The sequence below is a fragment of the Chamaea fasciata genome, unplaced genomic scaffold (genome assembly GCF_029207755.1).
Source record: "Chamaea fasciata isolate MVZ Bird 193981 ecotype frontalis unplaced genomic scaffold, bChaFas1.0.hap1 SCAF_25, whole genome shotgun sequence".
NCBI lineage: Eukaryota > Metazoa > Chordata > Aves > Passeriformes > Sylviidae > Chamaea > Chamaea fasciata.
The window spans coordinates 52,111-286,670 of NW_027094110.1; the positions used below are offsets into that span (position 1 = coordinate 52,111).

The window sequence follows — 234,560 nt, forward strand, 5'->3', positions numbered from 1 at the left end:
CACCCCAGGCACACCCAGGGCACCCCCAGGGACACCTAGGGGACAGCCAGGGCACCCTAGGGACAGCCAGGGCACCCCCAAGGACACCTAGGGGACACGCAGGGCACCCCCAGGGACACCTAGGGGACAGCCATGGCACCCTAGGGACAGCCAGGGCACCCTTAGGGACACCTAGGGGACAGCCAGGGCACCCTAGGGACAGCCAGGGCACCCCCAGGGACACCTAGGGGACAGGCAGGTCAACCCCAGGGACACCTAGGGGACAGGCAGGGCCCCCCCAGGGACACCTAGGGGACAGCCAGAGCACCCCAAGGACAGCCCGGGCACCCCCAGGGACACCTAGGGGACAGCAAGGGCACCCCCAGGGACACCCTGGGCACCCCCAGGGACACGTAGGGGACAGCCAGGGCACCCCAGGGACACCCCGGGCACCCCCAGGGACACCTAGGGGACAGCCAGGGCACCCTAGGGACAGCCAGGGCACCCTAGAGACAGCCAGGGCACCCCCAGGGACACCTAGGGAACAGCCAGGGCACCCTAGGGACAGACAGGGCACCCCCAGGGACACCTAGGGCACAGTCAGGGCACCCTAGGGACAGCCAGGGCACCCCCAGGGACACCAAGGGGACAGGCAGGGCACCCCCAGGGACACCTTGGGGACAGCCAGGGCACTCCAGGGACAGCCAGGGCACCCCCAGGGACACCAGGGCGCCCCCAGGGCACCCCAGGGACCCACAGGGCACCCCCAGGGACACGTACGGGACAGGCAGGGCACTCCCAGGGACACTCTGGGCACCCACAGGGACACCTTGGGGACAGCCAGGGCACCCCAGGGACACCCAGGGCACCCCCAAGGACACCTAGGGGACAGCCAGGGCACCCTAGGGACAGCCAGGGCACCCCCAGGGACACCAAGGGGACATCCAGAGCACCCCAGGGAAAGCCAGGGCACCCCCAGGGACACCTAGGGGACAGCAAGGGCACCCCAGGGACACCCAGGGCACCCCCAGGGACACCTAGGGGACAGCCAGGGCACGCCAGGGACACGCAGGGCACCCCCAGGGACACCTAGGGGACAGCCAGGGCACCCCAGGGACACCTAGGGCACCCCCAGAGACACCTAGGGGACAGCCAGGGCACCCTAGGGACAGCCAGGGCACCCCCAGGGACACCGAGGGGACAAGCAGGGCACCCCCAGAGACACTGAGGGCACAGCCAGGGCACCCTAGGGACAGCCAGGGCACCCCCAAGGACACCTAGGGGACACGCAGGGCACCCCCAGGGACACCTAGGGGACAGCCAGGGCACCCTAGGGACAGCCAGGGCACCCCCAGAGACACCTAGGGGACAGGCAGGTCACCCCCAGGGACACTTAGGGGACAGCCAGGGCATCCTAGGGACAGCCAGGGCACCCCCAGGGACACCTAGGGCCAGGCATGGCACCCCCAGGGACACCGAGGAGACAGCCAGGGCACCCCCAGGGACACGTAGAGGACAGCCATGGCATCCCAGGGACAGCCAGAGCACCCCCAGAGACACTGAGGGCACAGCCAGGGCACCCCCAGGGACACCTAGGGGACAGGCAGGGCCCCCCCAGGGACACCTAGGGGACAGCCAGGGCACCCCCAGGGACACCTAGGGGACAGCAAGGGCACCCCCAGGGACACCCTGGGCACCCCCAGGGACACGTAGGGGACAGCAAGGGCACCCCAGGGACACCCAGGGCACCCCCAGGGACACCTAGGGGACAGCCAGGGCACCCTAGGGACAGCCAGGGCACCCCAGGGACACCTAGGGGACAGGCACGGCACCCCCAGAGACCCCTAGGGGAGAGCCAGGGCCCCCCCAGGGACACCCTGGGCACCCCCAGGGACACCGAGGGGACAGCCAGGGCACCCCAGGGACACCTAGGGGACAGCCAGGGCACCCTAGGGACAGCCAGGGCACCCCCTGGGCCACCTAGGGAACAGCCAGGGCACCCCAGGGACACGTAGGGGAAAGCCAGGGCACCCCAGGGATACCCAGGGCTCCCCCAGGGACACCTAGGGGACAGCCAGGGCATCCCCAGGGACGCCCAGGGCACACCCAGGGACACCTAGGGGACAGCCAAGGCATTCCCAGGGACACCGAGGGCACAGAAAGGGCACCCTAGGGACAGCCAGGGCACCCCCAAGGACACCTAGGGGACACGCAGGGTACCTCCAGGGACAACGAGGGGACAGCCATGGCACCTCCAGGGACACCAGGGCACCCCAGGGACACCTAGGGCACAGCCAGGGTACCCTAGGGACAGCCAGGGCACCCCCAGGGACACCTAGGGGACAGCAAGGGCACCCCCAGGGACACCTCAGGGACACCCTGGGCACCCCCAGGGACACCTAGGGGACAGCCAGGGCACTCCAGGGACAGCCAGGGCACCCTGAGGGACACCTAGGGGACACCCAGGGCACCCCGAGGGACACCAGGGCACCCCCAGGGACACCTAGGGGACAGCCAGGGCACCCTAGGGACAGCCAGGGCACCCCCAGGGACACCTAGGGCACAGCCAGGGCACCCTAGGTACAGCCAGGGCACCCGCAGGGACACCAAGGGCACAGCCAGGGCACCCTAGGGACAGCCAGGGCACCCCCAGGGACACCAAGGGAACATCCAGAGAACCCCAGGGACAGCCAGGGCACCCCCAGGGACAGCTAGGGGACAGCAAGGGGACCCCCAGGGACACCTAAGGGACACCCTGGGCACCCCCAGGGACACCAAGGGGACACCCAGGGACACCTAGGGGACAGCCAGGGCACCCCAGGGACAGCGAGGGCACGCCCAGGGACACCTAGGGGACCTCCAGGGCACCCTCAGGGACAGCTAGGGGACAGGCACGGCACCCCCGTGACACCCTGAGCACCCCCAGGGACACCCAGGGCACCCCCAGGGACACCTCGGGGACTGCCAGGGCCCCCCCAGGGACACCAAGGGGACAGCCAGGGAACCCCAGGGACACCCTGGGCACCCCCATGGACACCTAGGGGACAGCCAGGGAACCCGAGGGACAGCCAGGGCACCCCCAGGGACACCTAGGGGACAGGCAGGGCACCCCCAGGGACAGCTAGGGGACAGCCAGGGCCCCCCCAGGGACACCTAGGGGACAGCCAGGGCACTCCAGGGACAGCCAGGGCACCCCCAGGGACACCAGGCCACCCCCAGGGCACCCCAGGGACCCACAGGGCACCCCCAGGGACCCCTAGGGGACAGCCAGGGCACTCCCAGGGACACTCTGGGCACCAACAGGGACACCTTGGGGACAGCCAGGGCACACCAGGGACACCCAGGGCACCCCCAGGGACACCCAGGGCACCCCCAGGGCCACCTAGGGGACAGCCAGGGCACCCCAGGGACAACTCGGGGACAGGCAGGGCATCCCCAGGGACACCCAGGGCACCCCCAGGGACACCTAGGGGACAGGCAGGGCACCCCCAGGGACACCTAGGGGACAGCCAGGGCCCCCCCAGGGACAACTAGGGGACAGCCAGGGCACTCCAGGGACACCCAGGGCACCCCCAGGGACACCTCGGCGACAGCCAGGGCACCCCCAGGGACACCGAGGGGAAAGCCAGGGCACCCCCAGGGACACCTAGGGGACCCCCAGGGACACTCTGGGCACCCACAGGGACACCTTGAAGACAGCCAGAGCACCTCAGGGACATCCAGGGCACCCCCAGGGACACCTAGGGGACAGCCAGGGCAACCCCAGGGACGCCCTTGGCACCCCCAGGGACACCTAGGGGACAGCCAGGGCACCCTAGGGACACCCAGGGCACCCCCAAGGACACCTAGGGGACAGCCAGGGCACCCCCAGGGACACCTAGGGGAGAGGCAGGGCACCCCCAGGGACACCTAGGGGACAGCCAGGGCCCCCCCAGGGACACCTAAGGAACACCCTGGGCACCCCCAGGGACACCAAGGGGACCCCCAGGGACACCTAGGGGACAGGCAGGGCACGCCCAGGGACACTGACGGGACAGCCAGGGCACCCCCAGAGACCCCTAGGGGACAGCCAGGGCACTCCCAGGGACACTCTGGGTCCCCACAGGGACACCTTGGGGACAGCCAGGGCACGCCCAGGGACACCCAGGGCACCCCCAGGGACACCAAGGGTACAGCCAGGGCACCCTAGGGACAGCCAGGGCAACGCCAGGGACACCTAGGGGACAGCCAGGGCACCCCCAGGGACAGCCAGGGACCCCCAGGGACACCTAGGGGACAGCCAGGGCACCCCAGGGACAGCCAGGGACCCCCAGGGACACCTAGGGGACAGCCAGGGAACCCCAGGCACACCCAGGGCTCCCCCAGGGACACCTAGGGGACAGCCAGGGCACCCCAGGGACAGCCAGGACACCCCCAGGGACACTCTGGGCACCCACAGGGACACCTTGAAGACAGCCAGGGCACCTCAGGGACATCCAGGGCACCCCCAGGGACACCTAGGGGACAGCCAGGGCACCCTAGGGACCGCAAGGGCACCCCCAGGGACAGCCAGGGCACCCCAGGGACACCCAGGGCACCCCCAGGGACACCTAGGGGACAGCCAGGGCATCCCCAGGGACACCGTTGGCACCCCCAGGGACACCTAGGGGACAGCCAGGGCACCCCCAGGGACACCTAGGGGACAGCCAGGGCACTACAGGGACAGCCAGGGCACCCCTAGGGACACCTAGGGGACAGCCAGGGCACCCCCAGGGACACCCAGGGGACCTCCAGGGCACGCCCAGGGACACCCAGGGCACCCCCAGGGACACCTAGGGGACAGCAAGGGCACCCTAGGGACAGCCAGGGCACCCCCAGGGACACCAAGGGGACATCCAGAGCACCCCAGGGAAAGCCAGGGCACCCCCAGGGACACCTAGGGGACAGGCAGGGCACGCCAGGGACACGCAGGGCACCCCCAGGGACACCTAGGGGACAGCAGGGCACCCCAGGGACACCTAGGGCACCCCCAGAGACACCTAGGGGACAGCCAGGGCACCCTAGGGACAGCCAGGGCACCCCCAGGGACACCGAGGGGACAAGCAGGGTACCCCCAGAGACACTGAGGGCACAGCCAGGGCACCCTAGGGACAGCCAGGGCACCCCCAAGGACACCTAGGGGACACGCAGGGCACCCCCAGGGACACCTAGGGGACACCCAGGGCACCCCGAGGGACACCAGGGCACCCCCAGGGACACCTAGGGGACAGCCAGGGCACCCTAGGGACAGCCAGGGCACCCCCAGGGACACCAAGGGAACATCCAGAGCACCCCAGGGACAGCCAGGGCACCCCCAGGGACAGCTAGGGGACAGCAAGGGGACCCCCAGGGACACCTAAGGGACACCCTGGGCACCCCCAGGGACACCAAGGGGACACCCAGGGACACCTAGGGGACAGCCAGGGCACCCCAGGGACAGCGAGGGCACCCCCAGGGACACCTCGGGGACTGCCAGGGCCCCCCCAGGGACACCTAGGGGACAGCCAGGGAACCCCAGGGACACCCTGGGCACCCCCAGGGACACCTAGGGGACAGCCAGGGAACCCGAGGGACAGCCAGGGCACCCCCAGGGACACCTAGAGGACAGCCAGGGCACCCCCAGGGACAGCTAGGGGACAGCCAGGGCACCCCCAGGGACACCTAGGGGACAGCCAGGGCCCCCCCAGGGACACCTAGGGTACAGCCAGGGCACTCCAGGGACAGCCAGGGCACCCCCAGGGACACCTAGGGGACAGGCAGGGCACTGCCAGGGACACTCTGGGCACCCACAGGGACACCTTGGGGACAGCCAGGGCACCCCCAGGGACACCTAGGGCACCCAAAGGGACACCTAGGGGACAGCCAGGGCATCCTAGGGACAGCCAGGGAACCCCCAGGGACACCTAGGGGACAGGCAGCGAACCCCCAGGGACACCTAGGGGACAGCCAGGGCACCCCCAGGGACACCGAGGGGACAGCCAGGGCACCCCCAGGGACACCTAGATAACAGCCAGGGCACTCCAGGGACACCCAGGGCACCCCCAGGGACACGTAGAGGACAGCCATGGCACCCAAGGGACAGCCAGGGCACCCCCAGGGACACGTAGGGGACAGCCAGGGCACCCCAGGGACACCCAGGGCACCCCCAGGGACACCTAGGGGACAGCCAGGGCACACTAGGGACAGCCAGGGCACCCCCAGGGACACTAACGGGACAGCCAGGGCACCCCAGGGACACCTAGGGGACAGGCACGGCACTCCCAGAGACCCCTAGGGGAGAGCCAGGGCCCCCACAGGGACACCCAGGGCACCCCCAGGGACACCTAGGGGACAACCAGGGCACCCTAGGGACAGCCAGGGCACCCCCAGGGACACCTAGGGGACAGGCATGGCACCCCCAGGGACACCTAGGGGACAGGCAGGGCACCCCCAGGGACACCTAGGGGACAGCCAGGGCCCCCCCAAGGACACCTAGGGGAAAGGCAGGGCACCCCCAGGGACACCGAGGGGACAGCCAGGGCACCCCAGGGACACCCAGGGCACCCCCAGGGACACCTAGGGGACAGCCAGGGCACACTAGGGACAGCCAGGGCACCCCCAGGGACACTAACGGGACAGCCAGGGCACCCCAGGGACACCTAGGGGACAGGCACGGCACCCCCAGAGACACCTAGGGGAGAGCCAGGGCCCCCACAGGGACAGCCAGGGCACCCCCAGGGACACCTAGGGGACAGGCATGGCACCCCCAGGGACACCTAGGGGACAGGCAGGGCACCCCAGGGACACCTAGGGGACAGCCAGGGCACCCTAGGGACAGCCAGGGCACCCCCAGGGACACCTAGGGGACAGGCAGGGCACCCCAGGGACACGCAGGGCACCCCCAGGGACACCTAGGGGACAGCCAGTGCACCCCAGGCACACCGAGGGCACCCCCAGGGACACCTAGGGGACAGCCAGGGCACCCTAGGGACAGCCAGGGCACCCCCAAGGACACCTAGGGGACACGCAGGGCACCCCCAGGGACACCTAGGGGACAGCCATGGCACCCTAGGGACAGCCAGGGCACCCTTAGGGACACCTAGGGGACAGCCAGGGCACCCTAGGGACAGCCAGGGCACCCCCAGGGACACCTAGGGGACAGGCAGGTCAACCCCAGGGACACCTAGGGGACAGCCAGGGCACTCCAGGGACAGCCAGGGCACCCCCAGGGACACCAGGGCGCCCCCAGGGCACCCCAGGGACCCACAGGGCACCCCCAGGGACACCTAGGGGACAGGCAGGGCACTCCCAGGGACACTCTGGGCACCCACAGGGACACCTTGGGGACAGCCAGGGCACCCCAGGGACACCCAGGGCACCCCCAAGGACACCTAGGGGACAGCCAGGGCACCCTAGGGACAGCCAGGGCACCCCCAGGGACACCTAGGGGACAGGCAGGGCACCCCAGGGACACGCAGGGCACCCCCAGGGACACCTAGGGGACAGCCAGGGCACCCCAGGCACACCCAGGGCACCCCCAGGGACACCTAGGGGACAGCCAGGGCACCCCCAAGGACACCTAGGGGACAGCCAGGGCACCCCCAGGGACACCTAGGGGACAGCTATGGCACCCTAGGGACAGCCAGGGCACCCCCAGAGACACCGAGGGCACAGCCAGGGCCCCCTGGGGAAAGCCAGGGCACCCCCAGGGACACCTGGGGGACAGGCAGGTCACCCCCAGGGACACCAAGGGGACAGCCCGGGCATCCTAGGGACAGCCAGGGCACCCCCAGGGACACCTGGGGGACAGGCAGGGCACCCCCAGGGACACCTAGGGCACAGCCAGGGCCCCCCCAAGGACACCTAGGGGACAGGCAGGGCCCCCCCAGGGACACCTAGGGGACAGGCAGGTCACCCCCAGGGACACCGAGGGGACAGCCAAGGCACCCCCAGGGACACCTAGATAACAGCCAGGGCACTCCAGGGACACCCAGGGCACCCCCAGGGATACGTAGAGGACAGCCATAGCACCCCAGGGACAGCCAGGGCACCCCCAGGGACACCAAGGGGACAGCCAGAGCACCCCAAGGACAGCCCGGGCACCCCCAGGGACACCTAGGGGACAGGAAGGGCACCCCCAGGGACACCCTGGGCACCCCCAGGGACAAGTAGGGGACAGCCAGGGCAGCCCAGGGACACCCAGGGCACCCCCAGGGACACCTAGGGGACAGCCAGGGCACCCTAGGGACAGCCAGGGCACCCCCAGGGACACTAACGGGACAGCCAGGGCACCCCAGGGACACCAAGGGGACAGGCACGGCACCCCCAGAGACCCCTAGGGGAGAGCCAGGGCCCCCACAGGGACACCCAGGGCACCCCCAGGGACACCTAGGGGACAGGCATGGCACCCCCAGGGACACCTAGGGGACAGGCAGGGCACCCCCAGGGACACCTAGGGGACAGCCAGGGCCCCCCCAAGGACACCTAGGGGAAAGGCAGGGCACCCACAGGGACACCGAGGGGACAGCCAGGGCACCCCCAGGGACACCTAGGGGACAGGCAGGGCACCCCAGGGACACGCAGGGCACCCCCAGGGACACCTAGGGGACAGCCAGGGCACCCCAGGCACACCCAGGGCACCCCCAGGGACACCTAGGGGACAGCCAGGGCACCCTAGGGACAGCCAGGGCACCCCCAAGGACACTAACGGGACAGCCAGGGCACCCCAGGGACACCTAGGGGACAGGCACGGCACCCCCAGGGACACCTAGGGGACAGGCAGGGCACCCCCAGGGACACCTAGGGGACAGCCAGGGCCCCCCCTAGGACACCTAGGGGAAAGGCAGGGCACCTACAGGGACACCGAGGGGACAGCCAGGGCACCCCCAGGGACACGTAGAGGACAGCCATGGCACCCCAGGGACAGCCAGGGCACCCCCAGGGACACCCTGGGCACCCCCAGGGACACGGAGGGGCCAGCCAGGGCACCCCAGGGACACCCTGGGCACCCCCAGGGACACCGAGGGGACAGCCAGGGCACCCCAGGGACACCTAGGGGACAGCCAGGGCACCCCAGGGATACCCAGGGCACCCCCAGGGACACCTAGGGGACAGCCAGGGCATCCCCAGGGACGCCCAGGGCACACTCAGGGACACCTAGGGGACAGCAAGGGCACCCCATGCACACCCAGGGTACACCCAGGGACACCTAGGGGACAGCCAGGGCACCCCCAGGGACACCGAGGGCACAGAAAGGGCACCCCCAAGGACACCTAGGGGACACGCAGGGTACCCCCAGGGACAACGAGGGGACAGCCATGGCACCACCAGGGACACCTAGGGGACAGCCAGGGAACCCCAAGGACACCCTGGGCACCCCCAGGGACTCCCAGGGCACCCCCAGGGACACCTAGGGGACAGCCAGGGCACCCCCAGGGACACCTAGGGGACAGGCAGGGCACCCCCAGGGACACCTAGGGGACAGCCAGGGCCCCCCCAGGGACACCTAGGGGACAGCCAGGGCACTCCAGGGACAGCCAGGGCACCCCGAGGGACACCTAGGGGACGGCCAGGGCAACCCCAGGGACACCAGGTTACCCCCAGGGCACCTCTGGGACCCACAGGGCACCCCCAGGGACACCTAGGAGACAGGCAGGGCACTCCCAGGGACACTCGGGGCACCCACAGGGACACCTTGGGGAAAGCCAGGGCACCCCAGGGACACCCAGGGCACCCCCAGGGACACCTAGGGCACCCCCAGGGACACCTAGGGGACAGCCAGGGCACCCCAGGCACACCCAGGGCACCCCCAGGGAGACCTAGGGGACAGCCAGGGCACCCTAGGGACAGCCAGGGCACCCCCAGGGACACCGAGGGGACAAGCAGGGCACCCCCAGAGACACTGAGGGCACAGCCAGGGCACCCTAGGGACAGCCAGGGCACCCCCAAGGACACCTAGGGGACAGGCAGGTCACCCCCAGGGACACCTAGGGGACAGCCAGGGCACCCCCAGGGACACCTAGGGCACACCCAGGGACAGCCCGGGCACCCCCAGGGCCACCTAGGGGACACCCTGGGCACCCCCTGGGACACCCAGGGCACCCCCAGGACACCCCAGGGACACCTAGGGGACAGCCAGGGCACCCCAGGGACACCCAGTGCACCCCCAGGGACACCTAAAAAACCTCCAGGGCACCCCCAGGGACACCTAGGGGACAGCCAGGGCACCCCCAGGGACACCTAGGGGACAGCCAGGGAACCCCAGGGACACTGACGAGACAGCCAGGGCACCCCAGGGACAATTAGGGCACACCCAGGGCACCCTAGGGACAGCCAGGGCACCCCCAGGGACACCTAGGGGACAGCCAGGACACTCCCAGGGACACTCTGGGCACCCCCAGGGACACCTAGGGGACAGCCAGGGCACCCCCAGGGACACCCAGTGCACCCCCAGGGACACCCAGGGCACCCCCAGGGACACCTAGGGCACCCCCAGAGACACCTAGGGGACAGGCAGGGCACCCCCAGGGACACCTAGGGGACAGCCAGGGCCTCCCCAGGGACACCTAGGGGACAGCCAGGGCACCCCAGGGCACCCCAGGGACACCCAGGGCACCCCCAGGGACACCTAAGGGACAGCCAGGGCACCCTAGGGACAGCCAGGGCATCCCCAGGGAGACTGACGGGACAGCCAGGGCACCCCAGGGACACCTAGGGGACAGGCAGGGCACCCTAGGGACAGCCAGGGCACCCCCAGGGACACATAGGGGACAGCCGGGGCACCCCCAGGGACACCTAGGGGACAGCCAGGGCACTCCAGGGACAGCGAGGGGACCCCCAGGGACACCTCGGCGATCTCCAGGGCACCCCCAGGGACACTAAGGGGACAGTCAGGGCACCCCAGGGACACCCTGGGCACCCCCAGGGACACGTCGGGGACAGCCAGGGAACCCCAGGGACAGCCAGGGCACCCCCAGGGACACCCTGGGCAAACCTAGGGACACCTAGGGGACAACCAGGGCCCCCCCAGGGACACCTAGGGGACAGCCAGGGCACCCCAGGGCACCCCACGGACACCCAGGGCACCCCCAGAGACACCTAAGGGACAGCCAGGGCACTCCCAGGGACACCGAGGGGACAGCCAGGGCACCCCCAGGGACACTAACGGGACAGCCAGGGTACCCTAGGGACAGGCAGGGTATCCCCAGGGACACCTAGGGGACAGCCAGGGCACTCCAGGGACACCTAGGGGACAGCCAGGGCACCGCTAGGGACCCCTAGGGGACCTCCAGGGCACCCCAAGGAGAGCCAGGGCACCCCCAGGGACACCCAGGGCACCCCCAGGGACACCTAAGGGACATCCAGGGCACCCCAGGGACACCCAGGGCTTCTTCAGGGACACTTAGGGGACAGCCAGGGCACCGCCAGGGACAGCCAGGGCACCCCCAGGGACACCTAGGGGACAGCCAGGGCACACCCAGGGACACCCAGGGGACAGCCAGGGACACCTAGGGGACAGCCAGGGCACCCCAGGGACACCTAGGGGACAGTCAAGGCAATCCCAGGGACACCTAGGGGACAGACAGGGCACCCCCAGGGACACCTAGGGGACAGCCAGTGCACCCCAGGGACACCTAAGGGACAGCCAGGGCACCCCAGTGACAGCCAGGGCACCCCCAGGGACACCTAGAGGACAGCCAGGGCACCCCAGGGACACCCAGGGCACCCCCAGGGACACCTAGGGGACAGCCAGGGCACCCCAGGGACACCCAGGGCACCCCCAGGGACACCTAGGGGACAGCCAGGGCACCCCAGGGACACTCAGTGCACCCCCAGGGACACTTTGGGGACAGTCAGGGCACCCCCAGGGACACTTTGGGGACAGCCAGGGCACCCTAGGGATAGCCAAGGAAACCCCAAGAAACCCCAAGGAAACCTCGGGGACAGCCAGGGCACTCCCAGGGACACGAAGGGGACCTCCAGGGCATCCCCAGGGACACCTAGGGGACAGCCAGGGCGCCCCAAGGGCAGCCAGGGCGCCCCCAGGGACACCTAAAGGACAGCCAGGGCACCCTAGGGACAGCCAGGGCACCCCCACGGACACCGAGGGGACAGCCAGGGTACACCCTGGAACACCTAGAGGACAGCCAGGGCATCCCCAGGGAGACTGACGGGACAGCCAGGGCAGCCCACGGACACCCAGGGCACCCCCAGGGACACCTAAGGGACAGCCAGGGCACTCCCAGGGACACCGAGGGGACAGCCAGGGCACCCCAGGGACACCTAGGGGACAGCCAGGGCACCCTAGGGACAGGCAGGGTATCCTCAGGGACACCTAGAGGACAGGCAGAGCACCCCCAGGGACACATAGGGGACAGCCAGGGCACCCCAGGGACACCCAGGGCACCCCCAGGGACACTTAGGGGACAGCCAGGGCACCGCCAGGGACAGCCAGGGCACTCCCAGGGACACCTAGGGGACAGACAGAGCACCCCAAGTTTTTCCAGGGTACCCCCAGGAACACCTAGGGGACACCCAGGGCACCCCCAGGGACACCTAGGGGACAGCCAGGGCACACCCAGGGACACCCAGGGGACAGCCAGGGACACCTAGGGGACAGCCAGGGCACCCCAGGGACACCTAGGGGACAGTCAAGGCAATCCCAGGGACACCTAGGGGACAGACAGGGCACCCCCAGGGACACCCAGGGCACCCCTAGGGACACCTAGGGGACAGCCAGGGCACCCCAGGGACACCCAGGGCACCCCCAGGGACACGTAGGGGACAGGCAGGGCAGCCCATGGACAGCCAGTGCACCCCCAGGGACACCTAGGGGACAGCCAGGGCACCCCATGGACAGCCAGGGCACCCCCAGGGACACCTAGGGGACCTCCAGGGCACCCCCAAGGACACCTAAGGGACAGACAGGGCACCCCAGGGACACCAAGGGGACAGCCAGGGCACCCCAGGGACACCAAGGGGACAGCCAGGGCACCCCCAGGGACACCTAGCGGACAGCCTGGGCACCCCTTGGGACACCTAGGGGACAGCCAGGGCACCCCAGGGACAGCCTGGGCACCCCCAGGGACACCTACGGGACAGCCAGGGCACCCACAGGGACACCAAGGGGACAGCCAGGGAACCCCAGGGACACCTAGGGGACAGCCAGGGAACCCCAGGGACAGCCAGGGCACCCCCTGGGCACCCCAGGGACAGCCAGGGCACCCCAGGGACACCCAGGGCACCCGCAGGGACACCTAGGGGACAGCCAGGGCACTCCAGGGACAGCCAGGGCACCCCCAGGGACACCTAGGGGACAGCCAGGGCACTCCAGGGACAGCCAGGGCACCCCCAGGGACACCGAGGGGACAGCCAGGGCACCCCCAGGGACAGCAGGGCACCCCCAGGGACACCAAGGGGACAGTCAGGGCACTCCAGGGACACCTAGGGGACAGCCTGGGCATCCCCAGGGACACCCAGGGACACCGAGGGGACAGCCTGGGCGCCCCCAGGGACCCCCAGGGCACCCCCAGGGACACCTAGGGGACAGCAAGGGCACCCCAGGGACATCCAGGGCATCCCCAGGGACCCCTTAGTGACAGCCAGGGCACTCCCAGGGACACCTAGGGGACAGCAAGGGCACCCCAGGGACAGCCAGGGACACCTAGGGGATAACCAGGTAACCCCAGGGACACCGAGGGGACAGCCAGGGCACCCCCAGGGACAACCAGGGCACCCCCAGGGACACCTAGGGGACTGCCAGGGAACCCCCAGGGACACCTAAGGGACAGCCAGGGCACCCCAGGGACACCCAGGGCACCCCCAGGAACAGCCAGGGTCATCTCAGGGACAGCCAGGGAACCCCCAGGGACACCAAGGAGGCAGCCAGGGCACCCCAGGGACACACAGGGCACCCCCAGGGACACCAAGGGGACAGCCAGGGCCACCCCAGGGACACCTAGGAGGCAGCTAGGGAAGCCCCAGGGATACCTAGGGGACAGCAAGGGCACCCCAGGGACACCTAAGGGACAGCCCGGGCACCTGCAGGGACACCCTGGGTACCCCCAGGGACACCTAGGGGACAGCCAGGGCCCCCCCAGGGACACCTAGGGACAGCCAGGGCATCCCCAGGTTCAAATAGAAATTTGACACTCAAATACAAACAAGCCCATCTATATATTTACCTTCGCTGAAAAACCAAAGTACAGGCAAAAAATAATACCAAAAAATAAAACCGTATGTACCACCAAAGAAAGCAATATTGAATAAAAGCACGGTGTAAGTAATAAAGTATTTAAAGCATTGCACCTAAGGATCACTATTTATCAAAATCCCAGGCAAAGGGGGATTCCCCCAGTTTAAACACAGACAATAAAAGAAGAAGACGTTCTTTCCTCAGTTTTGACCCTTTTGTCCTCAGAATCCCCCCCCCCTTTTTTTTTTTTTTTTTTCTAGGGACGCCTGGGAAGGATTGGGAAGACAAACTTGAAAGGGAAAAGGAGAAAAGTCCCCCCCCTACAAATCCACACCGGCTCACCTGCTCCTGCTGCCCGGCACAAAGGTTTGTCCCTCGGCATCTCCTGAAGCAATACTCCATATCCGAGGGTTCCCCCAAACTCTGTAAGACGAGCTCGCCATCATCCCGTAAGACACTCCAGAGAGCCTCGCAGAAGCTGCTCCCTCCGGCAGCTCCACGCTAGACTGAGCTGAGGCTCCCCGCGTAAGCAGCTCGGGCAGGAGCCACCTGCCCCTCATTATCCTTTACAGCTCACGCCTGCGGCTGCTCTGTCCCCTCGTTATCCTAACAGCTCACGCCTGCAGCTGCTGCCAGCCCGAGGGTGAGGGCGGGGCAGAGGGAACTTCCTGCAGACATTTCACTGTTTGCACCGACACACTGGGGCACCGGGCTTTGCTTGCTAGGGATAAGCAAAAATTAAAGAGTTGACTTTTCTTGTTGTCATCATCCTTGAAGAAAGGAAAAATATATCAGGACTCGTGTGACTTCTCTGTGAACACAAAGTGCAAGGAACTTGGGAGGGGGAGGTCTTAAAACAACACCGGTTTCCTATAGCAGCAGCTGCTTTTGGTGCACACTGAAGCTTCTCTAGGCTTGTTTCAACGCTCTGCAGCAGTTAAGAGAGTACCACCTATTTAGGGGATACTGTAAAAGCTTTAGCTTTTCTAGAGATTTTCTCACCCCTTAAAACTGTATTTTATATTTCTATTTTTGTTACTTATATTTTTCTATTTTTGTATTTATTTAATTTGTGTTGACTTGTTTATTTTTTAAACTATATGAATTCATTTACCTAACACATCAGAACCACAATGAATTAAAATTAAATTAGCCTCGTTTTCTAAGGGGTAAAGATTTAATTTTTATTTAATAATGTTGGCATGTTTTCTCTGTCATTGTTTTTTCTTAAGGGGCAGTGTTTGTAGGGGCTTTTGTTTCGGTTTTTGTTTTTCTGTTTGCTTTGTTTTGGAGTTCTTTGTTAATAGACAAAGAGGTTCAGAGAGGCACAAAATAAAATGTCAACTTTGTTTTATTGCTACCTCTGAAATACAACTCGACACCAAGTTATTGCTGGTAATACTGTGCATGGGTAGAATGAGACCTGTTAAGGGGTTGAAAGGAAAAAAGTGGCAGCATAATACTGAATAGCTCCTGCTTTACCAACATGAATTTGGTAAATTTCCTTGGAAATGTGCCCTACAAGGTCCAAAAACTCCAATTAGGATGGAAAACTGGGAAAAAAAAATATATTCTCTTACTAGAATCAGAGAGAGAAAAAACATCAAATAAAAGGAAGAAATAACATCTAAATCCCAGCTTGCCTGGAAAACAAGCTTAGGCATTTCTAACACTGCAAACTTTTGGAACAGTCATCAAGTTGGTGGAAGTACATGGAACAACAAATTTAAATCTGCTTCCTCTGCTCTAATTTTAAAGGGAAGTGGAAATTCAACAGGTCCAGCTACTCCTATCCAAGAATGATCCGTGTTTTGTGGGAGTAACAATGCAAAGAAACTCGAATCTTACTTGTATTTGACATCGGAAACTCTCAGCAGAGTTGGGAAGTTTCAGTGGAACAAAAGCACCACACTTCCTGCAGTAACAAAATTTGACTCTGCAAAAGTCAGGAATTTTATTTACAAATCCATGGATGAGGAGGGGGATGACACCAGGAATACACTCCAGCTGAAAGCAAGGTTTTATTGGAAAAGGCAGGAAATCAAAGGGACAGTCTCTGTCCAGTTATGACCAGGCAACTATCCAGGAGTCAGAAAGAAAAGTGGGAACCTTGGACTGGGATAAGGCCTTCCAGTGGCTTCACTTCCTACTGGCTCTCTCCTTTTCGCCAACTACCTGCAAGAGGAAAAACAACAGGAATAAAGTCTCAAACAGGATGTCCTTGGTCCAGGCAGACTGAAATGCAGCTCCCAGCAAGGGAGGCCAGGCTGTGCCTCGGGGAGCTCCGGGAATCTGGGATTGCCCGTGGGATTAAAGGGCTGGAAAAGCACACCCACCTGCCAGGTTCAGTGCTGGGACAGAGCAAGGCCGGGGCTCGGGGGCAGCAGTTAGAGCGGGGACTGCAGGAGAACACCCCAAACCCGGGTTAAACATCCGGCACGACACGCAGCACGCTCCGGGAGAAACTCGGGTGGGAGAAGCCCCGGGATGCTCCACGTTCCTTGCCCTTGGCAGCTGTGCTGACCTCACCGTGCAGCTCCTACAAAATAGGAGAACTTATGGGAATCACCCAGAATCCATGGACTTCCAGTTATTAAGAACCACAGCTGCAGCGAAATGTGTACAAACTCTACTGCAAACCAGCAGGTCTGAGGAGACGCAGGGATTTATTCCAAAGGTGGCACACTGCTGTTACTGCTTTAAGCTCCTGACACTAGAGCATATTTGTACAATAAATTCATTATTGAAGCAGCTAAATAAAAAATAAGATTTTTTACAATAAAGCTGGCCAAAAAAGAGAGTCTCAAGATATAAGTCACACAGTTATTTTTAAAAAAAACCTTGTCTTTGGTGTGTATAACCTGCCATCCCCACATGTTTTCAGTCCTTCCCATTTATTTTTACCAAGCTGACAATTAAACCTTGTATAAAAAGCTCAAAAACAATCCAGGACAAGGCAGGTGTTTTCCCAAGTACCCTCAGTGTGGAGCTGTGTCAGCCACAAGTGTTTGCTCCCGCAGCCCAGCCCGGAGCAGGCTCCAGCTGCTGCCCAGGGGGGTTACCAAGGGACTCACTTGTTTGAAGCTGTAAATGCAGGTGGCCTGCACTGGAGTGCCAAAAAATGTGAAATATGTGACTCTCACCTTGAATAGCGATCGATCTTCTCAGGGGAGCCCCTCACCCAGGATGGGGGGCTCTGCCACGGATTTCATCCCTCTGCATCTGAAACAAAGTTCGGACAAAAGTCAGAGTGCTGCAGGATACCTTGACAGCTCCACACATCTTGTGGCAATCTAGGAATACCCTCTACAGTCTAACTACACCCCACATCACAAATTTCAAGCCCCCGGCACTATTACCCTCGTACCCCTACACCCAGACTGAGCATCAAGGCAGAGCAGCTCCCGGCCAAACACACGCCAACACCCGTGACACAGCACAGGACAAACGAGGGGACGCAACAGGGACAGAAAACTCTGGGCAAGAAGAATGACCCTGAGGGTCCAGAGAACTCGGAATGAGATGACCGAGGTGAGAAGGAAGGTGAGCTGGCCAGGCTCAGAGAACCCTGCAGGAACAAGATGCCATCGGGATGACTTATCCCAAGAAATGCAGAGATGGATGCCCGAGAACCCTACGGTCAGAATCCTCGACCTGTCTTTGCATTCTCACAAGACCTAACCCGCCGGAATGGATCAGGGCGGTGCACGGCTGTCAATACAGCTCAGAACAAGACCTGAAAAGGCATCGGACTGGATGCTTGTGAAGAGAGATGGATTCTGATGAGTGTCCGAGCAGCTGAGACAAAGGCACCTGGCTGAGGAGCACAGAGATCAGAAATGCTAAGACTGATGCCAGGAGTTTTGACAGGCCCCTGAAGGGCTAAGGGAAAAGACACGAAACACAAGACACCCAAAAGACACAGAGTGCACAACAGACACAACACACACCAGGACTGCTCTGCCCTGCACACCTCAGCACTGTGATCCAGAATGAGACTCTCCCTGGATGAAACCTAAGGGGTCACAGCTTAGACATCCCTGTCTTCAAACCTGACTCAAAAAACCTTGCTAGTGACCCCACACCCTTCTTTCATGCCCTCTATGGATCTGAGCTCTCCACTTATCTCTCAGATGTCTGGGGAGGTGAATCCACGCTGGGTCCCAAAGAAGGCCGCCTCTCCCTCAGGGAAATTCCTGCTGTAACCAGGCTGGTGTCTCCTTGTCAGCTACAATAAAGAGAACCAAACATGACCGTGTGCTCTTAGCAGCACATCAGCCAGAAACCAGCAATTCTGCTACTCACTGTCTCCTAAGCTTGCCCGTGTCCTCGGCCCCGTGCTTCAGCTGCGCTCAGAGGCCAACGCCGGCGTCGCAGGGTCTGCCTGGGTAAAGAGCAGACAAGGTGACGTGGCAGCGCTGGAACTTGAGGGGACCCTCCCTCCTTCTCCTCCCTGACTCACCTCAACTCCTCGCCCGTTATCCAAGACTACCTGGATGGGGCCTTCACAAGGAGAAGATCAAGGCTCCATCGCAGACTCCTGGAATGCTCCTGGAGGGCTCATGGGTGAGGTGACCCGGGTCTGTCGTCCGGTTGGTGAGAGGGGAGCTCGGCCTCCTGCGAGTGGACTCCCTAAAACACACAATAACAGAGGCTTAGAGTTGCACCAGCGAGTGAGGCTTGAACAATAGCAACTGCTTCTGTCCACCCATCGCTGCTCACCTCGCCCACGTCAGCTTGACTGCTGAGATCCGGCTTTACCACCTAAAAATAAAGACAAAGAACAGAGCTGTAACACGGCCACCATTTACACCTCCCCTGCAAACAGAAACAGGGACTGACCTTCTCAGGGGAGCCCCTCACCCAGGATGGGGGGCTCTGCCACAGATTTCAACTATCTGCATCTGAAACAAAGTTCAGACAAAAGTCAGAGTGCTGCAGGATACCTTGACAGCCCCAGACATCTTGTGGCAATCTAGGAATACCCTCTACAGCCCTACTACACCCCACATCACAAATTTCACGTCCCCAAGACTTGTCCTTTTACCCCTACACCCAGACTGAGCAGCAAGGCAGAGCAGCTCCAGGCCAAACACACACCAACACCCGTGACACAGCACAGGACAAACGAGGGGACACAACAGGGACAGAAAACTCTGGCAAGAAGAATGACCCTGAGGGTCCAGAGAACTATGAATGAGATGACCGAGGTGAGACTGAAGGTGAGCTGGCCAGGCTCAGAGAACCCTCTGCCTGTCTTTGCATTCTCACAAGACCTAACCCGCCGGAATGGATCAGGGCGGTGCACGGCTGTCGATACAGCTCAGAACAAGACCTGAAAAGGCATCGGACTGGATGCTTGTGAAGAGAGATGGATTCGGATGAGTGTCCGAGCAGCTGAGACAAAGGCACCTGGCTGAGGAGCACAGAGATCAGAAATGCTAAGACTGATGCCAGGGGTTTTGACAGGCCCCTGAAGGGCTAAGGGAAAAGACACGAAACACAAGACACCCAAAAGACACAGAATGCACAACAGACACAACACACCCTGGGGCTGCCCTGCCCTGCACACCTCAGCACTGTGATCCAAAATGAGACTCTCCCTGGATGAAACCTAAGGGGTCACAGCTTAGACATCCCTGTCTTCAAACCTGACTCAAAAAACCTTGCTAGTGACCCCACACTCTTCTTTCATGCCCTCTATGGATCTGAGCTCTCCACTTATCTCTCAGATGTCTGGGGAGGTGAATCCACGCCGGGTCCCAAAGAAGGCCGCCTCTCCCTCGGGGAAATTCCTGCTGTAACCAGGCTGGTGTCTCCTTGTCAGCTACAATAAAGAGAACCAAACATGACCGTGTGCTCTTAGCAGCACATCAGCCAGAAACCAGCAATTCTGCTACTCACTGTCTCCTAAGCTTGCCTGTGTCCTCGGCCCCGTGCTTCAGCTGCGCTCAGAGGCCAACGCCGGCGTCGCAGGGTCTGCCTGGGTAAAGAGCAGACAAGGTGACGTGGCAGCGCTGGAACTTGAGGGGACCCTCCCTCCTTCTCCTCCCTGACTCACCTCAACTCCTCGGCCGTTATCCAAGCCTACCTGGATGGGGCCTTCACAAGGAGAAGATCAAGGCTCCATCGCAGACTCCTGGAATGCTCCCGGAGGGCTCACGGGTGAGGTGACCCGGGTCTGTCGTCCGGTTGGTGAGAGGGGAGCTCGGCCTCCTGCGAGTGGACTCCCTAAAACACACAATAACGGAGGCTAAGTTACACCAGCAACTAAAACCTGAGCAAGAGCAACTGCTCCTGTCCACCCATCACTGCTCACTTTGCCCACGTCACTCTGACAGCTAAGATCCGGCTTCAGCTCCTAAAAATAAAGACAAAAAACAGAGCTGTAACACGGCCACCATTTACACCTCCCCTGCAAATCCAAACAATAACTGACCTTCTCAGGGGAGCCCCTCACCTAGGATGGGGGGCTCTGCCACAGATTTCATCCCTCTGCATCTGAAACAAAGTTCAGACAAAAGTCAGAGTGCTGCAGGATACCTTGACAGCTCCAGACATCTTGTGGCAATCTAGGAATACCCTCTACAGCCCTACTACACCCCACATCACAAATTTCACGTCCCCAAGACTTGTCCTTTTACCCCTACACCCAGACTGAGCAGCAAGGCAGAGCAGCTCCAGGCCAAACACACACCAACACCCGTGACACAGTACAGGACAAACAAGGGGACACAACAGGGACAGAAAACTCTGGCAAGAAGAATGACCCTGAGGGTCCAGAGAACTATGAATGAGATGACCGAGGTGAGATGGAAGGTGAGCTGGCCAGGCTCAGAGAATCCTCTGCCTGTCTTTGCATTCTCACAAGACCTAACCCGCCGGAATGGATCAGGGCGGTGCACGGCTGTCAATACAGCTCAGAACAAGACCTGAAAAGGCATCGGACTGGATGATGCTGAAGACAGATGGATTCTGATGAGTGTCCGAGCACCAAAGTCAAAAGCACCTGGCTGAGGAGCACAGAGATGGGAAATGCTAAGACTGATGCCAGGAGTTTTGATAGGCCCCTCGAAGGGCTAAGGGAAAAGACAGGAAACACAAGACGCCCAAAAGACACAGAGTGCACAACAGACACAACACACCCTGGGACTGCTCTGCCCTGCACATCTCAGCACTGTGATCCAGAATGAAACTTTCCCTTTGTCTAGTCTAAGGGGTCACATCTTGCACCCCTCCATCTCCAAACCTGACTCAAAAAATCCCTCCCGGTGACCCCTGCCTGGCACCCCGCTTTCATCCCCTCTATGGATCTGAGCCCTCCACTTATCTCTCAGATGTCTGGGGAGGTGAATCCACGCCGGGTCCCAAAGAAGGCCGCCTATGCCTCTGGGAAATTCCTCCTGTCACTTGCCTGCTGTCTCCTAGTCAGCTACAATAAAGAAAACCAAACATCAAAGCATAATCTTAGCTGCACATCAGCCAAAAACCAGCAGCTCTGCTACTCACCGTCTCTTAAGCAGGACCGGGTCCTCGGGCCCCGTGTGTGCTTCAGCTGAGCTCGGAGGCTGACGCTCGCAGCGCCAAAGCCTTAGAGGCATTACTGGCACCGAGCCCACCCACCGTGGCCTCCATTAGGGCTGTGAGCATCCCCGGTTAGAGCAGGACAGGAACGCAGGGTGGACATCCCCGGTGAACCTCAACCCTGTGGACTCGGCCCCACCACTGTCACTTCCTGCCTGGCCCTAGCTTAGGGTTACTGCCTGCACCTCTCAGGACTTCTGGCATTGCCTTGCCATTAGGATTGCTGCCTGCACCTGCTCTCAGGGAAACAGTGTTGGAAGCAGCACTGTGAGGACCGGGATACCTGTACTCTGACTTGTATCCTAGGCTGTACCCCTGATTTTCACTGTGTGTTCTCTAGTCCTTCAGTCCTTTACCTCAGCCTCTGTGTGTATCACTGTAACCTCCCCCCTTCTGAACCCTGCTTCTTCAGAGCCCTAGACCTTGCAGCCGGGGACGCTCTACACCGTTAGGGTCCCAAGAGCTGTCCCGCACGCAGGACAGGTACATCCACAGTTGTTCCCTGCCTACCCTAAGAAACGTGGCCCTGAGACAGGGCAGAGGCTGACAGAGCCGAACTCTTTGCGGTGGCAAAAGGCACGAAGCCTTACCAACCGCCGCCTCGAGAGGGAAATCAGGAGCACTTCCACCGGCTGCGGAGAGACAGGGAATCCCAGGGTGGGTGGGGCGGGAAACCCCCGTTATCCCCAGCCCTGCTGGATCCTGCTCCCCACTATCGCTTCCTGCCTGGCCCTAGCCTGACAGTGTCTGCACAGGTCAGAGCTTCTGGTGTGTTCCTGCACTAGGGCTGCTGCCTGCACCTGCTCTCAGGGGAAGTGTGCTGGTAGCAGTGCTGTGAGGGCCGCTACACCTGTACTCTGACTTGTATCCTAGCCTGTTCCCCTGGTTTTCACCGTGTGTCCTCTAGTCCTTGAGTCCTTTACCTCAGCCTCTGTGTGTGTGGCTACACCTCCCCCCTTCTAAACCCAACTTCTTTAGAGCCCTACACCTCGCAGCCAGGCCTTCTGGCATTGTCCTGCATAAGGGCTCCTGCCTGTACCCGCACTCAGGGAAACGGGCATGTCTTTAGGGCTACTCCTTCGGGTTTGGGTCGGGCTGGTACACCTGTACTCTCAATTGGCACATCTTGGACATCCCTATCTCCAAACCTGACTCAAAAACCCCTCCTGACAAGTCCTGACCCAGCACTCCACTTTCATCCCCTCTGTGGCTCTGAACCCTCCACTTATCTCTTGGATGTCTGGGGATGAGAATCCATGTCGGGTGCCACAGAAGGCTGCCTCGCCCTCTGGGAATTTCCTGCTGTCACCAGGCTGCTGTCTCTTATTCGGCTACAAGAAATAAAACAAACATCGATGTATGATCTCAGCAGATCTGTTGGCCAATCGGTCAGGGCGTAAGACAAGTGGACCACCTCAAACACACAAACAATAACATAAGCTGAAAAGTTACATCAGAAACACCACCACACTTAACTGCATAAATACATAAATTTTCAAACAGACAACCCCAAAAAAATTCCAGCAAAAAAAGCCAACTCTTATCACCCCCAGTCAAACTACTGAATATAATAAAAACAACCCCACGTCCAATCCCCTCAATAATACTCCAGAACATATACCCAGAGCGCCCCCAAAGTTAAAGACCTCCCGCTAGCCAAATAAAAAGGAAAAAGCCCATGTCTTGCAACCTATATTAATTCATTAACCTAAAACTTTAAAAACAAACATTAAAGTTTAAACCTTTAGACAACACTAGCACACCATAGACGCCAATCCCATCACTACATGCCAAACCAAAACTTATTTCAACCTTTTGTGCTGCTGCTGCTCGGCACAAAGGTTTGTCCCTCAGCACCTCCTGAAGTAATGTTCCACGCCCAAGGCCTCCCCCAGCCCCTGTGAGATGAACTCACCATCCTTCCATGAGCCTCACCTGGGAGCCCAGCATAAACCCCTCTCCTCCTGCAGCTCCGTGCCAAACTGAGCTCGGGCTCCCCTCTTAAAGCAGTGCTGGCAGGACCCGCCCCCTCGTTATCCTTTACAGCTTCCACCTGTCCCCTCATCAGTGTGACAGCTCTCACCTGGGGCTGCTCTGTCCCCTCATCAGTGTGACAGCTCTCACCTGGGGCTGCTCTGTCCCCTCAATCAGCCTGTGACAGCTCTCACCTGCAGCTGCTGCCAGTCCCTGCTGCTCATTTCCTGGACATTGCACTGTGTGCACTGACACGCTGGGGCACCGGGCTTTCCTTGCTGTGAATAAGGATCCCTCTTCTCCTGCACGTGCCCAAGGCTGAAACTGGGATTCCACCTCCTAAATTCCGTTTGTGTGAGGTTCACAATTCCTAAGGAAATTTCCCAGCAATCGTTACCCTTCATTTACATTTTCTCCTTTGGAATCATTACTACCTTGTCTTTCTGTGCAAGGGTTTCCAAACGTTCATTGGGAGTTCAGTAGCCGGGTTGGCTTGTTTATAACATAGCTGACAATCCCAGGCTCAATCCAAACACCCAGAGATACAGGGAAATATGGAGACAGTTTATAAATACTGCCCACCTCTGACCCTGAATTCTTCATCGCACATCCTTGGAGCAGATTTACTCCATCCTTTCTTCCCAGCAGCACCTCTCCAGCACAAATCTCACTTCTCACACCTGTTTCTTCCCACAAACCAAACAGAAATCTACTACAGGGCGAGGCGGGGAGGGGCGAGGCCGGTCTCGGCGCAGAGCCCCCGGGCCCTCAGGGCGGGCCGGGGGGACCGGAGCAGAGCCCGGGCCGGGTTGGAGCCGGAGCCGGTCTGAGGGCGGAGGCCCCGGGCCCTCAGCGCGGGCCGGGGGGCGGGGGCGGTTCCCGGGGCCCGCTGTCCAATCAGCACTGCCGATGCCTCAGCGAGCCCGCCAATCGCGGGGATTCAAAAGGGTGGCGGAAGTAGCTGCTGCTCTATGGGCTCGGTGAGGAACGCCCCGATGGGGTCCCGGCTCCGCCCTGAGCCCGCCCCGAGCCCGCCCCGGCTCCGCCCCGCGCTGCCCGGGATGGGGGCGGGACCATCGCCCGCGGCCCCGCCCCGCCCCTCACAGCTGAGCCGAGCCGAGGTTGCTCACGGCCCTGCGCGGGCCGGCTCGGCCGACTTCTTCTGCCCTAAGGCTTTTGTATTTCCCTCCATTTCCCCGGGCCGGAGGGCCGCGGGGGTGGCGTGTGGGCGCGGCGGAGAGCGGCGGGAACGTGCGGAGCGAGACAGGCGGCCGGCACGGCGGGCGCGGCGGGACCTCGGCAGAGAGAGGCGCCGCCGCCGCTGCCTGCCGGCGCGGGCCCGGCTCCCGCCCGCCCGCCCGCGGCGCCGCTGCGCCCCCATCCCGTGTCCGCACACCCGCAGACGCCGCGGAAAATCGCGCCCGGACGGCTCCGGGGTCCGGGTGGCGCGCGCAGGCAGCCGGCTGCCACGCGCCCGGGCTCCTTGCCTTTTTCCCTCCCTTTCGGCCCCGAGCTGCGGGCGGGCGGGCGGCAGCGCCGCCCCCGAGCTCACAATGCGGGGCTGCCACGCGCGTCGGGGACGGGCGGGGGGGACAGCTGCACTACCGCTCTTTGCCCACACGGTGGCAGCACTGCCACACGGCTCCGGCGGGACGGTCATGTAGGACAGCTGCACTACCGCTCTTTGCCCACAGGGTGGCAGCATTGCCGCACAGATCAGGCGGGACGGGCGGGAGGGACAGCTGCACTACCGCTCTTTGCCCACAGGGTGGCAGCATTGCCGCACAGATCAGGCGGGACGGGCGGGAGGGACAGCTGCACTACCGCTGTTTGCCCACACGGTGGCAGCATTGCCGCACAGATCGGGCGGGCCGGGCGGGGGGGAAGCTGCACTACCGCTCTCTGCCCACAGGGTGGCAGCACTGCCGCGCGGCGGCGCGGAGCGGAGCCATAAACGAACGTGCCCAGAAATGCCCTTCCGAACAGCCTCCGGAATAAATGGCCCAAAAGACCCCCGAGCACACCTGCGAGAGCCCTGCCAGCAACCAGACCGAAACAAAAAAGCCTTTAGTTTAGGCTCTATTCCAAAAATCCTCCCAAATCCCCACAAAATTACACAAATATCCCCCAATTCCCCCCCAAACTCCCCCCAAAAATCCCGCAAAAATTCCCCAAATGTCCCCAAAAAATCCCCCAAAATCCCCCAACGGTCCCCCCCAAATTCCGCAAAACTGCCGCAAAAAACCTTCCTAAAAATTCCCCAAAATCCCCTCGAAAATCCGCCGAAAAATCTGGTTGATCCGCCATCTTTTGTGTGGGTACCGTTAAGACCCCCCGCACCAGCTGCTCGCCCAGGCGCCTGAGTCAATAAAAAACCTGAACCCCCCCCGCAGCGCCGCCGAGCCCACAGCCCGTGTGCGCACACCTGGAAACGCCGCGGAAAATTGCGCCAGAGCGGCGCCGTGGTCGGGGTCGCGCGCAGGCAGTCAGGAAAACGCCGCTGGGGTCCTTGCCCCGTACCGCCATTTTGGCCGCCGTCTTTGGAAGGTCAAGAGCGTAGCGCCGAGCCGCCATCGTGAAAGTGGCGTCACCTGACTTCCGCCCTTCCTCGCTGCCATCTTGGTTGTGGGTGAAGCAATTTCCGGTTGTTCCGCCATCTTTTTTGTGGCACACTTAAGGCACCCCCAAGCTCCTCACACAGGCGCCTGACTAAATCGACTGTCTGAACACGGCCACGGCGCCGCTAAGCCCACAGCCCGTGTTCACACACCTGGAAACGCTGTGGAAAATCGTGCTTAGGCGGCGACGTGGTCGGGGTCGCGTGCAGGCAGTCGGGTGGACGCCGCTGAGGTCCTTGCCGCTTTTCCGCCATTTTGGCCGCCATCTTTGGAAGGTCAAGCGCGTCGCGCTGTGCCGCGACGCCATCTTTTTAGTGGCACACCTAAGGCGCCCCCCCCCCCGTGCTCCTCATAGAGGCACCTAACTGAATAAAACGCCTGAACACGGCCAATGCGCCGCTGAGCCCACAGCCCGTGTCCGCGCACCTGGAAACGCTGCGGAAAATTGTGTCCAGGTGGCACCGTGGTTGGGGTCGCGCGCAGGCAGTCGCCTGCCATGCACCCGGGGTTCCTGCATTTTTCCCGCCTATTTTCCCGCAAGCTTTACACTGTCGGGCGGCAGCACTGTCCCCGAGCTCACAGCCCAGGGCTGCCACGCGCATCGGGAACGGGCACGAGGGAGCGCGGCAGTACCGTTCTCTATCCACACGGTGGCAGCACGGCCGCACAGTTCGGCCCTGGGCTGCCGGGGGCAGCTGCAGTACCGCTCTCTGTCCACAGGATGGCAGCATTGCCGCACAGTCCGGCCCGGGGCTGCCGGGGGCAGCTGCAGTACCGCTCTCTGTCCACAGGATGGCAGCATTGCCGCACAGTCCGGCCCGGGGCTGCCGGGGGCAGCTGCAGTACCGCTCTCTGTCCACAGGATGGCAGCATTGCCGCACAGTCCGGCCCGGGGCTGCCGGGGGGCAGCTGCAGTACCGCTCTCTGTCCACACGGTGGCAGCACGGCCGCACAGTCCGGCCCGGGGCTGCCGGGGGGCAGCTGCAGTACCGCTCTCTGTCCACACGGTGGCAGCACGGCCGCACAGTCCGGCCCGGGGCTGCCGGGGGGCAGCTGCAGTACCGCTCTCTGTCCACAGGATGGCAGCATTGCCGCACAGTCCGGCCCGGGGCTGCCGGGGGGCAGCTGCAGTACCGCTCTCTGTCCACAGGATGGCAGCATTGCCGCACAGTCCGGCCCGGGGCTGCCGGGGGGCAGCTGCAGTACCGCTCTCTGTCCACACGGTGGCAGCATTGCCGCACAGTTCGGCCGGGGGCTGCCACGCGCGTAGGGGACAGGCAGAGAACAGAGGCCAAAAAGAACGGGGCCAAAAATGCCCTTCCAAAAATCCTCTCAAATAAATGCCCCAAAAGACCCCCAACCACAACTGCAAGAATTCTGCCTCTCACCAAATTCAAACCAAAAAAGCCTTTATGTTCCAATATTTTTTGTATTTATTATTTTTATATTTTATCATCACCCCTTAACTTTTATATTCATATCTATGCCTACTCTATATAATACACCTCACATGCAATAATAAGTATTATATCTATTTATATAATTGATAATTTTTGTATTTTATATCTCCTTTTTTGTTACTTATGTTTTTCTATTTTTGTATTTCTTTTTAAAATTTGTATTTGTTTATATTTTAAACTATCTGAATTAATTTACCTAACACATCAGAACCATAATGAATTGGAATTAAATGAGCCTGGTTTTCTAAGGGGTAAAGATTCAATTTTTATTTAATAATATTGGCATATTTTCTCTCTTTTTTCTTGGGGGGCGGTGTTTGTGGCGACTTTTGTTTTGGATTTTTTCTGTTTGCTTTGTTTCTGATTTCTTTGTTAATAAACAAGGAGGTGCAGAGTGCTACAAAATAAAATGTCAAATTTGTTTTATTGCTACCTCTGAAATACACCTCGACACCAAATTACTGCTGGTAATACTGTGCGTGGGTGGAATGAGACCTGTTAAGGGGTTGAAAGGAAAAAATGGCAGCATGGTGCTGATTGAACAGTCATGAAATTGGTGGAAGTTCATGGAATGATGATTTAAAATCTGCTTCCTCTGCTCTGATTTTAAAGGGAAGTGGGAATTCAACTCCTATCCAAGAATTATCTGTTTTGTGGGACTAACAATCCAAACGAACTCAAATCTTATTTGTATTGGACATCTGAAACTCTCAGCAGAGTTGGCAAGTTTCAATGGAACAAGAGAGCCACAATTCCTGAAATAACAAAATTTGACTCTGCAAAAGTCAGGAACTTTATTTACAAATCCATGGAGGAGGAGGAGGATGACACCAAGAACACACTCCAGCTGAAAGCAACGATTTATTGGAAAAGGCAGGAAATCAAACGGTCTCTGATAACGGTCAGGCAATTATCCAGGAGTCAGAGAGAAAAGTGGGAACCTTGGACTGGGATAAGGCCTTCCAGTGGCTTCGCTTCCTAGTGGCTCTCTCCTTTTTGCCCACAACCTGCAAGAGGAAAAACAACAGGAATAAAGTCTCAAACAGGATGTCCTTGGTCCAGGCAGACTGAGGTGCAGCTCCCAGGGAGGGAGGCCAGGCTGTGCCTCGGGGAGCTCCGGGAATCTGGGATTGCCCGTGGGATTAAAGGGCTGGAAAAGCACACCCACCTGCCAGGTTCAGTGCTGGGACAGAGCAAGGCCGGGGCTCAGGGGCAGCAGTTAGAGCGGGGACTGCAGGAGAACACCCCAAACCCGGGTTAAACATCCGGCACGACACGCAGCACGCTCCGGGAGAAACTCGGGTGGGAGAAGCCCCAGGATGCTCCACGTTCCTTGCCCTTGGCAGCTGTGCCAGGGCCTCCCTCAGAATGCTGACCTCACCGTGCAGCTCTTACAAAACTGGCAATCACCCAGAAATCCATGGATTTCCAGTTATTAAGAACCAAAGTAGCAGAAAAATGTACAAATAAAATTACTTACTTCATCACTGTACTGTCAACAGAAGTTTATGATATTTATACCATCTTTGCTAAACATTTGTTTTTTGAATGGGGGATCAAAGACTTCCAATAAGCAGCATATTTGTGGGTAAAACCTGGATCCCACCCCTGAAAGCCAACCAAGAACCTGGTTTAGACAGTGCAGAACCAACAGGCCATGAACTGGAGTTTGTTTTTAATATCTATATAAAAAATAATGAGCGATTTACAGGTCTTTCTCTAGTCAGAACCTCAGAAGTCTGTATAAAGGTGCTGTACAATATATAAACATTTACACCCAGTACATCCATACATTGCGTAGCATTCCAAGGCCACATGGCTAAGTCTGATACAGGAAGTACAGATATGAGGTCTATGGAAGGAGAAATCACACACAGGTAAGACATTATCAGGTCACATGAACATACAGAAAAATAGAGAGGAGTTGACGGCAGAGAGATCATTTCAGTGGGGCTAATTCATCTGGAATTAAAGGACTGGATTTCTCACTGTACTTGGTGGTCAGGCTGAGTCCACATAGCTCAACAGAAACCAACCTCTGGGAAAGAACACAGGGCAATATCTACACCAGCTACTTAATAGTATTAAATATTTCACAGTCATATTCCACCCAGGGAGTATTAGTATGTGCCATGCTACACAGCAAACCTGGTGTCAATGGCTCACCCGGTGTCAACCAGGTGAACATAGTTCAGAGCTGCTTTAAAGCCTTTTGAACTCCCAAAGTCTTACTTCAAAAGGTGTCGGAGCAGTCAGCTGTAGTTGTGAAGAACTGCACTCAGAACTGCCTCACTGTGCTTTGTTAGCCTTTAAAAATATTTAACGCTTCAAAGCCAAAACAAGATATTCACTTGCAAAGAGTAAATCATGTTTGCATTTTAGGTAAGTAAAGCTCAATCATCTACTCTTCTTTCTCCACCAAACTGGACCAAGGGTATCCTTTTACCACTTTTTGGCAGTCATTAAAAATCTCAGATGTCAGGAAATAATCACTAAAACTGTGAATAAATTAACACCCTTCCATTTCTGCTGTTCTTACAGCCATAGGAGTGATGTGTCAGTAGGCTCTGGTGGTAACATCCCTCTTTAAAATATCTCTGCCAGCCCAGACCATAGATGGTGTGTCTCCTGTATCCTGTTTGTCATCAACACTCCTTGATCACGCATTCATAGTATATAGGGGAGAGTTCTAAAATATACAGGCAAGAACTTCACTGACAGAGCTGCTGCGGCAGCTGAGTCTGTCCTAAGGTCAGTTCTGACCTTGACAAAAGGGAAAAAACCCAATTCCTAACTAGCATTAAATAATTGAAGATGGGACTTCAGTATCAGCTCCACACTGAGGCTGAGGGTGCCATGGTGCCACGAGTGAAACCAAAAGAAACTGTGTTATTTAACAGAACCCAGAATTTTCTTTCCTCTCACGGATGTTTGCAACCCAAAACCCTGTGAATGAATCAAGGAACTGAAGTGATTTTGTTGTGTCAGAAAAAGCAAAATTTACAAAATTATGTCAAATACCGTATTTAGCTACAGGGTTTTGTGTATGAACTGAGCAGCATCAGCAGTTCATTTGCTGCCCTGGAACTGACAGAACCACCTTGCCAGTGTTCTCCTGGACCCAGCAAGAACATGTGGTTTCCTGATGTAAACAAGCAACCTGCTCTAGAGAAAACACCCGGTTCAGCCCACACCTGCCTTATCTGTGACTGGAATCCACGTGGGAAGGGTTAGATTGACTGGCTACAGTGGATAGCTTGGCACAAGAACAGAAAGTGAGTCAGGATCACATCGGCAATAGAGGCATTAAATAACTTTGTTCAGAGTTCACAATACTCGGGGACGCTGCAGCAGTGCAACACTGGGAGCAGCAGACATAGTCTGCAAAGGGACACAGGAACAGCAGCTCATGGAAGGGTTTCACTGAAGCAATCTGAAAAAATCCTTCATGGAGCTTAGATAATTTAAGTACAAATCAAATACATCCCCCCTCTAACCAGTTTCTGAGGAAAAAAAAAAAAAAGACAATTGTGTGAGAAGAACCAATGCTTTAAATGACCCTTACTGGAAAATTGATCAAATCATGTTCTAAAAAACAGTGTCTGTCAGTCAGTCACACCCGTTTTCCAGGCACTCCTGCTGGGGTGCCTTTAGAGTCACTGGGGACTCTCCATGGCCCAGGAGTTATCAGTGTTTTCCTTACTGGAGAATACGTCTCAGTTTGGGAAGTTCCCTCTTTGGTTTCATTGGGCAGCTCCACCTGTCTCTCTCCATGGTGTCTGTTCAGTGTAAGAGCTTCCTGTGTTTCCACCCTCTGTTTCTCCGTGGAAAGCAGAGGGATATTGGAAAGGCTGGAGGTTTTGAATCTGCTGGAACCGGTGTGTCCAGAGCTGGACTTGGTTAATAAATCATCCTCAGAGGCATTTCTCCTGGAGTCCCTGAAGGGAAGGTTATGCCCATCAAACACTGGGTAATGGTGGCCTGTAGAACACCCTTCTGACTTTCCTGGGGTCTTCTGCTTCATTCCTTTCCTGGTGACTTCTGGTTTACCATTCCCACCTTTCAAGTGCTCAACAGTTTCCTTATCACCATAGGACGCTCTACCTTGGATCCTTCCCATCGTTTCTGTGCTTCCTGGCTTGCCGAGATGCCTTTGGGGACTTGCTGACCTTCCTCGATTTCCACTGGAAGACTCCTTTCTGTCATTATTTTTCATCCCTATTTCTGTGGTTTTACTCTCACTCCTGGAACTGTCAAATTTATGTGAGAAATTGTTTTTCTCAGGATCCCTTTTCCTGGGGCTGTGGAATCCCATGTGAGGGTATCCTTCAGCAGCCCCTGACTTTGCTGGACTGGCAGATTTGCCCCTTCTGGTCCCTGCTTCTGAACTACCTTTAGTGATTCCAAACCCAGGACTCGAGGGACATTCCCATCTGTTCTTTGTTCTCTGGGGAGAAGACTGAGGCTTCCTCTCACACTGGTTTTCAGTTAAAGTGCTTATCTTGTCAGGCACAGTGTTCTCTGCTTGTTCCAGTTCCTCAGACAGCTGAACTCTGGTTAAAGCTTCTCCTCGTACTGCTAAATAACACACTTCAGACGGGGAAGCCGAATGGGAAGATGAAGATAATAATGGTGACTGTTCTTCATATATTACATTTGATGAAGCGGGACTGTAGCTATCCCAATCACCTGGAAGCAAACAGCAAGAGATTTGATTAAATACAACAAAAGGTAATAATCAGCAAACTGCTGACTTCAATTCAAAACACACTACAGAGTGGCATATTTTAAAAGCTTGCTTTAACCAGATTTCTGTACTGTGTTGCTCTACAACAACCCTGAGGATGTGATTTTGGAAAAAAAAAAAAATCTAGTGCTCAGAATGCTGGATCCCTGCAGGACTGACATGGTCTTGGATCAAAACAATTTTAGAACCTTCACAGCAAGATTTCACATTAAAAGGTCCCTGATCTATGATGTTTAATAAAACCAAACAAACTAGAATTGCTATGCCTAAAGAAAACTGAAACAGTGAAAAGTTCGGGTTATTCATAGCTTTGCACTTTAAAAATAGGAAGAGATGAAACAAGACATGTAGATTTACCAAGTCTTTAAGGAAAAACCAAGAAAAGCACTGAAAGCCCTTAATGTTGCTCAGGTTTCACGTAGGGACACAGACTGGAAGGAGCCAAACCTGAAGGTAGAAGAGAAAAAGCCCAGAAGTACATACGAAAACAACAACAAAAAAAATCACAGAGTACAGCAAGCAAGATTTCAATCAGAAATGTGGGATTAACAGCAAGGCAAGAGGCAATAAACCCATCCCCACTCCACCACTTTCTTCACCTCATCCCAGGCCCCATTCTAGACAGAGGGCTGGCCTGGACATGGTTCCCTTCTGTCTGATTCTGTTTCTCCCTCAAGCTCAGGAAAATTCTGTGACCAGCGGGGCCAGGAGTGATGCTCAGGACCCTTTTCTAGCTCTTGGGACAAAACAAATTGAGACAGTTCTAAGCAGATTTTACCCTTTGAGTGAATGCCAGTAAGTGACTGAACACACAAAGTATTTGATAGCACAAACTATGTGTTTGGGATTTTGAAAGGATAAACTCAGGGTTGGTCACTGCGACTGAAAAACTCCTTATCAGAAGAAGTGACCCTACAATTTAGGAAGCTTAACCATCAGCACCTTGATGTCAGCATCAGGAGTTATAAAGATTAAAATGCATCTTTAGGAAATGAAATGTTCTTTGCTTTAAAATGCTGCCACTCCCGGAAGTCTCTGATTTGCAGTCTCGGGACTGAGTCAGACCCAAAGCCATCACGTTCTGAACTCTGTGGCTCGTGCAAACATTTACTCTGCTGTCCTTCCTGAGGCTTTTTTTTGGCCAACAAAACTGTGGTTTCCTTTTATAGATGCAGAAATCACCTTGAATCAAACCGAATCCCTTTGGTGAGTAATGTTGTCCCTTTCCTGCTTCCTGAAGTTTTGGCTTTGAAAAACAAAGCATTTCATAATTTAGAAGGCTAAAAACAGAAGTAAATATGTACAGAAATAAAATTTTAACAGTACTGTAGCACAGAGAAATTTCATTTAAATTAAAAGGCAGTCAGGGTTAATCAGCATATTTTTATAGAAAAACTTGATTAGTTTGGACAGAGCTGAGAAACTAATTAGAAATATGGAATAATTTCAGATTCTGCAATACCCCTACATACTTGTCATATGTTAATTTCACCCTAAATATTCCTATTTGAAAACAGATAATTTTCAATTTTTATATTTTAATTTTTAATTTAATTCCATAATGAATGCACAGCTGTCACAAAGGCTACTGCCAACTACTGCAGTGAAAAAGCAGCAGAATCTCCTTATCTCACTCTACTTCCCTGCCTTGCGCCCTCAACACCAAACAGCCCTCAAGACAACATACTGTGATCTGGTATCAATCCAGTCCCCGGTCTCAGCAGCAGCAAAACTTTATTTCCTCCAGCCTGAATCAGCTCAATGGCTCGTGTGTGAGTGATTCCTTGGGTAGGCTCTCCGTTAATTTCCACAATTTGGTCACCAACCTGAGGAAAAAAGAGCAGCAGATTAGTCTTTGGGAACCTCTTGACACTGTGAGCTGGTTTTTAATTTAGAAAGAAAAAATAATAGAGGCAGATGCTTTTGTTTTCCTTCTCATGCTAAAATCCTAAAATCCAGCGGGCATCAGTGATGCCATTCCATGGATGACAAACAGGATGTGACCCCAGGGTCTGGGTGTTCAGAGATGCAGAGAGGTCATCTGCTCAGGAAAAGATTCCAGAGACCCTAACCACATCTTCTACTTATTTACAAGTGATGAGGCAGATACAGGATGTGCTTGAATGTATTTGTGTTCTGCATCGTGGTGTGGAGGGGGCACATTTGTCCGGGGTCACCTTATCCAGGGGAGGACACAGCACCTTCTTTACAGCCACTGCCAAGCTGAACACGGCACAAACGGGTTTGATATAGGGAAAGGAATTGTTATTTCAGGTTGGAGAGATCAGCGGTGAGGTCTTGAAGCCAGTAAACAACTCTCTCAAGTACAAGGTAGGAAATGTCAGCTCGTGCTAACTTCCCCTGCTGCTGGAAAGGGGCTGGAATAGCATACCCCAAAAAGAGTTCTCTATTAGGGGAAATTGGGAGAGAAATGGGAAAAAAGGGAGCAGGAGCCTATTTAGCACTGCACACAGCAGCCAACAGATGTCACCAGTATGTAATATCAGCAGCCTGAAGAGGCTTCCTGGGTTTTGTTTAAGACACTCCGACAAAGGAGGTCACCACTCTGGGTAAATTAACGTAGAGACTGCACCAACAAATTGATTAGAAGAAGCCAAACTTACATGGACTCTCCCATCCTTGACTGCCGGCCCATCCTCGGCCAGACGGAGGATGAATAAGCCCATGTTGTATTCCTTCCCTCCCCGGAGGCTGAATCCAAATCCTCGAGGGCCCCTTTCCAACTCCACTGGGAAACAGCCAGGATTCTGTGCAGGAAGTCAGAGGGAGGAACAAAAAAATAGAAAAAAAAAAAAAGGAAAACAAAAGGGAAAAAAAGGAAAAAAAGAAAAAAAAAGGAAAAAAAATTTTTAAAAAAGAAAGAAGAGAGAAAGAGATGAGAACCTGTAGGCAGATTTAACCTTCTGTTTTTCTAGAAAAACATTTCAATATTTTTATATTTTGAGCACTTAAACATCATTCATCCCAACTCTGGGGTGACTCAGGGTAATGGTTTTAATATAAGCCTAAACATTCAGAACATCGTTCCTTCTAAGTCCGAGACAGACACAAAATTCTTGAAGAAACTTTGCCAAAGGGTGCATAGTCGCCCCATCACAATCATTTTGTGTTTCTTTCATAACCACAATGACTGTTCAACTACCCTAAGGAGATAATCACAATTAAAACAAGAGCAAAAACATTCTGTGAGACACTTCAGTACATTTTTATATGCAAGTGTTCTACCCGTATCCGACAGGGAAATATTTTAACATTCTGCTTTTGAGAATTCTGGGGCAGTGCCACTGGAGCGCTTCGATGGATGCGTATTCCTTATGTCTCCACACCCTCTGGAGGGATTTTTGTACCTGGGAATGACGGCTGCCAACTCCTGAAGCAGCATCCAACTGTGCCATGTGTTTGTGCTCGGGCCAGGACAGCCGGTAACTACTAGAAACTTCTTTTCCAGCTTCACCTTCTGTAGCCCCCCTATGGTGAAAGGATGTGGATGTTACCTTCACATTAATCCCTCTGACCAAGCTTTTCCCACCATTCCCAGCCCATTTTCCCAACCTGTCAGGGTTGATTGGTGCCAATCCCAGTGGTCGGTGTTGTGGGGCCGGGCTCTGCTTGGCCGAGTTTGTTCCTGATGGAGGACCACGTTGCTCTAAAATCCAAACAAAATGAACAGTCACACCTTCACAAATCTACAGCCAGGACAATGCCACTGCTCCCAAGGAACTGCAGTTGTGATACCTTGGGATGGGCTAAGCCGAGCTCGTGTGGGCACAACAGAAGATTTTCCAAGCCAGGAACACAAGTACAGCTCATTAGTTCTATGGAATAAATTATTAGGAATTTTATTTTTTATTCTTTTACTCTGCTTTTCCTCAGGAAATACTAACACAATTGGGTGGATCCTGACATGAACAGAAGGGTTTTAGCCTGTTTGCCACTTGATGAAACACCAGAGGGGCTCAGGGATGATCAGATCCATGAAATTGGTCCAGAGATTCATTATTGTAAAATTTTATAAAGAGATGAAAAACAATGTCCATTTAAGAAACACCCCTCTGTAATGGTAAGGGAATGAGGATCCGCAGGAGAAATGGGGATTTGGAGGTGAAGGCCCTATCAAAGAAAGGGAAATTGCCAAGTCATTTAAGGCACAACAGAGTTTTCCACTGCCCAGCTCCAGACAAGGTGAGGAACTGGTCCCACAGCCACACTGCAGGGAGGAGCTCACTGGCAGGCAATCAAGAGGAAATTTAAAGTGTTTTGCATTCTTCCTAAGCAAGACCCAAGATTTTAATAAAACCATTAAAAACAACTTCCTATTATTTTCCCCTCCACGGAAAATACTGTTAGTGTGCATTTTACAATAAATCCAGTGCGTTTCCGGAAAAAGCACCATGTTTCTGGATAAAAATATGACACTCCCACTTAAGAATAAAGAACCACAGTCTATGCAAAAAGCTGCCTCTTAGCCAGAACTTTATGGCAACCAATGGCCCAAGATGGACTTTTGTGCTCGAATAGAAACTAGCAAGTCCTTTTCCTGAAAGGATTTAAAAAAAAAATCACTCCCAGCACCAAAACTAGAGATGTCCCAGCCACATTAGGTGCAGCACATTACTGCACTTCTTAATTAAGAACAAACAAATTTCACTAAAATACAAAAAGGGCTCAAAAATGTTGAGAGAAGGGAAATCTAAAGCATATTACACTGAGATTCTTAGGTATGTGAGACCTCCCGAGCCCTCCACAGAACTGCTTGGTGCTGTTCCCATGACATGCCTTAAAGAGGTTTTTCTCTAGAGACAAAATGTCAACTTTTACTCCTGGTTTATCCTCATATTTTTAATTTAGAAGCATAGGCAAGAAAAACGCCATCTGTTTGTACAAATCCTGCAGCCCTCTCTGCAGCCTCCTCTTGTGTGTTCCCAGCTAATACATGACAAAAGCTGACAGGCTCTTGCTTTTGTGAAAAATGTTAAAGAATCTCTTCTGGCGCATGAAGGGAATTCATTTATTCCCATGAAAAGCAAAGATCACAGGTCTCTGAAAGCCTGAGGGGAGGAAAGGGGACCAGGCAGAGGCTTTGTTGCCACTCTGAGGACAAAGCTGGGGAACAGCAAACTCTATCAGGGCTCCTGCCTTGTGAGGCTCAACAGCTTCTAGCAAAAGGGCATTTTGCGTCGTTGGAGCTGTATCCTGGCTTTTCCTGGGTGTGAACCAGCCCTGAGAGGCTCAGCTCTCTCCCTGAGTGCCTGAAGCCCTGACTCACCCACAATCCATGCTGGATTCCCCCACCATACAGGGTTCTACCGGAGCTGAACTCTGTTTCTTCAGCTACATCAAAGGGAATTCTGAAGTAGAGATATATTCCCACTCCAGTGGAACCGGTTCTGCTTCTTTCTCCTTCATTGTCACAAAACTCTTTACATCTGAAACACACCAACTCCAGCTCCTCTAAAGCAAGGATTTTTTTCTGACTGATCTTCACTCTGGTTTTACCATCTGCTACTGAGGGGTTCTTTCCTCTCTTTGTTGAGTCTCCCCAGGTTCTGATTTTATCTCTGTATTTTGGCTCCAAATCTGTAATTGAGGCAGTGGGAAAGGTTTTCACACAGTCTCCACATAAGGTCATGCATAAATAATGGGTAGAAATATGATATTCAGAAAACTTATTTTGAAAACAAGTGGAAGGTGCTCCTGTCCATGGCAGGGAGTAGAATGAAATGAATGTCCTTCTAACCCAAACCAGTCTGGATTTGATGACTAAAAGCTACAGAGAAAACAAACCTAATTCAACCAACTCAAACTTCAGTTGCTTTATAAACATCACCCATGGCAACTGCTTTGAAGTGTGCCCCTGCAAACTGGAATAAACCAGATTTGATTTAAAAAAATCTTTATGGAAAAATAACTTACAGAGGTCTCTCTAATTCAAGCATTAACAAAAAGGAACATCAAGTCTTTGAAATCCTGTGTTACAGGCTGAGATGGCATGTTAAATATTTGCAATGAATGTGAAATTAGAGAATCATCTGATGGCTTTATTCACAGGCTGGCTCTAGGTATTTCTTTTTTAAAAGGTGAAGAAAGCCAAATTTCTGACAAAATAATGATAGGGAGTTTAATTAAAACCTTCAACAGCATTCAAGAAAAACGCAGGGTGGGAAAACCGCTTTTCTCTCCAAATTACTGCATTTTATATACTTCCTTTTTTGTTTAGAAACAATACCACCGTACAAGCAGTGTTACATGGGAGCTGTCATTAAGTCACAGTCTCTGAAGTTAGGACTTTGCACTCCCTAGACCTCCTTTTGCTGCTCAGGTGACACAGCAGGTTTTGCAGGTGCAAGACTGGCAGGAAAACCCTGTCAAGGTTTTCTTCCCATGTGGTGGGATGTGACCCTTCCCCAAAGGGGAGCTTCGGCAGACAGAACCGCAGCATTTGTCTGCAAATACCCGTTAGGGAATTTGCATGTTTTAACAACAGAGAAAGCAAAAACTCAGGGTTTAAATGGAGAGATTTGAAATGCAGGAGTCCCTGTGGTCTTAGAGCAGGGACAGAGCATCCTGACAGCACCAGCCTCATTGAGAGCAGAGCTCTGGCAGCACATGCAGCAGCAAGAGCCGGGCCCTGAGCTGAGGTGAGAAGATTTTCTCACTAAGTGTCCTTCTGTGGCTGCTGCAGCCCCCTGAGGAGGGGTCATTTCTCTTTGGCTGGAGAATACAAGGTCTGGACATTTCTATGTCAGCAGCACTTTCTCACACATGAGAATTCCTCTCACTCCTCCCTGCATTGTTAATACTTCTAGCTTCTTTTTGGGTACAACCACCCTGCTGTAGTATCTCGCCCTCTCTGTCCCACCTGCCTTCAGCTCTTCCAGAGCAAACACATGAGCTTCCAACTTATTCAGCTTCCAGGAGTTGATGATCCCCATGCGTCCCACCCAACTCAGGATATTCTAAGATTCACCCTCCTTAATTTCCAAATGTCTTCAAATACTCCACTTAAGCCAATAAACTTCATCAGTGATAAATACTCAACTTTGATAGCGTGGTGGCACCTTCCTTACCTTCCTCAGCCACCACTGTGAGGGTCACCACGCTGCCTGCATCCTTGATGAGCTGCACAATGCTGTCATGGGAAAGCTCCACGATGGACTGGCTGTTTACCGCTGAGATTCTATCGCCCACCTTCAGCTTCCCACACTGGTCAGCCGGGCTTCCCTCAATGACCCGCCCGATCTTGTGAGGGATCACTAGGAAACAAAAACAGGCACGGCAACACTGTAAGTATTCACAGAATTATGGAATATCCTGAGTGGGAAAGGATCCACAGGGATCAAAGTCCAACTCCTGGCCCTGCATAGGGCAACCGCAAGAATCCTACCATGTGCACATCAGATAAGCATCACATAGACCCAGAACTGCCAGTCACAGAATCAAAAAATATGCTGAGTTGGAGGGACCCACAAGGATCATCAACTCCTGGCACTGCAGTGGACATCCCAAAATCCAAACAAATCCCACCCTGTGCCTGAAGAGCACTGTCCAAACACTCCTTGAGCTCTGGCAGCCTCGGGCCTGTGACTACTTCCCTGAGGAGCCTGTTCAGCACCCCACCACCTTCTGGGGGAAGAAGCTTTTCCTAATATTCAACCTAACTCTCCCCTAGCACAGCTCCAGCCATTCCCTTGGTCCCATCACTGGTCATTACAGAGCAGAAATCAGTGTTCGTCCCTCCTCTCCTGCTCCAAAGGATGGCATTGCTTGTACAGGACCAACCTGCAACTAATGAGGAATGCTTCATTGTGAGTGAATGGACATGCCAACCCAACAGCATGGCCTTGTCACATACAGGGTTTTGTGCCTGAAGGAAAACATGGGAAGGAAATGGGTCACATCTGAAAGTAGTTTTCCACTTCATGCATCGACCCTGACGGACAGTGTAGGCTCAGAGAGAGTTATGGTCATCCACTGTAACGCAGAAATCTGGATGCATGGGCAAGCTCTTCCTACTTGCAAACAAAAATTAACCCTTAAACACACCTAAAAAACATATCATGCTTCATCTGCCAGGGACTGAGTCAGTCAGGTGAGGACCTGAGCAGGGAGCCTGTGCAAAGCCAGTAAGATGCTACATCAGCTCTGCACAGACCTGACCACTTTTCCTGGTCTCTGAGATGAACGTGCACTTGTAATAATTGTCTCAAATTTCTTCCAGCTCTCCTGGCTTGGTTCCCTCAGTTCACTCCAGAGTGACACTGTGCCCTACACAGACTCTTCCAGAAGCCAGAGCTATGGGGCCAGAACAGACAGAATGGAGAAAAGAAGAAAAGTTATGAGAAGTAAAAGGAAAAAAGACTGATTTCAGTTCCTTTCCCAGAGATGACCACAGATGCAGAACTAGAGACAACTATGCCTGAGCCATGTCCGTATCTCACAACTGCCACACCAGACCAGGCTACTTTTTCATTTTGATGATCTTTCTAGACAAACACACTCAATGACGGTAACAACTTCATTGCTTTCCACCAAATACTGTAGACTCTACTTCGATCCCCAAAATAAGAAATTGTACCTGATTAGGTAATATAAAGCCAAGGTTGCAACTATGCTTCCATTAAAATGCCAACAAATTAATGCAATATCACTACGACCTCACAAATATCTACATCCCAAAAAATGCTGCCCTGTGATAAGCGCACACTCTGGGTATGGGTTGTGTGGGATATAAATTCCCTGTCCCCACTTATGTCACAGTTGGGTGAACAAGAGCATAAATATGAAGCAAGACACACCAAGACTCAGTTGGCCAGGCTGTGCCAGTGGGAGTCAAAGCCGACTATGAGGGAAGCACTAGCACTGCACAGGAAGAGATATCCCTGGGGAAGCCGCAGCGAGGCCAGGCAGGGGCAGAGCCATCAGGACATGGCACTTACCCCCAGGAGGAGGTTTGTTCTTGGAGGTGAGGATGACGAAGCCAAATCCTTCGTTCTCCTTCCGCTGCAGGCGGACGTCGTAGACCTCCGGGGATGGTTGGTTGGCAAAGTCGACATGGTTCAGCCGGGGAGAGCCGTTCTGTGTCAGGACAGGCTGTGCCTCCTCCTCCTCCTCCACCTGCTTTTCCCCTTGCAGGGAACGGACAAACAACTAATAAGAAACAATCACACCAAGCAACGTCAGCACAACCATGAAGCTCAGTTGTCAGTGCCGGCATGAGGCAGCAACAGCAGTTGTTAATCAGAGCAGGGGGCCCTTGTCAGCTGTAAATCCCACCCCAGCTTTGTCATTCACGGAGTCACACACTAATCTTCCCTAAGCTGTTGATCTGGACACTGATCTAGAACTGCAGTATCTCAAGATCCTGACCTGAAACAGCTCTCGTTTGAATACAGTTAATCTTGCTACACACTGATGCCAAAAGAATCAGCACACAGAAGGTGTCCCTGCCCATAGCAGGGCGTGTGATGAAAAGAGCTTTAAAGGCCCCTTTCAACCCAAACCCTTCCGGGATGCTGAGAAAACAGACTGTGTTATTATGCAATTTCCATAGCACCAATGGCTGTTCTAACTACTAGCTGCAAAAAAGGTTGAAGAAATCCTCCCTGCGTCATAATTTTCAGAACCTTACCTACGCGAGCAGCAAAAGCTAGTGAGCAACAGAACTCAAGCTTATTAAATTCCGCTTTTCTCCATTTAAGAGTTATAGCTGACCCTCTTCAACCTCAGGCTGCTCAGCCCCAGTGCAGTAATTAAGTTCCAGAGCAGCTTCAGTGGATTTGATTACAAGCCCTAAGTGCTCTGCCTGGGCAAGCAGACACCTACCAGTGAAGAAGATCTTCCTCCGGACAGTGAGCAGGACCTGCCCATTCCGTGCGGCACTGGTCATTAAATCCAGAACTTGCTTGTGTGACTTCCCTTTCACAGGAACTCCGTCGATGCACATCAGCTCATCTGCTGCACGCAGCCTCCCATCCTTTTCCGCTGCTCCCAATGGGATTATGGCTCCGATATAAATCTGTGAGCAGAGTCCAGGGGTTTGAACAGGAACATGAATTCATCAGAACACACAGTGGTTAGAATCCAGGTGAATCTGTGCAGATGAGGTATTTTGGGAAGACTCTTTTAAAGATTACCTCACTCTCCAGCTCTAGCAGAAATGCAGCCAGCAAGCGCATAAGCTGATCTAGGGGAGACAACCTGAAGTCTCAAAGCATTCACCAAATACTTCAAAAATCTTTAATCCGTTTTTTTGTCGGTTCTGCTCACTTGAACATGTCTGTCAGTTTATTAAAAAGGTCAGCTTTTGAAATGAGCATGCGCCATGTACTTACTATATATACGATTTCCTACACATTAATGACAAAAAAGCCTCAGACATTCGCTCTACTTTATTTTTTTTACCAAGACTGAGGCAGAATGACTGGGGAAGAAATAAAAGATTTTGAACTAATTTAAGTTTATTTCTGAAAAGTTGCTTATAGACAGTTCCACACTTCAAGTTGCTTCAGTTCTCAGCTTTTTGGTGATTAGAGAATGAATTCAAACACCATCAGTTCTGCCTACCCCCACCTCAAAAAGTGCCACTAAATGTAACACAGAGAAGAACACCACACTCTACTTCATATGCTAGAATCACTTTCGGATTAAAAGGAAGATTAGGGCTAACTACAGCTAGTGCTGCTGGAGGTTAAGCAATGGTGGGCAGCTCATCAGTACACAGCACCCAAGACATCAGCTCCACACTTCCTAACAGCTATGGCTGCTGTGGAAACCAAACACCAAAAATGCTATGAAGTGCAACAGAAGTAACATTCTCTGGGTTTGCTCTTTCGCCTTAAGTGCACGTTACTGAGGAAGGAAGAAAAAAAAAAGCTAGCACTGGATCACAGCTGGGAATGGAAAAACTGAATTCCTTCACTCTAATCGGACAACAATCTTTGCAGATCTATTCCAAAAGCTTTTTCTCTCTGCTTAACAGCTTAAAGAAAAGTCCCTGACATATAGTGCAAGTCTTAGCACTTCTTCCCGGAGAGAAAAGTACACGTTTGAAAATAGAGGGGAATCTCCTAAAACCTGCCCTCGGAGAACAGACCATGCAGGGGTGTCTGTGCTGGCATTTGCCCAGCTGCCACCAATGCAAGCTTAAAAATCCAGTCGGGGAAGCAGGGAATAAAAGGGCTGCGTCACCATCTCCAACCTCATTTCACTGGGCTGCAAGAACAGGAACAACCTAATGAAATTTTAACAGAAGGAGCAACTGCCTCCTTCCACTCAGCTGCTTCCCAGGATGCGTTGCTGTGCACAGCACATCAATCATTGAATCCAGGCACATCCTGTGCCAAGGCCACCGCTGGTATCAGGTGACAATCGGCAAAAGCTGGGCACTGGCACAGCCCTTCTGAGGGCTCTGAGATACAGCAACAGCTGTAGAAACACCACCAGTGTCCTCAGCCTGACAAAAAACTTCAGCCAAGGACGGGCTCGGTAGCAGGAAGGGTACAGAACCTTGGAGACTGGAGTCCACAAAGAGGGGAAAAGATAAAGGTAATCTGGACCAATTTCTCATCTCCGAAAGACAGGTAGCGAATTGATCAATTCTGCCATCACTGAACTGCCTGGATGGGACAATGGGAAATGAGGATGACTGAGTAGGATCATTCCAACAGCAATATTATGAGCTAACTGTGAGCAGATTCACTTACAGGCTGATCCGGTCCGTCCCCTCCAAGCACCCGGAAACCAAAGCCCGATTCTTGTTTTCTCAGGAAAACATCTAAATCTCTTGTGTTTGGAGCTAAGAAAAAAAAACCCAGTATTTCAAAACATGTAAGGAGCTATCTTGTATTATGTTTTGGTGGTACACTCTGAATTTTCCAGTGGCAAAATACAGAAACCAGAAATACAGCGATATTCTCTTTTCAAATGGCATAATTAATTTTCAAAGCAGAAACCACAACTACATAGGTGCAGTAGACCAAGATAAAAGCCAGACTGTGACACAACTCAGAGCTACTTTTATAAGCAGGTCTGCTCCAGTTTACTTCAGAACCATCCTTGAGATTATTTCTGGAATTAACTGTTTTATTGAAAACATGTCAAAACATGTTTTATCTTTTTGTTTTTCTGATTGCTGTTTGAATTATCCACTACTTGAAATGTTTTATCTGCAGCAGGTTAACAAACTTAGCAACAAAGTCTCCTTAGTTTTACTGCACATACACGAAAAGAAAAAATTCCTTCATAATTGATTAATTTCAAGTAGAAGATGATGTACGTACGTTTGTCCTCATAAATTGTCTTAGACTTCAGGTAGACTTCGGAAGGGTCCAGTTTAGGAGAGCTTGGTCGCACAGCAGAAGGTGGGAAGGGCATCGGCTGCGGAATGGCATCGCTGACAGCTTCCAAACTGTCCTGCTTGTCCTTCTGAAACAGCCCACAGACACAAATTCCATCTTAAAGAAAGGCGTGACTATGCTTGCGGGTGCAAAGACAATGAACATCATGCAGAAGAAAAACACAAGAAGAAAGGAACAAATTTACAGCTTTTCCAGTGGGTGTGTCAGAGCAGAGTTACAGAAGTCTTCCTCACTGGTACATGAATTTCTACTGGAGGCAAGGCTTGGAAAGGGTTTGAAGTGAGTGATGCTCAGAGAAGAGCGAAGCTGGGCAGAGGCTGGTGGCTACCAACACATGGGAAGAAGTGGGGCACAAAGGACCGAACACATTTGGAGAAGACACCGAATCCTTGACAGGCACCTGCCAGGTTCTGGACCACAGTCCAGCACCATGGGCGCTGCTGCTCCACAGACACTGAGTCCTGTTCTCTGCCAAGCTCCTCTCCACAAGCACCAGAGGTGCTCCCAGCATGCGCTGTTTACTGGAGCAATATACATACAGTTCAGGAGGACACAGCTGGGTAGCGTGAGGTATTAACAACTCAATATTTGCCTTTTCATGATCTGACAGCTGCAACACTCATCAGGTAAGGACACCGAACATCCTTGTGGTCTCTCATCTAAATTCCCAATAGATTATGCACTAACGTAACTCTAAACACTTCTCCTGGGCTGAAACCCCAGCCTGGAAAACTGGCACGTGGCAGTGCATCCTGAACTACAGCAGGAGGAGAACCGACACAGATCTGCCCTTTCACCAAGAGCAGAAGAAACCGCCGAGAGCCATTCAACAGTTTGACACTTCTTGTATGTTTATAAACACAAGAACTTGCCCTTTTTAAGTGAATTATTTTGCCACGCTGCTTAATGCCACTGAGCATCGAGTGCTCTGTGGGCTGTTGCTCCTGTATGTGTGCTGGAATAGAATGCCAGTCCCCAAGTCCAAACTATTTTTAGCACATCGCCATGGGATCCATGCTGACAGGGCCAGGGCCCTCCAACTGCAGGGATTTCTGCTCTGGTTTATTCAGTGTGGGCAGCTGGATGCTTGCAAGGAACAGAATCTGAAGATCTTATTAAGCACAGTTGTCTTTGAGCATGCTGAACACGTGTGCTTGTGCCATCCCACTGCTGGGATACAACTAAGGTTGCCCTTAAACAGCAGGATAAAGACAGAAAGAGAAATTACAGCTGTGTTCTGGTAATGGGGTTTTCCTAAATTGCCCGGATGTGTTCTGTACAAGAAGCACTTTTAAAGAAGTATCTTTGTTCAACCAGCCTAATTTACAACAGAAACCTTCATAATAAACATAAGCATTAATATCAACATTATTAAATCAGAGGTTGCTTTATTTAGACCAAGGGTTCTTTACTGAGATAATATATATTAAATATGCCCCGACAGATAACTTCCAAGAGCAATGAGTATCAAGCTAGGAATGTACAGCTCCACAGAGACTTGCTGAAAATGTGGATCCAAAGATAAGCATTTCCAGAAGGGAGCACTAACCAGTCCATTAATTCTGTGCGAGGACTGAGACGAATCAAAGGATCATAAACTGCCTTTAGAAATCCCATTTACTTTCATAATTAGCAATGAGAAAACCAGATACTGTATTTTGTTTCCCTTTTAATGAGTACTCTTTATGGCAGCTACTTAGACACAGAATTTATGCCTACCAAGCAGATGTGGTTTTGCTGAACTATCTTGCAGGTTTATCACAGGCACTAAAATCCAGAGGAAATGAGATTACAAAGCAGGTCAGAAACCAATTTAAATACATCAGCAATACTCACTCCTTTGGCAGCTTTAGTAGGTGAGGGTGGACCTGAGGAAAATAAAATGTAGTTTTAGTAGCAGGTTGCAAGAAGTTTCAACAACATTACAGGAATTTAATCAGTTTCTCCTGGGGTGAAAATAATAGTGGTTGATTCACTGTGCTTTTAAATGGCAAAGTGACCAAAACCATCAGTTTAGAGAAGTCTCAATTAGAATTGAAAGCTATACAACAATGAAAAATATCTATTTCACTTTTTGCTGGAAACTGGTAAACCAAGTCATCCCTCAGTTCATGGGATAAGGAGACTTATGAATTTGTCTGAAGGAATTTTACTTGCCACAAATAAATCTAATTATTTCCTTAGCTGACAAAGGAATAGTAGCATTTATACAGAAAAAAATCTGGAGATTTTTCCAAATGCCAGTGGCTGAAGTCAGTTTTACAAATAAGGCCTGAAAGGACACTGAGCAGCCACAAGCTGCTTCATAATCCGTTCAGATTCAGCTTACTTTGAAAGACACACACTATCTACCACAGTTTTTTGGGAGAAGATGCATTCTGGTCTGCGACTGACAATCAAGGAAGAGGTATGAATATGCAAAGGAATAATCAGAATTTTCTCTGCTATTCCCAGCGATCAGCCCCACCTCTTTGCTAATGCTTCCATCTCCTGCAAACCCCTGCTCATTACAGACACAGTTACTGGAACACATTTGGAGAACCTCACAAAATACAGCTCATCATATGCTTTGCATTATACTGGAGACCACGTTTGCTTTAGAACTCCCCAGAGACTTGGAAGAGACAGCGCATAAACATATCACCATATAATTTTTGAGGAAAAAAAACCCAAAGAAAAACCTAACTGAAACCCCAAACAAAACCCCAGGAACACACTCTCAGCCTAAACAATCAGGGCTATGAATCTAACTTAGAACATAATGGCACAGAGGTATAATGAGCTGCTGCTTAGCTGTCAAGACTGGACACCGTTTAGGTATCCCACTAAAACAGGCATTTAAAAACCTTATAACCAACATGACAACTGCAATTTTGTCTGTACCTCCTCTCAAGATAAGCAGGGGCACCTCTGCTCCTACTGGAAACTGCTTGAGCACCTCCACCACTTGCAAGTGGGTCAAGCTCTGCACATTCTGATGGCAAATCTCCTTGATGACGTCCCCCTTCTGTAGGCCTTGGCACCACTGGCTGTCCAAAATCATCTTCACCTTTTGGCCTGTGGGACTGTCTGCAATGGCAAACCCAAAGCCTTTAGGCCCTTTGACCAGAGGGATGGTGACCAGCTCCGGCTGAGAGCCTCCTGACGAGGCAAAGGAGACCCTCTGCTCTGCTGAATCCACGGAAGGGCCGTTCAGGCGACCGTCGACCAACATTTTCCCATTCTGGTCCAACACAACTGTTCCTGCTACTAAATCTTGACTGGACACGGAAGCATCTCCCTTGGCCACCGGTGGGCTGCTAATGACAGGTGTGGCTGTCACAATATCCACGACGGGGTTTTCGTTGTCATCAGGAAGAGGGTACCCACGACATAAAGTCATGTTCACATACTGATTGACGGGAATGAGCTGAAACATCTGGACAACATCTGCATGGGTATGGCCAAGGACACAACTTCCATTTATGTCCACGATGACATCACCTGTAACAAAAGAAGGTTCGACAGTGTCAAAAACAGAAGCAAAATCTTCAACAAAAGCCTACCTTGAGGAAATCACAGTGCTGTCTTCAAACTGATAACTAGTGTCTGGGATATTACCTCATGGCTAATATTGCCAAAAAGCAAGAAGGATTTCCTCTTTGCATTTATTCTATTTCATCTCAGAACACAGTGTGCTAAATATATAAAGTTTAATCTGCCGCAGATTTAAAATATGATACTGTACAGCCACGGGAGATGAAGCAGAGCACGCACACTACAGCAAGCAGATGTCTTCTACTTTAAATCATATTGTACAGCATCCTAAACCCAATGAAGAATAAATCGGATTTTTTTGGCCCTGTGTTTATTTTAGGACTGGCTGAACTTAAGCTAGAACTGCACACACACACACACGCTCCGTACTCTTACGCTGCTGCCACATGTGGCTAAGAATACATTTTCAAAATGAAGCGACATGGGTTTCAGATCCCAAAACCCTCTTTTGTGTTTTCATCACTTTGACATGAAACTTTGCACGTGCGGTACAATATGCCCTGCAAACTGTCCTATCCCTTTAATGCCCAGGCATCAGTAAAACAGGATCTCTCTTATTCCGTGAACTACAATCTGAATATCTGCACATCTTTTCATTCCAACAGTTCTGCAGGATAGCTCTCATTTTTGCAGAGGTGGAAAATGAACCACATACAAACAAGTTCAAACAACACATCAGCAACAAAGCAGGGAATTTTCGTAAGTAAATAGTATTACCATTCAAAGTATGAATTCTTTTACTCATTTGAAGAGTAAGAGTTTATATTATACATAAAGAAGCATTTTGCCCCTAATATGCAAACCAGAGGTTATAATAAGGTTATAGGCAACTTAATTACACATGTAATAACCATGAAAAAATGTGAAAGTCTTCATGGATTGCAGGAACCCTCATCCCTCTTCTCTCCTCACTTGTCCAGTTCACAGGACTTTGCTTCCTCATTCCTGCTGTGGGTTTTTTGCGGTTTTAATAATCGGTGTCATGGTTTTTGGCAGCAACGAGGCAAAACAGACCAGGATTCAAACACATTATTTTCACTTTACTTACAGAGAGAGAAACCATTCTATGAATAAACATGAAGACAAGTGTCTTTGCTAAAGCAGAAGTACTGAAACCTTTAGAAGTGCCCTTAAAGTCGATCTTTATCTAGAATGCTGCTTATTTTCTTCTTCAGCCACTGCTCTGCACAAATCTGAAAGTATTTAATTCAGTGAGGATGTGGATGGAGTCATCCGACCTCCTGCAGCTCAGGCCGTGTTCTCCAAAGTACCCCAGGAAATGGAACTTTACAGAAATAATACTTGACCTGGAGCAATTCTTCCATCTTGTGCAGCGGGTCCATCTTTTAACACATTCTTCACCTGGAGAAACTCGTCGGGCCTGTCCCCTCCGATAATTGTGAAGCCAAATCCCATGGTACTTTTTTTCAAGGTTGTCCTTATAAGTGCTCCAGTAAGCTGGGATGGATCTCGAGTGAAGACAGATGCCCCTGTTCCTTTGGAATTATGGAATAGAGAGACAGGAAGGCAGCAAACGAGGGTTAGTTCCAGTAAGTTTTTTGCTTATTTTTAAGGTGTCGCAATGATTAATGATTTGTTTGTTATTGGTCAGCTTCTGAAGCACTCTTAAGAGATAAAGCAAACAGACAGGAAAGTGTTACACTCATTTTCCAGGTGAATTCAGTGAATGGAAAAGGGCTTTTTTTAACAGATTGCAACAGAGCTGTATGCAAACCTCCCACCTCGAATTCCCAATTTTAATCCCTAAATACCAAGCTTAAAGTAGACCAAAAGCATAAAAACTCCAGGTGTGGTTTTACCTGCACTTCCAGATGGCTTTTTTAACCCTCCATAAATTCCAAAGCTGTTTATGACAACCAGCTTCAGAACAACCAAATTGATTTAAAAGCAGTCTTAATGTCTCGGTTAAATTTTAACATGAAAAAATTCTTCAAAAAACCCTAAACATCTAGGAGGGTAACACTGTAATGGCTAGCAAAAAGACAAGGCTTGAGGAATTCCAGAACTGGCTTCTTACAAAGCATACTTGCAGATAAAGATGTATGTGACAAAACCCACAATATTCAGGGATACCTGATTTGGAAGGGCCAGCATCAGTCTGTCCTAGCTGTTTTCTCCTTTTGGCTTCCAATACTGGATTTTCAAACTGAGTTTTCTGGTTAATATGACTGCAGGCATACAAAAGGTATGTCAGGATTTCAAAAGAAAACATTCTGACTATTTCCCCAAAAAGACAACCCCCAAAAATACATCTACAAACACTATCTTTTATCATGTCAGATGAATGGTCTGGAGAAATGAGCAAAAAACTCTTATAACCAACACTGAAAGTATGCTTGTTCTTTCAGCAGCCTTTTTTTTAGTTACTTTGAGGCAAATAAAGTTTTACTCCCTTTAATCACTAGGTAGAGTTGTAATAGTTTAGAACTGAGCAAACCTGCTTTTTCTCTTCACCCATCTGCCTGACGTGTTTACAAACTCAGGCTTCACCTTTTTTCTAGTAGATGTTAGAGAAGTACAGCAGAGGAGGGGGAAAACCAACAAATTTGAGCATAATTCAAATACCTTGGCTTTGCAAAGTGAAAAATGTTTCCTTGTTCTCTGAAGCTACATTTTCAACTCTACCATTTTTCTTCTCCATGGTTAAGGAGAGATTTAATTTCCTCTGGCCTGAAGGAAATTCAAGAGAGCTATTGCACCAGTTTAGTGGTAATAGACTTGGCTCTTTGGAGACAGCAACGGTCTACAAGTTATTTTTGCTCTTTTAAAGTTAGCAGGTGCCACTCTTAAGCGACTCTGTTTTTGTTAAGCTAAGAAAAATGACATCAGCTCATTCCTATCTATAAATTATTTTGGTTGCAAGTTGCTTTCCTCCCCTGAATGAAAAGCACTCCACTAAGTTTTTATGGTCACACCGTGGATTTTCCCACATGCCAGTGCTACCAGAAGTTTGTGCCATGAGTTTGCGACCCCAGAACTGTTTCTCCCTAGATATATTTAACAGTTTCACAGAACCACAGAATGGTCTGGACTGAAAGGAACCTTAAAGCCCATCCAGTTCTAACCCCTACCATGAGCAGAGATACCTTCCATGAGACCAGGCTGCTCCAAGCCCTGTCCAACCTGGCCTTTTACTGCATTACAACCTCTGCTTACTGGATATCAAGCACTTCCGAATTTCATGCTCAATTTTTAAGTATGTCAAATCAGTAAGTAGCACTTACTCAACGTAGTATGTCCCATATTGAGGATCTTCTATTTTCTCCCATCCATAAGGAAGTTCTGCAGTCAGAAAGACCAAGTTCTCCATTACAAGGGAAAACTATCCGCAAATATCAGAGTTTTCATTAAAGAATACCTAGACTCATGAAAAATACGAGGAAAATACAGGTCCCATTTTCTTCCCTGATGAAAGGTATCAGCCTGTTCCAGGGAATCTGAAGCCCTGTAACTCTTACTCTTTCTTCCACTAAATGATGAGCCTTGTATTATATGAAATCACACCACTTTAAGCATATAATGAACTTAAAGAGCTGTTCGTACTGAAAATCACATGCACAAGGCTCCTTTTTATGGCAAAGTCAGCATCTGGTAAGAGGGTGCCAGCAGCTCATGACTGTCTGAAGGTAGTAAGTAGTTACCACAGAGGTCAGCTTATCAAATTTATTGTTCCAGTTATCTTGACCATAGAAATTTAAGTATTAGAATACTGAATTTGCCCTGCAATCTTGTTTAAGGCCGTCCTAAGTTTGACAGTAACAGGAACTTCACTAGCATATGACAGCATGTTACCCATTACTAATACCAGCATTGCTCCACAGGGTCTGATTAAAGACCCAGTGGGTCTATTATTTTAAGCATTGTGCATTTGGATATTCTGCATCTCTGTTTAAAGTATGCTCTTTATATCCTGTGGTGAGCTGCATGTACGCTTAATAAGCAGCAATACGCAGCCATGGCTCCAAGCTGGCTTCGTTATGGATACGTGACTGTAAGGCTGGGCAATTTTGGAGAATGACAGGTCATTCTGAGCCTGCTTCAGCTTTTGGAACACGTCAGGCATTTGCTGAAGACAGAGCTACCCAATACTCTTTCCTAGCAGACTAAATGGCCCAGTTGTGTAGGAAATGGTTGCATGAATTGCCTGGAGGCTACTGACCCGGAAGTCTTGAAGGCATTTAAATCAGTCAGATTGTTCCCTTAGCTTCTGCATTGAAACACTATGTCACATGCAACAGTTATCATTGGCAAGATGTATTTTGTCATACCTTCTTTGTTATTTCAATATTCTGTAACTTACGGACCTTCTCCTTCTGCCATATTCCACCTATACAACAGTCTCCAGTGAGATCATGACTCACATGCAACCTTCTCCTTAACAATGACACTTACTGGAACAAAACATCTCATATTATGCTCAAGAATGCAGATAAACCTTCTATTGAGCCAGATTCTACTACTCCAGGGAAAATACACCATGGACTTTCCCAGCGTAATGTAAATTCCTATTGCCATCAAAGGGGCACTCAGCACTACGCTACCAGCTCCAGAGTCACATCTACCAGGGAGAAGCTACTACCATAGAAGTAATGGATTGTATCCAGCTGGGATAAACTCATACAATTATCAGTGACAGGCGACAAATGCACTGTGAACGTCTCACCTCCATCTTCACAATCTTCAGGAGCTTTGGCCTTCTTACAGAGCCGGGGATCAAGCCATGTGGTTGTCTTGGTGTTGTGACTGTGGAGCAGAACACATGCCAGTGAGAGAACACCCTCACACTGAAGAAACTTTGCTTCAAGTATTTACTATTGTAGGAAACTGCAGACTTCAGATAATACAATCTTTCTTTGTGCCTCATTCACATCATAAAACACTAAAAAAGAAAAGGCACCAGCACACTGGAGACTCTCCAGGGCACACGGGAAGTGTTAGAGGCACAGATCCTCTCCCTAGTCCCCAAAAGCTCATGTGGGAATAGCAGTTGTTGCTACCTGATAGGGAAAAAAATATTTTTAGCCTCCTCATATGCTTAACTCTCAGGAAGGTTTCTGTTTCATTTTTGCCTTAGAACTTCATAAATAAGGCAGTTTTACATGGGCACACACAAGCTACTTCCCTATCCTGGGCTTTCATCTGGGCTATTTGTATTTTGAAACATCCATTACCAGCCAAGGAACAGAAGCAGAGAATAAAGAATAAACAAGGTCTCAAATTTCAGAGAAATTTGGTTTTCATGTTATACTTCACTTAGCAATACCCAGCTGGCTTGGTATTTGTGAGATCCAAAACTTAGAACAAACAAACTGACTTTGCAGGTGGAACTATAAGGTTTGCCTGCACGATGGCAATTGTACGGAGCGTGCAACATTGAGGACTATGAGTAAGGATTGTAACAGTAGGAATATATTAAACCTCATAAAGAAATAGAAGCAGCAAGAGCAGAAGAGAGGTGAAAGAGCAGCTTTCCAGACTGCAGCCACCAGCACTTCTCTCCTCCAAGGAGCGAGTTACTCACTCGATGAAGTAGATCATGCCAGTGTCCGTGTAGGCCATTTCCCAGTTCTTGGGTAGTGGTTCCAGGGTCTCATCCCTCGATAAATAATTTCTGAAGTCCATGTTGCTGCTTGTCTGGTTGTAGCTGGGAACAGGTTTCATCCAGTCAGGAGAATCTGAATGTTTTTCTTTGTTTTCTGCAGTTGTTCAGGGAAAGCGTTTGTCAGATGCTTATGCTGTTTCTCACAAAGAACCACCCTCTTAATCTGGCTACGAGTGGATGTCCCTGTGTGTGATGTGCATTTTTTCACTTTTTTTTTCAACTGTGAACTTTGAAACGCTGACATGAAAACACTGAACTCTGCTCTTCCCCTGCCAAACAGAATTAACCTTGTATTATGTGTCTGAGCCTACTCTGAAAAATAAACACTGGCAGAAATTCAAGTTGACTACACTCCGTTGCCGTTTCTACAGAGAGAACGGTGTTTGTAATGCCATAAAACAACCAAAAAAAATCCTACTGATACTCCTCAAAGAATCAGAAGGAAATGTAGAGAAGACCCAAACTGCCAGTAAAATAAAAAACACCTTCCTACAAGCCGCAACTAGAAAAAAAGATCCCAAAAATTCCTGCAGGAAACTAATTTAAATAGAAGCCTCTACCCTTCAGAACCGAGGTTATGCTTGATATCCTCTGTGACATGATGATGTCCGTGACATTCACCCAACCACCAGCCTGACCACTGGCCCCTCTGTGGTGTTGCCAGCCCTGAAGACGACAAGATTAGGTCAGGTCTGGTCAGTTTAACTCTGTCCTAAACAGTCACACACAGGATCAGCTGCAAATGCAATGTGACAGTTCCTCTCCACCATCAATTTTCCTCCCTCCAGATGAGTAACCATGACAGCAAAAGGAAAAGGGCATCCTGCCAATCCCAGAAAGGTCCTGCTGGACATTGCTTCAGCTTCAACACACTTGGCCCTATTTCTCTGCACACACTCCCCCTTGGGTGGTTTCAGGTTGTGTGATAGCTCTCCTATGCAAAATCATCCGAAAATTTTACAGCGTGAGCCAACGTTGCACCTTAAACCAATCACTTCCCCAATATCTCCTGTGTACAAATTCAGTAACTGCCTCAAAATTCAACAGTAACATTTGCAGGGTAAGAATTCTACTCTTTGAAGGATTTTGTTATTTGAAGAGTGGACAAATTTTTCCTTCCCGGTCGTGTAACTGGCCCATATCCAGCACCACATGTTCTTGACCAAGCAGTGCATTTTATGATGCAATTGCACATCTGGCTGGGAGAACAGCTGGTTCTTTTCAAAAGGTCATTTCAAAACTAAGTAGAAGCACCAGCCTGAATAGAAACTGTCTTCACACTTCACCAAAACTAAGGAAGCATGAATGTTATTTGTATAGTCCTTATCCATTCATACAATACTCCAGGGAATTTGTCCCCTTGTCAACCAACCTAACCCTCCGCTGCCATTAACTGCTTCCTTTTCCTCCTCTTCCTCCTCTTCAGGGAGAGAACTTTCCATCCTTTGCATTTTGCTGACCGACGTGGTTCTTTTCCTCTGCGATTCAGTATCAAAATCATTGTCGAAAAGAACTTGATCCACTGGATCAGGCTGAAAGGGGCTGGGCTCTGCTGGAGGCTTTGGAGTACCATAAAAATTACCTGAAAATGAGACAGAAACCAGGATCACTGAAGCACTGATACTTGCTGAAGGCACTGGCAGTGGCTGTTACCAGTTTAGTGCCCACGCAAACATATTTTGGTGAAAATTTAAAGCCTCAAAGAAGACATCAGCACTACCAAAACCCAATCAACAGTCAAAGCCTATTTATTCACACACTGACTTCTTGGCAATGCAGCACTGGCTGTCAGAAAACAAGAGGTTAACTGAAAACTTTTATCCTGCTGTAAGTTTTCTAAAGAAAAAAATGGATTTGTTACTTTGCCCGGAATTCATTAATACCCCATTAAGAGACTTAGGGAGCAACCTTAGAGGAGCAAAACAGTGAAAATCAATTATTCTTACTCTACACGCTAATTAACAGCATAACAGAAATACTGAAGTCAAAAAGCAAATTCATTTTGTACAGAAACAAATTATTTATTTCCAGAAGACCAGTTAACAAGTAATCGATTTTTAACACTTCCAATTTTCTACTGACAATACACTTGCAAAACAAAGAGGTTCATATGGCTTAATCTAAAAATTATTTTTACTTCAGAAAAAGGGACACATTTTTTCCTTCAATATTTTAATCTAAAGCACAAAGGAATCATCGGCTATTTTCTAGAAAAGAATTTCAGCAACTGACCTCTCTCCTGACTGCTCATATGATTTTTATTAGGGAATTGAGCACAAAGCAAGGAAGCTTCCCAGAATTCCTGCTGGGGTAACTTTTGGTGCCTGGATGTTTTTGACCATGTAAATAAAGTAAGAAAGAAAACCCTTCTGCAAATATCAAGCAAGGGCAAGGCTCAGAGAGGGGAGAGCCAGATAAAGTGCAGCTCAGGAATAAAAAAAAAAAAGTACCAGTTTTACCTAAATTTGCTTAGGAGATTTCCACAGACGGGACAATATTAACAAACAGCGTGGGATACGGAAAACAAGTGGCACAGAGATTTTCACAAGATTGTCTGCTTTTTACATCTTTTCTTTTTGCACCATCTTCATTACAATGTTTTTCCTCACCACATTTAACAAACCCAGCTTTCCTACAGATTTGGACAACCTGGACTAGTGCTGTTCAACTTCTTATTGGAAAATCCTTTTGTTTCCCTGCTGGGTCAGATTTTCCCTTGCCTTCTGACCTTTTGATGCACACTTGAGAGGAGAACATCGCTCTGTTCTCTGAGGTTTACACAAAAATGACTAAATTCTCTTAAATTTGTACCAGGCAAAGACAAATCCCTTCAGAATGCTTCCCAAAATGCAACAATGAAAATAATTCTCTCTCTACTACTGACATGACCATCAGCTGAGCAGGAAAACTGGTACCACAAGGAGTTACACTTGGACTAAGCTCCTGGACACAAGTACTGGGTCCTTATTCCATTCCATTAAACATCACTGACGTACCATCATATGTTCCACTTTCTAGTAAGGCTCCACTTTCTTCCAGCGCTTTAAACTGCTCAACAGGAATGAAATTATAGTCTACCCCAGGGACCTCCCCATCTCTGGGAGCCCTTGTAGTGCCTGCAAAGACAGAGAAAACACTCTTGTAAGATACTTAAGTGCTGCCTGTTACCAGAAGCTGCCTGCTGTACAGTTCAGTAAAAACAACCTATTGTCAAGTCTTTACACGAAGATGACATCACTCCAGTAAAGAGTTAAAACAACTGCTGAGCAAGTGAACAATAATGTACAAAAACTGAGCCAGTACATTACACAAGAACGACAGTTGTGGTATTGGGGGAGAAGGAGAGAAAAAGCTGGGTCAGGTGGTAAATAAGAGAGAATTCTTTCTTATGGCCAGTGAACCAAAAGCAACTTTTGTGGAAGCTGACGACACCTGGGCCAGGCAATCCCAGTCTGGGATTCTAGGAACAGCTACGGTATTTTATTTTAACCCAGCTGTAAGGGTACTGCATTTTTACCTATTTCTACCAGCACCAACTGTCTAATTGGCAATGAGGTCATCATGACTAAGCACATTTGATTTTTGGGCCACCAAATCCGTAACTAGGCAAAAAATTTATTTTTTAACCTACAATTCAGAGTGTAATTCAGCCACATTCCAACCCCTGACTGTAGGTAAACTCTATCAGTAAATTGCTGTGTTAATGCAGAGGTTCTCGAAGTGTTTTGTCTATGAAAATCTGCCTCTCAGAGTTACAACAGTTTAATTAAAGCTCGCCTGAAAGGACTGAACTGATTCATTGCTGTTCATTACAAACCTACAATCTAATAGCATTTTAAAGGCATATATATTTTTTTTCAGGCAGCAGCATTAACAAAAACTAGTAAATAAAATCTAGTGATAGTGAAATGCAGTTTAAGAAAGCCACAAACTCTCAGGTGTGCTTATAGAGAGGAGAGCAGAATTCCTGTAGATACAAAAACGTTACTTGACAAAGTAAGTTTTTAGCGCAATGAATATTTAAACAGTCAGTGATGGGCCTTTTTAATCAGTCTTCTCAGGACGAGCAAACAGTTTGCCCGTACATTCTGCCACTGCCACCCTTTCTGCACTCAAGCCCCCTCCCATCCTCCTTCGATCCACCCGCCCTGCTCTGCCTAGCGCACTCGACACTCATGGTCTCAGTTTGCTCTTTGCGAAGAAAAAAACCCCAACACATTGAGAAAAACCAGGATGGTTCTGCACTGCTTGATCGTGCTGAGAAAGATTTATTTCTTGTGGTGGCTGGGATCATTCTAACAACTACTGACAAACTTACGAAGAGCAACGCAGAGATACTACTGAAACAATCTGAACTTTGAATTCTGAAGTTTTTGCTGGTTTTCAGTCCACACTGGCTGTACCTATTCATGGCAGATTCAGATGTGAAACTACTGTAGCAAAGCCAGAAGACTCTGCTGCAAGGTAAAACTCTAAATTGGACTAAGAGAGAAGGCATTTCAAGCTCACAAATGATGTGGGAGTTAGCAGGAACAGATCAAATGAGGCTGATCTTTACATACTTACAAGGGATGGTTCTCAAATAGAGATTGTCTCTGATCACTTGCTGGAGTTTGTGGTCTATCGAGCCCTTCTGGAACTGAAGGCTCAGGTAGTGGCGCAAGTCCTTGTTGATGACTTTTCCTTAAGAGGAAAAAAGAATAAATCAGAGTAACTTGCAAAGCAGGATCTCACAAATAAGAATTGTGATTCACTGCTATAGAAGTTTTAGAAAAAGCAAGCAGTTAGAAGAGTTGGGTTGTTTTAAATACAACCTCGATGGAAAAATACCATTTTGTGCTATCAAATCACAGAATCCCAGAATGGTTTGAGTCAGAAAGGAACCTTAAAGCTCATCTTGTTTCACTGCCTGCCACGGGCAGGGACACCTTCCACTCACCCAGGTTGCTCCACACCCTATCCAACCTGGCCTTGAATGCTGCCAGGGATGGGGCAGCTAGAGCTTCTCTGGGCACCCTGTGCCAGGGCCTCACCACCCTCACAGGGAAGAATTTCTTCGGGCACAGTGATTTTAAGCAGAGCTGACTAACAACCATCCCTCCCTCATCTCTCTAACAAGAGAGACAGTATTTTGGAATCGTCTAAAAATCAATATAAACTATTGAAATACAAACCTACTACGAAAATTCAAAGTCTCTACAGACAAGAAACTATTTCATTGTATTTTTAAGTAGGTTCCATTCAATTTACACCTACTCACTAGTCACCTGAGTTCAATATTTTGTCATATGGGAACTTGTCCTCTTCAAATTATAAAAAGACAATATTTCCTTCTTAAAAATATTGCATAATAGAAGGGAGTTGGGTTTTTTTTACCATTACTCCTTTGCAATACTTCTGTCAGGTATCATTAGTGAATCTGTCACATCACCGGAGAACCATGGCCCCTCAGCACACAAATAACTGAGCTCTTGTATTACTGCTGCATCCTTCAGACAGGAGGGTACAACCAATCTTTTGTACCCTGTCAGCCTCCCAGAAAGCACATTAAATACGGTTCAGTGACCTTGGTAAATTTAAGTTACGTATTACAGCAGAACATTCAGGCTTGAGGGAAAACGCTCAACCTTTGTCTCCAGACCTAGAGCACGAGATGGGCAGCAGCAGATGGATCGTGGTGTAGCACAACAGCAGGGAAAAAGGCTGGATCAGACAACTGCTCCTGTTAAATTACATCACCAACAGGTTATGAAATGCATAAACCTGCCCCAGAAGCTTTTCTGACAGGAGCCTTTGAAGCCTGTGAGCTCAAAGCTGCTAAGGAGACCACCTCAAACAGGTCACAGACCCCACAGCAGTCCTCACACCAGGCCCACCCACCTGCATCTTCAACCAATTTCATACTTACATACATGTCAAATCTAGAAAAAAACCCAAACCATCAAAACCCTCCCACCACTAAGCAAATTTTCCCAACCATGTGTCACTTCCACAAAGCTGTCTGCATGTTTTGGTTGTGGCAACTTTATACTTTCCCTTCCCTTTTAGCCAAGGTGAGGGCATTTCACACCGTGCTCCCAACTCTCAAACATGACCTCAGCAACCACCACTCATGAACCGCAAACAGAATTTCAGTCTGCACCCTCCTCCCTCCAAACAAAACCATGTCAGGATGAGTATCTCAAAGTGGAACCAAGATTACCTACTGGCCCTTCAGAGAGATCAGTGATGTCCACAGCTAAACAAAACACACACAAAACCACCTTAAACCCTCAAGCAAGGACAGAAGAAGCCCAGCACACCCTCCAAACAGGCAGCACATCCTCTGCTGAACACGAGCCCGGAGCTCCAAATGAAGTCAACCTCTCACCTGCTTTAACACTGTCACTTATTTAAAAATTACTTCCAAACACACAAAAGCATTTTAAAAAATTACTTCCAAACACACAAAAGCATTTTGCAGTATTGGGACAACACCACAGCACTGTCCTCATGGCTATCCAGCAGTTACATGAGCAACAGCCAATTCCCACTAATGCAGTTCTCCACTCAACCCCTTCCCAAGAATGCACAGCAACTCTGATGAACGGTTCCTTCCAAAACTTTGGATTTGCTTCCTGCAGTGTAATGGGTAAAACACGTCATGGAACGTGGAAACAAATGGGGTAATCTCCCGCAAGAAAAGTACTTTCCATTTGTTACTACAAATTACTTTATTCTTTGTAGACAAGACAGTTCCTCAACACTAAAAAAAAATGCTTTGCTGCTAAAATGGCCCATCCATCTCCTTGTCAAGGCCAGATCTGCACTTCAGCAAGGCCAGCATATTAAACTTGGGCAGATCAATACACTCATATTTCACCAAGGCAGATGAATCTCTTCATCATCTACTTTCAAAGCACTGCATGTTGGAAAAACCAGGCAATATGCGAAAATCTGTTCTGGATGTAAAATTACAGACTTTATTTACTCACTGATCTTTCCCTCTTTGTGTTTAAAATTTTAAAAGCTTATAAACTCTTTTCAATAAATATCAACTCAGTTTTAAGACAAAATAAAGGCAAAGCTGCTACTAAGGATATGTTGATATTGCGGGATTAATATTAATTGTAAAAGCTTAGAGACTGGACTATACTCTGAGACCAAGATGACTGAATTGAAGATTGACAGGATTGCCTGGGGAAAACAGAGGAAAGTTAAACAAAATAGTGGGCAGAAGAAAAATTAGAGACATTCACATAGAGAATGGCGTGCCTTAGAAAGCAGAAAAATAAAGTAATAGTAAGGATGCCTTAGGCTGTCCCGGCGCAGCCCGCAGTGATCTGCCGCCACCTTCTGGCACCTTCCTGCTGATCCCTTTAATTCTGCCCCACAAGTCTCCCCATTCCCGTCCCCAGGGGAGTTTGAACACCACAGAGTGAAAAGTGCAGCTATTACATACTGCCACGCAATTTTGTCTTCTCACTTAGAAATAAGCAGAGAAGAAATGTAACCAGGGTATCATCAAGTACATTCAGAATCCCACACTTGTCACTGTTCACAGACATACCGGAACCACTGAAGCTTGGAAGTGAAGAATAAGCCTGGAGAACAGGACAAGGGCGAATGGCTTCCCACTGCCAGAGGGAAGGAATTCCTCCCTCTGAGGGGGCTGAGGCCCTGGCACGGGGCCAAAGAAGATGTAGCTGCCCTGTCCCTAGAAGTGTTCAAGGCCAGGTTAGACTGGGTGTAGAGAAAGCTGGTCTAGTGGAAGGTGTCCCTACCCATGTAATTAGACGATCCTTAAGGTCCCTTTCAATCCGATCACAGAATTGTGGGGTTCTGTCATCCAGCGCTGCGAAACCAAGAGGTCTTTAACCTTTTGCCACCTAGCCTGAGCTCATTTCCCTGCCAGCTCCAGAGCAATCCAGGGTGGGAGGACACTCCCGTGCACCCACGGAGGGCAGCTCTGGTCTAAGCACAACCAACACCAAACAGCTTTATTTTAAAACCACCTAAAAGCACAAGCACTCTGGTCACATGCCAGAACACATTCTGAGCAGGGAGAGCAGCAGCAGAGCTCCGGGCAAATGCCTGCCCCTTCCCTTCCATCTGCTCCTGGGACATGGCCACGGCTCTGCAGGGCATCCCCAGCCAGCACATGGGAGGGCAGGGTCATTCATGCACCACTTTGGAACTAAGGAGAAAGTAGGAAATTGAGAACAGCTGCATTTGGAAACCTCTATGCAGGGCAGCAATACTACTCAGTTACACGGTTCCAGCACGGGTCTCTACTTTTCTTCTCTGTATCTTGTTACATCTGTAGACATTCTCAGCCTGTGCATGACTTCCACAGAAAGGCAGCATTTGAAGTTGGTTTTATGCCCTGCACTGGCAGCAAAAAAACTTGCATAGCCTAATGAATTACCTACAACCTTAATGATTTTTAAAATGGAAATTCTTTTGAGCAAAGTGGTTCCAACTTTCACACTCCAGCTTCACACACACCAATATCAGATTTGATTGGAGTAATACACTGCATGCACACAAGAATCCATTAACCACGGGAATACATTCAGGAGAACTACCAGTGAGCAGGGTTTACTCTGATAATGCCAAGTATTTTAATACTCCATTATTTAACAGGAGAACAGCAAGGCTCAAAGGTCTGTGCAGCTGTTTCTGATAGAAGATCAGACACTGAAGGAGATATAAGCAGAACTCAAGTAATTTAAAATAATGAATGGGTTTCAAATAAAATGTAAACATAACCATTTCCTTCAATTTAACAGTGGGGAAGAAAAACGCAAAAGAACTTTACACAAGGTAAGTTTGACCTTTTTTGTTATATATGGAGACTTTCCTCTCTTTAATTCTGTATTTTCTTGAGAAGTAAAGAAACACTCAAGAGATTAACAGTGTTTTTTGCCTTTTTACAAAGATATGCTCTATTTTCAAAAATGGGGTAATCTGGCCCATGATTTCCATTTCAAGTCAGATGTGTTGACAGTGATGGTAAAGAACAAGAATTCAGACAAACTGCACCTGTGAGCCTCTGCCACTGTCAGGTTTGAGACAGAGAAAAGGATTTACAGGGATCCCTGGAAAAATCACTGAGCCCAGCCTGGGAGCTTGAAACACCTCACAAAAACCAAATGTGATTTGTGAGATCTAATTAGGATTCCCAAAGTGAGAAAGGGATGCAAAGCATAAGAGGAAACAGGCTTTTTGACACCACAACAGCAGATGAATCAAATATACTGAGCAGAAAAGAATATGGAATTGTTAAGGTTGGAAAAGAACTCTAAGGTCATCAAGTCCAACCATCAACCAGCACCCACTATGTCCACCACTAAACCATATCTTCAAGTGCCACATCCACACGTCTTAGAACGCTTCCAGGGATAGTAACTCCACCACTTCCCTGGGCAGCCTGTTGCAAAGCTTTACAACCCCTCCCATGAAAAAAAATGTCCCAACATCTAATCCAAACTCCGCCCCCAGTGTAACTTGAGGCCATTTCCTGACCATGATCTACTCAAACCACCAGGCAAGTGATGGAGCTGGTACGGCAACACACGAATGGGCTCATGTAATAGGATGTTACAACACTCTAAAGGGTCAAAACAACAATCAGAACAATACACAAATACGTTACACAAAATTGTTTTAATAATAGCACTTTATTAAAACTTCTTAATTATGCACTCAAGGCCTTGCAGAGTTTTAATCACTGTGCAGCTCAGTACACCGCAGAGGCTATTCTGGGTAAGTAGTATCTGTCGCTGCAACACTTGTACTGCGAAGCCGAATACAGACGCTTACAGCCATGAAATAAGAGTCCTCTGTAGCTGTCACAGGTTACAATAATACATAAATCATTTAGTCCGCTCTTAATTGAAAAGTGGAGCACCAAAACAAAGGCAAGTGACCTGAACAATGGAGATGATTTTCCTGGGGCTAACTATGGCTTGTTTTTCCCAAATTATAAATAATCTTCCATTCATTCCCTGAAATTTACAATGTGAAGTTTTAATTTATTCACACTAGAGGAAATGCTTTACTGAGACAGCAAACAAACCCATTTGGTCTGGAAAGCACAATTAACATATCCAGCTGAACAAAATGTTACTTGAGTCCCCAGACTGTTCTAATATTAATGCTTCCCTTTGGAAATCTCCAGCTTATGTGCAAATTCAAACTTACTGACATTTAGTATTATTCCATGTCACACCGCAACAAGGGACCGCACACAGGGCACCTGAGCACGTTAACCTGTCCTAGTGTTCGGCAGAAGCTGCCATTCCTTCTGTTTGGAAGGGAGTGCATCGTGTTTCAGATGTGACGTATGTCTAACATACCATATCTCATTGCTTAAGCAGCATGCAGCTCTACAGAATGACACATTTCAATCACATCCCCAAAGAAAAAATGTCCTTGCAGCTGCTCTCTGTTACACAAGCCATTTAATCTACTTGGGATTTGGCATGCTTTCCCAACAGAAGGGTACGTGTTCACATGCCAAGACTTTTTTTTTTTTTTTTTTTTTTTTTTTTTTTTTTTTTGAGTGCTCAGATCAGAATAGAATTTGTTCAAATCACAGACAGGTCATAGGAACCAAGATATGCAGTTACACTCAGCATAATTTCTAGGCCCACTAACCTATTTCAGTCTGAAGCTTGGCAGCGCAGGAGTCTGACAAAGGTACTCAATTGGCAAAGATGCTGCAATGCCTGTTCTCCTGGAGCAGACAAGCCTCTGGGGTGACCACTCACCATGGTAAACAGATAATGTTCCCAGCAGAAGTGTCCTCTAGCTGTGTCAGTGAGCAGCAGTGCATGCACCGTCGCAGCTGGACCTATAAAGTGATTTACACAACAGCAAACTGGGCTTTTAAACACCAGCCCCAACCTGAACACCTGCACTGCCTGCAAGTGTAACACCTCTTGTAACAGATCATTCCCATACAGAAATGTCACCCAAGGGCTTTTTAGTGGCTCCTCAATGCCACTTTCCCATGAGACCCACCCCCTGCCAAGGTCCCACCAGCACAGAGACCCCCTGAGCACAAGGGTAAAGGAGCAATTCCTGCTCTGACTGTGCAACTTTTAGGAAGGAATTAGAGCTTCCTGAAAACGGCTTTTCAAGGAGCCTGGGAAATGCCAGCACTGCTGCAAGGTGGGCTGCAGCATTACCGAAGGACAGCTGATGCTTCAGGCTGCAGATTGCACTGCTGTGACTCACTACACTCCGAAGGACGCCCAGGAACCTGGAGTCACCAAGATCTACGTGCCAGGTCAGCACTCCTCCGACCAAACCCATAGAAGTGCTGTATCACAGTGGTATTGATTAGAGACATCTCACAGTTTAATAGGAAAAAATCCTCCCACAGTGCTCACTGCACAACATGGGCAGTCAGCGAAATCACTGGAACTCCAGATGTGCACCAGCCATGACTAATGCCAGCGCCTGACTCACACAGTTCACAGAGCAATTCGACACCGAGGGATGCAACACCCAAGGACTGGGGGCACACCAGTGTGCAGCACAGCATCCCAGAAAGAGCAGAGATGTTGATCCACGTTGATCTGTCACACCCACGAATTCCTCTGGTGTCACTGCATGAACTCCAATTCTATTATAACCCAATTTTGCAGGGAAGCTTCTGTTTGCAATCTTTATCGCAGGCTGTTGTTGAAGTAATCAAGTAAGGGAAGACCATTTCCCTACACGGTCAGTTAACCATCACATAATATTAAAAACGAAAGGAATTTCTCCTTCTGCTTGCACAAGATATCCTATTATTTTATCACTATTCATTTAATAAGGTTTATTTTTAGTTATAGAACCCAGGATTTTCAATTAACTATGAAAGAGTGCTTTCTCCAAGGAGTGCACGTATGTGGAACTGGATGCCAGCAGAGAGGAACTGCTCAGCCTCTGAGACCCAGCTGCTTTCTAGTGAAGTACAAGCATGCCGAACTTGCCCAGGCAGCGCTGGCACATCCCAGCACAGCCCTTCCCTGCAGGAACCCAGGTCACAGCAGCCAACCTGGCACAAATGCACTGGAGTTGCTGACTGGTGAGTTCCAAAGTGCGTCTGGGAGAGGTGCAGGATCCCACTGACAGCCACAGCTCATTCAAAGAGCTGCCAGAGGTGTTCACCTCGCTATTTGGCACAGTGACTGGAATTTCTAACAAACCCAGCCAGCTGAGGCCGACAGACTCCTCTTCATTACTGATGCAGCATTTAAGTTGAAAATCCATGCATCTCCCCATCACCAGTTTGCAGGAAAACACGTCTAAAACCAGTTCTAAAAACAGGTCAACTGACCTTGGTGTGACTTACTACAATACAGTCAGCTCTTCAGGAACACAGACGGTTGTACTGATGCTGCCAGTGTTTAATGTTCAGAAATTTCTCTTTTTTTATTCTAAATTAATATTATTTTTTCCCCATGCTGTGCTTCCTGTTTTATCTATGGCTCTGCTTGCTAAGGAATTGTTAACTAATCACCATGAGATTCGCTTTCTTAGCACACAGCTGGGTACTTGGTCTTGCAACATCTGTTTCTCAGCATTTCTTTTTTCTTATCTATCTGTACTTAGCAACAGAAGTGTCTCAACAGAGGACATCAGTATGTGGAAAAAGAAGCTGGTAAACAACAGCTAGTAAAACATAAACCTTCAGATTAATAACCAACTCACAGAATCATAGAATGTCCTGAGCTGGAAGGGACCAACAAAGATCGTGAAGTCCAACTCCTGGCCATGCACACAAGCACCCCAATTAACAGCAATATGATGATCTTTCAAGAAACACTTCTGCAATAAAGTGTTCAGAACATCTGCATTCAAGAGACCGGCAGATTAAAAATGGGCAAATACCCTAATCATTAAAAGGATAAATCTGATTTTCATAATCAGAATTTATTGAACATTAAAAGAAAACCAGCTCTTTCCATGGTCAATCGTATAGTGGATTCAGTTCTAGCTGGCATGTATTAGTATCTCCTCACCTATGGAGAGGTTGTTCTACATGGGAACACCACAGCTGTATTTCAAATTATTTTTAACTTCAGAGCAAACTTCTTCCACTACTCTATACGATAAACTAGAACTAGTTGAAGCAGAGAGAAAGAACGTGGGCAACAAGTCCACAGTAACTTCACCTTCACTCTATGATTTCCAGCATAAGCCATGTACAAACACACTTCAAAAACCCAAACCACCTGATCTGAGAAAATCCTGCCGGGCCGTGGCTGTAGTCAGGGTACAAATGGCACAATCACTCGTGGCCGGCCTCAAAGATACCTGCTAGCCCTTCTCCAAGTACAATAAATGATAAAATAAACATTTCAGCAGTGAACAAGAATCAAAGTCTAGAGAATAGGGCAGCAAACAACTGCTCCCCAGCAGACATCTGTGACAACTGTCTGGCTGATAAGCCATTAAATTCAGTGATTAACTTGCACTAGTTGCTTTCAGTTTCAATTGAGACTGTCCAGGGAACTGCTGGAGTCACCATCCCTGGAGGTGTTTTTTAAACATGATGATTTAGCCCTTGAGGACAGGGTTTAGTGGTGCTGGTTGATGGCTGGACTTGGTGACCTTAAAGCTCTTTTCCAACCTTAACCATTCTGCAATTCTATAACTTAATGTTTGCCCAACAAAGTCTGCCACAAGGTGAATGTTGTAGGCAAAATAACATTGTCTAGGTCGTGAGCCAGAAAGAGTCCTCAGATACAGGAACAGCAGTTTCACTGCATTGGGAGCTCTCAGACTGCAGTGCATTCCACTTGGGAAACTCGCCAGCCAGCATCTGCATGGAGCTGTCTCCAAAGGCTGGAGTCACTTATATTTGCTTAAAGAGCTCACTACATTCAAGACTGACAGAAAAACTGAATCCTTGTAAGAAAGCACTTCAAATAAAGAGACAGTTTTGAAGGCAAAGCCAAATCCAACTTCTGTTCACAATTCGCAATCAACCAGAAGGCAGCTATGGCTGTGCACCCCAAAACGAGCACCCCACTAACAGCAAAGAGTTTGTTCCTGTATGTACTGCATCATTCCTTTTCTATCATCCTTGTCTGACCGCATGGGTTCTGCAGTAATCTCTCTGAAATGCTCTACCATCACTAGAGCACAGACCTTGTTACCCGCATTAGATGGTTCTTATTAAAACACTCCCTTTTCTCCTCACTTCCAGGACACAAATGAACCTGAAGGTAAGAGTTTTAAAAGGTTACATATTTGTCTGAATACCCATATATGAAATATATCAATTGACCAATATAATAAGACATTCAGGTAGGTGATGAAAACCCACCCTGCACCTATGAACATAAGAACTACATTGAGCAAATCTGACAGCAGCCGCCTGTCCTAGCCACGTGCATCATCTCACAAAACTGTGATTGGAATGTAGTCAAGATCCTTCCCAATTTTGCTCTTCATATCGAGTCAGAATCAGCCAGCAATCACATAGCAAGCACTTGATTGTTACTAAATAAATCCGTTTAAATTCCCAAACTCATTGCTCAGTCCCCACTGGTAGCTCTACAGCAACACCAAAGACATCTTGCTGTTCAAATAAATCATGGGATGAAACAGAGATTAGCTTGTCTTTACCTGCCAGTTTAAATTCTTACTGAGAGACTAACAGGGCTTTCCCAGAGGCACTGTCAGAGGTATCAGGTAAAACCAAGGCTGTGCTGTGTGCACAGCACATCCTCATTCGCCTAGCACAGTGGGCATTCAGAAGATTTACGGTGCCAGGAGGGTCTGACTGGAGAGGGCCAACTACATCATTTGTTACCCAAAAAAATACCAGTGCAAGTCCATCATGCAGGTTAAGGACAGTCTTTGCATACCAAATTACAAATATCCTCTGCTTCTCAACATAATTTGCCGCAGCACTGAGGTCCAGCTAAGTTTGCATCACTCAGATTTCCTGCGTTTGAACCAGATGAACACTATTACTCCAAAAAACAGACTTTATTTTAATGTCCCCTTATTCATTAAATACGGAAAGCCTCGCACTTTGCATTTAGAATTTGAGAAAAGCCTTGCATTCTGCATTTAAAACTTAGACTGCCAGGTAACAATGAATGCTGAATCTTTTCAGATCACTGCAGTGGGAAGTGAGCACGTAGTTCTTGTGTCCCAGTTTATAACACAGGAAGTTCTGTCAAAGAACTGGGTGTTTTTTGGAAAACACTGTTTTTCTTGTTGCTATTTCCTTAATATCCAACATCTCTGCAGCCCCACACGAGGAAGCGCAGCAGACCTCTTAAGGACACAGTTTGAACAGAAAAAAATCATATCTATTTGCCAAAAGGCAATAAAGAAGGATTTCGGAATAAATTCTATGCCACTCAAAGGTAATTCAATAAAGCAGAAAGTGATTCAAGTCCTTTTTCCTTTTGCTACATTTCACCCACTGTAAGAAACAGCTCACAGAAAGAACTTCCTCATGTAAAAGCTTTTTTACTATTCCTAGAGATGACACTTCACATTACAGATCGGGTTTTGATGTCTGAATGGAAGAATATCCTATTTTTAGTAGACTTTTCACTGAGAGAACAATCGGTAGTTCTGAATACTTTGGAACTCCCTTGTGGGCCCACAACCTGCACCTGTGTACAAATACAGACTGATGAAAGGGTCAATGAAGACCCCAAAGATGCCATCCTCCACTGCCCCCAAACGGCCGTCAAGGTCTGATAAAAATAACTCCATTTTAAGCAGTGTCCAACACCACAGCTTGAACAGTGGCTCATCTACACAGCAGTTTTCATGCTCATTCCAGGTTCCCTCTCTCTGCAAAGGCCAGAGAAAGTAAATAACCTCCTGCTTCCTACCAGACACACCTGTCTGGCCTGTATTTTGTCATAGAAATTTGTGCTAAAATCTGACTGTTGCAAAATGTATTAAAGCTATGCAAATCACAGCTCGGTAACAGAGTTTTCCAGTACCCACAGAGTTCCAATTCTCAGCTCCAGTCAAACAGCTAACAGCTGGAAATGAAGAGGTGTGCAAGTTTTAAAAAATGTGCTAAGAACATTGTGTCAACAATGAAAATGCCTCTGATTTACAAGTAGTTGTAGCTTCAGCTTTAAAACACAAGTTTAAATAAATCCAGGGTAGACCCTGAACCCACCAGATGTTACCAACATCCACCAGTGGGGAGACACCAAAGGCCAACCTGAGCTGAGGCCACAGGGCATCTCACCAGCTCTCTGAGCTGCTCTGGGAGGGGAAGTTCAACCTTCTTTCCATCTCAAGACACCCAAACCTGCACGTCAGCTTACAGGTGATGTTATTTCTGCACTCCTGTTGGCACTACGGAGGGGCCCTGGAACACAAAAGAAGTTGTCACCATGCTCTCAACGCTGTCTGCAAGATATTTACTACAGTAGAAAGATTAACATGAAATACTCAAATTAACAAGGCCATTCAGCCACCCAAATGAAGTGACAGTGAAGCATTCCCTTACAGCTGAGCAGACACATGTAACTTTTCTCCTAAGTTCCTCAATTCTATATCGACAAAGTGACGGGAAATTTAGAGATTTATGCTATAAACCCAAACTTCATCTTGAATTTGGACACTTTAAAGGGGTTAAAAGACATCCTTGGCTGTGGAGGACCCACATATTCTGGAAGATTTTGCAGAACAGAAAAATATACCACACAGTACAGCCTAAATAACATTCACTCCACTGCATTTATTTGCTATTCTGACGAACATTACAAGTCCCGTCCTAATGAATTCCTTTAGGTACTAGCAGCTTCTCCTAATGAGCATTAATTAAACTTTTCCAGCATCTCTACCTTCACCACAGAAAAGTAATTACTCACTACTTCCCTACAGAGAGGGAAATAAAATCCACAGGATTAGGTTTTTTTAGACTGAGTAAGTAGGGCAGAGAGGAAAGCCTGCAATTTAGAGTCAAGTTGTGTAGTCCATAATTCCACAACATGACCAATACTTCAGGCCCTGGATTGAGTAAAACTGTTTTCCTGCTGCCTTTAAATAAACCACTACACAGGATTTAATTATAGTACCCAAGTCTGTCAAGCACATAACTGTTTGCCTTCTGCAAAATGTGTAAGAGGACACAGCACAAGCTATTACCTCAGCTGTTCTGCATGGTTTAACCCCCAGCTGCACACACCCATTCACAGTTCATACCTCATGTAGCAGCGAATACATTTAAAAAATATTTTAGTTGTATATATGGCATATTATTGCCACATAAAACAAAAAGTACAGGCATAAGTGGCATCTGAATGTGTCAGCTCTTAAGACACAGAAACACAGAACCATCATAGAATAGGTTACAACAATTTTTATTTTAAAAATTTTGTTTAAAAAACGTTGGGTTTTATTTTTAACAGGAACCAACACTAACTATGAAAGAAAACCACAGCAATTTTGCTGTCAAACTTCTGCCATGAGTATTCTTTTAGTATGCCAAACACAATTCATTGAAGTTTACGTTCCAAACACCATCTTCCAAGGCAGCACTGTCAACCAGCCAAGGCAATACATTGCTCAATACATTCCTTAGCACTGGAACACCACATTTGATTACTTACTGGTACTTCCCCTCGATGGCACCCACAGTACCAAGCAGTTTTCACAAATAAGTCCTCCCTGCACCAAAGCATTTCCAATCTAATCTCACTGCAAGGAAGATTAGTGAAATTACTGAGAGATAATAGTTGCAGCACCAGAGGTAAAAATACTTCCATGGCACTTTTGGTCAGCTGATTTTTGAGGAATTCTTTAGACCAATAAAGGATGAAACAAGCCATTAAACATAAATCCCTGGGATTAATACAAGGCTCTGCCTCTCTTTTACATAACAGGATTCAGAAATTCCTCCACTCCCCCCCGCCCAAGTACATGCATTAGGAGGAAATCATTTCTACAAACCTAAAACTTTAGGGCTTAGTTATTTCCTGATAGTTCTGTGGTTTTAGAGGAAATAAACTGGATGTTAATCCTCTTGCATTTAATGGATAGTACCAGCACATTCTGCTGCTTTTTGCTGCAACAAGGTCATGGCAAACCTGGTGTATAACCAAAGCAAAGCTGCATCTCCAGGCAATAAAACCTCAAAGAGGGGGGTGGCTTAAGTGGTTTGGGTGTTATTGTTGTCTGTTTGGGAAAAAAATGTGTCAAAATAATTTCTAAATCCATAGAATTAAAATAACAGAAAAATTCCAGATTTTTCAAAGAAATCACTTAGTACGAGATGGAAGTACTTAATCAGCATATCAACTTACACCAAGTTCGAATTATTTATCAATAGGTTTATGCTTTTGTTTTTAATAATGTCAACCAAAGAACAAGTTACATGCATGCACCTCTATACTCAGCTGTGGGATAAAGCTGGTAGGCACAACCAGCTGCACAAACACCAGAAACGTGCAAGACTCAGCACACGGCCCTCACTTCTGCTTCCGTTACACTTTTGCTGTGATCTTCCAAAAACTCCCGTGTGGAAAAGGAAATCTCATATGAAAACAGGCACTTCTGCTTTGTGTTTCAATTAGTTTTTAAGAGAGTGATTTTCCTGCCCTGACTCACTAAGTTTTATGCTGAACATCCCTTCCCGCTATATGTTTTGTGGCCCGAATCCACAGTGCACACCTAAAACACCATGCATGCGTCTTCCTAAAATTTGACTAAACTACAGCAGCTACTGAAGAGACAATACTTTTAAAGGGATTACTAAACTAGACAGCAAACCACCCAGTTATCTAAAGATCACATCACAGAATCCCAACAGTACTTGGGTTAGAAGGGACCTTAAAGCTCATCCAGCTCCACCCTCTGAGACGGGCAGGGACGCCTTCCACTAGACCATGCTCAAATACATATTTCATTTTTTTTAATCTTTAAGTTAACTTTGTTAAAAACACCAGACAAAGAAAAAAAAGCATGAAGTTGCCTATCAGCTGCTTTGTCTATTCCTTTATAACTTTTACTAACAGTCTTAACCATCACAGTAATTTCATTCTCAATGACCTACAAGACTACATTCTTTATACTTAAAACCAAATCAGGTAATTTTTTCTTAGAATAACAAGAATTAAAATTCATTTAATTATTTGGATTCACCCAGTTGCCTGATTTAATGAGCTAAGACAGACGTATTTGCAAATACTCTAAGACCTACTCAAATACCTTAAATCCCATATTTTAAATTTCTTTCTGGGAATGTTTCTGGTCATTCACCAGAAGCTGCAGCACCATCAGACACCCTGCAGCAGTGGGTCCCAGCTTGAGGCCACTGAAGACAGATGCCCCAACTGACTCCCACGGTGGTAATGAAACATTTGCAAGAAGCAGAAAAATTTAAAGCAGGCTTAAGGTTGCCACACAAAACTTGGTCACATTGGATAATTCAGACATACAAGTTGAAAGTTACTGCTCCAGAGGAAAAGACACTTTCTATCCTAATAGTACATCCACTAACTTAATTTGAAAAACTACACACTGTAGTTTATCAAACAGTAATTAAGCAGCCACTTCAGAGAGAATTTTTTCTCTCACCTGTTCTTTCATCAACATGAAAAAGATTATTTTTTAATATGCTTCTTCTGGCTAAACCCAACACTGGTGTTTATGCCACTGTGCCCTGCTCCCACCTTGGCTGGAGGACTGCTGAGAGGGCTCTGCGGGCATTCCAGACCCTCAGTGTTCCCCTTCAGCACCAAGAAGGATAAGGAAGGCACAGACAGCTCATTCTTACTCCACCATGAGCAGGATACAGAATTCCCACATCGCAGTGCCACAGTCACTTCCCTTCTGACCCGGCCACTAGCTGCAGAAACAGGTTGAGAAACCTTTGCCAAGCCAAGGGGGGATCCAAGAAGACACCCTGAATCCTGAAGAGGATTCAAAATGTGTGTGGATTTTTAGTGGAGAAGGGAGCTGCTTCTCCCTTTCAAATGACTACAGTGTTTAATCTGTGATTCATCTCAAGCTGAAAGCTTCTGGAAGTGTTTTTATGTAAACCTGTAATGGTGTGTATTCAGCTACTGGGTGTTGTAAATCTGTAAGAATCCAATATGGAGTAAGCATCACACTGATTCACAGGACAAGCCTGTCCTCACACCCTGTCTCTGACTTCCACACTCTTCCCAAACAGAAATATAAGTCTATATAGCCCAACAAAGGATGGGAGGACTGGAAGTGTTCCAGGCCACGTTGGGTGAGGCTGGGAGTGGTTTGGTCTATTGGAAGGCGTCTCTTCCATCCCAAACCATTCTGAGATTCTATGACTGCCATGTTCCAACTTCACCGAAAAAGCCCAGGACACACTCCCACCTCAGCTGGGCACACCTGGAGAGGCAGAGGTGTCTGTAGGTGCAGGGCCTCCACCAGCTTCCACTCGGCTGACAAAAAGAGAAAGCTGTAAATAACATCCAGCACAAGAGCGAAGTATTTCCATGTCTCCAGTCCGAAGGTATCCTGGGATCAAACTGGAAAAGCCCTGAACATCTGTGCCCTCCTACAGTTATTAATCAGCAAGTACAAGGCATTAGAATTTTAAGTGCTACAAGCAAATTCAAACAACTGAACGCAGCTCCAGGGATGGCCTCTGCACGTCACACTGTCAAGCTGCTGAAGACGTTTTCTGCAATCAGGAATTGCCTGCTGTGGGTTATAGCCTGGTATTTGTGCTGTGAGGGCAGAGCAACAAACTCCTAATACTACTCTTTCGTGCTGTTCCTGCATACCCCCCCACTTACTTCCTTTGTATTGTAATTCCACCTCTTCTCACTACATCGGCATTTTTCCAGGCTGGTGACATCTTTCTTCGCTGGTGAGATCTCTAATTCTGTCTCATTGACATAACGTTAGCAGTCATCCTCAAAGTACTCCTTAATACTCAGACACCTGTGCCACAGCAGAGATACAGCGACAGTTCCAGCTTCTCACATCAGTGCCAGAGACAGTCCTGGACAGTCCCTGCCTTACCAAACCAACTCAGTTTTGTACAACTGCAACTGTAGTTGTAGTCCGATTTTGTTAAGCTCTCAGATCAGAGCAAACCAGTCTGGATTTCATCTTCACTAGCTCTGAATGCAGTGGATGTAAGAAGAGAAATACTAACAGACAATTCACATGATCACATTAACCTTGTTAATTGCCTCTACCACCTTTTTGAAAGAATACTTCATTACCATGCTGATGGAAAACGCATTTCCAGACTCCAAAACTCAGAATACTTCTGACAATAATACAGCACCCCCAATCCATATTCATCAGTCACCAGCTGCCAGGCTGACTGTATTTATTACCAAAGGCAATAATGAAACAGCACTGAAATAGAACACAGTAAGAACTATCATTCATGATCTGATAGAGCTACAATTCAAGCTTTACTTTTTTTTTTTTAAACAAGTAACTGAAGAGACATGGCAATTTAGAGCTTAAATGATTTCACTTTTTAACTGTGTCTGAGGAAAATAATTTACAATGGATCAAGCCATATGAACTACACCACTGAGCAAGCGAAGAGCGATACAGGATGGATAGTAAACGTACTAGTGATTTTAAATTCGAAGAAGTTGCATTCAACTGAGAGCAATCACCAATTCATAAAAAATTACAGGCTTGAGAATCATACATATTGTAAAGTAGCTTTAAGCAAGCTTTTTAAAGTAGCCCTGAGAACACATTTTAAAAGCTTCCTGTCAGTTACAACTAACAACCTGGCTGTGCTTTGCAAACAATCACATTTCCACATAAAACCATTACTTTAACAGGTTGCATAAGCACTGTGATATATGCCTGAACAAAAGATTGCTGTGGTTGTGTTTCATTTGGAAAGCTAGTGACAGAACATGGCTGTAACTACTTGAATCTGCACCTTAAACAACTGGGGACAGCTTCACACAGGCTTTACAACTCCCTGGTCACCATTAGTGCCGTTACCGTCTCCTTGACAAACACTCTTCCTAAGACAGTGCCCTTTCCACCTAAAGTACTTGCTCCTGCTTTTAAAGCTGATCAGATTGCAAGCCATCGTATCCAGCTTCTGCTGAAATAGCACCTGGGAGAAGATCCCATTCCCATCATGGCCCAGAGAGGGCCCAAAAAAAGATCCATTTAACACAAATTCAAACATCAATTAACAACAGAGATGAGAAATTACTAAGAATTCTGATTTTTGTGACAATGTAGCAGATCAACCCAAGTCTGCAATCTTCCTATTGCATTTTTCCGCTCACCTTCTGTTCAGCAGAACTACACAAGGAATTTACTTGCAAATGCAAAGAGCATCTATTTTTCTGAATTCAAATCTAGTATTCTCAAGAATATGGTTGCTTTGAGGAAGAAAATTGTTCCTGTTCAGGAAACAAGAAGCAATTTAACTAACAGCCCATGAAAGCAACAAGATATTTCTTAAAAGGAAGCATGGTGAATTAAAAACAAGAACCAGAAGAATGAATTTAGAGATCTTAAAGCAGAGTAACAATGAAAACTAGAGCAATTTTTTCACCTGTCAATTTGAATGTACAATCCTTGTCACATTTTAAGACTCCTTTTTTTTAAGTTTTGCAGCTGAAAAATAACTTGAAGCAGATGCTTCCATAATAAAGGAGCACAGTGCATAGCAAGTTATATCAGCATCACATGTTTACTTTACTTTAGGAAGTTTCCAAAAAGACAGTTTAGTTTCAAAGTGTCTTTGTTTTATCAAAGCAAAATGAAACTTCCTTTTAAAAATTAAGGATATTGTATCTTCTGAGATAAAATACGGCCATTTTCTACAACTGACTAGCATTTCATTAAACCAGCAAAGAACTGAAAAGTCATACCTACACAAAAATCATTGAGATGAAATCTGCTGTTGAAATCATGACTTCTAATAAAGGTTCATCTTTATTTCATTCTTGGCTTCATTCACAGATAAAAAAAAAAAAAAACAAACAACCTCCTGCCATTGCAGAGTAGCAGCAAAATTACTCTTCAGGGATTTTAAACAAGATCTCTGCTGGCATGGACACCTGAGGTTGGTGGGGGCTTAGTAAAAACCCAACATAAACGCACATGGAAGAATTTCAATTGAAACTATCTACCTGCACAATGAAAGTTCTTTCCGGGAATATCTGGAATACAAGTGCTTGATAGTACAGTCCCAGTGAAAATCTGATTCCCATAAAACAGGGGACTCGAAGAGGTGGGTTTGGAGAACACAGACCTGCCCAGCCACAAGTTCCAGATAAACGCACTATCCTACAGGGTCTCTCCTGAGAGACATCAAGGATCAAAACAGGGAAGAAAACAGTTCTCCTGAAGGGAACAGAAAAGTACAAATTAGTCACAAAAGCCACACGAAGCTTCCTTATCATCTGAAATGACCACATCAAGAAAGAGCAGAACCATTAGAGGGTATTTCTGGCACAATCATTACCACAGCACTCATCGCAGTAAAATTTAAACAAGAAAGCATTTGAAAGGGAAAGGCAATATGGTCTATGTCAAGAGTACATCTACATAAAGAAGAATATTAGAAGCAAGATTATAACTTACGTGAACGTCCTAATACCCAGTGGTATTAGCGCTTAATAGTCCTCCTCATCCATACATTTAAGATGCAAGCTTTTTGTGCAAGGCAGCTCCTAAACTGATACAGGACAGTTTAAGAGAGGCAAAAGCCTCCAGCAGAAAGCATTTCCCCTTCAGTTTTCTTTTCAAGACAGCATCATTTGATGAAACTGGGATACCTCCATTTATTACAGCAGACCTGCATGCTCTGGGTTTTTCACAGTGTGGTCAAATGACTCAACCTTTCCTCTGCAGTCCAGAATTGGTCAGTTCCCCATTAACTCTCAAGCAGGGAGGGCAGTTTTCCACAGTGACTCCCAGTAGCCCCTACCCAACACCCACCAAGCGCTGTGGGAGCTGTGCTTGATGAACAGCTCCTCAGGCTTCCTGAGTAACACATTCCTCTCTTCCATCCTGAAGCTGGACCATTGCCAGCTTCCACAGAAACACAGAATTAGGGTAATGCCTTTCCTCGGACAGGCAAAATTATCCTAGTGAGTGTACTCTGGTCTCTGTTTCAACATGGCACCTTTAGAATTCATCCGATTTTGTGAAAACCACCAAGGACTGCGGCTCATCCTCTTCTCTTGCCTTAATTGCTAAACATGCAATGTTTACCCCCACATGGAGGCTTTGTGCCTACCTCAAGCACAAGAGGAAATGTAAATGAACCTCAGATACTCAGCTTCGAATATTGTGTCTTAAGTGCTGAATCCTGCTCTGAGTCACTGGATTTGTCACCATTTTCATTCATTCTGCTTCAGAGAAGGGACCCCCCACCATGCACAAACCAAGTCATAACATTCCCATTAACTCCTGCTGGTAACAGAGGCATTAGGGATCCAGGCATTAGGGGTTCATCATAGTCATGTGAAAAAAATGGATCCAGCAGTAAGTTGTCTTCTTGTAAGCTTATATTAGGTTTTGATTGGGAAAGCTCTTTGGGAAGATAAGGCCACAGACTCAAAAAATCAGTTTGGTATGAGTATACCCACCTGTCAATCCTCTCATCCTCTGCACTAATGTTCTGTAATTCAAATAAAGCAATAGATCTGAGGCACTTAAGGGTGGTCACGTCACAAAACTGCAGACAATAGCTGACTGCACACAGAGCAGCAACACACACCAGCTTTGGACTGGGGCGTACTGAACCTATTGGAAACTGCACAAAGGACTGGAAGATGATCACATTGGTTCTGTCAGTATGAGGTGGCATGTCCTCCACATGTTCCACTAGAAAAAAAAATATCAAAGCACAAACTGATGCTCACCAGAGGCCAGGCAATCCTGACTGGAGACACGGAATAAATGCCCCAGCCAGAGGAAGAGCTCCAGCCACAAGTGAACGTCAACTCTGAAACAAATCTATAGGAAATCACGGTTTAATAGCTTCAGGAGCACTGAAAAAAAAAATGTGAGTCTGAATAAGACTTTCCATCCTTTTACATCTTGCTGCATTTTTTGAGTAAAGATCAGTTTTATCACAATGGAGCCAACGTGCACTTGCTCCAAAACCAAGGGACCAAACTATATGCCCTAGAAACACTTCTCAAGTGGAAGAGCTGTAAGGCTCTGCCCATTTCCTCCCACATCCTCCTTAGTGGCTATGAAAGGACAATAATTGCCACAGAGTAGCTGTATCCGTCAAAACTTCTTAGTCTGGAAGAAGAACACATTCCTTCCTACATAGTATCAGGCTACTCAACCTGCAGAAAGAGGAACTTGTAGATATCAGCAGTTATTTTTACTTTAAGTCTGCCATCTAGTTTTGATGTATTTTGGTTACCATGCTGCTATGAAGAAAGAAGGCACTCAGGGTCGTGCTGATGAGTATTTTAGCAATCTCATCTGCACATACAAACATCTTTCTGTCTAATTCTGAATCATCATAGAATCATCACCCTAAAATAATTTGTATTGGAAGGGACCTCAAAGACTATCCAGCTTCAATCCCCCCACCGCAGGCAGCGATGCCACCACTAGATCAGGTTGCTCAGGCTCCTTGAATATGCATGCAACCATAGATTTTATGCAATCACAGAATCACAGACTGGTTTGGGTTGGAAGGGACCTTTAAGACCACCAAAGTTCTATGCCTAAACCGCATTTCTCCAAGCTCTGTCCAACCCGGCCTTGAACACTTCAAGGGATGGAGCAGCCACAGCTTCTCTGGACAACTTGTTTCAGTGCCTCACCAGCTTCACAGTAAATATTTTTTTCCTAATATCTAATCTAAACCTACTATCTTCCAGTTTAAATCCATTCTCTTTTGTCCTATCACTACTTGTGCGTACAAAATTATCTGTCTTTCATGTTGTTTCCTTTCAGGTGCAGGAAGGAAGGTAGGTACCTATAGAGGATGAACTTAGCACTCAGACACCATGGATATCACTAGAATGTTCTTTTTCACTAACGGAAATAGAAGACCCTGCAGCAGCACCGGCCAGTTACAAGGCTAATGCCCTAATCCAAGTAACACCAGACAGGGAAGGTCCTTGAGCACACGGCAGCCATTGTTTGAATGCAGGTAAGCAGGCAATTAGCTGAAAACGAGTACTTCCCAAGCATGGCTAAAATACAAATGGACTCATTAGGATGAGCTGGCCCCTGGCAGCTTGTGTGCACATCCATACAGGTATCGCACTGCACAAGCTTCCCTAGCTTTCTGTACGGCTGCTTTGCTCATTTCATCAAGATGATGACAATGAACAGAGGTATGGTTATCATTTCAAAGTCCATCTCGAATTAAAGTTTTATTGAGACAGCTTCAATCCCAGCATCAGTCCCAAGTGCCACCGACAGAGTACTCAACAAGGGCCTTTCACAGACTATGCTGAGTCAATGCCTATTGATACTGGACCCGAGGATTTTCTGGCTAGTCTGCACACACCTGAGACCATCCTCACCTGGGACACGAGACTCAGCCCTAGCAGACTGGTCTCGTTCTCCCTCCTCAGCTAATCAGGTTGGACATTAAGAAGTTCTTCACGGAACAGGTGATTGGGCATTGGAATGGGCTGCCCAAGGAGGTGGTGGAGTCACCATCCCTGGAGGTGTTTAAGAAAAGTCTGGAAGAGGCACGTAGGGCCCATGGCATTGGTTGACAAGATGGTGTTAGGTCATAGGTCAGACTTGAAGATCGCAAAGGTCTTTTTCAACCTAGCTGGTTTTGTAATTCTGTAATAAACACAGAATGAGAAGGACAAATTTCTTCATCAGCAAAGTGGTCCATCATTTGTGATGTGCAGTTAACAGATGGTGTTCAAATTAACATTCATATCCTTCAAGTGTCTGATCAAACAAGCCTAAACAGCATCTTGAAATTTCCATTTCAAATTTTCTATGAGCTTGCAAGAAATATCACAGACAGATTTTACTACTGTCAACTAAAGCTGTTACTGCCTTTAATGAGGGACTGACTATATTAGGACTTGAACTAAAGCAGTCCAGACCCTGCTGTTCAAGGCCGCTGGGTCACCTGGAAGATGGGAGCACCAAACTCACCCTTCTAAAATGCAGAGGCAGACTGTGAGCATCAAGACCTTATGAACACCCTACAATTCAGATTCAAGGGGACAAATTCCTCACTCTCAACCCCAACACTGGATCTCCTCAGACTTCTGCCCCAATTAGTACCCAAGCCTGAAGAGCCACGGGGCACACAAAGGTCTGTCGGCAGAGCACTCCATGCCTTTCAAATGATAGTCTGAGTTTTGACTGGGGAAAATCATGAAACACAGGATCTTGAAATGCAGTAACACAATTACACATCTTTGAGAAATCAGACATATTATGAGCCTACCAGGGACCACCAGCTCCTGGCCCTCACTCCCTTCATCTCAACCACCCACATGGTCCTACGCATCTTCCAAGATGCCTTCTGAAACTTGGCAGGTTTGGTTGGCTCAAGATCAAAAAGGGAAGCCAAATTCAAAGTCACAGGTCTTCACAGAGAATGCCTTGTCAACAACTTTCCTAATTACATATACCCTTGACTGGAAAACTGCCACTGAGCAGCTGTGGCAGCCTTGCAAAAAACAACCAAAACCCAGTACGTTTTAAAATACTGTATTTAAGGACACTAAATCTAACAGAGAAAACGACTACAAAAATCATCTGATGTGGTACATATGTTCCAGTATGGGAAAAATTGCTGGATCTTAAGATTCAGTTTGATCTGTTCCAAAGGTTATATAAAATCAGCACAAAAATGCTACTTTTCTCTTTGTACAACTCACCAGCAATGGGTTTACAAGCTCTGGATGACTATGCTAAACAGCACAGGTCCTTACAAGACTCCAGCAGCAGTTTTCTTCTGTTGAAAAAACCATTTCTTTGTTTTAACCAGTTATTAAGCCACAGGAGAATTCTGCTCTTGTATTTTGGCAGCTACACTGCCACACCATGCCCACTCAGCAAGAGCCTCATCCAAGTCAGGGATGCCTTACCTAAAGCCTACTTGAAAATCCACCTCACCAAAATACCTGGATTTGATTAAACCAGACAGTGAAAGCAGCCCACTCTCCTCATTAGGTGTCATTGGTTAACATGCCCAATATTCTCCCTCTTAACTCAAATTTTAATCAACTTGCTGGAATCACCAGCCAGCATCTCTTGATCTTCCAGACTCTTTTCCCATCAGTACTCTATATTCCCCACTCCGACCCCTTCCACACCACTCAGAATTTAAGGAACAGATAACACACTAGTGTTAATATTTGATACCTGGAAGTTCTCATGGACATCATCTGGCTCTTGCTGTTTTCTACTGTTACTTGCAGCAATTTCTTCTAAATCTTTTCCACCAGTTTTGACAGTTTGACATCTCTGTTATAGAAATTCCCAGCACAAAAATATTCCTATTTCCCTCCACAGTAAATATGAGAAATCCCTTTGAACTATATTTTCATCTTCCACAAGCTTTCTCTTTTAAAAAGAGATTATTTTCTATCTTAAACAATTTGTCCCTCTTTTTAAAATCCTCTTAGTTCACATCTAACTTGCAGCTGTTTGCTCTTTTCTGTTTTCTCCCTTCAGAAAGGATTTCCAACTTTGTAAACCAATACCTCTTTCAAAACCTACCCGGCTTCTGAAGGTGCTTTTAAGATGTGTGTCTGTTTCATTTTTCTGATTGTTGTTTTAATTTAGCAAGTTATATGAATCAGGATCAACAGCACAGTCTCTAAAAGGAAGATGACTTCCCATTAGTGGTCAAACAAGGAAAACCCGACCTAAAATATGTATTACACGAAGTCAAATAGCACCCAACAGTTACAAAAGAACAAGTGTTCAGCAAAGAAGCTCTATGAGAAATGTTACAGATCCCAGTCATAAAAATACTGATATCCATTGGAATTCAGAGTGAAATGGTTTTTCCCAAGACACCTTCTAATAAGGCAGCATGCTCACAATCTGGGTTGCCTGACCAAGGAAATGGTAGGTACCTCTGGAGCTCATGAATTAATTCATGCGGCTGCAAGTGCCACTATTCAGCATTCATTTGACATTTAACAGGCACGTTGATAAGTATGATTTTATCACAAGCATTAGTTAATTGAAGTGTACTCAAAAATAATATGAATCCGTGGGACAAAAGAGCAGTCCCGGAGTCTGTTCTCAGGGTTTTTGTCTTTGCCAAATGGGAAACCAACAGGATAGAGCGATGGCACTCCGGTGCTCCATATCCCGGCCATTCCCCACCCGCCCGCCCTCGACCTCGGCAAGCAGCAGATTATATAAACACCACGGAAAACACCTCCTGCACCTCTGAAAGGAGGACGCGGGCACCGGACCCTGCGGGGGCCACTGAGTCACGCAGAGCCCCGAGGGGGTCACACCCGCACAAACACCGCATCGCATCGCAGCGGAGCGAAGCCGAGCATTCCGGCCAGGGAGCGGACCCTCGGGAGAGGCCGGGGGACCGAGCACCGTCGCGGGGCCGCCCCGGGACTGCGGGACCGCCTCCCCACCTGCATCACCCCCCTCGGCAGCGGCGCCTTTCCGAACCCGCGGAAACTTTCCGAGCGCAGCACCTGCGCCTCGGTTTCCCCCCCCGGCTCCCTCCGGGCGCCGATTCCCGCCGCGGCCCTCCCGCCGCCCCGCAGGGCGCCGGCGCGGCCGGGCCTACGCGCGGCCGGCTGGGCGGCGGCGGGAGGGCCTCGGTCAGCTCCGCGGCGGAGGGTGCTCACCTGGGCGCACGGTCTTGAGGCGCACGGGCTCCCTGAAGTGCCGCACCACGGCCAGCGTGTCGCGGTGCGTGAGGCCGCTCACCGGGGTACCGTTCACCTCCAGCAGCACGTCCCCCGGCGCCGGCGCCTTGCCCGAGAGCAACGCGGGGCCCGGCGCGCCCTCGCCGCCCGCGGGCAGGCGGCCCGCCAGGTACGGGAACTCGCCGCGCTCGGCACCGCCGCGCAGCAAATCGGGGTCGGGGCCCGCTGGGCCGCCCCAGGACACCACGCACTCCTGCACCTTGCTCAGCCAGTGCCGCTTCTTCCGCAGCGTCTTGGACATGCCGCACCACGGGGCGCCGCGACCCACCCCGCGCTGCCGCCGCTCCCGCCCCGGCCGCGGCTGCCGCCCGACTGCCGCCCCGCCGCGCCGCCCCGGCCCCACCCCTCCAGGCCCCGCCTTCCCGTCTCCACCGCCCCCTGCCTGCCTCACTGGCCGCGCCCCTCCAGCACTGCCACGCCCCCGCGCGTCCTGGACACGCCCCTGGCGCGCGGCTGCCGCCCGTAGGGCCGGGCTGAGGCGGGGTGGGTTGGGGCATTGGACCCCGCCTCACCCTCCTCAGCCCGGAGCCCCCCAGCCAGCGACCATTGCAGCAGGGTCTCCTCTCGGCCAGGGCTTGCGTTGTGTAGGATCTCTCCTCGGACAGGAGCCGCCCTCAGCCAGGGCCTTCACTCAGCTAAGAGCCCTCAGTCAGCTTCCACCCAAGGAAGGGTTTTCCTTCAGCCAGGATCATCCCTTAGCCAGGAGCCCCCCTTGGCAGCTGGGTTTGAGGTGCGTGTGAGAGCTGAGGTGGGGTGTCCGTGATCCACTCTCGTATTTGCTCTTAGTGCCTTCACAGCCAGACAGGCAGACACGATTCCTGTGTATTCCCACCATTCCCATGGCTACTGCCACTGGAATCGGTTCAGAGTAGCTTGAGCACCTCGGGCCAAAGCAGAGCTTGGAGCAGTGGGTACAATTTAGATGTAAGCATGCAGATACTTTTTCAACTGGAAAACACAAATCCAGTGGGTTTTCTCTTCACATGAGCCTGTTTATTTAGCTGTGATTCACGGATCTCAGCATAGAAATTAACTCATGTCGGGTGCAGGTTACATGCCAGGTATGCGCCATGCACATCCCAGCATTTGGGAGCACTGCACAGCTGCCGAACAAAGGAAACACTAAAAAGTATGAACCACAGGAAACTTAATTCAAAATCAGTGTCACTGCCATAAAAGCTGGAAATTAATCCTTTGAAAGCTTTCTGGTCCAAATTGCAAATTTCACTGCCCAGTCCTCAATTTTTTTTTTTCTTAATCAGAGGCTGAATTTCCACTGCAAATCTCTTGTGATGTCTACAATGTTTTAGGAGTGTCTTGAAGGTTCCAGCTGTGCCCACTGGGCTGAAGTCTTTAAGGAGCAACAGGGCTGCAAAAAACCCTGAGTCCTGAGAAGGTATAACCTTGCCACTGTTTGCAAATAAAGTGGTATGACTCTAATACTGCTTTCCATTCTGTAGGAGGAAGTGAAGAAGCTGGTGCCTGCAGAGCCTAAAGAATGTTTGCTGAGTTATAAAACAATGGATTTTTGTTCCCATTGCTGTGTCCCTGTGTTCGCCTCAGTCTGGACAACACGGTGTGTTAGAAGTATCAGATTTCAACACTGAATTTTGCAACGGTAAATAGCAGCAAGTGAAACCGCTAAGAAACCTGCTCATAACAAAAACCAGTAGCTTCTGCAACCAGGACTTTTCCAGTTCTTAGAGACTTGTCTACCATTAAGACCTGTTAGTCAATGGCTTTTACCCAAAAATGCAAGAATGCTTCCAAAGAAGTCAGAAGAACACCAATCTTATAATAAAACTATGCTTGCTGGGGTAAAACAATGTAATCCAAACCTGTTTGGGGACATTAACCAAATGCTTCCAACACATCTGAGGTGTAGTGCCTCCGGCACTAATGGGGTTGTAACATGCACAGGTTCAGCTCATTGTATTTGCTGCTATTTGAAGCACTTTGGGCCACCTGCCAACAGGCACGGAAAAAACTGCCAGAGATAAATTTTATTCCGCACTTGCAGAATGAAAGCAAGAAGGCTGAAAGCTTAGTGGTGCTTGTGAACTGGACATTGAAAGGGACACTGTCACATTGTTTAAAACCAGCCTTCAATTTTTAACATGGGAATTGAGACATCAGGCATGAGCTGTAATTTATGAGCTTCTGACAGTAGCTTTGCCAGCTATTCCAGGGAATACACAGAGTCCTGTGTATTGAGTGTGGACATCTCAAGGAAGAGATGAGTGCCCTTTTGGCCGCAGGATTGGAAGTTTGTCCATCCCTTTAAGCAGAAGGTTTGTCCACCCCTCGCCTTAGGAAAATACAACTCGAGTCTTTTCACTGGCCAAGACTTCAAACCTTGGATTGAAATGCCCACTGCATATACACACCTGAAATGAGGGGCAGCTCCAAAAATGCTGAGATGTGCCAGTTAATGACACTGGTAAAAAAAAACAAGTCATGAAAATGCTGTTCTGCAGTGAAAGTGCTGTTGTCTTTAACAGTATGCTTCCATATGAACTTAAAAGCCAAAACGAACTGCCTAATCATTGCAAATGTTATGATGCCAGTAAGTTGGGCAGGTTCATTGTACATCACATTAACCATAATCCTCTTCTGGAACTGTATGTCTGCCCTCCAGTCTCCTTATATTCTGAGAGAGAAAACAGTATTGCCGAATATATTTTCTCCGCATCACTTGCCAATCCCCCATCTCCTCTTCAGCTCCTGGTGTGTGGTTGTTCTGGCACCACAGACTAATCCAGATGTGTGGCACTGCTCTCAGATAATGACCGCAGCCCGTGGGGCTTCTTGGAGCCCTGCCCCAGCATCCCCACTGTCACCTCTACTGGGCTGGACACTACTGGAGGTTGGGGCAGCTCCCCTACATCACAAGGTGGTTTTGGGATAGCCCACCCCACACAGCACATGTCACCCCATGGGACCTGCTCTACTGTTCTCCATGAATAAACTTTGAAACATGTACAGGCTGCTTGGGAACTGGCTGACAGTTTTAGTCCATTTGTCCTGTTCTCATTCCTTGTTCCAGATTACTCATCACAGATCCCAGAAACATGAAGTGTCTGCACAGCCTTGGATACGATCAGAAGGGAATGTGCCCTGCACCCCCACCAGTGCCCACCTGCCGAGGGCTGAGGAGTCATTAATGTTTGGAGCTCTCAGTAAGCTAAAAGGGGCCATCAAAGAGACATCAGAGCTCCAGCATCCCTGGTTCGTCACCCATCACACTATGGCAGCTGCCATTCCACTCTGCTCTTGGCACCAGCACACGGAGAATGCCACAAGAAGAGGGTGCTAAACTCTGCCACATCAGAATGAAGGACATAAACTGCTTCAAGGCAGCACAGCTTTTCGTAAGCAAGGAGGCAACGTTTGTTTATCACACTGCCAAAGTTCAAAGGCAATCAAAACAGCAAAAACATGTCAAACCACTGTTTAATTAGAGCATGAAGACACACTTTCTCAGAGTGGTTAGAACAGGAATTGGAGTGCTGTGTTTGGACTCCTCTGGAGTCCTTTTCCTCATGCCCAATGCTTGCCATGCAAATCTTGGTGTGGCGTGTAGGTCAGCAGTCCTGTGCTTACAGGGAAAAGACCCCCACAGAGGCAAAATACTCACACAACATGCACAAACACAAAATCTTCGTCCTCAGCAAGGATGACATGAAAGCCAGTTGCACTGTTAGAGAGCAGGCATTTGTTTATGCAGAAGGGTATTATTTTCTATTTTCCTGGTGACTGGGCACACAGGAGCTCTGACTGTCTCACAACACCCCTACCTGACCACAATGTTGTTCTAAATGATAACCTGAATCTGTGAATTAAAAATATTAATAACAAATTTATTAAAAGAAGAAAAAGAATTTGAGAAATAGAAAAACCCTGATAAAACCACAACCAAAGTACAGTTCCGATCCCGGGAATTTGCGCTAGGTGAACTGAAGATCCTACCCCTATGGCACAGAATCCCCCTCTGGTTCACAAATTTGGAGTGCGCAGGGCCCATTTTTATACAGTTTTTGGGCTTGTGCAACCGATTACTTCATCGGTTCTTTGTGTATATGGTCCTTGATTCATATTCGTCTGGTTTCTTTTCTGGATGTGAGTTCGGTGAATAGTTTTTCCAGGGAGACATAAGCTTATGTCTCGGTTTACTGGAACCAGGTATTGAGATGTATGTCCGGGATGAGATTGGGATGGTGGATATGGGGTGCTGAGCGCTCGGCCGATGGTCGATGATGGCGGTGCTCAACTCCATTACCCACGGGTGGTACCCTCCTTTCTTTCGGTGATGGGTGATTCTCTGCTTCTCGGCAGAGGAATGTCTTCCCACGTCTTCCCGGAACCCTGCATTCCTTAGGCTTAAAAATATTATACAGTAACACACAAACTAACTCTACATAAGTTTGTAAAGCATTATAAAAAGAAAACACTAATTAATCCTACAATATCTATCACAATGTTGTTACAACTTTTGGGAGAACCAGCAAATGATGGTTAACTCCACTGCCTTAACTGAAAACAAAAACAGTTGCCAGGAAGTAGCGGTGGGCCCAGTGTTCTTCCCTAACAGAACCCTCATCTCAAACACAGGGTAACAAATTATTCAGGAAGCTCCATGCCTCCGAGGAAGCACAAACAAGTAACAGTTGAATAAGAGTGGTTCAAAGCCAGGCACTTGCTGTTTTATTGACAGACATATCAAGGACTGTCTATTTGAAAATTGTGTGACCCTAAGATACATTTAACTGAAGGCAAACTTTTAAACGTCATAAATTAACTTGCACAGGAGCCGAAGCTGCTACAGACCCAGACCTTACCAGGGAATTTTGTAAAGCTTAAAGAATAAACCCAAGCCTCAAGAGAAGTCTTTATCACCCTGGGCTGACTAAACCCTGGTGTCTGCACTCCTCACCTGGGAATGGAGGATGTATCAACACAGCAGGCTGTAGATGGGGATCAATGCATGCTTCACTGATGCAAAGCTGCACCATAAATCTGCCTGTATTTTATAAACACAGGCAAATGAGAGGCAGTACCAGCAGGAATAGCATCCACACAGAGGTACGTTCTTCTTTGCTCCTCTTTCACAAATAAAAAACCATTCTTGAGTAATGCAGAACTACTGGTCCTGGCATACAATAGAATCAGAGAATCATAGAATATGATCATCAATCCAACACCTGGCCCTGCACAGGACAACCCCAAAATCCTACCATGTGCCTGAGAATGTTGTCCAAACACTCCTTGAGCTCTGGCAGCCTTAGGGCCATGACAACTACCCTGCCCTGGGGAGTCTTTTCAGTGCCCAACCACCGTCTGGGGAAAAGAGCCATTTCCCAATACCCAGCTTAAACCTTCTCTGACATAGCTCCATGCTGTTCCCTCAGTACTATCGCTGGTCACCAGAGACCAGAGATCAGTGCTGAACGTCTCTTCATTAATCCTGTAAACAGCAAGAGTGTTGAGCTGGGAATTCTAGATGTTTCAACCAAGATTTTACAGTATATTAGGCAATGAATACAGATCCTTTGTATGCTTCAATTTTCCACCTGCATATTCAACAACATTTTGCACCTGAAACATCACAAATCCTTTTAAACTAACACTCATGAAATGAAAGACACCTCAACTGAAGGAGGCTCTATAACCCTGCGACAGAGAATATGGGAAAAAACTGACAAACAAAATGGTTTGTTTGTCTGTTTGACGCAAAGAACTGCCAACAGGTTAAAAGCTTGGGCAAGAGATGAGTCTGCTCCTGACTTGTATTGTACTGCTTTGTACAATGACAGCAGTGTTCAGTTATCCTCAAGCTGGCCAAAAAAAAAAAAAAAAAAAAAAAAAAAAAAAAAAAAAAAAGAGGGGGAGGAGAGCAACAAACAGGGCACTTCTGAAGTGGGAAATAATTTCTGAGAGCAGATGTCATGCAGGGATGTAAAGGACATACAGTAATATACTCTCAAGCACTTTTCATCATCTTTGCTGTTTCCTCTGTGCCTCATCCACAGGAGTCAAAACTTCCAGAATAAATAATAATAATAATAAAAAAAAAAAACTACAGAGATTGTTCCACATGTGCCTGCTCCAAGTCTGGTTGGATGCTGCAGTAGAGTTAACGAGATGAACTAAGAGGGCTTGTCAATGTGAATAAAGAAGCAGCCTTTGCAAATACCCCTCCACTACTCACTCTGGGATGCAGATGATGTGATCAAGCGCTGCCGAAGCCAATGAATGCAAAGAGGGGATAAAGGCCCACTCAAACACTGAGTGAAGAGTCACTCGGTTGTTCATAATTACAGCATGGGTTTGAAGTCTTCATATTGGATTTAAAGCCTAAATGTAGTAACAGAGTGTTTAAGTCTAGATCTAGAGCTTGATGCTTTGAAGAATAAACAAGGCTGGAGAAAAGCAGTAAAATGCATGGCTGAGAGAGGCAAGCAGGACTGAGGTATTCAGGAAGCAAGGACTGAGTGTGTCAGGACCAGGGGTCTGTTGTCAGGGAGGTGCAGTGGCAGAGCCACTGCTGCTGAATTACAGAATCACAGATTACAGAATGGGCTAGGTTGAAAGGGACCACAGTGAGTCATCTGGTCCTACCTCTCTGCTTCATCAGGGTCATACCAAATCACATGGCACTACATTGTGTACAGACCATTCATTAACTCCAGTGAGAGAGAGTCCACACGCTCTCTGGGCAATCTGTTCCGATGCTGCGTCACTCTCACACATATAAAGAAGATCTTCTTCATATTCAGGTGAAACTTCCTGTGCATCATTTTCTGCCCATTGCCTCTTGTCCTATTGTTGGGCACCACCAAGCAGAGCCTGGCCCATCTTCTTGGCAGCCCTCCTTTAAACACTTACAGACATGGATGAGGTCCCCCTTTTGTCGCCCCTTCTTGAGGATGAACAGGCTCAGCTCCCTCAGCCTTTCCTCATAAGACAGATGCTCCTGTCTCTTGATCACTTTGTAGCTCTAAATTTAATGACTAGGAATGGTCTGTGCTGGGATAAAACCCTGGCTAATGCATGTCACAGGCCAAGTCTCCTCTGCATGTGGGACTGACTGGCAAAGTACACTAGTCATCCATTTATTAGGAATGACAGAAGCTGTTGGTTTGGTGATGTTTTACCATTTTTACCATCCGTTGAGCCATTTCTTGTCACTTGGGTATGTTTCTGGTCATCACCCACTAAAATCCTTTACTTGACCTTCCCCTTGCTGTCAGCCTCCTTCACTAGCAGTGAGCTGGTGTCTGTAAGCAGTTCATCTCTGTCAGTGGTTTTACATCTTTAATAGGATCTGAAATATCTGTTGCAGCCTTGTCAAGTTTTATAACCCTGTTCACAGGGATTTGGGATAGCTGGCGTGGTCCAAAAGCCTGTCCCAGTCTCCGTCTCATAAAAATAATCCCCAGATCCTCTCTGACTCCTGCTCCTTTTCACCAGACACTTTCATCTCTTCACTGAGTATCAGTTGCTTGAGCAGCTGGGGAAACAAGGAGGACCAGTCAAAGCTCATAGAGTAGCACTACCAGCCCTCCATGTCTGTGCACAAATTTCTCTGGAGAATGCAAAAGGAAAATCCATTTTCTTCAGAGTTGATGCCCACTCCTATCAGTCATTACCTCCCAGCCTGGGTCCTGCACATGAGGACTGAGCTTGTATTTCACACACACCTTGAAATATCTGAGTGGACTGGAACCAGTGACAGAGGACTGAGACTTGTCTTGTGCTCTCCAGTGCCACCAGCCCTACTGACAAAGGAAAGGGGGTCTGAACTGCAACAACACACTAAAAATTCTCTTGACTTCAGGAAAAAGAGGATGAAGGAGGAGCAGTGGAATGTTTGGAAGTGAAAAACAAGTCTCCTTCCCCCCCACATTTGGAGGGAGCACTAGGGTTACATGTGTGTGCATCAGCCTTCTGGGATCGCCCCCTGGTGTTCCAGGTGTGATTTCAGACTGACACAGCCAAGATTTCTTGGACTGCTGTTGACATCACTGACTTGGTCACTATCAGTCTTCCAACTGCTTGAACCTTCCAGAAAGCCTCATTTGAACAGATCAGCTTTGCCCAGCTGAAGGACAACTGCCTTCCTTATTCTGGGCCACAGCTCGTGGAGATCTGATTACATTACTTGTAAAATTCTATATGATTAATACATTCCTTGTCTTCCCATGATTCCTAGTAAGGCAGCAGCATGTGAGAGTTTACACAGACTTATTTAGAAAAGACTGTCCCCATTCTTCTTTTTGAATGTTAATAATGTAGCTACAGTCTCAGTAGATCTGTCATAAAAAATATTATCAAAGGAACCAAGATAAGTGGAGAATTATTTGCTGTTTGGAAAATCCAGACACATCACAGATAGCAATAATAACACAAAGTAACTTTGATAAAAGTTTTACAGAGAGCATTTTTTACAGTCTCAGCTGTTATTATAGCTAATATTGAATAAGCTGCTTATAAAGGCTTTAAGTTAATTTACATTTTAGTACAAGAAGTAGAATAACACTCTCTGACAGAAAAAAGTTCACCTCAAGGCAGAGGTCACCCAGCTGTGGCTACAGCAGAGGCAGAACTTTGGTGTTCAGAGTTACCTTGGGTTGGGGCTATGCATGGCAACTCACTCAGAGCTCCCCATGCTTGAGATGTAAAAGTTTCCTTATTTTCTGTGACTTCCACAACACTTGTTGAGAGGTGCCACAGCTGAGTATCCACTAAGAAAAAAATTGTTGTCTTCCCACTGCACTATGTCCAGTTCTGGATTGGGTTCCTCCCTTTCTCACCATGGTTTTCAGCACATTGCAGAGGCAGTTTCAGAACCGGAGTTCATGTACCGATGTCACCGTTCCCCCAAAAACACTGCTGAGACACCTTTCTCTATGCTATTTTTTTGTTATTTTTTTCCTCCCATATCAGCCAGACAAAAATCGTCCCACTACGTTATGACATCCATAATTCTGGAGGTCCTGTCTTATGATTCAGTTATTAAATTATTGCTCTAAACACAGGGAAAGAGTTTTTCTAGATTCTTTTTTCTCTTGGCAGTGTTTGTACAGCAACACATCATTGTAGCCAATATCTGATTAATATTGCTGGGTTTTGTTAATAAGTTATTAGCAAAGGACAGTTGGGGAGTAAATGGGATCTAATAGAAGTTTCATAGGTTTGCCATTATACTCCATCGTTATCATTTAGAGGTAGCGTCTTTTGTAGTCATTACAGAATAATGACAATATGATAATCTTCAAAGCTCATCGTTCCAGCACCAACCTTTCCTCTGACTTATAATTAAGATGTCAAAGTTAATTTCCCTCTCACAAAGCAGAGAGTTTTCTTTCTTTGCTGATGCATCTGTTTTACAGGTATCACTTCTCAACTCCCACTGCTGGGCTCAACCTCTCTGAAGGATGAGGTGAGGGAGTACACAGTGCTACATCTTTCACTGTCAGCCCTCAAAACCAGTTTCACAAAAAAAAAAAAAAAAAAGAAAAAAAAAAAAGAAAAAAGAAAAAAGGAGCATGTCCTGTGGCTAGATGGCTCCTGTGGGTTTGGACACTATCTGTTATTGACATAAAGGTCAGGAATCATAAAATCATGAAATCATTTAGGTCAGAAAAAACCTTTATGACCGTCAAGTCCAACCATTTACCCAGGACTGCTAAGGCCACCACTAATCCTTGTCCTCAAATGCCACATGTATACATCTTTTCAATCCCTCCAAGGATGGTTACTTCACCACTGCCCTGGGCAGCCTGTTACAATGATGGACAACCCTTTTGGTGAAGACATTTTCCCTAGTGTCTCATGTAAACCTCCTGTGGTGCAACTTGAGGCCATTTCCTCTCATCCTGCTGCTTTACTTGGAAGAAGAGAGAATCATTTAGGTTGGAAAAGACTTTTGGGATCCTTGAGTACGATGTCAGGATCTTTCACTGGTCTCCAGAGTATGGTGTGATACTTTTTATTTTTAGGTGAATGAAATAGGATCCCTAAGGCAAATCTGTGCTCCTTGCATGTCAAACATACCGAAATGTTTTCATACAGCAGCCTTTTGATGTGTCTGACACCCCGACTCATGCTGGGCCTGCCTAAGTGTCATCCTCGAGAATGCCCTCGTCCCTTTAAATGTTCATGTGCACTTGCTTCTTCTCATGTATTCTTATTACTAACAGGTTTCCCAGCTGATAATGCAGCAGTGAATATATTATTCAGCCTGGATTGCTGACTTTACTGCTGGCTGTCTCCATTACAGCAACATCCTCCAGCACTTAGGAGGGGGGATCCCAAGATTCATCTGAGTGTCCTAGCAGAACATGGCTGACGCTGCAGGGCTTAATGGGGAGAGGCAGTGGGATGGGACCAGAGCCAGGGATCTCTGTCCAGACTCCACTCAGCAGCGCAGCGCACAAGCCCAGGTCCTCCAGTCCCCTGTGAGCTCCAGGAGATGCAGGAGAGGCAGGAGAAGCTTCTTGGGGCTGACTTGTGCTGCTTCTATTACATTAGAGCTGATACCACAGTGCCACATCCCTTTCCCTCTTATCCCACATGAACTGTGAACTGAGCAATTGTCTCTGCATCAGACAGGGGGACTGTGAACCTTAATTAATTTGTGGGTTTCAGTTCTTTGTGCTGTCAAAATCCAGTGTGTTTAATTCCTTCATTACTTCACAGTTAATAGCATTATTTATTTGACTCAGAGTAGTCCCCACCAAGCCTGTGTGATAGTGGGTTCCCAATTCCACATGATATGCTGGGCAGGCAGACTCCCTATGCTCCCTAACACTAACTAAAACAGGAGACAATTAGATTAAGTATTAGGAACTAGTTCTTCCCTGTGAGGGTGCTGAGGCCCTGGCACAGGTGGCTGGGAGAAGCTGTGGCTGCCCCAATTCCTGGAAGTGTCCAAGGCCAGGTTGTACATAGCTTGGAACAACCAGGGATAGTGCTAGAGGTTCCTGCTCATGGCAGGGGGTTTGGAATGAGATGAGCTATTAGGGCCCTTCCAATTCAAACCATTCTAAGAGTCGGTGATCGCCCGCCAGTAGGCCTGGGGGTCCCTCCCCAGTTGGGTTAGTGCCTGTGCATAACTTTAGGTTGCGGAAAGGACAAGGGAACATGGCCATATCTGCATGCACTGTCATCCATGTGGAAGAGGAATCTGTGTTCAATGAGTGGGGTAGTACAAGAGAGAGCTGAATGGCAAGCAGCCTTCATGTCCAGCTGCTTACAGAGACCAAGCAAGACGAAAATTAAACAGGCCATTAAGCAGCACTCCAGTGGATTAACATTTGTCTGTCTTGCTTACACTGCAGGATTTCAAAATTCCTTTGAAGTTTGCATATTAGAAAATCATTTTCCAAGCCACGTAACTTTGAGGAACAGCTGACTAATCCTTTAGGATTTAATGAGGTTAACTAACATGCACAGTTTTTTAGGGAGCTATCATTTGTACTTTGGTAGCACACATGAAAAACATTGACAATAAGTAATGTTCTGTGAAGAGCCATAATGTGAGCATGGCATCATTTTGGTAACTTTTGTAGAAGCTTCAGTTTTCCTCATAGAGCACAGGCTGGGCTTCTGATCTTGTTCAATTATAACAATAGTTAACAGAACTGTTTGCTTTTAATTCTCACTGAAGTCAATAGGATTACACTTTTCTGTTCACCAGGTTAATTTATGGTTTTGTAGTTTCCCCTCTGACTCTTCAGGAGCCCCTTCCATGGACCGGCAGAACAGCAGCAGTGTTTTCCAGCAGCTGGGGCTGATGGCAGGGGCATCCAGCACTGGTCTGACACTGGAGCCATACCCCACTCTTTGCCCAGCAGAGCCCAACTCTATCCCTGGCAAGGTCTGGCACTGAGCCCTCCCCCAGCTGAGCTCCTGGAATAACTATAGAATAAAATAATAGAATCACTAAATCTGGAAAAGACCTCCAAGATCATCAAGTCCAGCCTTCTCCGTTCAGGAGGTTGTTTGTGGAGTACTTGTGCCTCAGGTGCCTCAAGACTGAATGATGAACTTAATTTGGTATTTACAGAACACTAAAATTGCAAGTAACAAGCTGACACATAAATTCGTTAGGATGCAATTACAGCGATCAGAATGTAGGCTACTCAATTATTTTAGCAAGAACGTGTAATTAACTGCAGGTTCATGTTGAATGCTGCCTGGTGCCATGAAGCAGGTTCCAAGAATTGGCTTGTGTGGGTAAACAGAGCAGTGAGGTTTTTCCCAGAGCACAGCCTCTGGCTGAGAGATGCAAACTGATGGAAAACAGCAGTGGCTGGATTGGTGGGAGACAAGCCCGAGTGAGACAAGAGGAGTGGAGCATCTTGTCCATCACCTAGCAGCCGAGCTCACAGAGCTGGAACCTCTAGGGATGTGAGCTCAGTGCATCAAAACTCATTGGGTATTACAGCTGCTGCGCCATTGCTGCCTCATGATTAAACAGCATGAATATTAATGAGTTCTTACAGCTTCTTTGGAAAGATCTGCCTGTTATGGCTTATAGATCATAGTCGTGCTGGGAGAAAATAAAACTATGCCAAACTCTTTGCCTGTTGCTTATCCGTATCTCTCTCCTTCTGCTCATGGGAGCCTAGACACTATTCTGGAGGAGTTTCCTCAGCATCTTGTCCACTTGTGAATTATTTCATGGGAAGCTTTGACCTAGTAATAAATGGAAAATTTAGTGTGCAATTAATATCTCTGTCACCCTTGGGCCTTCGCAATCCTCATCAAAATACACATTACACCAGTAAAAATTCCATGTACAGCAGCAGGCTGTTCAGGGGCTGTGCATGGAGAGAAGGAAGAGAAAAAAGAAAGGAAATCTTTCAGGATTGTGCATAAAGCAGGAGAGCATCATAGGCGTGAGTGGCACAAGAGGACCTGGGAGCTGTGGCACAGAATCCTGTATGGTGCTGAGCAACCTGGCCTGGTAAAGGAGTCCCTGCCCATAGCAGGGCTGAGGGAATGAGCTTCAAGGGCCCTTCCAATCCAAACTATTTCATGATTCTATGAAGTTAATTTTGTTAATTGCTGTCCCTCATTCCTAGGGCAAGGAGCTCCTGGTTTTGGAAGGAGCTCCTGAGAAAGAGTGAAAATCTGTCCTCTGTCAGCGGATGTTTTTTGAAAGCACAGAGGTTGGTGGGTACCAGTCTCCAAACAATTCTCTAGCGGTTGCTGAGCTGCTGCTTCATCCTGGTTCTCTTGAAGAACGTGGAGCATCACAGAAGCAGAAATAAATAAATAGATCATTTGCTTTACACAAGGCAGGGTGCTGGATGTGCTGTATCGTTCATGACTCTCTCCTGCACAGAGCAGTCAACCAAGCACAGAAAGGAGATAAGAGCATTTGTTCCCACAAGGAACACAGAGAGGACGAGAAACAATTTTTCTGTTGTGTTCCATGCAAGGTTGTCTATAATGCCTGTGACTATTTTTAAGCCTGAGAAATGAAGGGCTGCCAGCTGCAGCCAGCTCTTGAGGGAAGGTGCATTCTGTTCTGGAGCACTGTCAGGTGAACCTGAGCAGACACTTGTGACCCAGCAGCCAACACGGGGACATTGGTGACACCACCTTCCATATCGCTGTCCTTGGCAGGAGCCTGGCTGCAGGCACTGTCCTGGCAGGTGGCACCTCGCACCTGCTACTGGGGTGACACCAACATTCACGGGGACAAGGTCACAGCAAAAAACCTTCCCAAAGACATTGCTGGAGGGAAAAGGCAATCTCTGGGTCTAGAGGAGGAGCAAGGTCTGCCGTTGTTGCTGATTGTTTTGTAAGACCGTGTCTGGCGGTATGGAGACACAGGCAGGATGAATGCATGGGCAGGATGGAGGCACAGATGGAATGGAGACGCAAGCAGGCTGGAGTATCATGTACCTGCTGGAGCAGGGCAAGGATAGCTGCCTGTGAGGCTGCCCCAGGGGCCAGGGATGGAAAGAAAAGCAGAGAACATAGGAGATACTCCAGCTCCTTTGGCAGGATTGAGCAGTCAGCCCTTTCCAACCTCTCGCCCCACTGCTGGCACACAGGAACTCTTGGACGCTGACAGCAGCTATTTTCAACAGCCTCTGACACAGTGAAGTGAGAAATCATTTTCCAGAGCCAGAATCTCTCTCTTGAGTGTTTTGGAGAGATCTGAGGCCACCCAAACTTATGCTGTAGAGTATCATGGACACTGGAACTGGCTCCACAGGGAAGCAGTCACAACCCAAAGCCTGACAGAACTCAAGGAGCATTTGGGCAATGCTCCCAAGCAGATGGTGGGATTCTGGGGGTGTCCTGTGCAGGGCCAGCAGCTGAACTCGGTGATTCTTGTGGATCCCTTCCAGTTCAGTATTATATGATTCCAGGACCACTGCAATGCCTCAACCAAGCTGTAGCCCTGTAAAGAGCCTCCTTATGGCAATCCCAACCACCACCAACACAGCTCTGCCAGGCTTGCGTGAGGAGCTACTCTGTCATTTCCTGGAGGTTTGATGTGTGCTCATCAAATTGAAAGGGATTAATAAAGAAATTAGTTTCATAAATACCCTAAACAAGTCAGATCTACATAGCATGCTGTCAATATAGATAACATTATTTAAATAATAAGTTCAGAACATTCACCTCTAAATTAAAATATCCTATTGAAATACATGCTGATTACAAGGCAAATATCTTTGTTCTAATTATCTTAATTATGAGCTTTTAATGTCAAGAATCTGAAGAAATAAAAACACTCATAATGGCAGCATGTAACAGCAATAGCTGCATCTCCTGGCACTTGGACTGAGCTGTCAGGGTGAGGAATGAACTGATTCTTGGGGAGGGCGTGGTGGGTGTGTAGGAAGGCTCTAGCGCTGAGAATGGTGTCCGCACACACCTGTCACATGAAGTGACAGTGGCAGCTTGGACAAACTCCACTCATCATCCTCATTTGTGCAGCTCCCACCGCTCTCTGAACATGGGGGAGAGTGGCTGCTTGGGAGTGGGGAGAGCAGGAGACTGCGCTGGTGCATTTGCAATTATCTAATTAATTTAATTACTTGATTCATTTCTCATTGTTTTGTCCTACCCTCGTCGCTGAGGGCCTCAGCACGCTCACAGCCAAGAATTCCTTCCCAAAATCCATCTAACTCTGCCCTCTGGCAGTGAGAAGCCACTCCCCCTTGTCCTGTCCCTGCTTGCCCTTTTCCAAAGTCCTTCTCCAGCTCTCTTGTAGCCGCCCCTTTAGGCCCTGGAAGAGGCTATGATGCCTCCCTGGAGCATTTTTTTCTCCAGCCTGAACACCGTCGGCTCTCCCAGTCTAGATCCAGAGCTGAGGGGCTCCAGTCCTTAGAGAATCTCTGTGGCCTCCTCAGGACTTGCTCCAGCAGCTCCACCTTTTTCTGATGTTGGTTCCCAGAGCCGGAAGCAGCTCTGCAGGTTGGGTCTCACCTGGGCAGGGCAGAATCCCCCCTCCGCTGCTGCGCACACTGTGCAATCAGCCCAGGACTAGGGGCTTTCTGGGACCCAGCACATGTGGCTGGTGCATATCCAGCTCTCACCCACCAGCACTCCCAGGTCCTTTACTCCAGGGCTACTCCGCAGTGACACTCATTGGGAGGGAGTGTCCTCCCTGATCCTCGGCACATTGTGTGCTCAGCTGTCCCACTGCCTTTAGAAATGCCCCTGGAGAGGGTCTCTCCTATGCTCCCAGCCTTGCAACCGATTTTGGAGAAAACCAGTTAGCTGAATGGCAGAATGGCAGGCAGATTCAGGTTGTTTTTCTTTTCTGGCTGAACCTATGGATACAGGAAATCTTTAGAGAACTTGACAAGGAAAAGCACCTCCCTTTGAACTGCCAAACCGATGGCGTGGCTAAGAATAGCCTCTGAAGGGAGAGGGAAGATGAATGACATGAGGCATTCAGCACCTTTTCTTACTGTGCAATCGTCTTGAAATTTAAAAAGTGAAATATCAAGGCACGTGCAGGCAAAGGGGAACGGCCAGTCACACCGAGGACATTTGAAGGAGGGTGTTATTATGTAAAGCAAACCAGGGAAAGGTTAGCAAATACCATTGCTTCCCTGGGGAGCCCTTCTCTTGCCAGAGCCATTAGTGCACTGGCAGGATAACAGATCCTCTCTGCTAATTCTCTAGGTCATAAGCAAATTAAGACAGAAAAGCTGATCTGCTATCAATCTACATTAGGCACAGGAATCCAGCTTACCTGGCCAGCAGCCACTGGTTTACAGAAAGTTTAAGGCTGGAATATCTAAGTCTTGTCATTAAACTGAGCCCATTTTCCTCTCAGCTCAGGCAGGCTGGGCATGGAGCTCTGGGACAGAGCTGCACGGTTCTGGCACCCCTCAGGTGAGAGCATGGCACAGGGAGAGCAATTCCCCAGAGAGTGCCCCAGGACTTCCACCACTGCTGCTTCATCCCTCTGGGGAAATCCATGGCCATGGTTTTGGAGCTATGCTCCATGTCCAGGGGCTCTGGGATTGAGGCCCCACAGGGAGGGCATGGATTCAGCCAGGTCATGCTCACCTCACCTTGATGCCAGCTCACAGTAGCGCAGCTTGCAATTTGGAAAGGGGCAGACCAGGGAAATGTTTCTCATGAGATGTGGGAAACTCCTTCCCTAGGCAGGAAGGGGTGAATGAGGGCAGGAGGAGGCAGAGTTTTTGCTAGAAGCAGCCCACGTATCTCCCAGCATGGGCAGAAAGAACTTTTGATAACCTCAATATAAAATGCTCAGTGAGATTAAAACAACACACTCCCAGGGAGGATTAAGCCCAGATCTGGAGCTGCTTCCTTCACAGACACACCACTCTGTGGATGAGTTCCCCAGCCATGACAGGTGCTGGGAGAGTGGTCTTCTCTGCCAGGACCATTCCATGGATGCAGAGAGGTTTAGGCTGGATATTAGGTAAAGGTTCTTCCCCCAGAGGGTGGTTGCACTGGAATGGGCTGCCCAGAGAATGGTCACAGTCCCAAGGCTGCCAGAGCTCAAGAAGCATTTAGGCAGGTTTTGGAGTTCTCCTGTACAGGGCCAGGAGCTGATCCATGCAGATCCCTTCCAGCTCAGGATATTCTGTGCTTCCATGATTTCAAACACAAATGGGGCCTGCAAAGCCTCCAGAGTCACATTTGCAGTGAACAAAAACACCTACCTGCACACGACACAGCATTTCAAATCCTGCCTTTAATCTCTGCTTCCAGTAACAACCTTCTCCCCATCCAATTACTTGTCTTACAATTGACATCAAAATACTAAGTTCCTAAGAACTAAAGCACTTTGAAAGTATAACCTACTTTTAAAGCAGACAAGATTTATTGTGGAAGCATTTGCTTTCTAGTCCTTGACATTATCAAAGTCACTGATGCCTCATCAGCAGCTCCGTAAGTGAGGCCTCCAAACACAGTGCCTGGTTGTCATTTGCTGGGCACTGTTTGCTGTCTGAGCTCTGCCAATGGCAGTCTGGCACAAGTCCAGACCTTTGCCCCAGAGGCGTTGGTGTTGGGTTTGGTCAGGGTGTGTTTTCAGCACAGGAACCCCAGAAAAGGCTTTTGCCATTGCAGGGAAAGGAGGTCAAACAGCCATCCTGGAAGTGCTCCACCCCTGGAAGTGTTCAAGGCCAGGGTAAAGCAACCTGGTCTAGTGGAAGGTGTCCCTGCTCATGGCAGGGGTGGAATGAGATGAGCTTTAAAGTCACTTCCAACTCGAACCGTTCTGTGAGTCCATGATCCTTCAGAAGCTGCAACAGCAGGACGGTACTGAGCAAAGAACAATTGGATAAATGCTGCTGTAGCAGGAGTCTTGACCCACAGATATCACCACAAAGTGACTATCCCAGAGGAGGACTTCCCTGTAGGGCCACACCACTGCCCCACAGCCACAGCAAGCCATTTCTGCCTCTCTGGTGGCACTAGAGCTGGTCCTGGCTGAGTCCCTCTGACTGTGTGGCAGGTGACAGCCCTGTCACCATTGCCTATGATTCTGAAAGCACATGTGACCGTGGTGTTGTGCCCTTAGCATCCTTCTGCTGCCACACACTGCCTGGCGCAATCAGGTCTATCCTGCACCCCTCTGACCATTGCTGAGTAACAGAGGCAGCCACTGGCAATGTGGGCTCACTGCTGCTAGCCCCAGCATCCAGAGAAGAGCTCAAATGAAAACTGGGGAATCTCTGCACTGGAGCAAACACAAGACTTCTGGCAGCAGTGGCAGTGATGCCCCTGGTCCACCCCTCTGCCTGGCCCCAGCTCTCATTGTAAATTGCTGCACTAACCTACATGGAGAGGCATTAACTTTCACTCCTGAAACAAGGTGCAATTAGCTGGGCATACAAGAACACCAAGTGATGCTAATTACCCTCTAAAAGTTGAATAGAATTAAGCCAGAGAAGCAGAAAATTACCTTAGTGGGATAACTGCTACAGAGTTTAACTGAACAACTATGGTAGCTGGATTGGCAATGAAGAATTTGTCTTTTAACACCAGTTCACAAGCACCTTGACTATCGCCTTTTGCTTGCTCCTGGAAATAATCCAGAGTTTTAATTAGCCATTAACTCTGCCCTGCATATTCAGCAGTGTTCAAAGAGCCCATTGTACCGGTTTCACAACCCTCCCTCAGGCTCCTTAGGCTGCCTCAAGGTGCTTTGTTGATCAGTAATTGCTTCCGATTTCACATAATTCATCACCGACCAACTCTGCTCCTTGCAGTCTCCCCGAAGATCGTAGAATTGCAGGATGGTTTGCATTGGAAGCACCTTCAAGCTCATTCCATTCCGCCCCCTGCCATGAGAAGGGACACCTTCCGCTTGACGAAGTTGCTCCAAGCCCTGTCCAACTTGGCCTTGAGCGTTTGCAGGGATGGGGCAGCCACATCTCTGAGCAGCCTTGCCACTGTCTGTCCCAGAGATGGGCAGCAGCCTTCCCAGGAAGTCATGGTTCCTGGAGCTTTGCCACCAAACCAAGCTCCAGCCCCACCCCTGGGGTGTTTGCAGTGGTGTTGCTCTCTGCCAGTGCTCCTGCCTTGCAGAAGGTCCCAGGTCCCCACCAGATGTGATGGTGACAGGACTTACAAAACGAACTGGGATCTGCCCCAGGTTTACTCCCCTGCAGCCCTGAGGAAACCTGCTTATTGAGATGCCCTCCAGCTGCTATGCCGTCCAAGTGTTTTCTGACTCCAAATCCTTCCCTTGCACAGGTCTCTTCTCTGGCTGCTGCACCCAAAGAAACCTGAAACATCTGTGTAGGAGCCAGAGCCCAAACAGGGCTACTTTGGGGCTCTGTATGGTTAGCAGGGGAAAAGGAATGTGTTGTAGTCGAGATGGCCACTGCACTCAAAGTGCTTTAATAAAAACCTCAGGGAGTTTCAAGTATCAGCACCATGTCATCTAGAAGTCTTTCTTACATTTTCTATGTAACAATCTTATGGGCAGCTCCACACAGCTCTAGCTCTTTCTCTCCTTCTTCTCTTCCTCCTTCTGTAGTTCCAGCTCACTGCTCTCTGTTCCTAGCATGGCCACCTAACCCTGTCTGTCCCTCATACCTTATCTGTCCCTCACACCTTATCTGTCCCTCACATGACCTTCTGTCCCTTCGTCCTCACAGCACAGCCAGCAGACTCTGTATTGGGGGAATTACTTGCTCTCTACTAACTCACTCTTTTATCACACCCGTAGCTGTGAAGACAAGGCTGTTCCCACTCTTTGGTAATTAACACAGTTGCAGTATATCGGAGGCAGGATTACCTTTAGCACTGTATGTGTCTTACCACATGAATGTGCCACGAGCAGCCAGTGACAGCCCTCAGCACAAGTGATTTTCAAGACTGATCAGCCATGGTGAATTGAAGTTCTTGCCCTTCAGATCACAGCACTGAGCTCAGGGCTGCATCTCAGCACAGCCCACTCAGGACTGGGCTTCCCCATAAAAAGCTGGAGATAACAGGGAGTTTTATCCAGTGCAAAGCCACACGTATCCGAGACCTCAAGGAATTTCTGCCCCATCTGTTCTGGGCAGGTAGGAAGCACACAGTACAGTGCAGCTCCTGGGACTTTTAATAGTAATTAACAATCTGTTCTACTCAAGTCTTGGTGGTAAGGGGCTAGGAAAAGCTGTCTGCCAGGATCTGGAGCAAGAAGACCACCAGAATGGCTCTGATGTGGCTGCAAATTCTCCTGAAATGAGAAAGATCCATCTCTCCGAAGGGCTGTTGCCTCAAGAGCCTCCTGCTTTCCATATTGCTCTCTGAAGTTCATATATATAAACCGTTTTTGTTCCCATCGATGCTACTCCTGGTTTTATGCTTATGGGAAAAGCTCATGGAATGTGCTGTGGGAACTGAAGACTTTAAAAAGCAATTTGAGAAGCAGTGCAGGGAATGTGCTCCCAAGAGCTGCTGCCATTGCTCAGCCTGCTGTGCAGGACTTGCTGTACCTGCAGCACCAGCTGTTTGTTCCAGCCTGGTTCCAGCTCTCTCCATTTACAAGATGCATTATTTACCAGCCTTACATGCAGCTCATTTAAAAATCAGATTTATCAGCAAAATAGTAGCACTTGCTATGGTGGCTTCCAACAAGAGTGTTTTGCTGTGCTTGTGTTGACTCGGCACTTTTCTGCCCAATTCATCACCAAAGGGCACTAGCACAGAGCGCTCAACCCCTTCCCAGCCTAGGGACTCTGCTCACAGCACCACTGGGATATGGACCACCTTGGACTTTGGACTTCCACCAGCAAGCCAAGCAGGAGGAGGCCCACACCAAGGGAATGACCTTCATGGAAGCACAATGAACTCAGTGCTGCAAAGAGCCTGGATCCACAAGTGGATCCTATTTGGGCAGCTGGATGCTGAGCTCAAGGTACCATCAGTCTGTCCTGCTCCACAGCACCCACAAAGCAGGGTTAACGCAGTTTGTCACATGTACCAGTGGTGGCAACAGGTCCTGGGGAAGGGTCCCAGGATGCAGCACCGACACCAGGGGTGCCATCCCTGTGCCCACTGTGGGCAGATCCCTGTGTGGCTGCCTGGGAGAAAGGCTAAAGGAACGGCTAAGCATTGGCCACACTCCTATGCAGCTAGGAAGGGTATAAATGTGTATGGGAAGATCCAGGCAGTTCCTGTAAAGCTGCATCCCGGAATGCGCCCACCACCTGCCCTGTGCCTCATGGATCTCCGAGTTGCCACTTCCCACAGCTGGGAGCGAGGTCTGCCCTGCTCCTCTTGTTCTGCAGCAGTCCAGCATTGCCTGGTCTGTTGTACAGAGCTTGGGGGGAAGGAACAGGTCACACCAGCTGAACCACGCTGCAGGAACTGCCAAGGACATTTTAGCACATTATGGGAAGTGTCAGTCACTTTGCAAAGGTGGGAAGGTTCATGGAGTGAAGTGTAACTGGAGCTGCTCGGCAGCTCAAGATCCACCCTGGAAAGGGGATACTAGTGCTCAGAGGAGCAGTGTCCCTGTGTGCTCCGTTCCCAGCCAGCACCCTCTACCCTTTTCCTCCACCTCCAGCTCCTTGGACCAGGTGCCTCACTGGGCAATGGCCCAATGCCAGTCTTGGGTGGGAACAAACCAAGACCCTTCGAGAGCAGCAGCTGAGCCATGGGGACAGAAGCCAGAGCCAGGGCCAGGGCCAGTCACGTTTGGGCCACCCATGGCTGAGGGGCCCACAGCCACCTTGGCACACCTACACCTTCATTCTGCAACACGTGTGTGGACACCCACTGCTCCAAGCACCGCAGCCTCTCCTGTGCAGCCAGGACCAGGAACACACTGTAAACACACATAAATATTTATTGTTCAGAGAGAGAGTTTTTGCCACGACCCAGATTTCTTTCCCCCTGATGCCTCACCAGGACCCAAGGGGGTTGAATGAAATGGGAGCTTGGATGTGGACACGCACGGCTCACCTCTGTCCATAGCAGCCCCCAGCCAAAATCAGCCAGGATGGCATATTTTCCTTGACCACTGTCCCGTCCTCACAGGGCTTGTCTTTGAGCCAAGGTAGACACATGCCTCCAGGTGCCCCAGTGCTCACCTGCAGTGGGGACAAGCACAAAGTGGGAAGGTGGATGTCCTGCTCCCTGTGGGGCACAGGAGGAGAAGCTGGGATGCTCCAAGCAGGATCAGCCCCTTTCCTGCATCAGGCTTCTCCTTCAGGAGAGATGCCCGACAAAAGTTTCCCAGCCTCAGACCCACCTTGCTGCAGCATTGCTCAGTTGTTTTCCCCACCTGCTCAGGCCAGGGGCAGGTTGACCTCCCTGGGAACACCCACAGGCACTAGCAGGGCAGAACGTTGCTCCCCAGCTCCTGCTCCAGCTCGCAGTGGAGTTGTGTCCTCCAAAGGCAGTGCTGCCTTTTCAATGATAAAAGGCAATTTCCCCAGACGGAGCCAGGAGATTACTCAGCCCTTCATGCGCCTCCTCTGCAGCTGACAGAATGGGAAAGACTTTAGGAAGATGCAATTTGACAGTAACACAAAACAACAACAGCATTAAGGGAAGAATAATGGCAAAGGCATCTGTCAAAAACCTCATATTCCTTAACCAGGAGAAAGAAATCGGAACAGTCAGACCCAAGCAGAGGCTGAAAGGGAGGGCAGGAGTGCAGCAGGGAGCCAGGTACCACTGCCCATGGGGCATCCTGGCCACCGTAGGATTTCAACTTCGGGATGTGGACGCAGGGAAGACTGGAGGACCTTTATGTCACCTCAGCCAGCTCAGCATCTTGCTAGATCTATGGCCACAGAGTCCAGGGGAGGGAAAGGCATCACTGTGCATGACGCAAGTAACGTTCCACATCCATCAGGGCAGGACCTGGTGCCATGAGCCAGCAGCAGACGCATGGCATGGGGGGAGCCAGGCACCAGGTCACATGTGTCACGGCTGCTGCAGGCTGGCTGCGGAGGAGGATGGAGCCAGGCAAGATGCTGTTGCTTCAGTCTCTGTGAAAACAGGCCAGAGGGTGTCTGGTGGTGTTGGAGAGATGAAAGGTATCCAGAGGAGCTGGGCTCCATGAGGTTATGCCAGCTCAACAACCAGGGGTCTGCAACCCAGGAGCTCACAGCAAGGATTCAGGTGCCTGCTGCCAAGAGGGGACTACCATCACCATGGGGACAGCCCTGGTGACACTGGGGGAAGAGGAAACACGTTTTAGCTGGCAGCACTGGCAGCCCTTGGACCTCACCACAGTCATGAGAGCCGAGCAGGGTGCAGCAACAGGGGCTGGTGGGCAGTCTCCAGAGCCCTTTTCCCCTCAAATCCAGGAGCAGGGAGACATGTCACTGCCGATACTGCGGTACAGCAAGGCTCAAGCCACTGAGAGTCCTGTCTGGATGAGGCTGGCCTGATCTTCCCCTAACAAGGGCACTGCGTTTATGGGTGTTTATGCGCCTTCCACATGTAATTTGAGCCCCTGCTCAGGAGTTCACCAGAGTTCAAATCTCATGAATGGTGCTGCCATGGAGGGACCTGCCCAGCACAGCCTAAGCTCCCTGGTCCTCCCCAGAGAGGAGCCAAGCAGCACCTCACCAGTCTGTGGGAATGCTGGTGTCAAGCATGTGGAGCATGGCATGGCCCAGACAGGATCCCATTAAGACTCTGTTATGTCTCAATACTTAAACTTAAAAAAAATGGGGGTGTGAAAGAGCCCCCAGTGAGTGAGGATCTGATTCACTTTTGGATGTGGGCTGCATGTCACGAACTACATGAATACAAGAACCAGAATAAGTGTGGTTGAGAGGACTTGCCTCGGAGAGAGGCAGCACTTCCGGAGCGTTTCAATGAGCTTTTGGGCCCTGCTGAGTGAGGGATTCCCACTAAGCAGAAATGCTTCCATCCCATCCCCTCACAGAGATCTTCTCCGGAGAGGGTGTCCTGGACTCTCACTAAAGATCTTGGGGACCCCCCAGCATTGGAATGAGGGTCTGACTGACAGCACAGTGGGTGCTGCAGGCAGATGCTTAGTGTGAGGGACTGGGGGGAACTCCCCATGAAGCCTGTAATCCCCATCATGAAGCCACACGGGAACAACACATCCTGGTGTCTAAGGTTCCCTTTGCCACATGGAGCCAACAACTGTGCAAGCCTCTGTCCCCTCTGGAGCCAGGCCCCTGCAGAGCCTGATGCTCATTTCTCCCAGGCTGGTTTAGCATTAAGTCACTGGGGTCATGACACCCATTATACAACCCGCTCATGAAGATTGTAGCTGCTTTGGGCAGCCCAACTGGCCCGGGCGGGTGCTGCATTGGGAAGCAGCAGAGGGAAAACCTCTCCAGAAAGTCGCTGGCACGGCCCCAGCACCACCAAGGAGCTGCAGACCTCTGCAGCTGTGTGCAGTGCCAACACAGGGAGCCAAAACACCAGATGCAAGAGTGACATCTGACTTGGAAGGACACTGAAAGCCCCTCACTGTCAGAAGCAGTGTCCCGAGGTTTTACAGCCTGGGCACAGGCACCAGAGCTCTGGGAGCAGAGGCTCAGCCAAAACCTCTCTGGATCTGGCCATGTCAGAGCATCTGAGAGAGAGGACACCTCCTGCGTTATCCAGGCTCCTAGAGCTGCTGCCAGTCAATAAAAAACAGTGAAGCGTTTGATAATTGTATGCCTGGACAGACAGACAACACAGGACTAAATGAAACCTTTATTTTAAAAATATGATTTTTAATTTAAATGCAAATTGGGTGCTGCATTAGCTGTAGGTCACTTGCACTGACACACTACTTAATTAACAGGGATGAGGCTTAGGAAGCAACAGCACAAATAGTTGGCCCTTTCCTGGGCATTAATTTTAATTAAAATTTTTCAGGACAGGATCAGTCCTGTTCTACAGAACAGCTCCTCACCAGGTTCAGCCAGACCTTTTCCAAACCATGCATGCTGCCAGGGATACTCTCAGCAGGCTGTTAGCTATTAATGGAGCAGGGCACATTTATTTCTGCATCTCAAAATCCCCTTTGGCAAATCAGAAATCACAGCACTCTGCTCAATAGATGCTCCTGCAGCATCCAGCGTCAGGCAAATGGTGTCAGTGATAAATCTGTGCAAGGACAGCGGAGATGTTTCCAACTACTGGGGTGAATTACATGGATAAGTCTTCACAAGATATATTAAACCTAATGTGAAAGCAAGCCTTCCACGAGATGAGCAGAGCAGTTATCCTGTATTTCATGCAAGTTATGTGCAAGGGGATCTCGTTCAGAGATCTGCCTTTGCCAAGAGAGATGAGCTGAAATGAGAGCCCTGATCCAGGAGGGAGGATGCTCTGATCTCTGGTCAACGCTCCTGGCATGGAGCTTTAACCCTTCCCTCAGCCCAGCTCTGCCTCATGGGAGAGAGAAATCCTGACGTGAAACACCACCAGGAGAGGAGAGGGCAGAGCAGGAGCGACCCTGCCCCTGCAGCTATGCCTGTCAGTAACCACTCAGAGTCCAATCACTGCCATGTCCCTCACAGAGCAGATAAATGGCAACTCATTGGGAGAAAAATGAGATAAACAGTGGCCTTAATAGCGCTCCATTGCCCTCCAAATAGCAACCTCAGCCACGGCTGCCTCTGGGCACAGCAGGAAAAGGCCTTTGGATTAAAGGACATGCTCTCAAGGTTGTCCCTTCCTTGCTGTGCTGTGTTTCAGCTCATTTCCATCCTGGTCAGCTCCAAGCAGATCCAGAACCAGCTGAGTCAGACACACAAAGAAGCAGTGGGTGGGAGCCCGGGGCTCGGTGTGTGCCAGGTTTCTGGAGAGCTGTTCCCTTCTTCCCTCAGTGTCCATAACCTGGAGGGCACAAACTCACCCATCCTCCTGAAGGGTGTTGGAAATCTCATCTCCAATGCACAATAGGACCTAACCACCTCTCTTCTCACCTGGGAAAGCCCAGATGAACATTCACGTCATGTTCACATGCCCATCACAGCCTGCAACAGCAGACATCCCTGTGTGATCTCTGCCATCATCTGCTCCGTGTTGTTGGGACTTGGTGCTCCTACGCCACCAATGTCTGGCTGGGGGCAGCTGATGTTCTCTGGGGCGGTGACCCCCACTGCTGGTGTTCCCAGTGAGCCACTTCGGGGCCAAAGCCATAAAAATTAGGATTTGGAGTTCATTTGTTCCCTGTACTCCTGGCTGCCTATGAATACATGGGTTCATTCTGAAAAAAGACCCTGTGTATCTTCCAGCTTCCTACATGTAGGGAACAGCAACCTGGAGTTCAGGGAGCTCCCAATGCAGGTGACAGCCATGGTTGCCTTGGGATTGGAGTCCAAAGCCCCCGGGGCTGGGAGCCCCATGGACCCAAGGACTGTCTTCTTCTTCCAACTCAGCTATTTGCTTATTCCCTTGCTAAGCCCAGACCTGAGGGACTTGGGGCTCAATTTAGCAGAAGGTGAAGCCATAAACCCACAAATGAGGGGGTAACTTTTCCAAGTGGGAGTCTGGAGGTACCCCAGGGACACATGGGGCTGCTCCCAGGGGGGGCTTCACTGAGCCCCCTGCCCCTGCTCACCTCCCCATGTCACAGACCCCTGCCCACCATGCTGCGCTCATGAGCTTCTTCACGCCATGGTACCTAGGCTCATGCTCACAGCACCAACCGTCAGACCTGAGCATCATCCAAAGGGGCCACGAACTCCTGGGGGAGGAGAAGCTGGCCGGTGAGAGGGAAGATGCTTTAATGAAGCATCCAGCATCAAACCACTGAAGGATTAAAGACAGGAAAGACTTGGATGCTCCGCAAAAACCCAGTCATTAGTGAAGCCCAAGGGTAAATGCAATTGTTTTCTGTTGTTTTCCTGCCTTTGATGACCCAGTTTTTACTCTCATCAGCACCAGGCTTGTGTTAATTTTTAAATATGCTTGGGTAACTGAGAACATTAACTATTCATGATGTTATCTGCAATAGCTGTTGGCTCTCACACTGTGCTAGGGAGAGCTGAACTTGCCAGGGAAGGCAGTAGCTGGTTCTTCCTGAGCATCTTGTTGAAAAGAGCACAGGGGTGGGGTTCCACAACACTCCCGGATAAATCAAGGCTTGTGGGGCAGGTTAGGATCATTGAGGCCATTCTCCTGCAATTGAGATGGCTTGAAAATACTTAAGAGGACACAAAAAGCTGGGATCTGGGGAATGCTGTGGACACACTGAATGCTTCAGCTCCAGGGAAACCCCAGTATGGTTTATAAATTCAAGGGGCTCCTCCTGAGGTGGCAGGTGACTCTGCTGCCCCCTGCCCAGCCAGGTAATGTCCTAGTCCAGGCAGAGGCTGGAGGAATCCCTGGTTATCAGGAATGTGAGCTGATGAATCACAGAACCATGGAATGTTTTACGTCGGAAGGGACCTAAAAGCTCATCTTGTTCCACCCCCTGCTCATGAGCAGGGATACTTTCCAGCAGACTAGGCTGCTCCAAGCCCTGCCCAACCTGGCCTTGGGACACTTCAAGGAATGGGGCAGCCATGGCTGCTCTGGAAAATCTGTGCCAAGGCCTCAGCAGCCTTACAGGGAAGAGTTTCTTCCTAATATCTTATCCTTCCCTCATCATCTTAAGGCCTTTCCCCCTTGTCCTGTCACTACATGCCCTTGTTCAAAGTCCCTCTCCAGAATAAACATGGAAGTCAGTGTGTCTAGGGTGGGGGGAACAAGGCACATGCAGCTCTTGGGAACCCTTTCCCTGGGTGTAAACATCTCTGCCAGGGAGAGCAGGGGATGAAGCAGCTGCAGGAGCTCAAGTTAACCTGGGAAAAGCCAGACGATGCTGAGATCCGGGAACAGGTACGAGAGTAAAGAACACAGGACAGAGTACAGGAGAACAAAGGTGATTAATTATCAGAACATGAACAAGCGGAAGAATGCAGTGAGAGAGAGGGAGTTATTAAAAGAAATAAACAGCTCATGCTGGTTTTCAGGAGGGATTGGGCTAGCAGCACCTCCCACAACCAGCATGTGGGAGATGCTCCCACAAACTTGTGCTGACAGATTATTGCTGGAAAGAAAATCTCCTTTTCAGAGGATCCAAAGTGCAGGAGGGCAGCATTGGAAAAGCAGGAAGAAAGTGTGGGGAATACAGCGATCTGCAAGGCTTCTGGCCCAGAGTCAATACTACCGCGCCTCCCCCATTTTCCAAAAAGGGTACAAGAAAACGGAAATAAGAATAACAGAATCAGAGAACGGCTGAGATGGAAACACCCTCTGGAGGTCACCTTGTCCAAATCTGAGTCCCAGGACCATGGCCAGTTGCCAAAGTTTTTTCTATTTTTTCCCCCCTGTGAAAATTAAATACCATAGGACAAAATATAATCCTTTGATTTGCAAACTAACAGAGTCACACCGAATGCTCCCGGTATACAGCATTTTATTGTTTGGACGTATGTTACAATGGACAAACATATATTACATACGCTATACAAAATATACATTCTAATGTGAAAAAAATATAAATAGACAATAGGAAATAGCAAGAGGGAAAAGAAGCAGCTTTACTCTTGCTGCTTCTGACCCCTCAGTTCCTGTACCGGTAGTATCAATGCTTTGGCATTGATTGAGGCAATTGCTTGTTTTTACTGAAAAAAGAAAGGCCACTGTCCCCTCTCCAAAGGGGAAAGAAGACGCACATGATTTTCTCCTCCAAGTCTACCAAATAAGTTTTTCCACAGTGCAGCAAAGTGTCACCTACTTAGAAGCATCAGCTATTTACAAGCAGCTTATGGACTTCAAATGCTCAGGGAAGGATGTAAATGTCTTAATTCAGGATTCAGCTTTTATAGGCCACTCTCTCACAGAAATCAGAGCAGCTTTAGCTGCACTGTCTGACAGCCAGCATAGTCCTGGCTCAGACAGCAGTGATTTTAAAGCCCTGGTCTAGGCCAAGCAGGTCTCACCTACCTAAAGGGAATTCCCTTGCTCCAGGCAGTTGTACCCCAAGTGCTCCCAGGGTCTGGACAATGCCAGCTGCACTGTGACAGATGTGTGTGAGCTCAGCTCCTACAAAGAGAGAGAGGAATGAAAGAAACAGGAACAAGCATTTGCCAAACGGTGATGAGAGAGCAGCAGCAGGGATGTGGTTTTCCCACTCCTGGGAATCACACATGCCAACAGTGCCCTGTCCCAGTAGCCTGAGTGACTGGCTGAGAGAGCAGCCCACAAGGATAAGGCTTTGCTGCAGCTGTAGTTTCACAGCGTGACCGTTCTCATCTGGATTTAAACTGACAGTGCTGGGTCCCTGCAGCAGGGATCACTGGATTCAGAACAAGCACTGTGCCTGAAATGCCGTCTGGGAAGGAAAAGTCTGGAGGAAATAACAACAGAAAGAAGTGAACTTAAGATTCTTTTTTTTTTTTTTTAACCTTTCACCTGTCAGAATCCAAAAATTTACACACCTGTGTTTCTCTCCATTTTACCCAAAAGTCAAGGACAATTGGATCCCCTTCCCACTAAAGCTGCTGTTTACCAAAGCAGCCAAGCTGGCTTTGAGAGCATGGGAAGAGCCCTTGAAAATATTTGCTCATTTAGAAAGATTTGACTATTATTCCTGTCCAAAGAGCCATGGGAAAAGCATCATTATTCCCAGTGTTTCCCCACGCATTTACTCAAATACTTCACCACAGTCTCTAAATTCAGCTGTGATTCTGCACAGCTAGACCTGACAATTGAGTCACAAACCCTTCAGTCCAGGAATGGATCAACGGGAATTTCACATACCTACAACTGAGCTGGGCCAAAAAGAAGTTTCTCTCTTTATAGAAGTGTCACACAGATGGTTTCATTTGGGTACAAATCCTACAGCTCCAAAGCAGGCAATAGTGACCAGGAAGGAAGCATCTCACTCTAAAGGCATGACCACAGAGCACAGTGTACCCACTGAAAACACATAGGAGTCCTTTAACACCTTCTACGAAAAGGGGCATTTTCCCCCCCAAAAAAGAAGTTTTCACGAAGTCTTCATAATGTCATTGTTCTTCCTCATTTTGTCAGGCCCATCTCACTGGAACTATTGAGTCTGAGGTTCCTCTCTCTCAGCAAGATTTCTCAGTAGCAAGGGGTCCCCTGCATTGTGTCATTTCTCATCTGTCAAATATTTAAACATTTTGACGACATTAAGGTTTAAGGGAACTATTAGCTCAACAATTTAGCCTGATATTTTACAACAGAAAAGGACCAGTGTTTTAAACTCCATATGCCTTTGGCTATGCAGAAGAAATAAGTATCAAGTGCTCTCTTAATTTACCTCACGCTTTCCATCACCACATTCTTTTTAAAAGTTCACTTAACTGTCAACTAGGAAACATATGGAGACCCTCTCAATAGACACAATACGAAGGGGGATTTTATAGATAAAAGCTTAGATAAACCTTGAAACACTGCTAATATCATGAAATGGATCAGCCTGCCGCCAGGTCAGCTAGGCACACAGCTGTAGGCAACAATGAAATTCATCAATATCACAGTTCTACCACATATCTATTAGTAAATGCACTTCTTTTCAAAACAAAGACAGCTCTATTCCCTCACAAACAAGCTTTTGGTTCCACCAAGCCCCCCATACGGCTTGATATGCAGCTGTCAAGACTAACAGTATGATACATACTTTGGCATAATAAAAAATAATTTACATTACAGCCAACACATTTATATGCTTAGTGTATACAAAATATTTATAAATGCAAGTTTATTTACAACTAGAATCCGTTATTCGTAGAAGAAAACAACCCCCAAATTTAGACTGGCAACAGACACCTGCCAACAGTCTAAGGAAGAAAAAGCTGGCCAAGAGTTTTATGCTTACAGTTCCAGGGGAATTCCATGAGGAGGCCCTGATGGTTTGTTTCCAGGCAGACAAAGCACTGTGAAACAGCTACACACATCACTGAGAGCTTTCCAAAGCATGCACCACCACAAAGGCTGCTTCCAGCATCACACAATCCATGTTTTCATTCTATTTTTGTAGATGGCACTAATTATCCACATGTTCTCTGGTGCATATTCCCATTTTCCAACGGAGAAATCACAGAAAAAAGGGCGTGTGCCACCTCCTCCAAGAGTCTGACTGTTAGTACTTGCAGACACATACAGGAGCATCTTTGGCCTTGGGGTTAGTCCTGAGGTAGTAAATACAGTCAGTCAACCTGGATTTGCTTTCAAGGCTTTGTGAGCGTTTTATGTGGTTTCAATGTGGTCATGAATGTTCCGTGTCCTGTTAAAATCAAACTTCTCCTCCTGCAGCCTGTGGCAGGGTCTGGGTGAGGCCCGGACCCGGTCACTGCTGGCGGTACCGTCACTCTGCAGTGGCTGTGCGGCCTCGTGGGCCAAGGGAAGGTGCAGGAACTGTGGGTGAGAGCAAGCCAGGTCTCTGCTGCCTCCCCCCCACAGAGGAACCTGGAAGGGCTCTGAGGGAGAAAAATTAGAGGATGAACAGGAGCAAGTTCACAGAATCAAGAAATATCTTAAGTTGGAAGGGACCCTCAAGGGTCGAGCCCAACTCCTGGCCCTGCACAGACACCCCAACAAATTCCACCCTGTGCCTGAGAGCACTGTCCAAACATTCTTTGAGCTCTGGCAGCCTTGGAGCCACGACCATTCCCTGTTCAGTGCCTGACTACCTACTGGAAGAAGAACCTTTTCCTGATACCCAATCCAAACCGCCACTGACACAGCTCCAGCTGTTCCCTCAGGTGCCATCACTGCTCACAAAGAGCAGAGATCAATTCCACTCAGATTTTAAGTAGATTTGAGCTCTGTAACTCAGCAATTACAATCGTTCTGAGCTGATTTTCTCTGGTTTTGAAAGTATATTTTACTAGATGCTCTCCTTTTCCATCAATTTCTTACAGTAACCAGGAACACACACAGCTTCAGTGTGAATTTTAAAAAAGGTGATCCGGAAGAAAGTCAAAAGAAAAACAACCAATTTAGGGAGTTCTCTGAACTTCAGGCCAGCTCAAAGCTCGAATTTCTTATGTGAAGCTCCAACTTTTGGTTAATACATGCCATTGAAGTATAAGCAAAGGCACACATTCCACAAACTTAAACCTGCAAATTAAGAAATTCCATCTTTTTAACATCGCTCTTTTCAATCTCAGGTACTGGATGCAAGCTGTTGTTTGCTGATGTAACACGGGCATTTGGAGAATAAGCGGCTAATAAATGTGAGCTATTCCACAAACTACTGGCACTTGTAAGATTAGCTGTGTGTCAATAGCGAAGGGCAGCATAACGAAAGCCAAAGTCACCACGGAATACAAAGCAACAAAAGTGGACACTCACCAGTAACCTGCTGGGAAGAGATTTTCTTATCACTTTTTTTGTCATGGTTGGTAAGGAAGACAGGCACATCTCTGTCTGCTAAGAGATTACCCCGAGCACTGGTTTCATTCTGGGTGCATGCTGTGTACATTTCCTTGGGCATCTGCACCATGAGATTTGGGAGTGTTTGATCCAGGGGATCCTCCTCAGTGATGAAGGCATAGGGACAGTACTCTCGGGTCCGGGAGTAAATGTTGGCATTGTCGTAACAATCTGAGCAGATCACTAATGGTGCTGCGCCACCTGATGAACACAATGGAAAAATAAAATACTCTGAAAAAGGACAAGGATGCCAGATTTCCATAGGCTTTATGTCCTGGTATGATCATTTATTACAGCCACACAAATTGAAGGGCCTTTTTACAGTTAAGGGAGTAACAGAGTACTCGGCTTGAGAGGTCACAAGAGAAACCCCCCAGATTCCCCCATCCAAATTCTCCAGAGCAGTGCCCTTCTGAAGCTGACCAGGGGAACCATGGACATGTTCCCCTGTTTCATGGGCAAAAAAGTTCCATACAGGTCCAGCCAGCTTGGGCACCAGGGTGAAACAGCCTTGGGATTAAACTGGGATACCTGCCCACATCCATCTTGGACCTGACTTGCCCCTGCATACCCACACACATCAGAGCTGCTGATAAACTGGTCACTTAGACGAGCTGCTTCTCAACTCCTTCCTGATACAGACTCTAGTGCAGTGGGACTGGGCTGGAGCGATCACGGACAGGTGTGAAAAACTTACACTGAGGATCAATTTTCAAGCCAGCCTATATAACGAGTGATGATTCCTCAGTATTTTGATGGCAAAGAAAGCACCTCTGTGAGCTCAATGACACAAACACCCAGAAAACTGTCCAAACAAGGCTGGGAAATAGTGCAGACCCCTTAGTTATGATTGTAACAAGCCAACTAGATGTCTAGCACCGACAGGAATTTTATACTAAGGATAGGAGGCACAGCTAGTCAGTCATCTCCCAAGTAAAATCTATTTCCACCTCTTCTGCCTGGGCTCTTGAGATGCCAAAGGAAAGAAAGAGGATAAAGATCTGCCTTGACACTTAAGCTGAGAGGATGAGAGTGTGCATTGGCATCCTGCTGAGGCACTGGCAACACACCTGAGGGCTTTGCTTACCATCTGTGCCTTTGTGCATGTAGCTGCCAGCTGGAGGCATCAGCTGCTGATGGCTCCCTGCCTCCAAGTTACTGTAGCCTTCCTGAGGCTCAGACAGCGTTCCTTGGGAGGACAGGTAGCTGGGAATGTCAGCAGGAAGGTTCATCTCCTCTGCAAGGCAGAATTAACATTGGCAACATTAAACACTGTGAAGATTTCAAGGTATTACCAGCACTATTCCCCATATTAACAAGAATAACCAGAATTTCAGCTTGCATGTAGGTATTTTTCTACCTCAGTAATGACAAATCCAGATGGCCAGTTCAAAGCTGACAAGGCCAGAATGAAAATTTACACCTATTATTCCAGGCCCTGAAAACATTTCTAGGTTTATTCAAATATTTACCTCCAAACTTTACTGTTTTTCCTCAATGTAGGAACAAACTTAGTGTAAAAGGAACAGAATTAGCACACTTCTGGTATTTAAAAGAACCTCTAAAATGGAGGAATTTGAGCAAATCCTTGAAGGGATTTTAGAAGGAAATCTTCAGTTCTGTAATCTTATCCATTTGTAACAAATCCAGAAATTTCAAGTGTTTTGGATTAAAAACAGGACCAGAGACTGCCGATTTTACACTCAACCTGTGTTAGTGATGCTGTAATCTTCATTCTTCCTCCTCATGTGGTAGATGACGATAACCCACACCAAGGACGTTCCCACCACACAACACACAACAACGATAATCACGATCCCTACTGTCGTCCAGCCGTCCTCCTCATGGACAATGGCACTCTGGGAAGAATCACAGTTGGGGGAAGCCAGGACATTTAGGTAAATATGGCCACGCTCAGTGCCCAGTGTGTTGGACATGATGCATGTGTACTTCCCAGCATCCTCCAGTCCTGCATCCACTATGATGAGGAGCTGATTTGCTGCAGCGAAGAAATGCCGCTCGGTGACTGTCAAGGGACCATCGTCCTTGGTCCAGTTGAGGCGAGGGGCAGGACTGCCACCAGCTATGCACTGCAGGACAGCAGTTTCACCTCGGGTCACTGTCCTGTCCTCCAGAGGCCTCATGAAGGAAGGAGTTTCTGGGACAAAAAGTGAAATCGTAAGGTAACTTCAAAGAATCATGGAATCCTATAATGGTTTGGATTGGAAGGGACCTTAAAGATCATCCTGTTCCACCCCTGCCAGAGACAGGGACACCATCCACCAGACCAGGTTGCTCCAAGCCCCATCCAAGCGCCTCGAGCACTTCCAGGGATGGGGCAGCTACAGTTGCTTTTGGAAACCTGCGCCAGTCCAATTCTAAATTTGTCTGAAATGTTAAAAGCCAGTGTCTTCAAAAAAATGCTGCACTCTGGAAGGAACCAGCCTTCCACTTATTACTCAGCCCAGTTCACAGGATGGGTCAGCTTGGAAGGGACCAGAGTGGGTCATCTGGTCTTACCTCCCTGCTCAAGCAGGGTGACCCCAGAGTACATGGGACAGGATTGCACCCAGACGGTTCTGGAACAATCTCCAGTGAAGGAGACTCGCCACTCTCCTCTCTGGGCAGCCTGTTCCTGCACAGTAAATAAGCTCTTCCTCACGTTCATGCAGAGCTTGCTGTGCATCAGCTTCTGCCCACGGCCTCCTGTCCTATTGCTGAGCACACTAAACACAGCCAGGCCCATCCTCTGACCTCTCCCTGCAGACACGGACACACATTGATGAGGGCCCCTCTCAGCTGCCTTCTCAAGGCTCAACAAGCCCATTTCCCTCAGCCTTTCACAGAATCATGAGATCATTTAGGTTGGAAAAGGCCTCTAAGATTATCAAGTCCAACCATTCACCATTTCCTTGTAAGAGTGATGCTCCGGTCACATCATCATCTCCATAGCCTCTGCTGGACTTGCTCCAGGAACTCTGCACCCCTCTTGTCCTGAGGAGCCCAGAACTGGGCACTCTATGTGTACCTCAGTAGGGCTGAGCAGAGGAGCAGCATCACCTCCCTGACCTGCTGGCAATGCTCTTTCTCAGGCATCCCAAGATGCAACTGGTCTTCTTCATGGCAAGTTTGTTCCCCGTGACAAGATTTGCTCTAAGGCAACACAAATTACCTGCCTAATCTGCACTGCTGGACTAAGATATGCCCCTCAGCTCCATGCAAAGATCACACTAAGTCCAACTCCACTGGGCAGCTCTGCAACTCAGCTTCTAAAGCTTCATTGTGTAAACACCACACCAAGTGCTGCTCTTTGTATTTTAACTTCATTCTCCACCATTTCAACTTGCTGCTCATAGCTAAGCTACACTTCCACTGCTGTTGTGCAGGGATCCATCCACCAGCACAGGCCAGTCACACTTACCCAGCACAGTCAGGGTAGCATTGGCTGAGAGTCCCCCTGCGATGTTCTGGGCCATGCAGCTGTAGATCCCCATGTCTTCCATTTTCACATTTGCAATGAAGAACACATCGTCCTCAGGCATGACGTGCATCCTCCTCTCTCTTGCAGCAGGGAAGTCTGTGCCACCATCTTTCTGCCAGGAGATCTGTGGTGGAGGGTGGCCCTCAGCAGCACACTCCAGCCGGGCCATCGCCCCAGTGCGGATAGTGAGATCCATGGGAGTTTTCAGGAAAGAAGGAAGCTCTGGATCAAAGGGGACATTGATTCAGCATTTTCAGTATCAGGTAAAATGCAGCAAATGCTCCATAGCAGAGAGAAAACTTGAAAACATATCTGAAACACTCCATAAGAGAGAGGAACACATTCTTCCAAAGAACTGCACAATTTTTCAGTGGTCTAAGAGCCTTTCTCCCAAAATTTAAATACAATATCTACAGTGTTTATAGAATCACAGAATGCTTTGGATTGGAAGGGAGCCTTAAGATAATACATGCACATGGATAAAGACACCTTCCACCCTCCCAGGATGCTCCAAGCCTCATCCAACCTGGCCTTGAACACTTAACGGAATGGGATAGCCACAGCTTCTCTGGGCAATCTGTGCTATGGCCTTGCCACACTCACAGGGAGAAATTTCTTCCTAATATCCAATTACCTACTCCATTTCAGTTTAAAGCCATTAAGTTCCTCTAAGATGATGTGAAGAAGGTGATTTCTCATGGGAAGAATCCAGGGAAAAGTCTTTGCCACATTTTTCTTCCCTGCTAACAGGGAAGGTAAGCTTCCATCTCATCACCTCTGCTCTGAGGTACTGTGGGGATCAGTGGTCTGCTGACTGACGTGAACATTGTCTTCTCACCTCCCCCTCCCTCAAAATAAATAGGCTCATGATGACTAAAAATAAAAAAAAAAGATTTTGCTTTTGAATTTTCAGAGTTTTTATAACTTATTTTCAGAGGAGTCTTCCCCAGTTTTACAAACGTGGGAAAGATGCTGAGTTCTGAGGAGACAGTAGAGGGAGCTTTCAGTTTAAAGAATTCCACCTCCAATTAACTAGATGAACAACTAACTGAGTTCTAGTAAAGCACGGGAGATATCTGCCACTTTCAAAAAGTGAATAGAGGCTTTTTATCCACAAGAAAAAAAAATCACTTCTTTCCAGCTTTCTAAAATGATGTGTGATACTTCTAAATCCCATTGATATTTTCAAGACTATTTTGGGCCAGCTTTAGTGAAAAAGAGACTTGTATCTACTTAAATGAAGTTTTAGGTTCAGAGTGTTTCTCCTTTTTTGCCATTATCACTTACCATTGACAGTCAGCTTGGCTTTGTTGGAATAATTGGAGCCAAAGTGATTGGTGACAATGCACTGGTATTTCCCTTCATCAGTGAAATTCACGTTGAAGAGGTGCAAGACAGTGGTGTATTCCAGCACCTCCCCACTTTGCTGCTGGTACCTGGCAAAATTCTCAACCTCTGCATCGTAGAGGACCTCGCTGTCTTTGCGCCAGGCTGTGGCCATGGGTGAATCACTGCTGCTCACAGCAGTGCACATCAGGGTCACATTTGTGCCTCGCAGGGCCACCGTGGTCTCTGGGTGGATTCTGATCTGCGGTTTAGGGAAATTATCTGGAAAGAAAAGCACCAAGATTAGCTAGTTTTCATTTAAACTTGAATTAATATTGCACGAAAACTCACTCAAAAGACAATGTAAGCAAAACCAAAACTTTGGGAACAGATGTGTGGCTTAAGGTACACAGATTCAGCTGTTTGAGCTGGAAATCAAGCTGCGAAGGAGGAAGAGGAATCGGCATTGAAAAGAATCAGCGTGGAAGTGCAGTGCTGAGCAGCCCTGCCTTTTGTCCAACTGTCTGAAACTTGCTGTATTTAGATCACACTCAAAAATGCTGCTCAGCTGAAGAGCCAGGCCATTTTATGAGGGACTGTGACTTACTTTCAGATAGTTTAAACATCCTGAAGAGCCTTGAAGTTCTACAAGCACAAAGTATAACAAGCTGGCAGTTCACTATCTAATCCCACCCGAAACTCGTTTCTATATCCTTATTTCAGCAAAGATACTCTCATAGACACATGCAGAGCTCTGTCAGATGCCACTGTGATGGTGGTGAAGTGGGTGTGTGCACCTACACGATTATTATTGTAGCCTTTACCACCAAAGCAATGAAAGAATTGCACATACACAAATACATATAAGACTATTCACCGGGAAAAGGAAGCATCAGACTAATTCCAGGCGTGCCACAGACTTCACCCAAACTCTGGGCAAAGAGTTTGAGACCACCATAAACATCACAGATATGGAGCACCAGATAATGTGCCAGAGCCTGAACTACTCTAATTTTCGCCCAGAGAAGCTGTGGCTGCCCCATTCCTGGAAGAGCTCATGGCCAGGCTGGCCAGGGCTTGGAGCAACCTGTTCTCGTGGAAGGTGCCCCTGTCTATGGCAGAGGGTGGAACCGGGATGATCTTTAAGGTCCCTTCCAACCCAAACTATTGTATGATTCAGTGATACTCTGCTGGTACGGGCAAGAACCAGGAAGAGAGTGTCAAACAGACCTTACAAAGCTAAAGGTAGTCATAAGCATGGAGAATGGAAGCATAATCCATTTTCACTAGTAAGCTAAATAAAAAACAATGCCTAACAGCACTACTCCCTCAGGTTAACTTCAGTGCTCAAACAGCACAAAATTGAGCGAAGAGATACAGAATTAAACCCCAAACTCACAGCAGACTCAGTGATGTATGTGGGTCCACATGGGCACCATGGCCAGGACCAAGGACCTCCCCAGCTTGATTTCAGCTACAAGACTTGTGTTACCGTGCTTTTGTATCAAAAGTCACTAAAAATACAAACCACAAACAAAGTCATCAGGGTCCACACTGAGAAGGCTTTGTCCTGCCAACCACTCAGGGTGAGCACAGCTGACACTGACAGCCTGCAGCAAATGGCTCTCACTGAGCCACTGGGGCAGCCATTTCAACTGGCAATCGCAAAGCAAGCTGCTTGTGTTCAACACTCTGCAGAAACAAGGCAAAACAAAAGGGTGAATGAAGTTTATTTCACATGCATACATGTGATTTCACACAGCAGAGCAACTTAAAGCATACGCTTACAGAAACATCAGATTTACAGTATTATTTTATACATATGGGTATTTATTATAAAATCTTAGCTATTTATGCTGAAATCAGTCCTCTATGTCAGCATTAAAACCTTATATTTCATTTCAGTCCTGAAGAATTTAAACTCAGATCAGAGTTCCAACTTCTTAAAAAGCAATCCCAAAGCCACTAAGCCTGTCTTTACAGTTATCTCATCCTTCTTTAAAGCCCTTAAAAGGAACATTGCAGAGCAGCTCCATGTTTCAAACTAAACAAAACTGCCATTATGAAATGAGCAGAAACCTCAATTCTCATTTTAATGCCAGCTGATAAATATTTAAGGCCAAAAGTGATTGGCTTCATACAGGTATCAACTGCAGCTTGTTTTCTCTGCTCCACAGAAAACCTTGGAACAGGAAAGAATGATGGGTCTCTTCTTTCCTACCATCTGCTTTTCAAAGTTTCCTAAGTATAATTACTCAATCCCTGGAGTGCCAGATGCCACCTCTGAACTGACTTCAAGACACTGGGGGGCTGAGTTTTGTTTGCCATACTCCAAGTATGAGTATAACCAACTTGAGACAGTCCAGCATTTAACAAGAAGTGATCTGCCCGACAATGAAGCCAGTCATGGGAGAAAAGAGGCACCAAACAAGCCAGGATTCCATCCTGCTCTTTGCCTGTACGTATCAATGACTCATCAGTTTTAAAATACAGCAAAGAAAGCAACAAGAGTTTGCAAAACACCTGAAAGTGTCTCCTCACAGTGGCAGATCTTGCAGACTAAGTCCATCTGGCCAAAGTTAACTAACGGAATAACAGTTTTAGACCAGATTATAACAGTCAGTGACTTTATCTCACAGAAAATACTGCATTACAGTAGGATTAGTCTTGGGTGTGAAGGTCACTTCACGTTGTATTACTTCCGATGTCTGAAGACCACAACAGACCCTAGCAGCTTAAACATCTGCTGAGCACATACAAAATCCTGTCTAGCTGTGAATTTTAAAGCCTTTCCCTAGCCCTCCAAAATAGGAAGAAAAATCACAGGGTTTGCTAAGCCCCCTGAGAGATTCCTGATAAATTATCTGTTTTGTTCACTGCCTACATGCAATGCTGAGCTTGCTGCAAAATCATAGGATAGGAAAAGCTTAATGGTTCAGCATTGCAAGACAAAATTAACTCCGATTAATTGCAACTAAGGAAATGCAGGTGAAGATTTTATCAAATCTTACATCTAAATATATTGCTACCAACTTTAAGTTGATAATCTACCAGTATTGCTGCAAATATTTCATGATGAAAGCAGACACACTTCAGACAACCCTACAATGGCTGAAGAGTGCTTTCCAAGGTAGGGCTTGTAAAGAATTTCTAAATAATTGTCATGAACTTACAGCTCCTTCAGCTGAGCCTGGGCAAAGGCATTTTCTTGGATGGACATTATTGCATTGTTGCTTAAATCCCTGGAAGTTAAGGAAAGAGCACAATAATGAGTCGGTGTGATGTCATATGCTGCCTTCAGTTAAATTCTTGAAAATCTCACAGCGAACACAAGATTGAAGTTGACAAATAATTAGGAGTTCTACAAATTCAAATACTTACAGATGTTCAAGTCCTTCAAGACCAGAGAATGCTTTTTTGGTAATCGACTTAATTTGGTTTCCTTGCAAGATTCTGAAAATAAAGGCCCAGAAACCAGTCTGAATGTATCAGCTCACAAGCAAGGCCCAAAAGAAGTTCCCTACGATACCTAACTGCATTTTTTTTTCAATTCTAGCTGAGGTACAAGACTAAACACTGTTTTTTTTACCTTAAAGGCTCAACTAATTTTCCCGAGAACAGGGTTTCTTTTCTATTTTCAACTTAGAGATTTGGGCTAGAAATGTGTCAGAAGATAATTAAAGTCAGGAGGATGAAACAGCAATAAGTAGAATACAGGACTGAACCAATAACTTCCTAATACCAACCTGCTACCACCACACAACTTCCTGGACTGCACCCTCACACCCGGCTATTTGTTACAAGCAACCTTTGTAACTACGCAGGATGGAGCTTCCTACAAAGCAGGCGGCACTGGATGAAAAGTGCACAGTCTAAGTATCAAGAAGTTTGTTTAATGCAATAGTGTTTTGAATTTGCCTAAAAATACTTTGTGTTTTGGGGTTTTTCTTTTATAAGTAGTAACTTTTACCCAAACGAAAGAAGCACAAAAAGTGACAACTGTCACACAGAGGGAGTGAGGTATTCAATAATAAATGCAGTCAAATACTTATGCTTAATCTCATCAAATTGGTGCTGTAAGGAAATGCAGCGCTACATGGATCTGATGCTCCCGAACAAGGAACCCAGGGCTACATAAGAGGTTGTGGCACACAAGTGAAAACACTGTAAGAAAGGCTTTCTGCCTCCTGTCATTGATATGCAATTACTTAATATTTTGCATTTGCCTTCTCTGCATGCCTGGGAAGTGCTGTCGTTCCCCTAATTTGTAATACATACAGTTTATCCAGCCTGCTGAGTCCCACAAAAGCTTCATTTGCATCCTCTATGGCCCAGGAGATCTCATTGTTCCGCAAGTCCCTGCAGGAGAAGACATTTCTTAGAAAGAAGCCTTGGAACACCATCATCACCAGGGCCAGTGGTGAGCTGGGGAAGACAGGGCTCTGGCACAGAATCACCTGGAAGGTCTCAAATCTTTTACAAAACTAAGCTTGTCAGGAGATGAATTTCTCACTTCAGAGAGGGCAAAGGGAACGCTCCACCATAAGTGCTGCAGTCAGCACCACTAACAAATTCTGCAGCACAACTTCTTGATGTGGCATTCACGGAAAGCCCCGGTCTGACCAGCACTTTTCAACTGATGGACTACTTGCCAGGAGCTGGGAGAGGCTCCTGAAGCAAGTTGGTTCATGTAAGGGAATTAACCAATACACCAGCAGCATTAATGTTCACGAGTAACAGGCTTATACCAGCATTAGCATACTAAGGGATTACGCCCAGGTTACAGTGTAGGCCTGCCAGGCACACTGTGGTGGATATTCAAAATGAAGTTGATATTTTGCTCACAAATCTCATTATCAGCTAATGGGATTTTCAACTGACCTCAGCACAGCACTTCAGCCCCTCATGGAGAGGAGAGGTCTAAACAGCAAAAGCAATAGAGCAATACAGTTTGGAGAGGATTAAATGCTCTTCAGAGAGAAGATGAAATAAATTCACTTGCATTTTTAGCCTGAATGGCATGGACTGAGCCAAGAGCATTTGTTTTGATACCACCATGCACAGAGACGAGTGTATTTAAAGGAAATCACGCTAATAAAAAATAGTTTGCTCTGTGTTTCACCAGATATTCTATGCAACAGCTAGATGAAGCTTCTAAATGCGTCAACTGACACAAAACTAGCTGCATACACAGGCAACTGTATATATCACTCATATAAACACCTCTTTCCCTGTGCTAATGAGGGGAAAATGAAGTATCTACTTTCCCATTACGTGAGACTGTAAACTGTGTAAAACACCATCCTGGAAGAGACTGGGATCAACCTCCAGGATACCACCAGTGGTAACACACAATTTTCTTATTTTTCTTACTTTGAAATATAGAAGTCTTGTTAAAACCACACACAGCAGTCACTTCCACATTTTGTGTTTATACACTTCCAAATTTAGGGCCAAAAAAAAAGAATTTCATATTTCATGCCTCACAAGGTCTGAACAAATATGGCTTTGAAACTTGCTCACATTAAATCTTTTCCCCCTTGAAACTTGTTCACATTAACTCTTTTCCTCTTTAAAAATATTCAAGTTAAGGTACCTAACATGGAGCTGAGCTAATAATGACTTTATGAATAATATGCCAAATTTATTTCCAAGTTGCTCATTCTTGTGATTTGAAACACATTTCTAGAATGATCTCAAGATCTCCTTCAGAATGTTAGACTGTAAGTGCTGGAGAACACAAATGCCAAACTGCTCACAGTACTGTGAAGTAAATAATGTGATAATGTTTAAAACTTCAAAACTTCAGTGCTAATCTTAGATACATCTGTAATCCTAACTTGCAGTTTATGTACAGTTTTACAATTTATTCTCCTACACTGCACAGTGGCAGGTGCTGGACATACAGAAATATGTACACCAGCCATAGTACCAACCAACCAGCACACAACCAACAATGGAACTAAAACCACATGGCATCTCATTTTTTGAAATATTTTTACACTCCAGTACTCAGACCACTTAGCCAAACAAGTGAGCAGCCCAAAAGAAAAGCCCCTCTTTGTGTGAGAGAGGAGTTGGCTCCTCATGCCTGGCTGGGCACTAATGCTTGGAGCCTTGTTAATCACCACTGCCCTCCATCCTGCACATTCCAGTCCCAAAGTAAAGGGCCAGGCCCTTGCTGTTGACACCCCTGAGAGTCCAGGAAAACCTACTAATTAATCTGCTCTTGTTCTTTTTCATGCTACTCTCAATCTAAGAAATTAGGTTTAATTATTTCATTAAAAGGTTGCATTAAGGTTAACAGAATATGACTGCTTACATAAATCTCTTTGGTGAGTTTGCTTATTTAAGCATTTATTTAATGAAGTGACAGAGGGGTTATAATTTTTCACTCCTTTCTCAAATACTGTTGTTTAGGATAATAACAGCTGGTCAGATCTACTCCGGACAGGACTGGGTCTTTTTAGAAATATCCAACATCTGCCATGAGAGGTCCTGGCAAGTGCGAAGCTGTGCCTTCAACAATAAGAAGCAACTCTACACCTCCTACTATGTTTGAGGTCAGCACATGAGCAAGATGGGCTAAGCCCCACCTCCTACAACACAAAAGGGTTCAGTCCTTGGTTTCTGAGGTTCCAAACCTAAGGAAACCCTATAGAATAAAGAGCTCCAGGCTATTTCCTCCACAACTGGATACACAAGGTACCCACACCTCTCAGAACTGGCAGGACACACATCTGAGCACTCAAGGTCACCAAGTCACTGTTTCTTACCGCTTCTAAAATTGAGTGGTTGGCTTGTTTTACCTGGGCTGGAATTATGTCATCTTGGCAAGCCAAAAGATTATCAGCCCTACCATACCTACAGGCATGACAGCACCAACAATGATCTCAGGCTTCCACAGTGCAATATCCATTGTCTCTACTTCCAAAAGCTCCACTTAAATTAAAAATGCATTTAACTGAAATTTCTGTTTAAAGTCTTCTGTACTTACAAGGTTTGAAGATTTGTCAGACCTCTAAAGACACCATCAGCAATGTGATTAATGCGATTGTCACCCAGGTTTAGCTTCTCCAATAAGCCAAGTCCCACAAAGGTAGATTCCTTGAGGCGAGTGAGCTGATTGTATGACAAGTCTCTGGAAACATTCAACACACACTTTAAAGGCAAGCAGGGGGATTAATTATTAAGATACTATCTGACTTGATTAACTATTGTGTTCTAATTTCTCTAACGGAATACTTATAATTAAAATACATCATTACCATGGGCCTAGCAAGGAAATGGAGTATTTCCTTCGGTAATTCATTCTTGCCAATCAATAATTGCAACATTAGAAAAATCCCCAATGAACAGCAGCCCAGGACTTACAGCTCAGCAAGTCTTTGGCAGAATTCCCATGCATCTGGGCTGATCCTGGTGATGGCATTCTGGCTAACATAGAGTTGTTGCAATGTCCGCAGCCCATACAGCCAGCCCTTGTTTACTTCTGTTAAGTTATTATGTTCCAGTTCTCTAAAGAATTAGAAGGTAAAAACATTTGCCAAACAGATAACCAATGAAACGCCTACTTATGAAAATTTCACCTTGTGGATTTCAAAATTATTTACTAACTTTAAGCCTCAGACAACACAAAATACACGATACTTTCAATCTCATTGAAATAAAAAAATGAACTAAAGTATATGAAGAACTGAGTAACTCAACCGCATCTTCAGGGATCCAGCGGCAGAAAGAAAACTATAATCTCTACCCTCAAAAATAACTGTAAAAAAGAAGTCTTTTGCTAACATTGCGTCATGCACCCTTGTGTTCACACTGTCAAAGTCATGGAGGAAAGAACAACCCCATGTTACGGGGACTGCAAATGAAAACCAGCAAAAAAGCAACTACAGAGGCAAATATTCTTGATCACCATGTAGGAAGAAGCTGAAAAGGGGACCAATATAATGGAATCACAAGACTGGTTTGTGTTGGAAGGGACCTCAAAGATTGTCCAGTTCCAACTCCCTGCCATGGGCAGGGATGCCTTCCACTAGACCAGGTTCCTCTATTCAACCCTATTCTACCTGGCCTTGAACTCTTCCAGGAGAGGGGAATTTTATCTTTCCACTTCTGACGTAACCAGACATGACATAAAAATAATGGGAAAACACTCTTATCCTTTGATTTTGACAATATCTCGGCACAGCCTTGATGTAAAGGAAACCATACAGGACGCAACTCTCCACAGCCATTTTCTTTTTGCTAAAAAAATTCCACAACCAGGCATACTCACAATTCCTCTATATTACCCAGGCCAAAGAATGCTCCATCCATTAGTCTGCTAATCCCATTGCGCTGCATTTTCAAGGATTTTAAGGATTCCAATCCTTGGAATGTAAGACTTTCCACTATTTTAATCCGGTTCCTTTTCAGTTCCCTTTCATAAAGATGACATTCAAATATTAAGACACTTTGCAACAAGCACCACTGTGTGAAAGTCAAGAACATGCTGAGATTAACAACTCAGCTGTAAATGTTGTTTTGATGTTTTCATGACTGCTACTTACAGAAACTGTACATGAGGCAATCTGAAGATCTTCGGTGGAATCATACTAATCCTATTTCTGTTCAGTTTTATCACCATTAGTGAGCTAGATAAGTTATCAAGGCAACCTGCTTCTAGAGTAGTTATTCTGTTGTTACTCAGATTCCTAAGGAAGGAAGGAAGAAGGAAAGAGGCCTTTCAGAACACAGAGAATTTAATGAACATAATGGCACAAGCACCTCAGAGCGATCACTGATTAACAGAACCCAAGACCCTTGTGAAGTCACATGAGAAATCTGAATTCTGAGATACCAAGCTAAATCCTTTTTCCCAAAGGAATCGGTGTGAGTTGATTTTTACTGCACGTCCATGTTCCAGTTAGAAGTAGTCAACACAATGTCCACAGTGATCTGGCAGGGCAAAAATTACTCCCTGTCCTTGATGGCTTATGTACCTGCATTCTGACAACAGCAATTGCTGTTTTCCATGTTATTTGGGAAAATACAATACAGATTGGTATGAAAACTATTTCATTTCAAGGACATCTGTAGCTCCACTGAGCACTGCTGCCAGTTCAAAGTTGTGTAAGGATGCCAGCTTTCGGACACTAATTTAAGAGGAAATAAGATGTCCAACATTATCATTGTAGAGCCAGGACTCCCAGAGACAGCAGATCACTCATACTTACAGGTACTTCAGCTGCATTCGTGGAAAGGAAGAGGCTTTAATTTCTGAGATAAGATTAGAACTAAGATCTAGATTTTCCAATGAAAGGTAGACCTGGAGTTGCTCAGCATTTATTTCTGGAATGGTATTATGCACCCTGAAAAAGATCAGCAATAAATATGATTATCACAACACCTCATCCTTCCAATTGCACAGCTGAAACAGCAACATGACCCCGTATATCAGCAGTAGTAGTGAGCTTCATGAATGGGACATGCACCACATGCTTCCAAAAGTGTTAATTCCTAAAGCAATACTGCAAATCCAAGAGCTATTTGCCACCGTGACATATGAACAGATTCAAATTCTGAGGCCTATAGCTGAGCTGGTGCTTGTGGGAAGTGTCATTCCTGGACTGAATCCCATCCCTTCAAAGCTGCCTGCCTTGGTTGATTGCATTTTACTGGTAATTTAGGGTGACTCGATTGTCTAACTGATTTGTATTTCTTTTAAGAGTGCTTACATATTCCCTGATGCTCTTTACATGAGTAGTATTTCAAGGAAAAAGATGTTTTCCTACAATTCGATAGCAGAACTCTAACATGGTTCCCCCATTTGTTGAACAAGAAAAAGGCAGAGGAGCTATTACTTACAATGAGAGAAGAGTTATATTGGAAGTTGTTTCTCCAAAATACGGAATTTCACTTAGCTCATTGTAATTCATTTTCCTTAAATAGAGGGCAAAAAAAATTACTGACACTCCAAAGAGGAGAAAAATCCTTCTGTACACAGTAGAAATAATTAATATCAATGCATTTAACAATTTTACTGTATTAGTAATACTTAGTAGTTGACAAAAAATATTCCCCAAGAGTTTAAATACTAATAATTTGAACAATTTGAACAATGAAACATGCTAGTTTTTCTCATTTCCATGGATACTATTATTTGTCTTTCATTTAAAATCAGCTATAGCCAAAACAAATACAACTCATTTCTCTTTAAAAATACTGGTCTTCTGATCTTTCACGGGAAAGATTTCTGCTCACAACACAACAGTTTTATACATTAACAGTTTTATGCATAAAATGTGCTGCCATTTTTAATTAACTTGCACTGAATATTTCTGCAAGTCAGACCAGGTACCTTGACATGCAATAAAACATTCTAATTAGAATTAGGTAGGATATCTTTAGACTTTATCCTCATAAAAAACAACTTACACTTCTTGGAGAGTATGGACAGACAAATCAATGGACCAATTGGATGATAACAAATGATTATGACTTAAATCCCTAGAGAACAGAGAAAAAAGTTATTTAGCTCCTGGAATGATAATAAAAAAATCTCAACAAACCCAAAACATGTATACTTTATGCAATCTCAAGTTTGAAACTGTATTTATGTATTTTACACAATTGCTCTTTCACTAAAGAAAAGAGCTTGTTCTGCTGGACACTCACAGTAAAAGTCTAAACAGTTTTATTTCTCTGTTTGAATCAAAAAACCTTCTGTTAAAGCTTCTTGATAGGAACATTGTACCTGACCAGAGAATTTTTAATTTAACCCAGAGCTTTATCAACAACACTTGTCCACTGCAAGAAGGAAAAACTTTGCAGGGACACGAGAGTAATTTCTTACAAAATGCCCATTATTGAACTGCGTCCTGTAGCATGATCCCCATTTTCTCAGCTTTCCGAAGATGCTGACTAGCCAAGGCAGGCTTATTTTAAAGGAACAACATACACAAAATCCCCAAACAAGCTGGAGCGGAGAGAACCGTGAGGCTGGGAATCTTACTGACAGACGCTTTAGCACCAGTTGGTTTTACTTATAGGAATCACATGCAGGAGCTGGACTCTTTCAATGGACAAGAGTTATTAAACCCAGCTTTAATGCTCACACTGGGTGTGGGTGCTATTCCTATTGCTGTAACTTTACCCAGTATTTTACTTTTGCCTTGGACTAGGTGCGTAAATGCAACAGACAGGTCCATTTCTGAGCAAAGGCTGCCTCTAGTCATGACATGAGTCAAAGAAGGACCAAAAAAAATCAGGTTTGTGATGGAAACATGGTGCCAGCCACACCAGAAAGGACAGGCAGATGTCAGTCCAAAAGGTGAAACCAACTCCTCTGTGTGACACTTTGCTGGCACAAGTGCACAGGAGGGTTAGGTTGGATGTCAGGAAAAGGTTCTTCCCCCAGAGACTGGTGGGGCACTGAACAGGCTCCCCAGGGCAGTGGTCAGGGCCCCAAGGCTGCCAGAGCTCCAGGAGCATTTGGACAATGTTCTTGAGCATAGGGAGGGATTCTGGGGTGTCCTATGCAGGACCAGGAGTCGGCAACGGCTCTTGTGGGACTCTTCTAGCTCAGGATATTCCATGCCAGCTAGGGGTTCTAGCCTGGCAGCAAGGCATCATGCTTCCTTCCCCATTTCCAATTCTGATGTCACGGAGAGAGCTATAACAAGCTACTTTCACCAAAGCTGTTTCCCTCTCTATGAGCTCCTCTGGTAAGGTCCTGTATCACTGATCCTTTCACCATTGCTGCATACATAATACGTACATTGTACGTATTTATTACAGTTAATTTTAAGATTATCAGGCAGGCAGCAGCTATGCTGACGCAGGAGACAAAATCACACTTTGCAACTAAACCTATGTTTATCTGTTAAAATGAATATTAAAATGTAAATGAGCTACAGTTCAAAATATTTCCATTGACAACCAGGTTCGGACAAGCCACAGCACCTACACATTCTTCTGTTCCTGCAGTAGCTTTGGGCCTGTGCTCGACACTGAGAGCCAAACTTAAGCCTACAAAAGTCAGCCCAACTCCTGGCCTAGAACAGGTCAGGTCAACCCCAAAATTCTACCACATGCCTGAGAGCATTGTCAAAACACTCCTTGAGCTCTGGCAGATTATTTTTGATCTGTAAGAACAAAACCTACTAGGAGACAAGATGGACTGACAATGGACAGACTAGAGTATAGTTACAGTTGTTAACTTTCACTCAGGTTCAGCGTAAAGATTCTGTTCTCGCAATGAATTATTAAAATCCTGGATGTCCTGGCAAGTCAGGCAGTTGTTAATGTATTCTTTTAATTACACCAAGATGCAGATTATACAGATAGAGCAGTGTGGGTTTGGAAACAATTTAAAAAAAAAAATCAAGAGAACCTGGAGAACAGCTGCAGCCAGTTGCAGAACTATTCTGCAGCTCTGCTTCCTCAGTACATGTGGTAATTAAGCCAGCCCTAAACACTAGGAAAAACATAAAAACAACCAAATATGAGCTGCTCCTCAGCAAGCTTCCCACCACAGGGGGCTGAAAGTTCGAGACACTCTCTCCAGCTGCCCAGATTCCCCTGAACCCAGCTCAGCCCCAGCCCCTGGGCACCCACAGGAGCCTGGCACAGACAGGTGGAGGGAGATACGACCCCAAATCCCAGCAGTAGACTTCCCGGGATTTTTCAAACATGCAGGGACCCAGCCACTGCTGAGCAGTCTAATCTTGGAGGAGTGCGTTTAACCAGAGCGGGAAGTACTAAGCCATGCAGTTTCCAACGAACCGGTGGGCAACAGAGAGAGGAAAGAGAGCATGGACATGGAAGTTAACAACACACCCCTCAGAGTGTGCAGATACTCCACCGATGAGCAAAACCAGGCCATGGGTTCTGAGTCAGACCAACCTGTGTGTCAGGCACAGCTAGCAGGCACTGACATAGATCTTGGAAACAAGATTAATATGCAAAGAAAACTGAAACTTGATTTTTCTAAGGCTTTCAGAAAGAATATAATAGAATACTTGAGGTGAGTAGGGAACCTACAACAACCTTCTAGTCCACCTGCCTGACCACATCAGGACTGACCAAAAGTAAAAGCTATTCAGGACACTGTCCAGATTCCTCTTAAACACTGACAGCCATGAGGCCTGGGTGATGAGGAGGTGCTAAAATCCAGCTATCCCTCCCAGAAGCCTACTGTCTAATTACTGAGTTAGAAATTAAGACTTTAATTCAGAAAGCAAAGGAAAGAATTTTTCTATTATTACTCAGATTTGGACTACAACAAAGTTTTCATTACAGTAAGTCCTCTTTCAAGAAGTTGGGTATAGTAGATATTTAAAGTGCTTCTGACATTATTTATATCTACATTCTGTTACTGATGCTTTTCTTTTCTAAACAGACCAACTGGTCACAAAATACAGAATGAAATACATTGGCTGATTTTCTGTGTTTAGAGATCATTCAATCCCACAGCTAAGATTCCTGCTGTCCTGGAGAACCAGGTGCAATTCCCTTACTCTGGAAAAGCCAAAACCAAAGAACCCAGCAGCCTTTAAACAGCCTTTGCACTGTAACTGGGAAGCCCAAGCTGTGCAGAATACAGACCAAACATGCAAAATTTGTATTTTAGAGATTCATCTGGTATTGTATATAATATCATCTAAACATTCATTTTGAGCTTAAGTGGTACTCATCTCTTAAGTAAATAAAACAGAACACACATACCAAACTGATTATGGATGATAAAGAATGATCTTAATTCACCCAAGCTGAACATACTGTGGCACTGTAGAGGTGTTGATGCAGAATGCAGGCAGCCAGTTGAGCTCACCCAAAAATATCTGCTGTGAACGGAACTTGCTGAATTAATTAACTGATACCTGAACTACTTTTATTTGTCGTCTCTCTGGATACCAGGATATATAAACACACTTACTACTACGGGACAGGAGGCAGCGACCACCAGCATTGTGCTTCCCTCTGCCCCTACACATAGGGCTGGCATTCCTTGCTATAAAGAAACTAATGTTAAGAGGCAGACATATAAAAAAATATTTCCTAACTCCCTAACTTCACAACGTTTTTCATCACCCACCAGGTTATCCACAAAACATATATAACTTCAGAGAAAAAATGAAGTTAGTTGCCTGAGTACTTCCATCTTGAAAACCAAGTTCTGCTCTCGTGGCTTTATTAAAAACAAAAAGTGAAAATAAAACCAACCTGCACACATACACTGGAAGCACCACCTGCAAGTAATTTGAGAGTTAGGAAAAAGAAGAATTTTTAGTCCTCAGTGGCAGCTAAAATGGTATCACAGAACTAAGAGAGAAAAGCACATCAGGGATTTGATCATGTGAGAAAAATTAGGCTTTGCTTAATTTTAAACAGCTGGTATACATTTAGATTCAGAACTGCTAGAGTAGTCCTAGTGAAGAAAGAACGTCACTCATGCTTCATGTGCCAAAATCCTGAAAGCCACAACAGAGGACAGACTGAGATTGAGAGCAGCTCTGGGGAGGACTTGGGGATGTTGCTGGATGAGAAGCTCAACAGAAATGTGCATCTGCAGCCCAGAACACCTCCCCTGAGCCCCCCAGGGTGAACAGCAGGGGAGGGGAGAATTCTGCCCCTCTGCCCTGCTCCAGTGAGATCCCACTTACAGAGCTGCCTCCCACCCTGGGGGAAACCGACATCAGGAGGACACGCAGCTGTCGGAGCAAGTCCAGAGGAGGTCACGGAGATACTCTGCTCAGGATACAGGCTGGGACAGCTACGGGTGTTCAGCCTGGAGAAAATATGGCTCCAGGGAGACTTCAGAGCCTCTTTCAGTGCCTAGAGGGGCTCGAAGAGAGCTGGACAGTGACTTTGTACAAGGACCCAGAGTGACAGGACAAGGGGGAACAGCTTCCCACTGCCAGAGGGCAGAATTAGATGGATTTTGGGAAGAAATTCTTGGCTGTGGGCTGGTGAGCCCAAACCAGTCCATAAGCCCCTTATTAATGTTTGCAGCATGTCAGATTGCACAACATAGCACAGCGTCAGCTGTGCTTCTTCCCACTGGAGGTTGTGCCAAGCAGCTTTAAACACACCCTCCATCAGCTTGAACAAAGATACAAGTATTTATTGAAGCTTGAAAACTTGCTCTTCAAACAGCATGGATATCATGTTGCTTCTTAGCCTCCTGATGAACGGCCTTTCCCAGACACTGACAACCTCCTTGACGAGTTCCAATATCTTTGTACCTTTCTAAACACCAAAGGTTTCACATACAAATTGTTGTACTTCTATGCTGAAACATGTGTTTTCTCTTAAACATTTCCAATTGCTGATGGTGCAGAAAAAGGAGAGAACTACAGAACCTCGTAAGTGGCAAGAAGGTGACAAGCTTCCAAGCTTAACTCAGGTCAGACTCTCGAGCCCTGCTAAAAGAATTCCTGGAGCTAACTCCAGTGAACTGTAGGTTTATAGTATCTTCCCAACAGGCTTAATTTTCTCTTGGTCTGGAATAATGCCATTTTTACCAGCCAGGAAGATTGAGAACTCCAAGAGGGACAAAGAACTCTGTGCACAGAAGCAAGTTTTGATCTCCCTCATATCCCAGCACCTCTTCCTCCCAAATATGCTGTAGCCAAAGGTGACAAAAGCAACGGTGACTGGGACAGCAAAAGTCAAGGAAGGACAAAGGCTTGACCTGTGTGAACACTGTTTAGCACTTGGTCTCATTGAACACTTGGGAACAGAGACTAAGGGTGGCTCTGAATTGCTTTGTGGGATTTCTTTAGAAAAGCAATGGCAGCAAGTGTCACGGGGAGTCCACAATGGTTTAACTGAGGGAAAAGGAGAGTATCACTGAGCTGCACAGCAGTAGTGGGATGCAGAGGAAACCAGGAGCAACCGGAAGTAGGGCACAGCTGAGGCTGGCGTTTGAAGGAACACTTCCAAGCACAACCCTAAAAGAAAAAGTCCTAAAGCCTAACTTGAAACAGCTTTAAGTTCTGGACTGAATGGCATTAATAAACGACTTACTAACGACAAACTGCCCGTGCTCCACCCTCCTCTCACTTGTTGCCATCACAGAGTAGGGCAAGACAAGCTTGAAAGTGTGGCATGGGACCCCGGCACACGGAGCCGTCGGGGCCAGACTCTTTCTCGCCGCTGCCCCTGAGAGAGCCAGGCACCACTGCCGGGGCCGCTGCGCCCGCAGCGCTCCGAGCTCCGTGCGAACATCCCGCGGACAAAACCACAGAATCAATTTGGTTGGAAAAGACCTCCAAGATCATCGAGTCCAACCTATGACCAAACACCACCTTACCAATCGCACCGTGGCACTGAGTGCCACGTCCAGTCGTTCCTCGAACACCTCCAGGGACTGGGACTCCACCACATCCCTAGGCAGCCCTTCCCAAAGTCTCATCACCCTTTCTGTAAAGAAATTCCTGAAGATGTCAAACCTCGACCTCCCCTAGCACAGCTTAAGACTATGTCCTCTTGTCCTACCGCTCGTTACCTGGGAACAGAGCCCGACCCCCACCCGGCTGACCCTCCTGCTAGGGAGTCCTAGAGAGAGATAAGGACATCAAGCCCGGAGCCCCGCCGGCCATTCAGCCCGGGCCTCGAGCCGTCCCCGCCGCCGGGCCCCGGGCCCGCACCCCCGCCCCCGCCAGGCCGAGACCGGCGCAGAACCCGCCGCCCGCACGGCCCCGCAGCCCCACGCGCTCACTCACAGCCCCGTGGTGCCGGCGGGCAGCGGCGGAATCCTCCGCGGGCCCGGCCCGCCGGGCAGGCGCTGCCGGCTGCAGTCCAGCAGGCCGCGGCGGCACGAGCAGGGCGCGGCGCAGGGCTCGGCGGCGCCCACCCGCGTGCAAAGCGCTGCCGCTGCTAGCAGCAACACCAGCGGCCGGCCCCGCGACGGCGCCCCGCGGGCGGCCCGCACGGCCGGCCCCGCTCCCCGCATCGCCGGGCCCGGCCGCGCCGCCCCGCCCGGAGCCACCGCAGCGCGCAGGCGGCGAGGGGCGGGGCCGCCCCGGCCGCAGGCAGGGTCACAGGGGGCGGGGTGTGGGGGGCGGGGCTCGCGCTGGCCCCGCCCGGCTCGGCGCGGTAAACCGGCCTCAAGCCCCGCCCAGCACCGACGGGAGCCGCGGGGCGGGGCCCCCTCGGGGGCGGGGCGAGCAGGGGCGGGGACACCGCCCCCACCCCGGACCGCACCAGCGGCCCGCGGGCAGCGGGGGGCGGGACAGGAGGGGGCGGTACCACCACCAGCCTCTCCCCACCCACAACTTCGGTTTCAAGGGTAAGAGGCGGGGCCAGGAGGGGGTGGGGCGAGCAGAAGCCCCACCCAGTCCCCGAAGCGACCTCGGCTTGCAGACGATGTCGGTTGGTGTTTTCAGGGGCTTCGTTTCATCAGTTTGCAACGTCAGCTTGTTCTGTGAATGGGTGGTCGGTGTCGGCAGGGAGGGGTCAGATATTGTTGTCCCTTCCAAGATGACCCATTCTGTGATTCCGCGTCCCCACGAACCAGGTGCTGCCACCAGGGTGTCACCGTGTTTCTGAACTATGGGTGCAACGCACTGTGTGCTGAAGTGTCCCCTCACAGACACCTCACGGGTGTCCCGAAGGCTGTGCGGCTCCACTGGCTCCATGGCCTGGCTCTGTGCTGCCATAGCCGGCATGAGGGCAAACAGACCTGCAGGGCTTCACCTGGATCACACCTGGGCATTGCCAGTGCCCAGCCTGGCTACCAACACCTGGGCACAAACCACTGGCTGTGTGCCCAGCACTGTATGCCCTCTGCAGCCCCTCCATCCCATTCACGTCCTGCTGGGGGTCTCAGGCTGCTCCCATACCTCACTGCCGTGGCCATGGCCTCCAAGTTGGCCAAGGTCGCTGAATCATTTAGGTTGGAAAAGACCTCCGACATTATCGAGTCAAATTTATGACTGAATACCACCTTGTCAACTAGACCATGGCACTAAGTCACACATCCGGTTGTTGCTTAAACACCTCCATTGATGGTGACACCCTGAGCAGCCTGTTCCAGTGTCTAATCACCTTTAATGTGAAGAAATTCTTCCTAACGTCCCATCTAAACTTCCTCTGGCACAGCTTGAAGTCATTTCCTCTTGTCCTGTCATTTGTTCCCTGGAAGCAGAGCCTGGCCTGTGGCGACACCCTAATCTTAGGGAGTCACACAGAGTTGAGAAGGTCCTCATTAAGAATCCTTTTCTCTAGGCTAAACAACCCCAACTTCACAGCTGCTCCTCACTGGACACTTGCTCCAGTCCCTTCAGCAGCTTCACTCCCCTTCTCTGGACCGAGGTCTCTGGGGAGCAGGACCGCAGAAATCCAGCAGGTGCACCCAGGATAGGGTGGCAGCTCACAGGAGGCGTGAGGGGTCTGACGTGCCTCAGTGCCTGGGGTGGTAGGAACACGGCATCATTCATATTGTCCAGTCACTGACACCTCGTGGTCCTGGCCCCATCTGAGATGGGACATGCGCTCGGCTCTCCCGGGGCATGGCTGCCCCCTGCAGCTGGCCTGGAGTGGACCTGGCACAGGCGTGGTGCACCCCAACACAGCCCTGCAGCCCGTGCCAGACTCAGTGCGCCCAGGCAGTGTGCGGCTGCTGGAGCCTCCACCCAGAGCAGGCTCAGGAGAAAACATCCCCTCTGCCCTCGAGTCAGGATCTGCAGCTCAGTGCTGCCCCAGGGCAGGGCAAGCTGGTGCTGGAGCTTGCAGTTCCCCTGGTCCTGGACCAGTCTCAGCCTCCTGGGTGGCTACAGCATGGCTGGACAGCAGCCAGGTTCTGCTGCAGGTGGGTCTGGCTGTGGGAGGAAGGTGGAGGGAGCTACACACATCCCTGCTTCTCAGAGTGGCTCAGGGCACAGCTTCTGATGGCTGCAGAAACTGGAACTGGATGCTGGTAGCAGGTGGAAGGAGATTCCCACAGAGCAGTGAGGCTGAACTGCCCTGCCTGCTGCTGCTGGCACATAGACAAGGATATAAAGTTGTCAGAGAGTGTCCAAAGGAGGGCTATGAAGACGGTGCAAGGTCTGGAGGGGCCATGAGGGATGGCTGAGATCACTTGGTTTGTTCAGCCCAGAGAAGAGCCTGAGGTCAGACCTCATTAGCATCTGCTGCAGCTTCCTCCCGAGGACAGCAGAGGTGCAGCTCCAATCTCTGCTCTCTGTGACCAGTGACAGGACCCAAAGGAATATCTGGAGCTTTGTCAGGGGACAGTTAGAATGGATATTAGGAAAAGGTTCTTCCAGAGGGTGGTTGGGCACTAAACAGGCTCTCCAGGGAATGGTCATGACCCTAAGGCTGCCAGAGCTCGAGTGTTTGGACAACGCCCTCAGGCAGAGGGCGGGATTTTGGGGTGTCCTGTTCAGGGCCAGGAGTTAGAGTCGATGATCCTTGAAGGTCCCTTCCAACTCAGGATATTATTTATGATCTGTGCAAAAAGGGCCAAGCAAGGGCATGGGAGATGCCAGGTGGGAATCTGATGCCTGCATCAGGGTGGCCACTGACAGTGCTGTCCCCCGCCGTCCAGGGCCACAGGCTGAGGGGAGATCAATTAGGAGAATCTGCTCAGACAAAGTCCACTCTCCTCTCCCAGCACCTGGACTGCTTCCCTGAGCATTCCGAGGGGAAGCCTGAGATCCTGCTACAGCAGCCCCTGCCAGGAGCATCATTGGCCTGGGCATGCCTCCCCAGCTGGGTGGCAATGGAGACTCAGCGCACCCCCATCGCTGTCTGCAGCTTCCACTGCGGGTCCTCCACGGCGAGATGCTTCCCAGGCTGCAGCCCGGCTTGGCTCCCTCCTTCCCGGCGCCGAGCGGCGGCGTGGGACGGCTCAGGCGGCGCCGGAGCTGAGTCCTGGCCACTGGAGGGCGCACGAGCCGCAGCAGAGGAGCCCGGGCGGGCGCTGGGCGGGCGGCGGGTGCCGGAGGGCGCTGGGAGGCGCGGGGCAGTGCCGGGACGTGCCGGGCTCCCAGCCACCCAGGGCTGCTCCCTCCACGCCGCCCTCGGGACTGTCGATGGCTGGGTCGGAGGGGAACTCTGACCTTAGCTGAGCAGTACTTGCCGCACCTCCGGTTGGGCGTCCAGCCACTCCTCAGGAGCGCACAATTTTCTTCCTGACCAGCGCTCCCTCCAGATAAGGGTGAGCTTACCTCCCTGCTCCTCGCAGGCTGCAAATTCAGGGAAGTTTTTAAACTTGCTGGCCCTGATGAGCACGGGCTGAAACGAGCTCTTTTTCTAAATATCGTTTTTTGTGCCAATGACGCTGCTGGAGGGCCGAGGGTGCCAGCCCAGTCAATAACTCACAATAAAAACTCTTCTCTCCCCCAAATCCCTGACCAGCCACTTTTCTATCTGCCCCGGTTGCCCTCTCAGCCCTCATCAGCACAGAGGTACCTCTGCATTCACTGGGACATCACCACCACCATCCAAGCAGTGCAGGATGGCCTTACGCTGTGGGATGCCCAGTGCTGCAGTGCTGGGATGGGGCAGTGCCAGACTGCTCAGGCTGTGGCTCCCCTGTGGAGTCGCCCTGCTCCGGCTTCTCCCAGGTGGTGGTGCTGCCACCTTATCAGCTGTGCCGCAGGTCCCTGTGGCCCGGATGTGCCCAGGAAACTGAGCGGACAGCCAGGGGAACGGACAAGTTGTCTCTCTGCTGCCCTTGGCCCCTTTGTTCTGCCACGGCCACTGTGTCAACAGGAGCTGGAAGAGGAAACAGGGGCTAAGGATATGCCAAGACCCCTGCTGCTCAGAGAAAGATAAGGAGGGAGGGGGCATTTACGGACTGTCCGGGGGTGGCGGATGCAGAAGGTTCCCCTGTGGTGCAGGAGAAGGACAGCATTGTGTCCCCAGACAGCTTTCCGTGTACCATGCTGAGTGTGGGCAGTGTCTGGAGATGCATGGGATGCTCAGGTGGTGGTTCAAGCCAGACATTTAAAAAGATGGAAGTGATTTGCCTGTGAAGCTTTGGAGAGGGCTGGCACTGTGGGGAGGACTCTATCACCCGCAGACCGTCCTCAAGGCATAGAGATGTCTGGGCTCTGGCTGGAGTTCTTGGGATGTTCCTGAATCCTCCAGTCCGTTCCAAGGGTTGTCTACACCTTCCCAGAGCCCCGAAGGGTGGGATGCAAATCGGCCATCCTGTCTGTGTCAGCGCGTGGCCGCAATATCCAGGCCACTGCACTTCCCGGGAGGAAGGGATGAGTGCCAGGGGACTGGTGGCACTGCTGCCTCCCCTGGACACCCCCGGGATGCAGCAGTCTGCTGTGCACCTGCTCCAGACCTTCCCACATCCACTCTGCCAACAAACCAGGACTGAACTTTGAACTTTGCCCTTGAAAAGGGTGACAAAGCCCAAAAAGCAGCAGCCATGGGCCTGGCCAGGGCTCACAGGTCTTGCTTGGAGCACACACGAGAGACACCCCCACTGCCGCAATCTCCTTCCTGGCTCCCAATCCATGGGTTTGGTGGTCAATGGACTACCACTCTGCAGCTGATGGGGAGCAGCTGAGGAGCTGCTGTGCGTGTGTCCTGGACTTCTCCAAGTGCAGCACCTGCATGTCTTTGCAGACACCCACTGTCTGTCTGGGAACCAGAGCCAAGCCTTGGCACTTGCAGCCATGCGTGCTGGAGCCAAGCGCTAGTGCCTTGTCCAGTCCTGTAGGTTTGCAGTCGTGTCTGCTCACACGGCTTCACATTCTCAGCGTTGTCAAAAGACCCCAACACCCCCACAGCCTTCCGGGTGCCTCGAATCCACACCCTCCCGGTCATCAAGTGCTTCCCAGGAACAGTAAGGAGATCTCCAGGCCTGTTTTTCCAGGGAAATCACTGCGACACAATGGCATCTTCAGCTGGGGCCTGGCTTGGCTCCACTGACATGTGGCCAACACCTACAGCCTTTCCTCTCCCTCCCAGCAGTTTGTTTTGTTTCCTTCAACATTTATAGGTCAGCTGGAGTCAAGAGAGCTAATGAGCGGGAGTATGGCCTCAGAATTTTCCAGGCTCTTATGGTCTAGGGACAGGGTGGGATGGAGATGGGGAATGCTCAAACAGCACACAGCTAACTCGGGAATCCCTGAATTGCAAGGGTGGTGCAGGTCCAGTTCAAAGATGATGGAATTGACTTGCAGTGAAAGTGAAAGGTGAAGGTCTTCATAGAGAAAGTCTATGAAAAGTAAATTAGGAACAGTTTAATATTTGTCGCATCGGGGAGACTAAACGCCATGTTATATTAAACAATAAAACAGAACAGTTATTTTGCAACCTTTAAGCTATATTCAAATTTATGTTCTCCCTGTCAGATCAAATGATTTCCCAGGGAATTTATTTGAGGAAGGATTTTGGGACATACACTTGTGATGCTACTCTGTTGAGGCACTTGGACTAAAACCAATCACAACTCATGATTGTTTGCAATGCAGGAACCAACCTGCACATCTGTTCTCTGGTGTGGAAAAGAGCTGGATTGAGGCAAGGAGACTGTGACCTCTCCAGCATCTCTGGTAGACCACTGGACATGCCCAGCTCGGGGGGAGCTGAAACGCAAAAGCCAACTCCTGGTCCCTTGCTGCTGGTAGGTCCCACTCAGAGGACACGGGGATCAGGCTCAGGAGCCACGGCCACACAGCAAGTGAGCACCAGTGGGAGCACGAGGTCTTCACCTGCCACCCATCTGCCCTGCAGTCACAGCACCTCCCAGCACTGCTGTGGCAGGAGATCCTGGAGCCAGCATGGGATCCAAAGAGCACACCGACATCAGAGCCAGGACAAAGTCTGGCAGGACACGGAGAGGTGTGAAAGGCAAAATGCTGTCACACGTGCCTGATCCACGTGACTGCCAGTGCAGGACGTCACCCACACTGTCTGCCCGGTGCTCTGCACTGGCAACACACGTGCACCCAGGTTGGAGATGTCTCCCACCACGCACGTCTCCTGAAGCAAGAAGGGAAGCAGGGAGAATCATCCATTCCTGTGACTATTGAGTACCTGGGACACGCTGTGTGGAGTGTCCCAAGACAATCCCAGTCCCCTGGCATGACCGCGCCAGTCCCTGGTGGGGTGCGGGGCCGAGTGGGTGCGTGTGAGGTGCCTGCGCACCCCTGCCAGGGCATCGCCTTTCAGGGGGCTTTGTCCACACCATCGCTAATAATATCAAGGTGTTCTGCCAAGTTCCTTCCAGCAAACCTATGACTTCATTCAAAGTGACAGGGGACCTGATTTATTATACTAACGAGCCAGCGATAAATAAACATGACCTGAGAGAATCCCAATCCCACAATTCCATTCTTGTTCAGCTCCTTGGGGGAGATGAAAGGTTTCCTACAATTTCCCAGTGCTACCCAGAATCTCCCCTACTTGATCTGCCAAAGCTTTCTCCTGCTGTTGAGCCTGGCATTTGATTGAATTGACAGAAGCAGCTTATTAATTGTACTAATGAGGAGCTCTGCAATATGGAGTGGTGGAGAGAGTCCAGTGTAGCTAATAAAATGCTCAAAGCTGAGCAGAGCATAAGGTCACCGTGTTGCCAGGCTACTGGCTAAGCTGCCTGGAAAACGAATATGTGAACCAGTAGGTGACTCTGGGAAAAATATTGCTCCAGAACTCACATAATTAATAGGACAGTGATGCTTTATTTTCTTAGGAAGAATATAGAGCAGGGAGGGTGTGAGTGCACAGGCATTGCAACTGAGTGGCTGGGGTGGCTGGGGGCTGTGGGAGCTATGCTGGGGGTGGGATAACAGGGTCTCCTCCTCTCCTTGCCTCTTCCCAACAACCATTTACTCCTCCTCGCAAACATCCAAGAGCCCAGAGCCGGGCTCCAGGAGAGGTCTGAGGAAGGTGTCCACACTGTGACAGTTTTGTGTGACCTGAAGGGAGATTTTGGATATCTGGTAACAATAAGGGAACTGCCCCGTGTTTGACCTGAGCTAGTTCCCCAAATACCACTGCAGGGAAAGATAAACAAGGCTAATTAGAACTAATGATAACTGTAAATTTGGCAAGGGGATGTTCTCGGGATCTCTGATCTCTTGAGACAGTAATTCCCACTGGGAGTTTACCACACAGCCTCCAAGGGTTTATAGCAATAAACAGGAATATTTTTGCTCCACTTGGAAGGAAAAAGGAAAAGAAAGGGACAAATACTGATCTTAATCTCTTTATTTGCAACTAGTTTTGTAGCCCCCATTCAAGTTCTCCAAATTGCACCTCACCAGGGGAGCTTATTCTCATACCAGACTGTTATCTGAGCAAAGCCCTGGAGCACAAGCCTCTGCCTAAAGCAAACACTGGAAAAAGGTCATTAATCTTTCAGGCTCGTGTGGGGCTTGCAGCTGTGGCACTGGGGGCTCCCACATGCCCCCTGTGCTGTCTGTGAGGCTTCATGGGCTGCCAGCTCTGTGCTGGGAAATGGCAGCGGGGTCCCTGCACACAGAGGGATCTCCAGGGCTCTGGAGTGTCCCCCCAGCACAGAGCTGCAGGCCACTGTGCCATGTACTGGGTGGGCACTGTCATTTTTCCCCACTCAATCAGCAGGAACAGCCTTTCAACCTGCCATCAGATGGGCTGGGATTGCCTTTAGGAGAGACAGGCTGATGCGGCTGCGGTGGCCAGAGAGTGGCCACCATTACAAAATCCACCATGGTATTGTCAGGAGAATGAGGCAACATGACAGAAATGGCTTTGCCTGGAGATGGGATCATGGAAGATTTACCCATCTAAACAAAGAGGCCCACGGAGCCCCTCTAACTGCTGTGGATATCTCTGGCTGTGTGGAACTGGGTCCTGGCCCTGCTCCTGGCCATGGACTGGCTCCTGGGGAGCTGCTGGTTGCTGCCACACTGTCCTGGGATAAGCCAGCTGCTGTTCCCCACAGTGGTGGGGTATTGGGGCAGGCAAGAGCATGGGGTGCCTCAGACCCATATTCCTGAGGAACTAGTGGCATGCAGCCTGGTGGTAGGGTGCAGACATCACCTGCAAGGTGTTGGGGTGGGAGCTGAGGTGGAGGGGCAGAAAGGGAGAAAAGGCAGCCTCTCTCCATGCTGTGCCTCAGCCCCGGGGCTGCTGAGCAATGGCTGGAAAGATGATGGGGAGATGGGAAGTGTGGGGAGAATGACAGGACATGCTCCAATTGCCCATGTGCTGCCCCTGCCAGATCCAGGCAGGCTCCCTCCTGCTGGCACTTCCCTCGGGCTGCAGTCTCATCCCTGGCCCCATGCCTCCCTGTCCCACAGCTTCCTGCCCCACGGCTTTCTGCCCCATGGCTCTCTACTCTTCTAAGGACCCGTCAGACCTTCCCTTCCAAAGTCTTTGTTAGCCATCTCTAGAAGCCAATGGATTTGAGGCTCAGGTTTCCAAAGTAGAAAACCAATTTCTTCCCCTGTAGATTGCCCCTGTTTTGTTTTGTTTCCTGCCTCTTCTCACACAGCCTTGGAAGCCAGGGTGCTGCCACTGGGGCAGCCCACAGGTGCTGTGGTGGCTCTCCCTGGCACCCAGGGCCACCCCAGTAAGTATGAGCCCCCTGCGAGCTCTGCAAAACCTTCACATGAATGGGTGTGGGAGCCAGGTGCCTCTCCCAGGGAGCTGCCTGCACCCTGGGCTCAGCAAGTGCAAGCTGGCCAAGCACAAAGCTGCAGCTTAGCACAGCCCCCCATGCCAGAGGGTGGGTGGACAGCACAGCAGTAGAGAGCAGGGCCAGAGTTAGGGTTCCTCGGCTCCGGTATCCAGATGGGACACAGTCCCAGCCTCAGCATGGCCTCAGCTCTGGCTCAGGTGGGATTTTGGTTTTCTTCAGACAGAAATGTGTGATCTTAATCCCCTGCTCACCTCAGGGATCCATGCCTGGGGTCACAGCTTCTGAAACCTCACCAAGACCCGCGCAGCATTAGGGACGTACAGAAATGCAGACTCTGCTCCAAACAGGCTGGTCCATGGATTCCGCCCCGTAAGAGGGAGTTTCATCTGAATTCCCCCACAAGGGAAGCGAAACTAAAGATTTCCTGGTGTGAAGTCTCTGCCAGCACTGATGCAGCCCACTGTCCTGCTGCCTGGGGTCTCTCGGGCAGGGTGAACCACTCCACAGTATCCTGCCCTCACTCCCACTCCCCCCACGCTGAGGATACCGAAGGCCCCTCTGCCAAGCTCCTCTGCCTGGCTCCTCCTGCCAGCTGGAAATTCACTTGGGAAAAAAATACTTAGACTAATAAATAACAACCCTGGAGGCTGGCCAGTGATTCAAAGGCTCCAAAAGCGAAGCCGAAATTTGCAGCTGGCCACACTGCCTGCCTGACTTGGCAACAGCGCCGGTGTCTGAACACCTGCCAGGGCCAGGAGCGACCGCGGCGCCTGCAGCGGAGCGCGCCGAGCCGGCCGCGGGGCACCGTGCGTGCCTTGGCACCGCTGCTGGGCCGCCAAGTGCGGCTGTACCTGTGCCCCGGGCTTTATTCTCACAGAAAGGGATCTTGTGGCTCCTGGGAGCAGCTCTGCCAGGACAAGGAAAACGACCTGGAAAAAAAAAATGTTTGCAAACAACGCTGCTGCTGTGGGAGGCAGAGTGCACGCCGGAGCTCCCCGGGTTCAACACCGCAGTGTGTCGAACACTGCTGCTCACCATTCCCGCACACTGCGGACCCGCGGCCAGCCAGACTGGCCCTTCGCCCCGCCCTGGGCAGGCTGGCATCACCGCCTGAGGCAGCTGAGCAGCAGCTCCGCCGGGACGGGTGCTGCTGGGGTGGTGAGGGAGCCGGGGCTGGCTGGGCAGGGGGGTCAGTGCAGTGCTGGGGAGTGAACAGGCGGCTGTGAAAACGCAGCAGAGCCTGGCAGAGGGTCGGGGCTCCTGCAGAGAAATACAAACTTTGGTAATCTTAAATGACAAGGACGCAGAGAGGTGCAGGGGAGTGGAGAAACCAAGCAGGAGGCTATTGGAAGGGCAGGGCACTGGGCTGCAGCCCCCTGACCTCCCCATGCCCAGGAAGGGGTGTCATGTGGAAAGGTAATTGGATCCCGGGATTTACTGAATGATACTGTGGATTATTTCACAGTCACCATGTCACAGTGTAATCTCGTTATGGCATTACACAGCCACGTGCATGTGGAGCCCTACTGGGCCCACGGCTGGTGACACACAAGGACTTGCCCGGGATGTACGTTTGCTGAGGCTTGATCTGAGACCAGGCAGCAGAGGAGGGGTCATTTAGTCAAGGGTGGCTGGTGACAGCTGGGACCTGACATTTTCCAATCCACACAAGAGGCTGGGACAGGGTGCTGTGGCTTTGTGGCAGAGAGCTGAGCCTCCGGCTGCAGGAGGAACACTGGCAGTTCTTGCCCCCAGCATGGGCTCCTGGGGCAGAGGCAAGGGGTGGCCACGCAGCTCGGAAGGCAGCATAGGTGCTGGGGTGGTTCTGATAGAGCTCAGACACTTAGAGGGAAATTCTCCATCCTGGGAGACCTGAGCCCCAGGCATCCTAGGGGAGCATGGTCAGGGCATCTCACAAGGCAAAGGCAGCTGGGATGCTGCAGGAGACCTGGAAACAGGGTCTGCAGCTGCCGCTAGCCCTGTGACAGATATCTGCTGCAAACCCAGACCACGTGCCTCCCCTCCAGCTCCCTACACCACAGCTGGAAGCTTTTCCAAAGCATAACAGAGGCAAATCCCGTCTCCGAGACAGTGAAAACACAGCACACCCCCGCGAGGTGTGTAAGAATAGCAGATGAGCTGGGGCAGGCAAACAGCCTTGACCACAGCTTCCTGCCACAGGAGCAACAAGACAGAGCTGAAGGAGTCCCTGTGTCTCTGCACTGGGGCATTTGGAGCCAAATGGGGACTCATCGATGCAGTGGTCTGAGACCTTGGCCCACCAGGTCTGGTGCCTGAATCCCAGAAGACAGAGGGTGTAAGGAAACTCTGTCATCCTCCTCTTCCTCCTTCTCCTTCCAGCTCAGGACAGGGAAGTGAAAATCACAGGGCAGCATCAAGAGCTGCCACCACTCAAGCCATGGCACTGGTCACTGTGTGATTAATCACGTTTGGTGCTTGTGCCCTAATGAACTTCCACCCAGAAAGTATTTGTACCCAGCAGCAACAGGCTTAATCAAAAACAAGCTTTTTGAGTTTTTTTTTTTGTTTGCGCCCAGCTGAAACATGAAAATCCAAAACACTGCAGATCAGCCAACTCTCCCACAGCAGCTTTCCAGCACGTTAACTTTGAACTGGGATGATAACGAATTATCTGCTAAACACACATGTGGAGGGAGCTGATGCCAGTCTGTCTGACTTGTCTTTAGCTGCTCCTGCTCTAAAATTCTAATTTTCTTTGACATTTTGTGTCACTCAATTTTGTTCCTTTAAGCCTGTAAACCAGGGAAAGGGCAGCAGTGCCCTTATCCTAAGATGAAGCATGACCTCTGCTTTAAAACGAGAGCTGGCTTTATTTATCCCCAAACTGGGCTTGGGGAATAACAGAAATGTTTGTTGTCCCACAAAAGACTGGCTGACCAGCTACTATTAGAGCAGTAATGGCAATTTAGAACGAGCTTACTAGGCACATTTAACCCTATTCTCTGATTATGGAAGATCAGGGAATTGTAACTGGGGTTGTTGCAACAGTTTTCTTCTGATGGTTTTTGGAGCCAGCAGGGTGCACTCACCCTGTGACTATGTAGCAGTTAAGCCATGGGTGGTTGTGCCGCCATGACTGGTCAAAAATCAGTTCATGGGGCACCTGCCCAGTTGAAGAGAAAGTTCTGGCTTGCATAAAAGACTCATTAAATTGCTTTATGTAACTCCTTCTGCCTGTAGAGCTCAGTCAGCAGAGTGTGTGTAAACCCAACACAAAACAGCGTGTGGAGAGGGCAGGACTGAATTTGCTGTTGAGAGCTAGTTTTGATGGACACTTCACAGCGTCCAAACCTTATCTCCAGTAATGTTGACTTGGAAAGCAGGACTTGGGTCCTGTAAATATAATTTCTTCCCCACAACAACCTTCTTTCTTCTCACCACTATGGACAACACCATTTCAGAGTGGGACCTGATCTAGTGTGTGGCATCTCTGCCTGTTCTGGGGAGGTGGAATGAAATGATCTGTAAGGTCTCTTCCAACCTGAATGTTTCTATGATTCTATGATTCTGTGACGACTCTGCAGAATGGGCAGAGTAAGTAGGGTAGGTGGGCAAGAGTGGGGAAACCATCCTAGTGGGATGAAGTGGGAGGAGGGTGCTGACAAGTGGTGGACGTGGCAGTGAAGCAGCAGCTTCCCAAGGACAAGCCACCTGCATCCTGACCTGAGCTTTGCTGCTGGCAGGGCATAAAATCACATCTCCGTGGTAGCAAAAGGCAAAGTTCCCAAAACCTGTTCTGGGGCAAGAGCTGCCTCCAAGTGTCAGTGTACTTTGGTGGTGCTGGACTGAGGCCTGTGTTTGTGCAGGGAGGGCACCTGACCCACTTCAGAAAGAGCCGTCTCCAAGCGAGCCAGCCACGGGCACTGCTCCTTGCTGCCTTTTGCCCAGGGCCAGAAACGATGCTGGGTTGGGCCCAGGGCCAGAAACGATGCTGGGTTGGGCCCTGGGAGGGAGCAGAGCCTGCTGGGTGCCCTCCCTGCTGAGAACTGGGCCCCGCTCTATCAGCAGCAAGCCTGTGTCGGGGCAGCAGTAGCAGTGAGCTCCTCTCCGGGGATCTTTCCTCCAAACAAGCATGGTCAAACAAAGCCAGGGAGACAGAGGCTTTCCTGACATTGTCAGTCCAGGCTTTTTGGGAACAGAACAAGAGGGGTTTTGGAACAAGCAGCACAAATACGTATTTACACATGCACACAATAGGTTGTGTGCTCACACTGTGGGATGGGAGCACACGGTGGCTGTCCTGCCACTGCCAGCAAGGGGAAGATGGAAACAGTGACACAACTCAGCCATGAAGAAACTGCCAGCGTTGGTTCTCCTGTCTCCCCTGCGCACCTCCATGCAGCCTGATGAGCTGCAGGTTGGGCATTTGAAGAGACAGGCAGCTGCACCAGCTGCGGCATTGCTGGCAGCGTGGTGCAGGTATGACCCTTCTCTCTCTTTTCAGTACTGATGGCCTCTGGGGGGCTATTTTGGACGAATGTTCAGGTATTGAGCCAGCCCAGAGGGGGGATGGAGCTGAATGGTCTCATGCTTCTGCCATCTATGGGGGCAAGAGAGCCCGGGGCACCTGGGTAGGGATGCCAGGGGACAGTCACACAGACTATTGTCCCCTCTGCCTCCCCTTGGCCCCACGAGTGGGGTCATGTTCACTGCACAGGCACAAATGTGACTCCAGAGGTGGTTCTCCTCAGAAACCCAATCTGAACCGCCAGGAGCTCACGTGAGGGCTCTGCATTCCCCTTACTGGTGCAGGAGAATGGGAGCATGTCCCTGCCTTCCTCACTGCAGCTTCTGCCTTTATTCCCTGACAGTCTTCCAGATACACAGCAGCCCAGGCTCTGCAGCATAGGGATCTGCACTGGTGCTGGCCTGGCAGAGGGAGAGGGCTCAGTGCCTTCCCCGAGGATGGAGAGGTGCTCAGCCCCAAGAAGCTGCACACATGGCCCAGGGGTGACCCTCACGGCCCATTCCACAAGTGTCTTCCTTCCTAAGTCATTTTGGCCATCTTGGCCAAGTCATCTTGGCCATCCCAGTGCAGATGCACTGACAGTCAAGGCTCACAGGTGGAGTGGCAGAAACAGGCTCCATGCTGTCCATCAGTTGGGTGCTCAAGCCAGCAAATGCCAGACATCTGGTACTTGCCAGGCTCCAGTTTAAAAATACCTAAGGAAAATAGTCCTCCAGGCTCATCAAGGCCAAAGCAATTCTGAGCAGACTTCTGGACAAATACCAGGGTTTGTGTTTTTGTCTGTTTTCAGCACGCACTTGTCTCAGCTCTCACTCCTCCCCAGTGGGGTCAGGAGGCCCCGATGACCACCCCAGCCATGTTGTGACTTGGGAGGGGAGTGTCAGGCCAGACAACCACAGCGTGCTGTGGGGCAGGCGTGCACGGCTCTGTTTAGAAGCAGGAGTGGCCCGAGAGCAACTGCGGCCATAGCATGTTGGGGAGTGAGGTGTTTCATGCCCAGGCCTGTGGCACTCACCCTGGCCAGTGCTCACCCTCTGTTTCAGCCTCCTCCTTCTCCATAACCAGTGCCATCCTGTGCATCTCTGGATCCCACACATTCATGTCCTAAAACACCAAGTGGGTCTCTCCAGTGATTACCCCCAGGATGGGAGCACTGAGGCTGGCAGTCACCAGAAGCAGCAGAAATAGATGCTCCAGGGCTGTGGGCACTCACCCTATGTGACTGAGTGGTGGGACCAGTGTGGCCAGGGACTGAGAGACATGTTCACAGGTGTCAGGGTCAGCTGGTCAAACCTCTTGGCTCTCAGGCTGCCTGTAGTCCTTTCCCTTCCTCTTCAGACCTATAAGAGTGCCCCAAACTCCCCTGAGGTGATGCAGGACCAAAAATGTCAAGTACCACAGAGAGAAGCCTGGCTTTGTGCAATATCCCAAGAAAACTGCTGCTATAGATGCTGCAAAGGAGTAACAGAACTGGAGCACAGCCCGGAGCTCCAGCTCATCCCCATGGTGATACTACCCTGAGCTCACTGAAGGTAAGTGTCCTTCCAGAAGCAGCCCAGTCAACAAACCCATCAGCAGTGGAAACTGATCCTAAAGATGCATTGTGTGGATAGGGAAAGGTGCTGAAGTCTGTTTGGAGACCAAGAGACATGTCCAGGAATGCCACCAGCCTCTTGACAACCAGGGATCATGCAAGGCAGGCGGAAACCAGGAGGAAACAGCCTCTCTGGGCAGGGATACAATGGAGAATGAAACGCAGGTGAGCCAGTGTTATTGACATATGCAGTTATTTGGTGTAGGATATAGTTAAATTTTTTGCTGAGCCCCCACCTTTTCCTCCCCACCCCAAGAACAGGAATAGAGTCATTAAAACAGCGTGTTCTGGGACAGTGGAGATCCCATGGGAGAGCTGGACACAGCAAGAAGTACACCCACTGCTGTGGCCTCTCCCAGTACCCTTGCCTCTTGCCTCAGGGGTCCCCAGTTCTGCCAGAAAGCTTTAGGATAAAGATGATCCCAGCATCTGGTGTATGTAGCAGAACAGGATCTTGTGCTGGTCAGACTGGTTTGGGTGACCCCAGCTTGAAGACAACAACAGTGTTGCTGGGATGCAGTTGGGTATTCATCCAGCAGATTCACCTCCGTGTCTCCTCCATGGTGATGCTCCATTCCAGTGGGCTGTCACTCCCTGGGGTGATATTCACCCACCAAGCCCCTTGTGCCTGCATTGAAACACCAGCCCCTTCCCCTGCCTGCATGGAGGCACTGGCAGCACTGGCTATTTACCCTAAAGTGTGAGTTACCTGCTTGAGTGAGAACTGGTACTGCCAAGATATGCCTGACAGGCAGCCAGCACTTGGAAACAAGGAAGGAGAATGTGGAAAGAACAAGTCACTACACTGGGAACATATGGGATTGCAATCAGGGAAGGACAGCAGCCCACACACTCCTTGAAGAGAGAGCAGAGACCCTAATGAGTGAGTCCTCACAGAGCGTTGAATTAGTATTGGAAAAAAGACATCGAAAAGCTTCACTTTCCTCTGGTCCAGGAATGGAGGGGCAGAAGGAACAGAGATACTATTTCTTGTGCCAGTTCCTTGGCAAAAGGGGACGTGCTTGTGCAGGCTGCAGCATGAGGGGCCCATTGAACAGAACCAGAGAGCTCTTACCCCAGAGCATGAGGAAGAGGCACAGCACAAGAGACAAGGGAGGACTACAGCCATGGTGACATCTCAGCTTTTGCCATGTGGTCTCCATGTGGTCAAGGATCTCTTATTTCTAGGCAAGCTCTTCAAGAAGAGGATGCTTCTCCTGGCAGCAAAGAGCAGGAGTGGCAGCTGCCAGGATGCAGCTGGAGCCAACACAGCTTTCTCTTTCTTAGGCAGGATGCAGCAAACACAGGTCAAAGCAAATGCAGCAGGCAAAGCTTTCTACAGGGCACAGTAACCCTCTTCCCACCTGGAACAGCAGGACTAGCAGAGTTGCTGCCACTTGCCTGTGACTACCACCACACCATTCCCCTCTCTCCCCTTCCCCTGGAGCTCCCAGGGAGGTGGCAGTCCCTTTTGGTCAGGGCTTCTGAGAAAGACTACAGGAGATTATCCTCTTTCTACTGGCCTTACATCATCCCAGGACCCAAATCACTGTCTGTCTCACCACTCACTGGTCACACAATGCCCCAACAGCCGATCTCCACTGCCACTAGGTAACAAGTGTTGGGCTCTCCATGCTGGCAAACACAGGTCCCTCTGACAAGGCCACAAGTGTCAGGATCCAAGGGAGACCTGTGGGGAGTCACAACCTTGTTAAGTGCTGGTCTGCATTGCTGGGGGACGTGTCTGTGAGCCTGACACAGGCAGCAACAGAGCAGCAATGGGAGTCCAGACAGGTAAAAAGTGTTGACCTAAATGGGCACAGAAATGAACACAACCACAGAGGTCTTCCATGGTGTAAGTGGCCATTTTGAACATCTTAGCAGGCCCTTTCTTTCTAAGGCAGATTATTTTCTAAACAATGACAGAGGTCGTTACACCAATACACCCCTGAACAGTGTCATACCTATATCATCCCTGGAGGAGAGCTTGCACATTCTGTGACAACAGTGATCTGACGCCTCCCCTTCTGCTTCCATTGTCACAGGGTAAGCTCAGAGCCTGGAAGCTTAGTTGAAGTGAAATGTCAATCCAAAAGTTCAGAAAACCCTTTTCCAAAGCCTAGTCAGGAAACTAGGATGGATATCTCAATAGAACAGACTTTCCCAAGAGATTTCCAATAATTTGTGGATTTGGACTCATGTTGTTACTTCTCTTATCAAGCAGGACATGCGTATTTGTGACAGATGAGGACTAGACTTCTACATCTGCTAGAGACATTAATTCCAAGAGAAATCAGAACCAATGATTATGTTTTGAGATTACTAGAGGTCCTTAGTGTTTACAGTGGAACACAGAAAACCGGAATTTGTACCGCTCTGCTGAGGCCCCTCTCACATTCTGGAAATGAAATGGTTTGGCTGTCCCGGATGTTGAACTTGATCAGTGTCCACTACAAATGCAGTCAGAAGCAGGACTGCAAGGCTGCTTAGTGTTGCTTTTCAAGGACAGCTTTGTTGCCCAATATCCTGAAATAATATCCTGTTTTCCTCACAAGAAAAAAAAAATCCTAATAGGATTAATATTAAATCCGTCTTTTAAAGGAGACAACAATGCAGCAGCACAGAGCAGGAAGGACTTCTTCTCACTTTTCAGTAAGATGGAGAAGCAGCAGGAGGAGCAGGAACAGGAACAGCAGAGATGTCCTGGAGCTTCTCACCTGCCCTTCCAGCCCATCACTGCTCTGGCAGCTCACTTGAGCTCTGCCATCTCCAGCCTCTTGTTTTGCACATTACTCTAAAACCCATACAACTGGGGTATTGCATATCAGTACCAGATGAAGAACATACTCTCTGGCTTCATTTATCTCAGCAGTTCTGAGCCTTCTCAAAGGAAACTTCCAGTTTCCTTTGAGAAGACTGGGCTCCACCACAGCACTTCCCACTGCTCGTCCCCTGTGGAGCAGAGCACTTGAGCCTAGGAAGGATCTTAACAGCAGAGCCAAGTGGCACTTTGATCCAAAATTGCCCCTTTGAATTGTTATTTATCTTGTCTAAGCAAAACAGAGTGCAGGCCTCTCCCTGCTCAGTCACACAGGCACAGATGGATCAAGAGATCCTCCCACCCACTCACTCTTTGGGTTATGGTGTCTCACCTCAGAAGTGGGTGAAACGGTTGTAGTCCCTGGCCTTTTATTGAGTGCACCTGGTCCATTCAGTGCCTCAACACGCTCGGAGTACACCCGTGACCATGCTTGCTCTGATGGAGGAGCAGTGGTTCCTTTGATATGGAAGTGCATGCACCTCCTCACAGCTGCTCCATTTTCGTCTGTGCAGTGTCACTGTTTATTCTCTTCTTTCCCTTCCTTGACTCACAGTTGAACTACCCCACTCTTCTTTTGGCTGTAAAACAAATTAGAGCATTAGACATGCAACCCAGAAATCAAGTAGCATCATTAGGCTTTGGGATACAGAAGCCAGAGAAAAACATTCCCAGGTAAGTCCCTTTGTGCAAGACCTGGGACGTGTGTGGAGTGAAGAACATGGGATGGATGGCTGCTACAGGCTGAGGAGCTCTGCTTGGGATGGGAACATGCTACCAGCAAGGGGCTTTCCCACACACCGAGGTGTTTGCCATGCAGAGCCTGGGACTGTTTTATCCTGCAGAACCAAACTGTGAGTGAAATGGTGAGCGCATCCAGCTCCTTCACATCCCTGGGCACAAAGGCCCAGCTGAAATAACTGTGATCCACCACAAATATCGCCCCCGGCAGTGTGTCCTTACCTTCATGGGAGCACAGCTGCCAGTGTGGGCTGGCAACGCTAACAAATGTTGTGGTGAACACAAAAGCACAACCGTCAGGAAATGGATTATAATTGTAATGGATTTTTAAGTGCCGATGGGTTTTAATGCAGACACCGTACAGCATTCTGCACCTGAAGGGGTCCAGACCATCGGGGGCAAGGCCAGGTATGCCAGGAATGGAGCCAGGACTCCCGGGAGTGGGGACGGGGCCCCCCGGGAGCAGGGCCAGGATCCCCAAAACCAGGGCCAGGAACCCCACGAGAGGAGGTCGGTTCTCTCGGGAGCGTGTCCAGGACCCCCGGGAGATACGAGGACCCGGCAGCGAGGGGCAAGGGGGACCCCCTGCTCCTGCCCCACGAGTGGAACTCCTGCGCCGAGTCACCCGGTGGGACAAGTTCAGGGAAATCCCGCGCTGCCGCCGCGCCGGGCAGCGTCATCCGCCCCGGCCTCCCCGGCACACCCGGCCCCAGCCCCCGTCCCGCCGCCACCGGGGGCCCGAGGGCCCGGGGCGGCCCCCACGGGGCGGTACGTGCCGGGGCGCACGGCCCGGCCCGGCCCGGCCCGGCGCGGCGCGGGGCTGGCGGGGGCGGGCGGGGGCGGGCGGGGGCGGGCGGGGGCGGGCGGGGGTCGGGGGCCGCGAGGCGCACGTGGCGCTCGGGGGGCGGCGCTCGGCCGGGCACGCCCCGCCCCCGCCCCCGCGCCCCTCCGCGCTTATAGCGGCGGGGGCGGGGGCGGCCGCACTCGGCGGCAGCGGCGGCGCCCGCAGGTAGGGCTCCGGCGGCCCGCGTGGCGCGACGGGGCGGGCGAGGGGGGCTCGGGGTCGGGCCGCCGGCCTTGGGAGCCTCGCGTATCCTGGCGGCTCCCGGCCCGGCTTGGAGGTCCTGGAGCCGGTGATGGTCTTGGGCCGTTCTTGGGGCGGGGGCCCGCCCCCGCGGCCCGTCCCGCGGCCGGTCGGTTTCACAGCGGCGTTTTTGGCCGTGTCGGAACCGCCGCCTCGGTCTCCCCCGCCCTGGAACTGAGGGGGGAGCCATGTTTTTTTCCCGCTCTGGTATGGCCGCGTGGATCCCACAGTACCCTGCCCCGACGGCCCTCGTCCCTCTCTCACCGGCAGTAGCGCTCTGGGGTCGGAGTTTCCCCGGCCTCCTCCCGGCGAACGGTGAGGATGGATGATGGTTGCCCCGAGGTGGGGGTTCCCTGTTGCGGGAAGTTCCTCGTTCCCCCTGCCTGGCCCCTCAGGCCACTCCCCCGGCGTGTTTGTGGGGCCGCGCGGGGGAATCTCCGCACCATTTGAGGGTGCTCGATAAGCGCTGGAGCGCAGGGAAGAGGTGATCACTGTGTGTGTCTGGCTGTTGATAAAGACAGGGAGGGCCTGGAAGCAGCGTGGGAACCATGTCCTGGGAGTGGGTCTGCGGTATTGGGCTGCCAGGGGAACCTCTCGTCCCCATGGGGAGCACTCCTGCAGCCTTCAGCACCTGGTTGGGCACTGCATCGGGATGCCGCTCGCACCGGCCTTCAGGTTATTCCTCTTGGCAGGTGCTCAGAACTGGACCTCGGGCATTCCAGGCTGCTCAGGTGGATGAGTCACCCAAGTCCTTAAGCACCGTGATCCCCTCCTGGCTGTGGAGCATGGACTTGCAGAACCGTGCTCCGGCTCCAGGAAAGGCGCCTTTAGCGCTTGTTTCTGCCTTGCTCAGGGAGGAGGTGGTAGTAAGGTCTTGATGGCCCCATGCGTGTTTGGGACGTGCATTCCACCCTCCGGTGTGTGAACCACTCAGCCGGTGAGGCGTTGTGGTGACCAGCAGCAGAAAGCTGGGGCCGCTGGAGTTCACTGGTGGCCGGTGGTAGCTTACACTCACTGGGTAGCAAGGGATTGTCAGAACGCTCCTAGAGCCAGCACCTACCAGCTCTGCTCCTGGGGTCAGCTCTGGTTGAAGCCTGGTGGCCTCTGGCAGGTGTTTGCTGGCCCCAGGGTGAGATGCTTGTGGAGCTCAGCGGGATTGGGCTCCAGACATGCTGCTGGAATGCTTCACCCGCGATGGGTGTTGCAGGTCGGGCAGGAGTCCTGCAGTGGAAGGGTGTACAAATGCGTTATGAAAGCGAACAATGCTGGAGGGTTTGAAAGTTGACTCAGTCTAAGGGGATGAGTGTGAACAGGAGTATCTGAAGGAAATTGTGAATTGTATCTGTAGCAGGAGAGGTGAGATTTGTGTCCTGAAATAGTAAATGGCCTGAGTGCTCATACCCTGCCCTTTAAGGGTGGCCCTTTTGCACAATGGTTACTCATGTTCTCAAGCTTTAAGTTTCTTCTGAGGAGAAAGGTGGGTTTTCTTAGTTGCATCACAAGGAAGCAGATATAATGATTCTGGGTTTGTGCCTTTCTGTGAGCCTTGTGTCTTTTTGTGGTGCACAGGCATCCCATTTTCATGCTAAGTGAGGTAATTTAGTGCTGTTGGACTCTCCTGGGTGTTCTTGCGCTGAAGTTTCCTTGGCTGTGTCTGGAAGGAAAGGAGGGTGCTGAGAAATGGGCCAGGGCAGGGAACAGCTGGGGTGCGCTGGGCGTAAAGAAATTCCCCAAACGCCTGATAGTGCCTTTGTTGGGAAGGAACTTTCTTGGTCTTAGATGAACCGCTGGGGTGATGGGCCTCCTAATTACAAACAAGTTCTGTTAGTGTATGGCAAATCTCCCTGCCCTGTAGTCGTGGGGGTGCCTGTTGCTGTCCCTGTAACCCTTGGGAAGGTGTGAAACATTTTTCTCTTCCAGGAGGTGTTACTTAGAAAAGGTGTGAATGGTCGCATGTGCTTTCTCTTGGCTCCTGTTTGGCACAGTTGGCCTGATTTATCTGGCAGCTAAGGTGGAAAATACTCAGTGACTTTCATGCTGTCGTTTTATATCTCCTTTATGAGAAGTTGAAAAGCTGCACGTAGGTTTGGGAGGTGTATCTCAAGCCCTGTAGCGCAAATCCATTGTTGCACTTTTATGGCTTTCCCTTTTCCTCCTCTGGGATCAGCCTATAACAGAGTTCTTAAGAAGATGGGAGCCGCTCACCTGTGGTATCGGTATGACTCACTGTATCCTTAGAACTGCTGCAGAGTAGTTACTCCAGAGTAGTAGCCAAGGAAAATCCACGTGGGGCTGTAGCTAATTACTGAAACCACAATCTCCGGAGTGCTACTTGTCCCTTGGTGTGACCTCCTCTCCTGCCTCCATCCCAGTGCTGCCTTAGTCCTGGTTTGAGGACTGGGTCCCTGGTGTGACCTCCTCTCCCACCTCCACCCTTGTGCTTTTGTGTCCTTGGTGTGCGTGTCCCACCTCCATCCTGGTGCTTACTCATCTGTGGTTTGAGGCCTCCAAGATAGCAACAATGTGGCAGTGTCTGGGATCAAAATTCAGACTCCTGCTCTTAGGGAAAGGCCAGCCAGTTCTGTTTGATGATGACTGCTGTGACTTTTAGTGATTTTGCAGCCCCCTGCTTTGCCAAGACACTCGGAGCTGTCTCTGGCTGGCATTGTGGGTCTCTAATGAAAGAATGCCTATGCTATTCCATACTACATTTTTCTCATTCTGAGGATTTCCGGGCGGGCACAGAGTGTCCTGGGAGCGTTCCTGAGCACTGCTGGTGCGAGGAGGATCAACTCTGTGTTCTGGCGCAGAGCATGACTTGTGCTCAGGGTGTGACCTGGGGAAACCCTGAGCAGAGGCTTGAACACCCCCTGTCCCCTCCTGAGACAAGGCATCGGCTGGCAGCTGGTGCTGTGAGAATCCCTTTCCCTAGAGATGGGGACACAGTTCGAGAGGGGACTCTAGGTGCTGTGCTGGGGGCTGAAGCTGATGTGAGCCCAGATTACATGCAAGAGCTGCTTGCATCACATGATTTTCTTGTAACTGGTTTGCAAACCCCTCTGGATGCAGGGTTTTGGGTTAGAGGGCTCTACAAGAGCCATGGCCACAGCCAGGCTCTGGTGTAGAAATAAGCCAGGCTTTTTCACTTGGGCTTGTTGGTAGCCTGCTTAAGCTTGACTTCATACTTTCTCACACCAGTAAGATGCTTGGTCCTTTCTGAGTGTTGCTGATGCTACCAACCAGGCACAGCAGCCGCAAATGGGAGCTTCTCTGGTGGACTCAAATACCTGCTCATCTCTCTGGTTGGTTGGCTTCCCCCAAAGCTGCCAACAAACTATCCCAACATCTCACTTTGCAGGGCAGCTTGCAGCTTCTTGTGCTCTGTGCCATGCCGGAAGCGTTTTGGGGACTGCGGGGCTGCGTCCACCAGAGAGACCAATTGTGAGTGTCCAGGAAAGGTCTGTGGTTGTGGCTGGTGGAGTGAGCAGGGTGATCTGTGTCTCTGCGGGCTGAGGCTCGTGCTGCCAGTGGGGGAGCTGGAGGGGCTGTGGCCCATGGCGTCTGTCTGTCTGCATGCTGGTGTTGGCTCACCGGCCCGGCAGACCGGGGCATGTCTGGGAGTGTGTCGGCCATCCCTGGTGGGAAGAGGCACTGGCTGGGCTGGGCTGCTTCTGGCCAAAACCTTGAGCTTGCCTGTGCGCGCTGCCGGCCTTGAGTGAGCCCTGGCAGAGTAGCCTGTGCCACTGACCTTGGCTCACCCTGGCAGCAAAGGCTGGGGCTGAGCAGGGCCTCAATTGACTATTGTCCTGGTGCAGAGCCCTTGGAAGCGCTGGGGAGTCACGTAGGCCATGTGCTGCCAGGTTAAACCCTGGCTGTGGGTGCCCGCTGGAATTAGAGCTCTGTGCATAATGCTCTAAACCCGCTTAAACTGGTGAAAGTGGTGTCTCAACTCCTGACAATCTCTATTTCATCTTACTTCAGGCCAGAAAAAGGCCAAATTTGAAGCTATAGAGTGTTATTGGCCGTGAACAGCTGGTGATTGCCAGCCCCTTCATTTCCCCAGCAAAAGATCTCAGTTTCAGGGATCAGAAGGGATGTTGGGGGCCTGTCAGCTCCCCATGTTGGGCAAATGTCCCACGGATGTTTATGGCCCTGTGCTGAGCCTCTTGTGGTGGGCTGGGCTTGGGAGGTTGTGCTTGGAGGGGTGGATGTGGCAAATCCTTTGGCTAATTCTTTGAGCTGGGCTGATGGGAACAGCATCCCCCTTTCTGCTGAGGGATTGAGGGAAGAGCTGCCTCGGCGTGTGCCATCTGTGCTGCTAGCAAGGGGCAGCTTTGTGCCCACCCTGCCTGGCCCAGGTGTTTCAGTGTTGGCATTCCCAGGCCAAAGGCTGGGTCCAGATGATGAAGGCACAAGGGGCCCAAATGGCTGTTGGATAGCTGGGGCAGCCCTGGACATCTTTTTGCTGTGGAGATCCTGCTCCGGACAATGCTATGTCCATCTCAGAAGCTGGGAGAGCACCGGAGGAACAGGAAGCAAAGACAGCAGGGCTGGAATGAGCCACTGTGGATTTCACACCTGCTAAGATGCTGGCTGAACTTCTGCTGGCAGCAGCCCAGGTCTGTGTGAGCACTAGTCTGATTATGGGTTGTGGGGGAAAGATATGGGGCTCCAGCTCCCAGGCACTCTGAGAGCTGTGCCCTCAGAGGGGAAAGGCTTTGTGAGCTCAAAGGGCAGCAGATGCCACCGAGTGTATTCACGGTGTAGGGAAGCCTTGAGCTGGAGGGATGTGTGAGAAGAGGCAGAGGTGTGCTGTGCCTGGGCAGGGCCTCTGCTTGGATGGGGGAATGTCCCTCTACCTTTGACCCCAAAAAGAAACGGTGTGAGCCACTTCAGTAAAGGCTTTGCCCCAGAAATACTTCAGGGCATTTGCAGCACTTTTTAAATGTGAGCCTCTGTCTTTCTGTGCTGGAGTCCTGCCAATCTGAGCTTTCAAAAGCACAGCAATTTAATGCATTATGTAACTAAAAGTCTTGAAATCATACTGTTCCAGGCCCCATTGGAGAAGGGATAACTGCCTGTGGGTGGAACCTGGGAGATGGCAGGGCTTTAGTCTCCTGGGGTCTCTGTTTTGAGGTGATACCATCCTCATTGCCTCAGTTCCTGGTCTCACTATAGCTGTGCAGAGGAGTGTGGCTGTAGGCTACCCATTCCTGCAGGTTAGTCAGGGCTTTTATAGGGAGCAGTTGTGATACTCACAGCCATTACTGGGTCTCATGGTCTTAATTACTGCAAATATGGTTATTTTATTTCCTAATAGGGCAAACTGTAGCTGTCTGCCTGGCAGCTGTGAATTTGATTTCTAATCATGTCCTACATGTTGCAGTTCTTCCAGAACAGAGCTGAGGATGCCATAACTATGTGTTCTGGTTGGTTGTGGGGGTTTTTCTCCCTTTTTGCAAAAGGAAGGGAATCTTTCTGGTTGGGCTGGCTGCCTTACATGTGCTTTATTTTTTTTCTCCTCACTTGTTTGAAACTACTTCTGTGTGGGGGCAAGGAGTAAATTGTCAAGAAGCCTAATGGGGTTGAAGGATGAGCTTTCTAAAACTGGCCTTTCTTAATAAGGATTTTCAGTGAGTCAGGGAAAAGTGTTGTGGCATGCAGAAGTCCTCGTGTAAACTCTCTGGCGTCAGACTTTGGGAATCTTTGGTCTCAGAACCTTGCTCAGCTCAAGGTTTTAATTGTGCCTCAGCAATGCAAGAGAGGTCATGTCTAACCTGCCAGAAGCCTTTTATTTTACAGAGAGATGACACCATCAGCACCCACAGGAGGAGGAATGCTGCTTGTAGGGGAAGAAAAAATAAATTAACCAAACCACAGACATTTTGGAGCAGTGGAAGAATTAAACCAGTGTATATGTCTCAGGAACAAAAGGGAAAAATCCCCAACATCTCATCAGTCCCCCCTCAGCCTTTGCCTTGGAGGCTTTTGTTGCCTGTAGTTTTAATTAGTGCTCACAAGTAGATTATATTCCTTGCTGGGAGCTTTTATAGCCAACACCTGGCAGTTTCAGCTTTCAAAAATGTTTTGGATAAATCAGTGTGGTCGAATGCTGCTTTAGGGTTCACTGAAGACTGTGGAAGCTCAGTGTGACTCAAAGCAAGAGATGGCAGAAACTCCAGCGTGCAGCTTGTGTGGGTAGGGCACGTTCAGCAATTCCCAGTGCTTATGGTGGGTGGGTGGGCTGCTCTGTGTTCCAAGAGACCTGACTGCATCGGGAGTTTCTGTAGAGCCTGGCGGTTTCCTCGGTGGCTGCTTGTCCCAGGTGGGTGCCCACAGGTGTGTTTTGGCCCAGGGATCTGCCTGCAGTCAGACACCATAGATACGGGCTCATCCCGGTGAGTCCCAGAGGGGAAATCAGAAGAAATGTGCCCTGGCTCCTGGGCATAGTTCAGCTGCGGACGTGCCAGGGGCAGCGTCTTGTCAATGATTCCTTTGTTGGAGTGGTGGGTGGCTTGGAGCTGCTCGTGATGGTCATGTGTTGCACTGGCCAGGATGCAGGAAAATACCCTGCCAGTGAAAAATCATTGTCTGGGTCACAGTAAACCAGTCTTAGCAGCTTACAGAAACTGACCTCCTGTGCTTTTTCTTCCTCTGGCCCCATGTGGGTCCGGGGCATCACCTGGTAGGCATCACTGTGGCCAGGTGTCAGGTGGCTCTGGCAAACCTGGTGCTGTATCAGATAACTGCTGCCAGTACCTCCAGTGCCAGGTAGGAAGGAGCAGGATCTCCCCATGACTCTGGATCACCAGCTGTGCTTCAACCAGGACACCGGGATCCCAGCCTTGGATGTGCACCAAGTGACACGGAGTGAGTGGGAAGGCAGGAGCCTGTAGTGTGCTGTAGGGTTGTGCCAGGTAGATGCTGGCATGTCAGCAGGCATGGATGAGATGATAATCGCTGTGAGCTGGGGCGGATACAGGCTATTAATAGGAGGCTGCACCTCTCTGAGCCAGCATCACACGGCTTTGAAGTTGTCACTCTGCCTGGTATGGCCTCAGGAGCTCTGGAAAAGGCTTTCCTGCTCGAAGGTGGCTTTTTCCTCGAGTGCAAACCTGAGCAGCAGAGAGCTGCGGAGCGAGGGGCGGGCTCTAGTGAAGGAGCCTAATGTTGCCCCTTGGCTGATGCACTTAATATGGGTGGGTGAGGTGTGGATATCTCTGGCTGTGAGATTGGGGAGGGCTGCAGTGCATCAGAAAATGCCTTCTGAAATCCCTGGAGGCACACAGGAGTTCTGGGGCTGGTAGTGATTTCTGTTGCTTTGCATGTTGTTACCCTTGTTTGTGAGCAGCTGCCCTTGTTACGGTTCCTTGCTGTGATGTCTTGTGCTGCTCTCTGCTGCCTGGACCAGCCTACATTTGGAGTAACAGCGGCTCTGGAGTGTGATCTAGTTCTGCTGCAGCGTGGGCCCATGCATGAGCAGCCTGACCCTGACAGCCTCTGGATTGTTCCCGATCAGCCTCTCTGAGGGGATTCAACACTTCAGCAACCCTGAATGACATTTTCCTGTTCATTTTGCTCTCTAGTTGCTTCTGGTTTTGAGCTTTTCAGGTGAATTGTTTTTGTACTTGGGTGCATTGTGAAACCTGCTGTAGCCTTTTTGATCAAGGAGGAGCATTTGGATGCAGTTGGGTCAGGAGGTGCCCTGCCAGGGCCAAACAGCAGGGGAACCAGGCTGTGCTCGGACTGCTCTGTGTGGATCCATCTCCCCCTTCCCTGGTGGCATATAGACGCCTTCCTTAGTCACTGCTCAGGCTAAGTTTAGCTACAGCCCCTGACCTTTAGGGATGGAGGGTGTGCTGTGACACCCAACTGCCCTTTTTCAGGAGAAATGGGGGTGTCCTCTTTGGCTCATACATGGGGACTTGCTTCCCCTCACCGTGTCTGCGTATAATAAGCTTGATGTGCAGCTCCTGCTCTAGGTGGCTTGGGGTTTCCTGGGATTTTGCAGTACTGGGGTTGTGCTCCTGGAGATGCTGTGGGAGCTCTGCCTATGCAGAGGAGACCTGGCTGCTGTCACAGACACTGCCTGCCCTTTCCAGCTTAGGTCAGGGTGTCATGTCTTAAATTTGTCACTCAGAAATGTGTTCTGACTGGGGCTCTTAAAGGCCAGATGCAATCTGAGCGTGTGCTTTGGGGTGGCCCACTGTGCTGGTGATCCTGGGGTGCTCTCACCTCACAGATCAGCTTTCCTCATGGTCGTGGGGGCACTGGTGCGGTGCCAGCGTTGCAAACCGAGCTTGAGCTGTGCAGTTGTATGCCAGGAGCAGGGATTCTGCTTTCAGCTGAGGCAACACTTTGTCGTTTGCAGGTCTTTGATCCCCGACTGAGTCATCGCCCGCCGCCTTGATTCAAGATGCCACCAGCCATCGGCGGCCCCGTAGGATACACTCCTCCTGAAGGGGGATGGGGATGGGCTGTGGTCATCGGAGCCTTCATCTCCATAGGCTTTTCCTATGCCTTCCCCAAATCTATCACAGTGTTCTTCAAGGAGATTGAGGTCATCTTCAATGCGTCCAGCAGCAAAGTCTCCTGGATTTCCTCCATCATGCTGGCTGTCATGTATGCAGGAGGTAAGCGGGCCGGAGGCAGTGGTACATGGGCTCCTGCATCACAGCACAAGATGCTGCTCTCCTGTGGGGGCTGGTGATTCCCACCTGACTCTAGTGACAACAACCAAAATTTTGCTAAAACTTGGAATTCTCTCCTTATGTGAGAGCAAAACCTCCCTTAATGAGTTTTCTTAAATGAGGTTGTTCAAAAAGTTCCATTTAATACCCAGAATGCAAAAACCGGGTTAATCTGTCCTCCTCTGCAAAGCTGTAAAATCTTTCCGGGGAATTACGACTTGTGTAATTCTGCCCTTGTCCCTGTTACAGAAGGCTGGAGATGCTGTGTCTGCTCTCAGCATCTTCCTGAAGGCCAGGGTGCTGCTGTGTCATATGTGGCAGCCCTGGTCTCAGGGGCACGTTCTCTCAGCTAAGACAATGATTTTTTTTAATTCTTTTTTTCAATTTGGGGAGTAGTGGGTATATCTAGGGATCTATCCCCACTTTCTTGTCAGTGCAGTTGTGCTTAGAGTGCACTGAAGCCTCGTGCCACATGTAACTGCTTGCTGGTGCCAAGAGGCAGCTTGTGCTTTTTGAGGATGGCAGTGTGCACTGGAAGTACAAAGACATGAGCAGAATAAGGCAAACCCACCTAAACTAAAACAGCTCCCCTCCTTCCCCTGTCCTTCAGAAGCTGCCTTTTGAAGGTTTTTAATTCCCAAGCTGGGTACTTCATGCATGTTTTTAATGGGTGAGGAGCATGCAGAGCGTTCTTGGTCTCTAGACCCTGGGGTCTTGTATGTGCCTGCAAACACAGCGTTGTGCTGGGCTGAAAGAAACACTGTGAGCCTGCTGTTGTGGCCACTTCAGAGGCAAATGGGAGCTTGTCCCTGCTGCCAGCCCCCAGCTGGCGAGTTGCCTGCAGCCTTGTTGGATTTGTGCATCCAAAGGAGCTGACGTCAGCTCCCGGCTGAGCACGAGGCTTTTCCTTTGCGGGGAACAGGCTCTGCTTTGTCCTCGCTCAGCTAGCGAAGCGACCAGCACATTTCCCTGCTCCAATGTTGTAACAAGCTTGTAAACCGTGTAACTGCCTTAATGAGACCCAATCTGGGCCATTCCTCCTCTCCCAATAGCTCAGAGCTGGTTCTTCTAGGGGCACTGTCTGGAGCTGCCTGCCAGCAGGGGTAAGAACTCCCTCCTCCGGTACTGGAGTTGTGGTTGTCCCCCTGTCCCCTTCCCTCCATGGTGATACTCTCTCTCCTGCTTCCACTGAACTGTTGCCGTTAAATTCCAGCAGCTGCTGGCCTTGAACCGCTTGTCCATATGGTGGTGGCAGGAATGCTGAAAGTACCCCAGATCTGCCTGGGTGCATTTTTTTCCCCCAGAAGGTGGTCACGTACTGAACTGGCTTCCCAGAGCAATGGTCACAGCCCCGAGGCTGCTAGAGCTCAAGGAACGCTTTTGGACAGTGCGCTCAGGCAGAAGGTGGGTTTGTTGGGGCTGTCCTGTGTGGAGTCAGGAGTTGGACTTGATTCTTGAGGATCACTTCCGTCTCAGGATTTTCTAAAATTCATCCCCCAGCTGCTGAAGCTCAAGAACTGCTGCTGCCCCACTCATTCCTGCCTGAAACCAGACCCTTTACAGAGTCTGAATTGCACTGGAGGGGTCCCAGAGTGCATCCTGTTTTCCCTGTCTCCTAGGACGCCTTGCTTGGAGGCTGAAAAAGTAGTTCATCCTCTGGAGGAACATCCTGGCTGATGGAATCTTACAGAGCTGGGGCAGCTCTTGTCCTAGGCAGGGCTAGGTGTGAGGAAGCAGCACATTTCCCTATAGCTGCCCTGTGCAATCACCCATCACGATGCATGGATGTCATGGTGTCAAATGCCCCTTTGTCAGCCCTATGTTGGGATTAGATTCCATTACTTGCATGTTTTTGGCAGCCTGAGCAATCAAGTTAGATCAGGTAATGTTTAGTCAAAAATGCTTCCTGTGAATCTAGAAAATAGGAGTGGGTGTGAATTATTTTCCTTAAAAAAAAAAAGGGGGGGGGTATGGGAGAAGTTGCCCCTGGAGTGCCTGGCACTGCCCAGCTGGGTGGCTTCCTGCTGATTGCCCTTTGGAGCCTGCTGCTCCCAGGTGGACTTCCCAGAGGAAAGGCTGTGGCTGCCTTCAGACTCTGTTCAGGTGCATCACGTTTCCTGAGTTCAAGGTCCAGGTTTTGCAAAGTGCTGAGTGCTCTGTGGGACTTGTGATGTGGCAGCTCCCAGGTGCTGCTGCTGCCGCTGCCTCTCACAGGACCGGGGCCCTGGCCCATTCCTGGTGGCATTGCATTGGAGCCTCTGGTAGCAGAGAGCAGAACGCCGTGAGGCTGGGGGCAGCCTCTGCAGCGCCAAGGCTTCTGTAACCTGCTCCAGGCTTTGTTTAAACTGGGCAAAAAGGTCAAGTACCATTTGAGGACCCATGAATAACATGTTGACAACCTCCCTGTCTGTTAATGGCAAAGCAAGGTCTGTTAATATTCAATGGATGTTCATTCAGTGTATTTAAATACATTTTAGTGTCTGTAGAGCATGCTTGGCAGTCTCTAATCACTGTTTGCTTTGGATTAAAGCTCCTGATAGCGAAGCACTTAAAAGGGCAATTGGACCCTGTCTGCCTTAGGGGTAGCAGTGAAAACAGAAGCACCCCTTCTCCTGGGTCAGTGCTGCTTCTCCCCTAGGCTTCAGGAGCTTCACCTGCACCCAGAGAAGGTGTTTCCCTCACAGCTTTGTCTGGTCTTGATCAGAAACCTCTGGCAGGAGAAGGTGCAGTTGCTTTGTGGCTGAGACCCCAGCCCCTGGTGGGTAGATGGCTGCAAGTAGGGCAGAGCCCACAGCACAGCGTGGGGCAGGTGGCTTCAGTCTGTCCCAAAGCCCTGGCTCTGAGGGCAGCTGGTGGCCAGGAAGCTCCTATTTCAACTCACAGCAGGCAACTTGCTCAGGAAGTTAAAGCTTTCTGTGCTTCAACAATTCTCTCTGTTATGGTTGTTTTAGATTAGATATTTAGGAAGAAATTCTTCCCTGAGGGTGATGAGGTGCTGGCACAGAGAAGCTTGGAGAAGCTCTGTCTGCCTCTTCCCTGGAAATGTTCAAGACTGGGTTGGATGGGGCTTGCAGCAACCTGTTCTAGTGGAAAGTGTCCCTGCTCGTGGCAGGGAGTTGGAACAAGATGATCTTTAAGGTCCCTTCTGACCCAAACCATTTTGTGATTCTCTTATCTCCTGCTGCCTCTGAACCTCCTGCCCTTTCTTCTTACCCCAGTTCCCTCACTGGGAGGAGCAGCACTGTGTGAAAGCCAGAATCTTCTGGCACTAAAGCTGCGGTGTGCTTGTGTGTGTGTTTGGTCTCTCATGCAACGATAACTCCTGTCCGGATGCATCTCCTTTGTTTGCCCAGGTCCCATCAGCAGCATCCTGGTGAACAAGTATGGCAGCCGGCCCATCATGATCGCCGGCGGCTGCCTCTCCGGCTGTGGGCTGATTGCAGCCTCCTTCTGCAACACGGTGGAGGAGCTCTACTTCTGTGTTGGGGTCATAGGGGGTAAGTGATAGCTCTGTTCTAGTGGGGCAGTGAAAGGAGCAACTTCAACCCAGTAATTACTAGTTGAGGTCTGAATTTGCATAAATTCTGGTTCTTGTCACTGCCTGTGTGCCTCTTTAGCTGGCAGCGGGGGCTGACTCCTGCTCATGCGGCTGGGAAGTGGGCGGGTCAGGTCTTGGAATGGACTGCCTGGGGCACTGGTGGAATCACCATCCCTGGAAATGTTCAAAAGCTTGTGGATGTCACACTTGGGGACATGGGTGAATGGTGGCCCTGGCAGTGCTGGGGCAATGGTTAGACTCCATGATCTTAGAGGGCTTTTCCAACCTAAATGATTCCATGATTCTAGGGTGGAAATGGAGCTGTGAAACCCTGCTTGTCCCACCAGCCCTTCTGTCAGTGCTGCTGGGGGGTGTCCAAGTCCTGAGCTCCTTATCTCTTTCCTGCAGGCCTTGGACTTGCCTTCAACCTGAACCCTGCCTTAACCATGATCGGCAAGTACTTCTTCAAGAAGCGTCCTCTGGCCAATGGACTGGCGATGGCAGGCAGCCCCGTCTTCCTGTCTACCCTGGCACCCGTCAACCAGCTCTTCTTCGGCATATTTGGCTGGCGTGGCAGCTTCCTCATCTTGGGCGGCCTCCTGCTGAACTGCTGCGTGGCTGGATCCCTGATGCGCCCCATAGGTCCCAAGCCCGATCAGCTGAAGAAAGAGGCCAATAAGGAAGTGCAGCAGGAGGCTGGGAAGGCGGGGAAAAAGGATGATGGTGATACCAGCACAGACCTCATTGATGGAAAGGCCAAGAAAGAGAAGAGCTCATTCTTCCAGACAATCAACAAATTCTTGGATCTGTCTCTATTCACACACAGGGGCTTCTTGCTCTATCTGTCAGGCAATGTAATCATGTTCTTTGGGTTGTTTGCTCCCTTGGTCTTCCTCAGCAATTATGCAAAGAGCAAGAAGATTGCTAGTGACTCTGCAGCCTTCCTGCTCTCCATACTGGCCTTTGTGGACATGGTGGCCAGACCTTCCATGGGACTGGTGGCAAACACCAAGTGGGTCAGACCCCGCATCCAGTATTTCTTTGCCATCTCTATTATTTACAATGGGGTTTGCCACCTCTTGGTCCCCATGTCCACCACCTATGCTGGCTTCTGCATTTATGCTGGCTTCTTTGGCTTTGCCTTTGGCTGGCTGAGCTCGATCCTGTTTGAGACCCTGATGGACCTGGTGGGAGCTCAGCGGTTCTCCAGCGCTGTTGGCCTGGTGACCATCGTGGAGTGCTGCCCTGTGCTTCTGGGACCCCCTATGCTAGGTAGGCTGTGCCGTGCCTGGAGAACTCACCCGAGGACACGGTTTTAATGGGGTGGTGCTGGGTTGGTGATTGAACTTGATGATCTTAAAGGTCTTTCCCAACCTTAACAATTCTATGATTCTTTGACTCTGGCTGTCCTGCCTGGACTTGCTAAATGGTAGTGGGTTCCCTTGAGCCATGGGCAGCAGTCAGAAGACCACCCCAGCATCTGAGGAATGGCCAAGGAAGTGGGATCTGAACCCCTGGCACAGGGTGGGGGAGCAGGGAATAAAGGCATGTGCGACAGGTCCTTGCCTGAACGTGAGGGTGATTGGCTTGGGCTGCTCTGGGAGCATCTTGCTGAACTGTCCCTTCTCTTGTCTCTTAGGGAAGCTCAATGACATGTATGGTGACTACAAGTACACGTACTGGGCCTGCGGGGTTGTCCTGATCATTGCCGGGATCTACCTCTTCATCGGAATGGGCATCAACTATCGCCTGGTGGCAAAGGAGCAGAAGGCGGAGGAGAAAGCGAAGAGCGCAGGAAAGGAGGAAGAGACCAACATTGATGATGCCGGGAAGCAAAAAGCGGCAAACAGTGGTGTGGCCCCCTCACCTAAGAAGAATGTGGAGGATGGTGTCAAAGAGGAGGAGAGCCGCATGTGAGGGACCGGTCTTAATCCCGGAGTGTCGGGGAAGCGCTGCTGCCCTGGTGCGGCGGCTGGGGCAGAGCTCCGCTGGCGCTGGGTGGCCGTGAGAAGTGTTTAAACCAGGTGTTCATTTTTAAACAGGCTCTGAATTGTCTTTCCATCTGTGTTAAACAAAGGTAACAGGACTACACATGCAGTATCCTCGTGTGTCCAGGGGCAGGGGGGCTTTTACAGTCTGGCTTTTTAACAGTAACATGAATGTACTAATATGTGCCTTACCGTCTCCATATCTAGCTGAATCTGAAGGAGCCTTAACTCTAAACTGTGCTTTAGCTCTGTATTCTGCTTGGGGTTGGGGGTGGGGGGGGTATGTGTGTGTTTTGGGGAGTTTTGTTGTTAAAAAGCCATAAAAAGCAGGATACTGGATTTGTTGAAGCATGATGGGCTTCAGGGCCGGCCCTGGATGAATACTGCTTCACACGCTTCTTACTGCAGGCCCTCTGCGGGGGAGATGTGGGCATGGGGTGAGGTGCTCCTCACTCCCTGTGCCCAGTGCCTCCTGGCTCTTTAGGTGGTCTTTAGGTATGTTTTGAAAACAGTTTAGCTACTGTAGTTCTTTAAAATCCCTGTTGTTGTAGCTGTTCTCTCATGGGATATTCAGGTTGAAGAAAGGTGGCTGCAGTTTCTGTTGGGCAGCGTCACCCGCTCCAGGGACGTGGCAGCCCTGCTTGCCCAAGCCTTCTGTGGGGAGTGTTGGGGTCCCCTCTGCTTCCCCACTCTGCCTCAATAGTGCCTCTTCTCAGCCCAGTGCTGGGTGATGTGAAATGGGCTCAGGTTTTGGTGCTGGCGCTCATGCTGCTGTTGGCTGTGCTGCCCCATCCTGCCCATGGGGTGGGTTTCCCCAGAGCATCCCATCCAGCCAAGTGTTTTGGGTGCCTGACCTTGGGCAGAGGGGTGAGGTGGGTGGAGGTGGTATATCCCTGAGACTTTTTCTGCTTTTGCTCTTTTATCTGTTAGAGAAACCTCTTTTACTTGCTTCTGTTCAACTGAGATCTTAAGGCGGTGGATGCTGAACCTCTCACATCTAGGACACGTAAAGGGGAGGAAAGAATTTGTACGTATTTATTTTTTATTTTTTAGTGTTGGAAAATATCTCAACGTACGTGGAGCAGGTTAATGGCTCTCAAGTTCTTGTAAATGTTGATCAGAATTCATGTTAAGAGGCTGAGTTTTTTCAAATAAACTTGTTTTTTTACAATTTACCCATCAAATGTTGAACTTCTTTCTTAGAAGTGTGATTTCTATGTGCCAGATCACATAGATTTCGGGTCAGTTTTGGGGAGACGGTGAGTGGGGCTGTGGCAGGGCCTGAATCTCCACTTGCTGCTCCAGCACCCTGTGGAAGCTAGACACGTACTGAGAAGGTGAGATGCTCCTTTGCAGCTGGAAGAGGAGGCTTTGGTTAGCAGTTGGGGTGGCTACAGCATAGTGTCCTCATGCACTCTTGTTTTAGAAACCTGTAAAAACCTTTGAGAGCTCCCTTGATTGTGAGGGGAAGGGACATGCACTTAAAAGTCTGTGTGACACACAGATGCTCTTGCTGTCTGTTTCCTTCTGAGCTGAGTGGAACCACACCTGTGTGGGGCTGAAACTAAATGAGGGGTTAAATGAAGGTGGTCTTGAGGGAGTTGTTCTGGGATCCCTGGATCTGTGGCAGGTTCAGGCCCTGCATTGCAACTGCTCTCCTTGGTCTCCCTTGTCTACATGGCCCTTTTTGTCTTTTTTTGGTCTAAATACCTCATAAAGCAGCCTGGATTCGTTGGGTTTTTTTAATACTCGAGATTATAAAGCCAGGGGAGGATTTTGTACAAGAGGATGGTTTACAGTTACTGAGCTGTGATGTTGTAAAGCCAGGTAATAGTATTTTCATAGCTGGAGTGTCTGGTGGACCACAGGGATGGGCTCTTGTGACAATAACCAACCCCTGGGGAACTGCTCCTGTTATCCAAGTTCTTGTAGATACAGACATGGTCCTCTCTGGTGGGACTCAGACAGGGCTGCAGGAGGGCCTGGGCTCTTCTGCCATACCAGTCATTGGTGATGCCTGTTGAGAAGAGCATGTGTTCCCTGCAATGCAGGATGTGCTCAGCCTTTCTCTGCTGGTCCCTACCTTTTGTGGGCATTGAGGGTCCTGTCTGGGCTCTGTCCACAGCTGACATGGGTGTTCCTGTCGCCGGGGCCACTGGGTGAGGCTCACACAACTAGGGCAGGAAGCCAACCCTGCTTCTAAGGAAAAAAGTGTTTAAATTTCCTGCTGCTTGGATGTGGCTGTCTGGGAACACTTCAGTAGTAAATCCTGGTTTTTCTCTACTGGTGACATCCATGCCCTATCTGAAGCTGCGTGTCAGCCCTGTCCTTGCTCCAGGATCTCCTGTGGGACTTATTCCTATGATCCAACGCTGTGGAAATGCAGGTGAGAGAGGAAGGCGTCTGTTGGATTGGGTGGAGAAACTTAACTCTTGTCCTGTATTAGGTATTAATTATTGAGTGCCCTGATTGGGGTAGAGCACAGTCCTTGCTATGGCAGGCATGGCATCCCCCCAGGGCACGGTCGCCTCTCCCACCAGGCAGGGGCTGTCCCTGTGCCTGCTCATGGCTCAACTCTCAGGAGCAGCAGAGCTATATTTAGTTGTGTTATTTCTGCAAGCAAAGTTATCTGCAGTGGTGGGAAGTATGTGACCTGGGCTTCTGGAGCCTCTCTCACTGCTACGTACCTGTAAGACAGGAGCTAAAATTAGGCACAGGGCTCCAAAAACCAGATGGGAGCCCTGACTTTACCCATGGTGATGGGTGAGTGGGCAGCGGATGCTCAAACCAGCCCTTGTGTTCCAGGGATTCCCTGCAGGTTGAACCCATTGCACTGCCTAACTGGAGGAGATGGAGATCTGCTGGGATGATCCCTTTGCAGAGGACCTTGGTACATCCATGGGGACATGTGTGCTTCCCCACTCCACGGGCCAGGAGCTGTGAGTAGTGGAAGTATTGCTGGCCAGATTCCTCCCATTCTTCCACAGGTTTCCTCTGTGTACCCGACCACGTCGCCTTCCTTCCTCCAAGGATAGCAAAATAAAATTCTCTTCATAGCAAGCAGAATTGAGGAAATACTTGGGAGCTAATTCCCCTGCAGTTTGTTTTCCCAAACATCTGAAGTTGCCGGCCAGAAATGCACTACAGTAGCTGGGGGGGAGGTTTGGGGGCTCCTCGAGGAGCAGGGGGTGCTCCAGCTGCTGCCTGGGAACTGCTGCCAGCTGCTGATTGCTGGTGGCATCCAGGATTGTTGATGGTGGGAGCTGGGATGAGGCAGGCAGACCCCAGCTGTCCTCCCTCCTTTCCCTTCTTCCCTCTGCTAGGGAGTTTGGGGGCAGGTCACTGGTGAGCCCTCTGGATACAGTGGTTATGGGCTGGGAAGCTGCTGCTGCTGCCTCTGCTGTGATGTTGGACCATCCTCCACTGCACCCCAACCCCACGGCTGCCTTGAGCCCGTTTTCCTGGTACATGGGGCTGTGGTGCCTGTGGTACTGTGAGAAGCCAGGCAGCCCCACAGCCCTTCACCCACAGACATTCCCAGCCTCCTGAAACAGCCTAATCCTTCCCACAACGCGGCACAATCCCCTTCCTGGGGAGAGGGGAGCCCAGCTGCAGAGCTCATTCATGTGACAAGCATGAGGAGGGGATCTGGGTCCCTGCCTGGTCCTGCTCTCCAGGGCCTTTATTCAGTTCTTTTGGGAGATTTGGGTTATGCTGATTGTGCAGCTCTGTCCAAGCTCTCTGGGCTGCTGCTCTGCAAACAAATGCTGCTGTTTCCAGTCACTGCCAAGGTGCTGGTGGGGCTGGGCCAGGCAGGGTGGGCAGCTGCTGGAAAGGTCTGTCCGTCCCATGGCCAGCAATGTCTGGCTGAGGCTGTCTGCCCTGGCTGCGACAGGGGCAGAGAGAATTAAGAGTCATGGAATGGTTTAGGTTGGAAGGGACCTTAAAACTCATCTCATTCTACTCCATGTCACGGGCAGGGACATTTTCCACTAGACCAGGTTGCTCCAAGCCCCATCAACCTGGCCTTGAACACTTCCAAGAAATGGCAGGATGATCAGTGTCTGCCACCTTCCTGCTGCAGGTGGGTATATGGGGACAACCACAGCTGTGCAGTGCCCATCCTGACTCCCACAAAGGCTTTGAGCAGAGCCGTGGCTACAGTGACACTTCCTCCAGCATCGCTCAAACCACCCTGCTTGCAGCTGAGGAGCAGGAAGAACCTGTAGGAGCTCCTGCCCTGTGGGGAAGCTTTCCTCTTCTACCTTGGGCTGCCTGTGGGACAGGGGTGTGTCCAGGTTTGTGCCCTGGCACAGTCCAAACACCCTTGAGCAATGAGCAGCCTGATTTAGCCTTATTGTTGGAGAGCCCTGCCCATGGCCTGGTGTGGCATGGCTCAGGGATGGATGTACAGGCGTGGGCAGATGGAGAGGGCCATGACTCAGCCTTGGCTGCCTGTAGGAAAAAACAACTGCCCCTTAACAGGAGCAAAGCAGGATTACAGCAGACAGAGAATCAATGTCTGCAGGATGACCATCAATTATTTTCAGTGCACATTATATTCTGTTCATGAGAGGCCTTGGCTTTGTTAGGGTGGGGGGTCGAGCAATGCCCCACTGTCACGGAGCTGTGCTGGGGGGTGAGGGATGCCCCAATGCCACGTGGTGATGGGGCACACGCATATGCCCAGTGTGCCTCTGTGGGCCACAGGCTGTGTTCACTGCAAACACTGCCGAGGACAAACTGTGCTGCACTTTGCTCAGGCTTTTCCCCTGGGTGGACCCAGGACCTTTGCTCTGCTTCAGGCAGAGATTTTGCCACCCTCGTGTTGCTCAGGTGCAGCCTTATGGAACGGCCCTGTGATCTGGGCTGTGTGGGGATGTCCAGGCAAGGCTGGGATGTTGCTGCCCTGTCCCCACAGAGGGCTTGAGGTGGTCTAAGGATTTAAAGGGGGAGAAGCTGTTTGGAGGCACACAGTGGGCAGATTGGTCCTGTCTGTGCTGTGAGCTGGACTGTGCAAGATAGGAAGAAGCTGCACTGGCCCCATGATTGACCCAGGAACACCCTGAGCATCCCAGGTTTTTTACAGTGCTGGCAGGTGGGAAGTGCCTGAAGCTGCTGGGGCCAGTGCCTCAGCCAAATGACTATCTGTGCCCACTCCTCTCCCTGCCCTGCTCTCTGGGGCGAGGAGGAGATGCTCAGGGCAGGACTTGCTCTTTGGGGGCAGACACCGATTTCTTCTATCTAGTGACCAGCCATAGGACCCAAGGGAACAGCTGGAGCTGTGGTGAGAGGTTTAGGTTGGATATCCAGAAAAGGTTCTTCCCCTAAGGGGTGAACAGAACCGGAACAGGCTTCCCAGGGCAGTGGTCAAGTCCCCAAGGCTGCCGGAGCTCAAGGAGCATTTGGACAATGCTCTCAGGCACAGGGGTGGGATTGTTGGGGTTGTCCTGTGCAGGGCTGGGAGTTGGACTCAATGATCCCTGTGGGTCCCTTCCTGCTCAGAATATTCCATGATTCTATAATTTACCCCCAGCAAATCAGTAAAGCCTCCTGGTGCCACAGAGCATCATCTGCTCACCCTTGGCCTGTCAGCGTCTCAGCAGCTTTTGTTGCTGCGCTGCCCTGTGATGTTTTTCCATGGCTTGACATGCATATAATTATTACTATTAACCATCAGAAGGAGCTGTGCTGGTGGCTTGTAGAGCCCCACCGAGGTTTACAGCCAGAGCAGCTGGTCATTGGTGCAATTAGGGCTGGGGCAGAGCATCAGTGACCCACGCTGGGGGAACAGTTTACAGGCAGGAGGCTGCACAGTCTTTCCGGAGTCCGATCAGCCCCACGAGCACCCTCTCGTGGCAACCACTCCACCCACGGCCCCGCAGCCCCAGCTGCGCCTTTGCCTCCACCGTGCCCAGAACCCAGCGCTACGGCGGGCTGGACGCTGCAGCCTGGCAGCTCGCGCAGCTCAGATGTTCCTGCTGTGGGAGGATGAGGTGGGGCACAGTGACACAGAGTGTGGGGAGACTGATGAATTTAGGGGTGCAGAGGGAGCCAGGACAGGATCCTCCAGGGGCTGTGGGCAGGGCTGTGCAGATAGATCCCAGACTCCTGCCCCTGTGACTGGTGCATGAGAGCTAGGAGTAATTGTACTGGGAAAAGACTAAAGCTGAGTAAATCAAACCAGTGTCATCTTGACCACGATTAACAAACTGTTAACCAACTACATACCCACAGAAAGAATGATGCTAATTACCTTCTATGGAAAATTAAGGGGGAAAAGACACAAAATGTAATTGGAGACCACATGTTGTACATAAGACTGAGCCTGTTTCTGTCAATTTACTTGTTAGCAATTGCAGATCAGTGTATCATTTCCATCTCCTCCCTGTCAGACTAGGGGCTGCATCTGTTACTCAGTGGTGCTGACCTCCCTGCATCCTCCATCCTACCGTGTTGGCCTCCCACCTCACCACCACCCTCTCCCCAGCCACCGGCATGGGGTGTCCAAGCCAGGGGGAGCCAAGTGGGGTCATGCGAGCTCCTCAGCCAAGAGCCTGAGCTGCTCCCACATGTTTCTAAGACCCCACTGACCCCTGCATCGATGTCCCCTGCACCCCCTTCCTTTGATGTCCGTGCCAGGGGTGCCCATGGTCTGCAGACAATGCCACAATGAAGCTCAGCAGGCTTTGAACCTCACTAAACCATGTGAAAATTGAATCAATCCTGCAGTCAGGTGACTCAGTAATGAAGAACTGAGTCCCCCACTGTGGTGCAACACATCTCTGATATCTTCATTGCTTTTATCTGCAAGGAGGGAGCAGATTTACCAGGTGGCTTTTCAACCACGACTGCAGCAAATGGGCTGATGATTATCCCCTTCCCAGAGACATCCCAGAGGTTATTCCCTTAATCCATCCCAATGCACCAGGGCTGGGGGGAAGCTGCTGGCAGGGAGTTTGATTCTGCGCCATCAGTGCAGCCTTGTGGAGCACTGCCAGCACCCGCAGCTCTGCCCGGCACCTGTGTGCGGCCCGTGGCAGGGTGACAAGGGCAGCCCAGGGGACACCCAGTGGGCTTTGGGATGCTTTTCCAGTGGAAGTGGGGCCTGGCAGGAGTCAGGAGCAATGCTGGGCTGGCTGAGATGCCAGCAGACTCCCCTGTGGGGCTCTACAGGGCATCACAGCTGGTGACAGGCCTTCAGGCTGGGGCACAGCGCACAACACTGAGGGACTAATGCATAAGTAACATTCTAAAACAGTCTCACCCGGAACAAATTCTGCTCGTACGTCCGGGCAGACCCAAGCTTAGGAAATGGCTGAGAAGCCAGTCCTGACACCATGTCCTGGCACAGACCCTGGCTGGCATTGGACCACCCTATCCTTCTGCAAAGTTAAAGGGGGAAAAGGAGAAAAAAGCCACATCTGGCTGCAGTCCCGGCATCCCAGCAAAGGCTCTCAGGCAGCCTCAGTGCTGCACCCACTCATGATGTGCAGACACAGGCATCACCCCCCTCAATGAGCGTCCTTCACGACGCTGGGGGTCAGAGGGGAAACAGGGACACACAGTTCCCCAAAACAGCTTTTTGATGCCGCGGCCACACCGATGCCACAGAGAACATCCAGGCGTCAGCGTGGGGGATCCCCGCACGGGCGGCAGGAAAGACAGTCCTGTTTGCTGCGCGGGGTGCTCGGGGCGGGCCCGGGCCCGGGGCGCTCCCCGCGGCCGTGCGCGGCGGGGCCGCCAGAGGGCGCCCTGCGGGCTCCCATGGCCGCGGCGGGTCCGCCCCCCGCCCGCCCAGCGCCGCGCCTTGCCGCTGCCCCGCCGCGCCGCGCTCTTGCCCTGAGCCTCTCCCCAGGGCTCTTGGAGCCTCTTATGGCGCTGGAAGGGGCTCTCAGCTCTCCCTGGAGGCTGCTCCAGGCTGGAAAGAGAAGGCGTGTTCTGCAGCTAAAGTAAAACAATTGCTGCTGACACGCCGTGCTTTGCTGGTCCCCTGGCTACTTCGTTAATAGAGTGATGGACTTTGTCTAGAGAGGAGGCGGCGCAGGGGCACATTATCACTCTCCACGGGAGGCTGTAGTGACATGGGAGCTAGTCTCTTCTACTGCGGCTGCAGTGAGAGGTCCAGAGGAAATAGCCTTGAACTAACATAGGGGAGATTCAGATTAGACACTTTTTTTTTTTTTTTTTTTTCAGTGGTAAGACTGGTCAGGCATTGAAATAGGTTGCCCAGCGAGGGCGTGGAGTCATCATCCCTGGAAGTGTTTACCAGGTGTCTGGATCTGGCACTGGGTAATGTGGTTTAGGGGTTAGAGTGGCAGTGCTGGGTTGACAATTGGACTGGATGATTGTAAAGTTCTCTTCCAACACTGGTGATTCTATGATTCTATAATTCTATTCTACAGCAGCTTTCTTTAGCCTCGAACTTTAAAAAAAAAAAACAAAAACAAACTAATGAAAACCAAAAAAAATATGGGAAAAATAAGTACCAGCATTCTCAGAATGTCTCTGTGCAAGTAGAACAAGCAGGATAAATGCACAGCAAGGCTGAATAAAGAAATGCTGCTCTCAGCTGCTTCAGAGAGACAAGAAAGAAGGAATGAAAGCAAAGCGTGGGAGGGGAATTAAACTTCACAAAGAGAACTCTGAGCATCTCACTGAAATGACCTTCACCTGTGAAACCTAGAGGAAACCCACAGGATTCAGCATTGCTGTCCCTCAGCCTTTCCTGGGAAGCTGAGGGCAGGCACCTGGCCCTGATACTGGTGAGAATTAAAACTTCCTCGAGGCAGAAAATCCATCTGCTGCCACACAAGGACCTGAGCACACAGCTGGCATCATTTGACACACAGAGTTACTTAATTTAGAGGATTTATGACCTCCAGTGCTTTCTGTGTTTTCTCTACCCTCTCCTATTAATCCATAATCCACTATTATAACCCTTAGGAAATGATCTATATTTTTTTTCTTCAGTTTCCATCTTGGAAATGGTACCTGTCAGCATCACAAATGGCTCCAGAGCCTCTGGGCTGGGAGATTGGATAGAGATGGTGGGGAAGGACCAGAGGAGATAACAGGGCTAACTGCCTGGCAATGATTTTGTGCTGTACCCCAGTGTCTCTGCTCAGCATCAAGCCACAGGCCCCCTGTTCCTGCCTGTACCAGAATGGTGTGGCATGGTCTGGACTGGAGAACAGTGGGCACCAGCTGGAAGCAAAGCACCAGTAGCCCAAAATCCAGTGGCCACTGGGCTACTGGTCTGTATAAAGTAATTTTCCTGACACTGCAGCCACTATTGGCAGTGTGAGCACAGCTGTGCCATCGGCTGCTCAGTGTGCTATCTCCAGAATTAATGCACAATCAGCCAGGGACAGGGATTATTATAGGGAAATTATGCAACTAAATAGGCTGTTAACAAGTTGATTTAAAATTCATAAATGAGGGGGGGAAAGATAACAGGGCAGAGAACAGCAGGCTCAAATTAATTTAAACTGCTTGATGGGGAATCAGTGAGGTAGGGAATGAGATAAGGGAGGAGGATTAAAGGGAGTTCCTATTTAAAATCAGTTTGAAAAGGTGCCAGAAGCCACTGCATTGGGACTTGGTCATTGTGAGTCCTCATTGCTTCTTTCATTAGTTCCAAACACCTTGGCTGTACTTAGTGGATCCCAGACGGGGGAAAGGGTGGGCAGGGGCTGACCTCCTATCAGGGACTGCAGAATGGCTTTTCTGCCCCAAAGAGATTTGCTCAGGACCACAACAGCCTGGATCCTGTGCCAGGGGAAGTGGAAAGATGCAGTCGCATCTGAGGAGGACCCAGATGGTGGGTATGAGGACAAGAGGCACATGGGGAGGGAGGGAGGGAGAAGAAAGAGCAGCAACTGCTCCAGGTGATGGGTTGGTGCTGCAGAGGCACAGCGACTGGAGGAAACTGGGGAGGAAAGGAAAGGTGGCTGCAGTGCTTCTGCCAATGACTTCTCCACCACCATCACACATATTCTTATGAGGGGTTTACATAAATGAGGCTTGGAAGACCAAGCTGAACATATCCAGTGACTCATGTCCTGGCTGAAGACACAGCAAAGCAGGGTAGAGAAAGCTGGCAGTTCTTGTCCTATTATGCCTAGTCCTTACTGAGAGCGCATATATGCATTTTAAAAAATGATTTGCTAAATCATGATAGAATCCCAGAATAGTTTGGATGGAAAAGGACATTAAACTCATCCTGTTCCACACCCTGCCATGGGCAGGGACACCTTCCACTAGAACAGGTTGCTCCAAGCCTTATCTAACCTGGCCTTGGGCACTTCCAGAGATGGGGCAGCCACAGCTTCTCTGGGGAAACTGATGCCAGGGCCTCACCACCCTCACAGGGAAGAATTTCTTCCATATATTTAATGTAAATCTGTCTTTATCTAGTTTAAAATTGTTCCCCCTTGTCCTAACTGCCTGTGAAAAAGTCACTCTCTCTCTTATTTATAGGCTCGGAAAAGGGCTCCAAATTCTCCCTGGATCCCTTTGTTCTCCAGGCTGAACAGCCCCCACTCTCTCAGCCTGTTGCACTACTTTCATGTTAAACTTTGTGATACCTCTCGGAGAGGCAGCTCCGTGGCAGTGCAGGATGTGCTGCAGGGACCATGCTGTGACCACAGGCTGGCATGCTGACTCCCTGTCTCAAATAAAGACCTGCTCCCAAACAATTTACAAACAGGAGACATACATAAAACTCAATTACAAATATTCCAGCTTTGTTTTCAGTCCTGGTGACTTGTCAGTTTGGCAAACATTGGTGTTCAAACCCATTAATCATCCGGGCTCCATTTGTGCCATCCCTCTCCTCACCTCCTGAGCCAGCAGGTCTGAAATACTTTTAGTGTATTTAACTTCCCAAATGATTTATCAAACACAGCACCCAATTAAGCTGCCCTTCTGTATCCATTAGCCACTATATTGATCTTCTTGCTGCCTTCACTGCTAGCTGTGGGTCTCAGATTTGGTTAAACCATAAATACTATTGCACATCTTCCTAAAATCCTACTGATGAGCCTGCACTGAGCATCACCTGGGTGTGCTCCACTCTGCCTGTCCCCAGCTGTATATTCTGTCAGCCCTTGGGGTTAAATAAGACATTCTATCAGCCCCTCAGCTGCTGGTGATAAAAGGCAAGAGTAGGTGCAGAAACACCAAATGTCTCAGCAGATCCAAAGCTTTTCACTGCAGGGAAGCAGTGGGGAGGGAGGTAGAAGAGGCTCCTGTTTGCTCCCAGCTCTGGAGACAAGGGCCACGCTGGGATGTGCCAACATCCAGCTTGCATCCCTGCAGAAAGAAGACCCATTATCCTTGCTGAACCCTTCAGGTCTCAAAGCATTTCAGATGTAATTTGGTTTTAATGCAAAATGGAAATGCATTCCAGGTCCACAGGGCCAGCGGCAGCCATGCTTCCTGCCATTATTCCAGTTAAAAGCCTTTTGGAGGGTGAGATGGTGAAGGGGAAGGAAGTGGTGGCAGAACAAAGGGGTGCAATGCTGCTGCCATTCCAAAGGCATTGCAGCTCCACGGGCTTTAAATATTTATAATTATTTTTCTTAGCTCCTGAATTATGAAACACTGGGTGTGTGGTTTACTCTGCAGGAGCGCCTGAGTTACATTTTTTTCTGAATGAACAGGGTGCTGTAAGCATTGCCGGGGATTCATCCCGTGGAGTGGGAGTGCAGCCCTGCCAGAGCCGCTGGCCCAGCCGGTGTCCCTGGGGATGCCAGAGCTTGTTCTTCAGCTCCTGGGGCTCGGCTGCAGCTGCGGCTGGCGCAGCCCGAGCAGCGCACTCAAACGAGCGCAGCCGGCAGCACCGGGCGCTCTGCTCGCTTGGCACGGCGCTCCCCGCGGCGGTCTCAGAACGAGGAACGCTCAGGGCAGCTCCCTCCCGTTCTCATGGCAGCTCAGATACCTGTTCAGGCTCACAGGGTTAAAGGACAAAGGCCAGCTAAGAACTTGGAAAAAAAAATCCATTTCCTCATAACACTTTGCACTATCAGGCAGTATTTAGCTCTTGTTTCTTCTACCTGGCTGATTTCCATATATCCAAGAATAAGAACTCCTTTGTACCTTGCAAATAGGATGGAGTTCCAAGCTGTGGCTGGTTCTCACTTCATCCTGTTGGGATTCACGGTGAATGCCTGATGCTGTGGTATCAGGGAATTACCAGGCTTTGCCTGTCAATCACAGGGAGCTCCCCGTTTGCTCTCCCTATTCTCTTCATGGTTACCTGAAGCTGCTGGGTTTTCTTTCACTGTAAATGTTACTTAAACCCAGATGGATTTACAGACTCCCAGTCCTGGTCCTGGGCACAGGCTCCTCTCCAGCACACATCCCAGAGGTGTGTTAATTAGACAAGGGGGCATTAATTAGACAAGGGTGTAGTGGCAATAACACGAGGTGGATGTTCAGTCCTCCCACTCGCTGCCTGTGAAGTGGATCAATAAGCAATTCAGCCATTAGAAATAAAGCTACTCCTATTATCTGCTGATCAATAATTCATTAGTCTTGGACGTACCTGCCTTGGAGCACCTCTGGAAGGAGAGAAGCTTCCAGCAGGCAGAACATGGGCAAGTCAGGGGATGCAGCAATGTTTTCCCCTCCAATACCCCTGTGAACCATTGGTGACTGAGGACAGTGGGATTTTCTGCACCCCAGGTCTGTATCTATGATTAAAATGCAACACCGAACAGATTTTTATTATTGCATATGCCCAACCTCCCTGTCCCCCCTGCCCTCCTGTTTCTGCTCTGCACTGCCCTGACTGGAAATGTTGGCAGTAATAAATGGCTGGCAAAGCAATTATACACATTAAGCTGAGAAGTTTGAAGCTAGGGTCAAAACTATTTTCTTTCTATAATTACATGGAGGGTAAATTCATTTTGCCAATAAGAGTGACACAGAAGGTCATGGTGAGCAGGTGGTCATGCTGTCCCACTGGGAGCTTCTCTGCAGCCGTCGTTCCCTGTGTCCCAAAATCAAGGTGTTCAGGTGAGCATTTAACTTGAACACTGAGCTGTGAGAAAGCCCAAACCTAGGCAAGAGCTCTTTGCTTCATTTATGGTTCTCTTTCTGCTTTCACACTACTTCCCAGCTTCTTGAGTGAGTGCTGAGCTGTCCGTCCTGCTCTTTGAACATGAGCCAGCCCTGAAACAAGGGTGTTCAGTCTGAAATCTTGTTTATTAAGCAGTAATGGGGTTTGTTACTCTGTTAATGCGCCGTATAAAAAAAGCTATGAAAATCAACTGCCAGGTATAACAACCTGCTCACTTCCAGCTGAATTGTCTTGCCTGCTTGCAGGGAACAGGGACAGGACAAGGGGAAGTGGCCTCAAGCTGTGCCTAGGGAGGGTCAAGTTGGGTATTGGCAATAATTTCTTCACTGAAAGAGTTATTAAGCATTGGCCTGGGCTGCCAGGGAGGTGGTGGAGTCCCCATCCCTGGAGGTGTTCAAGGAGTGAATGACAGGACGTGGCACTCAGTGCTCTGGGCTGGTTGACAAGGTGAGGGTTGGACACAGCTTGGTCTTGATGGTCTTGGAGGTTTTTTCCAACATGATTCCTCATGCATCAGGATGAGATCTGGGGCAGCCGCTGCTCCTGGAATTGTGCAGTGCACCGGAGAAGGAGGAGGAGGAGGAGGAGGAGGGAGGGACAAAGAGAAGGAAGAAAGCGTTCCCAACCTTTCCAGACACCGTGCTTGTGCCAAGCCCTCACACAGGGCAGGGCAGCAGTCAGAGCACAGCTCCAGCGCTGTGCTTGTCCTGGATGGGGGTCCTGTCTCCCCAGGAGCTCTCTGCTGCAGAGACAGAGGCCCAGCGTGACACATTCCCCTCTCTGGCGCTGCCACCACTTGTGTCTCAGCTGGCTGGTGACCTCCTACTGTTCTCAGAGTTCTTGAGTTAACATCTGGCAATACCTAGTGAAACTGCAGTTTATTAATGGCTTCCATGCAACATTTACAGTAAAAGAGCATTTCCCACAGCTGTTTAGATTTCAGCAGAGGCGTGTGCAACCTTTCTGTGGGATCCCCAGGGCCCCACTACGGTAACAGCATTTGATAAGGAAAATTCAAATCGACTCCTTTCCATTTTCCCCCTCTTTCTTTTTTAGTTCACAGACCATGAAGGAAACAGATGGGAGTTAAAGAGAGATTGGAAATGACAAAGGAAGTCTAGAGACATTTATTTCCACTCAGAACAAATTAATTAGTATATCTGGGGACAACTGATTAAAGTTCCTGACAGAGAAAGGGAGCTAAAGCACCATTCCCTCCCTGTACAGGGAATGCTTTTGCACACTCCGTCACCAAAGCAGAGCGACTGGGGGACCCCAGCACAGGCAGGGCCAGGCTCACTGTCCACGGGATGGGATCTGGGAAGCTGTCCTGGAATGGTTTGGGCTGTGAGGTACACTAAACTCATGTCCTTCCCCACTCACCATGGGCAGGGACACCTTCCACTATCCCAGGGTGCTCCAAGCCTATCCAACCTGGCCTTTGATATTTCCAGGGATGGGGCAGCCACAGCTTGTCTGGGCACCCTGTGCCAGGACCTTACAACCCTCACAGGGAACAACTTCTTTCAGCCACTCTGCTTTCTAAGCTCCCAAGGCACCCAAAGACTAGTTTTTTTCCCTGCTGAGTTATTCTGGGGTGTCTTGCCTGTTAAAAAAAAAAATCAACTTTTAAAAGACGATCGTTTTTCTCTTTGATAATGGGCTTTCTCTCCTTCCCATTTATTTCACATGACTGCCAAAGGAGAAGAGAAATAAAGAAAGAAAGTGTTAGGAGAGTTAAACCTGAAGTCAAAAGGAGAAGCAGTGGGAGAAAGACTGGGAGCAGCCTTTAATCTTAGAGATGTTCCATCTCAGGTGACTGCCCTTCCTCTTACCAGGCAACTAAAGCCTTTATTAGGGAGCCCTTCATTAAAACCCAGCTCCGGGGAGCTGCTGCTGCACCAAGCGCCTCTGAAGCTGCAGCAGAGGAGCATAAACACCATCAGGTCTTAAGAAACACCTTTAATGGGAGTCCCCTATCTCAGGTGCTAATTGGGTGTGACACTACAGGTCCTATCCCGTACAGCAGCAACTGTTCCGAATTTTGGGAGGCTGGTCAGCACCCAGGGCTTTGCAGCTGGCTCTGGATTTCACTCAACTTCATTTTACGTTCGTTTGGGTATTTCCAGGCAATTTCTGCTTAATGTGCTTATGGCTCAAGGGGGCACAGGAAGGGTCTGGTTCGCTCCATTGAGGATGTAGGTGGTAGTTGCTGGTTACCCTGCTGGGATGTGCCACAGGGACGGCAGGTGCTAAATGGGGTTGTGGAGAGCTTAGCATGAGCCCCTTGTTCATGACAGATATCACATCACCCCCCTAAATTAATTAACCCAGACTGCCCTGCAGGGAAGAGCCCTTGTAGCACCAGAGGTTTGTGTTTGCAAACCCAGGCAGAGCAGGGGTTTCCATCCATGACTGCCGGCTGGGATGTAAGATCATGGCTACAAAACAAAATGAAGCTTTTCAGGATTCCCAGTGTCCCTTCCCGGTGCTGCTGCAGCCAAAGGAGGAGAGTGGTCCCTGACCTGTAACAGTTCCTGAGGCCATCACTCCCACAGGGTTATGATGCTGATGCCAAGGTGGGCAAACTCCTCGTGCCTGTCCTGGGAAATGACAGCATAATGAGCCATTTCCATTTGCTGTCTCCTAATCTGGCTGGAAACATCACAGCACATGGCAGCAAAATGCTCTGTTTAAATCCATAATGACTCCTGGCACTATTCCTAATATAAATCAAAGGGGATGCAGTTATGGGAGAGAATGTTTTTATGACCCTATCTTCATATCGTCTGTCAAAAAGACAATTTGGCCTCTACACTGTTCATCTATTTTTGTCCAGACATGTGCACTTGTTACTTCTATGCTATCACCTTCCAAATGGTGAGATTTATTTTTTTCCCGGTTACCCTCAGGAATTACTTCCGTTCCCCTGGACGCTGTGGATGGGTGAATAATGGATACACATTTATGGCCTGATGGAAAAGCCCTAGGAAACCCACTGAGTGGGTTGAAGATGGCACAGAGTAGGGTGGTAAAGCCTTAGCATTCCTGGCCCAGCCTGGCACGGGAGCTTCTCCAGCCAGGACACAATTACTCAAGATGAAAGAGTGAAGTCCTTCCTAAATTAAATATGTATTTGAAATCTGTAATTACCGAGCTGTTTTCAGCAGAGAATGCTGTCTGCTCCTACTCATTCCCACTCAGTGGTCCCTCAATTTGCCACCGTTGCCGGGCCTAAAGAACCTCCATTATTCTGTACTCTGAGGGGACCTTTACCAACACCCCCATCACTCCCCACCTTTTTCTCTATAGCTTCTTCTATTGTCCATGACATGCAAGTGAGCATGGATGTAGCTCAGCTCATGATCACAAAGAGGGAAGGAAGAGGATGAGGGAGGGAGAACGTATCAGTGTATGTATGTGGGGATCTCTTTCTCAATAACTTCTGTTTAAAATTTGATAAACTCTGTGAGAATTACACCAAGAGAATGCAGTATATCTGCTTTGGAGGAAATCTTCCAGAGGTTGCAGACATGGGAAGTGTGGGTAGGACCATCTCTTTCCCTCTCAGGGAGGGGAGGGCACAGGAAGGGTGTCCTGGGGCTGGATCAGTTTGTATCAGTGGGAACTTTCTCTTTAGTCCAACCGTATTTGGAAATTTGCGGTGTGCAAGAACACAAAAGCAAAAGGAAAACTTTGCTTATGAAGCATTTCATGCCTTGAGTGATTGGATGCTAGAACAAGGCTGCAGGAATGAGCAAACATCCTGATCTAACCCATGCATGGGGAGGGCACACAGACCTTCTGCCACTTCCCTGCAAGAGCAAGGCATAAATCAGTTTGTCGGCACAGGCAGGGCTAAGCTTTCCCTTGCTTGCAAAAGGGGAAGCAATCTCGAGGTGGGCCTCTAAAAAAAGCTGTTCCAGCAGACTAACAGCCTGAAGCTGCTCTGTTCTTTCCCTCCCATTCTGTGAAAATGCCCTTTGGGCATCACATTGTCCAAGTGGAAATTTGCCCATTTCTCCTGGAATAGAATCTAGTAACAGTTCTGGCAAAACTTCCCTGCGCCTGTGTGTTTGCAAAGGGACACCAGGATAGACTCACATCCTTCAACTTCTGCAGTCTCTGTTAGATAGCAACTTAGATATGGAAAGCATGAGGGAATCACAGAAATAATGATTTCTTCAAAAAGATATAATTTGGAAACAGCTTTTCTATTTCCACTTTATTGGGTATTTTTAGTTGAGCCACTGTTCTTCTGGTGTTGATCTAAAACCTGTTTCTTTCACGCCTAAGGAGAGAAATTCTTTATTCTTGTGGCCATAGAATTCAACTTCAGAGGTCACTTACTGTTTCCAAGTTCAACACACTTTGGAAGGAATCTATATTCTTCTCCTATGGTTCCTGGGCATGAAAGCAATCTCTAAATACTCAGAGGATGAAATGAGGTCAAACCTGCAGTTCCACACAGTTACTGCGGAGGGAAGCCAGCGCTCCAATGCACTGCTTTGTTTCTGTCGAAGCAGTTTAGAAAACAGCAATGGGAAATTATTTTGCAATAAATAGAAACTTACAAGCACAGATGGGCTGCAGCCTTGGGTTTTCCTTCAAGCTATTCCCCTAAAAAGAGATTGGGAATTGCAATTGGCTGCATTAAATTGGTAGGTGAAGGACAAGATCTTTCACATACAAATTATTACAATTGCATCGTTTACAAATCCCTCACATGCACTAAAGCCTTCAGGTGTCCACCAGCATAGGACTTGAGCCTCAAGATTTCCCTTTGCAGGTGGGTTAAAATGGTGCTCAGAGGTGGGAGACAGCAGCCAGCACCTCACAGCTCCTATGGAGCGGGTGCTTTTCTCTCTCTCTCTCTGAGTATTGAAGCAGGAGCAGATAAAGTGCTGCCAGTATTAGTCCACAAGTGGTGGAGCTGAGCCACTTCCTGGTGATCCTGGAGGAAATACTCTCCAGTGCATCATCCAGGGCTGGCTCGGGTGAGCAAGGCCAGACCCACTCTCCATTTCCCAGGGCACGGTCACAGAATCATTATCAGTAAGGTTGGAGGAGGTCTCCAAGATCATCAAATCCTGCCTTTGGCCAAATGCCACCATCCCCACTCAGCCATATCGTGGATGGGGTGTCCCGAGCCAGCGGGGCTGCAGGGACACCCCTTCACCCTAATGCTGCACTTTGTGGGGCTGGGCATGACCCTGGAACTGCTGTATCAAAGCATTTCCATTTCTCTGAGCTGTTTATCTGGAAGCCTGCATTGTGTCTGAGGCTCAGTGCAGGTGTTAATTACACTGTGCTCGTTTCTAAGGTGGGTATTACAATGCTTTCCCTGCTTCGGCTAGGGGATTTTACAAAATTGTTAATACCCCATTCTGGAGAAAATCGAGCATTCTCAATGTTCCCCAAAACGGGTTTAAAAATTTCACACAATTCAGCATTTGCAGGGGTTGCAATTAGCTAAGCCAGTGCAGAACCTCCCAAAATAACCAGCTCCTTTCTTTTCTGGTGCTTGTTATAACACACAGAGACTGTTAGACGTTTTCTCACCATCAGATTGTAGTTAGATTCAATTCATATAATAGAGGACATAAAAACAGTTTCTTTTTGACCCTGTTCTTACAAAAACCTTTCTTTCCTCCAGCCACCTGCATTTGAAGTAGCCTGAAATACTGATAGAATTTTGCTGTATGAAATCCAGGAAAATGTCAACATTCATGGAACATACACCTGCTTAAGTTGTCCCTTTATGTGCCCAGAAACTCACACCCTTTATAAAGTTAAACTGAAACACGAACTAGAATTTATGTATATATGGATATACATACACAGTCTACGTTATCTCCTGCATCTTCCATTTCACATGTCAGCAACTCTGTATAGAAAAATATTGTGTGTATAAAGAATCTTTGCTCTGACTGTAAAACTGCAGGTGTCTCTGGGTGAGAAACATTATCTGTTTAACTGTGCAGAGCAGCACTGCAAATCCATATAACATGAGACAACATTATTACATTGCTGTTTCCCATGGAGTTTGGGCAGCATCCTGTCAACCAGGATGCTACTAATTTTCTGTATAAAATGACAGAATTTGGGCAGGGGTTGGATAAGGCTTAATTTCTTCCACAGTATTCCTGGAAGTGTTCAAGGCCAGGTTGGAGGGGGCTTGGAGCAACCTGATCTAGTGGCAGGGGTTGGAATGAGATGAGCTTTAAGGACCCTTCCCACCCAAAACATTCCAGAATTCTATATATCCCTTTTCTTGCCGAAAGGGTTATAAAGCCTTTAATTGCCTAAAAACCGGCTTTTTCCCTTATTTGGGGGAAGGCGTGGCTTTCTGCGCCCTCAGACTCATGCTGTGCTGTCTCTGATACAGCTCAGCAATGCTGTCTGCTGAAACCATAAAGTTTGCTTCCAGGAGCTTCCAATTTTTTTTTTTTTTTTTTTTTTTATCTGTCAGCCCAGAGTTTTGACCAACAGTGAAAAATAAGCTGTTTAAAAATAAGTTTAAGCAACTCTGTATGTGTAGCTCATTGAAGTAAAAAAATTGGCCACTGCAGCTTCAAGATCTTTGTAATTAATACACCTAAGTGATTGATTTGCCTCAAAACTTTGTGGCAGAAAATCTATTCACTTGTCAATCAACTCAAGAAGAGCTGCCATTTAAAAAGGACTAAGACAGATGGCGCCAATGAATTGTGCCACAGTGAAATGAAGCCGGGAATACGACATCAATTTTTCTCTTTCATCTACACTGGAGTGTCACCATGTTCATTTACAGAACCTGTGTGCAGGGCCATGCACCGTATGTAAAACGACTGGCTGAGGCTGAGGGAGGGGTAAGAATTCAGTAACAAATTACAGAAGGAGATGGAAGCAGAATGAGAAATGCTGTACCTGAGATACGGCTTGCCAAAGGCCAGGTCCAGAGCGTCTGATGGAAAGGAGGAAGCTCAGCGCTGCTTCCCAAAGCTGGCAGCTCTGAACTTCTCCGTGCTCTTCTAAGGCGTGGGATGAAGCTCTGAAGAACTTTCTAAAACCATGTAAAAATCTGATTTGTGAACTCCAGTTAAGTTCCTCAGTACGACATACACAGGGGTGTCTGAGTGTGACGTGCAGCAGCAGAGACTGGTGGGGTGTGACCGAAGGTCACTTTGGCTTGATGACAAGTGGTGAGGCTGAGACGTGCTGCTGTCACCCACCAGTCTCCCACCTTTGCTGGAGCACTTTGCGTTGTGACCTTGCTTCCACTGGTACTGCTTTTAGGAGGAGACAGACAAGTTCAAGAGCTTTGCAATGTCTTGGTCTGTACAAGCAGGTACCTGCCACAGCTCTGCCATACCTGGCAATGCAGTGGAGGTCCCACAATCGTGGAATGATTTGGAAGGACCTTAAATCTCATCTCGTTTCCCCACCTGCCATGGACAGAGACACCTTCCACTATCCCAGGTTGCTCCAAGCACCGTCCAGCCTGGCCTTGAACATTTCCAGGGATGGGGCAGCCACAGCTTCTCTGGGCAACCTGTGCCAGGGCATCACCACCTTCAGAGGGAAGAATTTTCCTCTCTTTCAGTTTAAATCCATTCCTGTCACTCCCTGTCCTTGTAAGAAGGTGTAAAGAGAAGTTCAGAACTTGCTAGATGATGGGCAGAGCTGAGCACCATCAGGGCTCTTTGATTGCCACCTGCTTGTTCTGTGTGCCAATGCTCATCTCTGCTGGCATCAGAAGGGACCTCTCTGGGCAGCAAAGTTCATCCGACTTCATCCGGATTCTGAAATAGCAAGTGAATTTCCCCAGCTTTGCATCATTGAAGCTCCTGTCAAAACAGTGATGAACCACTTTTGCTCTTACAGGCAGCTGGGATGGGAAAAGCAGCGCCAAAGATGGGGATAGATTTACGGGAAGTTATTCCAAAGTGTGAACCAAAGCAAAGTTCCTTTCAATACGACACTTGGAGTTTCCAATAAAAGCACTTTATCCCATGAAAGCAAGAATTGCATATAATTAAGAAGTGCAAATGAAGGTGTTTAGCAAAGTGTTTTGCTGCATTTCAAAGGGACATACACGCACAAAATCATCCTTCAAAGGCTGCCAGTGCCCCAAGCTTGTGGGAATCTGTCTCTGCCACCTGCTACCCACCCAGCACAGAGCTGAGGGTGTGCATACGCACTAATTGGTCTTAGGTATGGTGGCTTTTTTTTTTTAGTAATTCCTTCTTTCTCATTTAAGCTTTTTCTCTTTCCAGATGAAAACAAACTGCATTAATTTCTTCTGATTTAGTGGAACCTCAGGTCTGTTTACACTGACTCAATGCTTCTTAATTTAAACCCAGGACAATTGTAAATTCAGCTCTATTTGCAACTGTTCGGATTTTAATGTTAGCCTGAACATTTCTGCAGAGGATGCTGAGCACTGTTTTCGTTATAGTTAGTGATGCAAAAGTTTTGGTTCTGCCAGCTACACTTCTAATATTTTATAATCAATAACCAGATAAATAATAATGCAATCAGGATCCCCTTTGCCTGTGATAGAATAGACAATATCCTGAGAATGCAAAGGTATAAACCAAGTGTTCTGACACTCAGTGGAGAAGATATTCACAGCTTGTGCTGTATTTTGCCCTGTGATACCACAGAAGAAAGCAAACAAAATGAATTAAAAGGCTGAAAATTTTTTATGCAAGGGCATGCATTGATAGGACAAGGAGGAACAGTTTAAAGTGACAGAGAGAAGGTTTACATTGGATATTAGGGAGAAATTCTTGACTGTGAAAGTTGTAAGGCACTGGCACAGGTTGCCCAGAGAAGCTGTGGCTGCCCTATCCCTGGAAGTGTCCAAGGCCAGTTTGGAGGGGGCTTAGAGCAACCTGGGATAGTGGAAGGTGTCCCTGCCCATGGCAGAGGGGTGGAAAGGGATGAAGTTTTAAGTTTCTTTCTAACTCAAACCATTCCTGGATTCAATAATAAATATTCCTAGCATGCTTTCAAATCCTTGCTTTCAAATTTTCTTCAGTGTGAGATGGTGTGGCATATTTAATATCAATTGCATGCTCCTACTGCTCCAGGTCACGTGTACAGGAAGCTGCTTAAAATTTGGAGCAGACGCCTCCACATCAGCCCTGCCACTCCCAGAGAAGTTCCCATCTGAGCACAGAAAACTTCAGTGGAAACCACTGGATGCTGATAGTGGAATGTGATGAGAAGAGTCTCAGCCCGGAGGATGGCTTTTTGCTGCCAGATGAGCAGGTGCACCTGGAGATGGGCAGGCTCCAGTGTGGGCATCGCAGCACGGGCACCACCAGTGCTGGCCCCACTGTCGTGGGCACCACCAGCGCCGTGCCCAGCTCAGGTGCCTCATCCTAAAGTGGCTGAAACCTGTAGACCAGGTTGCTCCAAGCCCTGTCTAACCTGGCCTTAAAACACTTCCAGGGATCCAGGGGCAGCCACAGCTCTGGGCGACCTGTGCCAGGGCCTCACCACCCCCACAGGGAAGAATTTCTTCCCAAAATCTAATCTAAACCCATTCCAAGGTATTTTACAGCATCATCTGCAGAGAGAATGAAGCTCCCAGGCAGACTCCCAGCCTGATGAAGATGCAGTTCAGCTCAGGCTTTAATGTCCAGTGTTCCTCAAAGAGTGATGAACTTTGAGTGGGTAACAGGGCAATTTCTTCTCTGGATCTCATTTGGGCCAAGAATGACAAATGTAGCTGTTAATTTAATTGTCAGCTGAATTGCCTTTTGCAGAGCTGGCCCAAAAATCAATGCATGGAGTTATGTTGGCTGCATGCATGAGAGTTATATATACCCCAAAAAACCCCACGCCTGCTTTTAGTCAATTGGAAAACAGTGTAAGATGATAATAAAGCCTGAACTCAAATAGGTTGTTTAGCTGAAATATCTGTAATTTAAAATTTGTGTGTTCCCACTTCCACCAGAGCAGAAATGGAAGGTCATGTGCTACAGCTGGGAGCACAAGGATGGGGCAGGGGAGCCTGGAGAGTGACAGTGAGCTTGGTGATGGATCTCCTCTGTGGCAACTCACGTGGGGGGCAAGTCCCTGCCTGAGTGGGGAAATGTCCCCAGGAAAGGGCTGCGAGTGTGAAGTACAATCCCTGGGGAGCTGCGTGGCACTGTCTGCTGGGTGAGTTTTAATCCCAGAATGGTTTGGGTTGGAAGGACGTTAAAGATCATCTCATTCCAACCCCTGCCATGGGCAGGGACACCTTCCACTAGACCAGGGTCCAACCTGGCCTTGAACGCTTCCAGGCATGGAGCAGCCACAGCTTCCCTGGGCAACTTGTGCCAGGGGCCAGGGTCTCGCCACCCTCTGAGTAAAGAATTTCTTCTAACATCTAATCTAAATCTCTCCTTTTTAGCTTAAAGCCATTCCCTCTTGTCCTGTCGCTACCTGCCTGTGTAAGAAGTTGTTCTCCCTCCTTTTTGTAAGCCCCAAGGATGCCCTTGGTGCCAGCAATTCTGGGAATTCTGGCCACCTGGCCAGGCAGGACCCAGCTGGCCTCCCAGCTCTTCCCCAGGCTGGTTGTTCCTTGTACTGGAAAGATGTGGAGACACCAGAACTGGTTTGGCTTTTGGGTTTATTATTTTCCATGAGCAACATTGCCCATGTTTTGTTGCTTGAGCAATTTAGATTGCTTAATTTGTTTCAAACTAGTTACTTCTTCACTATGACAGCAAGGTTACTACGAGCACAATTTCAAACAATTTAAAAAAATTGATATGGAATACAGTCCTTGAGCTTTGGACCAGATTTTTGCTTAATAATTTAATATAGAATTAATGTGAACCCCCAAAGAATCACAAGCTCCCTCCGGGAGTCCAAATGGGTTTCTCTCTGAGCATCACTTGCATCACCCTTACTACCTGAAATGTAATGTAAGGCCCAATGTGGTATGAAAATGCTATTTTCTCATCAAGAGCACAATGTCAGAATTATTTTCATCCTGTTCTTTAAGATACCTGTGCCTTCCCATCCTCAATTGAATGTCAGGTCACACCGAATATCCAATCAAAGATGAAGCTGTTTCAGATCCCATTTCACACAAGCGTGGAGAGGAATGTTGAATTTTTATCACCTTAATTTTTTGAATTGAAACATCTAGATATATCTGCAGACTATATAACCTGAGGAATAACCTGACATATCCAGCCCATGGAAAAACAGAGCTGGGGCTGCCTGCACCCACCACCACATCCTGCCCCAAACAAACCATGCACAGCTCTCATTGCCTTCTTCATCCACTATGTTCCACTGAATTAAGCTGCAAGATTAAAGCAATAAGAAAACAAAATTGAAACAAGTTGATGAGAATGCAAATAACATCGTTTGTAATTAGATCTTTTGTCTTCCTGTTTCATTCTCTGCTCCATTATAGTCTTTCCAGCTTTTGTGTCTCCTCCTCATCCTTCATCTGAGTTTTTTAAAATCCGTTGCTAAGCTCTGGATAACACATCTGCATTATGCAATCCTCAGAAAAATAATTAGCCTGAAGAGGCCATGGCACCTTTCCCTAGCATCACTGCAGCCTTGACCTCTGGTTTCTGACAGTGACATCCCACAAATACTGAAGGAATCAAACCTGCTGCTCCCAGGGCACTGCAGGCGGAAGTTTTACCCCAGAAATCCAAATGGGAGTGTCTGGTGGTGTTGGAAACCAGCCTGGATTGTTCTGCCAAGGCTGCAGGTAAGGCTGGAGAGCAGCTGGGGGAAGATGCAGCTCCCAGCCCCATATCTTGTGCTCCCCCCAGCTGACCCCCCGTCCTTCCTGGGCTGGGAGGGCAGTGCTGGTTTGGAGTGCAACACCCCCAGAAGTGCAAAACCTCTTCAGTCCAGCTGTGGTCTGTGAATTTCTGTTGTCACCCCAGGAAGAGGCTTAATCACCCCAAACCCCTGGTGTTTGAAAAGCATCACCAGCGCAGGGACCTGAGCTGACCAACGGGGATTTGAGCAGGGACCAAGGGAAAAAGGAGAGCAGCACTCTTCTCTCATTGCAGTACACAGAGTAGGCTTGGTTCAACTATCTCCCAAGAGCTGCCCATATTTGCCTTGAAGCCCAGCTTTTATAACCACATGACAGCTTTATCAGCATCCTATTCCAGCTCCTGCCCGGCTGGTTTTATCACCAACACAGCTCCCATTCATTCCTACCTGGGTGCTGTAACTGTGGCTGGTGTTTTCTGATTCATACTTTTGGTTTCCCTAAATTGGATTATTTCAATCTGAGGCTGCAGACTGTTCTGGTGTAGTCCTGGGCTGCAGTTCAGTGTAACACACAGAATTTTTGGCTGTGATCCCTCTTACGGGTTATCTTCATCCACTTCCTTGCACAGTAGGTTGAGTTACAGCTCTACAGGGAGCTCTGCCCTCTTCATCCCGCAGGAATCCTCCTCCTTCCGTTTATAATTCTTGTGGTTTTGAGCCAGCCATGGGGCTGCAGGGTTGGGGCATGTCCAAGTCATGTTCTTAACCCAACTCTGAACTTGCTTGTGAAGAAAATGCCACCAGGTTAAAATGAATTTTCCCTTTCTGAGTGGAGTTGCTCTTGGTTCTGCTGTGTCAGCTCACCTCCCATTTTCTGCACTGACAATAACCCCATCCTGGGGCTGATCCTGGTGGGACTATGTCAAGATCCCAGCCCTCATCCTGCCACTGTGCAACTCAGTAAATAGTATCCAAATGTTGTTTTATTGGCATATGTACGCAGTAAATAGACTTAAGTATTTGATTGAGGGAAGCAAAATGTTTTGCTTTGCATGCTCCTTTACAGGAGTTAGAGTTTATTTTTAGTTTGTCATTGGTAATTAAGAGTGGAAATTACTGCTTCTAATTCATCATTTTATTGTCCTCTGGCTCAAACAAGTTTCTGTGGTGTCAGGGAATTTTCCATCTGTGCCGTGCACTCACATGGGTGAGAGATGGTGTGGAGTTCACTGTGTAAAGAACCATTAAAAGTGACTCCAGGAGTCAATAAGCTCCCAGCTTCGATTGTGTTATCAGTATTGATTCACTTAAAAATTATTTATCTTAATCCCAGGCCTGCGGCTGCTGTTGGTTTAACCCTTTGGAGGAAGCAAGTTATGGAGGCATCTGCCTGGCTTCCAGGCTGTGGGAGGTTTTCTCCATGATGAAATTTCTTAGGGATTTTCTGCTGTGCTGACCCAAGTGCTTTTCCCTGATGACTGGCTGGAAGCTGAGGTAAGTGGCAGAGCAACTGGTACCTCGGTGCCATGGGATGTGAGTGTTGGTCCCATCCAGGGCTGGAAGGGACTGGAGCATCCCTGTGCCGAACCCGGCATTCCCTCGTCCCCCACCCGGGGGTGCCCATGACTGCGCTGATTTCTCCTAAGACATCTGTGTGTGCCATTTCTCGGCTTGGCTGTGCCCCTTCCCTCCCCTTAGCCTCCCACACACCTTCCTTCTTCTTTGACTCTCCAGTATTAAACACTAGTTTCCCATTTATTCTCAAGAAAAAACATTCTTAACTCCTAATAGCTTTCCTAAAGCCATAAGCTGCTTTGTCTGCTGTTTAATAGGGAATCAATATTGTTGTAATACAATGAAATTTACATTGATTTGTCTCATTTTAACTGGCAGCTAAACCAATAAGGTATTAGTCCATGTGGTCCTGCCAGGAGGTCCAGTCAGCTTCTTCAAGCCTGACGTGTTTCTCTTTGCTAATAATTAATTACAAAAATCCGGCATAAGGTTTGGAAAGGGGGTTAGGAACAATTACTACTTGCAGCACTTTTCTAAATTAATGCAAAAGTGGAACCTATCAAACTGAGATGCCTTTTAAATGTGCTGGCTCTGGCAGGTGCAGGCTGGACAAGGACATCCACCTTGCCGAGTCATCACAGCATCCCAGAGCAGTTTGGGTTGGAAGCAACCTTAAGGCTCATCTCCTCCTAGCTCCCCTGTTATGGGCAGGGACACCTTCCACTATCCCAGGCAGCTCCAAGCCCTGTTCAACCTGGCCTTGGACCCTTCCAAGGATGGGGCAGCCACAGCTTTTCTGGGTAACCCGTGCCAGGGCCTCACACTCAGGTGGGTCAGCAGAGTTTTGTGGAGCCCATGCCTTGGAGCCATCAGTGAGTGTCCAACATCCTGATGATCTTACACTTACACTGACTTTCACCCCAACCATCTAATTGCCGTAATTTCTGCTCCCCTGATGCGCATCCTATTCTTCCACTAAAAATGTGGGTTTAGGGTGAACTGCCAGCTCTAGGGACAGGGGAAGTCTGTATGAGAAGCGGTGCTGCTCTGCCAGTCTCAGCCCTGCTCTGTGCCTACCACAGCACGGGCAGCAAAGTGTGGGCTGGAGATCTGAGCCTGAGGTGTCCGTGCCGTGCTCTGAATGCCTAATTAGCCAAACAGCTTCTGTAATTACAGCAGCACAACCTGCTGCAGGAATATCCCCTAACTGGCAGCTTCGGGGAGTCCATTGTGCATCCCTGTGGCTCGGGAGGGACTTGAGATCACCCGTGAAATGCCACACGCAGGGGGAAAGGGCAGGGCTCTTGTTGCTTTTGGTTCAACAGCTGGTGTGGATCTACCAACAAGAAATCAAAAGGTAAAATGGACTTCAGGCCAAGGAAAAGGGGTGCTTGTTTCTGACTCAGGGGACTGGGAGCTCCATTTCTCATTCTAACAAAGTAGTGATTAACTCAGAGGCAGGAGGGACTACTCCTCTGAGACAGGAATGCTCCCAACTGCAGTTTACATGGGATCTACAGTAATTCTGTGGTATTAATATAATTACCAGACAATCCATTTCAATAACATAGTCACAACCCGTATTTCATTCCTCAATTAGAATTCTGATGAGAACAATTTCTAAGCCATAACCTCCTCACAAACCCCCACTAAAAGGAGATCAATCCAGTATTTTCTCTCACCATGTTAAGCCAATTAGCCAGTGGCTATGGAGCAGAAAGGATTTTTCTTACTGGCTACTCATCAGCACTGGAAAGAGAAGTTTCAGGGGAAGAACATCTGTCTCTCCAGAGGCCTTTTTTTAAGATTGAGTGATTTCTCCAGTCTCTCAGTTCTGCCTTGGCTCTGCTTTCCACCTTCCTGCACTTCTACAGTGTTTTCATGCTGGTGATGACACCAGGCTCGATATGTCCTAAATTTAAATAAATTACATTTCCACCTCTCCAGGAGATCACAACATCATGCATGGGATGAATCCCGCTTACCTCAGCACTGGAATTAGGGAGCAGAAATCTGATTGTTTGCCACAGGAAAGCAGTTCAGAAAGCTGCATATTACACATTGTCATGTTATACATGATGGCTTTGCGCAGCAGTCCTTGGGGATTGTAATGAATAAAATCTTGACAACATTTTCTCCTGCATTAATCATTTTAAGCTGATCCTACAGGGTACAAGGGCAAATTAAATTCTATTTGCAATTTCATGCATGATGCCTGGCACGGCCGATGCCTGAGCCAGCAGTTTTTCAGTAAGACAAGCGTGTAAGCAGCAATTATGCAGTTACTTTCTCCCATGTGCCAACTCTCTTATTACTGACAAATTTATAAATGAAAATGTATGAATGTTATTAAACTCACCTTCAAGGAGGGAGCAAATTAAAACGAATAGTTTATAAGACTGTATTTGAAGAAAAACTCCACATTTAATGGTTAAAATGATAAATGAAACTTGTGCCTTCACACTCTGCAGGGACCAGGAGGTTCTGATCCGACCTGCTGGTTCCAGCACCCAGTCTCACAGCTGGAAATAGGCACAGGCACAGCTGGCTCCAAAGGGATGGTTATAGCCTGCCCTGGGGTGAGACACCCTGTCCCCAGGTAGGGCTGCACAGGCAGCTCACAGGGAGCACAGGGATGGGTCTTCAGCCAGGTGGGACTTTTCAGACACTTCTGGCTTCTTGTAGTGATTCCAGTATGCTTCCTTCTTCCTTTTTAAGCCATAAATCACAGAAGGAGCCTGTTGAAACAAGGCTGACGCAAGATGAGCTTTGTGGCAGGGGTTTGGAACAAGATGGTCTTGAGGGTCCCGTCCAACCCAAACCACTCCACGACAGTATGAATCCTGTGCTCTTACAGTGCACAGCCCCTCACATCCTTTGTTCACCTCTGCTCCTCCCTCCCTCTCCCTTCCCTGTGTGTCATATTTATCCCTGTAATTAGGTCAACCAGCTCTGCCATGCATTCAGGAGGGCTCGTGCCTGAGAGATTATCTGTGTGACCCCGCAGCAGGACCCTGGTGCCACTGGCGTTGTCACACACCCCACAGCAGCTCTGTGGGACCCATCCTGCCCAGACAACCTGCAAGAGCAGCCGTGATTGTCAGATGCCTTGGCAGGGAAGCCACCAGCATGTGGAAGCCCCCCAAGGTGCTGGGGGGACCCTGCCTGGCACAGACTCATCCCAAGGCTCCTGTCCCCTGTGTCCACCTGCCCCGTGGGCGCCTGCTCTCTGGTGTCAAGCTGGTCTTGTACCACAGCTGGAATAAGACCTTTTTCTGTGTCTGTGGGGAGATGAAGAAGTGGTTTCCCCCCTGGGAGCCACAATCTGTCATGTACGTATTTTTGTTGTCTCCTCCGAACATATTTAGAGGATTAGAGAAAACCCACATCATACAAGGGATTTAAAGGTTATTAAGGGGGAAATACGTTTTTCAGCACCTGCTGACTGAAAAGTGTGCAGCCAAGTGTTTTAAATACCCTGGTGCTATTATTCATACAAAATGCCTTCCTTTTATTTTTTTCTTTCTCATTTTTTTTTTCCCAGTGTAGCTGTAGTCATCACTCAGCCTTATAACTATAATGGATGGTTGCTAGAAGCTTTCCAAACAAGGCACCACCATAAGATACAGACAGTTAACCCACATCAATTCTCTATGGAAATTTCATGTTGGGGCCTTTAATTCGCTCCTTTTGAAATTATTCTGATCAGTCAGTGCATAGGGCACTGCTGTAGGGAAAAGATTGAACCTGGAACAAAGTGGAATGAGATTTGAAATAATAAAAATAAAGAAAATACACAGAGGAGAGATTCAGGTGCACTTCCAAAATTCTAATGAGCTCATTTGCAGAGCTAAAAATTTCTCAGGGACTCCAGTTGATTCAAAGAGAAATATATTTAATTTAAAACAACTCACTTCAGGGAGCTCTGCACTGGGAGGAAATGTATTAAATAATTGATCAACCAGGGAATAAGAAAGAGGGGAAAAAAAAGAAAGAAAAAAGAAGGGAAGAAAGGTACCTGGATGCTGTGTGACCTGGGGGGTGACGCCTCTACCTGAGGGGTGAGTGACATTCTGAAGGGGTGACAGGGCTCCCAGAGCCACCACAATGTACCAAAGGCTTGGTGGCACCAGCCAAACCAGGGACACATCCCTGTCCCCCTCCTGCTCTTCACCTCATCCCACTGGAGTAACACAAGTTTTGTTACATTTCCTTCCAGTCCCAAAGTCACAAAGAGACACTGCGTCCTGTGTGGCCTCTGCTGTGGGATTGGTTTCCTTTCTGCTTCATTGGGTGTTTTACAAAGAGCTCATAATAAAACAAATACACTTCATCCCTTCTCCTCAGCAGCTCTAAGGGCAAAGTACGATGGAGCTGATATGAAAACACACACACTGATATTTTTTCTGTACTGGCTTGAATTTGGATGTAAAGTGGAAATACACATTTAGTGCTTGGCTGGGGCACTGCTGTGCATGCAAACAGCAATTAAAACCTGCAGCCAAATGCCATAAATCCACCAGTGACACAGTAAATGCTGTTAAAGATGGAAAATGAAAAGGAACTGCGGCATTTTGTAAGAGTAATTTTGTTCAGGCTACGGTTGCTCTGAATGAAGGGTAACTTCTAAGCACTGCTTCACTGCACTGAGGCCAGGCTGTGAGTGCAGGAGGCTTCAAAGCCAGATGGGCTGCTCTGGCACAGGGATGTGCAGGGCAGCAGGTGTCGGGGTCCATCAGCCCATGGCCACCAAACGCTCCCTCCCTCTGCAGGGAGGTTCTGAGCAGCCCCGTCGTCCTCGACAGCACTGCCTCTCTGCACACTCTTTTAATGACTTTTATTTACGTAGCTTCCCCTTATTCACCAAACCAGGAGATGGCACAGCCTTCCAGACAGGATTCTTGCTGCCAGCAGCAGGGAGTTGGTGCATTGATACATGACAGAGTTAAGACCCATCTCTTCTTCCTGCAGACTTTGCCCACTCCTTGTTGGGGAGCACCCAGACACCTGGGCTGGAGAGAGCCTGTGTGAGTGCTTGCTGATGTCAGGAGTGAAAAAAGGAGCAAAGCAGATGGATGCTCCTATAACCTCAAATAATTAAATCAGAGGCATAAATGTAATTGTTATCCATTTAATTTTCTCTTGACTGCGATATTCCTGCTCCATAAAACTGAACGAAGGAAACTGATAGACCTCAGATCATGGCTCTGCCCAGCAAAGACTGCTCTGTAAATCACAAATAAATGCTGGTTGCTTGGAGAAAAATAACTCAAATTGTATAACTCAAATTGTATAGGGGATGGGAGCAGGCAGAGATGGAACTGGACGTATCATTTTATTTGTCTTACTAGCAGATGATGAAGCCAGTTTTTAATTAATAGGTAAAAGAACCAGAAGGGCAAGAGGGAATAGCTTCACACTGACACAGAGCAGATTTAGATTAGATATTAGGAAGAAATTCTTGCCTGTGAGGCTGGTGAGGCCCTGGCACAGGTTCCCCTGAGAAGCTGTGGCTGCCCCTGGATCCCTGGAAGTGCCCATGGCCAGTGGACAGGGCTGGGAGCAGCCTGGGACAGTGGAAGGTGTCCCTGACCATGGCAGGGGTGGCATCATTCGACAAGTGGCCTGGCACCGCCAGCACAGTGCTGTGGTCTGCTCTGTAGCAGGGTTGGAAGGGAGAGGTTCCAGGGAATGCTGAGGGAGCTGATGCACACCCTCTGCTGAACGGGACTGCACTGCTTAGCACGGGGAGAAGCCAGAAAATAGCAAAAATAATCCCCAAAATTCACCAAAAACCAACAAAATCAAAATCAAAACCAAAGCTGCCATCACCACCACCAAAAAACCACCAAAAACCAAACCAAAGAACCGAAGGAAGACAGGGACAAACAAAAATCTTCTTGCACTCTCTAGGAAACATCCGCAGAAAGTACCCTGTGCACAATTGCTCCTCCTGGAGCCAAATGCATCCCTTGGAAAAAGTACTGATTACATGGAAGTGGACTAACAAGAGGCACCAAGGAAAGCAGTTAACTGCTTATTGTGCTTTCCTTTGCCCGGCCCCTCGTGATTTTCTCATCAATGAATAATTCAACAGCCACTGACACATGAGTAACGCTCCTGATTTGCATTGAGCATCATTCATTAGGAAGAGGATGAAAACCTCATCTATCTGCCAGCTAAGACCTTGGAAGTGTCCAAGGCCAGGTTGGACAGGCTTGGAGAAACCTGGTCTGGCGGGAAGTGTCTCTGCCCATGGCGGGGGGTAGAACTGGGTGAGATTTAAAGGCCCCTCTATTGCAAGCCATTCCACGACTGGATGATGAGGCTGGTTCAATTTCTTGTCCAGGACCTGGAGGCACAACATCTCCTTCTGTGGGCAGGAGGGGAGCACCGTGCCCTGATCCAAGGGAGTCCCCAACCCACGGAGAGAATTTTGGGACCATTCAGAGCTGGCCACGTGTGTCCTCCAGCCTGAATCGCCATGGCAGGGGTGGGAGCCTGCCCCTCCAAATCCGCCTTATTTCCAGCATCAGCCTTTTGGCGTTATAAATCACTGAGGGCTACACAGAGCTGATAATCAGATTTACTGACGGAGCTTCTCTGTCTCAGAGGTACAACTAATCCCTTTTAATCCTTTTCTTAAACTCATTCTTACAAGTGCTTACAACAGACTTTATCTTTCAGCTTTGCATCTAATTCTGGTTTCCAAATATGTTTGGGTTTTTTTTTGTTGTTTTTTTTTTTTTTTCAAGCAAGCATGTAGCTAGCTCTACTTGTTATTTCCAAATGGCTGAAGTGGAACATGCTTTACAATTATTCCACTGCTCTCTCAGCTCACGCATCATCCCGAAACACGCATGCAAACATACCAAAGGGGCTGGGAGAGTCATGGACATGGAGTTTGGCAGCAGCTTTGCTGTTCTAAAGGGTATGTTGGGCATGGTGCCAGGGAATGTTCAAGCTCCAGGCTGGCAGAAGGGAGGTTTTTAGCTCAGGGATAATTTTTAGGAGAGACTGGTGGTTTGTAGTGTGTGATGCACTGTCAGATTTGAGGCTTGACAGTCCTGGGGCTTCTTTTGTTCCTTCTTTTGTTATAGCTGGCAATAATCTCCCAAATGGAAAAGAAATCCATTTTTAACCTGTCACCAGTACTAGTGAAATCAAGCTGAGCAGGGGCAAGGGAAGGAGCAGCCTCCTGCCTTCCCACCAACAGCAGGTGCTCCTCATGCCTGAGCAAGTGACCTTTACAAGTGAGGTTTAGATTGGATAGCAGGGAAAACTTCTTTGCTGGAAGGGTGGTCAAGCATTGGAAACAGGCTGATCAGGGGAGTGGTGGAATCACCATTCCTGAAAGTGTTCAAAAAACATGTAGATGTGATGTTGAGAGACACAGTTTAGTGGTGGACCTGGCAGTGCTGGGTTAATGCTGGACTCGATGATCCCAGAGGACTTTTCCAGTCTTAATGATTCCATGATTCTAAGTTAAAGGGGATTTAGAAACTAGTGGACAAAAAATAAATCACCCATTTCCTTTTTTTTTTTTTTTTTTTTTGAGTGTGCGTTACAATCATTTCAACAAGCAATGAGATTGTTCTCCTGCGAACATCTCCTCCTTGCATTCCAGCTCCAGTGCCCAGGCACTTTTTGGGATGGCTGCAAATTATATAAAAGCCCAGCCTGAGTCACACCAATTAATCTCTGCATCCGCAGCCCCACTCACTCCTCTTTCCTCTCCTGCATGTGGGCTTCCAATCAACCAGCTCAGCCTGTTCCCATAGAAACTGAGCAGAACATCACTACAGAGTCAGGCTGCAAGGGCTTTTTAAGTTCTCATCAGAGCTGTATTCCACCCCTGGGAAAGCCAAGCTGTTTGCTGTGGCTGGGGACAGCCACTCTGCCTTGGCTGCCAGCACAAAATGGGACTCAGCAGCCAACAACCCCATGCCAGCACCCGGGAAGCTCAGGAGCTGCAGTTTGCTGTCAATATTTACATCTCATTAATCTATTCCAGCTGCAGATGAAGCAAGAAAGAGAGAAGACAAGGGAGGGTAAAGCCAGGGATGTTTTTTGGCCTATTGGCACCAATGTTGGTTCCTTTACCAGTATGTTAAAAACTATTTTCATCATCTCCTATGAAGATCTTTAAGGTCCCTTCCAAGCCAAACCATTCTATGATCCTATTATTCTAAAACTAGCAAAATTGCACATCCTCTTCCATCTCTGCCTGTTCCATGACTGTGTCCGATCTCTGTGTAGGTCTGGGCTTGGTGCCAGCTCTTGGTGCAGCAGGAAGATTGGGGCAGTTCAGCCTTTCTGCATCCCACCGCTTCCAGAGCATCCCTCCAGGGCTTGAGCCAGGCTTGGTCAGCAGCAGCAGCTTCCCAGTGTTTCTCAGCTGGGGGCTCCAAAGGGCTTTGGAGAATGGAGCTGATGACCACTCACGGAGCCCTTCGCACAGGGAAATTGAGTTTAAGGCCTCCAGTTAGGGTCACAAGTTCTTGTGAGGGAAGGTCTTTGAAAGATGATTCTGAAAAATCACTGTCCCTGGGTTCCAGGGGATCCCTTCACATAAGGCCAGGCAGAGACACCCAAAAAATCCCATTCCACTGGGGAGAGCAGCAAGATACCAGCAAGTCTCAGAGCTGCATTTGGTAAGAAACCTTAGATCTTCTGCCTGGAGTTTCGGTTTTCTGCTAATATAAATATTTACTGGCAATTTTTCCAATTCCATTAATGACAGCACTTTGTGCAGGCTGAGTTTCTTAAGGAAATACTTAAAAAATCTCCTTTATGTATTTAAATAATCTCCAATGCTTTTATTTAATTTTTTTTTTCCCCGGGACTGGAACTCCTGCACATATGGCTTTGCTTATACAACTAGTTTGATTAGATTTTACATTTCCATCTGTAATTTATAGTAAATTGCCTACAGATTCGTTAAAAAATTCATCCTTTAAATATGTCCTGAATAATTTCTTCCATGCATTTTATATATAGAACAAAAGCAGGGTCATTCTGTATTTTAAAGGGACACCTACTGATAAGAACACGTTGCATTTTTAGCAGTTTAAATGCAGGATATAGAAAACGTCTATCTTGTTGGGACTTTAAATCCCCACTAATAAGCATTTCAAGGAATCAATCAGTACCAAGTCAATGAACAAGAATTGCTTTAATAAATCTAGAAGTGTCACACTCTAAGTGAATTGCACATTAAATGAAATCTGATTCTTCATTGAATGTATTGATTATTGTCATTAAGAGCAGATCTGCTCCTCGTGGTGAGCAGGGGCTGACAGGATGACAGCACTGCTGAGCTGCAGAGAAAGGATGGTTTGTGTGCCACCTGGGAATCAGAATCCCAGAACAGCTGGGGTTGGAAGGGGCCTTAAAACTCCTCTGGTTCCATCCCCTGCCCTGGGCAGGAACACTTTCCCCTAGACCGGGTTGCTCTAAGCCTCGCCCAGCCTGGTCTGATCTGAAGGTGAGCTCCATGCACATCTCCCTGGCTCTGGCTGAGAGCCCAGGGGTAAAGCAGGAGCTCGTCCCCAGGACGGGGATGGTGGAGATTGTGGGATAGAGGGGATGGCCCGCACCTCTGCTCTGGACACAGCACCCTGCCCTGCACTGACCTGAACCACCAGCCATGACTGTGGCAAGTTCCTAGTTCATTGCTTGCACGCAGATAACGATTGCAAAATAAAATGTTCAACTCACTGCCCTTGCATTTTCTTTAACTCCTTTAACCAGTTCAGGACAGATATTTCATATATATTCTCCCCAAAAGGCCATTTTCCAAAGGTTTGATGTAAACCAAACTATTCCAATATCTGATTTATACGGCATGTGAAGTTTCTAACTGAAAAAAAAAAGATGATGGATTTCTCAGGTGTCTTGCTGATTTATTTGCCATGTGGCAATTGATTAGTCATGCCAGCAACTTCATAAGTAACACAATTAATTCTGAAGTTATCCTCAAGTTATCCAGGTCCTGTGTCACTGATGAATATGTGATGGGTCTGAGTAATGGGTTGTCTGTGAACTTGACTGACTTGCAATAAGTCACCAAGCTGAGTCGTAAATCACACGAGATGGATCTGAGCACATCGCTGAGTCACAAGCAGGTGGTTAGATCACACACATCCCGATTTATGGGCTGGTGAGGCGGCCTCTGCTCTGCCTCATGGTTCGGGAGCAAATGTCAAAGTGTAAATCTGGGGTGCCAATATCAAACAGCACCTTCCTTGGGGACAGGCAGCACCCACAGGCTGAGCCTTGATGCTCCTGTCACACACGGGAGCACACTGGAATCAGCACCAACATCTTCTCCTTGCAGAGGAAAAACTCCAGGTGTGCCTCAGGTCTCTGTTCTCACTCTCCTCCTGAGGTACCGACTCCACAGCAAGCCTGCCTGGTGCTGGCAGATACTGCAGGCTATTAATTAAGATGTCATTTACAGGCCCACTGGGTAACCTTAATTAAACTATAAAATGGCAAACACTAATAAGAAAGATCATATTCCTGTGGGGGGTGAATCAAGCACGTTAACCTCCTGGTGAGGAATTCTTTCTTCATCTGACAGACAGAGGAGACCTCACAGCTTGATGCATGGTGTCCTCAGGGTCACTGCTGGGCTGCTCACGGGACACGCTCCTCCTGCACAGCTGTGATTCCTCCTGTGGAGCACAACTTGATGCATAACTCCTGCAGACTTCACACTAGCACAGGGATGGTCCTCAGACCTTTCCTCAGAGCATCAGACACTGCTTTCCAGGGGCATCAAGATGGGGTTCCTTTCTCCTTGCCCTTCTCCTTTTGAGGATCTTCTTCTCTTTCTGTTTATTACCACAGACTGAGGTGGAGATCAGCAGAAACTCTGAGCATGTACACAAAGCTCTTCTGTTTGTTTTTCCTTCCTGTGCATCGCTCCAGTGCTGTTACACTAAACACTCATTTCATATTCCCAGGAGGTGAGGGAGCTGCCATGAGAGACATATTTACATCTGTAAACTGCAATCAAAACTAATTAAACCCAACACAAATACTGATTAATAGAAGGGGGAATCTGATGTCAAGTCCCATGGCCCTATCCCAAATAACAGTGGCTTCTTTTTTAAGACACAGATTTGCTTGTTGTCTTTAATTCCCAACATCTGGTGGCACATCTCCAGCTCCTGGCTCCAAGGCAGCCGTACTGCCTTTGGAAGTGATACAGGGAAAACCATCTGACAGCCAGAGCTCTGCCTGAAATGCAGCTTCTCTTTTAAAACTCACCGCTGGGACACTACAAAATGACATAAGCTCCATCCTTGTGCTCATTTTGCACCAGGCCACTGGCTTCATTTTATTTCATTAAAGCTGAATTTATTCCAGCAAAGCAGTTAAAATATTAATTAAGAGCCTTGCTGCCTTTAAGAGTCTTGGATTCTTTGCTCCAGGCATCGGCTTTCCAGATGAGGTCTCAAACGGAATGGGTGTTAACAGGGGAGATGCAGGTGCAGAAACAGCTCACACTGGAGTGAGTGGCCACACCAACACCTCATCAGCAACCCTGTGGTGAGCACAAGCAACAGGAAAAACCACCTGCACATGGACTCTGTAGGAAGAGCACAGAGCATGACACTTGTGAAACACCTGAAGTACATGCAGCACTGAGGGGAGCTTGGGGGAACGGTTCTCAAGGGGGAAAAAAAAAAGCCAGTTTGTTAAAAAAGCAAGTTATTGATTATTGCAGAGAGAAAACAAGCAGAATCACTGGGTGGGGTATGAGTGATGGGTATTTCTAGGAATATTGATTTGAAAGTGGTGACTGTGGCATCAATCATCAGCTGTGTCCTGGCAGACATGGACCCACCTGCCTGAGCACCAGCGATGGGACCCCCAGCACCCACCCTGCCCATTCCCCCTGCTGGGAATCAGGGAGGAGCCAGCCTAGAGCAGGAGGGGCTGGGCAGGTGACAGAGGCAGGCATGGGGACACCGGGCAGTCAGTCCTCAGCGCTCCTCTCCCAGTCCCAGAGGAGGCAGATTAGTTCTCTTTTATTCCCAACATCTGGTGGCACATTTCCAAGTCCTTGCTCCGAGGCAGGGATGTGCCACCGACAAGTAGTTCATGTCTGCGAAGAGCCGTTATGACACTGGCTCATCTGGCTTTTCCCTTCACGACGAGTCTTTATGGGGACAGTGCCTGACAGTCACTATTGTCACATCACAATTTTTCCACAGTAAAAGGCGACTTTCCCCCGGCAGCCAGTGGGGATTTCATTGTTCAGATAGTGTGAAATCCTTCTTTACGAGGCCACTTGCCTTCTGGTCTACAAGAAGGGCCTTTTGCAGCATCCAGCACGCCCTGTTATCCCCAGTACTATTTGTTAGAGACAGACTGTCCTCCCCTGGCCCAGAGTCCTGCTCCATAGGTGCTGCTCTTGAGGATTTAAAGATAAAGTCAGGGATGCTGCAGATGAGGATTTCCAGGCACTGTAGCCACAGGTCGTTAATATTCCCATTTCTTGCACAGGATTTTAAAAATATTTCCTGGTGGGAATGAGAGGTTTGCTCTGCTTGCACTTCTTGGGCTCTGCTGTGCAAGGTTCCTGATTCGAAGTGAAACTGGAAAAGCCAAACACAAATAGTAACCAAACCCTGAGCAAACCCCAGAGTGCTAAAGCTCAGTCCTGCCTTTTCCCAGGATCTGTATCAGCCCTGAGAAAGGCAGAGATGGGGCTGAAGTGGGAGGGATAGCCCCGTGTTGGGGCTCTGCAGGGGCACACCTGGGTGGGCAAAGCTCTGAGGTCTCTTTGCCATCAGCCAATATCAATCTCCTGACACTGGCATCAGTGTTCAGACACCCTGCATGGCGAGGGCATCAGCTCGCAGTAACCAGTGTCAGTCTGATCAGATAACGTTGATATTCCACTGTTCAGCTCAATTTATTAACCCACTATTCCTTTCAAACAAAATATCACATTGCTTAATTGTGTCTTGGCTGACCGTTTGCAAATGCCACCGGATATGGAGAACATGACACCACTGCCTTTTGCCAGGCGCTGGAATCAGACTCTGTGTCACCCTCTGACAGGAGTACCGTAAAACTTCAATAATCAAATTGGGTATCAGTCACAAAAATTGAGGAGTAATTTGTCAAAGTCGCATCTGGGCTCAATAACCATTTGGAGATGACTAAGTAATTAATCAATAATGTGTTCTCACCTTTTCATTTCCCTAGGCTCCTGTGACTTGCACGGCAGAATGACTGGAAAACAACGGACTGGGTTGTCTGGTGGCTTCAGAAATGTTGGTTGGTGTTTACAGGGGAGTGGGTTCAGTCCCACCTTCCTTCCTGCGTGGCACCTCTCCAGCCCCGTCCCGGGGGGGCTGCACCTCACAGTGATGGGTGCTGATGCACAGACGCCCCGGCCAGGCCACCACACAGGCCAAGGCATGAGCAGAGGCACCCTGAGGGGGATGGAAAGCCTTGCCTAGTGCTTGTGTTCCCAGCCAGACTCCTGGATGGAATCCTGCCCAAACCCTCTGGTGGGATGGTTCGCCTCAGAGCCAGACACAAGCTGCAATTCCCCAATCAAAACCAGGCTCTTAACGTCAATGCCCACCCCATAATTTAAATAACTGTTTACCAGAGATCCCGTTAGTCTAAATTCTTCTTTCTTTGCTTCTGAAAGTGCACCCTCTAATGCAACCCCAGAATAACTCATCAACACAATGAAAAAATTTACCCATGAGACTGAGTTGCTACTTCTTCAGTGCCATAAAAGTGTTAACTTCATTAATAAAATAGTCAGACTTGCAGTATCACAAGGCTTTCCAACTCGGAATCAAACACTTTACATTTATTGCTCAATGTTGGATTCACTGAGCACATTGTTGAACTCACTGAAAACTGTGTTAGTAATATTAAATAATTAGTGATATTATTGCTGTTGCAGAGCTATAACCTGGGCAGAGTCCAGATTATTTAGAGTTAATTATCTTCTGCCTGCTTAAATAATTTATATTTTTATTTCTCTGCTATGTGAGAGCAGAAAACCCTGAAGGAAGATTGCTGTCCCCAGCACAGTCATGCATGTACCCAACGGGGGATATTTCAGAAAGACTCCCCTCACCAGGCAGTCACAGTCTCATCTTCCTCCTCCTCTTCCTCTTTGTCCCCCTCCAGGTCAGAACAGGTAATTTTGTGTGTCCAGAGCCCAGCACTCAGGCCCGTGGTCCACCTGGATTCTGGATGGATTTGGCACCCCTGTGTCCACTGCAAAGTCAAAATTCTCTTCAAAACCAAAATATTCTCAACTGGGTTCATGGATTCAACACATTGTTTGGCCTGGAGGGTGGATTCAGTAACTTATGCATGATCCTGGCTTTCTAATAAAAATTTCATTATTATGACTGATTGCGAAAGTTTTTGTTTTTTACATTTTGTCTTTGCAGGGAATTTTAAACACTAATTTTGTCCCTAGGTGCTGGTGCATGTAATAATCCTCCTGTTCCATATTCATGTCCTCCCAGCCTTGCAGTTCCTGCACAGGAACTGTTTTCAGAACTTATAGAATAAAGTCCTTACAGAACAGTCCTTACACAACATTTATTATTGGTTTTAATGAACATGGTCTCGGCCCCTGTAATAATCACAGGATTCCCAGTGTATTTAAGTATTATTGTACTTAAATAATTGATTGACTTAGAGCTCACTAATATGAATACATCCAGGAGTGTTTAATAGGATCATTACTTAATCCTGGCTCTGTGCACTATATCATGTCACCAATAAATCAGTTGTGCATCGCTCTGCCTGTAGGATCTCACTCCTGGTGGCTCAGAGGACTGGGCTGGGCTGGGAGCATTGCAGAGGAGGTGGCACAAGGGAGGTGGCCAGTCCCACTTCACGGGAACCCAGGCGAGCTGGCTGGGGAGGGAGCTGAGACCAGAGTAAAGCACATCATTAGAAGGAAATGGAGCATGTGCTAATTTGTCTGTGTTTTCAGTTAGCAGGCATTTATTAGGGATGTCTGACTTGCTCATATCCAGGTCAGCCTGTTAATACATTAACCTCTGGTGCCACTGATGTGCACAGGAAAAATCCAAACCACAATTCACAGGGATTTTACAAACTGCCCAAGGCACTCCCTGACCATGCCCAGGACTGGCAGCTGGAGGCACTGCTGGTTGCCACCACAGCATCCATCACCCCGACAACGGAGGCATGCTGAGGCTCCGGACTCTGGGGCTCTGGGCCCAACAGCAGGGAATTGGGACCCCTGTGGGACTGGGAACAGGGGCCTGAGATGCCATGAGACAGAGAAGAGGGAATTGAAACTATTCTGTGATGGGGAGTAGGGGACTGGGCCCCTCTGAGACAGGGCCCAGGGTGTTGGGAACCCCGTGAAACAGGAAAGAGTGGGTCAGGACCTCCAGGAAGCAGCGGATGCTGAATGGGTCAGGAGAGCCAGTGCTAGATGACAGACTGAATGCTCTTGCAAATGTCAACAAAACCATACACATTTTTGCATTTCAACCTATTTGACCCATTAACTAACTGCAAAAATTCTCAGTAATCCCTAGTAGATGAGCATGAGAGCAGACCTATGGTCCAGGCTAATCCCTTTATTTTGAAGCAATGCTATGGAAATCAAATATCAGCAGTAAGTCGGGAGATTAACAAGCTGGGAAATGCACAAATTAAATTGCATCCTCCCTCTCTGCTCTGCCCCAGCCAATGGCTCTTTTTCTACTGTGGCCACTGCAGCTGCCCCAGCAGGAAAACAAGGCTAGAAATCCCTTCATAAAAATGAGCCTCTATTTAATCCCTGATCCAGGTAGTAAGCAGAGTCTGCCCAGGATGAACTCGTGTCCGTGCAGCCCCTCATGTCCATATGCCTTTCTCCTGGGGAGGGGAGAGCATGATTCTATGATTCTGTGATCTGGCTTTGCCGAGTGTGCAGGGGTCCAGATGTGGAGGTGGGCAGGAGAGACACATGGCACTTGGAACTCCTGGGTTTTCCTGCCAGCTTGGGATGGGAGTCAGGGATGGGGTTTTGACTGCAGCAAGATGGGACATGGGCACTGCTCTCCGGTGCTCTGCAGCTCTCCCCAGGCTGTCCCATGTCACCTGCCTCAGTGTGGCACAGACGGACTCACCCTGGACAGAAGAAAATATGCAGCTGCAGAATTGTAGAACCATGGAATGGTTTGGACTGGAAGGACCTTAAAGGTCACCTTGTTCCATCCCTGCCATGGGCAGAGACACCTTCTACCAGACCAGATTGCTTCAAGGCTCGTCCAACGTGGCCGAGAACAGTTCCAGGGACGGGGGAGTCACAGCTTCCCTGGGCAACCTGTGCCAGTGTCTCACCATCCTGTTCAGCAGTGACTGCTCCAGGACCGGATGGGTCCATGAGTTCTGCATGGAGGGCTGTGCCAGAGCCTCTGGAGAGAGCTGGTGTCTCCCAGGCAAGTGGCAGCAAGGGCCAGCATCCCTCTTCCACACCAGCAAATGGTGGGTTCTTGGGGATGTCCTGTGCAGGGCCAGGAACTGGACCCGATGATCCTTGTGGGTCCCTTCCAGCTCAGGATATTCTATGATTCTGTGATCCCCAGGGATCCTCCTGGGGCCCGTCAGGAGTCAGGCTGCCTGCAGCAGGGCCGGCTCTGCCCTGACCCAGCAGCATTGTTTCTGCCCTGACTGTCTTTATTGCACAGTGGCATCTGAATGAATATTTTATTCATTCCCTTAAGAACATCTCCACAAATGCACATTTGAATAAAACATGAGGATGCATTTTTGGAAGAGCCATCTAACACTTCAAACAGCCCCATCATAGTGTATTAACCAGAGAAAAGACTGTGCTGTTGTATTTTTTATCTTGGTGATTCTAATGGGATCACCAAGATTCCATCAGACATGGCATGCGAGGCAGTGGGGAAGGTGCCCAAGGCCCCACGTCCCTATGGCCACGTGTGCCCACATCCACAGTGGCAGTTGTGAGTGCTGGAGGGATGGGGCAGCATGTCTGGATGCTGAAGCCATTTGCTCTACATCCCCAAAACAGGGATATATCTACTTACAAAAAAGCCAGAGAGGGAGAAAAAAGAAAAAAAAAAAAGAGTAGAGTTTCTTAGTGAAAGGTATTGGTGAAGTAGAAAGAAACCTGACCCACGGGCACATGTCCAAACACACAAGTGCCAGAGCAGCCACACGCACCGGCCACCTCTGTCAATCCTGTGAGCTGGACGAGACAGATTCTGCTTCTCCTCTGATAAGCCAGTTCCAGGTTTCTCCATTCCTGAGCACGGCACAGGAGTTGCACAGAGATGTTTTTGCATAGCTGAGGTGGTTCTAACAAAAACCTTTCTACTTCTGGAAAAGACAATGCTCTTCTTGTTTGAATTCATTGAAAAGCAGCAATAAAGCAAATGGGCAGAGAGGAGCAAGAAGAGCAACCGCAGGAGGGTGGAGGGGGCAGAGGTTATAGGGAACAGGAGCCAATTAAGCCCGAGAGGAGGAAATTTAGCACAAAGAAAATGTTCCTCCAGCCCTAAACTGGACTTGAATTCATCAGTGCAAGCAGCCACCGACGGCAGTTCCCTCTGAGATGCCACAGGAGCAACACTTGCAGAAGTCACAAGGGTGGCACAAGTTAGAGCAGCAAAGCACCAGGGAAAGGGAACCAGCTTTTGGGGAAGAGGACAGAGCAGATGTGGCCTGGATGCACCATGGCTGCGTGAAGGAAAGGGCACCAAAGATGTGACCCTTGGGGGCATCACCTGCCCCTACAGTGACACAGAGTTCACCATCCAGGAGAGCACTGCAGCCCCAGCTTGGACAAGGTGAAGTCCCTGTGAACAGCATTCCTTGGAAAGCTCCTGTGCTGGAATGGCTTGGCATCACTGCTGATGGGTAGCATTGATTTATAAAGCAGAAATAAATGAGCCTAGTCTGCAATTTCACTAATTTTGTCTCCCATTTCTATTTGCCATCTTTCAGCATAATGCTGGGTGGTTAATTATGTTTCCATCTTATTTCTCTGATAATACTGCACCTTGTACTGCTCAAAGGGTTTCATTTTACCTTTCATTTCACCTCCTAGCACAGCTCTAAATTTAGTCAGCTTGTAATTTGGGGGTATTTTATGCATTATGCTTTTAGTATTTGTAGGTAAAATGGAATCCTTGTCTTTTAATTCACTCTCTAATAATTCTTCACTAAGTCTTAATACAAAAGACTTTTTTTCCCGAAGACTAATTAAATGGGGTATAATTATAATACCCAGGGAGATGATATTGAAAGTACATTAACTGTGACAGTTTCCTCTGACTAATCACCCCTCGGGCAGCTTCAAATCTCATCTGTGCAAGCTCCCAGTCAGTTACTGCACAGATGCGCCAAGACAGAACTCGGCACAAGACTTCCCCACCAAGACAGGGTGGATCTGGGACCCTGATGTGAGAGCTTGGGCTCTGCAAGGTGCTGATGCTGCTGCAGGGGCTGATTTGTCCTTCAGGGACCAGCCGTGTGTTCACATGTAGAGAGAAGGGATCAGGATGTCCGAGGTCACTGGGGACCTTGCAGGGGACCCCATCACTGGGGACCATGCCTCCCCTGAGACAGAGACAGGGCATCAAAGTCCTTGCTTCAGCCCAGAGATGTTCCCATCACCATCACCATCGCCCTCTTCCTTGGTTTATTACTCCTGCTAGGACTGTTTGTCTGCCTGGCCAAAGGAAAGCATTGAAAATACAGTGAGTGGAAGAAGGGCAGAGGGCCAGAAGCTGTGGCAGGAGCATCCCTCCCTGGCTGCTCAGGAGTCAGAGGTAACACCAGCAGTCTTGCAGGCTGCAGCGTTTTCCTTGGAAATGCATTTACCTGCCAGAAGAGGAGCAGCAATTTGCAGTATTTGTGTACTCTGATGGTGCGATAGCAGCGAGGTCAGCACCCAGCAGAGACACCAAGGGGCTATTTCCTCACTAAACTGTGCACTGCAGTAAGTGAAAAATAAGCTTCAAGGGAACCTATTATGCAGACAATAAAATGTTTTTATATCAATGCAGGTGTCAAGCTCAACACTTCCAAAGAGGGGATCCTTCACCTTACGAGCCAACTACGAAAATGCTCAGCCAGGCAGGGATGCTCCCATCTACAGCCTGGTGTTTGCTACTGGAAATAACAGGTTCCCACTCAGCATCCCACAGCCTGGGCTCTCCGAGGGGACAGGACTCCAGGGGGGGACCTCACAATCACAGTCTGGCCTCGGGTTGGGGACATGGCACTGCAGCAGTGGGGGCTGCACACAGAGGTGGAGGGACAGGACAAGAAAACCTCTCAGCAAAGCCTCCTGTAGAAATTACTGCACCTTTCTTTAGGATCACTATGAGCTAATGAGCCTTTGCTGGCCACAACAGGCTTTCAGCTCTCCTCCAGAGCCACCATTGCACAAGCTGGTTGGGATTGGAATGGCCAGGGCAGAGTCCCCAGCCCCTTCACCTTGGATTCAGCAGCATGAGAAGCACTCCCAGAGCCTCACTTTGCCGCTGAGTGAAAAGATCTTTGGCAGATATTAAAATGAATTTATTATTTCACAGTCTGGTATTTACATCACATCTGGAGAGGGTATTACATACCCCGTTACAAAAACATCTCCATAATGAGTCCTGTGGTGGGAGCCAGGGCAGGAGGCAGATAGCAGCAATCACACCAGTGACCCCCTCACTGCCACGGCCCCCACACCATCTCCAGCTCCTCCTGCACCTGCACATCCCCTGCAGGGTCCCAGAGCGGGCCCAGAGCAGGGCTGGAGGTGTTGCTCCAACAGCCCCAGGGTCCCAAGCACCTCTGACACTGAGGGCACAGAGCTCACACTCTCCCCCACCGTGAGTTGCTGCTCCACAGGAAATGGTGTGTCCGGGAGAAGGTCATGAGCTCAGGGCCAGGAGGTGGTACATTTTTCTTTATTTTGGATTACTGCAACAAAACCTGGCTCAGACTGAGGCCCTGTCTGGGCATTTGCATGCCCCAGACACCCCCGAGCTGCAGACAGAGATCCCCTCACACAATTCTGAAATTCAATTGCAAACACAAGCAGAGACTCAGTGCCTGGAACTTGCATGGTGGAAAACATTAAATTTGTAACCTGATTAATGCAATTACCGAAGAAGGAGGAACCAGCAGCATGCGCCATGGAGATATCTCACCATCCCTGGGGGCCAGGGAAAGCCCAGTGCTCCCAGGGCAGAGCAGCCCCCAGTGACTCGGGATCAGGCTGGAGCTCCTAGGAACCCCAGGGCCAGAAGGAGCCACATGGGGAAGGGTTTCCCATAACCACTGACTTCCCAGTTCCTGACGGCAACTTGGATTCAGCATCTTGGGAGATAGGGAAAGGCGACTCACAGCAATGATTTCAGCTATTCAAGCTATTCAACTATTAAAGCCCATTTTGGAGGCCTGCTGCCTGCCTGCATCTGTATTGTCAACAGCTCTTACATAGTGGTAGTGTTTTATTTAGGAGGATTGGAAAACGAGCCCATTTCTTAGTTGGTGAATGTGTCCACAGGAAAGGAGGAAACCGTGGAGTGATGGGATTCTGGCAGCTGCACTGGGGCCCTGCCTGCAGCCTCCAGGGACGCTGGGGCTCAGCAGATGCTCTGATCCAGTAGCTGTCACAGTCCTGCTGGCGGGTGCAGGATGGGAGCCCTGGAGCATCCCACCCTGCAGGCACTGGGCCACATCCTGCTGCTCAGGGGGGCACCAGGACCCATGCCAAGGCTGGCCAGCCCGTGCAGCACCGCACAGAGGCTATCGAGTGACCTGTGGAGGAGAGGAGAAGTTACCCAATGCATCCAGCTGATTCTCCATTCATGAATTATCAGCAAACAGCCTCAAGAGGTGCAAATAAGATTTGCTCTTTACCACCTTATGGATAGTTTGTGATTTCTGTGCTCTGGCTGCAGCTCCCACTGAATCTGTCTGCACAGGGGACTGAGATGCAAATCCAGCCCTTTGGCACCACTCCAAAGCCACTAAAGTCACCTAAAATTACCAGAAGTCCTTTTGAAAACACGGGTCTGTGCTTCCAAACTGCCACCTCCCTAAGGAAGAGCACAGCACCCAAAAAGAGGTTGGCCATGGAGGGGTCTGCTGGATGAGGCAAGAGAGCAGGAGCTCCCGAGTCCTACTCCCATTCCAGATGGGAATGGTCCCAGTGAGAATTCCAGGCAGCAAAGCCAGAACAGAGGCTTTGGGCTAGGCTGGTAGCTGGGGGAAACCAACCAAAAAACACTAAAAGGGGAAAAAGATGACCAGCTCAATGTAGTGCTGCAGTTTCTGGTCAGTGACGGATGCTCAGGGCTGGAGGAACCTCTTTGGATGTCCATAAAAACACTTCAGCATGAAAGTGCTTTCTGTGCACAAAAGCAATAGCAGCAATGAAAAAAATCCCGACACTGCTTAATACAATAATTTTGTGGTGGGGGATGTGGGGCGAGGAAAATGAAAGCATAAGGAATAATTACACTCAACAGTATGAACAATGATTACAAAATTATGCAACTGATTAACCATGGCATATATGTAATTACTAATGAGTTTGATAAAATTTTAATTACACCTTGTTCCTTGGGGAATTCAGCAAGCCATGAAAATAATAATCGTGTAGTGCTCTGTCACAAATGATTGCCTCAGACGGGGAACGGGGACAGATTCAGGGCTGTGCCACTGGGTTGGGAAGGGGAACCTGCTGCCCCGGGTGGTGCTGGGGTGCAACCTGGACACCCTGGGAGCCCTGGGATGTTACAGAGACATCCCAGGATGTTTGCTCAGGGGTTGAGCCATCCAACACCAAGCCTCCCAGCAAGAATTATCAATTGGAAAAGCTGTGGGATCCACTCAGGGTTGTGGTACGCCTGCCAGCCCCTCCAGCACTGGTGACAAGCGCACAGCCCAGACCCTCTGCTCTGCTTCGGTGAGTCCTTGTCAGACAGTGTGTGCCCTGAAGGAGCTGGAGCGCTCTCCTTCCCCACAGAACTGTGGGTGCTCCTGCCCCAGGCTGGGGAAGGCACAGCTGGGTTTCCCCCCATCACCTGCTGGGGACGTACCTTGGTGGTCTTCACTTTGTTGCCACTGCTGCAGCTCCATCCCGAGAGGTCAGGCAGCACTTTGCATTCCTCCCCGTCGAGACACGGCTCCATCTGGCACCACCACTTCTGCAGCACGATGGAGGCTGAGGGAGAGGAGGGGATCAGGCTGCAGCACAGGGTGTGGCGGAGCAGCTCTGCCCACCTTTGGGTGACATCAGGAGTTACAGCTCCTCTCTCCAGCACAACTCACATCGAGGAGCCCTGGACAAGGAGCTGCTTCTCACCTGCCTGGCCTCACCTGACCCAACTGCTCCACCTGCCTCCGGAACATCCTGTTTTCTCTCACTACCCCAGGGGAAAAAACCTCAATGTCCTCTCTCCCAGAGAAAGTCGGGGGAGCAGTGCTGTTCAATAACCTGTTTCAGGTTCCACTTACAGAGCAAAGGGATTGTCTCCTACTATTGTGCTCTACTGGGGTCTTGTGATCCATGCCTCCGGTTTGGGCAACCCGAGTGGGGTCTCTTATATTTGGGAACAATATGACCTGAGCAGCTGAGGATAACAACCAGATGTGAAGATGAGGTCAGGGATTGAAAAGGATGGGGTTGCACCGTGGGGTACTCACCGTCCACGCAGGAGGGAGCTGCCCGTGTCGTCCCTGCCACCTGCCCCGGGAAACAGGAGCATTTCACCGTCTGGGAGCGCTCTTCAATCTTGTTCTTATTGCAGCACCGGTGAGCGGCGATGACTTCGCACGTGCCGGGCTCTACGTGCACTGGAGGAGGAGAAACAGCCCCCATCAGACCTCAGAGGCCTCAGGCCATCTGCTGCCCAGCGCCTGGAGAAGAGACCCTCGACTACCTCCTGCCCACGGCCCTGCTGGGCAGGAGAGCCCGGGACGTGCAGCGCTGTCCCGGCCTCTGGAATCACCCCAGGGCTGCTGGTGACACACAGGGGTCTGGGCACAGCATCTTCCCAGCCCACCTGTAAGGAAAAGGGGTGGCTCCTCCTCCACACCTCTGGCATCTGAGCTCTTGCTCCTGAGAGCCCCCACTCCCATCCTACCCTCCAAAATTCAGCCCCTCTGTCCATGACCAAGCCAAGAGCTTTACTGAAACTAATGAGCTCATTAGCTAATTGCAGCTGATAATGAGATGCACTTTGCTACAAGAGGGGATGGTGCTTTTGGCTTCAAGCAGAGCACCATCACCTCTGACCCCAGCTACAATCAATGCCTCCACCTCGCCATCACCCACACTCTGCCTGGAGAAGGAAGGATCAGCATGGTGATTCCACCCTGCAGCAGCAGAGAAATGTCACGGTGTTCATCAGCAATCCAAGCTGCTCTGCTGCTCCCCTCCCAGTGCCGTTAAAGTATTAAGGAAAGCAGAAAACCACTGTGTTGGCTGATCACCTCTGGGATCAGAGTTGAGAGCTGGTCAGCATCACAAATCAGTGCTTCGGCTGGATAATGGCCCACACAAGCACAATACAAATCAGCCAAAAAGGGCTGAGAGACTTCATTCCCATGAACCCAGAGATCCCTGCAGGTCTTGCTTAATGAGCACTGGAGGAGCAGTGCAGAGCCACACAGGGGCATGCCCTGGGTACGCGAGCCACGGGCTCCAGAGCTCCCTGCAGCTGCTTCTCCTTTAGCTGAGCAGCAGGAAACTTGGAACAAAATGCATATCAGATGGATGGTGTGTTTAACACCGACAGCAGGAAACCTCCTGAGAGCCTGGGATAAGTTCCAGAGCTTCTGGCATGCTTCTCCCTCCCATTTAACTGGTATTTCCCCACTGCAGCCCTTTTTAAAAAGACACAGCTTATCTTGTGGAACCATAAAAGAACTCTAAGAGCAAAAGGCTTTTGAATCCTGCATGCAAAAATAAAATAAAAATGCTGTCCTACTCTGGTTGACCTTTAAATGAGCAGCAGAACATGGGATTTTTATGGCATAACCTGAAATGACACATTTTGAGTGTCTCAGGGAGCGTGGGCACAGCTCCACATGTTCAGTGTAAAATACTGCTTGCTGGTGGAGAGCTACAAAATGAAGAGAAGTTGGATGCGTGTAAGTGCCAGGCAATGCCCAGAGAACCTCATTTCCCAAAAGAAAAGGTCCCAGCTGGCTTAAATGCCTTTTACTTCTGCTTTAGGTTGAGTGATGAACTCAAATAAGGGCAAAGACAGCCCTTTGATTATCAGCATAAGAGGGTGCTGGGGCCACCTTTATGGGAGCTGGTTCGACATTCCAGCCTTGCTGATCATCAAGATGTCACCGCGTTACACAGGGGATTAAACTGCTGGTGAATCATTCTTCACTGAGGACTCTCCTACTCTGTTTCCAAATGACCGTGCTTGGTTCATGTGGCTCTTTAAATCCAACCACATTCTGCAGGAAGTGGTGCTTCGCTTGGACAGAGCAGCACCTCCTTGTGCTGGGCAGGCACAAGGGATCTCAGGCACATGGTATGATTTGTGTGCAGGGCCAGGAGTTGCACTTAATGGTCCATGTGGATCTCTTCCAACCCGAGATATTCTACAATTCTAATATCAGACCTGGATGCCACAGGGACATGTGTTCCTGGCCTTGGACACTCCCAAGAATGGGGTACCCAGGGCTAGGAGAGGGGAAAGGCAGGTAGCTGCTGGCTGACCAGGTGAGGGAGTCACTCTGGAAGATGTGTTTTGGTTTTAAGCAATGAGGGGGGGGATTACAGGATTAGAACTGCTTTAACTGTCAGGCAAAAATGACAGAAATAGGACAGGGTTAGGTGTGAGGTCAACCAAGAGCATGAACAGTTTCAAATTAGCCCATAAACGCCCTTTCCAAGCAGAGGCATGAAGCAGACAGGAGGTGCCCTGGGACCCAGGTGTTTGCCTGTGCTGCAAGGTGCACAGCCCTGCCAGCAACTTCAGTAACACCAGCACCACCAGCACCACCAGCAGCCACCTCCACATATGTCCTCCCACATGCTCCAAGGAGCCCCCAGCCCTGGCCCATCAGGCTCCTGTGCCAGGCAGGACGGGCACAAAGGGCCGAGCACCACTTCCCAGATGTTTCTCTTCTCTGGACACAAACTTCAACCGTGGGTTCATATAACCTCTCCAGAAAAACACATCCATGCTGCAAAGCAGCATTTCAACGCTCAAAGAGGAAATCTCAAATTCACAGCTGGGAATAACAAATTAACATCTCAGAGCCACAGTGATGTTTTCCAGCAAGATTTTGAGTTCTACATCACTTTACACTTGTTCCATCTTTCTAGATGATCTCTGCAACAAGGGGGATGAAATTTATTTTTTTTCTAATGAAAACCTGAAGTGGAGAGTGTCCACCACATAACAAACGGGTTTTGTGATACTCATAGAAACTCGGGTGGAAAGATTTACATCCACTGCTCACAGAGCAAGAAATATTGCAATAATAGATTCACACAGATGTATCAGAGGTATATATGGATCACTATCTGTATCTCAGATTTTGCTACAGACATGAACAAATTCCTTCTTTAACTCCTCAGACCATCCTGGCTCACCAACCCACTGGTTTTAAATGCCCTATACTGAGTACGTACAACTTCTAACTCCAAGGGGCAGCTTTACAGCCCTATGGCTGCATGTTCCTACCTGTCCCGAAGGAGCAGTCCCATGACTTTCCTGCACACATGGACACCCCAAATGCCAGTCCAACAGCTGTCACAGTGGCACTGGCCTCTTGGTGTCTGTTTGCTGGATGCTGCCCCACATGTTTGGCATACTCATCCTTGCTGCCCAGACCCCAGAAACAGCAACTGAGCTCCTTGAGCCTGTCAGCATTTGCCCCCAGAGAGACGCCCACCTGCCCCTGGTGTGCACCACAGCCTGAGACGACTCCTCTCCCCACCAAGAAATGGGAGACAGAATTGCACCAAGCACCTCATCCCCATGTCACCTCTACCTCAGGCATCCCATGAAGACCCCAAAGTGCTGCCATTATCATGGGGACCCGGGTGATTGCACAAGCATATGACACATGCAGCAAGGATCTTGCCCCCCTACCTGAATGGCTTCTGTGATGATGTGTGGAGGCCAGTGTCAGTCGTCCCCACAGCGTGGTAAGGCAGAGGCTGAGCACGAAAATCCATTTGCTCAGGCTCTGTATGTCTCTCTCACTCATCCTACCAAAAAGAAGAAAAGATATGTGGAGGAAGAGGGACTGAGGAGGGCTAGGAGGTGCAGGTCCACTCACCAATGTTCCTGCATGCAGTGGTATGACTCCTGGACATTGTGAGCACTGAGGTGTCCTCACAACTCTGGGCTGTGGGAACATGGCCCTGGGAGAGGAAGGGATTCACCCACCACCCTCAGATGACCTCAGACTTCATCAGCAGCACAGGCCATTGCAGCAGGACAGAAAGAGATCCCACCAGCAGCAGTACAGGTGAGGGATGGTTACCTTTTACTGGGGATTCACGCTCACATCTGTGCATCTGCCAACCTCAGGTGGGTCAGGTCTTTGCAAGAAGCAGACATCAGCACATCTGAAAGGAGAAAAAAGGACATGGGCAGTGATCCTTGCCATCAGTGTGAGCCACTGTGTCCCTGCGAGTGGATGGGGACACCAGGGAATTTCACCAGCCCCACTTCAGGACACACACTCTCAGGTGCATGAGCATGTGTCCACCACACCCCTGAAACTTCTCCAGGAGCTCAGCCCATAACCCTGCTCACCGCTTTGAACAGCAGGACCTGCAGAGCTGCCCCTGATTTTTACTGCTGAGAGCACGAAATCAGGTCCTTTATAGCAGGTTATTAAAGCAGATGACAAACACTAAATGCACACCCAGTGTGTGTGGGAAGAGGGAGAGTAGATCAGCAGCGAGTCATTCCAGGTTCTGCCTTTCCTGTGCGTGGTTCGGTGCTGTTACTGTTCTTGTGTTACTGAGGTTCCTCGCAGTGATGCCCAAGGCTTGGCATCTGCAAACCGCATGCTGACAGAGGGATGGGCTGATGGTGCTGGATGGGCTGATGGTGCTGGATGTCCTGGGGCCAGCACCCCACGGGAAGCCGAGGAACGGGACAGCTGATGGCCAGTTGGATATCCAGCTGATTGCCAGCTGGACACACAGAGCCCACGGCAGCACCAGGACCTGCAGTCTGCTCTCCCAGGGCGTCACCTCCTTCTGGGGCTGCTCCTCCTTCCAGCACAGAGGCCAAGTTCATGCAACCACACCCTCAAAACTGCATCGGCTACGTCTGGACACATTGATAACCTCTCGGCACCACACTGGCACCACTCCCACTCCACGCAGCACATGCTGGGAAGAAGCCAAGTTCTACATCATCTAGAGCCCCCAGGGAAAAATGTAAATCCCAAAAGGATTTGCATCTTACAGCCGAGTTCTTTAAATATATTCTCTTCACTATTTACAGCACAGCCCTTCAGATGGGAGCAGCTCCAGGTGCAGGCAGCGGCACCAACAGCGACGACACCACTCGGCATCTGCCAAGTGACACGGTGACCTCCCAGCCTCCATCATCGCCTGCTGGGTCTGACCAGGCCTGGCAAACAACCATGTCCTCCATAAAACTTCAGTGCTGGATCACAGCTTGTTAACAAGACACCACAAAGACCAGAGGTGATGACGCTGAGGTTGGGAACTGCTGCCAGGACCAGCAGCAGGTGCCAGGGGTACCCCTGCCCCATGCCAAGCTTGCATCCACAGTCTCCCCCATGGGCAGTGCAGAGTTCCAGCAGGGGACTGGACAAACCCACACCTCTCAGAGAAGAAATCTTCAACTTTCAACTATATTTGAAATTTCTATCTGCTCTGGACCACAAGAGAAAGAAACAGATTCCTCTAATGAAGAGCCAGGACACAACGTGCTGACATTTTTAATCAAAACAAAGCGATTTGAAGTGGTAAAAAGGACATTTCTTGTTTTGAAGCATTTAAAAATGAATTGTCCTGTTTTAAACTGACATTTCAGAATGAAAAAGGCTTCATTCTGAAGTGGTGATTTAAAGTGATATTTTGCACTTTGATTCTCCCATCTGGAAAACAAAAATCAGAAAATGTCATCAAAAGTGTTGACATTTGCCCAGGAAAAAAACAAAGGTTTCTTGACAAAACCACATATTTTATGCTAAAAAAGAATTTAGAGGTAAGGAAATACTTCTAATTAATGCTGTGGGATGGTCAGCTTGGCCAGGAGCAGACTGAAGAGTGGCTGGCAGCATCCCACTTGTTGTCCCGACTCCATCCCTGCCCTCTGGGTGATGAGGGGCTGCTCCTGCTCCAGCCCTCCCACTGCCAGAAGAAATCCAGTATGATTCAATGTGCAAGAAAACTGTTGCTCCTCGAGGTGTGATGGGACTGTGAGACTCTCTTGAGGCTCCCTCACCATATTTAGGTGATCTCTGATGCTCCTGCAGAATATACTCCACATGAGGCTCCTCAGAGGGGGATCAAACAACAGCCGGTACTGTTGGAGTCCTTTTGGAGACGTGACAGCCCACTGTGCAAATACTGATGTCAGCTTTAAGCATGCACTATTTGCTCAGACATGAAGAAATGTCACATATTTGCTCAATGACAAAGCAAACAGCTCCTGCAGAGCTGCTCAGTCCCTCACCTGAATCCAGAGGCAGCGTGTGCCACAGCACTGCACCCAGCTGGGAGCGGGGCACGTGCCCTGCCACTCGGGGTCACGCTGCCCGGCCACGCTGCACACTGCAGGAGCTGTGTCCCAGCACACAGCTGCCTTGCCCCACGGTGGGGCACGTCCAGCAGCCCAGATGTGAGGACAGCAGACACAACGCTAGTGCAATTTTTGTGACAGTGAGTCCCCAGTGCCAACGAACCTCCCACGCACCTTCCAGCAGAGCAGGCAGCTCCCCATCAGGAGACCCTGGTTTCCTGGCTGCTGCTCCAGCTCTGGCTCCTCTTCATGCAGGGAGCACAGCCCAGCTCCCAGGCACCAGGCCCGAGCCCCACAGCACACACCAGAGCTCCTCTGGAGGAGCCCATCCCCACCTCCTGCCCATGGGACCCTCCAGGCCACGTGAGGTTTCCAGGAGACATCCCTAAACCTCTCAGCTGGACCAAAAACGAAGCACTCCACTGGCCGCTCCATCCCACAGAGGACAGCAACACGCTCCCAGTGCAAAGTATATTTAGTTGAGAAAGGCTGAGCTGTTTGCTATAACCAAAGAAGTTTAAATAAATGACAGTGTTATCAATAATGCAATCCACACTGTCCATGACATACTCTGAAGAGAAACCACTGAGCTGAGCAGAAGCCACGCTAGTGGCAGGGAGAGCACATGTTGTTCAGGGGAGCACAAAGACAAGGTGCATCCCAGTGCTCCATGCTCTCAGAGCTCCCACCCATGCCCAAACTCCCATTAGAAAACACAGCTCTGCAGAAATTGCTGTTTTGACAGTTACCAACCTCCAGTGTCGTGAGATTACAACTGCAAATGTTTGGTCTGACTTGAGATTTTTCAGCCTGAAATGTCAGTGAAATGAAGAGTGGTGTTCTGGCGTGTCAAAACACTTAATTTTGACTGAAAATCTTGGTATTCTCCATTCTGTTATGCGCTGTTTGGAACTCTGTGGTTGTTTTCATTAACATTTTTTAGCTGCTTTTGCCTTTTGGGTCTGAGCTGGGACTTGAAGGAACTGTCAAGTTCCCCAGTCTCTCAGACGATTGATCTCAGTTGCAACCAGCGTGTCAAGAGATGATGGTTCCTCTGTGGGTCCACGTTCCTCCCTGTAGGCACATGTGGGCATGGGCCAATATCCACGTGGGAGCTTCATCGAGGTTCTCCAGCACAGACGCACCAGAGGAACAGCCCCCTGCTGCCCTCCGGACAATAACTCTGTCTCACAGGAGCCAGGGACATTTTCCTCCTCCTCCATTAAAGGCACATGTGTAACTGTGACCCTCCAGCCAGGGTCCGCAGCTTGCTGGAGCACAGCCCAGTGCCCCACAGTGCTAATGAGAGACTCAGTCATGCCAAATTATGCTCCGAGTCCTGCCAGTCTGAAGCACTGTTTGCAAAGGTCTGTGTGAGCTGGATAATTAGCAGAAACAGTCCAAGCCTCAGCCTCATCCAGCGCCAGGATTGTTCCCACAACATCTCACCTGGGCAGGCTCTTTGCTGGGGCGTGGGTGTGCCAGCACAGATGAGCTCTCCCAGGTAAAGGGCACCCACACACCGAGCAGCCCCCCAAGCCTCTCCCTGCCGCAAAAGGGATGGCTGATGAGCAGGAGGAGGAGAGTCCTGCTTCCCTGCCTTGGCACCCACGGCATGGACAAACTCATGACTCCAGAAGGGAACTGGTACAGCTCACACTCTCCTCCGGGCCGCTGAGCCTCTACTCGCGGTGATCTGACCCGTGCTCATCCTGTGTCCCTCGAGCCACCCCATGAGGCAGCCGGCTCTCCGTGCCACTGCCCCACTCCAGCCTGGTGTTGGCCGGAGCAAACCCATCCTGGCAAGAGGAGCTACAGCAGAGAGGGAGAAAGCAGAGGAAGATTAAAGCCCCCATCGATCCTGTCCTGCTCAAGGTTTTGGCCGCAGGGACAGAGGGACAGCTTGTGCTGAAGGCAGCAGCAGTTTGGATCCACGGCCCCTTCTAGAGCAAAGGAGCATTCTCGGCTGCAGAATCTGCGATCTCTCCAGCAGTGCTTTGCCTCCCAGAAAGGCGAGTAGCTTCGCAGTGCTGGCAAAACAGCATCCGTGACGAGCCCACCCCCGGAGGCGGTGGCCGGACACGGCCCCACCGGACCCGAATCCCCGCCGCGGGGCGGGCAGGGGCCGTGGGCGCCGCTGCTGTCGGAGTCACCGCTACCGGAGCGCAGGGCAGAGCCGGCCCCGAGAAACTCACGGCAGGGGCCCTCCCGAGCCCCGCACCGGCGCCGAGGAGCCTCGGCGGGCGACAGGGGACCGGGACACCCGGGGACCGGGCAGCGACGTACGGCGGCCGGGCGGAGCCGGGGGCGCTGGACCCCACGGCGGAGCCCCGGACCGGCATCCCGCTGCCGCCGGTGCTCGCTGGCACGCCGATCCGACCGGATCCCCGACCCCGGTTCCCCGGCCCTCGTCGGGACCCAGCGTCCCCTCGGAGCGGCGCCGGGCCGGCGCTCGGCGCCGCGACGGGAGTCGCCCCGGGGGTGCCGCTTCGTTCCCCCCCGCCAAACTTTCCGCACGTACCTGCCGGTGGCCTCGGTGCGGGCGGGGGCCGACGCTGCCCATGGCCCGGGGCCGCTCCGCTCCGCCGGGTCAGCGCCGCCTCCGCGGGCCGCAGCCGCCGGGGGCCGCGGGCATCGCCGGGCGGCGGCGGCGGCGGCGGCGCGGGGCTGGGCGGGGGCGGCGGGCGCGGAGCCGAGCGGAGCCCGGCGGGGCCGGGGCCGGGGCCGGCGCGAAGGGGCGCAGCGCCGCCTGCTGCCGCCGCCGCCTCCCGGGGACCGGCCCCGCGATCCCGGGCTGGCGCCGGCACCGGCACCGGCTGCGCACCGAGCCGCCCGCCGCCCCCGCCCGCGGGGGCGCTGCCCCGCCCCGGTCAGCCCCGGTGCCCGTCAAGGCGGTCGGGGAGGAGGAACGGGCAGAGAGAATTTACCGGAGAAATTATTTACACACACGACCCCTTACCCCCCGCCACAAAAAAAACCAAGGAGGGTTGGGGGGGGGGGGTGATGCCCCCCCGAGCTCCGTGGGATATGGAATGGTGCGGGGATGGACGGACAGACAGCCAGCCAGACTGAATGCTCGCCCTGGCATCCTCCTCCTCAAAGGATGAGCCCGGTCAAAGCTAATTTACCCGAAAACTAATTTCCCCCGCCAAAAAAGGTGTGAGAGCTCCGCAAGCACGGAGCGGTGCCGAATGGTGTGGGGATGGACAGACAGACAGATGGATCCACTCCTGCAGCCCTCTTCTCCTCAAAACGTGAGACTGTCTTTAGTGTCAAACCACCAAAACTCAGCTTTCCTGGAACTGAAATATTGGGCTCTGCGGGGGACACAGGGGATTCCAACATCTTGGATCCACAACACCAACCTGGGCTAGCTCTTTCCCCAAGGCAGATCCAGGCTTGTCTGGAAAACCTCTCCTGGTGCCCTCAGGACACAGCTGGCATGGCTCCTCTTGCAACAGGCAGCAACAAGCTTTAAAACACCAAACAGCAAAAGCAAAGGTTAAATTTTCGCAATTGTTGCCAGGGATTAGACCTGCAACCTCAGCACAGCTGAGATGAGAGGCTGAAGTTACACCCACTCATTTTTGTTGCTTTGCTCAAACCTGTTTGCACATCGATGAAAGCCTTTGGTTTCTGAAGACAGCTCACTGCTTGCTCCTGGACCTTCCACCCCACCGCTCAGCTGGAAGTGTGGATTCATTTCCAAGACCAAGCTGAGTTACAGGTGAACAGCAGCTGTTTGGACAAACCATATGTGGCAGGTTGTAAATTGCCCAGCCATTTGCTTTCCATGGGATCCCAAAGCCTTTGTGCACCCCCTCTCCCTTCCCTGGAAAGGGCCCTGCTGCCCTTCCCAGGTGAGTGCCCCGTTGGGACCCCTGGCAGCCTCCTCAGGGCACCAGACAGATGGCAAGGGGTGCCCTGGGGTGACCCACCAGCCCCCGGGGGACCCACAGCCCCCAAAATGTACACAGGTATCTGGGGGAGAGTAACCCAGCCCCTGACAAGAACAGGTTACTTTGCTATGTTGTCCTAGGAAATGGAGTTCCTTTTCCCCCTTTATAGAGTCAAAATTACCCTACGTTAAATTCCAATTAGTTAGACTTGGTTACTCAAAAGAAAAAGGAAAAGCTCTACAAGATTAACCCAAACCCCAGTAATAAGATATTAAGGAAATACAAGCATCTCATTCTTCAGATCAGAGGGTTTTAATAATAATGACAAAAATCAATATGAAACTAAATTAAATCTGCTGTTTATATTCATCAGGTAATTTGATTGAGAGCCTGCCAATGCAGGTCTCTAGAGTGGTGATAAGTAAATACAAACATACTACTTTCAGATCACAAAGTTTTAGTGCAATGATCAAGAGCAAATTAAATCAAAGCTATTTTCCACACCAGCCAAATTCCAATTAAATTGGGCCAGATTATTTAATAAGGAAGCCTACAAAACCCCAGCTCTTTATTGATGTAATGATACAGAAATATACACTTGTTGCTTTCCAGATCACAGCATTTAAATACAGGGGAGGAATTAAGACTTCAGTAAAACTGGTTTAATTTAAATTCTGCTGGAAGTGAACACACTAATTCCTTCTCATCATCATCGTGACTTCTTACTGATTGTGCAGCAGCAGCCTTCAGCCTTGCTGTCTTCCCTGGCTGTGACTCCTCAAGGAGACCAGTACTTTACTGGATGAGGGGACCCAAGTTTCCAGTATCCATAACAAGCCAGGTTTGGAAAGGAGAGGAATTGCTCAAGAAAACCTCAGCAACATTTCCTGATGTATCCTTAGTGATAAATCCTGCTCCCATGTAAGAAATCTGTCACATGCCTGGAATCCTTCTGTACCTTTCAGGTGAGCAACCACCTTTTTTTTTTCTTTTTCAGGAAGAAATCTCATGGATTGGGGATTGGGGTACAGGAAGGGTTAGGGGCTAATGGTTGTGCAAAGGCAGATGGACATGTCAGAAGACTTCAAATGCTCAGTGCAATCAACTTATCTACAGCTGCTGATAGGCAGAAGGGTACAAATTATTTTATTAAAGCTGGAAAAAGCAGATGTCCTGACATTTTATTCCGGGGGAAGATTTATCACACCCTGTTTTCAGTGGATCATTGAAGTAAGACTCAAGTTTGTTTATCCCCTTCATCTGAGGAGGCCCCAGTGCCTCCAGGCTGTCTCAGCACCCAGCACCTGCCTCCAAGAATTTTGTTCCCTTTTCACAAGGTTTTGCTGACAACAGGGAATTTCAGTGCAGATTCCCAGCCAGGGAGAGGACCTCTGGGAAGCCTGGGCACTGCTGCAAAAGCAGGGAGAAGTCCTCCTCCCTGCATCATCTGGAATGTGGGTCTGAGCTTCCAAATGGAAAAGTAAGTTTCCCAAAGGCTCCATAAATTCCAGTGAGTGTTATTGTTATATATTTATTATTCTTCTTCTGTATTTCTACTGTCAGGTAATATTAAATTAGACCAGGAGGCTCCTGAAGACTTTGAGAGCAGAATTGCGAATGAAGATCCCTTGGGAGAGATGAAAATGGTGTGGAAGATTTTGAAGCAGCAGAGGGGGAAAAGCCGAGTGACCCAAGGAGGTTAATGCGCCTCCTTCCCCCCTCCCCTTTGCAGGAGGCAGAGGAAAGGGTAAAACCCTCTGGGAACCTGCACCAAATCCAGGTCATCTGCTCTGCAAAACGCTGATGTACTCACCTGCAGGGAGGTCACAGACATACCCAGAGCAGCAACGCTCCAAAGGCTTCTCTGCACTCCAGCAGAAACAGACAGGGAATAAAGATGTATGGTTGCAATCAAATTATCCCTTCAAAGAAATAAAAATAAATGCTGAAGTTCCCAATTACAGGAGACACACAAACCTTGGAAACCGTTAAGAATTGCTTCTTCTGTTGATGAATTTTCCAGAGTGCACAGAGCTATTTGCTGAGCTTCACTGTATTACGCTAATTATAAATTAATGCATTACTCATTACACAGGCTCTACAGACAACTAATGCACTGCTGCAAAGGGCCTGTTTTAAAACATCCTCTGGTACTTTTATGATCTTGATGTTTAATTTACTTCTGTTCTGGCTTAAATGCCACCAACATGTCATTCTTTCACAAAGAAATATCCCTGGCTTCATCCTACCTCCTGGGGGCTCAGCAACAAAGAAGAAAGATGAAACTTAAAAAGGCTTTTTCAATGCTAAGCAGTTGCATGAGAAATTAACTAAAATAGCATAATTTAAGGCTAATTCCTGTGTTACTAGTTTTTAAATCACTGTTTATCATGGCAGCACACTGGAGCGCTTCACCTGAAGCTGTGCCCATGGAAGGTGAGTGACACCCCCGTGCTCAGGGAGGGACACTTTGGGTGAGATGGGGAGACAGGGAGAGCATGACCATCCCAGGCAGGACTCCCAGAGGGATGGAAGGGCGAAAGGCAGAGCTGCTGACACCCAAAGTGGCTGTTTACTGGCCTTGGCCTCCCCCCAACTCTTGGTCTGACTCAGTCTGCAACACCTGCATCCCCAGGCCTTGTGCCAGGCAAACCTTGTGAAGAGGAAGATCAGCCTCGAAGATAAGAAGAAAACTTCACATGGATCTGTCTGGCAGGATGAATGGGGGGAAATGGAGCCCTCTTTCTTGGAAAAGAGTCTTTAGCACCGCATTGTTTCAGGGAGCATTCCTGCAGGAACGTGTTTATTTGTCAGACCATTCTTTCCATGCCATGCTCAACATAACGGAAATAACAAATATCGAGCAGGGTCACAGAAGTCAGTCTGGAAACTGCCAATTCTTTCTTTCCAAGGAAAGCGTCCTGGTGACTCAGCAGTACGGGCAGATTGGCAGCCCCACAGCGGGGAGACATTCACTGGAGAATCCAGTGATTTTCAGCCTCAATGACACGATGATATTGCACTCGATATCTGAGAGTGCCCCATATGTGACCTGCAGCTGGACAGGGAAGGCATCAGGAGCTGAGGGGAGGACCCGTGAATGCTGGAGAGGAACTAGAGGGGTGCTGGAAGGGTTGGTTTGGAAGGGATCTTAAAGATCACCTATTTCCAATCCCCAGGACGGGACCTTAAAGATAACCTAGTTCCAACCCCCCACCGTGGCAGGGATGCTGCCCACTAGATCAAATCCTGAAGGGTACTGAAAGAGCTTTAAAGCACACTGAAGGCCTTAAATCTTGGGATTAGAAGGTGGGAATACAGATACCACTGGGTCACTTCTGTACTGTGATCCCAATAATCTGGTGCAGCCTGGAGGGCTTCTCAGTGCTGCTTCTGCTTGAAACTTACAATGCAAAAGCCTGTGTTGACAGGAATCAGTGGTTCCTCTGTGAAACTGAGACACTGGGGCACACAAATTTTAAGAAACAGCCTCAATTTTCCTTTACAGTAGGCAAGTACTGTGGTTTCTTGTTTGTTTGTTCGTTTTTCTGTCACAGGAGTCCAAAGGCAGGGAGGTGCTGAGGTCAGGCTGTGCAAGCCATGGCGTTTACGCTGGCGACTCTTCCCCTCCCAGCCAGGGAGGATGTGTTGTTCTGGATCAGCTAAATCCGCATCCTGCTCACGCTGGAGCGCAGCATCCTGGGTGAAAGGGAGGGAGAGGTTCGGCTTTCTGCCCTCTCACGGTGCGTCCGTGCTGCTCCGCAGGCTGCTGGGTATTAATAGCCGGGAATGGCCGCGCTGATGAGCCCGGGAGGGGGGACGGAGCGCCTGGCGCCGGACGGGGATGTTGTCCCGGAGCAGGGGGCTCTGCTGGAGCCCCGGGACGGTCCAGCCAGGAAACTCGGCAAAACGCCTGGACAGGGCGAGCCTGTCGCCCCGCAGCC

General features: G+C 49.4%; 4 protein-coding genes and 1 long non-coding RNA gene across 19 annotated transcripts; 1 reads left to right on the plus strand and 4 right to left on the minus strand.

The window, feature by feature from the left end:
* Positions 1-16,099: 16,099 nt before the first annotated feature.
* On the minus strand, positions 16,100-22,517 carry LOC136301194 (uncharacterized). 2 transcript variants are annotated; one of them, XR_010723809.1, is made up of 11 exons: positions 20,631-22,517; positions 20,490-20,531; positions 20,262-20,401; positions 20,075-20,153; positions 19,013-19,997; positions 18,893-18,934; positions 18,633-18,802; positions 18,476-18,554; positions 17,314-18,398; positions 16,507-16,709; positions 16,100-16,345 (listed from the first exon to the last, which is right to left on the minus strand). It is a non-coding gene; the product is annotated as an uncharacterized lncRNA (long non-coding RNA). The 2 variants fall into 2 exon arrangements; XR_010723808.1 differs by having other exon boundaries at positions 20,232-20,401.
* A 6,947-nt stretch (positions 22,518-29,464) lies between these two features.
* Positions 29,465-84,188, minus strand: MAGI3 (membrane associated guanylate kinase, WW and PDZ domain containing 3). Of its 3 annotated transcripts, XR_010723833.1 has the most exons (23): positions 83,835-84,188; positions 58,657-58,773; positions 57,087-57,206; positions 55,463-55,672; positions 54,010-54,184; positions 53,152-53,231; positions 51,713-51,770; positions 50,562-50,656; positions 49,775-49,963; positions 47,814-48,413; positions 46,767-46,798; positions 44,853-44,997; positions 44,277-44,368; positions 42,397-42,589; positions 41,511-41,699; positions 39,642-39,827; positions 36,127-36,220; positions 35,922-36,042; positions 35,178-35,321; positions 34,241-34,379; positions 33,736-33,799; positions 32,911-33,000; positions 32,408-32,495 (listed from the first exon to the last, which is right to left on the minus strand). XR_010723833.1 is itself a non-coding variant. In XM_066204222.1 (22 exons), the coding sequence occupies exons 1-21, from the start codon at positions 84,154-84,156 to the stop codon at positions 32,951-32,953; spliced, it is 3,351 nt and encodes a 1,116-aa protein (XP_066060319.1). In that variant the 5' UTR covers positions 84,157-84,187; the 3' UTR covers positions 32,408-32,495; positions 32,911-32,950. The 3 variants fall into 3 exon arrangements, 2 of the variants coding, with proteins under 2 accessions (XP_066060318.1, XP_066060319.1); XM_066204222.1 differs by lacking the exon at positions 33,736-33,799 and having other exon boundaries at positions 83,835-84,187; XM_066204221.1 differs by lacking the exons at positions 32,911-33,000; positions 33,736-33,799 and having other exon boundaries at positions 29,465-32,495; positions 83,835-84,186.
* A 3,566-nt stretch (positions 84,189-87,754) lies between these two features.
* On the minus strand, positions 87,755-137,847 carry LRIG2 (leucine rich repeats and immunoglobulin like domains 2). 7 transcript variants are annotated; one of them, XM_066203783.1, is made up of 19 exons: positions 133,894-134,016; positions 133,448-133,531; positions 131,491-131,562; positions 130,921-130,995; positions 130,290-130,424; positions 129,624-129,767; positions 129,350-129,493; positions 128,443-128,586; positions 128,066-128,209; positions 125,347-125,427; positions 124,450-124,521; positions 124,242-124,310; positions 122,597-122,760; positions 121,030-121,350; positions 119,683-119,964; positions 117,970-118,419; positions 117,349-117,498; positions 116,181-116,462; positions 114,927-115,303 (listed from the first exon to the last, which is right to left on the minus strand). In XM_066203783.1, exons 4-19 carry the CDS (start codon positions 130,989-130,991, stop codon positions 115,074-115,076), a joined length of 2,883 nt encoding a protein of 960 aa, XP_066059880.1. In that variant the 5' UTR covers positions 130,992-130,995; positions 131,491-131,562; positions 133,448-133,531; positions 133,894-134,016; the 3' UTR covers positions 114,927-115,073. The 7 variants fall into 7 exon arrangements, with proteins under 7 accessions (XP_066059883.1, XP_066059879.1, XP_066059880.1 ...); XM_066203786.1 differs by lacking the exons at positions 114,927-115,303; positions 133,448-133,531; positions 133,894-134,016 and adding exons at positions 87,755-88,294; positions 137,372-137,575; XM_066203782.1 differs by lacking the exons at positions 133,448-133,531; positions 133,894-134,016 and adding an exon at positions 137,372-137,575 and having other exon boundaries at positions 112,256-115,015.
* Positions 137,848-157,244: 19,397 nt separating this feature from the next.
* SLC16A1 (solute carrier family 16 member 1) lies at positions 157,245-172,788 on the plus strand. Of its 2 annotated transcripts, none has more exons than XM_066203811.1 (5): positions 157,245-157,322; positions 165,769-166,030; positions 169,441-169,584; positions 170,034-170,897; positions 171,265-172,788. In XM_066203811.1, exons 2-5 carry the CDS (start codon positions 165,814-165,816, stop codon positions 171,540-171,542), a joined length of 1,503 nt encoding a protein of 500 aa, XP_066059908.1. In that variant the 5' UTR covers positions 157,245-157,322; positions 165,769-165,813; the 3' UTR covers positions 171,543-172,788. The 2 variants fall into 2 exon arrangements, with proteins under 2 accessions (XP_066059908.1, XP_066059909.1); XM_066203812.1 differs by lacking the exon at positions 157,245-157,322 and adding an exon at positions 164,075-164,267.
* Positions 172,789-217,890: 45,102 nt separating this feature from the next.
* TAFA3 (TAFA chemokine like family member 3) lies at positions 217,891-229,372 on the minus strand. 5 transcript variants are annotated; one of them, XM_066204071.1, is made up of 7 exons: positions 229,239-229,372; positions 224,472-224,556; positions 224,265-224,349; positions 224,075-224,193; positions 220,656-220,805; positions 220,049-220,173; positions 217,891-218,762 (listed from the first exon to the last, which is right to left on the minus strand). In XM_066204071.1, exons 3-7 carry the CDS (start codon positions 224,276-224,278, stop codon positions 218,751-218,753), a joined length of 420 nt encoding a protein of 139 aa, XP_066060168.1. In that variant the 5' UTR covers positions 224,279-224,349; positions 224,472-224,556; positions 229,239-229,372; the 3' UTR covers positions 217,891-218,750. The 5 variants fall into 5 exon arrangements, with proteins under 5 accessions (XP_066060168.1, XP_066060169.1, XP_066060164.1 ...); XM_066204072.1 differs by lacking the exon at positions 224,265-224,349; XM_066204067.1 differs by having other exon boundaries at positions 224,075-224,349.
* Positions 229,373-234,560: the final 5,188 nt, after the last annotated feature.

What these genes read in the sequence shown, in the direction of transcription:
- SLC16A1 (XM_066203811.1), top strand. Translation starts at nt 165,814, where the DNA reads ATGCCACCAGCCATCGGCGGCCCCGTAGGATACACTCCTCCTGAAGGG. An exon ending in GGCTGTCATGTATGCAGGAG is followed by an intron (nt 166,031 to 169,440) that starts GTAAGCGGGCCG and finishes TTGTTTGCCCAG; the next exon opens with GTCCCATCAGCAGCATCCTG. An exon ending in CTGTGTTGGGGTCATAGGGG is followed by an intron (nt 169,585 to 170,033) that starts GTAAGTGATAGC and finishes TCTTTCCTGCAG; the next exon opens with GCCTTGGACTTGCCTTCAAC.
- LRIG2 (XM_066203781.1), bottom strand. Translation starts at nt 137,445, where the DNA reads ATGTGGTGGAGTCCCAGTCCCTGGAGGTGTTCGAGGAACGACTGGACG. An exon ending in CGAATGCAGCTGAAGTACCT is followed by an intron (nt 129,768 to 130,289) that starts GTAAGTATGAGT and finishes TTCCTTCCTTAG; the next exon opens with GAATCTGAGTAACAACAGAA. An exon ending in CATGCACAAAGGCACAGATG is followed by an intron (nt 116,463 to 117,348) that starts GTAAGCAAAGCC and finishes TGTGTTCATCAG; the next exon opens with GTGGCGCAGCACCATTAGTG.
- TAFA3 (XM_066204067.1), bottom strand. Translation starts at nt 224,345, where the DNA reads ATGTTCCCACAGCCCAGAGTTGTGAGGACACCTCAGTGCTCACAATGT. An exon ending in TCATCACAGAAGCCATTCAG is followed by an intron (nt 220,806 to 224,074) that starts GTAGGGGGGCAA and finishes CTCCTCCTCCAG; the next exon opens with TGCACGTAGAGCCCGGCACG. An exon ending in AGCTCCCTCCTGCGTGGACG is followed by an intron (nt 220,174 to 220,655) that starts GTGAGTACCCCA and finishes CCTCTCCCTCAG; the next exon opens with CCTCCATCGTGCTGCAGAAG.
- MAGI3 (XM_066204221.1), bottom strand. Translation starts at nt 84,156, where the DNA reads ATGTCCAAGACGCTGCGGAAGAAGCGGCACTGGCTGAGCAAGGTGCAG. An exon ending in AGAAAGTGGAACATATGATG is followed by an intron (nt 55,673 to 57,086) that starts GTACGTCAGTGA and finishes TCTCATTTTCAG; the next exon opens with GTAATTTTTATGGTACTCCA. An exon ending in TAATGGCAGCGGAGGGTTAG is followed by an intron (nt 54,185 to 55,462) that starts GTTGGTTGACAA and finishes GAACAACTGCAG; the next exon opens with AAAACAAAGAAAAACATTCA.